Source organism: Sarcophilus harrisii, chromosome 2 (assembly GCF_902635505.1).
Source record: "Sarcophilus harrisii chromosome 2, mSarHar1.11, whole genome shotgun sequence".
Classification (NCBI taxonomy): domain Eukaryota; kingdom Metazoa; phylum Chordata; class Mammalia; order Dasyuromorphia; family Dasyuridae; genus Sarcophilus; species Sarcophilus harrisii.
Genome location: NC_045427.1, coordinates 548,882,256 through 549,137,062, shown reverse-complemented (window position 1 = coordinate 549,137,062; position 254,807 = coordinate 548,882,256). Strand labels below are relative to the sequence as shown.

General features: G+C 34.6%; 2 protein-coding genes, 1 long non-coding RNA gene and 1 pseudogene across 4 annotated transcripts; 2 read left to right on the top strand and 2 right to left on the bottom strand.

The window, feature by feature from the left end:
• Positions 1 to 42,461: 42,461 nt before the first annotated feature.
• On the bottom strand, positions 42,462 to 47,383 carry TMED3 (transmembrane p24 trafficking protein 3). Its single transcript, XM_012542119.3, has 3 exons — positions 47,017 to 47,383; positions 43,858 to 44,106; positions 42,462 to 42,910 (listed from the first exon to the last, which is right to left on the bottom strand). Exons 1-3 carry the CDS (start codon positions 47,206 to 47,208, stop codon positions 42,674 to 42,676), a joined length of 678 nt encoding a protein of 225 aa, XP_012397573.3. The 5' UTR covers positions 47,209 to 47,383; the 3' UTR covers positions 42,462 to 42,673.
• A 6,330-nt stretch (positions 47,384 to 53,713) lies between these two features.
• On the top strand, positions 53,714 to 54,076 carry LOC100919717 (annotated as a pseudogene).
• Positions 54,077 to 57,455: 3,379 nt separating this feature from the next.
• Positions 57,456 to 200,127, bottom strand: ANKRD34C (ankyrin repeat domain 34C). Of its 2 annotated transcripts, XM_031955636.1 has the most exons (5): positions 200,069 to 200,127; positions 154,135 to 154,264; positions 73,054 to 73,114; positions 72,125 to 72,300; positions 57,456 to 60,163 (listed from the first exon to the last, which is right to left on the bottom strand). In XM_031955636.1, exon 5 carries the CDS (start codon positions 60,122 to 60,124, stop codon positions 58,520 to 58,522), a length of 1,605 nt encoding a protein of 534 aa, XP_031811496.1. In that variant the 5' UTR covers positions 60,125 to 60,163; positions 72,125 to 72,300; positions 73,054 to 73,114; positions 154,135 to 154,264; positions 200,069 to 200,127; the 3' UTR covers positions 57,456 to 58,519. The 2 variants fall into 2 exon arrangements, with proteins under 2 accessions (XP_031811496.1, XP_003755553.1); XM_003755505.2 differs by lacking the exons at positions 154,135 to 154,264; positions 200,069 to 200,127 and adding an exon at positions 74,500 to 75,057.
• Positions 168,679 to 177,020, top strand: LOC116421868. The gene is made up of 3 exons (XR_004232453.1): positions 168,679 to 168,757; positions 172,416 to 172,480; positions 176,136 to 177,020. It is a non-coding gene; the product is annotated as an uncharacterized LOC116421868 (long non-coding RNA).
• Positions 200,128 to 254,807: the final 54,680 nt, after the last annotated feature.

The following is a 254,807-nucleotide window of genomic DNA, read 5'->3' as shown; positions in this document are numbered from 1 at the left end:
AAAAAGAGCACTTCTCTCACAGAGTTGTTACGGGACTCAAATGAAATAAAATTCATAAAAACAAACAAACCAAAACAACAACAAAAATAGCTTAGCATCTTTTTTTTAATAGCCTTTTATTTACAGGTTATATGTATAGGTAACTTTACAGCATTGACAATTGCCAAACCTCTTGTTCCAATTTTTCCCCTCCTCCCCCCCCCCCAGATGGCAGGATGACCAGTAAATGTTAAATATATTAAAATATAAATTAGATACACAATAAGTATACATGACCAAACCATTATTTTGCTGTACAAAAAGAATCGGACTCTGAAATATTGTACAATTAGCCTGTGAAGGAAATCAAAAATGCAGGTGGGCAAAAATATAGGGATTGGGAATTCAATGTAATGGTTTTTAGTAATCTCCCAGAGTTCTTTCACTGGGTGTAGTTGGTTCAGTTTATTACTGCTCCATTGGAACTGATTTGGTTCATCTCATTGTTGAAGTGGGCCACGTCCATCAGAATTGGTCATCATATAGTATTGTTGTTGAAGTATATAATGATCTCTTGGCCCTGCTTTTTTCACTCAGCATTAGTTCATGTAAGTCTCTCCAGGCCTTTCTGAAATCATCCTGTTGGTCATTTCTTACCGAACAATAATATTCCATAATATTCATATACCACAATTTATTCAGCCATTCTCCAATTGATGGGCATGTACTCAGTTTCCAGTTTCTGGCCACTACAAAGAGGGCTGCCACAAACATTCGTGCACATACAGGTCCTTTTCCCTTCTTTATGATCTCTTTGGGATATAAGCTCAGTAGAAACACTGCTGGATTAAAGGGTATGCACAGTTTGATAACTTTTTGAGCATAGTTCCAAATTGCTCTCCAGAATGGCTGGATGTATTCACAGTTCTACCAACAATGTATCAGTGTCCCTGTTTTCCCACATCCCCTCCAACATTCTGCATTATCTTTCCCTGTCATTCTAGCCAGTCTGACAGGTGTGTAGTGGTATCTCAGAGTTGTCTTAATTTAAAAATAGCTTAGCATCTTAGGACACAAAGTAGACACTACATAAATGCTTGTTTCTTTACCCATTTTTAAATTATATTTTTATTGATTTTTCTTCTTTTTAGATTGTCTGAATTTTCCCTTGCATCTTAGACCCCTACTCACCCCAGAGCCAACACTTAAATGTAACAAAGGGTTTTTGAAAGGAAAAAAGAAGAATAAGACATTTACAAAAAATATCAACACATCGAAAAAATTAGATATCATATGCCATGCTCCATACTCACAGAATTTAATATCCACAAGGAAATGGATGTTTAAACCATTTTAAAATAAAAGTAAGATTTTGGTGGAAGGGGTAGGAGGTGTACAGGAGGGAAGACTATAACCAAATAATAAAGCTCATGTCCCAGAAAGTTCAGAGACGTCTGATTTACTTAACATTCTTTCCCTTTTCTCCTCTTGCCATTTGTACTATATAATTAGGGTTAGAAAGTGTTTACAACACGGTCCTGAAGTAAGGAAGACCTGAATTCAAATGCAGCCTCTCAAACACTTACTAGCTCTGTGATGCTGAGTAAATCACTTAACCTGTTTGCCTCAATTCCCTGAAGAAAAAAATAGACAGTATCTCTGCCAAAAAAAAGAAAAAAAAAAAAAAACCCAGTGGGCTCACAAAAAGTTAGGCATGGTGAAACAATTGAACAATAACAACAGAAATAATGGAAAAAGAAAAGAGGCAAGTGACAAAATAGTGAAAATTTCACAATTAAAAAATAGTATTAAATACATAGAGATCATTTATCTAATCCCTTTTTCTACCTCATGTATTTTGGGTGACGGAGAACAGATCTGTGATTTCATTGGTAAAGGGAACTTTAACTCTCTCTACCAATACAAATTGGCCACTATTCTACAATGTACATTGTTACCTGGCACACCCAAAGATGAAATAACTTTCCCTTTGTGTATGTCAGAGGCAGGATTTGAACTGAGATAATACTGGTATGGTGGCCTTTCCTTACTCTGTCATGTTGCCTCTCATCCCTCTTAAGTCATTGACTATTTTTTAATAATCCAGGGAATTATTTCATTTAGAGAATATTGCCCTTGTCTCTCTACTTTGCTAAACTCTAAAGAATTCAATATTTTTTAGAATTTCTGAGCTTTAAAGTTTCACTTTTCTGCTTATCACATTTTTTACTTAGACCATAGTGAAGGGAGGAGATTTGTTTTCTCTATACAAACTTCAATTTTCTCATCTAACCCAATTTAATAATATGTGGAGGTGGGGAACAAGAAGACCAAATGTAAGAAAAATAATGCTTGCCTACTTTAACACATACAACTAATCATATCAAGTCAACACAAACAGTGTCAAATGATTTGATTCTTTAATTCGATCATATTTTTTTCATTTGACCATATAAGAAAAATGAATTTGACATCTAGATCTTTGAAATTTATGAAGTGCCTGTGACATGCTCTCTCCCTCTCCTTATTTTAATCTGGAGGTGAATAACCCTAAATTCACTGGATAAGGGTAATACTTAATAAAATAGATCTAATCATACTTGGTGAGCACTACCCTCCTAAAACTAGAGTTAATGAATTTCCAAGTCAGAAGAGAACTCAGTTTGTCAGTCCAATCAGTACAGGATTCCTTTCTGCAATATCCCTGAAAGATACCCAAGGGCCTTTCCTTGAGGTCCTCCATGTAAGGGGAATTCACTGTCTCCTGCAAATTTATTTTCCACTTTCATATATTTATAACAAGTGGGAAGGATTCCCCTTAGAAATTTTCCTTTCTGGGAACTTCAATCCACGATTATTTATTGAATCCTTGTTCTGTATCAGAAACTGAGCTAGATGCTGGGAATATAAAGGGAAACTAAAAAAAGGCACTTACATTCTATTGGGGAGACATCATGTATAACATAAATATATCCAAGGTAGTAGGAGGAAGAGAAGGAGAATGAGGAGGGGGAAGAGAAGGCGTTATACTTGTAGTTGTAGTTGTAATAGTAGTAGAAGTGGTGATGGTGGTGGTGATGGTGGTAATAGTGGTAGTAGTGGTGATAGTAATAGTAGTGCTAGTAGTAGTAGTAGTAGTATGTTCCCACCAGGCTATTGCATTGATATCTCAAATATAACATGTTTAAAGTACAATTCAACTTTCTCCTAAAATCTGTTCCCTCTTATGCCTCTTAATTTATCATGATCTTTCCAATTCCTAGGTCTAAAACATCCAAGTCCTCATGGATTTTCCTTCTCCCTTGCTTGTAAAGTTTTACATTTCGAAATATTCTATATCGGTAATCTCTCACAACCAGCTCCCTTTCTCTACTCCTAATGGCACCATCCTAGTTCCAAGCTTCACCGCTTTGTGTGTCCATTATAATAAACTTCTAAATAATTGACCTGCCTTCAATCTCTCCTTCCCCTCTCCCTCAAATATAGACATATGATGAGATATCTGCAGTTTCACAAGCTGGCAATGTTGTATTTAATAGTTAATAATTTCTGGCTCTTTGAAAGGGAAGGAGAGTAGTAGAAAAGCCTGCTCTTATCCCACCAAGCTTCCATTAGCACAGGAATGTCCCTCAATCAGTCACAGTTGAAAGAGCGGCTTCCTGTTATGAGACAGACCAGGACCCTCTTAAATCAATAAAAATCTACTGAGATAAGGGAGATGATTGAGCTAACTTAATAGGTAAAAGTCTCCTTTCTAAACTGTTTCTGATGGCACAGCTTTCAACTTGCAAGAGCTCTGCATCATCTCTAAATTAAGTGTTTCTGAAAAAGAACACACAGCACATCTTTTTGTGATCTAGTATGATTAAAAGGAGACAGAACTTCTCAACTTTTGGCCCATAATCTTCCCCATCTCTTGCCTGCTGTGGCTGTGGAGCAGGAGTCTGTGATAGTGATGGTTGTAGTCATAGTAGTAGTAAGTAGTAGTAGTAATGATAATGATGATAGCTAGCATTTCTATAGCACTTTAATTTTTGCAAAGCACTTAATAACTATTAAATCATTTTATCCTTCCAACAACCCTTAAAGTTAGGTGCTACTATAATCTTCATTTGACAGATGAGGAAATTGAAAGGTCAAATGAATGACTTATGCAAGGTCATACAGCAAATATGTGTCTGAGGCCAAACATGAATTCAGGCCTTTCTGTCTCCAGAGATCTATCACATAGCTGCAAAGAAAAGGAAATTAGGAAGGCTGATAATCAGGAAAAGGTTTCATATAGAAGGTAAAATTCACGATGAATCTGAAGGGCATAAAGGACTCTCATAGATGCAAATAAGTGGGAGAAGTTTATTTCAGTAATAAGGAGCACATGATGCAAAGGTGCCTCGCTTTACCTCTAAGAAAAAGCAGAAGAAATTTAATTCACATTTTCTATGATAACTTTTGTAACACATAAAAAAAAGTTTTCATGCCCTTCCTAAATCTTCTCTTCTTTAGGCTACACATCATTGGTTCCTTCAGTCTATCCTCATAAGACAGATTTTAAATTCCTTTATCATTCTGCTTAGTATTCTCTGCATTCTCTCCAGTTCATCAATGTCTTTTATAAAATCTGATGCCCCAAAGTGAAAACAACAACAGCATCAACAACAAAAAGCCTACCATACTCCAGATGTAATCTAATTGGCATGCAAGACAATAAGCTTTATCACCTGCCTTTTCTGTTCAAATCATTAGAGTGATCTGGGGAGTATGCTTCCCCCCCAGAGAAATTCTAAAGGATATGTACTTTCTTCTTCTAGTGATCCATAACCCACTATGCCTGTCCCTTTTAATTCATGGGCTTTTATAAGTCTGTGCTACTCTTTCCCTTGTCTGGCCCCAGGCTTCCACCTCCAGGATCCCAGCAGTATAGCAATCTTCACCTGAGATCTTCCTTCCTTTCCAAATCTCTAGGATCAGGCCAGTCTCTTTGGGGGGGACTCAGAGGCAGAATTCACAATCCTGAACATTAGCTCAGGAAATAGCTAATCACCCAGTTTGAGAAAAACAAAAAGATCATCAATAAAACATTTCTAAATGAATGGAAGAAGGCAAAAATACAAAGCAGAGAATTTTGTCACTAGCTTTTGAAATTATATATATATATATATATATATATATATAACTACACTAACAAAATATCAGAGCTTCTTATGCAATCCTTCCTTGTACTTTGTTGAACTATTTGTATTTGGTGAGGATTAGGGTCATACAAAAAAATAACATTTTAAGAAGATATGGAGTATGTGAATGAAAGAATGTGGAAGAATGTGAATGTGAAAGAATGAAAGAAATGTGAAAACAAATTTTCAGAGAGACTTAAATGCAAAGGGTTTGCCTAAATCTTAGCGGCAATAGGGAGCCTCTGATGATTTTTGACAATGGGAATGTCATGATTTGATGAGTTCCTTAAGATCATTTTGAAAGCTGTGTGATTGCTTATCCATTCTGATCATGTATCCTTTAGTAACTTATCTCAGTCACTGGGCAGAAAAAATGAGGAACAGAATGACCTATGAATTACATGGTAAGATTTATGTATAACATGAGACCTTAAAATTGCACTGAGTTTTGAAACACCCAGTACATAAATTCATGTGTATATATGCACATATGCATACACACATATATGTATGTGTGTCAGTTATGTCCATTATTTTATTTAGTTGTGATTTAATGTATTATGTATGTGTTTATATACATATATGCATGAATATGTGTGTATATATATTGATAGATGATTGAAATACACATATATAAATGCAAAGCAATCATAACTGATTTGTCTTTGTTTAATGGTAATAGATTATAAGTTCCTTAATTTATTCAGTATTTATAAGTAAATTAATATGCTATACTAGGCACTATGGGGGAAATCTATGAGATATGCTCCTCATGGAGAATTATATATCTATATATATATATATATATATATATTAGATAAGAAATAGTTAACTGACAAAATATTGACATGCATCAATAGAGGGAATTTATGAATTGATGCAGGGGATTTACATTCCAGAAATCCTTTATACTAATAAAATTGCAGGAATACAAATCTTGATATATTTGTGGAAAGCTTTGAAAGCATCAACAAAAGCAAACCATTGGGCCTATAAATGAGTGGAATCAGCTGCCTTGCCAACCAGTGTCAAAATCACCCAGAATTTTTCACTGGATGGGTAGAAGACTTCCTAAATATTCTAATTCAATACCAACTGTTAATAGATAACCATTCCTAGGAACTCAGTTTGTGTCTGGCCAAAGTTGTCTTTGTATTCTCCTTAAGGAAACAGTATGGTACAATGGGCAGAGAACAGAATATGGAAGAAGACAATGTGGCTTAAAATCTTGCCTCTGATATTTCTTCTGAGATATTGGGCAAACTTAATCTCCTAGGTCTCAAGTTTCCTCATTTGTTAAATTGGAATTGGACCACATAGCCTCTGAAGTTGATTGATCCTCAAAATCAATGATACTTTCTGATAAGACTGACTGTCTATTGGAAATCTCCTAATTCCCAAAAGATAGCCCCCCATTAGATAATCTGAAAGATGTACTTGAAGAGCCTCACGAAACTTTTTACTGCCCCTTTTGATCTTAAATTGTCAACTACTAGTTTAGTCAATTTCGACAAGCTAGCATGGTAAAGAAATGTCATCTCCTTCAGAATTCTATGTTACAATTTTAGTGTGATCTAACCTACTTCAACCAGTTCAGTGGTTTAGTCTTTTCTTTCATAACAAATTAGCCCTTCCTAATGAAGTTGACCCAAAAATGCAGCTGCATTTTGTCCTATCTGATTACAGCTAAGGTTGCAGCAATCACTTCAGTCTTAAACAATAAGAAAAACAAAAAACAAATTTACAAACTTCCAAGGATTATAGACCCAAGTTTTTGGTACTTTGACTTCCAGTCAAAGTCAAAGTGGAAAGTGTTCTTTCCTATACCAGGCTGACTCTTATAGATGGATCTCTGTGATCATAGGTCTGTACTGAGGGATATCATTCTTTGTTTTGACTATTCACTGTTGAAGTGATGTTGAATGGTTTTTGCATAGTACTTGGCACATCGTAATGCATAAATGTCTGTTGATTATTGATTGAATACCAGGTCATGCCATACAGTTTTTATGATGGCCCAAATGTTTTCAGAGATTTATACATGATGTACTTGAAGACCTTCTGGATTAGGAAGATGATAATTTGTCTTGTTGATATCCTCATATACTCCTGGGACCCCTGCCAACATTTGAATTGGGCTGGGCCATCATCCAGCATCTATGTGAACACCAACTATTTGCCAAGTTGAGGAAGTAACAAAGCAACAAAGAGATAGAAATTCTGGTGTGAATAATAGTCCTTCGGAGAGTCAGGACAGATCCATAGAAAATTCAAGCTTGAAAATTGGGAAGAAGTTCCATATCTGTGAAAAGCAATGGTTTCATAGCTTTTCAAAATAACACTGGCACTATGGACTTAAATTTACTGCTCTTACAACACTCTTTATTGACTTTTTTAAACATATCAAGGCATCCCACTGAATACATTAGGTGGAAGATACTTTTAAAAACTTGAAGTACTTGTTCATTTTTAGCAACTATCTCCATCTAGCTTGATCAGAAACTATTTTTATATGAATTAATATATACAATGTCACCCCCTATAAACTGCCTGCAACCAGACTACATGGCTACCATGTAATTATTTTCATCTTGACTCTGTTTCAGTAAAGGCCACCTTTAAGATAGGAAGACATCATCTTGACTGCATATTGTATCCCATCATCATCTAGACAATAAATATGGAGAGTATTAGAAATCAATAATATCTGAGTTTCATTCTTGCCTCAGACACTTTTTCTTAAGTAACAAAAAAATTTATCTGATAATAAAAAAATCAGAGGAAATATACATAAGAGAAATATATACCAGACAATACATTATGAATGAGCTCTCCCACTGAAAGCAAGGTAACTTAACTCAACCATTTGGGAGAATCCTAGATTTTATCCCGCATGCAACAAGCTAGGGATAGGAACATGATAGAAACTGGCAGCTCCTTTTAGGTTTTCTTCCTCCCAGAATCGTTTTTTAAAAACCTGAAATAGCATTGATATTTTCCAGCTTCTGTGATCTTTCATACTCTGATCCAGGCATCTCATGTGAAACCATTTTGTTAGAGTCCTTCATGAAATGAATGACTTAACTACCTTATAAACATTTTCTTGTATCTTGTCACTACACTGACATCTGGAAGTAGTTCTCTATTTGCCATCATGTAATCTCTGATATCACAAAAAGTGTAACTTAACTTGTTTAACCCAATTGATAGACATCCCCTCAATTTCCAATTCTTTGCCATCACAAAAAGAATGGCTAAATATATATTTTGGTACATATGGGTTCATTTCACCATTTTAATGATTTCTTTGGGATAAGAACCTAAGGGCGATATTACTAGATTTTGCAGTGAAACTGCTAGATCAAAAGGAATGCCCAATTTTATAACCCTTGGGCATAGTTCCAAATTGCTCTTCAGAATGGTTGTATCAGTTCATAATTCCACCAACAATGCATTAGTGTTCTAATTTTTCTGCTTGTTCTCCAACATTTGTCATTTTCCTTTTCTGTTATTCTAGCCAATCTGATAAGTGAATACATCTTGTGTAAGTACATCTTTCTCTAATCTGCTTCAGACACTTAATAGCTATATGACCATGAATAACTCAATCTCATCCTCAGTTTTCTCATCTGTAAAATGGTGATATTAATAGAACCTATCTTAAAGAGTTGTGGAAAGAGAACCATTTTTAAAAAGTCATATGTACCAGCCCTTTACAAACCTTAAAATGCTATGTAACTCCTATCTAATATTATCCATACTAACCATATAGCTTAAATCACTTTCAAACTACATACCAGTTCAATAAAGCAAATATAGAATTACCCTTTAATATACCATCACCTATATTCAATGGCACTGCAACCACTATTTAGATCTTATTTTTTTTTTTTAATCTTTTGCCTTAAGCAGTATTATTTGATCTGTTCTACTATCACAAGATATACAACATTTATACATAGACATTTCCTTCCCCTGCTCATTTTACAGTGGAAATAGTAGTAGTACTTGAACATGGTACAACTCTCTCTAAGGAAGGGTCAGTACCCAACAGTTTACTGCACGTCAGTTTATGCCATCTTGTTGAGCAGGAGTTAACCTAACCACAATAATTCAATTGCTAGCTCCAAATCATATTTACGACTTTTTCCGGGTCTCTGGGTGCCCATATGTTTTGATATATCCCATTCCCATAAGATGTCATTGGATCAGGGGCAATATAGAAATATATCATATAGAAATATCAGGGAAATATAGAAAGGGACAAGATTGTTGTGACTTTTACTAATGTCCCTCTAGTTCTGAAAGAGAGATAATAGTGGACATGTTCCCATTCTATGAGTATGATACAATTCTGAAGCATGTGGACATGTTAAGATGGTTCATTTACTCCACTTAGCTGGATCTTCTATTTCTGCTAGATTTATTTCCCTATTTTTATTTATTTATTTCCCTATTGCTGAAGAATATTCACTCCTTTTGTGTTTTCCCAGTTTATCTTTCATTTCTAGATCCCCAGATAAAGATTCAACTTTTCTTAGCATATCAACCTCAATCAAATAAACAAGCAGACTGCATGTGTTGCTCCCACAAATAATAATGTTTTAGGTTTTTACCTCGCATCTTCAAAAAACATTTTCTTCTGTTGTTTATGACATCATAGAAAGGGTCCTCAGTTTACCTTATAGTATTCAAGTTAATTTTAAATATTTTTAAAAGTTTTATATTCCTCCCTATTAAATTTTATCCTATTAAATTTAATTTAGTATTCAAAAGTGTCAAGATTTTTTGAAGTTTTGATGCTATCATTATGTTAGTTACCATTTTCAGTCTTGTGTTATTTGAAAATTTGATTAAGGATGTCATCTATGCCTTTATCAAGCTAATGATGAAAATGTTACACAGTTAGATAGCATATTGAATTTGTTCCTCAGTACATCTATCTACGTAGACCCATGGAACACTCTCGTAAATACCTCCCTTCCAAAATGTCATCACTTTGGTTATAGAAATTCAACTATTTCTGAATCCATCTATTTTATTCTTATTTAGTGCAGCAGTAATCAACCATTTGGGTCTCAGGATATTTTACATAAATACAAAAACTATTGAAGACCCTCTCCCAAAGAACTTTTGTTTTTGTGGATTATATCCATCCATATTTATCATATTACAAACTTTTATGAAAATAGTTTTGACCATGCAGACCTCCTAGAAGGGCCTTGTTTTAACAACCCACATATTAACCACAAGAATAGCACAGAATAGAACATGTTGAATCTTTTGATAAATCCAAATCCAAATCATTCCCCTGATGTACTAGTTTGTGACTCTTTGGAAAAAGGAAAGTTAACAATAGGACAGCACTCATTTTTGTTGAAGTTCATGCTGGCACCTTATCATTATGGCTCTCTTTTCTAAATGTTTAGTAAACATCTCTTTTATAGTGCATTCTGGGATAGTCAGAAATGGAAGGCAAACTCTATTGCCTATGATTTATAGATTTTTTTCCTTCTTGCCTTTTTTTTTTTGAAAATAAGGTAGTATTTACTCTCTGCTAGTTCTTCAGCATTTTCCCCATATTTATGTAATATCTATGACATTTACCTGATTGACTAATCTCATTAAGCTGTCATAAAAAGAAATTACATTATTCTGTGTAGGATATTCTTTTTTAAAAGCCATACTGTTTTTGTAATCACTGTTTCCCTTTCCAAATGCTCACAAATAATCCTTTTACTAACATAAGCTAGAATTTTTTCAAGTATCAAAATTTGATATTTTGACTTTTAACTCTTATACTCCAATTTTTTTAAGTGAGGATAACATTTGACCTTTTCTACCACTGCAGCCCCATTCCCATTCTCCAAAATCTTCTAAAGCTTACCACAATGGCTCAGCAATCTCTTCTGAATTTTTTCACTGTGCTAATGTGTAGTTCAACTGAATCAACTGATTTGAAGTCATTGAGGTCAGCTAGAAGCTATCTTTACATCTTCAGGTTTTCATTTCCTGTTAACTATTTTGTTCTATTCTTTTCTGTTCAAAAATCATCTTCTTTCAAAGAGAAAACAGAAACAAAATGAAACTCAAATTGTTTAGCTTTTTCAACCTTAGTCATTATCACTATTCCATTCATCCACAAAAGTAGTACTAGACCTTTTTGGATTCTCTTCTTGTCTGTCATATAACTAACCTCTTTAACACCCATTGTCAACCTAAGTTTATTTGGAATTGACTAATTCCTAATTAGTCTAATTAGGAATAGGAATTCCTAAATGGAATAGGATTTGGAATCCTATTCAGATAGGATTACCTTTAGTATCTGTGGTCATCCTCAATTATTTTTCTATTGCTTCAATATTCTATTCAATATTCCTTTTTTTTTTTTTTTTAAAGAAAAACAAAAACAAAAACTGAGTTGCTTTTCCTATAGAGAATGCATGCTTGCCAAATGAAATATCAAAGAGGTATTCAGTACAAAGTCCAAATGGGAAATAGATTCCCTATAGATAGTGAGGTTCTCCACATTCTTTTATTCTTGGATAACATTGTGCCGATTATGTCAAACACTGGAATGATGTAGGTTTCTCTAAATGAGATCCACAGCCCTTGGGGATTAATTTAGCAATTCACATAGGATGAACCAAATAGAATACATTTTTTTAAGAGATCATGACATGCAGTTGATTAGGTAATCTATTAAATTTGTGCCTCAGTCTCTGGGTAGTTACTGAAGATTGACAGAGAACCAGGACTAGAGATGTACAGGAGATTGTTTTAAAGAAATTTTGTATCACGTTTGATAATCCTTAGCTGCTTCCCTGACACAAGAGTAGATTTTCTTTTCCTTTTTTTAACCTTTAATTTTTATTTTATTTTTTCTTAATTACATGTAAGCAAAAATTTTTAACATTCACTTTTTTTGAGTTTTGAATTCTTTCCCTCCTTCCCTCCTCAGTCCTCTTTCAGAAGGCAAGCCATGTGACATAGATTATTCATATGTAGTAATACAAAAATGTTCCATAGTAGTCATTTTACAAAAGAAAATACATATCAAAACAAAAATAAGAATAACAAAGCTTTTAAAATATGCTTCAATCTGCATTCAGACTCAAGTTCTTTCTCTGGAGATAGAGATCATTTTTCATCCCAAATCCTCCAGAATAATTTTAGATCATTGTATTACTAAGAATAGCTAAGTCAGTTGGTCATCATACAATATTGATATTATTGAGTACAATGTTCTGGTTCTGCTCATTCCACTTTTCATCAGTTCATATAAGTTTCTTAAGTTTTTCTGAAATCATCCTGCTCATCATTATTTAGAGCACAATGGTATTCCATAACAATTATATATCACAGGACAGCTAGACAGCGCAGTGGATGGAGCACTGGCCCTGAAGTCAGGAGGACCTGAGTTCAAATCCGGCCTTAAACACTTAACACTTCCTAGCTGTGTGACCCTGGGCAAATCACTTAATCCCAATTGTTTTAGCAAAACAAACAAACAAACAAAAATCAATTATATATCACAACTTGATCAGCCATTCCCCAATAAATGAGCATCCCCTCAACTTCAGATTAAAAGTAGGTTTTTTTCATATAAATGAGTGGTGCGATATGACTGTATAACGTGGAACATCATAATCTTATCATGATAAAAAATGTCAGTGGTTCACATGACAGTAGAGAAACACACTGAAGGCATAAGTAAACTATAATATATTAATAATGACAACTTATGCCACTATTGGTCATGTAGGCAGTACAGTAGGACTAGAATCACTGGATATTGAATCAGGAAGATCAGAGTTCAAATCCAGTTTTAAAATTTAACTATGTGACATTTAATTTCATTTAATTTCTGTTTGCTTCAGTATCCTCAGCTATAAAATGGGGATAAATGGCAGCACTTTTCTCCTAGGATTGCTATGAGGATAAAATGAAATAATATTTTTTAAAGTGCTTGACATAGTGCCTTGCACATAATAGATACTACATAAATTCTTATTCCCTTTCCTTCTTTCAGGATTTGTTGTACAGTCATTTAGTCATGTCTAAGACTCTTTAGTCATGTCAAGACTCTTCATGACTCCATGGACCATAGGACACCAATACTATCCATAGAGTTCTCTTAGCAAATATATCATATTATTTTCCCATTTCCTCCTTCACCTCATTTTACAGATGAGAAAACTGTTAAGTGATTTGCTAGCAATATCTGAGGCTGGATTTTAACTCAGATTTTCCTGCCTTCAGGAACTCTATCCACTGAGCCATTTCTTTGCCTCTCTTTCAGGAATGAGATAAATACTGTATCACATCCTTAGTGAGATCACCGGTCTTTTAAATACTCTTCTATGCTTCTCTGCTCTTTTGGTGTCTTCTGCTCCTCTTAGGACACTGAAGCAGTGCTTCACACAAATAGATATATGAAAGGAGTAGGAAAAGCATCATAAAGGTCTACATAACAAGACAAGGAAATGGGTGTTGTTGGGTTTTTTTTTTAAAAGGCAATTTTTTAGGTCACCTAAGAGTTATACTGTTATCTACAAATATATAATACACAAATATATAAACATAATACAAATGAGTAATTCTATATGACTGTAAATCATGGAACATCATGATCCTGAATGATCAAAATTGCCAGTGGTCCAATTGGCAGAAATTCTGAGCGTATGTTGGAGCCTTGAGGAAAGCCTTAAGCATGCTAGATATCTTTTAGAAGGTTTATAGAAAGAAAAGAATAAATAGTGCTTAAAATAAGGTGTGGGTGAGTTGCAATATGTAGAAGTGGATGGAGTATCTGTATCAAGGAGAACATAATTTTATCAAAAATAAGACATATGCCTTTTGCTATTAAAATTATTGTGTTCCCCATTGTCTACTACAGAATTCACTTACAATAAGAGTTCATGTGTGACTTAATCAATCAACATGCATTTATTAAATGCCTACTATGTACCAGGCACTATACTAAGTATGTTGGATGGAAGACAGACCGAGAAGTTGACATAATGGTTCAGCAAGAGACTGAACCATTGTGGTAGCATTCCCCTCTTCTCCCGGCTTTGCTTCTGACATCCCACATTATATGAAGTAAAGATTTTGAAGCCTAGTCTGACATCCAATAACCTACTATACTAAATCATTTCATCTCTCTGAGGTTCAGTTTTCTTATCTGTGAAATGGGTATAAGGATACCTGTACTTCTAGCTCACAAGTTTGTTACAAGGAAATTGTTTTGTGAATTACAAAATGCTAAATAAACATAAGTTAGCATTATTATTAAAGTGCTGGACCTACAGTCAGGAAGACCAGTTCAAATCTTGTTCAGATACTCATTAGCTGTCTAAATCACATAATCCTATTTGCTTTAGTTTCCTCATCTATAAAAATAAGCTGGAGAAGAAAATGGCAAATCATTGCAGTATCTTTGCCAAGAAGAGCTCAGATGGAATCATGACTGAAATTACTGAATACAAACTGAAATCTTTCTTTTTATTGTTGTTATTCTTACAGAACATAATAGAGATAGTGCTCAAAGACTGATTATATCATTCTAGGGTATTGGTGGGTCAGCAAGGGGTATGATAGAGAGAGTGACTGGTAAAATATTAGAAGTATAAAGAAAGGTTGTGAATAATTACATTCTATTTGGTAAATGTATAGAGAAAGTTTGGAACAAAAGAGATGAAAAGTGAGGGCTTGAAGGTAAGGTGGATATTACTAGTTAACTTTTCCAACCTTGTATATTTTCTTGCTCCTGCTGCCATCTTTTACAAAATTAAAGTACAGTGTGCCTCCAATCGGAAAAAAAAAAAAAAAAAAAAAAAAAGACCCAGAATCCCAGTGGGTGAAGGGGAAAGAATTTCACACAAGGTCAGTCAAAGTCTCATCTGTTTTTATCATTTTTTTAAAGTAAAGGAGAGGGATAAAGATGAAAACATGCTGGCTTCCCAAAATTGAAATATGTCAGAATAATTAAAGTTCAACTTTAAAGGCCTCACTGGCCTAGTTCAGGGACCTGCGTTCTAATTATACTTTTAAGGTAACAACTTCTCTGCCCAGACTGAGAAAATGCAAATGATCATTTGACTGTTTTTAAATTTATCTAAAAAGAGACAATTTAAAACAACTTTGGTGTCATAGAAAGATTTCTGCTCTCGAAGTCAAAGAAATTGAATTCAAGTCTTGCTTCATGCACTTCCAGGACTACCTCTTTGACGAAGTCATTTTATTTCTCTGTGCCTCATTTACTAATCTATAAAAAGTGAAATAATATCCTCAGTACCTATGTAACAAGGCTATTGGAGAATCAAATGGGATAACACATGTAAAATTTTGCAAAAATATGTATTATTATAATTTTTCCATCAAAATATATCCATTTCAGCTTTCACTGGTGAAATCTACCCATTTTCAGACAGGATATCTCTCTGTGAAGGGCCTTGTGGGCTCTGCATAAATTCAGAAGGTTTCTTATCAAGACCATTCAGAAACAATTTAAATAGCAATAAACTTTAAAAAGGTATTATAGTAATACAAACATAAAATTTCCTTTTAAGATGTGCCTAGAATACAACACTGAAAAAGGAACTCTCTTCTGAGAGAATAAGTCATCCTTACAGAGGACATTCAGCGTTAACTATATTCATGGCTGGGAACATTGGAGGCCCACCTTGGGAACCTTAGAATATTTTAATTAAAATATGTGGCTTGAAAGGGGGGAAAAAGCAAACATTTTAAAAAGTACTTGGGAAGTTATTAAGCTTTGAAAATTCTCTTCCATAACTTTGAAAGGCAAAGAAGGACAACTGAAATTGACTCCGCAAAAGATTTATTTTTACTGCTTAGCTTAAATTCAAGTTAATGGAACTGAATGACTCTAAATTGTTTTCCAAACTTCAGTAAAGTCCATAGGGCCATTCACAGATAAGTACATCTATCTGTTAATAGGAAATTTTCACAATTTTAAGCCTAAATTCAGAAAGCCAACTTCAAAACTTTCTCAATTCTTGACTAAATGGTGTTATTCTATCTCCCCCGTGTGGTTCTTCATGATATTATTTCAGTTTTAATTCCCAGCAGTAAATTCAATTCAATACTTGCTGAGTTCCTAATATTATGTGCTTTGACCTGCTAGGTTTTATCACAAAGAAAAAGAAGTCTAAAATTCTTCTTGTCCTCAAATAGCTTATGTTCTAATTGGAGACACAAGTTCCATGAATTTAAAATCATTGAATATTAAAACAAGGTGATGTGGAAATACAATTTAATAGAGAAACCACTGGATGCCATTTAATAGCTGTGTGACCTTGAGCAAGATTTTACAGCATCTTTAAGCCTCAATTTCCTCCTCTGTAAAATGTTAATAACACTTCTATTGTGGCCTGTTACAAGGATTGAAAGGGAAATTGAAATTTTGTAAATTGTAACACACTGTATAATTATATGAACAAAGGACTGGGAATATAGACAAATATAAACCAGTGAAATGGAAAGAAAGTTTGATTTTGATTGACAGTATTAGAAAATGACCACATAGGATATCCAGTTCACATCAATGAATCTTAAGCAACAAGCATTTAACTACCAATTATGAACCAGAAACTATAGTCACTGAGAATACATAAGAAAAAAAAAAAAAAAAAAAAAAGGAAGGAAGAAAGGGAAGGAGAGAGGAAGGGAGGGAGGGAAAGGAGAAAGGGAGAGAGGGAGGGAAGGGAGAAAAGAAGGAAGGGAAAGAGGGAGGGAAGGAAAGAAGAAAGGGAGGAAGGAAAGGAAGGGAAAAAGGGAGGAAGGGAGGAAGGGAGGGAGAGAAGGAAGGGAAGGATGTAGGAAAAGAAGGGAGGGAAGGAAGAAGGGAAGGGAGGAAGAAAGGGAGGGAAGGAGGGAAGAAAAGGAGAGAGGGAAGGAGGAAGGGAAGGAAGGAGGGAGGGAAAGGAGGGAGGGAAAGGAAGGAGGGAAGGAGGGAAACGAGGGAAGGAAGAAGGGAGGGAAGGGAGGAAGAGGAAGGGAGGAAAGAAAAAATAACCTTTCGTCAGAAGCTTACATTCTGTAGAGTAAGACAATTTATAAATATAAGATTTGGGGTCATTTGAATAAATTAATTAGTCAATAAAATGCTCTAACCTTAATAGTATTTTTTTTTTCTAATGGGAACACATCTGTTAAATCAATAAATCAAGGGCATTGAACCGAAAATGAACAACTTAATCAAATCAGGAAAGAACAGAATGTTCCCAGCTATTAAATAAAATAACATGATACTATATGGAAATTGTATGAGGATTAGCTAAAGATTTCTATCAGGCATTCCAACATAAACCAAACATTCCCCTATAGTCAAATAACAAGCCTTTTCAGAACCAGAATGTCTGGCCATTTCAGTATTTGAATACATTCCTGCCAAGTCTGAAGAAGAAATTGCTTAGAAGAGAGAAATACCTCTGTGTCCTCATATCCTTCCCATTCTTTGAATGGGAATTTGTAGATATTGAAAAGTGTGGAAGAGTTGGAGTTTTTATTAACTTCTGAGCAAGGTTGCCAGAACAATAGGCACTGGTCTGCATCTTAAGACAAAGTAGTCCCACCCACAGGAAGGAAAGACAATTCAGGATTCCATAAGAGGCCAAGCAGAAAACTGTACTACTCCTATGAAGAATTTCTTAGAGGTCCCAAAAAGGGAAGAGAGGATGGACCTTCAGCAAAAGGACTTATTAGAACTATGAGTTACCTTCATTGATTTGCTATGTGCTCTAAGTTTTTTTCCCCTAGATTCTGTGCATACTTGTAAGAGAATGTCACTTTATTTTGGGAGTACTTTTTCTTAATCAACTGTTCTTACTATCCCACCAGAGTACACACTCCTAACTAAAACCTAATTATCTGGTAACAGATATCAACTAATATTCATTAGGAAAGCACATTAGTAGGGATCTATAAAAATATTTCAAAAATCTCCTCCCCTACAACACCTCAGGGTAAACTGCTGAAATACTAAGAAAAAAAAGCAGCAAACTATCCTCTGAGTTGATGGTGCAAATGAGAGCTGTTGTAGTAACCCCAGAGCCTGTACAACATATATAAAATATTATAAAATGAACACAATGTGATTTAGAGAAAGGAATTTCTGTATATTCCTGAAGAGTAATCCTCTCCACAATAATAATTAACTGCTCTGTCTCTGCTTGATTGCCTCCATGGGTAGAAACTCACTAATTTCAATGATAGCCTATTCTACTTTCAGAAAATATTGATTGGTTGGAAATTTTTTTCTAATACAAAGTCTAAAATATACCTCTCTGCTACTTCTGTCCTTTACTTTTTTGGCTTTCCTCTAAGGGAACAGTCTTCCAAATACTTATAGATACTTTTAATGGAATGGTCCAACTCATTTCATCCCTTCTTAAGACTGTTAAGTCTGAGGAAAAGATAATGACAAATGTTGGTAAACTTGGGCACTAATGCATTGTTGGTAGAGTTGTGAAATGATCCAAGCATTCCAGAAAGTAATTTGGAAGTATGCTTAAAGGACAATAAAACTATGTATACTCTTAGTATTACTAATCTTACTATTAAGTTTATATCCTAAAGAGATCATAAGATGGAAAAGATCCACATGCACAAAAATGTTGTAGCAGTTCTTTTAGTAGTGTTTAGTAGTAACTAGAAATTGAGTTGGATGCTCATCACTTGGTATATGTATATGAATGTTATGGAATATTATTGTTCTATATGAAATGATCAGGAGGTTGATTCAGAAAAGTCTTGAAAGACTTACATGAAGTGATGTTGAGTGAAATGAGTAAAACCAGGAGAACAAGGTACACAGTAACAACAAGATTATGTGACAATCAACTGTGATGAATTTGGCTCTTCTCAGCAATCTGATGATTGGAGGCAATTCCAATGAACTTGGGGTGGAAAATGCCAATCACATCTAGGAGAACCATGGAGACTGAATATGGATTGTAGTATAGCATTTTCACCTTTTTTTTTCCTTGTGTTTTTTCCCTTAGGTCTGATTTTTATTATACAACATAACAAATATGGAAATACATTTAGAAAGATTGCACATATTTATATAAGATTGCTTGCTGTCTTGGGGGGGATGGGAGAAGAAAAGAAAATGAAGAAAAAATTTGGAACAAAAAACCTTGCAAAAATGAATGTTGAAAAATTATCTTTACATGTAGTTGGAAAAAATAAAATACTATTTTAAAAAAGAATTATCATTATTTCCCATTTTAATTCCCAGGAAACCATTTAAAATTATTTCATCGTAAAATTCAGAATTGGTTCTTACAGAAGAGGAGGTTTAGGAGCAAATTTCCTAGATAGAATGAAAAATTTGAGTACAGTAAAATGAGCTATTACTTGACAGTTCAGATTGGGGATAGGGTAAAGAGACCAAGGTATGAGTCCACCTTTAGTCAGTGGAGGATCCATTGACAGAGAAGCAGTATGGTATTGGGGACAAGGCACAGGACTTAAATAGTAATTAGGATAACCTGGATTCAAATCCCACCTCAGATACACTTACATAGAAGTATGAACCTGGGCTAGTCTTTCAACCTCTTTATGTCTCAGTTTTATTGATCAGTAATATAATAGGGTTGGACTCAGTGACCTCTTTGTAGCGATAAATCTATGTTCTTAAGTAACAAGAATTTGCTTTTAGAGGTAGTGAGATCCAAATAAAAAACTACTAGACTCTAAATGCAGAACAAAGCATATTTTTTCACTATATTCTTTTTTTGTGTGTTTTTTTCTTTTCATCTGTTTGTTCTTTCATAAATTGGGACTAATATGAAAATATGATTTATATGATGGCATATATATATAAATTATATCAAATTTTCTACCATTTTAGAAAAAGGGGAGAGGAAGAGAAAGAGAAAAAAAATGGAACTCAAAATCTTGTAAAAAAAAAAAAAAGAATGCTAAAAACTGTCTTGATGTGTAATTGAGAAAAAATACTTTTTTAAATTTTAAAAATTTTAAATTTTTTTTAATTAAAAAAATATTTTAAAAAAAAAATGGTAGTGAGAAAAGTGGTAGATTTCTTTTACCTCCATGGTACTTGCACACAGCAGCAAGTAAAGTTACACAGTTTTCTGGATTCCTTTGTGTTTTCCTGCCTCAAGCCTTCAATATTTCACAGTTGACTCTACTCAGAATGACTTTCTATACATAAAATGTCTCAGATCAGGTAATGAAATCCAGGGAGAGCTATTTAACTGCCAGAGGCAAAGCTCTTTATTGAAAAAACATTGGCATTTCCAGTCAACTCCAGCCAACTGATCCCAGGTCACTGGAATTACCTGTTGTTGTTGTTGTTGTTGTTGTTGTTGTTGCTTTTTATCTCTGACTTACAGACATTAGGATTTTAATGACAAAAATAGAATAAGAAAGAGTTTGACAGCCACAATTTCTCTACCATGGATTTTGTGAGAGCTAGTTTGACCCCAGACTTCAAGATCACTCTGTTCAGCTTTTTGTAGGGTCTAAAAGCTGCATATACTCAGACAATTTCTCTAACCTTGTAACTCTTCAATAGAGTTTGTAACTCTGTAACTCAGGTTTAACTGTTTTGTCCAGTAGCTGGGGATCCTGGAAGAGCTTTGCTTATCAAAGAGGACAGGAAGGTGATAGGTGATAAGGACAACCATATATATTTTTTCTCGTAGTATTTAAAAGTAAGATTTCTTAAAGTTCTTTTCCATAACATTTTCAATTTATTTTTAAGTTCCAGGATTATTTCATAAGGTCTTTTTAAACTTAATTATAATTATAGCCCACACTTCAGGGAGAATATTTAGTAAAAATTCACAATACCAAAATGAATGGATGATTAAGATTTTTAACTGCCTACCACTTGTTTATTTTTTTGCATATATCTTGTTCTCTGAGGTAAGCCTATCCAGGTTGAGATAAAATTGGCTTAAAAATTATAAATAATTACAAATGCCCAGGAATAAAAACTGAAAAAAAATTGAATTCAAGGGAAAATAAAAGGATGTTATAAATCCAAAGTCAAAAAATTCAAATTTGTTAAAATTATGATCTATGAAGAAAGGGTTGATATGTTCTGTTTTGACTCTTCTAGCTGTAAGACTTAACCAAAAATACCCTCTCTGCCTTTCCAAAAATCTAAGAAAGAGACAGAGAGAAACAGAGAAACAGAGATAGAGAGAAGAAGAATTAGAAAGAAACTGAGAGCAAATATGTCTTACTGATCAGAGACAAACCAATATTGCTAGATCTAGAAGAGACATTGGAAGTTATTTAATCCTACCTTTTTTCTTACTGAGATGACCTTCTTGAAGAGAAATCAAGCCTGAAGACCCTGTTCATAAAACTTTGAAATCTAAATAATATCAAGAAAAGCTGAATATATGGGCAGTTTTAAAGAAGTTTTAAAATAATTGCAAAAGAGAGGCATAAGGAAAAGGTGCCCAACTTCTCTTTTAGTCACTGACAGGAGTGAGGGACCTAGGAGAGGCCTACAATAAATTCCTTCTCTCTTTCTAGCATGAATAGATCAGAGACACTATCAAATAAGTGGAAGATAAAAGAACTGGGAAATAAGAGGTATAGATAGATTCATCCTACAAGGAAATCAGGGGTTAATCCATCCTACAAAAGAGCCTGAGGGAGCCTATGTCTCCATATCAAGAGAAAGAAAGTGACAGAAGAACTCTGAGTTCCCAAATCACTTTCAGAAATAGAACATTCACATTCATAATTTTGGCTTGCCTATTGAATATAGAGTTGAGACTTGATTTGAAAGAGATAGCCCAGGCTAGGAGGATATTGCCATGCTAGGTACACTGATGTATTTACTATGCTTTTTTTTTCTAACTAAGAAAGTAATGGGGTTTTATTATGCAGGTACTACAGTTACCACCAAGAAAACAATTAGTCCAGAAAGGCAAAAGTCCTATGGCTTTTGAAATCAAGAGGCAGGTAGGTAGAAATTTGCATTAAAAAATAGAATGTTTTGTCAGGGAGGTGTCAAATGTGGTAAGAGTCTGCCATCAGATGACAGAGGTAGCACATTCCTTTGTAAAGCGATGTCTCCTGAAGATTTCTTCCTTTCTGAAAAGAAAAATGTTGTCAAGAATCATCCTATCTCTGTTCCTATGGCCTCTGTGGTCAGCACAATCTGGTTCCTTGAACCTCATTCTTCTATTGCAATTCAGCTTACTCATTCATTTCTTCTATGTAGCTCTCATGGTGCAGCAGAAGTCAACAAGATGGTGCTAAGAACAAAAGTTATGTGGCTATTTTTAAAATTAATTTATAAATTAATTAAAAATTTCTGAAGAGTTTTGTTTTTGTAAGAACCTCATTTAAAACATGAGAGATGACAGAAAGGAAGAGATTTCCTTGAGAAGGATAAGAAACTAAGCCATGATCTCATTGTATGCATCCATACTAAATAAACGCTTACATAAATATTGCTACTCTTGAAAAATCCTAAGCTAATAGAAAAATAACAATCAATTCTCTATCCTTGAATAAGAAGGGAAGTGGGTGAATGGAAAAAATCTTTCTATCAGTTTTTTTTTTCTGATAAGAGTTAGGTAAACAAATATATAAGATATAAGAGAGGACAATACCCAACTTCCCCACTTAGATATTCCTTCAATTCAAAACTATTATAATATCTCAATGAACTTTAGTGTGGTTCCTTTAGGCCAGGTTAATGGACCACAACCCAGGTCTGTCTGAGAATCTAGATTCAAGTTTGGAATAAAGTCTATCACAGATAATTTCACTGTTAAAAGATTTACTTCAACATAGGAGGGGAAGCCTACTCAAAAAAGATGAAGCATAGTTCCAATAACTATGGCTCCCATCACTTACAAACATTAATATGTCTAGGCATCTGGATATGGTGAGATTCTACCATAATGGAACAACTTTCAAGGATAAGGGGCTACTCCTTATGGACTGCTCTGTGGAGGCTGCTTTAGTCTTAGCTCCCTGAACTAACAAAGACTTAGAAAAAATTTACTTTCTCTTTAAGGGATAAATAAATAAATAAAGACTAGCCTAGTTTAAAGGGTAGAAACACTGAAAGATATTGATTCTACTACACAGAATCTATCAAATTGGAGAGTCTCAAACTATGGATGTGATGGTAGACTGAATATTTGTTGTTTGAATCCTAGCTTAATCAAAGAAGATGGATTTTTGGCCTTACCAATTCTCAAAGACTACCTATTAATTATAATACCACGTCATGTGAATATTTACACTTACAATATTACAAATGTTTGAAGTCTTGAAGTAACTACCCATCATCTACCATTGAGAGCATCAATTTTAGTATCAACAAACCTTCAAAGAAGTCTTAGAAAATTGGAAAGTTAAATCTGCTGATGATTAATTTGGCTAAGTCTTATAAAGTTATGAAGTAAGTCTAATTTTTTTACAAAACCCAGTTTGAAAGCAGGAATCTTCAGAAGCATCTGAAAAATGGCAAACATTTTTTAGAAAAATAAGGTTTCATTACAAATATATAAAGTTGCAGAGGGTTTTGAAAACACTTATAATTTTAAAGTATTTTATTAAAGTTATTAGTGATCAAAAATATTCATCTCAAGTTGTTTCTAGATTTCTTAGTCAAAAATAAAAACTAAACTGAATCTAAACCACATTAATTTTCCACTTAAATAAAATGTGTGTGTGTGTGTATGTGTGTGTGTGTGTGTCTGTGTATGTTAGAATTGTATAGTATAGACCTAAAAAACTTAGGACCAACCACTTACTTATTATATGACTTTAAACAAGTCCCTTAACTTCTCTAAATCACAGTTTCCTCATTTGTAAAAATGGAATTGAACTCAATCTTTGAAGTCCTTCAAAACACCAAAATTCTATGATTTTAAATCTTGAGAAATCCTCAGGAAAGAATAAGAAGGTAAACGGGTAAAGTTTACAATGGAGAAAAAAATCCAACATTTAGATTTTTTTTTTAAATGAGGACAGCTGTAGTTCGGAAAAAGCAATAACTATTGACAGCTAACATTGACAGACATGCGGCAAGAAGGGGTTAGTCAGCATAAGCTCAATATGACTTATAAGTGTTGCATAACTGCAAAAAAAGAAAAGAAAAGAATTATCTAGGACTCATATAATAAGAGAAAACAGTACCATTTCATTCCTACCTGATTCTCCCACAATCTTAATATTGCATTTAATTTGAGAACAACAGAATCCCTAGGTATGGTCACAAGATACAAAAGAAAAATAATTGAAAGTCATTTCCAAAAATGAACCTCAGCCATGAATTACATTCACATCATTATGTAAAAGATACAGAAAGACAGAGACAAGGAGAAATGTGTATTTACATGTATGCATATATATATACTTATAGAAATATATATTTGTGTGTGTGTTACTCTAATCACTACCTTGAACTCTCTTGCTGCATCATCTTTGCTACCTACTTGTCCCAATAGCATCTCAATCACAATATGTCTAAAGCAGAATTGCTAATTTTCTTCAATAAACCCACTTTTCCTACAAACTTAGTTATTTTTATTCAGGGCACCACCATCCTCACAGACGTCCAGATTATACAACCTCATAATTGTTGTTTTTTAATCTCCCTCACCTTCCCATAACTAATCTGCTAATTCTGCTCCATAATCTCTTTGACATCCTTTTCTATCTCTCCATGCAACAGAACAACTCTGCAAGTTTCAATCTCTGGTCACCTGTGGCCTAAATCATTTCATTAGTTTCCTAATTAGTCTTCCTTTTCTTTCTTCTCTCTTTAATCTATTCTCCCAATAGCTGACTAATATCCCAGATATACAAACCAAGTCATTCTTTTATTCTAAAAATTTTAGTGGCTCCTAATTGCTATTTGAATTTAACACTAAGTCCTCAGACTACTATTTAAAGCTTTTATCCTACAATTCAGCTCCTGCATATCTTTCCAGATTGATTGCATTAATGTGGTCTATGTTCTAGTCTAACTTACTTTCTATTCATTGATTTTAATATTTGATGGACCAATTTCAAATCTATGTGTAATATAAGAGTTTATAACTAAACAAACAATAAAGAGAACCACAGAAGATAAAATTGACAAGTTAAGTTCTACAAAATTTAAAATGTTCCATGCAAACAAAGCTAATAAAGTTAAAATTTGAAGATAAACAGGTTATTTGGGTAGTCTCTGCAGCAACTTTTTCTAATAAAGGTCTCATCTAAGATATGTAAGAAACTAGTTCAATTTTATAAAAATAAAAGCTATTTTCTCAATAGATAAATAGTCAAAGGACATGAACAGACAGTTTTCAAAAGAAAAAAATCAAAGCTATCAATAACCTAATGAAAAAAAGTCCCAGATCACTAATAATTTAGAGAAATGCAAATTAAAGAAACTTTGAGGTTCTACTTCATAACTACCATATTGGTAAAGATGACAAAGAAAGAAAAATAGACACCAAGATAAGATCAAAATGGGTTCATTATTTAGGCATAAAGAATGAGATTATAAATAAATTAGAAGAACATAGGGCAGATTACCTCTCAGACTTGTAGAGGAGGACGGAATTTGTGACCAAAGAAGAACTAGAGATCATCATTGATAACAAAATAGAAAATTTTGATTAATTAAGTTTGATTAATCAAGTTTAAAAGCTTTTGTACAAACAAAACTAATGCAGACAAGATTAGAAGGGAAGCAATAAAGTGGGAAAACATTTTTACAGTTAAAAGTTCTGATAAAGGGCTCATTTCCAAAATATATAGAGAATTCTAATTTATAAGAAATCAAATCATTCTCCAGTTGATAAATGGTCAAAGGATATGAACAGACAATTTTTGGATGATGTAATTAAAACTATTTCTACTCATATGAAAAGGTGTTCCAAATCATTATTGATCAGAGAAATGCAAATTAAGACCACTCTTGAGATTCTACCATACACCTATTAGAATGGCTGACATGACAGGAAAAGATAATGATGAATGTCGGAGGGGATGTGAGAAAACTGGGCCCTGATGTATTGTTCATGGAGTTGTGAATGGATCCAGCCATTCTGGAGAGCAATTAGGAACAATACTCAAAAAGTTATCAAACTGTGCATACCCTTTGATCCAGCAGTGTTACTATTGGGCTTATATCCCCAAAAGATCTCAAAAAAGAGAAAGGGACCTATAGGTGCAAAAATATTTGTGGCAGCTCTTTTTGTAGTGGCTAGAAACTGGGAATTGAATTGATTGAGGGAGATCAATTAGAGAATGGCTGAGTAAATTGTGGTATATGAATGTTATGGAATATTATTGTTCTGTAAGAAATGACCAATGGGATGAATACAGAGAGGCTTGGAGAGATTTACATGAACTGATGCTGAGTGAAATAAGCAGGACCAGGAGATCATTATACACTTTAACAACAACACTATGTGATGATCAATTCTGATGGAAGTGGCTCTCTTCAACAATGAGAGGATCCAAATCAGTTCCAATTGATCAGTAATGAACAGAACCAGCTACACCCAGAGAAAGAACACTGGGAAATGAGTAAGGACTACAACATAACATTTACACTCTTTCTGTTATTGTTTGCTTACATTTTTGTTTTTCTTCTCAGGTTATTTTTAACCTTCTTTCTAAATCTGATTTTTCTTGTGCAACAAGATAATTGTATAAATATGTATACATATATGGGACTACCTGCCATCTAGGGGAAGGGATGGAGGGAAGGAGGGGGAAAGTTGGAACAGAAGTTTTTGCAAGGGTCAATGTTGAAAAATTAGCTGTGCATATGTTTTGTCAATAAAAAGCTATAATAAAAAAAAGAAAGAAAGAAAATTAGAAATGTTGGAGAGGTGTAATGTCTGGGCTAGCTCTCTGGAGGATCTCGGGATCAGCCTTGGTCTTAGTGGAGGAATGAATTAGGCAGGAGAGCCTCCAGGAGGATAGTCAAAGATGGAATGTCTGCATTTCCAGTCCTCTCAGTATGATTACATCATTACAGAGCACTAAGTATGTGTTAACTAGAGAACCATTATCTCATCAATCACACTGATTTAGCACCTTGATGTATTTTTGCTTCAAGTATACTTTTCTCAGAGTTCCCCAATATCTAAGAAACAGGTACACTGATGCACTGTTCACAGATCTGTGAATTAGTTTAACCATATTTGAAAATAATTGATAATTGTGCCCTCCAAATCATAAAACCATGCATGTCCTTTGAACCAGCAATAGCACCACTAAGCCTACAAACATAAAAGAAAGATGGAAAAAGACCCACATACACACAAAAAAATTTATAACATCTTTTGTTCATAGAAAAACTAAAGTGGAAATTAAAGAGGAAGCTAACTATTTAAGCATGACTAAAGAAATTATGATATTTGGATGTAATAAAATATTACTGTGCCTTAAGAAATAATGAAATGAAAGTTCCTATATATTCAAAAAAAAAGATTTATAGCAGCTCTTTTCTAATTGTAAAAGATTGGAAATTAAGGGGATGCTGATCAATTGGGGCATGGCTGAACAAAATGTGGTATGTGATTATAATGGAATACTATAATGCTCTGAGAAAAAGCCTGGAAAGATTTATGAGTTGAACTGGGGTAATATTATATACAGTGATAGCAATACTGTCAGATGATCAACTGTGAATGATTTAGCTATTCACAGGAATACAATGATCTAAGACAACTCTAAAGGTCTTATGGGTGAATATGTTGAATATGTCAGAAAAAGAAGGAATCTGAATACAGATCAAGAAATATTTTTTTAATTTTATTTTTCTTGGGAGTTTTATTTTTTTGGTCTATGTTTTCCTTGACTGATATGGAGACATGTTTTCATGACTACACATGGATAACCTATATCAAATTTCTTGACTTCTCAATAAGGAGAGTTGGGGAGAAAGAGAATTTGAAACCCCAAATTTTAAAAACAACTGTCATAAATTGTTTTTACATGTAATTGAAGAAAATAAAATACTAAATCAAAAATTAACTTTAAAAAAGAAATAATGAGGGCAGTTGCAGAAGATTAAGATCTCTATGAACTTACATATAATAAAATGAGGAGAACTGGGGAAAAACTTATACAAAGACCAATAGTCATATTATAAAGTAAGACAGCTTTGAAAATCTTTAGGACATTAATCAATGCAGTTAAAAAAAAAAGCCATCCAGAGGACTACAGATGAACCATATTTATTGCCAAAGAAGGAACTTAAAATCAGAATGAGACAATTTTTTTAATGGCCAATGTGGGGAATTTATCTTGATGCTCTATAGATATTTGTTATGTAGTTTTAATTTTTTTTTATTATTATTCTCTCTCTCTTTTCTCTCTTTGTCTCTCTCTTTCTCTTTCACTTGGGAGACTTATTTGTGACAAAGCCGGGGAAATTAAACAGATGAAGCAGCCCGCTTATGAATCACAATTTATGACCAGTGTAAATAGCTCTGGAGAGAAAAAATAAAAGTTGTTGAGCTCTCTGTTATGTAGTCTCAATATAACAATATCTGAAAATCAAACTATTTGGGGAAGGGATGCAGTAAAGTTATCAAGATATTCTGTAGTGCTATACTGTCTGATGTTTATTTCCTGCTATCTTAATTGTTGAAGGTTTGTGAATTTTATATCACAGGAACAAAAATGATCCTCCCTGGGGTTAAGATTCAATCAAATCCATTGCTTTTTAAATCTTAAGTAAGTGAGTGCCTCTTTTCATAGTTGCTTTGTTTTTCCCTCACCATTTCATCTTATTCCTTTGGGAATGCTAATCCACAGGGAGCTTTCCTTCTAAATCTTCCTGGCAGAAATTATTGTTCTATTAGAATTTGAAAATGTTAATGCTTGGTAGGAGGCCAAGAAGGGAACATGGAAGGGGAAAGGGAAAAAGCACTTAGATAGTGCCTACTGTATGTCAAGCACTGTGAGAAGCATTTTTTTACAAAAATTATCTCATCTGATCCTCATAAAAATTCTGGGAAGGAGATGTTATTATTATTCCATTTTATAGCTAAAGAAATTGAGGCAGGCAGTGGTTAAGTTAACTTTTCCAAGGTCACAAAATTAGCACGTGTCTGAGGAGAAATTTGAATTCAAGTCTTCCAAACTCTGGACTTTTATCTACTGCATCACCAGCTGTCTGGGAAAGAAAGCTCTCTCAATGTTATAGTTTAAGAGGGAATAGGAAGCCAAATTTCTGGGGCACAAGTAAATCTTTTTTACCTTTCAGAAGTATAGGTTTGGAGTGAACCTTAAAGGGACAAGATTGGTTTTCCTTTTGTTCCAGAAAAATCTCAAGGGAGCTGGAATATGTTTTAGGACAGAGCAATCATTAAAAAGGCTAAGGTCATGATATGGAGTTTAATAAGGAAGGAGTGATGTGTAGAAGAAGTGGCTGACATTGAGCCTCACTACAATTGCTTCCATCTAACGTAGTCAGCAGAGCAGTTGCAGTCCAAAGAAAAGGAATGTCTGAAGCAGACTGATTTTTATAGAATTTTTACTTTGGGGAGAACTGATAACAGATTTTGTAATGCCTTGTCACTCAACTTTACCCTACCTCACCCCACCACCTCCACACTCTAGGAAGACAGATGTTAAATACAAAGCTTTCCTCTTCTTTAATGTTTTTTTTTTTTTTTGTTCCTGTTTAATTAGAATTGAATGCCAGCACAGATTTGATCATAATAGCTTTGGGGCTATATGCCTCATTATTTATGAATATGAAGTTAAAAAAGATACAGAGGCAGTGGCTGGTCACAATACACTGAGGAGAAAGAAAGCACAGACATCCTTAGTTGTCAGAGTACTCCTGGCTGGGCGTGCTCTAGAGTTAAATCTTCAAAAATAATATTGATGAATTTCCCAAAGCAGCAAAGCAGGGTCAAGCAGGCATGAATCCAGTTCCACCAATCCAAACATAAACTCAGAATAGCAATGGTTGTTTCATAGACAGCACTGTCATACTGGATCATTTTCCTATTCTACACATGCTGAAAAAAAGCATTCTATGGGGAAAATCCAAGAGAAATAACTAAAAACAATATCATTCCCAGTGGGAGACAAATAGAATTGTCTGGAAAAGATGTTCATATTCCAGAGGTGGAGCCAAAGTTTAAGGGAGTGAGAATCCTTTGCCTTTTTCTTGCAGTCACTCAACAGTGAACTTTTCCATTTTAGAGAATCAACTCCTAGAGAGATTGTTATGATAGCAGCAGGGAAATATAAACTTAAAATGAGAAAAGAAAGAGATAGAAGATAAGTGTAGGCAGAAAGTCTAAGTAGAGGCAATAAAAGAAAAAAGAATAGAAGGAAGGAAAAAAAAATAAACCCACACTATCATAGAATCTCAGGATTAGACAGGACCTCAGAGATTATCCAGTCCAATCTGTACTGTATACAAATCCTTTATATGGACATATTCATTTAATAGGAGCCCAGCAGAATAACACAGAGTAGGCCTAATCTACATTTCTTCTCATCTAGAGTTTTGGAAAGCTCTCATTCCCTTCTGTCCCTTCTCTAATCTATCCATACATGCTGCCCAAATAATCTTAATTGATAGACCTTTCTCCAACTCCAAGCCTTGTGCATTATGAAAATGAAGGTGCCTAAAAAGAAATCACCAATGGGAAAGTCAGCATGTCCAGGGGAAATTCCATGGTGATGTCAGGTAAGTCATAAAGGTAACATCTAGAAAGTCATAAATATAGCCAGAAGAGGAACAAAGTAGAGCTTAAATACAAATCTTAAATCTACCTCTCTTTAACCTGCATCCATTGCCCCAGCTTTGAGATCAGGAAGAACAAGTCTAGTTCCTCTGTTATGTAACAAGCCTTCAAATATTTTTTTAAACAATTTTATTTTCTAGATTCTAAGCCCCGAGTCTGCTCTTCTCCAAGCAAAATACTTCTAATTACTTAAATCAAACCTCTAAGTCGTTATCTTGAAGTGCTTCACAATTTTTGCTGCCTTCCTTTGGAGGTCCTTCAGCTAATCAATGTCTTTCCTAAAACATGATACTCAAAACTCTATATGATATTCCAAGTGGATGTTGATCAGGATACAATAGAGTGTGGTTAGTACTTCCTTTATTCTGGAAGCTATATAGGTTGAATTGTCTTTTTGACTTCCACATTGCATTGTTGACTACCATTGACTTTGCTATTTCATAAAATTTCAATTCTATTTTTCAGGTTGTATCCAGTCATTTTTTCCCAATGTAGTATGTGATAAGCTTATCTTTTGAATTTAAGTAATAGGATCTTACATTCATGCCCATTAAATATCAACATTTTTGATATGACCAAACTTTCTAGCATGTAAGATTGGGGGAAGAGGGAGGCGAAATCCATAGTTTACTATTCAATCTATTTAGATATTAAACCAAGTTTTTGTCATTGGCAAATTTGGTAAGCATGCAATCGAGTGAAAGATAACATGACTTAGTGGATAAGAGAATTTGCCTCTGTATCAGGAATGCATAGGTTCAAGCCCTGCCTCTGACATATATTAGCTGGTTGACTCTGGTCCTCTCTGAGACTCAGCTAAAAAATATAATGAGGACGTTTTATGATATGCCTTTTATTATCTCCTTGAGGGCAAATTTATGATTCCAAACCTTCATCCAAATCACTAACAAAATGACAAATATTATAGTGCAAAGACAGATTTGTCCCAGATATCAGGTACAAATAGAGACTTCCTTTCACAAGTGTCATCAAATCTCTGAATCCGAACATTCAACTATTTCTGGTTTCCCTTAACTGTGTTAGAAGCTAATGTGTATATCTTTCCTTGACAAAGAAAACATAAGAAACTTTTCCCAAAATTTTGCTAAAATCTATATCTATACCGTCTTATTAAAGTCTGATAACTGTTAAGATAAAAATCAAATTATTCCAATATGAGCAGTTTGTTTATCATGAAATCATGGTGAATCTTGGGATAATCACTTTTCTTTCTCTATATTCATAAATTATCCTTGAATTTTCAAAGTATAAAATCAATTGGAATGTTCTTTTTTAAAAAGACTCTACTATTAAGTAGGTCAATATTTCATTACTTTTAGAACTCTATAAACAAGGATAAAATTTTATGAGACTCTGAACTATTTGAAGAATTCCACATAATACCTAAGAGATCATAGGAAGACATTTTCAGGCACATGCTGGTAACATTAGCAACAAGCTCTCTGCAGGACATACTTTTACATTCAATCTGTATCATTAATATTTTTCATTCACTTTCTTAAGTCTATACAATCATAAATCAAGTCCTGCTTTGTAGCATGTAATGACTTCTGAGATGTTGATTCTCACCCTGACAATTTAACATTTATCTTTCCTTAATCTACCTCTGCTTTCAACCAGTCAAATTTCTATGGTAATGGATTGCTACTAAGCAAGGGGTGGTCAAAGTCTGGAGACCTTCTAAGGAAAGTGTGTTCATTGCCTAGAGACCTTCTAAGAAAGGGGTGATCAATGGACTTGATACCAGGATTGCTTAAGTGTGATAGATTTAGTTCTAGAAAGAACCTTAGAGGTCACTTAGTTCAACTGTCACATTTTCCAGAGGAAAAGCACTCACATTTCCACAATGCTTTATTTGTTGTTATTATTATTATTATTTTTGCTGAGGCAGTTGGGGTTAAGGTTCTGTGTGCCCAGAATCATACAGCTAGGAAGTTTCACAGTGCTTTATGGCTTACAAAGTACTTTCCTTCCAATAACCCTGCATTATATATATATACACAAGTATTACCTCCATTTTACAGATTTTAACACTGAATTATCATAGAAGTAAAAATGGTGAAGACAAAACTTTAACTCCCAATACCAATCCCAATCTCCCAACCTAAAGCTTTGTGCTCTTTCCATAGAACTATACTACTTCTTAGAAACAGGAGAAAATACTGTTTGAATTTTTTCTTCATTAGACATTTGCAGGTCTGGAGGGAAATACAATGAAGCAGATTCAGGTAATTTGGCTCTCAGTCATGACTCAGTCACAAAACAGCAATCCTTACTCTACCTACCTCATATCATTGATACAAATAGATTTATGATCTATGATCTTCTCTGATTAACCTAAGCTGAGACATTTTAGGAAGCTATATGAACTGTTTCTGGACAGTTTGAAGGATTTGAAATACCTCTTTCTGTCTCTTTCAGGTAGCTTAGGTGGACTCCTGGGCTTGGTGTCAGAAGAACTTGAGCTTAAATCTCACATAAGACACATTAGGATGTGATCTTGGGACAGCCAATTAAAACCTCTGTCTCAGTTTCTCAACTGTATAATGGGGACAATAATAGAACTTATCTTGAAAAATTATTGTGAGGATCAAATAAGACAATATTTGTAAAGGGCTTAGCATCACGTAGTAAGAATGTCCTTCTTTCTTAATATATATATACTCAGTGACTCAAAAGAATTAAAGTAATTCCCACAATTGCAAATATTCAATTCAGCAAACATTTATTTATTAAGCATCATAAAACAAGGTGCTAGGTTCTGGGAAAGAGAGGATTGAGGTGGGATATAGTTCCTGAACCCCTAGGATTCCCAATAGTCTACAGCCTCCCTACGAAGATGTATTGCATACACTAATGATTACAAGATAGAATAATTTGAGACAAAGTATGAGAAATGCAAACAAAATTCTATATAAACTCTAAGAAGAGATGAAAATATTTAATAAAGAGCAAAAGAAGCAAGAACAAAAAATAGTTTACACAATAATGTGAAAAGAAATCATAAGACAAGATACCAGAATTCAGATTAGTCCAATGTCTCCAGATAACTGATGGTGAAATACAGTCTTTTTCTTGGCAGAGAGATAGAGAAATATAGGTGTGAAATGAGGCATTCATTTGTTAAACATGGCTAATATGTTGCTTTGTTTTGCTACTCCAAAGAACTTGTTTGTTACAAAGCAGAAATCTATGAGGAGAGCATAATTGTAAAGTGTCAATGATGTTTTTATGTAGCTATATTTATTTTTAAAAGATAAATAACTTAAGCTCATTATATATGAAAGTGCTTAGTAATCTCTGAACAACAAGTTCTTAATAAATTCAAAATACAATCCTATCATCATTTTTAATCTTTTTTAGCAAAAAATTACCTGGGGCCAAATTCCTATCATTTGTTGTGAAATTCAGGGAGAGTTTCTGCAGACTTAAGATTTATGGTCATCATTATTGTTAGCCCTACACTGACAAAGTGCCTTCCCTACAAGAAGCTCATGTATTACAGGACTAAATGAGAATCTGACCTCTGGATCCCTGAGTAATAAACACTCCTGCTGATATGATCAATGCTGCTGGGGCAGAAGAATGTTTTTTAATGATCATATAATGAGGCTATGTAGTCCTATGGAGTCTTTACGTTTGAGATAGCAAAAGAAGGTTCTACTGACTAGTAAAATGCTGTAGATAGGATAAAGCACAATGCTTACCAATGAAGCAAAACTGAAACATGAGATTAGGTTTCTAAAACAAAATTGCAAACAGAACCAAAGATTAAAATTGTTATTGTTATTGATGATGGTGGAAATCTTACTTTATCCTGTTTGCTTCAGTTTCCTCAACTGTAAAATGAGCTGGAAAAGGAAATGGCAAACCATTCCAATATTCTTGCCAAGAAAACCCCAAATGAGATCATAAAGAGTCAGACATTACATTAAGCACTTCCTATGTGCCAGGAATTGTGCTACATTTTGGTAATACAAAGATAAGCAGAAAAAAAGAGTCCCTTCTTTCAAGAGGATTATATTCAAATGAGGGAAAACAAGATATAAAAGGAAGTTGAAAATTGGGGGGGAGAAGGAAAAAGTACCATCATAGGGGCATAATGAAGAAAGTCAGGAGTAGAAACTGAAAAGGAAGGAAGAAAATGAGAGGTTTAGACAAGGTGATTACTAAGTTTCTCTCCAGGTCTAAACTTTGCAAGTCTTTTATTTTTAATAGTTAATATTTATATAGATTTGCAATATTTGCAAAACACTGAACATATCTCATTTGATCCTCACAATGACCCTATGAGGTAGGGGACATTATTATATCCATTTTACAGCTGAGAAAACTGAGACAGACAGAAATCAAGTGACAAGCAAGTTCACACAGTAGACTCTGAGACAGGATTTGAATTCAGGTCTTCCTACTCCAAGTCCAGCTCTCTTCTTTATTCACTGTACCAATTAGTTGTGTGATCCTGGCCAAATCATTTAATCTTGTTTGCCCCAGTTCTTCATCTGCAAATTGAGCTGGAGAAGAAAATGGCAAACCACTTCAGTATCTTTGCCAAGAAAATTCCAAATGGGGTCAGAGAGACTCGGACATGCCTGAAAATTACCTTGAATAAGCAAAAAGTAAATGACAAGGCAGGTTATTCCAAATTCTCACCCTTTTCCCTCTTCACTCTTTGACACATATTCAGATTAGAGAGTGTTCAACAGAGTTTGCCTCAGTGACTCTTAGAAATCTTATGTAAAGGAAGAGTGAGCGACTAATCAGCCTTTAAGTTCCATTCCAGTTCCAAGACAGTAAGAGACTGTCCCTTTATTTATGTAGCCATTTTGCTTACTGAAAAAGGCAAGAACAAAAGGACATTTGGGTGAGAAGAACTAAGAAAAGCAGTTTGGGAAGAAACATAGATCATTCTGAAAACTCTAGAGATATGGAGGCTAAAAATAAAGATGGCTGACAATCACTGCTTTCCAACAATTAAATAAAATACAAATGTGTTTAGGTCTTTAGAGTTTATTACTGAGAAACTTTGAATCAGAGAAATGTGTGGAATAGGAGAAGGGGGGATCTTATCAAGTCATATTGACTGAAATCTGGATTTATAGTTTCTTAATTTAGAGAAAAGTTGATCACTACAAATGGGGAGTAAGAGAATCAGTGAGAAAGCAGGGAATTCAGAAACCAACGAGAGAAGTTGTTTATAGACCCGAGACAGTGGCACACAGAACACAGAAGCTAATAAAGCTAATAAAGTACAGGTAAGTTAAGAGAGATAGGCTCTGCTGTTGATGCTGGCAAATGATCTGATTGGAAAAAAGCTCTGATGTTGGAGCTGATTGGAGAAAGCTAAGTCCTCTGCTTTGTCAAGAGTTGGCTAGAGTAAGCTGCCTTGTTCATTAAGGCCATTTACAAGTTAAGAGAAGAAAATTTCCTCAGCTGTTTACCTGTGTTGCTCAACAGCTGTAGAGGGAGAAAATCCTCAAAGGCCAGCAAGCAGACGTAAATAACTTTACAGAACCTAGGCTTCAGGGAACTACTTTTCAGTGACGGAGTATGTTGTTGTCTCAGCACACAGCCAAAATTGCAGACCTAGGAAGCACTCCTTCAGTGGCCCAAGAAGAGCAGAGAAATGCTTCCAGCCAGCAGGAGAGCAGAGAGGCTTAGAAAAGGAGTTCAGCCCAGGAAGTAACACAGGATACAGACTACTCTTGAAAGAAGGGAAGGAAATTTAATGGTGCCAACTATGTGCTAAGCATTATGTCCGGCACTTTTACAAATATTATTTCATTTGATCCTAACTACAACCATAGGAGGTAAATGCTGTTATTATCCTCATTTTACAGTTGAGAAAACTGAGACATACAAAGTTAGCATCTGCATTTGAACTCAGGTCTTCCTGACTTCAGGCCTAGAACTCTAGTTTACCACCAGTATTACTAAAGAGACTAAGAACATCATGGCCTTCACGCCCCATTATCTATTCAATGTGTCTCATTGCTGGGTGTCTGTTAGTTTATATATCTACTCTCCTTCATGTGCATTGATGGGAAAGGGTGATGGCAATTTTTTGCATGAATTGTTACATTATGATTATTATCATGTTGCCTTTTTTTTAACTTTCTAAATGCTTCATGTATTTCATTCTTTCACTTTTTTTGTATTAAAACAAACTGAAAACTCATAAGAATTGAGGTAGTCAATGATATTATCTTGGTTGTTATATTGAAATGAAAAGCACATAGGTTAAGGACTCAGTAGCGATATTTTTCAGTAGTAGACCTAGATCTACCTGGACATCAGGGTTACCTCAAAACCATTAGGGTGAGTTATAGCAATGTAGCTTCCTCTTTGGGGAACTACCTATATAACTTTAAAGTATATCTGCAGAGACAGAGAAATAGAGAGACAGAAACAGAGACATAAAAAAGAGACAAAGACAGAGAAAGAAAAAAGAGAAGTCAGCACAACATCCCATACTACAAATCTACATTTTATGACCCCTGAACATTCATTTCAGTACATGCTATATATGAAGATTTAAAATTTTATTTTTCAATTTATTTTATTTAAGGTTTATGATAATATATCAAAAGCAGTATAAGGTATTAGAAAGAACATTAGAGCAGGAATCAGGACACCTTGGTAAACAATTCTCATTTCATTCAGCCTTCTGTTCAGGACATCTGACTTTGTCCTGTCATGGATGCCCAGCTGCTCTTTACCTGAACCAGAATGTTCCACAGACAGCCTCTGGAATCCATGCTCTGGAGAAATCAATCCATTCAGTCATCCCTGCTCTGGGGCTTCTAAAATTAAAATTTAACTTTTAATTCAATTTTGTTATGACTTAAGCTAGATTTAATATTTCCCTTTATTGAAAGTTTTATTCAAGTAACCTAAGGTCATTTGTCTCTCAGTTTTTCACCCTCCATCCCATATAGATTTATCTGATTTTATTGCAATTTGCTTTATTGTGCTTTGCTGCTTTTGCTTTAAAAAAACAAACAAAGCACTTCATCAAGCTAATCTATCAGCCCCATTTTTTCCAACACTGTGTGCTTACACAGTGCCTTGTATAGTGTTTTGATAATTCTTGCAATATTTCAAAGTTTTACATTAATTTTACATCCATTATGACAATCTGTAATGTTACTATTGTAATTGTTTGGGGGCCCATGAACTTCACTCGTCTAAGATCACAAACTTATGGATAAATGTTATCCCTGCCTCTCTTCTTCTCCTTGGGCATCCCTATTCCCTGAGACACAACAATATTGAAATTAGGCCAGTTAATAACCCTATAATGACCTCTAAGTGTTCAAACAAAAAGTCAGTAAATGTGGCAAATTTCATTGTTGTCTTATTTTAAGAAATTGCCGCAGCCATGCTGACTTTCAGCAACCACCACTCTGATCGGTCAGCAACCATCAACATTAAGGCAAAACCCTCCACCAGCAAAACAATTTCATATATATATATATATATATATATATATATATATATATGGCATATGTATGTATGTATGAATGGTTGAAAACTCACATGATGGTGTTATGCCACAGATGCCTTTTAAAGTCCTGACCCAGTTTCCCTAATTGTCCTATTCAATTACTCTGCCTCAGGTTATAATCCTTCCCTCTTAATGTTAAGATAAAGGTCTTATATCTTAGATCTTAGGCTATAATCATTCTCTCTTAATGTTGATGGGATAAAGGTCTTTTTAGACATCATTAGAATATCAGGAGCCTCTCCAGTACCTCCCATTATGTCATCCTAGGTGCTTCCCCCAATTAGGTCATCCCCATCCAGGTACCTCCCCCATTATGTCATTGTTCTTGTTATCCTATAAAAGAATCTTGTATCTGACATTCAGGTCTGGATTCTTTGAGACGATAGTCTCATTCAGCCCCGGGACCAAACCATGGATCCACTGGTCCCAGTATATCTCTCCCATTTAATAAATTATTAAATATTCTTTAATCTCTGTCTTGCTTGGTTTCTCCGTCATTACAATGGTTAGCATTTTTTTTTAGAATAAAAAAGTTTTTAAATTAAGGTATATAGAATGTCTTTTTAGGTGTAATACTAACTAGACTACAGTATAATATATTGCTTTTACTTGCATTGGGAAACAAAAAAAAAAATTCTGTAACTTGCTATATTATGATATTCACTAAATTATTTTAGTGATATGAAATGAACTAGCAATATCTCCAAGATAGAGCAGTATTGTGTCTCCACCTTTATGACTTCACCAATCATCCCAGAGAAATTTGCCTGAAGGTCAGTCTCATCAATCTTAAAACTATTGTGGTAACTCCAAGGCTTGCAGACTAATCACTTAAAGACTGATCTCATCTCCAAATGATGTAATGGGGAAGAACTGAGATGGCACTTATCCTACCTCCTCACTGAAATGTCAATCAGTATTGTCTAGTGACCTGAATCACATGTCTCTTTAGGATCCAATCCTTAAAAGTAGTTCATGCAGATCAGTTCCAAATCACTCAGTTTCACCCCACCTTCCTTTCTAAAATGTACTTCCCTTGAGGGTGTTCAAATGTGAATCACAGCAATCAACTAGCAAAACAAATTAATATTTGCTTTATTAGGAGAAATGAAATTTCTGAGGGTTACCAAGGAAGTGAGATTTAAAAAAAAAAAATCAATAACTTCTGACATATCATTACACAGGAGGGAAAAAACCTTCTAATGGAAGAAAACTGCCCCTGGAGGAAAACTCCTGATTTCATTATTCTATATATATAATTACTAGCTTTTAATCGGAGGTTAAAGAGGTTTCCAAAGCATCCCCTTCTAAAACAGAAAAACTGAAAGCAGAAACTTAGGAAATCAATTAGAAGTAGAATAGGATAACTGAAGCAATTCAAGATATTTGTTTCCATCCAGCCCAAATGAAATAGTTATGTAAGAATTCAGGCCAATTGAAAGAGCCAGACAAATGTCATCATCTTCATTAGGCAATTAAAATGTCTGTGGACCAAATTAAAGAAAACAAATATTTAGTTACATAAAGAAATAATAAGCTACAAAATATGGAAAACAGCATGGGTGGTAAAATCAGGTCTGAACTCAAAAGGCAAAAGATCTGAGTTCAGATTGAGTTTTTACTGTTATGAGAAAAACAAAATGGCTTATCCCAAATCACATATTTGCTTGTTTAGTTTAAACTCCTCACCAGGAAACATCATCCTGGAAACTGCCTCAAGATTCATGCTCACACCTCATCAGCATCCTCACTTACACTGTGCAAATCACATACCTTTTCTGAGCTTAGAGTTAATGAGATGCTTGCTCTCTCATAGGGTAGACTAATTGAGATAAAGCAGGTGTAAGTAAGCCCTTTGTAAATTGTAAAGCACCTTACAGACATGTTATCTTTATACTGCCTATTATTTCATTTCAAGGTTGGGGAGTGGTTAAAATAGGAAACAGGATCATCACAGGTTACAATAGTCTCCATTTTTGAAGAACAGAGGACAGAAAAAGCTCCCTGGTCTGGAACTTAAGAGTCATAGATGGGTGGAAAAGGTGCAAGACCCCCTTTCCCAAATTAACTCAATTAACTAAATCTTCAGGTACAAAAAGAAAACATTTATTTAATCCCTGCAGGGAGAGGCCCAGACACATCTGGGAACCAACCCAACTCCCACCATGTGTTCCTGGAACCTGGTCAACTTCTGTCCAGGATTTAAAAGCAAAAGACTGGAGCCTTCTCATTAGATAGCTGAAAAGGACATAATCATCCTTGACCAATGGTCACCAAAGTTGGCTGCTTCCCACAGGTCACATCACTTTCTGAAACTTCACTAATTTCCTGTTTCCTAGGGTTCAAAATTCATCCCCCCAGAGATCATGTGATTCCTCCCAGGGTCCCAGCGATCATGTGACTTAATACTGAGGAATACTTCATCCAATCAGTCCCATTCAAAGATATAGGCTGGAAAGAACCTTACAAGTCATTCTGCAAAATGAATTTGAGGAAGCTAAAAAAAAATCTAAAGGAAGTTGAATGACTTATCCAACATCACAGCAGAATCTTATAAAGCATCAGATGTGGGATCTAAACCCAAGTGTTCTGTTTACAAAGTTTAAGTACTTTTTAAATCTGGCAAATCTGGCAGTTTGTTTCACAAGATGCTGTTATATATAGTTTGTGAATGTATTAATTATGTTAACTGTGATTGTGCTGTCTCATCCATAAAAGCTTTTTCTTACTATTGGTTAGTAGTTCTGGGAAATAATTTCATACCAGAGAAGGATGAAAATAAGTTTTAAGCCCTAATTGGTTTTCTGTTTTCCCCAGACATCCCTCATACTACCTTTCTTATGAAAGAAAAGTAAGAATTTATGTATACCCATATAGAAAGTCATACAAACACTAGGAGAGATCTGTTTTGCAGTCTGATTTTACATAGGTTTATTATAAAAAAAAAAAAAGGACAAATAAAGTAAGATTCTTTATTAAAAGTTTGAGCTCTGTAAGCCCTGGCCCTCTTTGGTTATACTGGTTTTACTGTTATTTGGTAGCTTCCTGTTCAGTAGTTTAAGATACAAATTCAGCCCTCTTTTGAATTTTGTGTTTGCCTTGAAATAAAAAGGGGGGAAATAAAATGTACTACACATCTTTCTTTCTTTCTTTTTTAAACCAGGCTTCCATTATTTAAGAAAAACATAGCAATGAAATTGTAAAGCTGTAGTGCCCCTGGGAGAATGACCATTGAAAAAGCTGATTTATAGGTTAGGGCCTGCAATATTTCTTCTGTTTTAATTCTTGGGGTATAAAGATTTCAAATAGACTTGGTCTCTGGCCAGGAGTTTTTTCTTTTTTTCATTGCTAGGTCCAGAGTGAAGCACTGAGGAATAATGACTGACAATTTTAAGAAGGAAGGAAAGGATTTAGGAGGGAGGGAAAGAAGAAAGGAAAGAATGGGAAAGGGAAGAAAAGAGGAAGGAAAAGAAGGAGAGTTACATGGAAGAATGGAGAAAGGGAGGAAGGAAAAAAAGAATGGAGGGGAAAAGGAAGGAGAGTGTAAAGGAGGTAAAGAGAAAGAGAAAAAGGAAGTGTAGAAGAAAAGAAGGGAGGAGGGAGAAAGTGAGGGAAAAAGGAGGAAGGAAGAAAGAGAATGAGGGAAAAAGAGGAGAAATGAGGGAGGGAAGGAGAGGGAAAGAAAGAGTAAGAAAAGGAGGAAGATGGAAGAAAGGAAGGAGGCAGAGAGGAAAAGAGGAAGAGAGGAGAAAATAATAAAAGTTTATTTGTTTTTTTTTTTACAGTAAAAAAAATGAAGCATGGGATAAGAGAAGAAAATTGAAAAGCCCTAAGATTTAGGGCAATATTGGAGAGTTACAAAGTTGTTTATTTCTCATGAGTAGCCAGCTACTGACCCCAAGTCACTGCCACTGTCCAGTTGCAGTCAAAGTTATCCACATTATCTTACTTTTTCTATTTTTTCCCCCAAGTCTCATAGGACATTTCAAATTAGATCTATAAGACAAGATGAAGCAAAATTACTAAAAACATGCAAAATGGCATTGTGTTATAATTTATAGTGGTTTTGTCTTCACACTATCCCCTGATTTTACAGGCCAATAGAACATAGAGAAGATATTTTTCCTTGTAGTTTTAAGAGCATGGAAGAACTCCACCCCCTACTTCCTAAGTAGACAGTATCAATGGGATTTCCTTTGTTGAGCAGGACTTTAGAGGCCATGTGTCCTCCAGAATTATGAGTTGACACCTCGACTGGTTGGTCTCTTTTCTGTGAAGAAGCTTTTCAGAAGCATCACTTGACTGATGCTGACAACAAATAGTATGACTGTCTCCCCCACAGACCAATATGAAACCCGCTCATTTAATTCATCAGCTCGGTTCCGGTCCTGAGCTTCCCTGAGTCGATAATGTGTCTGAGAATCAATCACTGTTTTCAATGCTTCATGAATGGTCACACAAGCAGACTCCATCTGAGAAAAGGGGGAAAACCAAATACATTTTAAAGCCCAAGAAAAGGTATCAACTGCTGATTATTAATCTGAGGAAAAGGGTATAAATTAACATAATAATCCCCAAATCTCTTCTTCCATAAATCTTTTCACAGAGCCACAAGCAGTAAAATGATAAGAACCAGCATGACCCAGTTTGAATCAGTTCAAACCAATCAAAATTGTTCATATCCACCACTAGTGAATCCATTAAATCCAAGCAGAACTGGATTAAATTGTTTGGAAATCAGTTGGAACCAGAAGGAATTGCTTTCAACTATTCAGAATTGGTCAAAGGTGATTTAGGAATAAATAGATATAGATGCAGAATAATTACATCTCTGCTTTCTTCCATGTTAAAGATAATTTTAACATTATTTTATATTTATCAAAGTGATAAATTTCTTTAGTTATAAAATTATGAACATTAGTAAATCTTCCAAAGGAAGTTGGCAGCAATAAATGGCCTAACATCAAGAGTACATCAGAATGAACTGGTTTTTAAAAAGTACCGAACCCATTCCTTAATTTTTTTCTAGTTTTTTCACCAATAAAACAAAGGGATTAAAACAGATGATCCTTTCAATCTTAAGTTTCTACAATTCTATGAATTTCCTAAAAACAGTCACCAGCTCTAACCCCTAAATGGTAATAAAAGGCTTCTGAAGATCCACAGGGTAAGAAAAATTAAGTCTAGCAGTGAACAAGGAAGATTTCAGAGTCAATGTTTAGCAAGGCAATAGCTGACAGGATAACTTTGGTCACAAGGAAGTTACATGGGCTATATTTGAAACCAAGGTGAAAGAAAATATGACACAGAGACCAAGAAGGCCTGACTCTGATTCTAGTTCAGGCAAGTAAATTCTGTCTGACTAGTGAGCTGTCACAATCATATATACTAAAGTCAAATATGCTTACAACATACTCACCTGTGTCAATGCAGTGACTCTGTTTCCCATTTCTGGGAGAATGGGGGGTTCATCTCCAATTAGTAGATCAAAGAACACAATTTTGTGGGTAAAGGTGGAAAACTCATTACTGAAGCAAAACTTGTAGATTCCTTTGTTCTCTGTCTGGTGAAAGAAACTGTCATACTGCTTCTTGGTTTCTTTGTAAATTGTCTTTCCATGGGGGTCTTCAATAAAGCAGTCTACATCATAGTGTCCACCACTAATGACCTGTTGACCCCAAATGGCCCCAGAGAGTTTGTAGTTACCTCATAGGACATCAGAATTCACTTTGCTGCAGAAAAATACACAAACAAAAGCAACCCCCAATATGTTCTGTTGGTGTCCTTCAAGGGAATGTTGCCCCAGGCTAATGGATCAGAAACAGACAAGGGAGATCAATAGGATGAGAAGTTTGAGATCTTGTTTCAAAGGAACTACTCATGGTCAGAATGAGTAATGGTTTTTCCTTCTTTCATTTTGTTCTATGTTCTGTGGGGAACTCAGGGGGGAATTATAAGGTCTTGGGTTATAAAATAAAGATTTAAATATCAACATGAACCAAATCCTTCAGAAAAGCAGTTTATGCATTAAATCGAATTTTCCCAGGGCTTGTCATTCTCAGCAAGAGAAAGTAAATCAATGTTTTCAAGTGCACGAAAGGCATTAAGAAAATAAATAATTGAATAAATGAATACCACAATTGAATAAAAGCCACTCATATTTTCATGAAATACATAATCTTAGAAAAAACCTTAGATACCATCTAATCCAACTTCTCATACTACAAGAACTCTTCTTTCAACATTGGAAGTAGAATAAATGGACTTGAAAGTGAAAAGATCTAGACCTGAGAGTTGGCTCTGCTATTTTCTTTTCGATAGGCTTAGATCTCTTTGGGTCTCTATTCTTTATCCATTATATGAGAAGATTGAATTAGTTAATCCTTTACATTTATACTGGTTAAATTTCAATTGGTAGTTTGGGCCTAGAATTCCAGCTTCTTAAAAATGTTTTGAATTAACATTAATCCTAAATTGAAAGTTTTATGATTAGATTTATAGAATAGATAAGACCAATGAGCAGAAATTATAGAGAGACAAATTTTTGACTTAATACAATTCCTAACAATTATGATTATTTGAAAGTAGGATATCTGTCTTGGGGGATAATAGATTTTGTAAAGGCGATTCCTGCTTAAGGTAAGGATTTAACCAAATGATTAATGAGATTCCATTTAGGCTCTTAGATTTACAGTTAGAAAGGACCTTGGAGAACACCGAGTCCAACTTGCTTCCTCTGAGGTACTTTGTCATCCAAGTCATTGAACAGAGATGCAATTCTGTGTGGACAAAATTCTGAACTTTGAGTTAGGAAGAAGCCCTCACTCATTTACCACCTCTGACAGTAGCTGTGTGACCATAAAACAGCCATTCTCTCTCAACCTGCTTTGTCATGAATAAAATGAAGATAATACTGAATACCTATAGCATTGATTCTATAAGGCTCAAACTTTTAAGACATACAAATGGTAGTTTTTATTAACCAGGTATTTAATTTATTCATGACGTTAATGCATAGAAAACTGGAATATACAGTTATAAGTCTGCTTTAATAGACAAAAAAGAACATATGAAAAAATTAAGTATGTCCATGTTTACCTATCTGTACTCCCAGACCTTCCCACATTATACTTGACATCCTGGTTTTATATTTTAAACTATCTACACTTAGCCAGTATTGGAATATAAATTAAGAAGGTCTTGGTCTACAGGCTTCCATCACCAAATAAATGATTTCACACTAAAATGCAAAGTTTAATCTTCCTCACTGCATTTGAAGGCTTTGAGTAACTCATACTCAGCAAAAATCCCGTCAAAGAGACAGTCAAGGACTCCCTCATGTGGCCATTAATATCACTGAAACTCAGGAACTATACAATTTAGACTTCTTGCATAATTTTAAAGCATTGGATGTTGGATGGCCAAATATCTTAGAGATCATTTAATACATTCCCAATACTTCACAAATGGGGAAATTGTGATTAAGGGCTGATGAAGCAACTTGCTTACATAAGATCACAACCTATTCAATGCTCAGGTTATTTTCATTTCTAACAGGTGATAGGTGCATCCTAAATTTCACTCATTATTGTTGCAATGAAAGTTTTGCAAGTTAACCATTTAGTGCCAATCTAGCAAGGATTAGAACAAATGACTTCAGGTTGACTAAAGCTGTCTAAACAGATATGAGATTAACCAAATGACTCAGATTTCAAGAAAAGATGAGGTAGAGGTGATGGTACAGAGCATTCCAAGTATGAAGGGCAGTTTGTTAGGAACAGGGAGGCAGTTGGTGCTATTGGATCAGTGTATAAATAGTGATAAAAAGATAAAAAGGTAAAAAAAAAAAAAAAAGTAGAAAGAAGCCAGGTTGTAAAGGGCTGCAAAAGTCCAACAAAGGAGTTTGCATTTCATTCTGGATGCCACTGCGAGACACTGGAGATTATGTATTTTCTGGGAGAGGGAAGATAGAGATCATGGTAGAGCCAGTCCTGTACTTTAAGAAAATTATTTTGGCAGCTGAATGGGGCATGCATTGGAATGCAAACAATTCTTTGACAGAGGACTGTGAGTGAAGAAGAGGGAACATATGTTAGGAAGGTGTTTAGGATAGCACAAAGTCTGAAAACCTAGGTAACTGAAAGAATAGTCACATTCTTGACAATATTGGGAAATTTTCGAAAGGAGAAGAGGTTTTGCGGGGAAGGGGTGATTGCATGACATTAAGCAAGTAGCCTGACATTTATGGACTTGTTTCCTCCTCTGTAAAATGCAGGAGTTTGAATGAGCTCTAAATGGTATGGTCCAATTATTCCATAGAAACCTGTTGCAAAAGAACAATTAGCCAAAAGCCTGGACGATGCGAGCAAGTTCCTTAACCTCTAAAAAAGTTCCCTGAAGCATCAGGGGACAAATGCAAAAGGAGTGGGAAAAGATAGCCAGTCTGAGCGTCACATGCATCCCGTTTTAATTAATCCCAGGCACATCCCCTCACTCCCCCCCACACAAAATCCCTTTCTCTCAGTAATTCGACAAAGATGCAAAGCAAAGCGGAGAAGCACACCCGACCCCGCCTTACTTGATAACCCAGGGTGAATTTCACCCCCTGCTCCATCTCCTCATGGAAACACTGCTTGGCGCTGTCGGGCAGTTCGAAAGTCAGCTGGCTGCATCGCAGCACCTGGGCCTGCAGTAGTAGCAGCAGCAGCAGCAGCGGCGGCAGCCCCCGCCACCAGCGCCCCGGAGAGTCGGCGGGGGCTGGGGACCTCATGCTTCTGGCCTCGGTTAAATCCCCCCGGCCGGACTCCGTGCTGGCCAGTCCCAGCCGAGGAGGGCGCCTAGTCCGTGCGGCAGCGGCCGGGGCTGCGCTCAGCTCCCTGGCCTGACGTGGCACTGGCGTTTGGAACCCGGCCCTTCCGGGTGGCCCCGGGCTCCGTTCTCTCTGGGCGGGACTGGGCTCTTAGCGGAGGCGGGGACTGGTCTGCGGTGGAGTTGGCCTGGGTGTCTTTACTTCCCCTCAGTCAGTTTGAAGACAAGGCCAGCAGGGGAAGGCTCCTCCTCGTCCTTCCAGTCACCAAATTAGGGGACAGAGGGATCTGTCCTAGTTCACAGGTGTCCGCTTCTCCTGCGAAGGGAGGGGAGGAAGGAATTCGGCTGGAAAGCCACGGACTCCCTTCCCTTTCCGAGTAAAGCCCTAGTGAATCTTTATTCACTGTACCTGAAGTCAGGAAAACACCGACAGACCCCTGCTTCGTGATTGCCTGCCTGTATGGTGGTAATGATAATAATAATGACAGTAACAACAATAAGCATAATAATAGTATCTACCTACCAGAGTTGCTCTGAGGAGTCAATAGAATAATAGTATTAAAGTCCTTTGCAAACTTTAAAGTGCTATATAAATGCTAATTATTTCCCCCTTTTTTTGCTCCGGCCCTTCTCTCCCTGAACTCCAGAATTATTTCTTCATCCTGTTGCAACCAAGGATAATTTGGGGCTGAAAAAGGCAGAGCTTTCATCCAATGTAACCCATTGAGTGACTGGACTAGCCCTCTGTTCAACCCTAATTAACTTAAGAGAAATTGCCCGGGCTGGAAGTTTTAATAATAGCTCAGTCCTTTCAATTTTTTGAAAAATCCCTATATAGATTCAGTCATTCAACTGAATGGTGTGGGAAGGGTCCCACGCCTTAAACATGACCTTGAAATTGCTTTGTATAGATTTAATTTTCTAGGTGCATAGTTTTCCCCAGTAGAGGGTAAATTCCTTCAAGGCAGGGCCAATTTTTTTTTTTTTTTTTTTTTTGGCTTTGTGCTCCCAGCATAGTACCTTACACATAGTAAGCATTTAATAAATTCTTGTGGGATTAAATCGAATTTAAGCTAATTTAAATTAAAAAAAAAAAACTTTTAGTTCTGTCATTCAGCATTTGTGGTTTAATCCATTTTTCATTTTTACAACTCCTTGAATGTATGTATATTTTCATCCATAAATGTTAAAGTAAATATAAACAAATATTTGTTTGAATGAGGATTTGTTACACTGACGTTGTGACATGGGTTGTTTTTTTTTTTTTTATAGTATCAGCCATTTCACTATATGATGGAAATTCTGTAAATTTATCAGCACCCAACTCAGGAACTACCTCTACTATGCTTTCTAATTCCCCAGTCATGTCCTTCAGAACTCTTAGGTGCTTATTTTAAATTTCTAATGAATGGTCTAAGATATTTTAGGGTTATACAAGTGCTTGCTTTATGTCTTCTAGTTATTATTAGAATTATTATTTCCTTTAGTATAGTGTCCAAGATGAACTCATCTTTGAATCCTACAAACATTTTAATGTAGGTTATTGAACTGAATCAAATTGAATAACCAAAAGCAGACATTAATCCTTACAATGGCTTGCTCCGTTTTCACCAGCAGTCACAGTCTACTGGCTTTGGATTAACAATCCAAAACAGAAGCCCTGTCCTGCCATAGGACACCTTTCTTTGGACATTCAGCAAGCAAACAAATAAGCAAATAAACTCATCATATTTTAAAATATCTACTATGTGCCAGACACTGTGCTAGTATCAGAGGTGCAAAGACAAAAAGAAAGGAGTTCCTTTTGCTCCTGATGCTCACTCCCAGTATGGATTTGGACAATTTACTTAACTTGCTGGGGCAGAGGTTCTTCATTCATGAAATTAAAAGGATGGTCTAGTTGGCTTCTACTAACTTCCCTTCCAACTTTATATATATAACTTTAAATATTCAAAAGTGGTTCCCTATGAAGTAGTAACTGAAAGTATCTTTGCCATCATCTGGTTCTAGACCATTCCCTTCATATACTTTGTGTTCTGATCAAACTGACTTTCTTGTCAGGTACCCCAAACTCAGCAAACCAATTTTTACCTACATGATTTAGTGTAGATCTTCTGTTTCCCATACTTAAAATACATCCCCTCATTTCTTTGGCTTTCTTTGAGACTTAGGAAGAGTTTTCAAATCTTTCTAGTTGTCTGTCCTTGGCCTTCCTCTAATTATTCTGTATTAACTGTTTATATTTTGTGTCCTCCAGTGGAACATATGTTCCTTGAGGTTTAGAACTTTTTGTCTACCTGGCTGTTTTTGTCCGTTCCTCAGTGACTACCCTAATGTCTTTGCACATAGTAGGTGCTATCAACTAATTTTTGAACCTATATATAAATGAAGCTGAGCTTATTGAGGCCAAAAAATGTAGCCAAAAGTTCTGACAGTTTCATGACAATTATGTTCAAGTTTCTTCACTTGTTGACTGTCTACAAGTACTTCTCAGCAACCCTTAAGGTGACAAGAGTAACAGCCTTCACATCCTTTCAGTAAAGCAGATTCTTTAGTTAAGTATCAAAAGAGTTGAGTCAGAAAATCTATGACATCTGGACAATTCAGGTTCTCCATATTTGTTTTAATGACCATGATGAAATGTTGGGAAATGGGAAGAATAATGAAGCAGTGTCATGTGCAAAAATTATGAATATTGTTTTGAACAATAGAAATTTCAGCATAAAAAAAATGGCTTTGAAAAGCTAGTTAGTTTTTATTTGTTTTTAAGCCTTGGTGAGTAAATTACTAAACAGAGCAGAAATCAAAAATGAAAACTGCTGGATAAAAATAATTTCCCAGACACAACTGAACCTATACTTCCAAACACACTGAGATCACAAGATCATGGAAGTATAGATTTAAAATTTAAAATCTTAGCTCTCATCCACTCTCATCCACTCTCCACTGTTGGGAAATGGGAAGAATAATGAAGCAGTATCATGTGCAAAAATTATGAATACTGTTTTGAACAATAGAAATTTCAGCATAAAAAAAATGGCTTTGAAAAGCTAGTTAGTTTTTATTTGTTTTTAAGCCTTGGTGAGTAAATTACTAAACAGAGCAGAAATCAAAAATGAAAACTGCTGGATAAAAATAATTTGCCAGACACAACTGAACCTGTCTACTTCCAAACACACTGAGGTCACAAGATCATGGAAGTATAGATTTAAAATTTAAAATCTTAGCTCTCATCCACTCTCCATTCAGCCTCCCAACAGAATTCAGAGTTGTGACAAATAAATACAGTTAAGCAGCATAAATCAATACCTTGACCAAGTTTGATGTCCAGTAAGAGATGGGTAGCAAGATAGATCGCTTCATTGATTAAAGTTCCAAATTTTTTCAATGTCATTTTCATTTATATTGCTGTGATCATCATGTAAATTGTCCTGGTTCTGCTCATGCTTTCCTCCTCATTTCACAGAAATCTTAAGTTTCTCTAAATTCTCCCATATTCATCATTTTTTGAAATATATTACTCCATTACATTTAAATGACCCGATTTCATTGAGCCAATCCCCCTATCAATAGGTACCCACTTTCATTTTTTTTACTACTATAAATATTTTTGTAAGTTAAATGAGATGATATTTGTAAGGCTCTTAGCACAATATCCAACTTGTTCCCTTCCTTTTCCTTTTCCTTAGGAACTAAGGAAATGATTATGTTTAGCAGTAATATTAAATTAAACAATGTATACTATGTAGTGACGTATCTAATTTAATGTTTTCCAGAACAGCTGTACCAATTGCCAGCTCTAGCAATAATACCGCATTATTGTACCTGTCTTCCCACAGCCTGTCCAATATTTACCACTTGCATATTTTCTCACCTTTGCTGATTATGTGATAGATTTGAAGTGGAAACTTAGAATTATTTATTTGTCATTATCAATTTATAACAGTTTTTCTTATGACTTTCAAATTTACATTTTTTTCCTTTTGAACACTGCCTGTTAAACTATTTTGCTATTTATCTACTGGAGAAGGAATCTTATTTTTATATATTCAGATCAATTCCATATACAAATGACTTGGACATCAGACTTTTATCTGAGATATTTTCTTCTTATCCATTTATACATTCCCTTTTTAATTTCTTGCAATCTGCTTTCTGTTCCCAGTATTCCACTATCCTGATCAAGTAAAACCAGTTAATTCCTTTGTCTGTATCCTTATGGCATTTGACAATGTTGAGGACCTACTCTTTTCAAAACTTACCTTGTCCCACAATTACCACCTATATATCAAGACTGTTAACTCATTTACCTTGTATAATTTGGAACCATGTTCTTCCTGCTGTGGAAGTTATAAAATATGAATCACTAATTCTCTGTTGTTCACCTTTTTTGTTTTGTTTTGTGGCAAGGAATTCTCCCCTCTCCCCACTTCAGCAATTAAAAATAATCCACCTTCCTTTAATCCTGTCAATCTCTCTATCTCTCAGTACAATGTCAAACCACACCTGTTTAACTAGGCCTATGGCAGCTCAACCCATCTAAGGAATTCACTCCCAAGTTCATGCTCTTGAGTCCCCGTGTCAGGCTGTAACTTCAGCTCATTCTTCCCCTCAGAAGAGAAAGTCTTGTTTGTCAGTCACAGTCTGACCCCCATCAGTCACAGAGTTGCACAGGAGAGTGACTGGGAAATTTCTTCCCTACCAAAAGTCATTGGTCCCCATCTTCCTTTTACACAAATAAAGATGTTGAGATCCAGAGAGTTTAATGGACTTCTCCAAAAATAGACTGAAAATAAGTGGGTGATTTAGGTATAGAATTCAAGACTTTTACATTCCAGTCCAATGGCTTTCCATGAAGCTACCACTAGTCCCAAATCTTTGCATAGTAGTGCAATGAGAAGGTTCATGGTAGATGAAAAGAAAAAATGAAAAAAAAAATTTGACCCAAAGCTAAAGAACATGGGTAGAAATTCTCATTCTATTATTACTATCTATTTGATCTTAAGCAAATAACCTTATTGACCTTCAGTTTTCTCCTTTGTTAATTGATTAATTTGAATTCTATGATCTCTAACGTCTTTCCTGGGTATTAAAGCAGTTTTTCAGATGAAGAAATTGAATGTAAGAAATAAATTAGATCAAGGACTATTTCATGCCTTCCATAAACATGTACAGTGTCAGGATGATTTGTTCAAAATATTTGAAAATAGAGAAGTTACATTTAGATCTTATAATAATTACAAAATTATGTCTCTGATGATATAACTATCCTCTACTGCAATCCAGCTTAAACAATAAAAAGATTTTTATTTGTTTGCTATTCAGTGACTTTACTATAAGAGTGATAACTAGGGCTTCTTTGGAGCATGGGATCCAGACTGAGAACAGAGTGGGGAAGTAAAACTGTGCCAATGGATATCTTGAAGAAAAAAGTGTGCTGATCTGGATGGGCATTAATATTAAAAATTTGCCTCCATCAGTGAATTTGGGGCTAGCAGTCTTGTTGTGCTGGTCCAGATAACCCCAGAGTGCTACAAAGGCAGCCATTTCTCTAGGAAAACTTTTTTTGTTTTGGTTTGGTTTGGTTTTTTGTTTCAGTCTTTCTTCCTTTTGTACTTGCTTATTTCTTCTCCCTTCTTTTTTCACTTATCTCCTTATCTCAAAAGTGTTTCCTCTGGCTAAATTTTCCTGAGTTAGTCTTCTAGGCACAGCTGTTCCCTGAGTGACTATAATCCAACTAGTTCTATTGTGCACTATTTCTGTGATTCCCAAAGAACTCAGCAATCCTTTCTTTGAAAAAAGAACTACAAAATCAATCCCCAGTGGAATCCCCCATGTTGATATGAACAGATATTAGATTATAAAATGTTTGTTTTCTTTCATTCCCTGAAATAGGCTTTTTACATTTACATCTCTCCCTAAGGAAATGCTAAATGCTTTATCAGTATTACACCTCTCCTTAAAGTAACAAATGGGCAAACCATACCATACCAAACTGCAACCCTGCAAAGATTCCATACAAATTAGAACATGCTTATAGACCCAGGGCATCTCAAATAAATTTTGGTGAAACCTAAAAAATTTGTAGCTTCGACTGAATAAAAAGTGAAAATATGAAATCTACAGAATGAGCTCCTTTGAGCTCATTTAAGTCCAACTTTTTCTGGCTATCAATTCCATCACTGCTATTCATTTATTCATTCAATAAACATGTATTTATTGTTTACATGTTTATTGTAAACAGTGGGCAATGCATGACAGAGAATGCAAAAATTTATAAAACATGGTCTCTTTTCTCAAAGAATTTGTGATTTTAAGAAGTAGGGAGGTAAAGAAATAATGGAGAAGCTAATAGTTTTATGTATAGATGCTCTGAATCTTTCTGCAAAGTTAACATGACTTGTTGCATTTAAGTATTAACAAAACTTAGATTTTGCTTTATCCTCCATTTTGGCATCATAGAGGCCTGCCAGAAACAAGACTTCTAGAACAGCAAAATGTCTGGAAGACTATGGTTCAAAGCCATTTTTGCTAGCCACCAGTGAGACCAAAAAAACCAGAGAGAACATAGGAGTTCTTCTGAAAATTAAAGGAGTCTATGCTCAGGATGGCATTGAATTCTATTTGGGCAAAGATGTATCTATGTATATAAAATAAAAAACAGCACAGTAACTCCAGGTAGGAAATTCAAAATAACAATAGTGATCTGGGGAAAAGTTAGTCAGGTGCTTGGAAATAGTGGAATAGTTTGAGCCAAGTTCAGAAGCAATCTTCCTGCTAAGGCCATTAGACACAGGATCCAAGTAAAACTCTATCTCTCAAGGATCTAGAATGTGAAAACTAATTATATAAAATTATACCGTTTTTAAATGAAAAAAAAAAAAAAAAAAAAAAAAAACCTTTAAGTTTTGTGCTTCCTGGCAGGAGAATAAGTCAGAAAAAAAAAAAGCCAGTTTACTTCAGAGAATGGTAATCAGTGTCTGCAGTGATTATCTCCCATGAATATGGTTGAAAAGCATTAATTGTCCTCAGGTACTCCATATTGCACTATTATCCTTGCCAACAACCTTCACTTCTATCCATCTATGCTATGAGGAAATCAAGAGCATGTAAATATATTCAGTCAGTTCTGTAAAACATAAAATTGCTCATAGACAAAAAGGTAACTAAATTGTTAATTTTTCAATAAGATGATTTTTTTAATACCACATATGAAATAGTTTGTCAATCAGAATTTTTTTCCTTCCCATGTCATTGTGATGTCCCTCAAAAAGTTATTTTATGAAATTTTTTTTTTTCTGAATTATTTCACCAGTTGCTGAAAAGTAGACTACATCCTGAGAAAATATAAGACCGGAATTTTGATCAAATTGAAAATGATAGACTTAATCATAGGAAATGTTAAAAATCTTTTTAAAGAACCTTAAGGGAACTCAAAGGCCTTTTAGTCCAACCACTCATTTTATAGATGTAGAAAGTGAGGCTTATTGAAGTTAGTAGTGAGTGTGAGCTTCTTGAGAACAGGAAATCTTTTCTGTATTTTGCTCTTTTTGTATTTTGAATGCTTAGCAAGTGACTGACAATTCACTTGTCCAAGATGACAATGGATTTATGATTTCATCAGTGTAAATACTACCACTCTCAGGACATCACAATTTCTTCATATCCTGAGATTTTCTTATGTCTTCTTTGTCTCTCCCATTAGCTATCATAGATAAAATTCATATTTGTAGATAAAGCTGCCCACTTACATCTTTAAGTGATTATGTTTGTGACATGGCATCAATTGCATCTGTGTATGTCTGTATACTTACTTGAAACTCCAACAATAACGCCTGTTAATCATGTGATAATCTATATGTTACCTCTATATTTTAAACTATAAAAATTAATGGTGGGATCAACTATATTACAAAATACTAGCTTTTAAAATAATACATTTTGGCCAGGAATGTCAATCTCATTTTATACATGATTTTACAATTGGATTTTCATTAGGAAAAATGGAGGGAGTTTAATATCAAAGAATGGTATTAAACCCTTTATTAGTGTGCTAGAAATGTCTAATCAGTTCCATGGATTACTTAAACATCATTTTTGCACAATATAAAGCCCAAATAAATAATATAATGAAATACAGTAGTGAATAAGAGCAAGTAGTACTTGGCACATATTAAAGTCCCAAAATACAGAATGTAAGGAAGCTCAGAACACAACCTGAATTTGTCAAGGGCACCATTTTCTCTATGGAATTCCTAAATAAGTTGATGATCTGTTGGAAAAAAATTAATGTTTTGGAATGTCTTAAAAATGAATGTAAGGTAAGGATTCTAGACTTTCTATTCCCCATCTGGAATCTAATTTGAGAGATACACAAATAGACCTGGAGTTCACTATAACCTCAAGGGTATTTATTGTATATTGACATTACAGTATGTAGTAAATGCAAACAGCAATTTTAAGGCTCTAAAAATAGACACTCACCTTTGACCTAAAAAGCATATTTAAATCTACAATATACTTCAAAAGGATGTTCTTGTACCATGTTTAACACAGACAAAAACTGCTGGTTTATGCAGAGTATTTTGTTGGTGGTGATGGCGGTGGTTTGGAACAGTCTAGGTCAGCTAATGCATTTTCATGTAATAATGGAATGTGATGTGACTATCATGAAGGCTGTTTTATAAATATAGCCCAGAGAAATATTTGGCAGCTGATATAGGCAAAGAAATGACTAGAGAACATTTCCTACTATGTATCTTTGAAATGAATAATTTATTCTTAATATACAGTTGACTGTGTCTAATATTTCACCTATATTAAGTAATATAAAGTAGCCAGGTGAATATTTAGACTATGTTAATCTTCTGAGTGTTCCCTAAAACATCTATTCTTGTTAATAACTCACATTTATGTTGAGTTTTATGATTCACAAAGTGCTATCCCCATAATAATCATCTGAAGTAGGTAGCAAAGTGTTATTATCCCCACTTTACAGATGATGAAATTTGAGGTACAGAGAAATCAAGTGACTTGTTCAGGATAACACAGTCTAGTAAGTGTTAGAAAGGCTCCCAGACCAGCCTGTTCACTCTCTCTCTCTCTCTCTTTCTCTCTCTCTCACTACAGACTGCCTCACTATTAAAAAGGGTTTTTTTTATGCTTCGGTCTGGTTATTTTTACAGCTAGAGAGTATTACATGAGTACTTAACTGACATTAACAACAGTAATGATTAAAGTGCTACAAAACATTTTTTTTTTGTTGTTAAAAAAGGATCTAGGAATAATAGTTATCTGTACTCACTCTTTAGAATTATAACTTTAACTATGTTCATTAATTCCTTTGCCTAAGATCTTGGCTGTACAAGAACACTTGTACTTCAAGAAGAGGCCTCTACTGTTCCAAGATGGATAGTAAATACTGATGGTAAAACCAAGTGGTTCAGTAATGATAGACTTGAACCACTTTCTATTCTCTTTTTCTTTCATACCTTAAGCATGATTTTTTTTTTTTTAACTGGGAAATAACTGTGTCCAAGCACCAAGTGGAGAGGTATAGAATGGGAAGATAGCCAAGTATTTTTTAATCTGAAGTCCTGCAATGCCACCATCTGGAACAGTGAAGGAAGGGGAAAGGCTGAGGGGGGAGAAAAGCAAAGCACCATTTCACGTGATTTGATTTCATTCTGTTTTAAGAGAGGGACCAGGGGGAGTTTTAGGTTTTCCAGATCTAATTTTCATAGAACCATAAATTTAACTCAAAAGTACCTTAACAGTCTCCTATTCCAACCTGCTCATTTTTACAGATGAGCAAAATGCATTCTAGAGAAACTCAGCATCTTACATACATTACAGTAGGCTGTGTAGCTAGAATACTAGTCCAAGTCCTTGGACTCCAGAATGAGTTTCCCACAGCATCACAGCAGCCAAATCACTCAAATAGCTAAATTGACATTGCCTGAAATGCCCTGGTCAATAAAGGAGATCCTACAGCTAGATTAGCTATGGACATAGCCTCCATTCATTAAAAAAATTATCAGCTCTTCATTTGATTTTGACCATGTAGCAAGGGTCTTCAAACTTTTTAAATAGGGGGCCAGTTCACTGTCCCTCAGATTTTTGGAGGGCCAGACAGTAGTAAAAACAAAAATTTTGTTTTGTGGGCCTTTAAACAAAGAAACTTCATAGCCCTGGATGAGGGGGATAATCGTCCTCAGCTGCTGATCTAGCTGTGGGCCATAGTTTGAGGACCCCTGAGTAACATATTGAACACATAGATTCATCAAGCCTTGTTCTGGGCAATTCCCTAAATTTTCTTGGATCAAGACATTTTCTGAATGAGAAATCCTTGATGTCAAAGTTTTGTAGGAACTTCACCCTTACCCTGCAAAATTATTAGTTTTATTAAAACGGAGGAAACCTTTTATAATGCTGTAATGGTGGGTATGGGGGTAGAGCAATCAGGACTAATACCACTCTCATTTATCAAATGATAAATCAGGTTTGGGAGATTTGGGTTTGTTATGTTCTAGGGGCTTCATGTGACCTGTTGTATTGCTGAATCAGTGTAATAATGAGCTATTTTATAAGAGAGCTCTGCCATAGTATGACTGCAACTTATAAGATAATGACATGCAGCATTGCAGTGCTGGAATCTTTTGAAGAGAGAACACTTCCCCTTCAAATTCTTTTAACTTGGACACACAGACCTAGATATCTATAGTATAGTACATAAGGGTTTTGTGTCAACTTTTTGCACATTTTGACAAAAGTTAAAGCCTCGGTTTCTTGTTAGGCACTTTATAAGTTCATTAGACGTGACATAATTCATTCAGTATTTGAAAGTCTTGTTTTCTTTCTATTTGACAAAGAGAAAATGATTGGAATTACTGGCTCAAATAACTATTTTTGCAATGTTGCTTTCAGAATTCAAAGGTTTTTCATTCAGAACAAAGAGCATTTTTAAATCATCTCAAAATCCAAATTACTGCATGGTACAGAGGATCATTAAGAACCTAATGATGGTTTCAATAGTGGTGGAGTAGCATCATACATATGTGTGTGTCTATACATGTGTATGTATATATGAAAGTTATATATTAATGTGTGTATATGGATATACACATATACATATCTATTCTGAAGCAGCAATAGAATAACATTAAGGACTTTTTGCAGCAATGATCTACATTATTGTACTGTTCTAAAAGATAGTTTCTTTAGCAAATTGCCTAGATTTTTTTTTTTTGAAAAAGAATTCTAAAATACAGCTACTAGGTCACAATTTCTTCAAAATCTGACAGTTGCTTCATCTGTTCAACCTGCATAGAATATCTTCTGATGAGCTTCTTTTTGTTTCTTAAATCAACTCTCTTTGGTGAATTTGGAGCAACAGGGATCATAGGTTTTAAGCCACTAGCAAGTGGGGAAGATGGTTTACTGCTGGACCTGATATCAGGAATGGGTGGATTCGGATTCACATTTAAAGGGGGCAAAAATCCAGGCCTAGTATGAGAAATATGATCAAGTAAAAGAGTTCCAGAACCCCGTCTTTCTAACAAATTGGGAGGCCTACGACGAACCGAGCCTGGGGAAGTGCTAGGCACCCCATCAAGAGATTCCCGAGAGCCATTAAATAAAGCCAAGTGAGAGCTGTTGAGTTTTTTCCGATCTATTGGTACTTTACCATTATCAAGTGACATGGAATTTGATGAATCACCACAGAGCTGTATTTCTGAATCATAGTGACCATTTTCTAACCTTCTGAGAGAAGTTGAATCCTTGATGGAGGTTGATGCTGAGGTGGTAATGCTTGAATTATCTTGATCAGCAGGAAGAGTGCTCCTTCTGGCTAGGCGCTGATGGATGGGCTGATTTTTTTCATAGGTTGCTTTCCATGATGCTGGTGCAGAAGTGGATGGGATCTTTAAAACTTGGTCAGTGACAGTGGGGAAGAGAGCAGAGTCTTTGCCTTCAATGCTGTTATTCCTTGAGAGGGGAGCCCTTTTGGAGAAAGATAATTCATTGATGCCCATGATGATTTCATCATCTGCACAGATGCTTTTGGTCTCCTCTTGATGAGAAGAAGCTGCTAGCACAGATGGTGCAATTAAACCCCAGGGTTCTGACTGTAGCCTCTTCAACTGGGGCAAGCGAGCTCTTTTGAGGTTGCCAACTTTCCTGGTGGGCGATAAGGCTTCACTGGGCACCTTGATAGCATGGCACCCACTTGAACGCCCTGAATGAAGGCTAAAGAAATCATCTTCCTTTTCTCTGGGGGGAGATCCCAAACCTGGTGTCTTTAATTCAATAGCAGATGGGGACATGCACAAAGCGGGTGATTGCCTGTCTTCCAACTTTGGTGAAGGTGGGATGTTAAGATACTGTTTAGTTGTTTTAGTGCCTGAAGATGATTTATCAGTAGTTATGATGATCACTTCCTTTCCTTTTGCCTTGCAGGCCTTCAGGAGATGTGTCAGAGTATCCTTGTCATCAGCATTAATGGCATAAACCAGAGCTGAAGCTCCAGAACGGTCTTCTAAACTAGGATCAGCACCATTTTCCAGTAACAAGGAAACTACCTCTCCTCCTGCTTTCCTAATGCAAGCATGGATGAGGGCAGTTTTTCCTGATTTATCCTGAATATTCGGGTCTGCCCTATTGTCTAATAGATATTTGACCATCTTGGACTTACTGATGCTTTGTTGGTCCACATGCTTAGTGATGCAAGCTACCATCAGTGCGGTTTCCCCTTTGTCATTGCTTTCATTGATGTAGGCCCCACCTTCCAGTAGGAGTCTAGTCAACCGAAGCCTTCCTAGCCATACAGCCTTCAAGAGTGAATTTCCATCTGTCCTCAGTTCAGTTGTTTCATCCATTTTACCAGATCCAGATTAACAGAATGTCAGCAACCAGACCTAATAAGATAAAAATGGGGAAAAGGGGAAGTAAAATACAAAATGTAATGAAATATTACTGCATTATAAGAAATGACAAGAAATTGTGAATGCAAAGAAGTTATATATATATATATATATATATATATATATATATATGCTTCTAAAGCACTAGTTCTAGAATTAAGCTGACTTGGCCTTAAATCTAGGCTCAGATATTTACTGTTATCCTGGAAGAGTCACTAAACCCTGTTTACATCAGTTCCCTCATATATAAAATAAACTGGAGAAGAAATGGCAAACCACCAAGATATCTTTGCCAAAAATACTTCAAACGAGGTCACAAAAAGTCGCACATGATTGAAATGACTGAACCCAACAAGGAAATAATATACATGATGATTATAACAATGTAAATAGAAAGACCAATTAGTATTGTTGTTAAAGAACAAATAAGACAAAGGAAAATGCATGTTGTAAAAAAAATTACAAGGATAATATTTGACTCTAGAGAAGAAATATAAGAAGAGACCTCCCCCCATTCCTTGCAGAAGTGGGCATTCTATATTTGTGAAATATTGCACATAATGTGAGGATTTTTTAGAATATATTGATAAGATTTACTTCTTTTCCCCCTTTTATTCTTTTGTAAGTGGTGTTATTAAAGATAATTCTCTAGAGTAGGGGGGATAAGAATAGATGTAAGGAAAATTTTAGGTGACATAAAAACAATATATAAAATTTTTTTTAATTATTTAAAAATTAAAATGTTTAGGTTTTTTTCAGGATCTTTTCATTTCCATCTAATATTCACTGCTTTTCCAGCAGATGTCACAATTCTCTTCTTTTTCATACAACATTCTGAGTAGTTCTATTGGTGCAGTAAACTCTCCTTTTTTTTAGGTTGCACAAAAATCAAGAGAAATAAAATGTATTCCTATTCACAAGTTTCAGAGAAGAAGATTATCTCTCAGTATTTCTTATCAGGTAGTTAGCAAATCCATAAACTCAGTTTTAATTCTCTTTATGTCCCCAACAATACATAGGCTCAACATTTTTCAATCATCCCACCAATCCTGAGCCTAAAATTTTTCTTATATAAAATGAGAGATTTGTGCCCATGTAATTCATAAGGCAAGCTTGTTAGTACCTTCCCTGACAGAACCACACACTAATTCATCTAATTTATACTGCACAGCATTTTATACTACCCTTGGTCAATTTCTGCCTTGATATTTTACTTTTAAAGCAACCTATGCCATGGGAAGGGAGTTTGTGTCATCTCCAAGGGTGTTTGCTCTTGTGTTTAGGGCATATTGTGTCTTCTTTAATATTGTCTCCTTGAGGATTCTTCCTAATATTTTTATTATAATGAAAATTCCATTGTGCTATGCAAAAGCCTATTTATTTGTTTCATGGGAACCTAGTTTCTTTCACTTAATGCTAGATGACGCAGCTCTATTTCATTAGTAGATCAATATAGAAGATAGCATCAAATAATTCAATATTTAAAAGCTCTATAATTTTATCAGTGTGGTTACATCTTTTAGTAATTCAGATCATAATAGATTCATAGCTTAGGAGATAGTCTTCATAATTTGCAGTAACAACTTTTTTTAAAAAAAATCATTATGTGGTAACCAGCCTTCTAATAATTAGCCTTTTTGAATTCAGCAGGCTGCTGGAATCTGTCACCAAGATCATACTCAAAGCCATTCCATCATGATGGTACCTATCAGAATTTGCAGTCAGGGGACTAGCCTCAGAGAACAGAGTCAAGCAGAATGGAATAATGACATAAAAGAATGAAATACACAAAAATAAGATGAAAATATGAAGACAAAGTGAAATTACCAATAAAAATAGGTTGTACTTGAATTGATCTAAGTACAATAAAATCAGATATGGTCAACAGATCATGCATCCCATGTATGATGGTTCATGCTGATTACTTTCAAAATGTAAGTCCTGAGGCACATGAGTTTCATAAATATTTTAAAGACTTGAATGTTAGCTATGATCAACTGGAATAATTGCATATTTTAATCATGTCTGATTTGACTGCTCATATAAAGTCCCAGATATGGTTCAGCAACAAAATTTATTGGTGATGTAGGGAATCTAGATAGAGTTTGGAGTCCTCTTTTTAAAATACAATATTCTTTCCACCATGCCTTAATGAATAACTTACTAAGAAGGCATAAGTTCAAATCTTGACTCTCCTATTTTCTATCTCTAAGATCTTGGGCAAGTTACTTGGTCTCTCTTGACTTCAGTTTTCTTATCTGTAAAATGGGATCATAATAGTATCTGCTATACCTACTTAAAGAGTTGTTATAGAGAAGGGAGCAAAGAAAAAATCATTCATTCAACAAATATTTTTAAATGTCTCCTGTATACAAAGCATTGTGTTGAGTGATGGGTATGGGATTCATACTTTAGACAATATACGAAACCTTCCTTTTATAAATTAGAGGGAAATAAGGCATAAATACAGATAATTACTGTGGAGAATTACTTTAAGGAGTGGCTTTTCAGCTAAATTTAAAAGGAAATAAATAGAGGGAGAGCATTGTAGGTTCTCTCATCCTTTAAAAAAATCACTTTAAACTAACATTTTAATATCACTCCTCCATTTTAATATCCAACTCATTTTTTTAAAAAATCCACATTTATTGTCTCTGATTTTTACTTGTTGGTCCTTTTCAATCTGACTTCTGACTTCATGACAAAACTAAAACTATTCTCTCCAGAGCTACCACTGATTTCTCAATTGTCAGGTCCAAAAGCCTTATCTCACTCTTAATCTTTCTTGACTGTTATGCATTTGAAAATTCTGATTATTCTTCTCTTTATATCAACCTTCATCCTCTTTGGGTTTTGAGTTTAGTAACTTTGCTTTGTTTTGATTTTTCACAATGATAAACTTTTGGTTTTCCTACTTCTGTGACTCCTCCTCAGACTCCTTTAATGGCTCATCTTCCATGTCCTATTCCCAATTCTTTACTCTTTAAAAAAAGCTAAATTCACTTTATCTAAGCTCTCTATGGCTTTCTCTACTTTCTTTTTTTAATTTAAGCCTTTTATTTTCAAAACATATATGGATAATTTTCAACATTCATACTTGAAAAACCTTGTGTTCCAAATTTTTCCCTCTCTTCCTCCCACCTTTCCCCTAGACAGCAAATAATCTAATATATGTTAAATATGTGCAATTCTATACATATTTCCACAATTGTCATGCTGCACAAGAAAAAAATAAGGTTAAAAAAGAAAAAGAAGAGAACAAAAACAAAATGCAAGCAAACAACAAAAGGAGTGAAAATATTATATTGTGAGCTACACTCAGTTCCCACAGTCCTCTCTCTGGGTGCAGATGGCTCTCTTCACAAGACCATAGGAACTGGCCTGAATCATCTCAATGTTGAAAAGAGTCAAGTCCATAAGAATTGATCATTGTATAATCTTGCTGTCGCCATATAAAATGATGTCTTTGTTCTGCTCACTTCACTTAGCATCAATTTATATAAGTCTCTCCAGACCTTTCTGGATTATTTCTTATAGAACAATAATATTCCGTAACATTCATATACCATAACTTATTCAGCTATTCTCCAACTGATAGGTATCCACTTAGTTTCCAGTTTCTTGCCCCTACAAAAAGGGCTGCCACAAACATTTTTGCACAGGTGGGTCTCTTTCCCTTTTTTATGATCTCTTTGGGATACAGGCCTAGTAGAGACACTGCTGCATCAAAAGGTATGTACAGTTTGATAGTCCTTTGATCATAGTTCCAAATTGCTCTCCAGCATGGTTGGATGTGTTCACAATTCCACCAACAATGTATTACTGTTCCAGTTTTCCCACATCCCCTCCAACATTTGTCATTATATTTTCTTGTCATCTTAGCCAATCTGAGAAGTTTGTAGTGATACCTCAGAGTTGTCTTAATTTGCATTTCTCTGACTAATAGTGATTTAGAGCACCTTTTCATATGATTAGAAATAGTTTCAATTTCTTCATCTGAAAATTGTCTGTTCATATTCTTTGACCATTTATCAAATGGAAAATGGCTTAAATTCATATAAATTGGAATCAATTGTCTATATATTTTAGAAATGAGGCCTTTATTAGAATTTTTGAATGCAAATTTTTTTCCACTTTATTCCTTCCCTTCTAATCCTGTCTGCATTAGTTTTGTTGTACAAAAACCTTTTAACTTAATCTAATCAAAATTATCCATTTTGCATCCAATAATGTACTCTAGTTCTTCTTTGGCCACAGATCTGAGAGGTAAACTGTCCTTCCTTCTTCTAATTTGCTTATAATATCATTCTTTATGTCTAAATCATGAACTGGATCTTTATGTTTATCAAACACTAGATTACTATAGTCATTGACTATTTTGTCCTGTAAACCTAACCTATCCCACTGATCGACTACTCTATTTCTTAGCCAGTACCAAATAGTTTTGATGACTACTGCATTATGATATAATTTTAGGTCTAGTACAGCTAAGCCACCTTCAGTTGAATTATTTTCATTAATTCACTTGAAATTCTTGGCCTTTTGTTCTTCCAGACAAACTTTGTTATTATTTTTCTAGCTTTATAAAATAATTTCTTGGAAGTTTGTTTGGTATGGCCCTGAATACCTAGATTAATTTAGGTAATATTGTCACTTAATATTTAATAGCACTTGCTATTTTTCTAATTGATTAGATCTGACTTTATTTTGTGGAAAGTGTTTTGTAATTCTTGACTATATTGTAATTTCTATTGTTCCTGACTTTTTGGCAGGTAAGATTCTCAAGCCTTCTCTATTTTCAAAGGTTAAATTATAATCTCTATAAAATAGTTCTTAGATCTAAATATTTAGTGCTGTTTTCTTCTGTCCCTCATGCCTACCAAGCAGACATTTCCAAATGAATGTCTTGAAAGAATCACAAGCTCTACATGTCCAAATCATAACTTATTACTTTTCTATAAAAAATAACTTCTAATCCTAAAATTCTTAGTTATGTTGAAAGCATCACTTACTTTTAGTTACCACGGCTCAGAAGGCTCATCACAGTACCTTTCTTAACTTCCTATATCCCTCCTCTTTCCCTTATACAATAAATTTTAAGTCTTGTCGTTTTTATTACTATGCTATCTATACTACTCTCAACCATTTCTATTTCTCTACTCATACAACCACCATACCAGGCAGGCCCACATTTCTTCATCTTGGCTGTTATAATTGCCTCCTATTGTTTACCTGCCTCAAGCATCTCACTTTTCTTGTCCATTCTCTACAAGAATGCCAAATTTTACACCTCTGAAAATAGACATCTTTATTTTCACATTACTTTCAACTAATAATCTTCTAATTAATCTCCTTTCCTCAAATCTCTTTCCCACTTTAATACGTCTTCCAGTCAACTACCAAAATGATTTTCTAAAATATAAATCTTATTGTGACTATATCTCTCTATTTAATAAATTCTAGTGACTTCTTATCTGTAAGATCAAATATAAAGTCTTGCTCTTCAGCATTTAAAGATCTTCACAACCTAGATACTTCCTACTTTTTCAGTTTTCTTACAGTTTATTTCCTTCTAAACACATTAAAAACAGCCCTACTACTCTGTCTGCAAATATGATACTCTATCTCCCCTTTCCTCCTTTGCATTGACTATCTCCTATACTTGGAATGCTTCCTCAAAAATCTCTGACTTCTAGAATTCTTGGCTTTCTTTAAGATTCGGTTCATGTGCTACATCTACCTTGAGACCTTACCTGCACTCTCCCTCTCCCACACCAGTTGATAGTCATCCCCTCTAATGTTACCTTCCATATAATCTTAAATCATCTAGTATGTTCTCATTTATATATTTTTTCTCCTGTGGGTTTCTTAAGGAAATGGACAATTTTTTTCTTTTTGTTTCAATCCTCAGAACTTAACACACTGCCAGGTACATAGAAAATACTTATTAAAGTTAAGTAAATAATATATAATTATTTAAACAAATAAATAAAAATGTTAATAAATAAAAAATTAAATTAAGTAGACAATAAAATAATAATAAATTATTATTCATTGATTGCTTGATTCATTCTTGAAAATATCCTTTCCTTTCTTCTCTTCAATAAGTCATCCCATAGTGATATTCCTAAAGCATAGATCTGACCTTGTTACTCCCCTGCTCAAAACACTTCAGTCTCTCATTATTACTTTTGCATAAAATAAAAATACCTGTTTTATATTCAAAGAGTTTAAAAATCTAGATCTAGCCTCCATTTATATATATACATATGTGTATATATTACTTCTTTTCATATACTCTGTGATTTATTCTTGCTAGCTATTCCTCAAAATTGATATTCCATCTCTAATCTCCATGCCTTTGTATAGATTGTCCACACTTCTGCATCTCAGACTTCTTATTTTATTTCAAAGCTCAGCTCTAGCACCATATTCCTTATGAGGTCTTTCCTGATTACTTCAATGATGAGATGATAGCTAATGTAAAAACAATCAGTGGTTACAATGGACAATGTTTGATGTGTGTCTTCATGGAGAAATGGGGATCAGGAAAGGTCCTATGATCTTAAAACTGCATTGGTTAATGGTAGTCAGAATGAGGAAGGTAGAAAGGTTATATAACAGAACTGTGAACATTCTTTCCTGGCCAAACCCTATCTAAAATTTTGTATTACTTTCTGAGCATTTCATTTTTAAGGAGAATGTCCAGAGGTGAGCAATAAATATGGAGAAGGATCTCAAGTTCATGGAACAGAAGAATAAGTAGAAAGAATTGTGGAGATATAACCAAGCAAATAAAGAATTAAATATATTTCTTGAAGGACTTGGAACTTTTGTTTGGACAAGGAATTGGATTTCTGTTTGGCCAAAGAAGAGTAAATCAGGAGCATCAGGTAAAGGATGCAGAGGAAAATTTCATTTAATGTTAAAGAAAAAAATATTCTGACAAACAGAGAGACAAATAGATCTATCCAGAAGTAAAATGACTAGGGGAGGGGGAGAATGAAAAAAAAAAAAACTTCATTAGAGTCTTGAATGAAAGTTGGATGACTAAATATGTTGGTGGTAATTGTCAGTCTACTGTGGGTTGGGCTGGATGCCTTCTGAAGTCCTTTCCAGATTTAAGATGCTATAATTGTGAAACACTGCAGATTTTTTTAGTAGACTGGTGAAATGAACAGATCTATACAAGTCAAGATTACTGGAAGGACTTGAAGACTGGGTAGAAAGAGTACAGGGGAAAATCCTATATTAATATTATTAATATAACTATATTAATAATAATGAAGATCTGTATTAAGGTGATATAAATAAGAAAAGAAAGGCAGCAGATGGGTATTAGAGTCAGAAAGGAATTGACAGTGCTTATTACTTGATCACATTTGAAAAGTGAGGTTCAGGAAAGAGACTAAAAGAACTTCTAAGTTTCAATCATGGAAAACCAGGAGAGTAGTAGTATTACAGGCAGAAATAGAGAAGTCAGAAAGAGAAATAAGTTCAGGGCAAAGGATAATAAACTATTAGTCTCACTATTCATTCCACTCCATTATTATCCGATTCTAATCTGTCTCAGAGTTGTTGAGGGTTTTTTCCATGTTTTCATTAAATTTACTCAATTTGCCTTTGATTGTTTCTTAACCAGGAAAAATGTCTGGTGGTGTGTGCTAGAGGCTACTTCTTATGAATGTAAGTAAGTACATTTACCAATGACTTGGGAGTTTGGTTGTTTGTTGTTTTATTGTTTTTTTTTTTTTACTAAGTTCTTGACAATTTTAGGTTTAAATACTTTTCCAAAGAAATTTGATCAATCCATCTGCGTTAGGACACTTTGAAATTATATTTTGAAAGAGAGAAATATTTCTGTAAATAGGAAAATGTGGGAGTTTTCTGGGTTTAAAGATTTTTATTCTTCATAATATGGTATGTGAATTTTTCACCCAGTTACTGTAGCAAAGAAAGGAGGTAGGTAGGAAAAAATGCCGTTCTGCTAAATATCTACATACTGAGGATCTCCAGATTCTGAAAAATCTGATAACCACTATCCATGAGTCATTTTGCATTCTATTTATATTTGCTTCCTTAATATGTCCTTTCCAAATGAAATGTTTTATTTTATTAAAATGGGGAAACTTGGCACGTATGCAGAATCAAATTCTTATCACACTGATATCAACTCAGACAAAAAGTTTCTTGTATCATGTTATTGTTTTATTGATTTCATTTTGAGATTTTCTTTTAGTGACTATCCAACCAGAAACACAGTACTTTTTTTTATAGTCAATTTTTGAGGCCAGCTGCCTATCTCCACTCCTTTCTGCTTCCAATTTAAATTGCTTATCCATATTTTCAGTGCTCTCCTTTCCTATGATCTGAATTTTTCATTTTTTGTTTTTGCCTGTTCTTTTGCAAGTTCTTATTGCCTGACCAGTGGATGATTCCCTATCCTTTCTCTCTCTCTCTCTCTCTCTCTCTCTCTCTCTCTTTCTCTCTCTCTCTCTCACACACACACACACACACACACACACACACACACACTAAGAAAAAGGACCGCCTTTTGCTAAGGTATAATCTCTCTATTAAACAGATAATTTGAAGGTTCCCTTATTCATTAGCTCTTCAATTCCTTTTTGTTGCAACCCCAGACAGAATCAGTACTAGAAAAGTTGTTGGCTGATTTGAATGACTTCTGCAATTTTCACATTTTCTTATTCCCCAAATATTATAGGGACCATATGAAAATATTTCATACTTGCACTTACTTTTATCTGGAAACAGCTGATGTTAAAGAAAAATATTTTTTACTAGAAGCCTAAGGAAAAACCATTCCTTTTCAAGATTCCTCTTTGTCATGAAATCTATCCAAAATCACTTCATCATTCCCAAATGTGACAGGAATAAACTATGTGCTGCTCAAAGTTGTAAGACGTTCAGTAGGGTCTTATTCATATTTATGTGAGAATATATTAGGGCTAATAGGAATCACTGTCCCAAAGAGAAGAGAAATGTATTATAGTTTTGGCTCAATTTTAAAAAGGGATATTTATTCTTTCTCCATATTTGAATAACTTCAATTATAGACTGGCATGGCAAAAAGCAAGCATAAGTCAAATGCCCAATTGAATGAATCAAAATTAGCCACCTTAAATTGTTGGATTTTTTTTCTTTTATACTTTCACGATATTCTTTGAAAACCAAATGACAACATTGGTGTCAGTAGGATCTAAATTCAAATCTTAATCATGCAGCCTTTGACAAGTCATTTAAACTCTCTATGATTCATTTTCCTCATCTGTAAAATTGAGATAATATTAGAATCTACCTAATGTAGCATGAATATTATTTGAGATTTTATATATATATATATATAATAATTTTACAAATTTTGAACCATTAAATAAATCTATGTAGTCATATCTCTATAATTGATGACACCCAGGAATATCTATAAACCAATACTACAAATTATTATTCTAATTTGTTCATACAAGTTTGGATCTGAAAGGAACCCTTGGGAGTCATTGAGACTAACACCCTCATTTGACGAAACTGAAGTCAAATGTCATTTCACTTCCACACAACTGGTTAGTAACTGAGAACTTATTTCCTAAAATATTTCTTCTAATACCATGTACATTAAGAGAACCATTCAATTAAAATTCTCTAAGTTCTATATTCTCAAATTTAAATGATCTGACTTGGCAAATCAGTTCCTTTCTAGCACCATTCAAAGCTGTAAAGTAGCCAGTGTTTGCCTTCTGATTCCTACTTCTCACTACCCCTTATAAGTTCCTACCATGTGTTCTATTCTTAAGTGCCCTGCCCTTGTCAAAATGTTGTCTGTAATCTTGACTAAACCATTTCATATTGCTGGGTCTTAATTTCTTTCTCTAAAATTAGGAACTTGTCCATATATTCTCTAGTTTATCTGAGTTTATCTAAGTTTAATTTCTATATAACTTTCCTTACTTCTGAGTAGACTAGACACATTAGAGATTCAGTCTTTTTCTTTACTACTCCCCACAGTGTGATTCTTCAAGTCATAATGGTGTCATGTTAAACTTATTTGATTAGTACAGTGGTAGAATTCTAAGAGACTTATATATTCAGTTACCATTTCTTTTTCTCTTAGAATCACAGCATAGAGAAACAATAGAAATAAGGATGGGGAAATGATCTCGCCAGAGTTGGAGATTTTTCACAAATATTTCATCATTAACTATTTTCAGCATCCCTAGACTAGAGGGGCCAAACACAAGGCCAGAAGGCAATCTACCAAAACCAGATTAAAATATAATTGGGAAATATGTAACAAAATAAATAAAAACCTAATAGAAAAGGAATAGTGTTAACATATGGGTTTGTATGTCAATATGCTGTCTATAGGGATTCTTTCATATGGTACAGTGGCACCCATTTTTTATTTAAATTTAACACCATTTTCTTAGAGAACTGAATAACCATGAGCATACGTCTTATTTCTGTTCTTTAATTTAAAAAAATCTGAAGTCTGAAATACATCTTAACTAAATCTAATGATTATTATAGCAATATTCTTTTCTGTCAATTTTGTGTGAAGGAATGAAATGAAAATGGGACAGCGAGGCATGAGACATATGTGTAGTCTTATGTCACTGGCCAGCTACAATGTAGCTCTACCCAATTCACATCATCTTTTATGTGTGTAATAATAATAAATGGCTAGATCAAATAGCCTCCATGACCTCAGTGTAGAGATCTATGATCTTATGTGGATATTTTATATGTGCATTTTGTAGCACTTTAAAGTTTGAACAAATTTTATGTATTATCTCAAAAATGTGAGGAATAGAGAAAAAAACTGAAGGACTTGTCCAATATCACACAGCTAGTAAGTGTCTGAGGCAGGATTTGAACTCAGGTTTTCCTGACTATAAGTCTAGTACTCTATCCACTTAATTATCTACCTATTCCTCCTTACCTCATTTGAAACTATAACACCTCTGTGATATAGTCAGGACAAGCATTTTTATCTTCAATGAAAAAAGTAACTCAGAAAACAGAAATTCAATTCAATATTTGAAATGACTTTGAATTTAACTTTTCTGAGTTTTAATTTTCTTATCTATCAAAAAGGGATGACAATATTTTTCCCTCCCCCTTACAAGTTTATTATATGTAGTGTAAAAACATTCCCTAAGCTAAAAATTTACATGCATAATAAGATAATAGCATAGGATCATAGATCAAGAGTTGGAAGAGTCCTCAAAGAGCATTTGGTCTATCCCCTTCATCTTACATATGAAAAAACTGAGACCCATGGAGGTTGTGCCCGACTCAAGATTACACAGAAAATAATCATCGGTAGTGGGTTTTGAACTTAGATCCTCTGATTCTAGGACTAGTATTCTTTCCATAGTACCACACATATACATATACACATATACATAAGCAGTTATTCATTACAATTATATGTACCCATGGATAACATAAACAATTACACCAAGTGTTATTACAATGCTATCATTGACACTCTGTGGAAAGTGAGACTTAAATTGAAGTTCTTAAATTGAATTATAAACTATAGATCTTTTTCTTATTAGTGAAATTTTAGTGTCTTCTAATTACTACAATTCTTTACTGAAAAAGATGAGCACATGTAAAACTAAACAGAATTACCTAGGAAACACTGAGATTAATGTTTATCCACAGAGCTGCAGATAAACTATAATAGTTTTGATGGGGTAATTTGCAATTGTTTGGATTTTTAATGTGTATAAACCACCATAAATTTATAGAATTAATCATTAAACAACTGGTCTATGAAACCAATTTCTAAAATAGGTATCCAGGGGAAGTATGACTTTATGGTTGTAGTTAAAATAAGTCTTACCAAAAAAAAAAATAAATAAATAAGAATCCAAATCAGAGTAAAATCTAGGAAGAGTGGTATTAGATTTAACTATCACAAGAAATTACCTTAATGAACTTCATATCTGGTACTTGGTAAATAACATTATCCCAGAGGATACAACATGTCAACTTTTCCCTTTGTCTTTCCACTTTGTTCTATGTGATCTGAGAGGGGCTGTTCCTTTTAGTACTCCAGGTTTCTGAATTTGACAGTAGATTCTTCATTTTTCATAATCAATATGCTATATAAAAAGAAAACACATTATATGACTCATAACCCTCATCATTACTGAATTTCTGACTTCACTTCTTCAATTGCCAGTTCTGTACATTTCACTTTATCATGAGTAAAGGAAGAGAAAAGAAAAGAAACTATTTATAGGGGGAAGTATGTCATGGTCTAAATCTGATGACTTGTGCCAGAAATTTCTGTGTGAGCTTGATAAAATCCTTTTCTTTACTGCAAAGCAATTCATATGATAATATCATATCAAATGTAATATGATATTATCATATGAATTGCATGTGTATACAATCAGCAGAAGAAGAATGCATTAAGATGATAAAATAATGGATCAACAGGTCTCTTAGTCTTTCAATGATACCAATATTCACATACATGCTACTTCAAATGAAGACAAGAATATATTTACATTTTTAAAAACTCCATTTCAGTGTTGAAAAGTGATTAATTCATATGAATTATCATTATTTTTACTGATTGTGATAATATATTTCTATTGTCCTTTATAGTTTAAAAAAGTTCACATACATCAATCTTATCCTTACAGTAGCATAATGGACTGGTAAAACAGCTTTTTACAGGTAAGGAAAGTAAGACTGTGAGAAATTGAGACCTGTAAAAACTCACACAAAGTCTACAGTGGTTGAGCTAGGTCTAAAATCAGTTTACACTGATTTCAATCACAGTGCTTATTCTTGGATATTTACTAAAGGAATACATTTAGCCATATACTTATTCTACCCTGACTTACCCCTCCCATTTATATTCCATTTATGTTCCATTCACTGCCACTTTTAATATACACCATGTTTCTGAAACAGAAAATAAAATGAGATGTTAATTGATAGATTAGATAACAAGTTTGTTTAATAATATTGATTTATCTATTTAGATTATTCACAAGCACCCCCAAGAAAATTATAACTGGAAAGAAATGAAGCATGCACTAGAACTTAAATGATTTGATGAAATGATCTCAAAGTTTTCAGTCATTTGAACTAGTCATTACACTAGTCATTCTCTAGTGTGCATCACACTAGAGAATAAGCAACATTGTTGTTTTATTGTTGTTATTTAATTGGATTTTTTAGTAACTGTAAACAAGCAAGTTAAACTTCCAAATAAGGAATTATATAACATTTTGGATTAAAAACCAAATTCAATGTAAACCTTCAACTCATTTTCAGTTTTTCATTGCATTATTAATTTGTTTTAAAAACAGAATTCAATGTGACTATGATGAGGCAAAATGGAAATAACACTAATTCTGGAGTTAGAGGACTTATATTAAAATCAAACTGATTACCTGTGTGACATTGGGCATATCACAACTTTCCTATTCCTAAGTTTCTTAGTGAAAGGATTGGACTAGACTCTGAAGTTTTTTCCAGCTCTGAATCTATGGATCAAAGCTAAGAAAGACTGTTCAGAGCCCACATAATTAACCACTTCTTGAAATTTAATAGTGCCTTTATGAGCAACCTTTTCCTTTTGTGATGATAGGAAGTAGAAGGGAAGGAATAAGGTGTTTATTCAAGGGGTTTAAAGATTTTTCAAATTGAGTTTCTTTGTTTTCTTTTCTTTCAATTTTAGAATCCTTCATTAAGTTAGATGTGACTACATGGTTAAGGCCTCACCCTTAAAGTAGGAGAAACCGGGTGAAAAGAGAACCAGTAAAATCCTCAAGAATTCCAAGCCTTTCCCCATTGAACAAGGCTGTGTACCTGTCCACGGTCCTGAACTCTGTTAATGATGGTACTCTGTGGGTTTTCAAAGTGTTGAAAGAGGATCTTGGGTGGATCTATGTGAGTATCTAATGTACTGTGAGTGTCATATATACCTCCCAGAAGGCAGAGTGAGTGGGTTTATGCCTCTGTATGTTTATGTGTGTGGGCATCCAGGGCATTAAGGGTTTTCCCAGTCTTTTCATGTAAAAATGCTGTCTTCCATCTTACTGCTTGAACTCTGACCACAGTTAAACTAGAAGCAGCCTCTGGGCATTTCAAAATGTCCAGAAAAGAATACTAAGCGACCACCCACACATCCGAGGCATTTACCAGTTTCTTATCTTACCTTTCAGAAAGCTCTCCTCCCCCAGTCTTTATAAAGCCTCCACCCCCAAACAAGAAAAAAAAAAATAGAAAGAAAAGAAAAGAAAAGAAAGAAAAAAAACTTCCGGAGAAAGAATAGCTCTTACCTTACTTGGAACAATTTTTTGGTGAGGCTGTCTTGGTTCATACCCTGAGTCAAGCATCAATGCCAAATATTAAATCTTGGGCCAGGATGGGGAGAGGTCTGAGAAAAGGGGCTCTCAATAAGGTGGGAGAGCCTGTTTCCTCCCCCACTGTCTCTGCAAAACGCTAAGCAGTGCTTGGGGGCATAGTCTGGCAGTAGTGGGCAGAGCATCGGCTGCTTTCCAACTGCTTCCCCGAGGCTTTGCAAAGGCAGAAGGACTTACCCAGAACTTCTTCTCCACCCCCTCCCCCAGCATTTGGTGAATGAAATGTCGGAATCAGTGACGTCGAATTACTTCCCTTTCCCCACAACTGAGGTGTATGTTGAGAGGTGGGGGAGGTAGGAAGTGGAGCAGGCAAAATGTAGAAAGAAAAATATTCCTCAGTTGAGATTCCTTCTTCGATTCCTGCAACGCAAACCCAGTTACCTACCTTCCCTTCCTCCCTCTCTCCCTCTGGTCAGGCTGCTGTGGAGCCGCCCGCGCCAGAGAGAAAGCAATGCTTCTGCTCCTTTTCCCTGAGCCCAGAAGAAAGCAGTGTGTGGGTGTACTGGGGAGGAAGGATGGAGCAGTGGGGGATGTCTGTACCTGCAGCAGTAAGAAACACTGCCTGCCCTCTCTCATTCCCTCAATACTGGAAGTGCATTGGGCTTAGTAATTTAGAATAATAAAAATCATCATTAAATTTTAGAGATGGAAAAGGATTTCATAGTTCCCCATAATTTTACAAATCAGAAAATAAAAATATAGTCCAGAGAAATGAAATTATTTTCTCAGAGCCACACAATGGTGATCCAGCTAGTCCTGGACCCCATGCACCAAGCTTCTGTGGAGTCTAGATTTCAGGGGCTTTTCCTGAGATATATGGCCACAAAGCAGAGTTGGACAAGGATGCTGTTTAAATTTTAATTTCTGTTATTAGTGATTATGAACATTGTGGAAAGTCCCCTTGATCTAGGCAACTGTCTTAATACTAAGACATAATTGCAAATGGCAAGCAACATTGTCAGAAGTTCCTCACTGTGAATTCCTTGAACTGGTGAAATCATAAAATTTTTATGATAATTTATATTTCTTCTTTTGATAACTGTTTATTCAGATCTTTGCCTTCAATTCAAACATTGCCCATTTGTTTATTGGCAAGTTATTCCTAATCTTATATGTATATCAACTGTCCATCAATCCTAAATGTCGGATTTTTATCAGAAATACTTGAAGGAAATATTTTCCCAGTACATATTTTCATTCTTTTTCTGGTTGAACTGATTTTGTTCATGAAAAAGATTTTAATTTTATGAAATCAAAATTTTCTATTCTGCCTTTTATAACTTTCAGTATTCAGTGTCTTATGGAGAGTTTCCCCCATTCCCAGGTATGAATCATGTAATATTCCACTATACTTTTAATGATGTAATTTTTGTATATAAATAAATCATCCATTCCTTTAGTCTTTATCATCATATATGGTTTAACAGACTAGTCTAACTGTGTTTTCTGCCAATCTGTTTTTTCCTTTTTTTTCCTTAGCAGCTTCTCTGGAATATAGATTCAGTCACATCAAGCAGTTTTTAGTTGAAGTTGTGGCACATTAAATTATCATTCTCATTTGCTTCTTGGTCTTGCTTATCCAGTCCATTCCACTTTTCTATTTCAGCCAATTACAGTTTTGATACTGGTAACATAATTTAATGTCAACTAAAACTAGATTACTTTAAACCATACTTTTTTTCTCATATAGGTGTGTGTCAGAAAAAGATCAAGGAAGTTCTATTTATGGTTCAATTTGATGAGTTTACAAGACTTTTAGGGAGACTTTTGAGGGTTTCTTTCTAAAGAAACTGTGGACATGCCTATCAATATCTTTTGATTGTCACAGTGACTGAGGATATCCCTTAGATAAATGCTTTTTTGGAGTTTCTTCAAAGAGGAATTTGAGTTGTTGATTGAAGATGAATACAAGTTCAATGTGTTGGCTTGGATTTTAAGAATGGAATTTGTTGGAAGAATATAGATCCTATTATAATTATCATTTTAGAGTTGAGGAAACTGGGACTGAAAGCATTTGAATGACTTATCAGGGTAATCTACTAGCATCTGAGACAGATTTGTATTCAAGTCTTTCTAACTCTAAGACCATTAATAGTCATCACAACACTCTAGTGTGGTGAAAGAGTTACCACATTTTGCCTACTTGTGTGGCAAGAAGGAAGAGTTTCTAATCCCTAACTTCCTGGGATCTTTTTGCCTTTTTTCTCCTTTTCTAAGACTTGTCTGAAAACATCAATGTGAAGACTTATAGGTTTTTTTATGTCAAGATATTCCAACAGACCAAAAAGTGTTAAAGCTCAAGGTTAAATGTCAAAGTCATTCGGACATAAGTTCATTCACTTGACTCATGAAAGGGCTTCCAAGGTAGTCTCATTTCATTATGAAATTGTCACTAGATTGTGAACTCCTTGAGGACAAGGACTGTCTTTTGCTTCTTTTTGTGTTCTCAGTGCCTGGTACATAGTAGATGTTAGTAAGTATTTTTTAATTGACTGATTTTTTTGTCTATCTTCTAGTCAGAGAAGGAAGATTTCTTAGAAGGTAATAGCCTCATAGAGTTCCATGCAAATTATACCAAGTTTGAAAGTTTAGAAATTTGGCCTTCTAGCACCATGCCTCTTAAAGAGAGGGGAAAATTATTGTTCATGTGACTGCAAGTGTTGTGAGGAGAAGCACCAAGAAGCTATCATCATAAAATGGGAGAGAAGACATCTGGCTATTACTCTTTGCTATTTCCTTGAATGATTTAGATGATTTTGGTCAATGGGAAGAAGATCACATAGCAGTTCCAAAGTCTTTTTTTCTCTTCCATGAGTAGAACTTCTCATAGAATGACAGTACAAGTCTATGAGCAAGGAAGGTTAAAAAGTTTGTCAAAGAAAGGGATTCAATGGAGTATTTGGAAATCAAAGTGCCACAAAAGGCACTTAATAACTTTAAGACCTTGTATTACACTAGGATCTCCTTGAAATGGAGAATTATGCCAATTATTAAAAAATCATTGTAGTCCTTGATGTGTTTTAGTATTATTTAGGGACTCTTTTGAGTCTTTTGCATGTTACAAATTTTCTTTGAATTAAAATTAAGGAGGCATCATACCCAATAAGTGTATTTTCTGAGATATGATCACTAATATGGAAGAAGTTGTTTTCTGAAAACCTCTCCATCCAAAAAAAATCTCATAAATAAATATGGGCCAAATATAAAGTGAATAAAGCAGAATATGTAATATAAGGATACTGAAAATCTCATGATGTAAAAACCTTGTGAAATAACATTGAATAATTGTCATATCTCAAGCTCCCCACTCTGTGCCTCCATTCCCTCTTCTTACCAAGTTTAGTCATCAAAAGAAAGCTTCTATGATTGCACCTCAGATTATAGCTATAGGGATTTCTGAAATTTTCTCTATTATAATAGTTCAATATAAACTATTTATTTTACCTTCATTCTCTGGATAGATGGAAAAAAATACAAAAGGCAGAAGATAGCAATATGCCCATCTACATGAGTGAAGAAGAGAAACTAGAGGAGGGAATAAAAAACACAGTAATGCTCATCTGAATAGGAGGAAAAGACTTTCCATGCAGGGAGGTAATGGACTAGAGCAAAGGTCATCAAACACTAACAAGGCACCTGAGGACTAAAAATGTTTCTCCCCCCCAGTTTTTATTTTATTAATAAATTAACAATTAATTTATACATTTTATTAACTCATGAATAATTTATGTTAATAGATAATAAAATTTTAGTTCCCAGGTCATGTAAAAACAGGCAGAAGGTTAGATTTGACCCAGGCTGTATATTGCCAACACCTGTACTAGAAGATCAGAGTGAAATGAACATTTTCAGAAATAGTCACTATTCTGATTGTTTTGTTTTGTTTGACTTGACTATACTTATTTGCACTTGGGAAGGCTTTGGGGTTAGTGAGATAGTGAGTTAGTAAATAACTAAAAATGATACAAAAGAAAAGGGAGAAAACAAAGAAAAATATCATTATTGAAACATTTAAAAGAATTTCTGATCAAGATGGCTATTTAATAGATGGCAGAATGCCCAGTTATCCAAAAATTACTCCAGGAAAAACCTGAAATTCATATCAGAGCAATTATTATATAAGATATCCTAAAATAATTCACTGTCATTTTTACCCAGGATTTCTATCAAAAAGTCACTCAGCATCCCATAGATAAAAGGAAAGGAAGCCATCCACAAAGCTAGTAACACGGTAAACAAGCCTACAGTCTACCAGTATGCCCATATGGTCAAATCAAAGATATTTGTGGCCTACACACACTACTATCTGAAGGGGGAAAAAGAAGAGTGCTCCTCTGAAAAAATCCCAAGGCAATTATAAAGCCATGATTGAAATCCTTTGGGGATCCATAGATCAGCAGTAACCAATGTGAATTTGACAGAGACTGGTAAAAAATTGACTTAGACCAGACAAAATAGAAAATTTTGATTATACCAAACTGAAAAGTTTTTATACAAACAAAACTAATGCAGACAAGATTAGAAGAGAAGCAATAAACTGGGAAAATATTTTTACAGTCAAAGGTTCTGATAAAGGCCTCATTTCCAAAATATATAGAGAATTGACTCTAATTTATAAGAAATCAAGCCATTCTCCAATTGATAAATAGTCAAAGGATATGAACAGACAATTCTCAGATGAAGAAACTGAAACTATTTCTAGCCATATGAAAAGATGCTTCAAGTCATTATTAATCAGAGAAATGCAAATTAAGACAACTCTGAGATACCACTACACCCTGTCAGACTGGCTAGAATGACAGAAAAAGATAATATGGAATGTTGGAGGGGATGTGGGAAAACAGTGACACTAATACATTGTTGGTGGAATTGTGAATACATCCAACCATTCTGGAGAGCAATTTGAAAATATGTTCAAAAAGTTATCAAACTGTGCATTCCCTTTAATCCAGCAGTATTATTACTGGGCTTATATCCCAAAGAGATCATAAAGAAGGGAAAGTAACCTGTATGTGCATGAATGTTTGTGGCAGCCCTCTTTGTAGTGGCCAGAAACTGGAAACTGAGTGGATGCCCATCAATTGGAGAATGACTGAATAAATTGTGGTATATGAATATTATGGAATAGTATTGTTCGGTAAGAAATGACCAACATGATGATTTCAGAAAGACCTAGAGAGACTGACACGAACTGATGCTGAGTGAACTGAGCAGGGCCAGGAGATCATTGTATATTTCAACAACAATACTATATGATGACCAATTCTGATGGACCTGGCCATCCTCAGCAATGAGATGAACCAAATCAGTTCCAATGGAGCAGTAATAAACTGAACCAGCTACGCCCAGGAAAAGAACTCTGGGAGATGACTAAAAACCATTACATTGCATTCCCAATCCCTATATTTTTGCCCACCTGCATTTTTGATTTCCTTCACAGGCTAATTGTACAATATTTCAGAGTCCGATTCTTTTTGTACAGCAAAATAACTGTTTGGTCATATACACTTATTTTGTATCTAATTTAGATTTTAATATAGTTAACATCTACTGGTCATCCTGCCATTTGGGGGAGGAGGTAGGGGGAAGGAAGGGAAAAATTGGAACAAGAGGTTTGGCAATTGTCAATGTTGTAAAGTTACCCATACATATAACCTGTAAATAAAAGGCTATTAAATTTTTAAAAATAAAAATAAAATAAAAAAGAAAGAAGCAGTTTAGGTATCCATGAAGTATATTCAGGATCACACAAAATCTGTCACTTTCTCCCATTAATGAGAGTAGAACTTGGAATGCAATATTCTACAAAGGGGGAGGAAAGGTATAATTGAGAGTTACAAATTGGAGTAAAATTCTACAAGGGGAAAAATGGATTTTTAGTGGAATAGAAGATGTCGACATTTCTGATTTAAAAACCAGAGCTTAGGAGCAAAGATGGAAAAGAGAAAACAGATCTTTGTCTGAACTCCTCCTGGCTTCTCTCAAATCAATACCAGATCAATTCTCTAAACAAGTTTTGGAATGATAAAACCCAAAAATATTTGGAGTGTAACAAATTTCCAGCAGAAGATATTTTGGAAGAACATCAGAAAAGGTCTTTCTCAATTGAGTAGGAGGTGGGTATGGAGAAGTTGCAACCCTGTGCAGGTGCAGTGCAGGGAGACCCAGGGTGAAGAGATTCCACACTCTGAAGGAATCTAATGGGAGAGCATTAGCCAAAATACAGCAGTATTGGTTACTCTGTCCTAGTTCAGAAGCTGGTAGATCAGCAGACTAGCTGTGAAACACACAACACAACTACAGAAGAAAAATACTGAGCCACTGAACCCCAACAAAACAAGTAGGAGCTGGCCCCACCCAGCAAGGGAAGGAAGCTGACAACACTGGCCCCAGGGCAGCAAGAAGTCACTGTAGCCTGTAGAGGAAGCTGGGGACAATCTTCCCTTTGCCTTAAAAACACATCTCAATCTTTAAAAAATGACGAAAAAAGAGCTCTGACATAGACCTTTTATGAAGATAGGGAAGAACAGATCTCTGAGTACATCTGAGTACACTAAACCCTGTACACTAAAGGCAAAACATCTCCAGATGAAGCCTCAAAGGGTGATATAAGTTGGTCTCTATCTCACAAGGTTCTCTTGAAAGAATTCAAAAGGGATCTTAAAAGAGAGTTAGAAGAAAAATGGGGAAAGGAAATGGGATCTCTGGAAAAAGAAAACAGAAATTACTGGAGTGGAACCAAGATGGCAGAATAAAGGCAGGAACTTGCTCAACCTTTCCCCTAAACTGCTCCAAATTCCTTTAAATAATGACTCTATCCAAGTTTTACAGCATCAGAATATCAAAAAAGAGAGAGCTGAAAATTTTCCAGCAGAAGGAAATTTAGAATCTCAGCAGTAAAAGTCCATGACACTGGGGTGGGAATCCAGCATTCAGTACCCATGCAGGTTGTGCTGGCACAAATCCCAGACCCAACCCCAACCCTGGACTGACTTTTGAATCAGTGGTAGTATTGGTAGCATTCAGACCTCTCAGCCCAGAGATACCAGAGAGGACCTGGAAGGTCAGCAGAAAAGGTCTGTGAAACCAGAGTGGGAGCCCAGCACCCAATCCCAATGCAGGCCTAGCCAGGCCCCAGCTCTGATTGAGACTCCAGCATCAGCAAAGTGGGACCTCTGAATAAGCAGCAGTGCTGGAGGCTTCTAATCCTCTCAGTCCAGGGACACTAGAGCCAACTCAGAAGGTCAGTACAAAGGATCTGTGGCAATGAGGTGGGAGTTTGATGTGCAATCCCAGCATAATCCTGTCAGTGGGGCCTTAACCCAAGTAGATCTTATACAGCTACAGTGGTTCAGGGACACACCTAACAGCTCCAGGACAGAAAAGAGTGCTTGTGGTCAGATTCCTAGAAGAATTTCTGAAAACAGCTGCACAAAACCTCTGAAATTTGGAACAGTACACATTTTCCCCTGGAAACAGAGTTCTTTAACAAAGAGTTAAAAGCAGGGTAATAGACTAGGCAAATAATTAGAAAACAAAAAGCGTTTCTGACTATTGAAAGTTATATTGCTGACAAGGAAGATCAAATCACACATTCCATAGAAGATAACAACATAAAAGCTCCTATATCCAAAGCCTCCTAAAAAAATAAAAATTGAGTTTAGGCTGTGGAAGAACTCAAAAGGGACAATGAAAATCAAGTAAGAGAGATAGGGAAAAATGAGGGAAGGTACAGAGAGAGGTGCAAAAGGAAATATAAGGTAATGAAGAGAAGAATGCCTTACAAAGCAAAACTGGTCCATTAAGAAAGGGGATACAAAATCTCATTGAGGAAAATAATTCCTTAAAAAAGTAGAATTTAGCAAATGGAAGTTAAAGATTTTATGTGAAATCAAGATACAATAAAGCAAAACCCAAAAAATGAAAAAAATAGAAAAATATGTGAAGTATTTAATTGGAAAAACAACTGATTTAGAAAATAGATCCAGGATAGATAATTTAAAAACTATTGGTCTACTTGAAAGTCATGATCAAAAAAGAGCCTGGACATCATATTTTAAGAAATTATCAAGAGAAACTGTCCTGATAGTCTAGAACCAGAAGGTAAAATAGAAATTGAAAAAAATCTGCTTATCACCTCTTTTAAAAAACCCCAAAATAAAAATTTGCAGGAATATTATAGCCAAATTCTAAAACTCCCAGGTCAAGGAGAAAATATTGCAAGCATCCAAAAAAAAAAAAAAATTCAAGTGTATAGTGGAGCCACAGTCAGGATAACACAAGATTTGGCAGCTTCTACATTAAAGGACCACAGTGCTTGGAATATGATATTCCAGGGAGGAATGGAACTAGGATTGCAACCAAGAGTCATCTACCCAACAAAACTGAGAATAATTCCTCAGAGAAAAAAGAGGTCATTTGATAAAATAGAGAATTTTCAAACATTCATGATGAAAAGACCACAGTGAATGGAAAATGTGATTTTCAAATACAGGGGTCTGGAGAAGCATAAGGAGATAATCAGGAAAATGATATAAGGAACTTAATAAGATTTACTTGTTTACAATCCTACATGGGAGGATGATACTTGTAATATCAGAATGTTCTCATTATTATGGCAATTAAAAAGACTATATATAGACAAAGGGCTCAGGTGTGAGTTATATGTGAAGGAATAATATCTTTTTTTAATGATGGAATTAAGGGGTGAGAGGAATGTACTGGGAGAAAGGGAAAGGAGGAAGTGGGATGGTGCAAATTATCTGCCATAAAAAAGGAGACAATAAAAAGCTTTTACAGTGGAGGGAAAGAGAAGGAGGAGAGAGCAAGTGAAGAAACCTTACTTCATCAGAATTGACTCAAGCAGGAAATAGCATGTATACTCTATAGGGGAGAAATATATAAATGAGGAGGAGAAATATAATTAGCAATAGTAATTGTGAAAAAAAATGAAGCAAGTTACTCTGATGGAAAATTATTGTTTTCTGGGAAATGATGAGCAGGATACTCTCAGGGAAAAAAAAAAAGCTGGAAAGTTCTCCATAAACAAAATGAAATATACTGTATACAAAGGAATAATAATGTTCTGGGATGACCAGCTGCAAATGACTTTGTTATTCTCAGTAGTTCAATGATCCACAACTACTCTGAAAGACTTATGAAGAAAAATCCTGTCCATATCCAGAGAAGGAACTGATTTGATCTGAAGAAAGATCAAAGCATTCTCTATTTTTCTTTTTTTAACTTAATATTTCTTGAGAGTTTTCATTTTTCTTAGGGTGAGAGATCTATGTTTCTTTTATAACTTGACTTTTGTGGAATAAAATAATTTCACATGTGGTTTCTTAATTGTGTGTAGAGATAAAAGAAAGAACCTAGAACTCAAAAACCTTCAAAACACATGTAAAATTTTGTTTTGAAATAAATAAATAAATAATTTAAAAGAAACATTAATCCTTAAAAATAGTTTAGTGAAATGGAAAAAGGAAAACAACTTCTTGAAAAGTAAAATTTGTGAAATGGGAAAAAAATCCAATGAACAAAACAACTCATTTAAAAGTAGAATTGGCCAGATGTAAAAGGAGATTAAAAAGCTAACTGAAAAAAATAATTCACTAAAAATTAGAATTGAACAAATGGAAGAGAATGACTCAGTGAGACATAATCAGTCAAACAAAACAAAATAAAATGAAAAAGAGAAGAAAATGTAAAATCCTCATTGAATAAACAACTGACCTAGAAAAATAGATCCAGGAGAGACAATCTAAGAATTATTGGACTACCTGAAAAACCACGATAAAAAAAATAAAAAAAAACAACCAACCTAGACATAATCTTTCAAGAAATCAAGGAAATACTCTGATCTCCTAGAACCAAAGGGTAAAATAGCCATTGAAAGAATCCACCAATAATTTCCTGAAAGAAGTCCCAAAATGAAAACACCAAGGAATATCATAGCTAAATTTCAGAATTATCAGATCAAGGAGAAAATAGACCTAGAATATAGTATGAAATGGAAAACTCATAATTTTGATTATATAAAATTTAAAAATTTCTCTGCAAACAAAACCAATGCAGATAAAATTATAATAGAAACAGAAAAGTGGGAAAAAGTCTTTACATCCAAGAATTCTGATAAAGACATCAAATTTATAAGAACACTAGGCATTCTCCAGTAGATAAATGGTCAAAGGATATGAACAGACAATTTTCAAATTAAGAAATTAAAATCATTTCTAATCTAAATAATCTATGAAAAATGCTCTAAATTACTATTAATCAGAGAAAGACAAATTAAGACAACTTTGATATGCATACCACTATACATCTCTCAGATTGACTATGATGACAGGAAAAGATAATGATAAATGTTGGAGGGGATGTGGGAAAACTGGCACAATAACACATTGTTAATAACATTGTGAACCAATCCAACCATTCTGGAGAACAATTTGGAACTATGTTCAAACTGTACACACTTTTTGATCTAGCAGTTTCTCTACTGAGACTGTTTCCCAAACACATCATAACAAAATAGAAAAGAACTCACATGTGCAAAAATGTTTGTAGCAGCCTTTTTGGCAAGGAATTGGAAACTGAGTGGATTCCCACTAGTTGGGGCATGACTGAATAAGTGATGGTATGAATGTTATGGATTATTATTGTCCTATAAGAAATGATCAGCAGGATGATTTCAGCAAGGGCTGGAGAGACTTACATGAACTGATACTAAGTGAAGTGAATAGAACCAAGTGAACGCTGTTCACAGCAGCAACAAGATTATGTGATGATCAATTTTGATGGATGTGGCTTTTTTCAATAATAAGGTGATTTAGGCCAATTCCAATAAACTTAGTTGGAGAGAGCCATCTATATCCAGAAAGGGGACTGTTGGGACTGAATGTGGATCACAATAGACCTTGTTCACCTTTTAGTTGCTGTTTTCTTGCTTTTTGTTTTCTTTCTCCTTTTTTTCCTTTTTTGATCTGAGTTTTTTGATGCAGCATGATAAATGTAAAACTATGTATAGAAGAATTTCCCATGTTTAATATATATTGGATTGGGTGCTGTATAGAGAAAAGTTGGGAGAAGGGAAGGAGAAAAATTTGGAACAAAAGGTTTTGTAAGGGCAAATGTTGAAAACTTATCTTTGCATATATTTTAAAATAAAAAGCTATTATTTAAAAAAATTTTAAAAACTGAATTTAGTAAGAGCTTTCAACAGTAAATTCAAGAGTCAAAAAAAAAAAACTGAAGTAACTTTATTTGATCAATTAGTAGGGCTTACATGATGCAGTAGTGCTAACATTTTAATAAGGGGAAAAAACTAAGTTGTCTTTTCAGAACCTTAACATCTCCAAAGGAAATAAATAAGAAAAATAAAAGACAATGATGAATTGGTTCTTTTCTATGAGTTTTAAGCAGAGAAAGAAAAGGGAAGATGACAGGAATAAACTAGTGTGGCAAGGAAGAAAAAGATAATAGAACTTGATATTTCTCAGAATTTAGGAGCTTGAGAAGAGTATACAAGCATGGAAGAAAGGGTGCAGTAAGCACCCCATTGAATTTCATTATTATATGAAAGGAACAGTGGAAAGCAACTCAAAATTTGACGTAGAAATAAACTTAATAAAGAAAAATGGTGGATGAGGATAAATTTAAGAAAGAGAATAATACTATACAAAGACTAGCATCAAACAAAACAGAATTACTGATCCTGAAGGTAATATTTTTTTAAAGGAGGGGGAAAAAATCAAACAATTTAGGAATGAAATTATTTTGAAAAATCAAATATCAATACAGAATTTTAAAAAACATGGGGAAAAAAAGAAATATGATGGAGAATTCAGTGAAGTAAAGATTCCAAAAATGAGATATATATATATATAGAAGGTCAAAATGCAGAACATATTATTGATGAGATTTCTAGCAGAAAGCAATGATAAAAATGAAAACAAAACATTAATTATATAGAAAGTAAAGAGGAGACAAGATATACAATAGCAACAAAGTTCATTGATCTCTTGGAAAAACATGAAAATTAAAAAGCCTCAATACCATTTTCAATAAATATTACAAAAAAATTTCCCAGAACTTTTAAATGTAAGCAGCAAATTTTCTGCTTAAAAAAAATCTTTAAAAAACATACTCATGGGAGACAGCTTTTTAATATGATAGAATATTTCTCAAATTAAAAGCTAAGATTACTTGCAATAGAGATCGAGAAGCTATCCCCATAAATAAAGAGGTAAAACAAATATATTCCCTCCCATTTCTGCAATTTGACATAGTTATAAAAATATCAGCAATAGCATTACAGCAAGAAAAAATGCATAAGCATTAGTAAAAGGAAAAGATCATTATCATTATTTGCAGATGACATGATGATTTACTTAGAAATCTCCAAAGAATCAATAAAAAACCTAATTGAGACATTTAATAGCTTTAGTAAAGAAGGACGCAAAATGATCACATAAGAAAAGACAGCATTTCTTTTTTTTTCTTTTTTTTTTTTTTTTTTTATTAAATAACTTTTTATTGACAGAACCCATGCCAGGGTAATTTTTTACAACATTATCCCTTGCGCTCACTTCTGTTCTGATTTTTCCCCTCCCTCCCTCCACCCTCTCCCCAAGATGGCAAGCAGTCCTATACATTTTAAATAGATTACAATAGAGCTTGGATACAATATATGTGTGCAGAACAGAACAGTTTTTTTGTTGCTCAGGGAGAATTGGATTTAAAAGGTATAAGTAACCTGGGAAGAAGAACAAAAATGCAAACAGTTTACATTCATTTCCTAGTGTTCTTTGGGTGTAGCTGCTTCTGTCCATCCTTGATCAATTGAAACTAAGTTAGATCTTGTCTTTGTTGAAGAAATCCACTTCCTTCAGAATACATCCTCATACAGTATCGTTGTTGAGGTATATAATGATTTCCTGGTTCTGCTCATTTCGCTCAGCATCAGTTCATGTAAGTCTCGCCAGTCCTCTCTGTATTCGTCCTGCTGGTCATTTCTTACAGAACAATAATATTCCATAACATTCATATACCACAATTTACTCAACCATTCTCCAATTGATGGGCATCCATTCATTTTCCAGCTTCTGGCCACTACAAACAGGGCTGCCACAAACATTTTGGCACATACAGGTCCCTTTCCCTTTTTTAGTGTCTCTTTGGGGTATAAGCCCAGTAGAGACACTGCTGGATCAAAGGGTATGCACAGTTTGATAACTTTTTGAGCATAGTTCCAAATTGCTCTCCAGAATGGCTGGATGTATTCACAATTCCACCAACAATGTATCAGTGTCCCTGTTTTCCCACATCCCCTCCAACATTCTGCATTATCTTTCCCTGTCATTCTGGCCAATCTGACAGGTGTATAGTGGTATCTCAGAGTTGTCTTAATTTGTATTTCTCTGACCAATAGTGATTTGGAACACTCTTTCATATGAGTAGTAATAGTTTTACTTTCATCATCTGAAAATTGTCTGTTCATATCCTTTGACCATTTATCAATTGGAGAATGGCTTGATTTCTCATAAATTAGAGTCAATTCTCTATATATTTTGGAAATGAGTCCTTTATCAGAACCTTTGACTGTAAAAATGTTTTCCCAGTTTATTGTTTCCCTTCTAATCTTGCCTGCATTAGTTTTGTTTGTACAAAAACTTTTCAATTTGATATAATCAAAATTTTCAATTTTGTAGTCAATAGTGATCTCTAGTTCTTCTTTGGTCATAAATTCCTTCCTCTTCCACAGGTCTGAGAGGTAAACTATCCTATGCTCTTCCAATTTATTTATGATCTCATTCTTTATGCCTAGGTCATGAACCCATTTTGACCTTATCTTGGTGTATGGTGTTAAGTGTGGGTCAATGCCTAGTTTCTGCCATACTAATTTCCAATTTTCCCAGCAATTTTTGTCAAATAATGCATTCTTATCCCAAAAACTGGGTTCTTTGGGTTTGTCAAACACTAGATAATTAAAGTTATTGGCTGTTTTGTCCTTTGAACCTAACCTATTCCATTGATCAACCAATCTATTTCTTAGCCAATACCAGATAGTTTAAGTAACCTCTGCCTTATAGTATAATTTTAGATCTGGTACAGCTAGGCCACCTTCATTTGATTTTTTTTTCATTAATTCCCTTGAAATTCTTGACCTTTTGTTTTTCTAGGTCATCAAAATAGTTTTTGGGAAGTCTGATTGGTATAGCGCTAAATAAATAGATTAGTTTAGGTAGTATTGTCACCTTTATTACATTTGTTCGCACAATCCAAGAGCATTTAATATTTTTCCAGTTAGTTAGATCAGACTTAATTTGTGTGGAAAGTGTTTTGTAGTTTTGCTCATAAAGTTTCTGATTTTCCCTTGGCAGATAGATTCCTAAATATTTTATATTATCAGTAGTTACTTTAAATGGAATTTCTCTTTGTAACTCTGACTGTTGGATTTTGTTAGTGATATATAAGAATGCTGATGACTTATGTGGGTTTATTTTATAACCAGCAACTTTGCTAAAGTTGTGGATTATTTCTAATAACTTTTTAGCAGAATCTCTGGGGTTCTCTAAGTATACCATCATGTCATCGGCAAAGAGTGATAATTTGGCTTCCTCATTGCCTATTCTTATTCCTTTAATCTCTTTCTCAGTTCTTATTGCCAAAGCTAGCATTTCTAATACAATATTAAATAGTAACGGTGATAGTGGGCAACCTTGTTTCACTCCTGATCTTATTGGGAATGGTTGCAGTTTGTCCCCATTACATATGATGCTTACTGCTGGTTTTAAATAGATGCTACTGATTATTTTAAGGAAAAGTCCATTTATTCCTATACTCTCAAGTGTTTTTAATAGGAATGGATGTTGGATTTTATCAAATGCTTCTTCTGCATCTCTATTGAGATGATCATATGGTTTTTTTTAGTTTGGTTATTAATATGGCCAATTATGCTGATAGTTTTCCTAATATTGAACCAGCCCTGCATTCCTGGTATAAATCCTACTTGATCATGGTGAATTATCCTGGGGATGATTTTTTGTAGTCTTTTTGCTAATATTTTATTTAAGATTTTAGCATCAATATTCATTAGGGAGATTGGTCTATAGTTTTCTTTCTCTGTTTTCAACCTACCTGGTTTAAGTATCAATACCATGTCTGTGAAAAGACAGCATTTCTACAGAATCTTAACAAAATCTTTCAAAATCACTACAAAGGACATACAATATCTTGAAGACAGTCTATCAAGACATACTGAAGTTATATTGATTATGGATGTATAATATGCATCCAAATAATTAAAATTATAATATTACCTAAATTAACTTAGGTGTTTAGTGCTATAATAAACTAAGTAGTGGAGACTTTCTAGATCTAAACAAAATAACAATATTATTCATTAGGAAGAACATAGATCTAGAATTTCAAGGGGAAAAAATTAAGCAAGGAGAATGGAGAAATCACAAATATCACATCTCATATTACATTATAAAGGCAATTACCAAAAATAATTGGTACTAGATTAAAAACAGCAAAGTAGATTGGTGGAACAGATTGTATAACCAAGAATCAAATTCAGCAATATATTCTTCAACTAACTAGGCAACATAAGCTATTTGGAAAAGGTTTTCTGTTTGAGAGCAGCTTTCCAGAAAACTGTCAAATGAGAAAGAAAGAGAGAGAGAGAAGGACAGACAGAGACAGAGAGAAAAAGAAAGAGAAAGACAGAGAGAGGAGGGAGGGAGGGAGGGAGAAAAGGAAGGAGGGAGAGAAGGAAAAGGAGAGAGAGAAAAAGAAAGAGGAGGGGAGGAGACAGAGGAATGAAAAGAGGGAAGGATAAAGAGAGAAAGAGAAGAAGAGGGAGAGGAAGGAGGAAGGGTCGTTATTTCAAATTAAAAAAAAAATAAATTCCAAATGTATCATTCATGACTATGCCAAGGAAAGGATTCTGGATCATTTAGCCTGCTATTATGCATTTCAAATCAGAAAAAAAAAATCTGGAATTTTACCCTTACAGTTCTATTATTCCCACTCTATTGCTATTCTTATTAATACGTACATTACTTGACAAGTTAAATTTGACCTGCCCATATGCATATGCATATCTTCTATTCCTGCTTTCCAGATCTGTATTTGCAATCAAATCAATACTGCCATTTCTATGGAAAACTCTCCCATGGCTTTGATTTGAAAGAGGAAAGAGGAAAACCTTTGCATTAGATATATATCATTAGGATATAATATTTACAGGACTAATACAAACGTAGAACAAGTATTATTCCTCTATAGAGAAAAAGTCAATTGTGAACAACTAGCAACTAAATAAAAGATTGTTCCAAGTCACTAGCAGCAAAAAAAAAAAAAAAAAAAAAAAAAAAAAATCCAGATTAATTTGTTTCTGAGGTTTAGGCTCATGCTCAGCAAATGGCTAGAGATGTTAAAAATAGCAAAATGGAGTCAAATAGTATTGAAATGATTGGGGACGAATAGAAGTGCTAATATATTGCTGGTGAAATTGTGAATTTGTTCAGCTGTTCTAGAAAGCAATTTGAATTTTTTCTAAGAACATGACTAAAATAATCATAGTCTTTAACCCAGAAATCAGATTGTGAGGCATATACTATCCAAAAAGTGAAAGATAGAAAGACATGTATCAAAATATTCATAGAAATACTTTTTTTTTAAGCAGCAAAAACCTGGAAACAAAAGTAGGTGACCATCAATAAGGAAATGGCTAGATGAATCATGGCATATGAATGTAATGAAATAGTAGAGTTCCATAAAAATATGATAAGATTTATATGGGGATTTCTTCAAATTAAGAGAAGCAGAAAAAGAAAAACTACATACAACAACTCTAAAATCTATAAAGTAGACTTATATAAGCCATGTTGGAATAGAGCTCTCTACTATGTCCCTATTTCCATCTTGATACACTAGAAATTTCAGGGAATTTCCCCTTGGGCTAAATTAGCCTGCTACCAAAGGGAGAGCTTTTTCAACCTCTATATTGTCTGGTATATTAATGCATGTTTATTTTCTTTGATTTCTGTTAACTGTGTGGATAAATGGATTTGTTTGCTTTTTACTTAAATAATGATTTTATCTATTTTCTACATATATGCATAATGAAACTTTCATTTTGTGGGAAAGGTGTGAAACTTCCGCTATATCTTACTACCATTTTGGTTAAAAGATAATGATCAATTCAAGTTGGAATTGTGAACTGATTCAGCTATTCTGGAGAGCAATTTTGAACTATACCTGAAGGTCTATAAAACCATGCATATCCTTTGACCCAGCAATATTAATATTAGGTCTGTATTCCCAAAAAGATAAAAAGCAAAAATGAAAAAGTTATATAATATTTGTATATGTGTACATAGATACACAAATATTTAAAGCAGCTCTTTTTTGATGGCAAAGAATTGGAAATTGAAGATATGCCCATCATTTGGGAACAACTGAACAAACTATAATATATACTTATGATAAAATACAATTAAAACATAAGAAATGGTGAACAGGATATCCTCAGAAAAACTTGGAAAGCTATATATAAACTGATGCAAAGTGAACTGAGGAGAACCAGGAGAACATTGTACATAGTAAAAGCAATACTGCACAGTGATAAGTGTGAATGATTAGATATCCTTAATAATACAATAATCCAAGACAGTTCCTGAAATATTTATGATGAAAAATACTATTCATCTCCAGAGAGAAAATTGATAATGTCTGAATGTAGATTAAAGCATGCTTTTTTTTTAGCTTTTTTTCTTGTTTTTTTTTTTTTTTACTGTACTTTCTGTGATAATATGACTAATATGGCAATATGTTTTGCATGACTGCACATATATAACCTGTGTCAAATTACTTGTCTTCTTAATTAGAGGGGGGAAGGAAAGGGAGACAGTTTGGAATGCACAATTTAAGAAAAACAAATGTTAAAAATGTTTTGCTTAAATATAATTTGAAGAAAATAAAATATTATTTTTAAAATAAAAGATAGTTATCATTAATATAGTTGAACCTAAAAACAATTCTTTTAGACTCACAATATTTAATGAAGAAAATAGTTATAATCGTAGTCTGGTATCTCTCTTTCTCTAAGGAGGGTAAACATCTTCTGGTCCCAAACTTTTGCTTTTCCCTATTGATAGGAATCAAAAGTCTTATTTTGATAAGGGTGGGATGAAGAGATACTAGAAATATCTATTCTTACCTTCCTTAGAGTCCCATATAGAGACTTGTGTGGGCACACATAGCCTAAATGGACTAAAACAAAACAAACAAACCAAAAACAAATAAATAAATAAACATTCATAGCATACCCTTTCCATGATAATGATAACAGCACCTAAGAAAGAATAGTTACTGCACATGGCTGAAGACTTCTTTCTAGATAAATCTTGATTTATCTATCACTGTTTTTAGCTCAAACCTGTATTTTTAATCCACCAAAAGATTATCCCAGTCATTTCTCTATTTGGCTACAAGGACGTAATTAAACATTCAGTTTATGATGGTCATCATTACATTGATAGGGAATTAATGATCATGTTCTCTGACTTTGGGGTATTCGGTTTCCCTCCCCCTCGCTTCTTACTCCCAGAGTTCAATAAGATTCAAGATCTTGTCCATGAAAGTACTCAGGAAAAGTGATATAAACTGTATCACAGGCCCAAATTTCATGGTTTTATCATAAGTTAGAATAAGAAAAGAAGTCACCGAACTTCCATGTTATAAGAGACCTCAGTGGCCAATTAGGCCAACCCATATCTGAAAAAGTTCCCTCTACAATATATTTTACATGTATAGGATGTTCAAGGAGGATAAGCAACTTTGATATGAGAACTTAAAACTCCCTTTTCAGGGCTGCTCATCTACCTTTGATGTCTACCCATCCCTCAAATTTTACCTGTGGCTTCAAGAAACTATAGTATATGTAGTAGCCACACTCCAGTAAACTATCTTGGCAAGGGGCAGCTGGGTGGTGCAGTGGATAGAGCACCAGCCCTGAAGTCAGGAGGTCCTGAGTTCTAATCTGGTCTCAGACACTTAGCACTTCCTGGCTGTGTGTGTGACCCTGGGCAAGTCACTTAACCCCAATTGCCTCAGAAAAAAAAAAAAAAAAACATCTTGGCAAATGAATTAAACCAAGTTGAGATTAATTGACAGATCTCAAACTCATTGGTGAGTTAAAGGGTGTTTATGTCAAGCATGTGAAGATTTGCCCCAGCAGAATAGGTAGATGAGAACAATTTATTCCAATGTCCATGAAGATGGAGGAAGCAGGTACTGTGGGTCATTTAGAAATTGTTCAGTCTTTTAAAATGCCAAGGTCAATCATTGCATCTCAGACCATTGCCAGTTATCTTGACTTTTGGCTTGACACAAGACTTCAATGAATCTGGAAAAAAAGAGTGAGGCTGACATCTTTGGATAACTCTGCCAACCCTTAAATCCAATTCATTCATGAGTCAAGACATCATCCCATGATATAATTGGTCCTCTTTGAAAATGAAAGACAACTTGACAAGCTATATTACTTTCCATCTCTATTATTTCCCTTTTCTGTCTTCCTGTGAATAGATAGCTGAATAAGAAAGAAAGATACAGAGAGACAAAAACAAATAGAAACAAACAGAGGAGGGAGGGAAAAGGAGGGGAAAGAGATCCTGAAGGGGAAGGGAATTCATTGGCTATGGAGATACAACTGTTGAAAATTTATCAATGGAAAACTTTTCTTAGTTGTTTGAAGAATTCAAAAATTATTCTCACTGGTTTTTTTTTCCTGAAAAATGCTGTTCTGTATATCTTTCTTGTGAAGGTGACTGGTGTTATCCTCTTTGTTAACTCTATAGCCTGACCCCATTCTATCATGGATTTCATCTCCCACTGAGTTGGAATCTGGGCAGAGCCTCCTAAATTACTAGACTATAGGCCTCACCATTGAGGGTCACAAGATTTAGAACTAAAATGTGTCATAGAGATAACCTAGTATAAAGCCTTTCTTTTTGAGGTGAGGAAATAGAACTAGCAAAGTTAATTGACTTGTTCAAGGTCATACAAAAATGAGTGGCAAAATCAGGAGTCAAATTCAATTGTTCTAATTCCAAATGCATGTTTATTCTTTAATTAAAATTTTGATGTTATAAAGCATGTATTTTTCTCTCCTAAAACTTTCATTCTCTTCCATTGGAAAAAAATAAAACCTTTGTACCAAAAATTCATAGTCAAGCCAAACAAACAAATCCATAATTCTTTCCCCTGCATCTTTCTGCCTCCCTCCCTTCCTTTGTCCTAGTGCCCACTTCTTTGACATGACAAACTGACTCATGTTTTCACAAAAGCATTATTTTGCTCTGAGCTCCTTGAGAAATTGGAATCCAAATCATAAGCTCATGGAGCTAAAACTAGAAAAGGGCTTCAGGGTCCAATTTTCTTTATTTGATAATTGAGAAATTTGAGGTACAGAGAACACAGGTAGTAACAGAGGTGAGGTTTGAATCTAGGCTTTCAACTTCGAAGCTAGTGCTCTTTCACTATGTGATGTTTCCTCCTTTTTTCATATTCTTATGGGATGTCAATGTATTTTACCTTCTGGTACTCAAAAGGCAAGATTGGCTTCTTTGAGAAAGTCAAAGAAGGGAATTACGTGGGTAAAATTACAGTTTAATGATGGAGAAGACATGTTCATAAATAACTATAATGCATAAGAAAATATGATCATGACAAAGGAGAGATCCAAGTCCCAAAAACCTAAAGAGAAGAGAATTTCAAGGAGGAGAGACTAATCAACAGAATCAAAGGCTCCAGAGAGGTCAAGGAGAATGAGGAATGGGAAAATCTCACTGGATTTGTCAACTGAGAAATCATCAGAAACTACAGAAAGGGAAGTTTTAGTAGAATGTTAAGATTAGAAACCACGTTGTAAAAAAATAAGAATAGAGTGGGAGAAAAGAAAGTAGAATTATTTATTGCAGACAGCCTTTTCAAGGAGTTAGTGACAAAAGGCAAAAGATGTTGGATGAAAGTGGGAATGCAAAGATCAAGTGGGAGTTTGTTTTGTTTTCTTTTGTTTCTTCAGAATGAGGAAGACATGAGCATTTTTGTAGACACAAGAAAATGAATCAATAGATAAGAAGAGATTGAAAATAAGTTAAAGAGTGGGGCTGACAGAGGAAATAATCTGTTGGAGAAGACAGGATGAAATGGAATCCCTTAAAGAAGTAGAAAGGCTACCTTTGATAAAGAATAAGGGCACTTACTTCAAAATGTAGGATAGGGATGAAGGAAATCCTGAAAGAAGGTATCAGAGTAATAGGAGATGTAGAATAAGGGAGAGGAAGGAGTTCATGATTAATGGCTTATATTTTATATATATGAGGCAAAGTTCTCAGATGAAAAACTGGGGGAAAGGGTAGCTATAGGAAGTTTGAGGAGGGATATAAAAAGGTTTTAGAAGGGCTGTTCTGAAGAGTAGAATAATTAATTGATAAGGGAGTGAGATTGTGTAGGTCCCAGATGAGGTTGTATAACACAAATTTAGAGTGGACATAGTTATTATGGTTGCAAGATTTTTTCCATATTCATTCATCCTACAGGTATAGGAATGAAATGTGGGAGGTAAGGTAAAACTGATAGGAGTGATCCATGGCTGAGACTTAGCCTTGTGTATTTAATGACATGACAAGAAGGTTATGAGTTCAAGAGAAGAGGAAAATATGGAGTTGAATTGGTTTACCAATGGGTCAAGATAGGGAAAAAAGGAAAGAGAAGTTTATGTAAGAGAAGAAAGCCTGGGAAAGAATTGGGAGATCAAGGTATAGAATGAACTAAGGATAAGGTTTTGTAAGGGAAGACAGAGAGAGAGAGGTAAAAACCAATAGATTTTGTTGGATAGGGGAACTTCAGAATTGTTGACCCCAGAGATGGTACATTCATGTGTGATGACAAGAGCAAAGATATCAGTATCATTGTATGTGACTGAGATAGGGTAGGAAAAAAGCTCATGGGAAATAAGTGAGTTGAGTGGTCTCCTATTATGAGGGCAAGAGTTGGAAGCGAGAGAAAAAACTGTGATCAAGGTAACAACTTTATTGAGGAAGGAAGAGATGTGACTTAGAAGTCTGTAGACAATATATGTTTATTTACTTAAATGATGAATGAGTGCTTTTCAGAACCAGTCTAAAGAGTTGACAATTACTCAAACAATATAGGTTCTAATATTCTTCTTTACAGAATTGCAGCTATTTGTTTGCTCTCAGACAAAAGAATCAAGTTCTCATTTAAGTGACTGGCCTTTTTTCATATATAATTAATAAAAGTGTAGACTAATATATATACAACTTTAATACATTTGTGAGCATTTTCATTGGCTTTCCCCTGTCCTCTCATTTCTGCCTTTTACTTCCTTAGCTTCTCCCAAGTCCCTGTTAAAATTCCACCTTCTATATAAAGTCTTTGCCAATTCCCCTTTAAATTTTTAGCTCCCCAAGGGCAGAGACAGTTTTGCCTTTCTTTGTATCCCCAGCACTTAGCACAGTGCCTGGCACAAGGTAGACATTTAATAAATACTTATTAACTAACAGTGCTTCTTATATAGTAGGTAGATTGTCTAATGAATAAGTGGATGAAAGAATGGTAATGAAACATAACTGAATTTATTTTTAGTGCTCTCTTCCAAATGTTAAAAATTCAATGTAATTCACAGAGGATATGAAGTACATATAAGGCATATGTACATATAAGATATACAAATTAAAGAGGACAAATAAAATACTAAATATTTGATTTATTGGTAGGTACTACATTATTATAAAATACAATACTTGAGAACAAGGAAAAGGATGGTGCAAACCATGAGTCATCTAGATGTATAAGTAATTTAAGTGGCTGGCAAAAAAAATCAAAACTTTTTCTTTCTTCCTTCCTTCCTCCCTTTCTTTCCTTGTGTGCGTGTGTGTGTGTGTGTGTGTGTGTGTGTGTGGTCTGGATGTCTCTAAGTATCTCTGTCTCTCTGTTTGTCTCTATCACACATACACACACACACACACACACACACACACACACACTGGTCACCAAGGAACATATAAAAAATTTAAGAGCTTTTGGAAGTCTGGTCCTTCTCCCATATTCTTAAAAATAGTATCATAGAAGATGAATGCATGGCAGCTAGAATGCCTGCTGTCAAAGATAATCAAAATCCAGCATCTGGCACATACTGTCCTTCCATTAAAAAAGCAAAAGAAAAGAAGAATTATCAGTAGAAGAAATTATTTCAATTATAACAAAACTGTGAATATCAGAATGGAAGCTCCATGAAAGAGTAGCTTTCCATGAAAGAATGGGGTCAGGAACACACTGATCCAGTGGGAAGAGGGTCATCAGGAACATTGACAACTAAAGGTATACAAAGAAAATATTCCCAAGAGGAAGAATACCATCTCAGGATGTCTTTGAAACCTGACTCTAATTTGGACATCCAAGTACAAAACATTTTTCCGTCTCTGACATTTTAATAATAGCATCTCCATGAGAAATACATTTTTATACTTTTTCTGCTCCCACCACCCCCATTCCCCACTACCTATATAGGCCATTTAGAAATTGCAGTGGAAAGAGTTTGAAAGTCACCTTTCCTCTTTAAGCCTTGATGTCCTTGTATGTAAATAAAGGAACAGATTATTTTTAAATCCCTCTAGTTCTAATTTTCTAATATTCTCTGAATTTGTTGTGTGGGCTTTCCAAAAGGAGATAGGAATATCAATTTAGGACTATCTAAAGTAGTGTGAAAGAGAAGAGAAAATGTATCTATCTTAAAAAAAAAAAAAAAAGATTAAGTTCTGAGTCATGCTCAGATTCTTCATGTGTGGCTCATAATTAGGTATTGGATGATAGATACATCTCTCCAAGGGCTTTCTGATGAGAAAAATATGATGACCTATGAGTATCCTCTTCCTTTGTTGGGAGGAGGGGGAGAAGATTCCATTCAACAGAATTCATTCATTCAGAGAAACATTTATTAAACCTCTATCTTATACTAATTACTATTTTAGGTACCAAGAGCACTGAGATAAAAAAAAAAAAAAAAAAAAAAAAAAAACAGTTCCCTAAAAGAAGCTTAATATTTATTGAAGAGTAAAACTGGAGGGAAGAGGAGATATAACATTCACAAATCAGTATAAGGGGCAGTGTGATAGAACAAAGGAAAGATTTAGATAAAGGGATCTAGTAAAAAATAAAGAGTAAATTCCTTCCTAGAAGGATTTGCTGTGTTGGGACATATTCCATTTCTAGTTGAGTGAACCCAGACATAAAGAGGTATGAAATAAATTCTGGATCATCTCATCAAAAGAGCTGCTCCCCTTTCCGAAATTTGTGGGAATTTCTTTATGTTTGGAAATGCTTAAGTCTTCAGATTTGATCTCCCTTCTGAACACATTTTGGCAAAAGTCAGCTCTAGCTAGCCAAGTGGGTGATTGAGAAAATTATTCAGGAAATTACTTCAGTAAAATTTCACTAGCTGAGTGATTTTTAAAGAAAAATTAATTTGTCCTTTCTGGGCCTCAAATTCCTCATCTACTGAGAGAGATAATACAGTTTTGTCTTTTCTTTCCTGCTAAATGGAATCTTTCCTACTGTACGATGAAATGATTCAAAGTTAAGATATACTTGATCCAATTTGCTCATGTGACAAACTCATGAAACATTATAACCATAAAAAAACTAAAAGGTCACTCATTCCAAAATATTCATTTTACAGAAAGAGAAACTGAAAAAGCAATATAAAAACTCAGATCTTCTGACTACTGTTCCCATGCTTCTCCCTCCAATAGGCTTAAAGATAAGTGACATTGAGTGAAGTACTGGCCTACTCACTTCTTAGCTGAATAATCTCAAGCAAGTCATTTAAACTCTAAATTTTCTCTTCTGTAAAATGGAGTAAATAATACTTGCATTGCCTATGACACAGAGTTGTCATGAGGATTCATTAATGTATTTGTATACAAAGCACTTCTAAAAACATGTAAAGAAAATTAGAAAGCATTTTGTAAGTGTACTGTCACTGTTATTATCATTTCTTTTGTATTATTGCCTATAATTTCCATAGGCAGGCAGAGGGATAAAGAAAATGATAACTATATTTGAACCCCAAGAAAGATCAGATGCAAAATATTCCTACTGGAAGATAATCCACCAAACTCTGCTATTTTAACTGAAGAAATTCATACAAAGCACAAAGTTCATTTAATTAAAGTGCTTGCAAGATCATCCTGAAAAGCCATGGCAACAGATATATCAAAGACAGTGGGATTCTTGAATAGTCTGAGCATAAAGTGACAATCCACCCCATGAAGCAGGATCATTTCTTGATATTCATACCTTTAAGCAGAACACAATTATGAACATTCAGAAATTCTGGTAGTATATGCATTTGTATATGTATGCATGTATGTATATATAATACATACACAAACATATATATATATATATATATATATATTATATTATATATACAGAGAGAGAGAGAGAGAGAGAGAGAGAGATTTATACTCTAGTTCAATTTGAATAAGACTTAGCAAATATCACATACCTAAGATATGCGAAGATCTGTACCAGGCACTAGAGTGAAGAATGAAAAGAACCCTAAATGGGGATTGGAAGACTCAGTTTCCTCCCATAAAATGAAAAGATTGGTCAGATGAACTTCAAAATTCCTCCCTGTTTTAACAATCTAAGACTATTATACAAGAGCATGACATAGTCATTATACTCAAGACACTTAAACTCTAGTAGCAATAAATGTGACCACAGAGATAGGATACAAATTTTAACATGAGAAGAGCAGTGAAAACTTCTGGAATGGAGACAAAATAATGGAGTGGAGTCAGGAATCTGCTGGAACTGTCCCAGTTTCCCTTGAAAACCACATGAAACCAAGCTTTTGAACAGAGTCTTGTGGAATGAAACCATTCTCCAACTCAAGATAGACTGAAAAAACTTCAAGAAAAATCATTCTCATTGGAATGAAAAGAATGTTCAGCTCAACTCAGATAGATTGTGAGAAAGCTAATAAGAAGATCTTAATCATAGCAAATCAGCAACTAATTCCCTTACTCCTGGCTCAGTAGAGGAGCAGATCAGTGGAGCTTTCAGTCCCAGCTCAGAAGGGAAACTCTGGGAAACCAAGCTGTTTTGTGGGGGGAAAGGGCAAAGCTAACCCCTGGAAAAACAAGGGGCCACGATACTCAAAGCAAATGGCTCAGAACTACACGGGAAGCTGGGCACAGTCCATTTTTACCTCAGGAGCAGAAATCAACCATAAAAGTTAAAAAACAAGGAGGAAATACCAAATGAAAAGGAAAGAAAATGAGCAAGAAACAGGAAAAAAAAAAAAAAAAAAAAACCTTGACCATAGAAAGATACTATGGTGATAAGGAAGATCAAAACACAAATTCAGAAGAGGACATTTTGTCCACAGAGGAAATCCCAAAGAGTGATATGAATTGATCTCAAACCCAAAGAGGCTTCCTGGAAGTGTTCATAAAAGATTTTAAAAGGTAAATAAGAGAGGGAGAAATAAAATTGAGAAAAGAAAATGAGAAAGGTATGCAAGAGAGAGTCAACAGCTTGGAAAAGGAAAGAAAAAATTGTCTGAAGAAAACAACTCTTTAAACAGTAGAATTAACCAAATGGGAAAAGAGATACAAAAGTTAACTGAAGAAAATCACATATGTAAAATTAAAACAAGGCATATGGAAGTTAACTGTGAGATAGCAAGAATCAGTCAAACAAACTAAAAAGAATGAAAAAAAATGAAGAAAATGTGAAATACCTCATTTGAAAAACAGTCAACCTAGAAAATAGATCCAAAAGAGAAAATTTTTTAAAAAGGCCAAAAGAGCCTTAAAAAAAGAGTCTTAAGAGATTATTAAGGAAAATTGTCCCCAAACTCTAGAAACAGAGGGAAAAATACTGAATGAAAGAATCCATTGATCACCTTCAGAAAGAAATCCCACAAAGAAAACCCCAAGCAAGATTTTTATGAGATTCCAAAACTACAATATCAAGGAAAAAATAATTCAAGTTTCCAGACAAAAACAATCCAAGGAGCAATCATCAATAGCAAGGAGCAATAGTCAGCATTATCCAGGATCTGGCAGCTTCTATAGTAAAGAATCAGAGTTCCTGGAACACCATACCCTGGAAGGCAAAAGACCTAAAATTACAATCAAGAATAAATTCTCCAGAGAAATTCAGCATCATCTTTCAAGAGAGGTAATGGAGTTGCAATGAAGTAAGAGACTTTCAATCATTTCTATTGAAAAAAAGCAGAACTAAATAGAAAATTTAATTTAGAAACAGGACTCAAAAGAACTATAAAAAGGTAAACATAAGAAAAATATATCTTATTTCAAGGTTAAATTGTTTATATCTCTAGATGGGAAAATTATATATGTAACTCTTGAGAATTATATGTTACTGGAGCAGACAGAAGGGGGCATCACATGCATTGAAAGTGTGACTATGATTGGACTCTGATGTGATAATATCAAAGTAAAAGACATTATAGGGTGGGGAAAAGTCTGGAAAAAGAGGAAAGGGGAGGTATAATGGGAAAATTAGTTCACATGAAGAAAGACCTATTACATTGAAGGGAAAGAAGGGAAGGGGATGAGCATTGTTTGAAGCTAGATTTCATCACTTTTGGCTCTAAGAGGGAATAACAACTACTCAGTTGGGTATGGAAATTTATCTAACCCTATAGAGAAATAGGAGGAGAAAGAGGAAAAGAAAAGGGAGGGAGGGCAGAAATAGTAGGATAAAAGGTATGAGAATGGAGGAAAGGATGAAAGAACATAAAGTAGTGGGTGATAGAACATAAGGTAGAGTGGGTAGAATTAAACAAAAAACAAACACTACCAAGATAAGGGGGAAGAGTGATAGGAGAAAAGTTAGTGGATGGGGTAGGAAAAAAACAATTAAGGACAGGGTGGAAAGAAAGAACAAAAATATATACAGGAGAGAAAATAGGATGGTGGGAAATGGTAATCATAACTGTGAATGTGAATGGTAGCAAAGATTAAAAAACAGGAATTCTGTGGATGCCAATCAGTTGGAGAATGGCTGAATAAATTATGGTATGTGAATGACATGGAATATTAGTGTTCTATAAGAAACTATCAGCAAGATGATGTCACAGAAGCCTAGAGAGACTTATATGAACTGATGCTAAGTGAAATAAGCAGAACCAGGAGATCATTGTACTCAGCAACAAGATTATGCAATGATAAATTCTGACGGACATGGCTCTCTTTAATAGAGATGATTTAGGCCAGTTCCAATGATCTTGTGATGAAGAAAGCCATTTACATCCAGAGAAAGGAGCGTGATTACTGAGGGTAGAGCACAACATAGCATTTTCACTCATTTTCTTGTAGTTTGCTTGCATTTTATGTTCTTTCTCATTTTTTTCTTTTTTGATCTGACTTTATTGTGCAAGATAATTTTATAAATATGTACACATATGTTGGATTTGACATATTTTAACATATTAAACATATATTGTTTTTCACTTGTATGTTTTTTTATTTGTATATTACTTGCCATCAAGATGAAGAAATTAAAACTATATGTACTCACATGAAAAGGTGGTCCAAATAACTATTAATCAGAGAAATACGAATTAAGACAACTGTGAGACCACTACACACCTGTCAGATTGGCTAAGATGACAAGAAAAGATAATGACAAATGTTGGAGGGTATGTGGGGAAACTGGGACACTGATACATTGTTGGTAGAACTGTGAATGGAATCCAACCATTCTGAAGAGCAGTTTGGAACTATGCTCAAAAACTTATCAAACTGGGTATACCCTTTGATCCAGCAGTGTTTCTATTAGGATTATATCCCAAAGAGATCTTAAAGTAGGGAGAGGGACCCACATGTGCAAAAATGTTTGTGGCAGCCCTTTTTATAGTGGCAAGAAACCGAAAACTGAGTGGATGTCCATCAATTGGAGAATGACTAAGTTATGGAATATGAATGCTATGGAATGCTATTGTTCTATAAGTGGAGGGGATAGGGGAAGGAGGAAAAATTTGGAACACAAGGTTTTACAAGGGTCAATGTTGAAAAATGATTCTTGCTCCAATAGCAAGAGATACAAAGAGAAATTCTATTTAAAATAACTCTAAATAGTATAAAATATTTGGGTATCCATCTGCCAAGGAAAAGTCAGGAACTATATGAGCAAAACTACAAAACACTTTCCACACAAATAAAGTCAAATCTAAGCAAATGGAAAAATATAAAGTGCTCTTGGATAGATCAAGTGAATATAATAAAGATGACAATGCTCCCTAAACTAACCTATTTATTTAATGCTATACCAATCAAACTCCAAAGAAACTATTTTAATGATCTAGAAAAAATAACAACAAAATTCATATTGAAGAACAAAAGGTCAAGAATTTCAAAGGAATTAATGAAGAAAAAAGCAAATAAGGGTGGCCTAGTTGCACCAGATCTAACACAATATTATAAAGCAGCAGTCATCAAAACCATTGGGTACTGGCTAAGAAATAGAGAAGCTGATCATTAGAACAGGTTAGGTTCACAAAACAAAATAATCAATGACTACAGTAATCTAGTATTTGAAACACCTAAAGGCCCCAGATTTTGGGATAAGAATTCATTATTTGACAAAAACTGCTGGGAAAATTGGAAAATAGTATGGCAGAAACTAGAAATAAACCCACACCTAAGACCATATACTAAAATAAGATCAAAATGGGTTTATGATTTAGACAAAGAATGATATTATAAACAAATTAGAAGAACCTAAGATAGTTTATCTCTCAGATTTGTAGAGGAGGAAGGAATTTGTGACCAAAGAACTAGAGACCATTATTGATCACAAAATAGATAATTTTGATTATATTAAGTTAAAAAGCTTTTGTATAAACAAAACTAATGCAGGCAAGATTAGAAGGGAAGCAACAAACTGGGAAAACACTTTTACATCCAAAGGATCTGATAAAGGCCTTATCTCTAAAATACATAGAAAATTGACTCAAATTCATAATAGTTCAAGCCATTCTCCAATTGATAAATGGTCAAGGATATGAACAGACAATTTTAAGATGAAGAAATTAAAACTATATGTACTCACATGAAAAGGTGGTCCAAATAACTATTAATCAGAGAAATACGAATTAAGACAACTGTGAGACCACTACACACCTGTCAGATTGGCTAAGATGACAAGAAAAGATAATGACAAATGTTGGAGGGTATGTGGGGAAACTGGGACACTGATACATTGTTGGTAGAACTGTGAATGGAATCCAACCATTCTGAAGAGCAGTTTGGAACTATGCTCAAAAACTTATCAAACTGGGTATACCCTTTGATCCAGCAGTGTTTCTATTAGGATTATATCCCAAAGAGATCTTAAAGTAGGGAGAGGGACCCACATGTGCAAAAATGTTTGTGGCAGCCCTTTTTATAGTGGCAAGAAACCGAAAACTGAGTGGATGTCCATCAATTGGAGAATGACTAAGTTATGGAATATGAATGCTATGGAATGCTATTGTTCTATAAGAAACAACCAGCAGGATGATTTCAAAAAGGCTTGAAGAGGCCTACATGAACTTATATTAAGTGAAATGAGCAGAACCAGGAGATCACTATACATGGCAACAACAAGACTACATGACATTCAATTCTGATGAACATGACTCTCTTCAACAATGAAGGATTCAAATCAGTTCTTCTTGCTCAGTAATGAAAAGAGCCATCTACACCCAGAGAGAGAACCATGGGAACAGAGTATGGAATACACCATAGCATTCTCACTCTCTCTGTTGTTATTTGCTTGCATTTTGTTTTTCTTTTCAGTTTTCTTTTCTTTCCTTCTTGATTTGATTTTTCTTGTGCAGCAAGATAACTGTATAAATATGTAAACATTTATTGTATTTAACATGTATTTCATTGTATGAAACATGTATTGAACTACCTACCAGCTAGGGGAGGGGGTAGGAGGAAGGTGGGAAAATTTTGGAACAAAAGGTTTTGCAAGGGTCAATGTTTATAAATAAACAAATAAAAGAAAAATTGTTCTTGCATATATTTTGAAAATAAAAAACTTTATTTAAAAATAAATTTAAAAAAAAGAAAATATTAAAAAAAAAACAGAATCCTACTACAAGAAGCCCATTTGACACAGAGATACAAAGTAAAGGTAAAAGACTGGAATAGAATTTATTATACTTAAGCTGAACTTTAAAAAAGCAGGGATAATAATTCTGATCTTAGATAAAGCAAAAGTAAAAATATATCTTATTTAAAGATAAAAGGAAGGAAAGTACATCTTGATAAAGGACACTGTAAATAGTGAAGCAATAAGGATACTAAATGTATATGCACCAAGTGGTAAAACAGGCAAATTCCTAGAGAAAAATTTAAGTCAATTAAAGAAGAAATATAAAGCAAAACTATTTTAGTGGGGGACATCAATCTTCCTCTCTCAGAATCAAATAAATCTAACAACAAAATAAACAAGAAAGAAACTAGGGAGGTTAATAGGATCCTAAAAAACCAAAATATGATAAACCTCTGGAGAAATTGAATAGGACAGAAAGGAATACATCTTTTTCTCAGCAGTACATAGTACGTACACAAAAACTGATCATATATTGGGGCATAAAAACCTGACAATCAAATTAGAAGGATAGAAATTAGCAAATGCTTCCTTTTCAGAACACAATGCAATAAAAATTATATTCAATGAAGGGTCAGAGAAAGATAAACTAACAACCAACTGGAAATTAAATAATCTAATTCTAGAGAATGAGTGGGTCAAATAACAAATCACAAAAACAATCTATAATTTCATCCAAGAGAATGGCAATAATGAAACAAAATACCAAAACTTATGGGATACAGCCAAAGCTGTTCTTAGGGGAAATTTTATATCTCTACATAGCAACATAAGGACATCAATGAATTAGGCATGCAGCTAAAAAATCTAAAAAAATAAAAAAAAATTAAATTCCCAAATAATATCAAATTAGAAATTCTGAAACTGAAAGGAGAGATTAATAAAATAAAAATTAAGAAAACTATTGAACTAATAAATAAAACTAAGAGTTGGTTTTATGAAAAAAACAACAAAATAGATAAACTTTTGGTTAATTTGATCAGAAAAAATAAAGAAAAAACCAAATCACCAGCATCAAAAATGAAGAGTGATTTTACCACCAATGAAAAAGAAATTAAAGCAATAATTAGGAGCTATTTTGCTCAAACATATGGCAACAAATCATACAGTCTTACTGAAATGGCTGAATATTTACAAAAATATAAATTGCCCACTTCAGCAGAAGAGGAAATAAATTACTTACACAATCCCATATTAGAAAAAGAAATTGAACAAGTCATTAATGAACTCCCTAAGAAAAAATCTCTAGGACCAGATGGATTCACAAGTGAATTCTTCCAAACATTTAAAGAACAATTAATTCCAATACTATGCAAACTATTTGCAAAAAATAGGTAAAGAAGTAATCTGTCAAATTCCTTCTATGACACAAATATGACCCTGATACCTAAACTAGGAAGAACCAAAACAGATAAAGAAAATTACAAACCAATCTCCCTAATGAATATTGATACAACACTTTAAAATAAAATGTTAGCAAAGAGATTACAGCAATTTATCAGCAGGATAATCCACTATGGATTTATACCATAAATAAGTGGGATTTATACCAGGAATGCAGGGCTGGTTCAATAGCAGGAAAACTATTATCATAATTAATCAGATCAATAACAAAACCAACAGAAATCATATGATAATCTCAATAGATGCAGAAAAAGTTTTTTGACAAAATACAGCATCCATTTTATTAAAAATCACTAAGGAACATGGGGATAAAGGGAGCTTTTCTTAAAATAATAAGCAATATCTACCTAAAATCTACAGCAAGCATTATTTGTAATAGAGAGAAGCTGAACACATTCCCAGTAAGATCAGGATTGAAACAATGAATATTATTCAATATTGTACTGAAAATGTTGGCTTTTGTAATGTTCTTGTTTGGTTTTCTGGAGGTTTTGGAGTAGCCTTCATTTCAGAATATCCAGTGTTAAAATCCAAATCCTTTATTATCTCCTTTGCTTGGTGCTCAGTTAGCTTTCTCGTGGCCTTCAGAGGGTCTTGCTTTCAATGGAGAAAATGTCAGGACAGTCACCTTCATATGGTATATGAGATGTGGGTCTATGTTGAAATTCTGACATATTATTTTCCATTTTCCCAGCAATTTTTGTCAAATATTGAGTTCTTATTCCAGAAGCTGGAGTTTGGGGGTTTACTAAAATTGTATTCTTATAAATTTGGCACAGTTCTTTATATATTTTAGAAATGAGATCTTTATCAGAAATGCTGTCTGTAAAGATTTTCCCTTTAGGACAAGCCAGTCACCACAAGGCTGATGAAGATGGAAATGAATCTGTCTCTCCTTGGCTCTGAGAGCTTGAGCTCCCACCTCCAGCTCGTTTGTCTTCTCTAGCTCTGTCTCCAAGCCTCTTGGTCCCCCAGGAGAGCCACCAAGAGCCTGACTGAAGATGGAATGAATCTCTTCCAGTCCTTGCTGGCTGTTATATACTCCATTATCATAGATGTGAATCTTCTGGCCAAGAAGATTACATACTAATTATATATTACGTACTAAGTACATCTACTGAACTAGAGAACTATTAAGCACCATGCTAAACTAGATAACCATTATCTTTATCAATTCCACTGACTTAGTACCTTGTAAGAATCCTTGTTTCAAGTTCAGAGTTCTGACCCATAACAGGCTTTAGCAATAAGAAAAGAAAAAGAAATTAAAGGAATTAGAATAGTCAATGAAAAAATAAAACTATTACTCTTTGCAGATGACATGATGATATATTTACAAATCCTAGAAAATTATCCAAAAGTCTATTGGAAAAAATTCATAGCTTTAGCAAAGTTGCAGCAGACACAAATAATCAGCATTTCTATATATTACTGACAAAGTCCATCATCAAAAGATAGAAAGAGAAATTCCATTTAAGATTACTGTAGACAAAATAAAATACTTGGGGGTCTACCTGCCAAGACAAACCCAAGAACTATATGAACCTAATTACAAAATACTTTTCACACAGAGAAAATCAAAATCTAAACAATTGGGGAAATGAGCAATTGCTTATAAGCAGATCAAACTAATATAATAAAAATAACAGTTCTATCTAAATTTGTCTACTTGTTCAGTTTCATACCAATTAATCTGGCAAATCTATAGAACTAGAAAAAATAGTAATAAAATTCATCTGGAAGAACAAAAGGTCAAGAATATCAAGGGAATTAATGGGAAAAAATATAAAGGATGGTGGCTTTAACAGTTCCAAACCCAAAATTATATTATAAAGCAGCAGTCATCAAAACCATTGCTACAGGCTTAGAAATAGGGTGGTAGATCAGTGGAATAGATTAGTTACACAAGACACAATAATCAGGGCCTATAGTAATCTAGTATTTTAGTAAACCCCCAAACTCCAGCTTCTAGAATAAGAACTCAATATTTGACAAAAATTGCTGGGAAAATGGAAAATAATATGTCAGAATCTCAACATAGACCCACATCTCATATACCATATGAAAATAAGGTCAAAATGTATACATGATTTGGGTATAAAGGATGATACTATAAACAAATTAGGAGAACAAGGGATAATTTACCTATCAGATCTTCAGAGAAGGGAGGAATTTATGATCAAAGAATAACTAGAGAACATTATGAAAGGTCAAATGGACAACTTTGATTACATTAAGTTAAAAACATTTTGCACAACAAAACCAACAGAAACAAGATTAAAAGGAAAGTATAAAAGTGGGGGAAAATCTTTACAGACAGCATTTCTGATAAAGAGCTCATTTCTAAAATATATAAAGAACTGTGTCAAATTTATAAGAATACAAATCATTACCCAATTGATAAATGCTCAAAGGATATGAACACACAATTTTCAGATGATGAAATTAAAGTCATCTATAGTAATATGAAAAAATGCTCTAAAGCACCATTGATTAGAGAAATGCAGATTAAAGCAACTCTGAGATACCACCTTATACCTCTCAGATTGGCTAAAATGACAGGAAAAGATAATAAATGTTGGAGGGGATGTCAGAAAACTGGAACACTAATGCTTTGTTGGTAGAGTTGTGAAATTTTCCTTCCATTCTGGAAAGCAATCTGGAACTCTCCCCCAAGGGCTATAAAACTGGGTATACTCACTAACCTAAAAATGTCACTACTGGGTCTACATCCCAAAAAATTCATAAAAGAGAGGAAAGAACCAACATATGCAAAAATGTTTGTAGAACTCTTTTTGTGGTAGCAAAGAATTGGAAATTGAGTAGATGCCCATCAATTGGGGAATAGCTGAACAAGCTATTAAGCTATTAAGGTAATGGAATAGTATTATTCAAAAAATAATGGACAAGCTTATTTTAGAAATTGATGCTGAACAAAACAAACAGAACCAGGAATACATTGTACACAATAACAGCAAGAATGTGCAGTGATCAAGTAAGAAAGACTTGATTCTTCTCAGTGGTTCAGTGATCCAAAGCAGTCCCAATAGACTTTGGACAGAAAATGTCATCTGAACCCAGGAAAAGAACTAAGAATGCTGAATGTAAATGAGTACATGAACATAGGTTCACTTCTTTTTTCTGTTTTTTTTCTCTGAGAGTTTTTCTCTTTTGCTCTGATTCTTCTCTTCCAACATCATTCATAAAGTAATATGCATTAAAAATAAATTGAAACAAAGAAAAAAATATGAACAGTATTTCAATCAGAAGAGATACAGGAAAGGGCATAGCCTAGTTAACCAGAGATAGTGGTACATTTGACAATAATGGGAGTAGGAAAAAAGAGAGGGTTTGGGAGGAAAGATAATTTCTCTCTTGGAAATATTGAGTTTCAGATGTCTGTGAGACAGCTAATCTGAGATGTCTAAGAAACAGTTGATGATATAAAAGTAGAGCTCAATAAAGAGGTTAGGGCAAAATAAATAGGCTGGGCATCATATGCATCCAATTCTATTGCTATATCAGATAGGAAGAATTATATAACATTGACTAATCAAAATGTATATTTTTATCTTTTGTAAGAAGCATTGTCACTCTAATAACTCACTAGCCATTGAGTGCCCTCAATGTAGCCTCTGAAGCTGAGATACAACAAAGTATGGATAAATTCTCTGCTAATTTTGTGCCTAACAATTAACACCAAGAAAACACATGTCCTCCATCTGCCAGCACCGCATCATCCATATGTGGAACCATCAGTTACAATAAATGGTGAAGTTTTGAGTGCTGTGGATAAGTTCTCTTACCTTGGCAATTACTTTCCATGGATAATGAGACTGATACACACATTGCCAGAGCTAGCTCATTGATTGGAAGGCTCCAAAGGAAAGTGTGGGAGAGGAGCTGTATTAGACTGGCTACAAAACTGAAAGTCTACAGAGCTGTTGTGCTGACCTCATCGTTGTATACCTGGGAAATCTGGACAGAATATCAGCACCATGCCAGGAAACTGAATCTTTTCTATTTGAATTGTCTTAGGAAGGTTCTGAAGATCACCTGACAGGATAAGATACCAAACACTTAAGTCCTTTCTTGAATTAAATCATCAAGCATTCCAACTCTACTGCAAGAGCACAACTCCATTGGACTGGCCACATTTTTCAAATGCCAAATGAATGCTTGCCAAAAAAATTTATTTTATAGCAAATTCACACAGAGCAAGAGCTCACACGGTGGTCAAAATAAAAGCAATACGAGAGCATTCTCAAAGTCTCTCCTAAGAACTTTAGAATCAAATATACGACATGGGAGAAACTGGCACAGGGCTGTTATGCCCTCATCAGAGAAGATACTGTGCTCAATGAGCAAAGCAGAATTAAATTAGCTCAAAAGAAATATGAGATGCACAAAATTAGGGAAGCTATCCCAAATGTTCATAGGGACTATTTGTATCCAACCTGTGGCAGAGCATTCTGATCTCATATTGGTCTAATCATTCACAGTAAGACACTGTAACTTGATTCTAATGTAGTGACATTATTTTGGTTCTCTTTAAGAATGAAGGACAACAACCAACCAACTAGTCCATAACTCCAGAGCTCTTTACAATTTTTCAAAGGGCTTTCCTTGTAATAACCTTATAAAATTGATAATGCAATTATAATCCATGTTTCACAGATGAGAAAATGAAGGTCCTAAAATGTTAAATGTTTCATTCATAATCACTCAGTTAACATCTGTTTGTGGTGGGATTTTTGAATCCATATCTTCTGATTTCAAATCCAACAATCTTTGCATTAAGTCGTATTAACTCTCTTCAGCAAGTGAATCTTAGAGAACCAGTTGTAATGGGCTGAAGCTTGAGTTGATGCACTGAGGTCCCAAGCACGTGAGGCTAATAGTAATTGGACCATATTCTATTAATATATATGCTTAGAGAAAGAATGGCCCCTGCCCACTCTTTGTGCAAGTCCTGATGTGTTGTATAGGAAATGATGATTTTGGTGGGTGGAGGCAGAAGGGCAGAGAGAAGCGGAGAGAGACTGCTGGCTGGCTTCTGGTCTGGCTGGTTTCTTGACTCAGCTGCACACATTGAGATCGTGAACCCCCCTTCACCTCTGATCCCCCTTCACCTCCGATCCTTCTTCACCTCTATTGAGAATAAAGATTGAACATTTTCCCTTAACCTGAATTCCTGACTCCAGCTGATTTTAAAATACATGGTCATCACAACCAGTCGTTCCTAAGTTTCAAAGAAATTAAACTAGAATTGTAGAATTTAAGATATTGGGAATCAAAAGTAGATGGGGAAGAGAGGAAATTTCATTCAGTGTCCTTCCAAGTGTACCAAATAAGAATTAATACTTTTAGGCCAGCATTCTAAAAATACAAATATATACTTAACAGAGCTGACACAATTTTACTAATAAACTCTTAACAATCAGTCCTTAAGCAAATTTTTTTCCACCAGTTTCAGCTTCATATAATCACTATTAGTGAGAAAATATAAGCTATAGGAAAGCTCAATCTATAGTCTGATTGCTATATAACCCATATTCAAAGCATTTCCATAGGGGAGTGATTTTTGGATTTCTAAATATCGAGTACATGGATATAACGCATCCCAAGTTTCTTTTCCTTTAACAGATCCATGATAATATGAAAATCATGCTTACTAAGATCTTCTTCTTCTATGAAATTACATTAGAGATGATCCTTGATTTCAGATTCACCAGATTCCCAGAAACAACACCCTAAAGATGTCTACCCCACTGCCCATGCTGTTTAGTTTAGTTGTTTCAAATAATCTAATGAGAGAGTAAACAGTAAGGAAGGCAGAATTGAATCAGTACAAGGACAAAGTGAAAAGTGGCAACAATGTAAAAGAACCCATACTTATTTAACAAAACATTTAAAAATCATTAATACATTCATTATCATTGAGATAGATTACAGTTTCTTATTATAGAACAATGCTATCAAACTGTCATTTGGTTATAAGTCTAGCAAGTATTATTCATAATTACTTTACAAAACCCAACAACATTTGTGGAAAAGTATCAGTTTACTTGGACAGAATTTACACTTCAGGTAAGGAACAGAATTAAAGGTGTCAAGCTCACAACTACTCAAACCAAATTAAAACATGATTGGGAAAACTTTAACAAAACAAATAAAAATGCAATAAAACATAGATGGTTAATTTGTAGTTTTCTAAGTCAATATGCAGATTTCAGGGTTTGATATCACTGGGTTAAAGGACCATTAAGCCTTTTTTCATTCCAAGATTCTATGATTGTAAATACTTATAATCATTTCTTTTTTTATTATTTCTTTCTTTTTATAATTTGAAATATGCATTGCTTTTTTAAAAATTATAGCTTTTTATTGACAAAACATATATATGAGTAATTTTTCAACAATGACCCTTGCAAAAACTTCTGTTCCAACTTTTCCCCTCCTTCCCTCCACCCCTAGATGGCAGGCAGTCACATATATGTTAAATATGTTAAAGTTATATGTTAAATACAATATATGTATACATATTTATACAGTTATCTTGCCACACAAGAAAAATCGAATTTAGAAAGAAGATAAAAATAACCTGGGAAGAAAAAAATGCAAACAAACAATAACAGAAAGAGTGTAAATGCTATGTTGTGGTCCACATTCATTTCCTAGACTTCTTTTACTGGATGTAGCTGGTTCTGTTCATTATTGATCAACTGGAATTGATTTGGATCCTCTCATTGTTGAAGAGAGCCACTTCGATCAGAATTGATCCTCATATAGTATTGTGGTATAATAACTTCATGGTTCTGCTTACTTCACTTAGCATCAGTTCATGTAAGTCGCTCCAAACCTCTCTGTATTCATCCTGCAGGTCATTTCTTAGGGAATGAACAATAATATTCCATAACATTCATGTACTACAATTCACTCAGCCATTCTCCAATTAGTGGGCATCCATTCAATTTCTAGTTTCTAGCCACTTCCAAAAGGGCTGCCACAAACATTTTTGCACATGCAGATGCCTTTCCCTTCTTTAATATTTCTTTGGGATATAATCTCAGTAGCAACCCTGCTGGATCAGAGGGTATGCAAAGTTTGACAACTTTGTGAGCATAGTTCTAAATTGCTCTCCAGAATGGTTGGATCCATTCACAACTCCACCAACAATGCATCAGTGTCCCAGTTTCCCCACATCCCCTCCAACATTTGTCACTATATTTTCCTGTCATCTTAGCCAATCTGAGAGGTGTGTAGTGGTATCTCAGAGTTGTCTTAATTTGCATTTCTTTGATCAATAATGATTTGGAAGACCTTTTCATATGAGTAGAAATAGTTTCAATTTCATCATCTGAAAATTGTCTGCTTATATCCTTTGACCATTTATCAATTGGAGAATGACTTGTTTTATTATAAATTTGGGTCAGTTCTCTATATATTTTGGAAATAAGGCCTTTATCAGAACCTTTAACTGTAAAGATGTTTTCCCAATTTATTACTTCCTTCTAATCTTGTCTGCATTAGTTTTGTTTATACAAAAGCTTTTTAACTTAATATAATCAAAATTTTCTATTTTGTGATCAATAATGATCTCTAGTTCTTCTTTGGTCACAAATTCCTTCCTCCTCCACAGGTCTGAGAGGTAAACTATCCTATGTTCTTCTAATTTATTTATAATCTCATTCTTTATACCTAAATCATGAACCCATTTTGATCTTATCTTGGTGTACAGTATTAAATGTGGGTCAATGGATAGTTTCTACCATACTAATTTCCAATTTTCCCAGCAGTTTTTGTCAAATAGTGAATTCTTATCCCAAAACTGGAGTCTTTGGGTTTGTCAAATACTAGATGGCTATAGTTATTGACTATTTTGTCCTGTGAATCTAACCTATTCCACTGATCAATTAGTCTATTTCTTAGCCAATACAAAATGGTTTTGATGACTGCTGCTTTATAATATAGTTTTAGATCAGGTACAGCTAGGCCACCTTCATTTGATTTTTTTTTTCATTAGTTCCCTTGAAATTCTTGACCTTATATTCTTGCAAATGAATGTTGTTGTTATTTTTTTCTAGGTCATTAAAATAGTTTCTTGGGAGTCTGATTGGTATAGCACTAAATAAATGGATTAGTTTGGGTAGTATTGTCATCTTTATTGTATTCACCCGACTTATCCAAGAACACTTAACATTTTTCCTGGTTAGATCTGACTATTTGTGTGGAAAGTGTTTCGTAGTTTTGCTCATATAGTTCCTCACTTTCCCTTGGCAGATAGATTCCCAAATATTTTATCCTATTGACAGTTTTTTAAATGGAATTTCTCTTTGTATCTCTTGCTGTTGGATTTTGTTAGTAATGTATAAAAATGCTGATAATTTATGTGGATTTATTTTGTAAGCTCCAAACTTGCCAAACTTGTGGATTATTTCTAATAGCTTTTTTTGTAGAATCTCTGGGAATCTCTAAGTATACCATCATATCATCTGCAAAGAGTGATAATTTGGTTTCCTCATTACCTATTCTAATTCCTTTAATCTCTTTTTCATCTCTTATTGCCGAAGCTAGCATTTCTAACACAATACTGAGTAGTAATGGTGATAGTGGGCAACCTTGTTTCACTCCTGATTTTATTGGGAATGGTTCCAGTTTATCACCATTATATATGATGTTTACTGATGGTTTTAAATAGATGTTACTGACAAAATATTTTAAGGAAAAGTTCATGTATTCCTATATTCTCTAGTGTTTTTAATAGGAATGGGTGTTGGATTTTATCAAATGCTTTTTCTGCATCTATTGAGATGATCATACGTTTTTTGTTAATTTGGTTCTGGATATAATCAATTATGCTAATAGTTTTCCTAATATTGAACTTGCCCTGAATTCCTGATATAAATCCTACTTGGTCATGGTGTATTATCCTGGGGATGATTTTCTGTAATCTTTTTGCTAATATTTTATTTAAGATTTTTGCATCAATGTTCATTTGAAAGATTGGTCTATAGTTTTCTTTTTCTGTTTTCATCTTACCTGGTTTAGGTATCAATACCATATCTGTGTCATAAAAGGAATTTGGTAGGATTCCTTCATTCCCTATTTTTTCAAACAGTTTATACAGCATTGGGGTTAATTGTTCTTTAAATGTTTGGTAGAATTCACATGTGAATCCATCTGGTGTTTGGGATTTTTTCTGAGGAAGTTGATTAATAGCTTGTTCTATTTCTTTTTCTAAAATGGGGCTATTTATCCAATTTACTTCTTCCTCTGTTATCTGGGCAACCTATATTTTTGAAAGTATTCATCCATTTCATTTAAGTTATCAAATTTATTGTCATAAATTTGGGCAAAGTAATTCTTAATTATTGCTCTAATTTCCTCTTCATTAGTGAAAATGAAGTGAAAATTCTCTCTTTTCATTTTTAAGACTAACAATTTGATTTTCATCTCTCCTTTTAATCCAGTCTGCTATCTGCCTCTGCTTTATGGGTGAGTTTACCCCAATCACATTTATGGTTAAGATTACTAATTCTGTATTTGCTTCCATCTTGTTAACCCCAAATTATGCTTTTCTCTTTCCTTTTCCCCTTACCCCCCTCCCCAGTATTAAACTTGTGAGCACCACTTGCCTCTCAAAGCCCTCCCTCTTTAGCATCCATCCCTCCCCCTTAGAGTCCTTCCCCTTTTCTTAAACCTTTCCCTTTCAATTTCTGTATTCCCTTCTATTTATCCTATCCGTTCCCTTTTTACTTTTGCCCTCCTACTTTTCAATGAGGTAGGAGAAGTTTCTCTGTAAACCAAATATGTCTAATAATTTCTCTTTGAGCCAATTCTGTTGAGAGTAAGATTCACACTATGATCAGTCCCCTCTCTTCTTTCCCTCAGATATAATAGGTTTCCTTTAATTCTTCCTGACATGTAGTTTCCCTCTTTTTACCTCCACTTTCCCCTTTTGCTAGTACAATTTCCTTTCCACCTCTAGATCCTTTTTTATATTATAACAGTAAACAAAATTATACATGTACTCTTTATATATATATATATAACAGAAATTCAGTTGTCAAGAGTTCTTTTTACCTTTTTATGCTTCTCATAAGTCCTATATTTGGAAGTCAAACTTTTTGTTTAGCTCTGATTTTTTTCATCAGAAATATATGGAATTTATCTAGTTTAGCAGGGTAATTTATTCTTTGCTGCATATCAAGTTCCTTTGCCTTTCAGAATATCAGATTCCAGACCTTTCAGTCCTTTAATGTGGAAGCTGCTCGATCCTGGGTGATCCTTATTTTGACTCCTCAGTATTTGATTTTTTTTTTCCTGGCTGCTTGTAATATTTTTCCCTTTGTCTGATAGTCTGGAATTTAGCCACAATATTTCTTGGAGTCTTAATTTTGGGATCTCTTTCTGTAGGTGATTGATGAATTCTTTCAATGTCTATTTTACTTTCTATTTCGATGATATCTGGGCAGTTCTCTTTTATAATTTCCTGAAAAATAGTGTCTAGGCTCTATTTTTCATTATGCATTTCAGGGAGTCCAATAATCCTTAGATTGTCTCTCCTAGATCTTTTTTCCAGGTCGGTTGTTTTCCCCATTAGGAATTTTACATTTTTTCTATTTTTTCATTTTTTTTATTTTTGCTTGATTGATTTTTGTTGCTTTATTGAGACATTCATTTCCATTTGTTCAGTTCCGAATTTTCGTGTGTTATTTTCTTCATTTACTTTTTTTTTTACTTCTTTTTGTATTTGTCCAATTGAATTTTTGAATGAGTTGTTTTGTTCCGTGGAATTTTTTTCTATTTCACAAATTCTGCTTTTAGGGAGTTATTTTCTTTTTCCATTCCACAAATTTTTGTTTTTTAAGAAGTTATTTTCTTTTTCTATTTTGCAAATTCTGATTTTCTGGGAGTTATTTTCTTTTTCCAGCTTATCAAATCTATCTTTTAATGAGTTATATGCTTTTTCCATATTACTGTCTATTTTGTATTATCTTTTCCAAACTCTCTTGCAAGGCTTTCATTTCCTTTCCCCATTTTCCTCTAGCTCCCTTTTAAGATCTTTTCTAAGTTCTTCTAGGAGATCCTTGTGTGATGGGGACCAGGTTATTTCACCCTTTTGAGCTTCATATGGAGACAATCTGCCTTAGTCTCCTCAGTATTTGAAATTGGTCCTTCTCTTTCGCCATAAAAGCTGTCAATTATTAGAGTCCTCTTTACTTTTTTACTCATTTTTAAAAGTTAAGTTAAGGTCTTCCTTTAGGGTGGGAGAGGTTTTCCAAGCAATGGCAACTGCACTGGGTCAGTGCTGATTCACTTCTGGTGCTGGCTCTGCCCTGTGGAGTCATTAGCAATGCCCCAGGGCTCTGTGCTGTCTGGTGTTTCTGGTCAGTCTGCTTAGGAACCCTGAGACTTCAATGCTCCTGGATTCTGAGCTTTCTGAGGTGGTGTTTATGGTCAGCTGCCCAGGCCTCGCTGCCTCTCTCTCGCTTCTGATTGAACCAGATCTTCTGTGGTCCAAGTCCTCCTGCAAACTCTGTGCCCCACAGAAGTCACACCACCACACTGAGACTATTCTGTCCTGGGGTCCTGCTCTGTCTGCACTAGTAACAGCTCTTTGTGCTTCACTATCTCTCTCCTGTTTCTGATTGAAACAGGTCTTTTCTGGTCTGTTTCGTCCTGCAAATTCTCTGCCCCAGGACACTGAGCTATTTGCCCTGGTGTTTGTACTGGTTGCCTTGGATATCTCCCTCCCATTTCCAATTGGAACAGACCTTTTTTGACAATCTTTGAAATTATCTTCTGCTGATAATTTGTTGCACTCCCATTATTTGTGGGTTCTGCCTGTCTAGAGCTAATTCAGAAGCTGGATTTTATAATTATTGTGAGGGTTGTAAAGAAGGTCAGAGAGAAATGTGTGTCATCTCTGCCATCTTGGCTTTGCCCCCTTCTTTTATTTTTTCAAATAAAGAGGCAGAGTGATAGGACTTAAGTCTTAGAGAATTTGTCTAAAGGCCAGGAAAATCTGGTTTCAAGACCTGCATCCTAGCTGAGTGACATTTGACAGGCCACTGAACCCTCCAGTGCTACAAATAACTCTCTAAAAGAATCAGTTGTAGGGAAACTGTCAACCAGCATTGCTAGATAGTTCTCATGTGGAAGTTACCTATTCCTATGAAGTCTAATCCTGTTCCTATCCCATCCTTTCAACTGACTAGACCACTATATATTAGTAAGGCCTAAAGGTAAACAAATGCTACTCTAAAGATTATCTCAAAAGGGAGAATCCTCATCTTTTTGAAGGTAGCATGTCTAGTATAATTTTGCAACTGTATTGCCAACAAAAAATCACAACAAAACACAACGCAAAAAAAAATACTCTCATCTTAAGAAATTTTATTCTTAAACTTTCATTGGTCTCTCTCAAATTTACTTTTTATTTTGTTCAGTAATTTCAGTCATATCCTACTCTGCATGACCTAATTTGGGGTTTTCTTGGCAAAGATGCTGAAATCGTTTGCCATTTCCTTCTCCAGCTCATTTTATAGATGAGGAAACTGAGAGAAAAAGGATTAAGTGATTTACCTAAATTTACAGCTAGTAATGGAGATTTGAACTCTAATCTTCTTGACTCCATACCCAAAATTTTATTCACTGCCCCATTTAGCTACCCCTCAAATTTATCACTGTCTTTAAAAGAAAAAAAATTATCAAAGTCTAAAAATGCTTCTTTGCCTCAATAAAATGAAAAAGCAAAAACCCCAGTTTTCTTTATAATCTGTAGTTTATATTTTGCCTCCTTAAGGTCTTAGATTAATTGTTTTTTTTAGGCTCTGACTAAGATAGCATCTAACAACAAACATGGCTAAAGTCCTGGACAAAGCTAGAAAGCAAAGTAGAAGAGAGAGTTCAGAAGACAAGACCAAGACCAGAGGCTGCTGAGGCAAACTGAAGCCAGAAGCAAAAACAGAGTACTTGGGAAATTTTAAAAGCGGAATCAGGGCATGTGACACAGACTAGTAAGCAGAAATGATGATGAAGCCAAATTCCTTGGGGTCAGAACAGGAAGATTTCTGCAGTGTTAGGAAACCATAGAAAGAAACAAAGTAAATATCAAAGGACTTCTCTTCTCCCAGAGATCAGAAGTGTGAGTGTGCAGGGTTTTTTTGTTTTTGTTTTTGTTTTTTGTTTTTGGCAAAAAAGAAATTTTAGTGGGAAGAAATAAGCATTTTATCATGAACCTGCTTGTGTGTCAGATACTGTGCTAAGCATTTTAGAAATATCTCATTTGATCCTCTTACCAACCTTAGAAAATATGTGCTAATATTTTGTCCATTTTCTAGTTGGGAAAACTGAAACAAAGGTTAAGTGATTTGCTTATGGTTACATGGCTAGTAAGAATTTGAGATAGAATTTGAACGCAGGTTTTCCTAACTCCAAGCTCAGCACTCTATTGACTGTACCTCCTAGCTTCAAGAACAATGCTAGGGAGTTTCTGAGAAGATAATCTTAAGCCAAGACTGGAACACACAATAGGGATAGATTAAGATATGGCTACTTTAGATTGCTTTTATATCAGTAGAGTAGAACATAAAAAAAACCTGGATTTTAGAGACAGAAGGTCTAAATCTACTTCTGCCTCCACTACTTAAGTGTGACTTTGTTTTAAACTTGAGATGTCGAATTGTGTTGATTGTCTCAGTGGAACTGGTGAAATCCTGGAGCTATTGAAAGTATTGAAGGGCATTTTCCCTTTATCTTGTCATACCTCTCTGCATTTCCCTGTACTCTTTTTCATAAAACCTCCTCTGTCTGCTCTGAAAAAGGTGCAGATGTTTTAAAAAGGGCTAAAATCTTTCATTCCACAGTCTGATATAATGTTTAAAATACAAATACTTGTGGACTAAGAAACACAAAGACACACCAAAATGCAAATTAATTATGTCAACACCTTTATGAACATCTGCTTGTTGGTCTTATACATAGTCTATCAACAACTGCTTCTCCTGTATGCTTAGGTGTACATTTGAAAGTGCATACCTTACATATGAAACACCCACTTTACCTTCTGTATTTTGTTTTTTTAATTAACTGAAATTTATTTTTACTCCCTTCCATCTCCATTTGAAAGAAAGAAAAGAAAAACAAATTCCTCATAATAAATATTAATAGTCAAGTAAAACAAATTCCTTCATTGTCAAAACATATATGTCTCATCTTGTACCCTAGATCTATAACCTCTCTATCAGGAAATGTATAACATATTTCATTATCAATCTTTTGGAATTATAAGTGATCATTATAGTTACTATAGCTCTTATACCTATCAAAGTTGTTTGTCTTTATAGTCTTGTTAATGAATAAATTGTTCTGCTTATTTCAGTTTTTATCTATTTATAAAGTTTACATTCCTGTAAAGGTGATAATAAATGCAGAAAGAAATAAAATCAAAATTAAAATATGAAAAATACCTAAGGAGACAAATTACTGGGAGATTAGATAAAGGAGAGATACATGTAGACCCTACCAAAAGAAATGGTTGACTGAGTTTATATGTCTAGATGCATTCCCAATTAGCACTTTGTTAAAGCCTATGGTTATTCATTTATGGTCCATTGACAATGCTGGCAATAGTTAAACCTTTGAACTCCAAAATAATTTGGCACTTGGCAATGCTCACACAGCACCAGAAGTCAGGAGCACCTACTCAGTGCAACTGTTGCCACCTGTAGAGGGAAGCTTGGGAAAATCTCCCCTTTGCTCTAAGAGCAGATTTCAATCTTTAATAAATGAGCAAAAAAGCAAAAAGAACTCTGGCCATAGATTTTTATGGAGAAAGAAAACAGACCCTAAACTCTGAAGACACTAAAAGCAAATAATCTCCAGATGAAGCCACAAAAGTTGATATATGAGTTGGTACCCATCTCACAAAGCTGTCTTGGAAGAATTAAAAAAGAATCTTAAAAGAGAGTTAGAAGGAAAATGGGGAAAGGAAAAAGAACATTGAAGACGAGTCTGGGAAAGGAAACACAGAAATTACCTAAAGAAAACTCCATGCAATATAGATTTAGTGAAATGGAAAAAGCATATAACATCTTACAAAATAGATTTGACAAATTGGAAAAAGAAAACAACTCCTTGAAAAACAGAATTTGTAAAATAGAAAAAAAATTCCTTTGAACAAAACAACTCATTTAAAAATTCAATTAGCCAAATACAAAAGAAGCTAAAAAAGGTAAATGAAGAAAATAATTCACTAAAAATTAGAATTGAACAGATGGAAATGAATGACTCAATGAGATATCAAGCATCAGTCACACAAAACCAAAAAAAATTACAAGAAAATGTAAAATGCCTCATTGGAAAAACAACTGATTTGAAAAATAGAGCTAGGAGAAACCATTTAAGAATTATTGGATTTCTTGAAAACCATGATGAAAAAAGAGTCTAGACATCATCTTTCAGTATGTCCTCAAGGAAAACTGCTCTGATATCTTAGAACCAGAGGATAAACAACCAGTGAAAGAATTCACTGATCACCTCCTGAAAGAGACCTAAAAATAAAAACTCCAATGAATATCAAAGCTAAATTTCTGAATTATCAGATCAATGAGAAAATCTTGCAAGCAACCAGTAAGAAATGCTTCAAATATCAAGGTGCCACAATTAATATTACCCAAGACCTAGCAGCTTCTACTTTAAAGGATCAAAGGGTCTGGAATCTGATATTCTGAAAGACAAAGGAACTTGGATTGCAGTCAAGAATCAAATATCCAACAAAATAGAGCATTACCTTTCAGGGAAGAAGGACATTGAATGATTTGGGGGGATTTTCATATATTTTTGATAAAAAAAAAAGACCAGTATTGAACAGAAAATTTGATTCAAATACAGAACTCAAGAGAAGCATAAAAAGGTAAAAAGAAAGACCTCTTGAGAACTGCATCTCTGTTATGAGTATATTTAAAGAGAACAGTTACAATCTGATTTTATAGTGATAATATAAAAAAGAAACTAGAAGTGGAAAGGGATTTGTACTAGAATAAGAGGAAAATGAAGGTAAAATTAGGTAAATTACATCTCATGAAGAGGCAAAAAAGACCTATTGTAATTGAGGGGAAGAAGGAAATGAAATGAACATTGTGTGACTCTTACTCTTATCAGATTTGACCCAAAGAGAAAATATCACACATATTTAGCTTCACAGAGAGACTAGTCTCATGATATTGGGAAGCAGGAGAGGCGAGGGAAAAGGAAAGGGGAAAACTAATAAAACAGAAAACAGAAGTAGTAGGGGAAAGGTATAAGAAAGGGGGAGGGGCTGCAGAAAGGGAGGGTTGTTTGAGGGAGGTGGTGCTCAGAAGCAAAATACTGAGCAAGAGGGAAAGGAGAAAAGGAAAGAGAAAAGTATAACTTGGAGAAAATAAGATGTGGGAAATACAAAATTGTCATTTTAACTGTAAATATGAATGGGATGAACTCTCCCATAAAATGGAAGCAGATAGCCGATTGTATTAAAAGCCAGAATCCTATAATATGTTGTTTACAAGAAACACATTTAAAGCAGAGTGACACATACAGAATAAAGATAAAAGACTGGTTGAGAATCTATTATGCTTTAGATGAAGTTAAAAAAAAAAAAACTGATAGTGATCCTGATCTCAGATCAAACAAAAGCAAAAATAGATCTAATTAAAAGAATAAGAAAGGAAATGATATCTTGCTAAAGGGTACCATAGATAGAAATAATATCAATACTAAATATAGATGCACCAAGTGGTATAGCATTCAAATTCCTAAAGAAGAAGTAAAGAGAGCTGCAAGAAGAAATAGAAAATCTATACTAGTGAGGGATGTCAACCTTGCTCTCTCAGAACTACATAAATCAAACCACAAAATAAATAAGAAAGAAGTTAAATAGATAAATAGAATTTTAGAAAAGTTAGATATGATAGATATTTGGAAAAAACTGAATGGAGACAGAAAGGAGTATACCTTTTTTTCTTGGCAGTTCATGGAAATTAGACAAAAGTTGATTATATATTCAGGCATAAAATCCTCAAAATCAAATGAAGAAAGACAGGAATAGTAATTGTATCTTTTTCAGATCATGATGCAATAAAAATCACATGTAATAAAGGGCCAGGGAAAAATAGACCAAAAATTAATTGGAAATGAAATAATCTTATCCTAAAGAATGAGTAGGTGAAACAACAAATCATAGATACAAGTGATAATTTCATCCAAGAGAATGACAACAGCAAAACAACATACAAAAACTTATGGGCTGCAGCCACAGCAGTTGTTAGAGGAAGTTTTATTTAACTATATGCTTGCCTGCACAAAATGAAGAGAAGATCAATAAGTTGGGCATGCAACTAAAAAAGCTAAGGGAAAAAAAAAAACAAAATAAAACCCCCAATTAAAAAACAAATTTGAAATTCTGAAAATAAAAAGGGAGATTGATAAAACTGAAAGTTAAAAAAATTATTGAACTAATAAAACTGAGTTGGTTTTATGAAAAAACCAACAAAATAAATAAATCTTTATTAATTTGATTAGAAAAGGGAAAGAAGAAAATCAAATTGTTAGTATCAAAAACGGAAAGGGTGAACTTTCCACCAATGGAGAGGAAATTAGCACAATAATTAGGAGCTATTTTGCCCAACTGTATGCCAATAAATGATAATCCAAGTGAAATGGATTACTTACAAAAATATAAATTACCCAGATTAACAGAAGAGGAATTAAATTACTTAAATAGTTTCATTTTAGAAAAAGAAATTCATGATGCTGAGTGAAATGTGTAGGACCAGGAGATCATTATATGTAGAGGGCTGAAACTATTGAATTCAATGCACTAAAGTCAGGACTGCTGAGCACTTGAAGCTAACTATTAATTGGACAATACTTTATGAGCATATGCTTGGAAAATAGTCCTTTCCAACATCCATACTGGCTCAATGATTGATATATAGAGGATTGTAAGAGGGACTAGAGGGTGGAGTAAAGCTAGCCAAGGACACATTCTTGGGAGTAGAGGAGGGAGAAGGTGGTCGAGGAGAATCTGCTTCCATCCTGTTCAATCCTGTGTTTGGGGACCAAGAATAAAGATTAAGGACTTTTGCTTATCCTGACTCTGGCTGATTCTGGGGTGTCCTGGGTGCTAGTGTGGTCATAACAATTATATATCTCAACAACAGTACTATATGATGATCAATTCTGATGGATGTGGCCATCTTCAGTAATGAGATGAACCAAATCAGTTCCAATAGAGCAGTAATGAACTGAATCAGCTACACCCAGCGAAAGAACTCTGGGAGATGACTATGAACCATTACATAGAATTCCCAATCCCTCTACTTTTGTCTGCCTGCATATTTGATTTCCTTCACAGGCTAATAATACACTATTTCAAACTCCGATTCTTTTTGTAAAGCACAATAACTGTTAGGACATATATGATTTAACATACATAACATGTATTAGTCAACCTGCCATCAGGGGGAGAGGATGAGGGGAAGGAGAAGAAAAATTGGAACAAAAGGTTTGGCAATTGTCAATGCTGTAAAATTACCTATGCATATAACTTGTAAATAAAAAGCTACAATAAAAAAAAAAAAAAAGAAAAGAAAAGAAAAAGAAGTTCAACAAGCTATTAATCAACTCCTTTAAAAAAAATCTCCAGGGCCAGATGGATTTATGTGTGAATTCTTTGCAAACATTTAAAGAAGAATTAATTCCAACATTATGCAAATTATTTGGAAATATAGAGAAAGAAGGAATCCTACCAAATTCTTTTTATGACACAGATATGGTGCTGATTCCTAAACCAGATAGGGTCAAAAAAGAGAAAGAAAATTATAGGCTAATTTTCCTAATGAATATTAATGCAAAAATCTTAAATAAAATATTGGCAAAGAGATTACAGCAAGTTATCCCCAGGATAAAATAGCATGACCAAGTAGGATTTATACCATGAATGAAAGGCTGGTTCAATAATAGGAAAACTATTAGCATAATTGACTGTATCAATAACCAAACTAACAAAAATCATATGATTATCTCAATAGACATAGAAAAATCATTTGAAAAAATCCAACACCCATTCCTATTAAAAACATAGAGAATATAGGAATAACTGGAATTTTCCTTAAAATGATCCATAGCATCTCTTTAAAACCATCAGCAAGTACCATGTGTAATGAGGATAAACTAGAATCATTCTCAATATGATCATGGGTGAAACAAGCTTGCCAACTATCACCATTACTATTTAATATTATATTAGCAATGTTAGCTTTGGTAATAAAAGAAGAAAAAGAGATAAAAGGAATTAGAGTAGGTAATGCGGAAACCAAACTATCACTTTTTTGCAGATGATATGATGGCATTCTTAGACAATCCTAGAGAATCAACTAAAAACTGCTAGAAACAATTCACAGCTTTAGCAAACTTTCAGGATACACAATAAATCCACATAAATCATCAGCATTTTTATATATTACCAATAAAGCTCAGCAGCAAGAGATAAAAAGAGAAATTCCATTTAAAATAACTGCAGATAATATAAAATATTTAGGAGTTTACCTGCCAAGCAAAGTCAGGAACTATATGAACACAATTACAAAACACTTTTCACACAAATAAAGTTAGATCTAATCTCGTGGGAAAATATCAAGTACTCATGGTTAGTCCAAGCTAATATAATAAAAATGACAATTCTACCTAAATTAATCTACTTATTTAGTGCCATACCAATCAAATTCCCAAGATATTATTTTACAGAACTAGAAAAAAATAATAAATTTCTCTGAAAGGACAAAATGTCAAGAATTTCAAGGGAATTAATTTAAAAATGCAAATTAAGATGAGCTAGTTGTACCAAATCGTAAAACTATTATAAAGCAGTGATCATCAAAACCATTTGGTACTGGCTAAGAAATAGAGTAGTTGATCAGTGAAATGGGTTAGGTGCACAGGACAAAATAGTCAATAACTAGTAATCTAGTGTTTGACAAACCCAAAGACACCAGTTTTATGGATAAGAACTCACTATTTGACAAAAATTGTGAGAAAAATTGGAAATTAGTATGGCAGAAACTAGGTATTGACCCATACTTAACACTGTATACCAAAATAAGGTTGAAATGGAGTCATGATTTAGACATGAAGAGTGATATTATAAGCAAATTAGAAGAGCAATGGATACTTTACCTCTCAGTGGAAAAGGAAGGAATCTGGGGCCAAAGAAGAACTAGAGTGCATCATTAAATACTAAATACATCATTTTGATTATATTAAGTTAAAAAAGTTTTTATTCAAGCAAAACCAATGCAGACAAGATTAGAAAGGAAGCAATTAACTGGGGAAAAAAATTTACATTCAAGGGTTCTGATAAAGGCCTCATTTCTAAAATATGTGAATGGGATGACTCAAATTTCACCTCTACCATTTGAATTGACTCAAATTTATAAGAATTCAAGCCATTCTCCAACTGATAAATAGTTAAAGGATGTGAACAGAAAATTTTCAGATGAAGAAATTGAAACTACTTCTAGTCATATGAAAAAGTGCTCTAAACCACTATTGATTAGAGATATGCAAATTAAGACAACTCTGAGGTAACACACCTCTCAGATTAGCTAAAATGACAGGAAAAGATAATGATGAATGTTGCAAGAAATGCAGGAAAACTGTGACACTAACACATTGCTGGAGCTGTGAAATGATTTAACCATTATGGAGAGCAATTTGGAACTATGCTGGAAAAGTTATCGAACTATGAATATCCTTTGATTCAGCAATGTTTCTACTGGACTTGTATCCCAAAGAGATAATAAAGGAGGAAAAGGAACCCATATATGCAAAAATATTTCTGGCAGCCCTTTTTATAGTGGCAAAGAAATGGAAATTGAGTGGATGCTCATCACTTAGAAAATGGCTGAATAAGTTATGGTATATGAATGTTATGGAATATTATTCTGTAAGAAATGACAGGCAGGATGATTTCAAAGAGGCCTGAAGGGACTTACATGAATTAATGTTAAATGAAGTAAGCAGAACTAGATCATTATACATGGCAACAAAAAGACTATATGATGATCAGTTCTGATGAACAAGGCTCTTCTCAACAATGAAATGATTCAGGCCGGTTCCAATGATCTTATGATGAAGAGAGTCACTTGCACCCAGAGAGAGTACTGTGGCAACAGAGTGTAGACCACAACATAATATTTTCACTTTTTTGTTTTTGTTTGCTTGCATTTTATTTTCTTTGTCATTTTCCCATTTTTGATCTGATTTCTTGTGCAGCATGATAATTGTGGAAATATTTATAGAAGAATTGCACATAGTTAACATATATTGAAATACTTATCACCTAGAGGAGGGGTGTGGGGGTAAAGGGGAGGAAAAATTTTGGAACAGAAGGTTTTACAAGAAAGAATGTTGAAAATTATCCATGTATATGTTTTGAAAGTAAAAAACTTTAATAAGAAAAGAAAATAAAAAATACCAAAAAAAAGATTTGTTCATCTGGATGAATTGCAAATTCTACAAGAGGAAATATGGATGAACTCTTCTATAAAGAATATTCATGAAAATATTCACAAGGCAGGTAAATACAAAGATAAGTGACAAAGTCACTGCCTTCTAGAAGTTTGCATTCTGTCATAACATGTTGTGTTTTCTGTTTTTGTTTAAAACATCTCCACAAACAACACACTATGATCTTGGCAAAAGCTCTTCTAGTAGTTTCTAGGCCAAACAGTGAATCTAAATTTAAAATAATTGGCATTAACTCTCAAGACAGAACCTGATCTTTTCAGGCAGATAATTATTTTGCTACATTTTTATTGTGTCTTTCAGACAAAAATGGGTTGCATACACTGGTTTTTTTTTTTTTTTTTTTTTTTTTTTTTTTGTGAACAAAACCAAGCAGAAGCCCTTGTATTTATTTACACTTGTTTTCAAATTTCTATTCTGTTCTGTTAGTTCTCATGTTGATCCAAAGATACATTAAATATTTAAATACAAAAATGTACAAATTAAGTTACCTGTGGTGCACTAAAAAAAATTTAACATCACCCACTGGCTACTAGCTAATAATACATACCCCTAGAGGGTAATAAGGACACAATGGGTAGAATTTGGACTCAAAATGACTTAATAAATTCAAATCCCAGTGTTCACTTAAACATCCTGAACCTGTTTCCTCACCTATAAAACTGATAATATTTGTAGTTCCTAATTTACAGGATCAATTTAAATATATAAAAAATTCTATGCAAATTTAAAATTATGTAAATGTAATCAATTATCAGTTATCTTTCTTGAGTCCTCTTACCCAAGGGAGTATGTTTCTACTCTTCAAATTAAAATAATTAAAATTGGTTTATCAGATAATTATCAGATGAAGAAATTGAAACTATTTCTAGCCATATGAAAAAGTGCTCCAAGTCATTACTAATCAGAGAAATGCAAATTAAGACAACTCTGAAATACCACTACACACCTGTCAGATTGACTAGAATGACAGGGAAAGATAATGCAGAATGTTGGAGGAGATGTGGGAAAACTGGGACACTGATACATTGTTGATGGAATTGTGAATCCATCCAATTGTGACATCCAGTCATTTTGGAGAGCAATTTGGAACTATGCTCAAAAAGTTATCAAACTGTGCATACCCTTTGATCCAGCAGTGTTACTACCGAGCTTATATCCCAAAGAGATTTTAAAGACAGGAAAAGGATCTGTATGTGCAAGAATGTTTGTGGCAGCCCTCTTTGTAGTGGCCAGAAACTGGAAACAGGGTGGATGGCCATCAATTGGAAAATGGCTGAATAAATTGTAGTATATGAATATTATGGAATATAATTGTTCTGTAAGAAATGACCAGCAGGATGATTTTAGAAAGGCCTGGACAGATATACATGAACTGATGCTGAGTGAAATGAGCTGGACCAGGAGATCATTATATACTTCAACAACAATACTATATGATGATCAATTCTGATGGACATGGCCCTCTTCAACAATGAGATGAACCAAATCAGTTCCAATAGAGCAGTAATTAATTGAACCAGCTACATCCAGCTAAAGAACTCTGGGAGATGACTATGAACCATTACATAGAATTCCCAATCCCTCTATTTTTGTCCGCCTCCATTTTTGATTTCCTTCACAGGCTAATTGTACACTATATCAAAGTCCGATTCTTTTTGTACAACAAAATAACTGTATGGACATGCATACATATATTGTGTTTAACTTATACTTTAACATATTTAACATGTATTGGTCAACCTGCCATTTGGGGGAAAGGGTTGGGGGAAGGCGTTGGGGGAAGGAGAGGAAAAGTTGGAACAAAAGGGTTTGCAATTGTCAATGCTGAAAAATTACCCATGCATATATCTTGTAAATAAAAAGCTATAATAAAATATGAATAAAATAAAATTGGTTCACTATGATCATATCAATTTAGAATATGATTCAAGAAACATAAAAATTTACATATTCTAAAATGAAACAAGGACATTTGATACTAAGATACTAAGTTTATAAGACTGATAAGAATTTGTCCCAGACCAGGACTGAGCCAGAGGCTGGAAGTTGTGGAAACCAACTATAAAGAAAATTATTTACAAACTTCTTCTATGACTCACTCAAATGAGCAACAAACTTATATAGGGAAAAAGAAAATTCTATCTGGGCCTGATCCCAAGGGAACATTTAAACATTTCTCAGCTTTCCAGAAAATCCCATAGGATACAATTGGAAAGTGGAAAAATACATTGGAAGGGGTGAAGACAGTTAAAGATTTTATATATCTAGTCCCATTTAAACCAATTCCTACTATTAAAAATGAAGGAACTGAGGCCCAGAGCAGAGATGTGGTTTTTGCCCTAGGTCACACAGCAATAAATGCTAGAGGTGAGAAATAAACCTTGGTCCTCTGACTTTCCAATCCACAATTCAATGCACTACATGACTGTGGAGAGTCAAGTACAAATCACAGCTGAAAAAATTTATAGCTATGTGGCTTTGTGGCCATAAGCAATGCATTTAAACTCTCCAAACTTCACTATACTTGTTTGTAAAATGAGGATAGCATTATGCCACCTTTCACCTAAGAGAATTAAGAGGAAAATATTTTGGAAAGCAAAGTACATAAAATACATACCACATATACAACTGCTATAATTACATAATACATTGTTTTTGCTTATTCAGTTGTTCCACATTCAAATCTTTGTGACTCCATTTGGGATTTTGTTGGCAATACTGAAATTGTTTGTTCTTTCAATCTCCAGCTCATTTTAAAGATGAGGACACTGAGACAAACAGAGTCAAGTTCCTTGCCCATGATCACATAGATAGTAAATGTCTGAGGCCAGATTTGAGCTCAAGCAGATGAATCTTCCAGACTTTGGGCACAAAACTTTATCAAAAGTATCATTTTGCTGCCCACATAATATATCCTACAGATATCTTTAGAAATATAGTTGTACAGTGCTACTACTGGGCTTATACCCTAAAGAGATACTAAAGAAGGGAAAGGGACCCATATGTGCAAAAATGTTTGTGGCAGCCCTGTTTGTAGTGGCTAGAAACTGGAAAATGAATGGATGCCCATCAATTGGAGAATGGTTGGGTAAATTGTGGTATATGAATGTTATGGAATATTATTGTTCTGTAAGAAATGACCACCAGGATAAATTCAGAGAGGCTTGGAGACACTTACATGAACTGATGCTAAATGAAATGAGCAGAACCAGGAGATCATTATATACTTCAACAACAATACTGTATGAGGATGTATTCTGATGGAAGTGGACTTCTTCAACAAGGAGAAGATCTAACTCAGTTCCAGTTGATCAATGATAGACAAAAACAGCTACACCCAAGGAAAGGACGCTGGGAAATGAATGTAAACTGTTGGCATTTTTGTTTTTCTTCCCAGGTTATTTTTACCTTTGGAATCCAATTTTTCCTGTGCAACAAGAGAACTGTTTGGTTCTGCACACATATATTGTATCTAGGATATACTGTGACATATTTAACATGTATAGGACTGCTTGCCATCTGAGGGAGGGGGTGAAGAGAGGGAGGGGGAAAGTCGGAATAGAAGTGAGTGCAAGGGATAATGTTGTAAAAAATTACCCAGGCATGGGTTCTGTCAATAAAAAGTTATAATTATTAAAAAAGAAAGAAAGAAATATAGCTGTAGTACATAGTGTTCTAAGCCAAATTGAATATCCCTTTCTCAATCTTTAATTGATATCACACTCCATAGCATTTAAGCTGTTAATCACCTTCTTCTCTTTCATATGCTCTCCTCTCTGGGCTTCCATAACAGTAGTTCTCTTAATTTTATCTCTTTGACTATTCCTTTTCAGAATTTTTTTGTTGTATCATCATCTACTCATGTCTAGTCATTATGAGTTATCTCCCATGACTTTGTCCTAAATCCTCTTTTCTCTTTAAGTTCCATATTTAATGATTTCATTAACTCCTGGGGGTTCAATGATTATTTCCAAATTGATGATACAACTTCACTTAGCCTTAGTTCAAGTAATTCTTTCCAGGCTTTTCTGAAATCAGACATAACTTATCTATCCATTCCCCAACTGATGGGCATCCAATCAGTTTCCAGTTCCTTGCCACTCCAAAAAGGGTTGCTACAAAAATATTTGCACATTTGGGTTTTTTGCCAATTTTTTATGATCTCTTTGTAATACAGATCAGTAGAGACACTGTTGAATCAAAGGACATTCATAGTTTTTTAGCCCTTTGGTCATAACCCAAATTGCTCTCTAGAATGATTGGATCAATTCATGACTCTATCAACAATGCATTATTGTTCCATTTTCCCCACATCCCCTCCAGCATTTATTTATTATTGTTTTTTCCTGTCACCTTACCCAATCTGAGATGTGTAAAGTGGTACCTTAAAAAGTTGCCTTAATTTGAATTTCTCTAATCAATAGTGATTTAGAGCATTTTATATGATTAGAAATGACTTTAATTTCATCAACTGAAAATTGTCTTTTCATATCCTTTGACCATTTATCAATTGAGGAATGGCTTATTTTCTTATAAATTTTAGTCAATTCTCTATCTTAGAAATTAGGTTTTTAATCTATCTGCCCAAGGGAAAGTCAAGAACTATATGAGAAAAACTACAAAACACTTTCCACACAAATAAAGCCAGATCTAAGCAATTGGAAAAATATCAAGTGCTCTTGGATAGGTCAAGTGAATATAATAATGACAATACTCCCCAAACTAATCTGTTTATTTAGTGCTATACCAATCAAACTCCCAAGAAACTATTTTAATGACCAAGAAAAAAATAACAATAAAATTCATCTGGAAGAACAAAGGGTCAAGAATTTCAGGGGAACTAATGAAAAAAAAAAAATCAAATGAAGGTGGCCTAGCTGTACCTAATCTAAAACTATATTATAAAGCAGTAGTCACCAAAACCATTTGGTATTGGCTAAGAAATAGAATAGGTGATCAGTGGAATAGGTTAGGTTTACAGGACAAAATAGTCAATAATTTTAATAATCTGGTGTTTGACAACCCAAAGACCCCAATTTTGGGATAAGAATTCACTGTTTCACAAAAACTCCTTTGGAAAAATGGCAGAAACTAGGCATTGGCCCACACTTAACACTGTACACCAAGATAAGATCAAAATAGGTTCATGATCTAGACATAAAGAATGAGATTATAAATAAATTAGAAGAACATAAGATAGTTTAACTCTCAGACCTATGGAGGAGGAAGGAATTTTTGACCAAAGAAGAGCTAGAGATCATTATTGATCACAAAATAGAAAATTTTGATTATATAGAGTTAAAAAGCTTTTGTACAAACAAAACTAATGCAGACAAGATTAGAATGGAAGCAATAAACTGGGAAAACACTTTTATATCCAAAGGATCTGATGAAGGCATTATGTCTAAAATATACAGAGAATTGACTCAAATTTATAATAGTTCAAGCTATTCTCCAATTGATAAATGGTCAAAGGTTACAGACAATTTTCAGATGAAGAAATTAAAAATATATATAGTCACATGAAAAGGTGGTCCAAATCACTATTGATCAGACAAATGCAAATTAAGACAACTCTGAGATACCACTACACACCTCTCAGATTAGCTAAAATGACAGGAAAAGACAATGCTGAATGTTGGAGGGAATATAGGGAAACTGGGAAACTGATGCATTATTGGTGGAGTTATGAATGGATCCAACCATTCTGGAGAATATTTTGGAACTATACTCAAAAAGTTATCAAACTGTGTATACCCTTTGATCAAGCAATGTTACTGTTGGGCTTATATGCCAAAGAGATCTTAAGAAGGGAAAGCGACCCATATGTGCAAAAATGTTTGTGGCAGCCCTTTTCATAGTGGCTAGAAACTGGAAACAGAGGGGATGCCCATCAATTGGAGAATGGCTGAATAAATTGTGGTATATGAATGTTATAAAATATTATTGTTCTATAAGAAATGACCAGCAGAATGAATACAGAGAGTCTTGGAGAGACTTACATGAACTGATATTAAGTGAAATGAGCAGAACCAGGAGATCATTATACACTTCAACAACAATATTATATGAGGATCAGTTCTGATAGAAGTGGCTCTCTTCAACAATGAGAGGATCCAAATCACTTCCAGTGTAATGAATATAGCCAGTAATGAACATAACCAGCTACACTCAGCGAAAGAACACTGGGAAATGAGTGTGGACCATAACATAGTATTTTCACTCTTTCTGTGATTGTTTGCTTGCATTTTTATTTTTGTTCTCAGGTTATTTTTACCTTTTTCTAAATCTAATTTTTCTTGTGCAGCAAGATAATTGTAGAAAAATATATTCATATATTGTATTTAACATATTTAACATGTATGGAACTACCTGCCATCTCGGAGAGGGGATGGAAGAAAAGAGGGGAAAAGTTGGAACAGAAGTTTTTGCAGAGGTCAGTGTTGAAAAATTATCCATGCATAAGTTTTGTCAATAAAAAGGTATAATAAAAAGTCAAATAAATAAATAAATAATGCCATGAAACAAAAAAAGGAAAAAAGAAAAAGAAATGAGTCCTTTATCAGAAGTACTGGATGTTAAAAAATTTTCCCAGTTGTTTGCTTTCCTTCTAATCATGCTTGCATGGGTTTTGTTTGTACAAAATTTTATTATTTAATGTAATCAAAATTTCCATATGTATTTTATAATGTTCTCCAGTACTTTTTAAACCATAAATTCCTTCCTTCTCTGTTAATCTGACAGGTAAATTATCTCTTGTTCTAATTTGCTTATGGTATCATTTTTTATGTTTATGTTTATGTTTAAATCATGAACCTATTTTGACTTTATCTTGGTATAGGGTTCGTTGGTCAATGCTTGGTTTCTGCCATACTATTTTCCAGTCTTCCCACCAATTTTTGTCAAATATTGAGTTTTTATCCCAGAAGCTGGAATCTTTGGTTTATCAAACATTAGATTACTATTGTCATTGACTATTGTGTCTTGTAAACCTAATCTATTCCACTATTTTATTTCTTATCCAGTACCAAATGGTTTTGGTGACTGCCACTTTATATAAAGGTCTGATACAATTAAAGTTAGCCTTCCAATTTAAGTTTTAAGATTCTAAAATATCTACTTTGCCCTTTTTGTTCTTTTCAAGCTTCTTACACATTTTTGTTTTCTATGCACACTAGTATCTACCCATATTAGTCTATTTGCTATTCTTCACAAGCAATGCTCTCCCAATCTGTGTTTTACTAGCTGATTCCCATAGTTAGGATTCTTTCCCTCTTCATTACCACTTCTTAGACTCCATGATTTTCTCCATGACAGCTCAGACTTCTTTAGGATGTTTTCATTAATCCTTCCAACTATTAGTGACTAAATTTATTTTCTTTCTACTCAGTATATATCTTAGATTAATTTATTTATATAAATATTGTTGTCCGGCTGGAGAGAAGGGGTTGTTTTTGCTTTTTCTTTTATTCTCCAATCTTAGCATAGTATCTGGCACATAATAAGAACTTAATAAATGGCTGCTGATTGATTTATTAATTATTAAAAAGGAGTCATTGTCACACCATGCAACTCATATTGAGTTGATCTCACTAGATAGGATACTAAAAGATATAAAAAATTTCAATATTATCTTCCCACCTACCCTAAGCAGTGAGGTATCATTTTATCTATGATCTAACTGCTCCCAACATAACCAGAAAAATCCCAAAACAAAACAAACACTAACCCTTTTTTTGTGTCTTTGGCATTTATCCCAAGCCTTAGCCCATAAATAGACATTACCCTTCCTAACATTTTTTAAAGTAGTATTCTGCCACTCAGTTATATTCATTCTATTTAAGGAGTCCTTTAAAAATCTGTGTTCATTGATGAACACGCCTTGCTGCCATATTAACCAATCAACAAGCTTTTATCAAATACTTTCTTTGAATCAGGTAGTGTGCTAAATGATGAAGATAAAAAAGGGCAAGACAGAAGTCTTTGATATTTCCTTTTCTTCCTCACCAGAGTCAATTGCAAGTCTGTTGCTTAAATATCATTCTTGAAAGCTTACCAACTCTTCTCTTAAAAAAAAAAAAGTAAGGCCAGTTTCCCTGTTAAGAGTCTTAAGCAATTGGATGTCAACCGTTCTCTCAAAGAACTCAGAAAAATACTCTCCTGAAGTCGAGGGTACATTTCCATCCATATTAATCACACATTCTAAGATTGTATGGTTAGAGTTTAAAGTTTTCTACCATTTCCATTTCAGAAACCTGTTTCTCTTTTAAAAGCAATTATATCACTATGACATATTTAACATGTATAGGACTGCTTGCCCTCTGGGGGAGGGGGTGGAGGGACGGAAGGGAAAAGTCAGAACAGAAGTGAGTGCAAGGGATAATGTAAAAAATTACCCAGGCATGGGTTCTGTCAATAAAAAGTTATAATTATTTTTAAAGCAATTTTATCTATATTTATTGGGTCCATTTGCACATTACACATAATAGTAATTACAATTATTTGGCATTTTTGAGATAATAACAGATGATATTTATTTATAAGATTAAGGTTTGAAGTGTACTTTACATATATTACCTCATGTGAGTCTCACAACAACTTTGTGTCATAGGCACTACAAATATCATCTCCACTTAAGCAAATAAAAATATGAGCCACAGAGAGGTTAGTTTACTAGTTCATAGTTACATAGCCAATCAATGTCAGGAGTGAGATTTGAGAACAAGACCTTTGAACTTATCATCTATCTTACTTTCCAATCTCCTTCAAAATGGAATGATTTGCAATACAAGTAAAAAATGTACCATCTTTGTACAAAAGAACTTCAAATCTATAAGAATACTAATCATTCCCAATTGACAAATGTCAGAGGATATGAGTAGGCAATTTTCCAATGAAAAATCAAAACAATTTATAGTCATATGAAAAATATTCTAAATTATTATTGATTAGAGAAATGCAAATTGAAATAACCTTGAGATATTATTTTACACCTATCATATTAGCTAAAATGATTGAAGGGGAAAGCAACAAATGATAGAGGAGAAATGGAAAAATTGGAACACTAATTACTTGTTGGTGGAATTGTGAAGTGATCCAGCCATTCTGGAGAGCAATCTGGAATTATGCCTAAAGAGCTATATACACTATCACTATTTTTTTATTTTTTTTATATCAGATAACAGGTAGACCAATACATGTTAAATATGTTAAAGTATATGTTAAATTCAATATATGTATACATATCCACAGTTATTTTGCTGCACAAGAAGAATTGGACTTTGAAATAATGTACAATTAACCTGTGAAGGAAATCAAAAATGCAGGCAGACAAAAACAGAGGGACTGGAAATGCTATGTAGTGGTTCACACTCATTTCCCAGAGTTCTGTTGTGGGGTGTAGCTGGTTTTATTCATTATTGAACAAATAGAACTGACTTGATTCATTGCATTGATGAAGAGAGCCACATCCATCAGAATTGATCATCATATAGTATTGTTGCTGAAGTATATAATGATCTCCTGGTCCTGCTTATTTCAGTCAGCATCAGTTCATGTAAGTTTCTCCAGGGCTTTCTGAAATCATTCTGTTGGTCATTTCTTACAGAACAATAATATTCCATAACATTCATATAAAACAATTTATTCAGCCATTCTCCAATTGATGGACATCTACTCAGTTTCCAGTTTCTGGCCACTACAAAGAGGGCTACCACAAACATTTTTGCACATATAGGTACCTTTCCCTTCTTTAAGATTTCTTTGGTATATAAGCCCAGTAGTAACACTGCTGGATCAAAGAGTATGCACAGTTTTTTTAAACTTTATTTTTATTTATTTTTTAAATTTAGTTATTTATTATAATAAATAATTTATTTTAAATTTATTATAGCTTTTTATTTACAAATTATATGCATGGATAATTTTACAGCATTGACAAATGCCAAACCTTTTGTTCCAATCTTTCCCCTCCTTAACCCCATCCTCTCCCCCAGATGACAGGTTGACCAATATATGTTAAATTTGTTAAAGTATAAATTAAATATAATATTAAAATACATATCCAAACAATTATTTTGCTGTAGTTTGATAACTTTAGATAGTTAGTTCCATAGTTCCAAATTGCTTCCCTTTTAATCTTGTCTGCATTAGTTTTGTTTGTACAAAAACTTTTCAATTTGATATAATCAAAATTTTCTATTTTGTGATCAATAATGATCTCTAGTTCTTCTTTGTTCACAAATTCCTTCCTCCTCCACAGGTCTGAGAGGTAAACTATCCTACGTTCTTCTAATTTATTTATAATCTCATTCTTTATGCCTAGGTCATGAACCCATTTTGACCTTATCTTGGTGCACAATGTTAAGTGTAGGTCAATTCCTAGTTCTTGCCATACTAATTTCCAATTTTCCCAGAAGTCTTTGTCAAACTGTGAATTCTTATCCCAAAAGCTGTGGCCAAACACTAGATTATTAAAATTGTTGACTATTTTGTCCTTTGAACCTAACCTATTCCACTGATCAACTAGTCTCTTTCTTAGCCATTACCAAATGTTTTTGGTAATCGCTGCTTTATAATATAGTTTTAGATCTGATACAGCTGGACCACATTCATTTGATTTTTTTTTCATTAGTTCCCTCGAAAGTCTTGACTTTTCATTCTTGCAGATTAATTTTGTTATTTTTTCTAGGTCATTAACCTAGTTTTCTGGCACTCTAATTGGTATACCACTAAATAAATAGATTAATTTAGGGAGTATTGTCATCTTTATATTTGCTTGATGTATCCAAGAGCATTTAATATTTTCCCACTTGGGTAGATCTGAATTTATTTGTCTGGAAAGTGTTTTGTAGTTTTTCTTATATAGTTCCTGACTTTCCCTTGGCAGAGAGATTCCCAAATATATTATACTATTGGCAGTTACTTTAAATGGAATCTCTCTTTGTAACTGCTGGATTTTTATTAGTGATATATAAGAACGCTGATGACTTATGTGGGTTTATTTTGTATCTTGCAACTTTACTAAAGGTGTGGATTATTTCTAATAGCTTTTTAGTAGAATTTCTGGGGTTCTTTAAGTACACCATCATATCATCTGCATAGAGTGATAATCTGGTTTCCTTATTACCTACTCTAATTCCGTTAATCTCTTTCTCAACTCTTATTGCCGAAGCTAGCATTTCTAATATAATATTGAATAGTAATGGTGATAGTGGGCAACCTTGTTTCACTCTTGATTTTATTGGGAATGGTTCCAGTTTATCCCTATTACATATGATGGTTACTAGTGGTTTTAAATAGATGCTACTGATTATTTTAAGGAAAAGTCCTTTTATTCCTATACTCTCAAGTGTTTTTTAATAGTTTTATCATACGCTTTTTTCTGCATCTATTGAGATGATCATATTTTTTTGTTAATTTGGTTCTAGATATAGCCAATTATGCTAATAGTTTTTCTAATATTGAACTTGCCCTGAATTCCTGGTATAAATCCTACTTGGTAATGGTGTATTATCCTGGGGATGATTTTCTGTAGCCTTTTTGCTAATATCTTATTTAAGATTTTAGCATCAATATTCATTAGGGAGATTGGTCTATAATTTTCTTTCTCTGTTTTCAACCTACCTGGTTTTGGTATCAGTACCATGTTTGCGACATAAAAGGAATATGGGAGAACTACTTCATTCCCTATTTTTTCAAATAGTTTATATAGCTTTGGGGCTAATTGTTCTTTAAACATTTGATAGAATTCACATGCAAATCCATCTGGCCTTGGGTATTTTTTCTTAGAGAGTTGATTAATAGCTTATCCTATTTCTTTTTCTGAAATGGGACTATTTAAAAAATTTCCTTTTAATCTTAACCTAATTTTTTGGGTACATCCTTTCATTTAGGTTATCAAATTTTTGGTAATTGGTCAGTAACCAATTATTACTTAATTTTCTTATTGATGGAAAGTTCTTTTTTTTTAAGAAACTTTGATTTTCCTTTTCCTTTTTCAATCAAATTTAAACCCAAGGTTTTCTATTTTTTGGTTTTCAAAAACCAACCTTTTTTTTGGTAATTCAATAATTTTTTTAATTTTATTAAATTTCCTTTTAATTTTTAAATTTAAATTTATATTTCTTGGGGGTTTTAATTGTCTTTTTTACTTTTTTTGCAAACCAATTTTTGTTTTTTTTATTTTATTAAGTAGCCTCTAAAGATATAAAATTTCCCTTAATATATTTAGACCATAATTTTGGTGTTTTCCATTGTTTCATTTTTGGTGAAATTTAAGTCTTAATTTCTTTTCCCCTCTTCTTGTAAGTTTTTTTTTTCAAATACTTTTTGGTTTTCCCCTTTTTTTTAATGTAGTTTTTATTATGGTTTCAAAAAAGCTTTAATTTTTTTTTAATTTAATGGGTCTTTATTTAATATTGCCCAATTTTTATAGGTTCCATGAATGCTAGAAGAAAGATACTCCTTTCTTCCCATTTTTTCTAAGTCAATATTAATTTTTAATTTACTATTTACCTCTTAATTTCTTTTTTTGTTTGTTTTTTTGTCAATTCTGAAAATCAATTGGTCTCTAATTTGTTTTCAACCCCAACTTTTCTTTAGGAAGTTAATTTTATCCATTTTTGCATATATTTTAAATTGTTTGCTTCATTTCTATCTCTTTTTTTTTTTTTAATCCTTTTATTAAGGTTCATGGGTAACTCGCAAAAACCCAAACCTCTTTTCCTTTTTCACCTTTTCCCCCCCACCCCCTAAATTTTAAATACCGTGTTTTATTTTTTTGTCTAATAATATACTCCAAAACATTATTTTGCTGTAAAAATCCTTAATTTTCTTTAGGGAAGAAATCAAAAACATGGTAAATATGGTTTTAATTTGGTTTTAGTCATTTCCCAGGTTCTTTTTTTTTGCTGTTCAGTTCATTACTTTCATTAAAATGATTTGTTCCTCTCACCCCCTAATGGCCAGGTCCATAGAATGGTATAAAATGTTATTAAATATATAATGACCCTTTGCTATTCCCCAGATCATTCTGAAGTTTGGCCTTTCTGAAATCATCCGTTTCATTTTTAAGAACAGTAATACCATTTTTCCATTCCAAATTTTTTTCTCATTCCAACTGTACTCCATTGGTTTATTTCTAACCACCAAAGGGTGCCACCATTTCGAACTGGTCCCTCCTTTTTATAATTTTTGGGATATAATCCCGAACCTTTTCTGGATCAAAAAGGGTTCCCGTTTGAAACTTTTGGCATTTCCAAACTATTCCAAAATGGTTTTCTTCCCAAATAAACAATCTCAATGTCCCCAATTTTCCATCCCCTCAACATTCATCATTTTTTTTTCCTGTATCTTAGAATCTGACAGGGTTGAGTTTTTAAGGCTAATTCATTCTCTTTAAAATGATTGGAATCTTTTCAATACAAAATGTTTCAATTTTTCATCAAATTGTTTTCATTCCTTTGACCATTTTTCAATTGGAGAAGGTTTTTTATAAATTAAGTTAATTCTCTTATATTTTGGAAATGGGGCCTTTATCAGAACCGACTGTAAAATTTTTCCCAGTTTTTGCTTCCTTCTAATCTTGTCTGCATTAGTTTTGTTTGTACAAAACTTTTCAGTTTAATTTAATCGAAATTTTCTATTTTTGATCAGTAATGATCTCTAGTTCTTTTTGTCAAAAGACCTTCCCTTCCCAAGGTCTGAAGGTAAACTATCTATTTCCTCTAATTTATTAATAATTTCATTCTTATCCTGGTCTGAACCCCATTTTGACCTTATCTTGCTGTACGGCGTTAAGTATGGATCAATGCCCTAGTTTCCCATATGGTTTCCAATTTTCCCAACGTTTTATCAAACAGTAAGTTCTTTCCCCAAAAAGCTGGGATCTTTGGGTTTTTCAAGACTAGGTTCTATTTTGTTGCTTTTTCCCTGAACCCAATCTATTCCACTGATCAACTAATCTATTCCTTAGCCAACAAATAGTTTTTTTTTTTTTAATTTAATACCTTTTTATTTACAGGATATTCAAGGTAACTTTACAGCAAACAATTAAACCCTCTTGTTCCAATTTTTTCCCTCTTACCCCCCCACCCCCTCCCTAAATGTCAGGATGACCAGTAGATGTTAAAATATATTAAAATATAACTTAGATACACAATAAGTATACATGACCAAAACAACCAAATAGTTTTGGTAACTGCTGCTCTATAATATAATTTTAGATCTGGTACAGCTAAGCCACCATCATTTGATTTTTTTTTTTCATTAATTCCCTTGAAATTCTTACCTTTTGTTTTCCATATGAACTTTGTTGTTATTTTCTAGGTCATTAAAATAGTTTTTGGGACTCTGATTGGTAAGCGCTAAATAAAATAATTAGTTTGGAATAATTGGCATCTTTATTATTTTGCTCGCCCTATCCAGGCATTAATATTTTCAATTGGAATCAGACTTAATTTGTTGAAAAGTGGTCTTTAATTTTTGCTCATAAAGTTTCTGATTTTCCCTTTGGAGATAGATTCTAAATATTTTATATTATCAGTAGTTACTTTAAATGGAATTTCTCTTTTAATTTATTTGGTTTTTTAGTGATATATAAGAATCTGAACATGTGGGTTTATTTATAACCACAACTTTCAAATTGTGGATTATTTCTAATAACTTTTTGAGAATCTCAGGTTCTCAATATCCATCATGTCATCAGCAAGGTGATAATTTGGCTTCCTCTTGCCTATTCTTTTCCTTTAATCTCTTTCTCAGCTCTTATTCTATAGCTAGCATTTCTGATACAATATTAAATAGTAACGGTGATAGTGGGAACCTTTTTCCTCCAGATCTTATTGGGAATGTTTGCAGTTTGTCTCCAACATATGATTTACTGATGGTTTTAAATAGATGCCTTTGTTATTTTAAGGAAAAAGTCCATTTATTCTATACTCTCAAGTTTTTTAAAAGGAATGGATTTGGTTTTATCAAATCTTTCCATCTATTGAGATGATCATATGGTTTTTTTTTGGTTTTAAATGGAATTATTTAGTTTTTCTAATATTGAACCAGCCCTCATTCCGGTATAAATCCTACTTGATCATAGTGTATTTTATCTTGGAGATGATTTTCGTTCTTTTTGTAATATCTTATTTAAGTTTTAGCATCCAATTCATTAGGGAGTTGGTCTATAATTTTCTTTCTCTGTTTCAGCCCCTGGTTTGGTATCATACCATGTCTTGTCATAGAAGGGAATTTGGTGGGATCCTTCATTCCCTATTTTATCAAATAATTTATATAGCATTGGGGCCAATTTTCTTTAAATGTTTGGTAAAATTCACATTAAACCATTGGTCCTGGGGGTTTTTCTTGGGGTTGTTTAATTGCCTGTTTGTTTCTTTTTCTGAAATGGGACTATTCAAGAAATTCTTCTTCCTCTGTTAGTCTGGGAAGTCTGTATTTTGGGATCATCCATTTCCCTTAGGTTATCAAATTTATTGGCATAAAGTTGGCAAAATAACTCCTTATTATTTCTCTAATTTCCTCTTCATTGGTGGAAAGTTCTCCCCATTTTAAGACTACTAATTTCATTTTTCCTCCCTCCTTTTTCAAATCAGATTTCAAAGGCTTATCTATTTTATTGGCTTTTTCGTGAACCAACTCTTGTTTATTAATTAGTTCAATAGTTTTTTCTTTCTATTTTAATTTCTCCTTTTAATTTTAAATTTCCAATTTAGTATTTGATTGGGGTTTTTAATTTGGTCTCTTTTAGTTTTTTTTGTTCAAACCCAATTCATTAAATCTTTTCTTTCTTTTTTTATTAAATAAGCCTCTAAGGATTAAAAATTCCCTTTATTACCCTTTGTGCATCCCACAAATTTTGGTATGATGTCTCATCATTGTCATTATCTTAGTGAAATTATTAATTGTATCTATAATTTTTGCTTCCCCAATCATTCTTTAAGATAAAGTTTTTAGTTTCAATTACTTTTTGGTCTATTTCCCCTAACTTTTTTTGTTGAATGTAGTTTTTTATTATCATGATCTAAAAGAAAACATTTACTATTTTCTGCTTTCTTGCATTTAATTTTGATCTTTTGTTAATATATAGTCAATTTTTGAATAGGTTCCATGAACTGCTGAGAAGAAAGTATTTTCTATCTCATTAATTTTCTCCAAGATCCAACATACCTAATTTTTTCTAATATTCTATTTACTTCTTTAATTTCTTTCTTATTTGTTTGTGGTTTTGTTTGTCTTTCAGGTCAGTTAAGATCTCCTACTATTACAGTTTTGTTGTCTTTTCTTCTTGCAACTCTCTTCTCCTTTAGGAGTTGGTGCCATCCATTGGTGCATATATGTTTAATATTGATTTGTTAGTTGTTTTTACCCTTTGAGGATGAGTTACCTTCCTTTTCTCTTTTAATTAGATCAATTTTTACTTTTTCTTGACCTGAGATAAGGTGCTCCTGCTTTTTGCTTCACCCCAAAACTTGTTTTGCTCCCAGCCTTTTCTTTTACTCTTATCTCCCCCTGCTTTAAATGTGTTTCTTGAAACCTTTTTTGTAGGGTTCGACTTTTGATCCAGTCTTATTGCCTCCTCTTTTTGGGGGTTTCCCATTTATGGTTGAATTACTAAATCTGTATTTCCTGCCATCCTAATAACCCCCAATTGTGCTTTCTTATTCTTGCCTCCCCCAACCCTCTTTCCCCCAAACTTATGTACCCTCTTTGTTCCACGATCTTATCCTCTTTATAATCCTCCTCCCCCCTTTGGTCTTTCCCCCCTTCCTTCCCTTATTACTCTTTTTCTTTTCCCTTTTCCTCTCCCCTTTTTAATGGGCAGGTTTTCTCTAAAACAAATGTCAATTATTTTTTCTTTGACCCTCTGATGGGTAAAGATTCCCAAAATTTCCTCCCCCTCTAAATTCCCTCAGATATGATAAGTTTCCTTAGCCTCTTTGTGGGATGTGGTTTCCCTCTTTTTTCCCTCCTTCCCACCTTGTTCCCATTCCCTTTTCCATATCTCTTCCCTTTTTTATGTTATATATCAATCAAATTATACATGTATTCTTTTTATATCCACAACAGAAAACAATTCTCAAAGTTATTTTTCCTTTTCTGCATCTCTTGAGTTCTATTTTGGAATCAAATTTTTTTTTAGTTCTGGTTTTCTTCAGAAACAAATGGAATTCATTTGTTTCATTAAATCCTCCCTTCCCTGGGAAAATGCTCACTTATGGGTGGTTTATTCTTGCTGCATCTAAGGGCCTTTTTGGAATATCATATTCAGGCCCTTCTTTCCTTTAATGAAGGCAGCCAGATCTTGGGTGATCCTTTTGTACCTCATTTAAATGGTTTTTTGGTGTTGAAAATTTTTTCCTTAATCTGTAGTTCTGAAATTTGGCCACAATATTCGGGGTTTTATTTTAGGGTTTCTTTCAGAAGGTGTTCGATGAATTTTTTCAATGCCTATTTTCCTTCGTTCTATTACATCTAGTTCTCTTTGATATTTCTTGTAAAATAGTATCTAGGCTCTTTTTTCATCTGTTTTCAAAAGTCCAATAATCCTCAGATTATCTCCTAGATCTATTTTCCAATTTCATTTTGCAAATGAAAATTCTTGTTTTCAGTTTTTTTTGTTTTGTTATGATTCTTGCTTTCAATAATCATTAGTTTCAATTTGTTCAGTTCTAATTTTTTAAAATTATTTTCTTCAATACTTTTTTTACTTCTTTCTGTATATGTCAATTGAGTTTTTGGGATTTTGTTTTGGTCTGTGGAATTTTTTCCATTTCACTAATTTTTTTTTAGTGAATTATTTTCTTTCAATTCCAAGATCCTACTTTCTTGCCTGTTCTTTGTCTTTTCAATTCCGGATCCTACTTTCTTGAGGTTCTTTGTCTTTTTCAATTCACAAATCCTACTTTCTAGTAATTCTTTATTTTTTCAATTTACAATTCTTCTTTCCGGATTTTTTTATTTTTCCAATTCACCAATTTGTTTCCTACTTCCTAAATTTTCTTTCAATTTTATTTCAGGAAGTTGTTGCTCTCTTGTAAAGGCTTCTCTTTCCTTTCCCCATTTATCTTCTTTCTCTTTTGAGACTTTTAATGGTCTCTTCTTTAGGAGCATTATGTAAAGGAGGAATCTGATGCATTTTTGCTGTTTGGGGTTCTTCAGGTTTGCTGACCTGCTCTTTTCTGCATAAAGCTGTCGTTGTTCTTTTCATCTTTTTATTCATGTTTTAAAATTTGGGTGGTCTCTGGGCAAGGGGTTACCAGCTTCCTCTAGGCAGGGGAAAATTAAAAACCGATTTCCTCCGGGTATGGGTGCTCTGGGTGGATTTTCCCTTCCCCAACGGGAGTGGATTCGCACTGGCCAGTATCAAACTGCTTATGGGTGAGTGGATTTCGTTGCCCTCGTCTAGAGACTAAGTGGTGAAATTCACCACCCCAGGCCGGGCCCCTTTGGGACTTAGTATTAGCAGCTGCCCGAAGAGACAGCCCAAACTCTTAAGCGTCTCTGCCTGATCTCGGCCCTTGAAAGCTCTATGGCCCCAAAGGCTCCCCACTGCGCAGATTGGAGCTAACCCGGCCGTTCCCCGCTGGGGATCACAACTGCCCAAAGGAAAACCCGTACTGGGGTTGGGTTCCCTTGTGCTGAGATCTGTGCCTTCACCCTCGTTTGGCTCTCCCGGAACCTAATTTCTCTCCCAGTCTGCCCGGGTCCCCCGCCCCAGAACCAATTTTTGGGAGACTGCAGATTTTCTTCGGCTGGGTAGTTGTTCTCTTCTTATCTTTACAATTTGTCAAGACTATTTTGAGGCTCGATATAATATTGATAAAAGAGGGTAAGAAAGGCTTAGAAATCGCGGTGTCTTCTCCCCAAATCTTGGCTCCGCCCCGTCTACTCTCTTTAGCAAGATATATTTCCTTCCTTATCTCTTTAATTAGATCAATTTTTGCTTTTGCGTCTGAATAAGATGGGTTCCTTGTCTTTTTGACTTCACCAAACATAATGATTTCTCAGCCTTTACCTTTACTCTGTTGTATCTCCTGTTAAATGTGTTTCCTGTAAAACAACATTTGAGGGTTTGGCAATCCAATCATCCACCTATGTTTTTGGGAGGTTCACCCCATTCCATTTACAGTTAAAACTCTAATTCTGTTTTCCAGCCATCTTATTTCCCCAGTTATGCCTTTTCTTTTCCCTTGCCCCCCCATAAAACTTTGGGCCCGCTTGCCCTCATTCTCCCCTTGAGAATCCCTCCATCCTTTGGTCTCTCCCCTTTCTTATAATTTTCTTTTTCATTCCTTCTTTTGCTTCTCTTTTTTCCTTTTCCCTTTTCCTCTCCACTTTTTTGGGGGAGAGGGTTTTCTCTGTAAAAAATTGTCTTTTTTTTTTTGACCTCTGATGAGAATAAGTTTTACAATGTTCTCCCTCCCTTTTTCCCCTCTGATTAATGGGGGGGTTTTCTTCTTGGATGGTTTCCCTTTTTATCTCCCCTTTTCACTTTTTCTGAAACTATCCGTTTTTCATTTCTACTTCCCTTTTTTATATTATATTAGTAAAATCAAATTTTACATGCACTCTTTATGTATGTCCATAACGGAAATACCCTTTAGCTTGTACCCTTGACTATATTCCAAGTTCTTTTGCCTTTTGGAATATCAGATTCCAGGCCCTCTGATCCTTTAATGTAGAAGCAGCTAGATCCTGAGTGATCCTGATTATGGCTCCTTGGTATTTGAGTTGTTTTGTTTTTTTCTGGCTCCTTGTACTATTTTTTCCTTAGTCTGATAGTTCTGAAATTTAACCACAATATTCCTTGGAGTTTTTATTTTAGGGTCTCTTTCAGAAGGTGTTCAATGAATTCTTTCAATGCCTATTTTACCTTTTGATTCTATTACATCTGGGCTGTTCTCTTTGATGATTTCTTGATAATAGTGTCTAGGCTCTTTTTTTCATCATAATTTTCAGGAAGTTCAATAACTCTCAGATTATCTCTCCTAAATCTATTTTCTAGGTCTGTTGTTTTTTCAAGTAGATATTTAACATGTTTTTCTATTTTTTTTCATTTTTTTAGTTTTGCTTGACTGATTCTTGATGACTCAACAAATCATTCATTTCTTTCTGTTCAGTTCTGATTTTCAATAGGTTATTTTCTTCATTAGCTTTTTTTTTACTTCTTTTCGCATATGTCCAATTGAGTTTCTAAATGAGTTGTTTTGCTCTATGGAATTTTTTTCCATTTCACTAATTTTTTTTTTAATGAGTTATTTTCTTTTTCCAATTCACAAGTCCTACTTTCCTGGGAGTTCTTTATCTTTTCCAATTCACAAATCCTACTTTTCTGGGAGTTCTTTATCTTTTCCAATTCACTAATTCTGTTTCCCTGGGTGTTCTTTACCTTTTCCAATTCACATTTCAGGAAGTTGTTTTCTTTTTCCACTTTATCAAATATTTCTTTAAGTGAATTATATGCCTTTTCCCTACTCTCTTGCAGAGAGATTCTCTTTTGTTTCCCCATTTTTCTTCTAGCTCTCTTTTAATATCTTTTATAATTTCTTCTAAAAGAGCCTTGTGTGATGGGGACCAGTTACATCCCCCTTTGGGGTTTTGTCTGGATTCTGTCTGCTATTAGTCTCCTTGGGGTTGAAAACCTGCTCTCTTTCTGTATAGAAACTATTGATGGCTAGCGTACTCTTGGCTTTTTTAGTCATTTTTTTTTAAAGCCCTTAGGGTCTCCTTCAGAGCAAGTAGGTTCCCAGCTTCCTCTGCAGAATAGGGATGAATATATAGACAGTAGCTGTTCTGCAAACAGACTGCTAAGAGAGGCCAAACTTCAGAAGTTCCATTATCCTGGGCACAGCCAGCTCCAACACTCCCCACCCCACTGCAGATTTGTGGCTGCCCCAGGCAAAAGCCCCATAATGCAGAATGGGGCTGCACAGCTGTGTTGTGGTCTGTGCTGAGTCACTTCCGGTGCTTGGTGGATGTAGCCAGAACCTGTTAGATTCTGGCATTTTTTTGAGTATACTCTACCTTTGGCATTTGTGTCACTTCTCTGTTGATCTACTGCTTTGCAACCAAAGCAGAGCAGCCAATCTGTGGTAGAGTCCTCCCTGCAAAATCTCACTTGCAGAGACTGCCCACCCCGCCCCCATCTGCTCAGTGTGCTAGCCTCTGTGGTTCTACCTCCCTGCTTCTGCTGGCCAGCTCCTGCCAATCAGGACAAACCTTTTCTGGTGATCTTCGAGATTATCTTCGACTGGTAATTTGTTGTACTCCCAATGTTCACGGATTTTACCAATCAAACACTATTTCTGAGGCTGAATTTGGTAATTAGTAGTGAGGGTAGAAGAGGAGCTTAGAATTATGCATGTGTCTTTTCCATCATCTTGGCTTTACCCCTCTGCACTATCACTATTTACTCTGCTTCCCAAGGTATGTATATTAGGGAAAGAACCTATGTGATCTAAAATGTTTATATCAGCTTTCTTTGTGGTGGCAAAGAATTTGAAATTATAGGGATGCAAAGCACCCTGCATTGGTGCCACAGTATTCAACCCATTATCCACTGTACATTGACAATCTTGTCACACTCAGAAGTACTCCTCTTCTCTTCTTTTCTCTGCTCTTTGCTCCTCTTTGGCTCTCTCTTTCTTTTTCTGTGTGAGCTTCTCTGTCTCTGAATCTGTCTCTCTGCCTCATTTTCTCTCTCTCTCTCTCTCTTTCTCTCTCTCTCTCTCTCTCTCTCTCTCTCTCTCTGTATGTGTGTGTGTGTGTGTGTATCCCTTTTGCTACATTGCTTATTGTTTCTCTCCTTCCCAGAATTCCTCTAATAAACCTTCACTCTTGAAGTTCCCCCTTGAACTTCTTTCCCAAATTATACCTTTTAGAAACTATGTATGCAAAGGAGTTAAGCATAAGAAAGCCCACTTCAGCTCATCTTATTGGGCAGGCACTCCAAGACAAATTATTTTGTTGTCTGTAACAACCACAACAATAATAAAAATAGCTAGCATTTATATAGCACTTGAGGATTTAAAATGTTTTACATATACTTCCTCTCTCATTTGATCTTCACAACAATCTTCCAAATAGATATTCTTACTAATCTCAATTTCATCTGTAGATGAGGGAACTGACTTGACAGCCTAAGTGACTTGCCCAGGCACATAGAGCTAGTAAGTGCCTGAGGCAGGTTGCAAACTGAAGGATTCTCCACTCCAAGTCCAGCACTCTCTCATAATGCCATTTAGCTACCTATAGAATAAAAGACTCTATCATTAGGTACAAGGGTTAATTCTGTTGGAATCCCAAATTTTATAGATTTTTTAAGGAGGCATCCTAGGGCTGAGCCTGATCTTATCTACCCTTGACACATATCATAGTGCCATCCAGCTAATTTGAATACCACAATTTTGTTAGCATTCCATTAATCATATTTCCTTCTTTGTATTGTTTCCTGTATTATGTATTCTGTAACATTATATAGACATCCAGGCCAATGAGTACCATTTCTGTGCTCATTCTCTATTGCCTCCTGTAAATTAGCAAGCTTTTAAGACTTTTTTTTCTTTTGTCATCTTTTGCAGCTCTGTCATTTACCATCTGTATCTAAAATTGGCATCAGTAAGAAAACATTAGCCCCAATTCTTCACATCTCTACCCAATGTGCCTATTGTGACCCTTCATTTTTAGTTCTACTTCCTTTAGGCTCACTCCCTTTTAATCAAGACCAAATACAATTGCTCAGAAGCCTGTTGTTCTTTTTTTTTTTCCCTGAGGTAATTTGGATTAAGTGACTTGGCTAGGGTCCCACAGCTAGGAAGTGTTAAGTGTCTGAGATCAAATTTGAACTCAGGTCCTCCTGACTTCAGGGCTGGTGCTCTAACCACTGTACCATCTAGCTGCCCCAACCCCATTGGTCTTTCTCAACATTTTGGACCACATCATTTTTCTTCTGTTGGAAACCTATTACCCTCTGCAGTAAGTTTGAATAACTTACACAAACCTTCCACAAACCCAGTACTCTGGGAGAGAAGTTCAAAGGGGAACTGCAAGAGTAAAGTATTTTACTAGAGTAATTCTGGGAAGCAGAGAAACAATAAGGAAGCTGTAACAAAGGAGAGAGAGACAGAGAGAGAGAGAGAGAGAGAGAGAGAGAGAGAGAGAGACTGCCATTCTAATTTTCTCTCCCTACTCATTTGATTTCTTCATCATCTTACAGCTACTTTGATCCACTTCTGCCTTAGGAGAGAGTTATTATAATTCCAGCAAGGATAGATGATCTCTGAGGTCTTTTTCACTTCCTAGATTCTGGGAAACTTCACATCTGTGTTATTAATTATGTCAATTATGTAAATATTTGACTGCTTAACATTTGCAAGGCACAAATATTATAGGGGACACAAAGCTGAGTAAGACATAGCCTCTGACAATTTTACTTATATAAAACATAAACCATATGGATAATTTAACTACAATATAAAGTAGAACATCAGTTTACCAAGTGAAATCTTTCTGTTTCTCAAAACTATCTTTTATTCCCTGTAAAAGTAATGAAATTTAGAAAATAAAAAGACTGATGTTTGTCCACCTCGTCTCCCAAAATTGCTTAGAATATTCCAAGAAATACCCCCAAATACATTGCCTAGAACATAGAAAGTACTTAATAAATGTTTGTTGATTGATTGAGGCATAGTGGAAAGAACATTGCTCTAGGATTTAGGATACATAAGCTTTAGTCTGGCCTTCACTATTAACTAGGAATTCTATCCTCAGACAAATCATTTAATAGCTCAGGGCTCCACTTTTTTCACCTATAAAGTGACAGTTTTGGATGAGATGACCTTTAATATTCCTTCTAGCTCTAACAGTCTAAGTTTAAGAATTATTTGTATTAATTAATGATGTTTTCTATTTGCAGAGTTATACGCTATTCTATATGACTCATCTCTTCTGGTTCCACAAGGTATAATGACAGAACATGAGCAAAGAAGAGACAAAAGTTCTTTTTCCCAAGCTAATATTTAGTCACACCTATTCAAATTATCAGAGGTCACATCAAATCTGTCTAGTAAGTAATATAGCTAGCTCTATCCCTATTCCCAGCCCCCAATAATATTATACATTTCAGAGAAGGAAAAAAATGAAGTTAATCACTGTGCTCAAAGAACATCTCCTGTTAAAAAATGTTTTTTCTAGGTTTGTGCTCAAACAGGTGGGTCAGAAAAATCAAGCTCTTAATTCCTAGAAATGTACGTATTATCAACTTATTTTTAGAAAAATGAGAGACTTGGAGAAATTATCAGAATTCAAGACACTCATAGGATCTGAAAGCACAAACTCACATCTTTTAACTAGGTGAGCTAAACAGGATGGTACCCTAAGGGGAATACTAACACCAATTCTATTTTGAGTGTTTCTGTGGAACATTGATAATCATGAGTTAGATAGACTAGAAATGGCTATTTAGGGACATTATTTTTGATTAAATATTTGCAGGGTATTTTTATGAGATATGTTGAATCTGTAGAAAGAAAAAGAGTGGGTTTTTATGAGCTTTAAGAAGTGGAAAGGGAAATAGTCATCAACATAGTATTCTATTTATTCTTCTGTGACACTTTAAATGTAGTCTTTTCTTAATCACTGGCTTAAAATTTCAGTTCGACAAGATAGGGGACCAGAAATTTGATGAAAAGAAAATATTAGGAGCCCCTATTTCTAATACCAGGGCTGCCACAGTTTGCTATATAAAGTGAGAAATCTTTGGTAAATTAATTCATGGTTGTTTATATTACTCAGTCCAAAATGAAGATTTCCAAATTTCCAAAATAACAATATCAGTGGTTATAAATTTTTATGTAAATAAACTTTTTTAATTAGTTGGCAAATAAGGAATGTATTTATCACTTTCTGATTATGCATTATAATGAAGGAATATGATGAGAAAGGTTGGTTCTTTTACCATTCTTTTAGCTTAGCTTTTTTCTGAATGTAATTAGCTTACTACTTAATATTTAGAAACTATTAATAAGATACTGTTGAAATATGTCTCAATTTCAAATGAATTGCCTTGTAGTCATAAATACATCTATATATTATAAATATTTGTGCACATACATGTAGTATATACATATTTGCATGTAGTAAAGAAACATATAATATATACATATATGCATATAATTAGTCAATGTAGCCAAAAGTCAGGGTGCAGTATAATTAATGTATAGGAATTACTTTAGTGGCATAAAAAAAAGATCAAAGTAAAATAAAAAAAAGATGATGAATGTTAAATTAGAAAATAATTTGGAAGTCATCCAAACTTACTTCTCTTCCAAAGCAGAAGTCCTTCCAACAACATCCTTGACAGGTGGCCATCCAAATTTTATTTGAATACTTTCCATCAAATGACCAATTTCATTATTAAATGCATAGCTCATTCTCTGGAATTCAGTTCCTAGTAAAGTGAGAAGGATGGAAAATTGAGGACTGGGAGTATAATTGAAGGCATAAATCAGAAGAGTAGAAAATGAAAATTTTATATTTTTAAATCAATCAATGCCCTAAATCCATAGGCCTTGCTTCCCAAGTCTGCAGAAAAGCATCAAAGAGAAAGTGTCATAGAACATGGAAGGCCAAAAGGCAAAGCTAGGGGGAAAAAATGATTGTAGATGGTAGTTTCTCCTTCTCTTTTTAATGCCTCACTCTCATTCATCTTTTTCCTTTAGGCTTCTATAGATGGATATTCCTTTAAATTCAGTTCTCAACCTTCAATTCAGCAACCAAACTTGTTAAATATCTGTTATGTGAAAGGTATTTACCAGGCTAAACATTGTCAATACAAAGATGAGCTAGAAATAGTCCTTGTCCTCATAAAGCTTATAATCTAGTAGGGATAAATTTGATTCAAGTGATACTAAGGGCAGATTTTTTAAAAGGGCTATAGACTATGAAAACTTGAGGATGAGGAACTACTGGAGGTTTGGAAGAAGAAGGCAGTGAGATGATGGAGAGTCCAATTCAGTTTTGTGGAAGGAGTATACCTGAATTGAATCTCAATAAAAGAAATTTTCAACCAGTGCAGATAATGAGTGAATATATTCAAAGAATAAGGAATCAGAAAGAAGGATAAGGAAAAGACAAGCTTAAAGAATTTCTAGTAGTCCAATTTGCTTAGAGAATGCTTGGTACAAAAGGGTCTATATAATCAAGAAATTACAAAATCTTCATTTCACTCAAAAGAATCATCTCATGCCCCCACCCCCCAAAAAATATAGCTTTTGGTGAGGGGTGAGAGAAGAATTAAATAATTTTCTGGTGATTAATAAAAGTTTTAATTTTCTACTCAGCTTGAGTTTAGTTCCCCAAAGCCAGATGGAATAAGTGGGGCAAGAGTGAAGTTCTGGCCACATTTAGAGGTATCATATTGCCCCCTAAGGCATAGGAAAATGGCTATAGGTCTAAATAAGGAAGGGTAACATAAATATGATAAGTACTCCAATATTCCTGTCTCCTCACAAAAGCATCATTTGTCCATCACCACTATTCCAATAGTGGAGGAAGTAGAGAAGGGAAAGCCAGGCATTTCCTATATTCACAAAGAATGGGGTTCTAATGCTCCCGGTATCTCCCACTCAAGTCAAGACTATGAGTGATATGAATGTCTGTGGAGACAGAAATCCTAGTAGTTCCTTTGTCTTTATACTTTCTTATCAAAACTCAAATAGAATAAGACTTACCTTGCTAGAGAGAGGGGGAAATAAGAAATGGTTATAGTCTGATGAGAAGACAACATGGAAACAACTACATGCATGTAGAATACAGGATAAATTGGAAATAATCTATAGAGAGGAGGCTTAACAATTAAAGAGGAACAGGAAAGGCCTTTCATAGAAGACAGAATTTTAGCTGAGATTTGAAGGAAGCTAGGGAAGTCAGGAAGCAAAAATGAGGAGAATGTTCCAGGTATGGGATACAGCAAGTTAAATTCTCAAAATCTGAAGATGGATTATCTTATGAGAAAAACAGCAAGAATTCAGTGATGCTGGATCATACAGTTCGTGGAAATAGCATGAATAAGTGAGGAAAAAAAATAAGGTGTAAGAAGACTGGAAAGGTAGGGGAACTTAAAATGGTTTTGAATGCTAAACAACTTTTAAATTTGATGCTAGAAGTGATCAGGAGATAGTATAGCTTATTAGATGAGGGATAGAGTGATAAATCTGGACTTCAGGAAGATCAGTTTTGCTCACTGAGTGGTAGATGGATGGGAATGAACAGATTATTAAGACCCAGGTATGTGAGAAGAGTTTGCACTTAGAATAATTACAGTATCAGGAGAGAAGGGAGTATACCTGAAAGATGCAACAGGCAAGACTTGGACAGAGATCATATATGGAGTGTTGAGAGAGAATAAAGAATTGAAGATGATATGTAGATTGTGAGCCTGGGTGACTGAATGGTGGTTCCCTGAATAATAGAGAAGTTTGAAAGCAACAATGCCTGTTCTCAAGAAGTTTATATTCTGTCAGGGAAAACATGTACATATAGAAATATATTCCAAATAAAGGCCGAGCAGTTAGGGAGAGGGATACTACAATTGGGAAAAATAAGAAAAGGCTTTGCTTAAACCATGTTGATTGAGCTAGGTCTTGAAAGAAGTGAGTGATTCCAAGATGTGGGAATGAGTCAGAAGTGACTCTAAACATGTAAGATTACTACTATATCTTTCCATGTTTTCATAAATTAAAAATTAAATTAAATTTTAAAAATGATATCTGATGAAGATGAAGAATCAACTATAAGGACCAAAGGTCAATGTGGACAAAAAGTGAAGTGCAGGAAGGAAAGTAATATAACATGAGAATGTAAAGGTAGGTTGAAGATAGATGGTAAAAAATGGTGAAAGAAAGAAGAAAGATAGTTTAAAAGACAAAGAGTTTTTAGTTTATGCTAGAGATAAGAGGACACCAGGCAAGGGATGATGAGAGTCTATATCAGAGTTGTAACTGCATAAATATAGGGAAGAGAACAGATGTATGAGATGCTGTGGCAGTTTTAAAAAGGCATGATATGGCAACCAAATGGATATGAGGGGTAAAAGAGAGTGATGTAGTGAAGATAATGCTCAGACTATGAACCTGAGAGTCTGGAAAAACAGAGGTACACACAACAGAAATAACTACCAGATGATCTGCAGAGTTTAGGTCCTTCCCTTTTTGTATTATCTTTCCAGGTCTCTGTTGCCCTGTCTTGTCCACTAAAGTCTCCTTTCTTGCCATTTGCTTCATGTGCAAAGATTTGTACTTCCTCTGTAACCCACTTTGACCCTCAAAAAGAATCCATTAAATAACAGAAAAAGGTTCAAAAAAGGAATAAGGTCAGAAACAATCTCTCCTTGTTTATTTTCAGATTTATTTCAGGAACACTAATAATAGATCAGATTTACAACACCTTCCTCACAAAGCTTGTTAACACTATGCAAATAATTCTCCACTCTTTAGCTTCACTCCTGATTTCCCACCCAACCAGCAGTACCACATTCACTGAATGTTTCCATTTGGATATACTGCTTATCAGATCAAATTCAAAAGGTTTAAATTCAAACTCATCTTCTTACTATTTAAATAAGTTCTTGTTCTTATCTACTTCAATGACATTGCTATACTTCCAGTTCCTCAGACTAAAAATCTCATCATTTTTCACTCATCTCTTTTTTCTAGCAGATCATTTGCTAGATCCTGTTGAATTTTCCTTAATGTCCATCTCTTCCTTCCTATTGCATTTACCAAAATCCAGGCATTCATCACCTCATGTTTAAATTTTGTATCTTTTAAGTTGTATCTTTGTTTCCAGTTTTTAATCTTCTTTCCTTTCAAATAAGAGAGTGCGTTTAAAACACTTTGTAAACCATAAAAATGCTCTATAAATGTCAGCTATGCATGATGCAAGTGGTACCCATAAGTTTAATACTGGGAAAAGTGATAAGGGAAGGACAAGAAAAAGAAAAGCATAATCTGGGGATGATAAAATGGCACGAAATACAGAATTAGTAATTTTAACCATAAATGTAATTGGGATGAACTCTCCCATAAAGCAGAAGCAGATTGCAGACTGGATCAAAAGCCAGAATCCTATATGTTGTTTACAGGAACCACATTTAAAGCAGGGAGATACATACAGAGTAAAGGTAAAAGGCTGGAGCAGAATCTATTATGCTTCAGGTGAAGTCAAAAAAGCAGGGGAAGCCATCCTTATCTCAGATCAAGGAAAAGCAAAAATTGATTTAATTAAAAGAGATAAGGAAGGAAACTATATTTTGCTAAAGGGTAGCATAGACAATGAAGCAATATCAATACTAAACATATATGCACCATGTGATATAGCATCTAACTTCCTAAAGGAGAAGTTAAGAGAGTTGCAAGAAGAAATAGACAGCAGAACTATAATAGTGGGAGATCTCAACCTTGCACTCTCAGAATTAGATAAATCAAACACAAAACAAATAAGAAAGAAATTAAAGAGGTAAATAGAATATTAGAAAAATTAGGTATGATAGATCTTTGGAGAAAACTGAATGGTGACAAAAAGGAGTATTTTTTCTTCCCAGCAGTTCATGGAACCTATACAAAAATTGTCCATATATTAGGACATAAAGACCTCAAATTAAATTCAGGAAGGCAGAAATAGTAAATGCATTCTTTTCAGATCACGATGCAATAAAAACTACATTCAACAAAAAGTTAGGAGTCAATAGACCAAAAAGTAATTGGAAATTAAATAATCTCATCTAAATGAATGATTAGGTGAAACAGCAAATTATAGACACAATTAATAATTTCACCCAAGAGAATGACAACAATGAGACAACACACCAAAATTTGTGGGATGCAGTCAAAGTGGTAATAGGGGGAAATTTTATATCTTTAGAGGCTTACTTCAATAAAATGGAGAAAGAGAAGATTAATAATAAATTGGGCTTGCAACTTAAAAAGCTAGAAAAAGAGCAAATTAAAACTTCCAATCAAATACTAAATTTGAAATTCTAAAATTAAAAGGAGAAATTAATAATATTGAAAGTAAAAAAAACTTGAATTAATAAAACTAAGAGTTGGTTTTATGAAAAAAACAATAAAATAGATAAACCTTTGGTAAATTTAATTAGAAAAAGGAAAGAGGAAAATCAAATTGTTAGTCTTAAAAAAAAAAAAAAACTTTCCACCAATGAAAAGGAAATTAGAGCAATAATAAGGAGTTACTTTGCCCAACTTTATGCCAATAAATTTGATAACCTAAGTGAAATGGATGACTACTTCCAAAAATATAGGCTTCCCAGATTAACATAGGAAGAAGTAAATTGCTTAAATAGTCCCTCAGAAAAAGAAATAGAATAAGTTATTAATCAACTCCCTAAGAAAAAATCCCCAGGACCAGATGGATTTACATATGAATTCTACCAAACATTTAAAGAACAATTAGCTTCACTGCTATATAAGCTATTTGAAAAAATAGGGAATGAAGGAGTCCTACCAAATTCCTTTTATGACACAGACATGCTACTGATACCAAAACCAGGTAGGTTGAAAACAGAGAAAGAAAATTATTGACCAATCTCCCTAATGAATATTGATGCTAAAATCTTAAATAAGATATTAGCAAAAAGGCTATAGAAAATCCCAGGATAATTCACCATGATCAAGTAGGATTCATACTAAGAATTCAGGGCTGGTTCAATATTAGGAAAACAATTAGTATAATTGACCATATTAATAACCAAATTAACAAAAACCATATGATCATCTCAATAGATGCAGAAAAAGCATTTGATAAAACCCAACATCCATTCCTATTAAAAATACTTGAGAGTATAGGAATAAATGGACTTTTCCTTAAAATAATCAGTAGCATCTATTTAAAACCATCAGTAAGCATCATATGTAATGGAGACAAACTGGAACCATTCCCAATAAGATCAGGAGTGAAACAAGGTTACCCACTATCACCATTACTATTCAATATTGTATTAGAAATGCTAGCTTTGGTAATAAGAGTCAAGAAGGAGATTAAAGGAATTAGAGTAGGTAATGAGGAAACCAAATTATCACTCTTTGCTGATGTTATGATGGTATACTTAAAGAACCCCAGAGATTCTACTAAAAAGCTATTAGAAATAATCTATACCTTTAGCAAAGTTGCAGGGTACAAAATAAACCCACATAATTCATTGGTATTCTTATACATCACTAACAAAAATCCAACAGAGTTACAAAGAGAGATTCCATTTAAAGTAACTACTGATAGGATAAAATATTTGGGAATCGATCTGCCAAGGTAAAATCAGGAACTATATGAGCAAAACTACAAAACGCTTTCCATACAAATAAAGTCTGATCTAACCAATTGGAAAAATAGTAAATGCTCTTGGATACGGCAAGCAGATACAATAATGATGACAATACTAACTAAACTAATCTATGTATTTAGTGCTATACCAACTAGACTCCCAAAAAACTATTTTAATGACCTAGAAAAAAATAACAACAAAGTTCATGTGGAAAAATAAAGGGTCAAGAATTTGTAGGAAACTAATGAAAAAAAAAAAATCAAATGAAGGTGGCCTAACTGTACCAGATCTAAAATTATATTATAAAGCAGTGATTACCAAAAACATTTGGTATTGGCTAAGAAATAAACTAGTTGATCAGTGGAATAGGTTAGGTTCAAAGGACAAAACAGTCAATAACTTTAATAATCTAGTGTTTAACAAACCCAAAGACCCCAGCTTTTGGGATAAGAACTCATTGATAAAAACTGCTGGGAAAATTGGAAATTAGTATGGCAGAAAGCAGGCATTGATCCATACTTAACACCATACACCAAGATAAGGTCAAAATGGGTTCATGACCTAGGCATAAAGAATGAGGTTATAAATACATTAAAAAAAACATAGGATAGTTTACCTCTCAGACCTGTGGAAGAGGAAGGAATTTATGACCAAAGAAGAACTAGAGATCATTATTGATCACAAAATAGAAAATTTTGCTTATATCAAATTGAAAAGCTTTGTACAAACAAAACTAATGCAGACAAGATTAGAAGGGAAACAATAAACTGGGAAAACATTTTTACAGTCAAAGGTTCTGATAAAGGCTTCATTTCCAAACTATCTAGAGAATTGACTCTAATTTATAAGAAATCAAACCATTCTCCAATTGAAAATTGGTCACAGGATATGAACAGACAATTCTCAGATGAAGAAATTGAAACTATTTCTAGCCATATGAAAAGGTTCTCCAAGTCATTATTAATCAGAGAAATGCAAATTAAGACAACTCTGAAATACCACTACACACCTCTCAGATTGGCTAGAATGACAGGGAAAGATAATGTCGAATGTTGGAGGGGATGTGGGAAAACTGGGACACAGATACATTGTTGGTGGAATTGTGAATTCATCCAGCCATTCTAGAGAGCGATTTAGAACTATGCTAAAAAAAAGTTATCAAACTGTGCATTCTCTTTGATCCAGCAGTGTCTCTACTGGGCTTATATCCCAAAGAGATTTTAAAGATGGGAAAGGGACCTGTATGTGCAAGAATGTTTGTGGCAGCCCTCTTTATAGTGGCCAGAAACTGAAAACAGAGTGGATGCCCATCAATTGGAGAATGGCTGAATAAAATGTGGTATATGAATATTATTGTTCTGTAAGAAATGACCAGCAGATGATTTCAGAAAGGCCTGGAGAGACTTACATGAACTGATGCTAAGTGAAATGATCAGGACCAGGAGATCATTATATACTTCAACAACAATACTATATGATGATCAATTCTGATGGACATGGCCCTCTTCAACAATGAGATGAACCAAATCAGTTCCAACAGAGCAGTAATGAATTTAACCAGCTACACCCAGAGAAAGAATTCTGGGACATGACTATGAACCACTACATAGATTTCCCAATCGCTCCATTTTTGTCCGCCTGCATTTTTTATTTCCTTCACAGGTTAATTGTACACTATTTCAAAGTCTGATTCTTTTTGTAAAGCAAAATAATTGTATGGACATGTATACATATATTATATTTAACTTATACTTTAACATATTTTACATGTACTGGTCAACCTGCCATCTGGGGAGAACGATGGGGGGAAGGAAGAGAAAAATTGGAACAAAAGGTTTTGTAATTGTCAATGCTGAAAAATTACCCATGCATCTATCTTGTAGATAAAAAGCTATAATAATAAAAAACAAATAAATAAATGTTAGCTATGATTCTTCCTTTTTCATAACACACCTGACACATCACCACTGGAGTCCTAACTGATTTCATCCATCATCTCCCTGATATTAAAATAAATAAATGGCATTGCCATTTCATTGCCTATAAAATAAAGTTCAAACTCTTTTTTTCTGGATTTCAAAATTCTACAACAAATAAACCCTTCTTTACCTTTTCAAACTATCTTCTATTGCATTCTCATAGTACAATAAGTTTTTCTAGAATTACACTTATCTACTTAGCATGTACTGAATAACCTTTGTTCATTGTTGCCTCCACACTTTTGTCCATCTACCTACTCTTTCTACCTGAATGTTTTCTATCTTTTAAGGCCAAGTTCAAATCACATTTTTCTATGAAGCCTCCCCCAGTCACTCCAACCCTCAGGGAATTCACTCTTTGAGATTCTTGATTCTTAGTATATGAACAGTCTATATGAAATAATCCCATATTATCTGGTTTTGTTTTCAACTTTCTCATATCTTTTCTTCCCAATGAATATCTTAAATTCCCTATGGACAAAGATTGTGTCTTACACATTTTTGTATCAATCTCAGCTCTTAATAATGTTCTGCCTATAGTAGACTCAAAAATAATTAGTAAATTGAAATGGAAGTAAAAAATGGTAGTACAGTGAATAACGAACTGAGCCTGGAGTTAGGAGAACCTGAGTTCAAATCCAGCCACAGATGCATTCTAACTGTGAGACTCTGGATATGTCCCTTTGATTAACTTCAGTTCTTCCTCTTGGGGAGAAGGAAGATAACCAGGGAATACCCAATTTGAGGGAATCTTGTTCCATGAAGTTGAGACCTGCCAAACCATTAAATGCAGTATAAAGCAAGTACTATTAAAGCTAGGCAATCCTTGCTGGGTTTTATCTTATACCTTGGCCATTTTCTCACCAGCTTCCCTGACTTCTGTGCACATTTCTGCCTTGTCCCTAGAGGCAACTAAGTAACAGTGGATAGAGCACTGAGCCTAGAGCTAAAAACCTGAGTTCAAACATGATGGTTTTTATTAGCTTTTTGACCCTGAACAAATCACTAAACCAGTGAAACAAGGATAATAATTTCCCAGATTTTTGAAATGAGTTAATATATGTAAAACATTTAATAAATTCTTGTTTCCTTCTCTCATCTCATTTCACCTTTTGAGTCAAGTATTAGAGGATTCTTGAAAATGCAGTGTGTTCCACACTGGATGATGGAGAAAGGAGGAGAAATGATGCATAAATTTCCACTTTTCATCCCCTCCTAAGTTTGCTCTTTGTTCTTTTCAAAGATCTAATACAATAGTCTGAAATCATCAAATCAAATTAATCTGATCATAATTAATCAGTCATCCTCAATCAAATACAAATGAGTTGAAATAGCCATGTCTATCAGAGAGCCATAATCAAATTAACAAAGTGAGGCCAACAAGGTAATGATAAAAAAGCATATTTATTCACTCTGTAAAAAGATGAAATCAAAATCCCAAATAAAGGCCCATCAAGGAGACATGACACAATGAGACTAGGATGTTATTCTCTTTTTTGTTATTTAATCATTTAACGTCATGTCTGCCTCCTTTTGGGGGTTTTCTTGGTGACATGCAGAAGTGGTTTGCCATTTCCTTTTTCAGTTCATTGTAAAATTGAGGAATCTGAAGCAAATAGGGTAAAGTGACTTACCCAGGTTTACACAACTAGTAAGTGTCCAAAGGTGGATTTGAACTCAAACATTCCTGGCATAGTCAAAGAGACTCTAGGCCTGGCATTTCATCCATCATGCCACTTAATTATCCCTTTTCTGATATACCTGCACATATTATTTCAATCAAACAATTGATGAATAAGCATTTTTAATCACTATACTAGTCCTTAAGAATATAAGGAATATATAGAAGGACATAAAGAATAACAGTTCCTAATGCAGACAAGATTAGAAGGGAAGCAATAAACTGGGAAAATATTTTTACAGTCAAAGGTTCTGATAAAGGCCTCATTTCCAAAATATATAGAGAATTAACTCTAATTTATAAAAAATCAAGCCATTCTCCAATTGAAAAATGGTCAAAGGATATGAACAGACAATTCTCAGATGAAGAAATTGAAACTATTTCTAGTCATATGAAAAGATGCTCCAAGTCATTATTAATCAGAGAAATACAAATTAAGACAACTCTAAGATACCACTACACACCTGTCAGATTGGCTAAGATGACAGGAAAAAATAATGATGATTGTTGGAGGGGATGTGGGAAAACTGGGACATTGATTCATTGTTGGTGGAGTTGTGAACGAATCCAACCATTTTGGAGAGTAGTTTGGAACTATGCTCAAAAAGTTATCAAACTGTGCATACCCTTTGATCCAGCAGTGTTACTACTGGGATTATATCCCAAAGAGATTATAAAGAAGGGAAAGGGACCTGTATGTGCACGAATGTTTGTGGCAGCCCTTTTTGTAGTGGCTAGAAACTGGAAACTGAATGGATGTCCATCAGTTGGAGAATGGCTGAATAAATTGTGGTATATGAATATTATGGAATATTACTGTTCTGTAAGAAATGACCAACAGGATGATTTCAGAAAGGCCTGGAGAGACTTACACGAACTGATGCTGAGTGAAATGAGCAGGACCAGGAGATCATTATATACTTCAACAACAATACTATATGATGACCAGTTCTGATGGACCAGGCCATCCTCAGCAACGAGATCAACCAAATCATTTCTAATGGAGCAGTAATGAACTGAACTAGCTATGCCCAGAAAAAGAACTCTGGGAGATGACTAAAAACCATTACATTGAATTCCCAATCCTTATATTTATGTCCACATGCATTTTTGATTTCCTTCACAAGCTAATTGTACAATATTTCAGAGTCTGATTCTTTTTGTACAGCAAAATAATGTTTTGGTCATGTATACTTATTGTGTATCTAAGTTATATTTTAATATATTTAACATCTACTGGTCATCCTGCCAAATTTATATTTTAATGTCCTTAACATCTACTGGTCATCCTGCCATCTGGGGGAGGGGGGGAGGGGTAAGAGGTGAAAAATTGGAACAAGAGATTTGGCAATTGTTAATGCTGTAAAGTTACCCATGCATATATCCTGTAAATAAAAGGCTATTAAATAAATAAATAATAATAAAAAAAAAGAATAACAGTTCCTATTTATTTATTCTAAAGGAGCAACAAGAAGTCTGTACAAAAGAATATTTAGAAAATATAAAGAGAATAAATATAAGGTATTTGAATATAATGCAGATAGAAAATGTCAGCTTAGGTTGCTTCTGGTTTCTTTAGTAATCTCAAATAGTTCTGCCATAAGAAATCCAAGGTCTTTTTCTTATTAAGAACATAGGACATATTTTTGAACATTGTAATTACTGAGTCAAAGGTATAATTCTTTATGTAACTTTGCCACATACTATTTAATTGCTTTCCACCAAGACATGCAATTCTAGTAGCAATAAATGAATGCATCTGTTCTTCAACAAATTCCTAAGCTTTAAATTTATTAGTTTTAAATTATTTTAGCCAATTTGATGGCCTATTTTGTCCAACGACCCTTTCCTCCTTCCTCATTCTTTAGGACTGAGGGTTGAAGGAGTGATCTAGTCTTCCCTGAATATACCTGATCATAGACAGGTATCTTTGAAGCATGGATATTCTAGTTATTCTTGTTATTCTAGGGTGCCAACTATTTTCAGAACAAGCAGACAGAAAAAAAATTGCTATTGATTGTCCAAGTTTCCTATTCATGTAATGTAAAGACCTGAATCACCATCTCAGTGATCCCACTTCCAACTGTTTCCTATCTCTTTGAATTTTTCTTCCCATTCTTCTTTCAATGTTCATGTAATAAGTTCCACTTCCAAAGCTCTCTCTAATCCCTTCTACCTTTAGTGACCTATAAATGACAGATTGACTCCTATGCCTATAATCCTTTCATTTAGAATGGAGGCCATATTATTTCTACCTTTCTATAACATTTTAAGACATAAAATGCTATCCTCACAACTCAAGTTAGGTAGATGTTATTCATCCTTTGTAATGTCTCAGAAAGTCATTAATTTCTACTTGCCCAATTCTAATTTTTAAAGGAATTCTTTTCTTCATTGAGCTTTTGTACCTCTTTTTTTTCCATTTGGCCAATTCTGCTTTCCAAGACATTTTGTTCTTCATCAGATTTTTGTGCCTTTTTTCCCCAATTTCATCTATTCTCTTTTTTAAGGTGTAATTTTCTTCAGTATTTTTTGTGCTTTCTTTACCAAACTCTTCATTCTTTTTTCATGATTTTCCTGTATCTCATTTCTTTTCTCAATTTTTTTTCTACCATTCATTTGCTTTTTAAAACCCTTTTTGAGTTCTTCTATGGCCTGAGACCAATTCATATTTTAATTTGAGGCTTTAAATATAGGAATTTTGACTTTGTTTTCCTTCTCCTGAGTTTGTGTTTTGATCTCCCCTGTCACTATCATAACATGTGCAATGAGGATATTTTTCTGTTGTTTGCTCATTTTTCCAGCTTTTTTTTTTTTTTTTTTTTTTTTTTTTTTTTTTTTTTTTTTTTTTTTTTTTTTTTTTTTTTACTTTTAACTCTATGTTAATGTCTAGTAAGCACTGTTTCAAGTTTCAGGTTTTTGTGGGGTTGTTTTCAGAGATAACTTTTGGATCTCTAAGTTTTCAGTTCTTTAGGGTGGGATGATCTAGGGAGAAGTGTGCTTACTACTCTCCTGGTCTGTGCTCTGGTCTGCAAGTGACTCCAAGCACTCTTTTCCTCTTTGGAACTGTGACAAAAACTCCAAATCCTATGAAGCTCTGGTCTGAAAGTGACTCCAAGCACTTTTTTTCCTCTTTGGAACTGTAAGAAAAATCCTAAATCCTATGAGGCTATAGACTATAGAGTGCTAATGCTCCTCCTTGCAATGGGATCAAGACCCAGACCTGTGACTCATATCCAAGTATAGACAATACAATAGAGTCCTACCTGCCAGTGAATAGAAATTGGTAATCTTCTTCTGACTAGTTGTAAGACTTTCTTACCACCTCTGGAAAGAGAGATCTGGAATCCACCATTGCTACCACTTATTTAGTTACACCCAATGCCTATTATTGATTTGCTGGAGAACAACCTGTGCTGAACTAAGCTCAACTTTCACTCTGGTGCCACAGAGCTTTCCTGCTGACCTTTTAAGTTATCTTGAATTAGAAAATTGTTTCATCTAATCCTTTTGTGAATTCTGCACTCCTTAATTTGTTTGGGGGCATTATTTAAAGTTATTTGGAGAGGTTTGGGGGAGAACTCCAATGAGTCCCTGACTTTTCTTTACCATTATCTTGGCTCTAACCCTCCTCATCCTTCATTTTTGAAGAGGATCAATGACATCCTGGTTGATGCTGTGACTTGCATATGAATTGGATTTATGACAGTTGCATAATGTTGTCAACTTCATTTTCTCTTTCAAAGTCTCAAGTTCGATGGCAAGGCAAAAGTCAAGAGGTCTGGCAATGACCAGGGATGCAGTGGATTACCTTGGCATCTTTGATGTCAAATACTCCACATCACATGCTTTAGCTGCCTTATGGCTGTTGGAATAAATTGTGCTCCTTTGTCCATTCTGTCATGAGAAGTCTTCACATGCTTGAGGTAAACAGCCCCCTAACTAACCAAACGGTTTGAGGACTAAAGTAGGTAGAAATCTGAGGCAGGAAATCCAATTGGAAGGTTATTTCAATAGTCTAGCATGAAAGTGATGAGGACCCTGCTATTATAGTGACTATGTGACTAAAAAGAAGGGGAGATCTATATCTGAGATATATACAGATATCTGAAAAATGCTTTCCTCTTCTTCCATATAGGCAGTTAGCTATATGTAGTGGACATTTGTTATAAATATTATTTGAATAAGGTAGCTCTACCATCCTCTTTGAAGCAGTCAGCAACCACAGCCTTACCAAATGTCTATTTATGCACTGTAGGAAATAGAAAGAAAAGGAAAGGACATTTTCTGTTTCCCTCAAGGAGCTTATCATCTAATAGTGCTTTCAAAATCAGAAAATGACTCAGTCAGCCCAATATTCTATCTCAGACAGTGATAGCAAAGTTTTGTGATGAGAAAACGCAGCAGGTGTCTTTTCATACAGCAGCCTGAAAAGGTTAAGGATATAGTCAGAATAACTCTGCCTTCTTCATTTTAATCTGTTTTGTTCCTGTGTGAATTTAGCTGAACCTTTCTTGAACCTACTTATAAATGATAAATAGGATTCAAATATAATAAAATGTTTATTCTAACCGTAACACCATTCCAGGATCCTGCTTCAATAAGTTGGTTGTGTCACTGTGGGTTAGAAGGATAAAAACTTTAATGTGGATATTATGTAAATAGAGGAAAGACCAAGCATAGCTTCAAATGATAATGCACAGCAATTTGACTTCTCACAGGATTTCAAATAGTCATAGTCTTACCCACTAGGGATTAATGAAGAGGTGAGGCAGCCAACATTTGTAATATTGCCAGAATGGCTACTTCTTTTCAAGTGGTTCTGATGTTACCATAGCAACTGTCAGTTAAAAATAGTTCAGTAACTAGAAAAGGAGTCAGCAGGTACTGACATTTGAAAACTCTGAAAGGATGGGCAGCAGGGATTCGTTTCAGGAAGAAAAGCAAGTATGTGTTATGAATCATGCTGCTTCCCTTGGCTGAAAGAGCTTTGACTGGGTTCAGAAGAGTATATGGTTCAGAAAAGCCAGAAGTTAAACTAAATGGACTTTCTTTTAAGAGGGGAGACCACCTTAGAAAATTCTGCTAGAATATTTCTGAACAAAGGCAAAAAAATATAAGAACAGATCAGGAGGAACTGGAGGCCTTAGCTCAGGACCACAGGTTTTGACCATCTGAGTAGAATGAATCAAAAAATTTTAGGAATTATTTTTGAAAAGACCCTTGGAGTGTACCTAGTCTAAACTTATTTTGCAAAAGAGGACACTAAGAGTCAGAAAGATGAGGAGACTTTTTCTCAGGTCATAACTATAATTGAGATGGTTAGAATCCAGCTCCACTGATTCTCAATCCAATGTTATTTTCATTACCTCTATATCATGCATCCCCACTTACCCTGATTGGGCTTTAGTGTAAATTATTAGAGATTAAAAGTGACACAATAACAGTGCTTGACCTCCCATTGAGATTAACAGTAATTAAACAAACAATAACTAAAACTATGCATTTATTAAATGTCCAGTGTGTGTGCTCAGACACGTTCTGGCATTGGATGCAATGGAAATATCATAAAAGAAGTAGATTAGCGGGATGTCCAAAATTCTACAGTATTTTCTTTTTTGCCTACAATAAGGGGTGTTACCCCGAACAAGGCATTGAATCTGCCTAGATTTCATTTTCCTCACCTAGATATGGCCTATACCTTTATATATCAACAAACACATGGCCAGCCTACCTCACAAATAGCATCTATATATTTGTTAACATTTATATAGCAAATTAAGTTTTACAAGGAGGTTCATGAGTATCATCTCATTTTATTCTCCTGACAATCTTCTGAGATAGGTGTTATTATTAAGCCTGTTTTGCAGATGAAAAAATTGAGACAGAGGTTAAGTGACTTACCTAGAGTCATGTAGCTGGTGCCTGACACAGTATTTGAACTGTTTTCAAAGGAATGTCATAATGACTAATAAAGTTATGGATGTAAAAGAACCTTGAAGGTGATTATGTAAGTGCTAAAAAAATTTTGAATTATTATTCCTGAAAGAAATATAAATTGATCTCTTCTCATTTAAGAAGTAACTAGAGAAGAGTAAAACATTAGCAAAGTGCTAGAATGTTTGGTACAGATTATAACAAGAAGAATATAAGCTTCTTGAAAGCAGGGAGCATTTACATTTTTTTTGTGTTTATACCCACTAACACAATATTTTAGGGCCTGCATATTTTAGGGGTTTCATAAATATTTGTTGGATTAAATCATTTGTTACCATTATGGGTCACACAAGTATTCTTTCTGCTTTCTTCTCACCAAGACTATTCATCCTGGCTTCTTTCTTTCTCTTCAAATTCCTTTCCTTCCTTCCCCCCGCCCCCATATTAGAAAACTGGAGATTCTTTCAGACATATCCTTTAACTTTTAACCTAGAGGCAATATAATGGCCCTCAGATCCATGGGGTTTCTTTCTCTGTTATTTTATAAAATTAATGTCTGGTAAAAAGTTATTATTATCCTTACAATAGTTCAGAATCCCCATGTAGTAAAATTCCTACAATTCCAACAGAAGTTCAATTCACTCTTCTAGTTCTAGATGTGTATATTTTAAGGTAATTGCTAATCTTTTTATTTCTTGGGGAAAACCAGGATAAAGAAAATGTTCAGGTAAAAAAAAAAGGTAAACAGAATATATGATGATATTTATTACTAAACAGGTAAAGGGATGGAAAATTAGTGAAAGAGCTGATCTTTTGGAATTTCCATTAGTCCTTGAGAGTGTATACCAGCAAGCCCTCTGTTCTGAAATATAAAAATTAGAACTTGAAACTCCTGAATCCTAAGTTAATGATCTTTCTACTATACTATATCTCCAATAAAGATTGAATTTGATCATCAAATACACATTAATTAGATGGTTTGACTTTTACTCTACAGGTACTTATATTCCTATTTAATTCAACCATGAATCACAAGGTTTAGCATTGAAAGGAATCATAAAAAAATCCACCCTCTTCATTTTACAAATGAGAGAACTGAGTTTAAATAACCAAAAATCACACAGGTAACAAAGAAAGGATTTTATTCTAGTCTGCTGATTTTAATTCTAGTAGGTTGTTCTTGTTGTTGTTGTTTATAGCATATTCCCATTTGTATAGTTCTAGACCAAATAGCTACATGAAGCAATAAGAGTTCTAACAGAAATCCAAGTCCTTGAGGAAGCCTGATTTGAATTCTGACAAATCATATTATAAAACAAAGGCAACATACAATGCACAGGCAAATCTTGTTCTGATGAATCTCATAGAATCCAACTAAATTTATTAAATTATCTGTATAATAGTGAGATGATATATTAAATCTCATTTAGAGGGAAATGATCATTTCTTACTGTTACATTGTCTATAACAAGATTCACCAATTAAATAATAAAGGCAAAAACTATGCTGTAACACAAGGAAGTCTCTGAATGTCCATAATTTAAAAAAAAAAAAAAAGTACATATTAAGTGGATTTTATATGCGAGGCACTGATCTGTCTAAAAAGTGTTTTGACTCTATGGAAACAATGGCAGGATAGAATCTATGGTGTAATCTGTGCACAAAGTGTGTGTGTTGACACTATCAAGGAGCTAAATACCAGCTACAAATCAGAAGTCAAGCTGGATACAGAATTGTAACGAATGAACACCCACAAAGGAATTCAACAAGGGAATGCAATTTCCTTCAAACTAATCACAACTAGCTTGGAGGCTTAATTTAGCACCTAGACAAGAAAAATTGTACTTATGATTAATGGCAAACACCTCAATTATGTTTTTTAATGATTCTGTTTTGTTCCAAAGTGTCATCTCCACACACACACACACCCCAAAATGAAAGCAGTTGCAGAGGGTATTTAAACTGATTGATTTAGAAATGAATTTTAATTTTTAAAAAAGAGAGGAATAATGATAATAAATCTTTTGGAAGTGGAAGGGACAAGTGGGACAAAAAAATGATCTTGGAGTTAGGAAGTCAGAAGACCTGTATTCAGATCCTTTCTTGAGTATTTACTATCTATATAATTCTAGATAGGTCATTTCTTTTTTCTTTCTGAATTTCAGTCTCTTCATCTGTAAAAAATAGGGATTAATAATATTTATCTCATAGGATTTCTTCATTGATCAACAAGATTTTAGATAGGGGGAAAGAGAGAGGAGGAAGGAAGGAGGGAGAGAGAGAAAGGGAGAGAGGGAAAGAAGAAAGGAGAAAGATAAAGAGGGAGTCAGGGAGAGAGGAAAAAAGGGAGGGAAAGAGTGAGGAAGAGAGGGAGAGAGAGAGGAAAATAGGGAGGAAGAGAGGGAGGGAAAGAGGAGAGAGAAAGAAGAGAGGGGAGAGAGGGAAGGAGAAAGGAAAAGAGGGAGGAGGAGAGAAGGAAAGAGGGAGGGAAGTAGGAAGGGAGAAAGGAGGGAAGGGAAGAAAGAGAGAGAGGAAGAGAGAGACAGAGAGAAAGAGAAAGAGAGAGAGAAAGGAGGGAGAGAGAGAAAAAAAGGGAGAGAAGGAAAAATAGAGAAGGCAATTTGTAAACTTTAAAGAACTTTATAAATATGAGCTTTTATTATTACAGTATGTTGTGATCACAGAAGACTCTGAATAACTAATCTCATTTCAACATCACAGTAGCCCAATGAGGTAAGTACTGTTTCCTCTTTTATAGATAAGGAATCTGAAGCTTATAGAGTAGCCAAAGAACAAATAACTGACATTTAGAATAGCCAAAGTTTTTGTGTGAGAGTAAGTTTATTTCACAATTTTATAAAATTGTAGAATAAACCTACTCTGACACATATAAAATATAAACTCTTTCACACTCGCATGACTTTTTTGTTGTTGTTGCTGAGACAATTGGGGTTAACAGACTCCCATGACTTTTTAAGAACATTATAGAATAGATTTTAACTTTTTTTGATGATTAAATGTTATGAATGTTAATTACCATATATAATAAAGCAGTATTCTAAGGGTCCACTGATGTATATAAACTTGTTTACCTCTCTGAAATGCCCCATTAGTCTTATCCTATGTTAAAATAGGTCAGTGGGAGAGTAGAGTCACAGAGGACCCACAAGCCATAGGTTCTGATGAGAAGTAGTGAAGATGAAGAAGGACAGAGCTAGTTATCAGATTCCTCCTTCAACCTAGTCAAGTTAAAAAAGATCAAGCTATCACATCAAAACCACAAAGACAAGGATACTGGTAAAATCAAGATCCTTCATTCAGCAAATATTTATTAAGCATCAACTGTAGAGAGGCACAGACAGTGGGGGAACTCTGGGTAAGGTATAAAACCCTTCAGCCCAGAGGGAACCTGTTGACAACACCTGGTTCAGCTCTCATCTCCCCTTGGGACATCCTTGAGAAGTCGGGGTGGGGAGGAAAATGTGACAATCTGTGTTCTACTTGAAACAGAGATACCTGCAGTAAAAGAGGCATTTGCACATTAATAGCAAGGTATTTGTAGTTAGCACATGTGCAGTGTGTTGTGGTGATGTAATTGTACTAAGTATTTAGGACTAAAAGAACTTACAATAAAAGGACTCTATGTTTGACCATCCACGTCAGTTCCTGCCTCATCATTCCTCCATTAAGAACAAGGACATGGGCTGGTCCTGAAATCCTTCAGAGAGCTAGTCTGGATGGTATATTTTGGCACGTGGGGGCTCTAGAAAGCACACTATAATCAATTGCATGTGCAATACTGCTAGGATGGATACAAAGTTTATAGAATTACAATATAGTAGAGGAATAACATGCAAATAATTAACAATAATACACATTTACAATCATTCTCAACTTTTGTGGGGGTAGCATTCTTGGAAAGCCTTGCAACAGGCAAAAACAAATATGTTGATACACTATACCTATGGATAAAAGAGGATTATATCCCTGCAGCCACCAAAAATTGTAATCAGTTTACTAGAGATTTCTGAAAACATACTTTCCTGCATTCAATTCTTTATTGTAAAACATTAATTCTGATTATATGCACAGTAACCATGAAATAAACCATAAAATGCAATACATAAAATAAAACTGATAGCATGCAAAACATTTTTTTCTCACTAGTAACATCCTAGAATTTTGTGACCTTGTTTGCAAACCTCAATAAAAACATATTTTCAGACAATATTCACTTTTCATAACCCATGAAATTCTTAGTATCATAAATATTATATAAGAAATAATATTTTTAAATTAAGACCTTTTTTAGCCTGAATCTTACCTTCCATTGTGTCAGATGTCAGTGTAAGAATGTTGTATTGTACACCAAACTGCTATAAACCTATGTTGGCTACCCTCTAAAAAATAAGGAAAAGGTTGCTGAAGTTTTAGTCACTGTTGGCAGAAGATATCAAGATATGAAGTCCTGACATCAGTTTGGACACTGTCCACCATGACTTGTGGATATCATTGTTTGCCTTTAAAATAATCTATCAATGCCATCTGCTTCATGTACCAATTGCAGTCTTTAAGGGTCTTGGAGTATGAGTGCATAGCAGAGATGAATTGACTTTTAACGTTGAGGTTGTGATCAATGATGAGATCAGTAACCTTGATGTCTCTATCATCATCATCATCTTTGCTGTCCCAAAGACCTTCCATGAGGTACTGCATCTAACTCCATTCATTGATTCCTGGGGTTACTCCTTCTTCTTTTCTATCCTTAACCCTTCACCCCTGGTGATGTATGCTAAAAAAAAATGCATGATTGATTTACCATGCAGCCTCACTGTTTTATCAACATTTTTGAAGCCTTCAAAATCCCAGATACAAGCAGGCCAACATTTTTTCCCAGCAGTTGTTTAGGGTGACCTATGAAACACTTCCCTGAGCTACTTAAATATAATTGACTTGAAACACAGCAATACATTTCCAGAAATCTACCATGGTGGTCTCCAGGTTCATTCCAAGTAGTCACAAGCATGGCAAAAGATTTTCCTTGTATAATAAGACTTGAGCTTTTATGATTCCCTGATCCATAGGCTAGATCAAAGATGTGGTGCTAGGTGGCATAAAAACAATTTCTTTGCTTTTGTGGGCATTTTTCAACTGTTCACAAATATGAATTGGTGTGTCGTCAATAAAAGAACCTTGAATGCAAAGTTCTTTCCTTGAAGATATTCTTCTTCTTTTGGAATGAAGCAGCTGTTAAACCAGTCACAATAAATATCTGCAGTCATCCATGTTTTCAATACTAATACTAATGCATTGGCATCCTGGCCTTGCTTTTTGTTTTGTTTTTTTGTTTTGTATTTTTGTTTTTTTCCTTTCAAAACACTGGGATTAGGGGTTTGGAAAATCATCAGTGGCTTACATTTGAAGTTACTACTGGCATCAGCACACAAAAAATAGCTCCAATGACCCTTAAAAGCCTGAAACCAAGGAGTTTGGCAATGACTTTTGATATATAGAGATATATAGATATATGAATATATATAGATATAGATATATACACACACACATACACACATACTACACACACACACACACACACACACGCAGGCAGATCTCCTTAGCATTAAACATTTGCTCTAATATGTAATCTTTTTTCTCAATCAGTGTGTTCAACATGTTCTGGAAGTTGGCATCAACCAAAGCATCCTTGGCTAGCTACAAAAGGCTTCATGCTTTCTTGGCCTTTCATTACATGCTTATAAATTTGTTGAGCCTTCAAAGTGGATGGCAGCTATATCAATCATACTTTTTCATTTTTCCCATCTCATTTACTCACAAACTTTTTTTTTTAACTCCCTTATCATTCACTTGAGAGGTTACTTTAGCACTCTCTAGAGCAGATTTATGTACTTTTACAAATTCTTTCCTCCTTTTGCAGATATAATTAATCATTGATTCAATAGCATCAAACTCACTATTAACAGGATCTGTAGACTTTCCATCCAGAAATTTATTTTACACTTTCTTTATCCCACTAAATCATATCATGGATTTTGCACACTTGGGCTTGGAGCCCAAAACACTTTCACTATGCTAAAGGGGCATCAGTGTAACACAAAACTTGAATTTTAAAAGCAAACATTGAAAATATGCAACAAATGCATAGAGAGTTCTTTAGATAACAATGATAGGGTGAACAAGATGAGTGAAGTGTTCAGTAGGATACCACCTGCTCCACAAATTTATGTGCACCACATCTCTCATTTTTTTCTCTACTGTACATAGACTGCCAACACAGAAGTGAAAATAAGGTTACTAATAAAATCTTAAAGTCATAGAAAATAAACACATTCATGTTGAAGAGTAACTCTACTTTCCAATTACCTTACAGTTTTACAAGAAAAGATTTTTGTGAGGCTGGATGGGAGAAGTCATTAGTGATGGAAACGATCCAGAAGGAATCATTGAAGAGATGGCCTCTGAATTAGACAAGCTCACTGAATTAGGAGTGTATATTGAACAGAAGTTCCAGAGAGCACCATAATGCCCATTTGACTACTTGCTTCCATATCAACCCCTTATTGGAATTTCATGACTATCCTCCATCACATTCTCCATTTAAAGAGATGTAGTTATACTGAAAGCTAGTCTTGATTTGCTCTGATAGCTGTGCTATTTGTGTTCTTCTATCTATTTTTCCAAGTTTTTGTGTCACCTCACTTTGCTGTCAGATGTCACCTCTCACTGCTGTTAATGCTTCTGCCCTTGACAGCAATTCTCTCCACTTCTAATTTGTTGCCTCAAACTTGTTGTGAGCTTAGAAAACAAACAACCAGGCTTGTCAGAATTATCTATAAAGTCACAACAAATAGGTTCTGGGAGAAGACCTGAGGACTTTCATATAAATAAATTAAATGACCTTCAGTGCTTTGTGACACCCATCATGGATGACCAGAGTTCTTTCTTTTCTACTTGCTTCCTGATTCTTGGTTCTGTACTGGAAAGAAGACAATCCTGGATATAAAGTATTACTGTACTGTTTGAGTGGACCTACATTATTATTTGGCAGCTTTAAGTGTAGGAGAGCACAGTTCAAATGTTAAAAAAGGCCTGCTTCTGTGAAATTTGTATTCACTGTCTACTTTCCCCACATTCCAGGAAGAGTATGTTAGAGATTGTTAAATGAACAACCACTGCTTTTCTTTTTCAAAATGAGACAAATAATACTCACCATTTTTGTATAACCATCAAGTTAAGATCATAAGGTCAAACTTAAGAAACACCAAATGTTCACTTCAGAGAGCATACAATTCTGCCTAATCCTTTTGGTTCTATGCTCTCCAGATTTCATGAATGGAAAAACCTGAACTTAGCTAATTTTCTAGGTAATTCAGGCCTAAAAATCAACTTTTACCAGAAAAATTCAGGTGATTAAAGTAAAATGATTTATAGGATGTGATATAAAATGTTACAGATGGAAAGGTTGGCAGGTAGAAAAGTATTTAGGAAGCTGCCTAACCCAAATGAAAGCTTTAGAGTTAGAGGATCTGAACTCAAATTCCAACTTTGTTCCTTGTTAATTGGTTTTCTGGATCAGTCACTTCAAGTTTCTGGACTTCAGTTCTCTCATTAATAAGATGAAAATTAATTCTAAAGTCCAGTTCCAAATCTGTGATCCTTTGATCAAATAGATGAAACCCTGACTTTGGCTGGGGTAACCTCTGGATTTGAGCTCAACAATAGTCCCTTAGGAACTAATCCTGAGAATAAATTCCTATTCCCATAAAATCATCTTATATTCCATTTATGTGAAGCAGAAAAATCCAGATTAAAAAAAAGTTGCCATGGAATCTCTAATTCACTAAAAAAGAGAAATCTATATGTATGTGAGAGAGATAGCCATATAGGCAGACACATGCAAATCAGTAAGATACATGAAAGAAATAATAATCTCCTTGACTAGAGTTATGGAAATTAGAGCTAAAAAAAAAAAAATTAGAAAGGGTTGTACATACATCTACCATGTTATGGGAGAGGGAACTGAGACTCAGAAAAGTAAAGTTATTTTTCCAAGGTCTCAGAGAGAGCTAGTGACAGAACCAACCAGAGGCCTTCTTATTCCCAGTTCTCTGCTCTCAATTAGGCCATGCTAAATGAAGGAGATTGAAAAGACCAAAGACAGATCTGTCTAAGAGCTGATTATTCCACAGGAGATAAGGATAGCAGGAGCATAGATAGAGAAATTTTCATGCATAAAGAATGCTGGGGAAAGTGTAAATGATAATAATGCCCTAGCCTTAAGACAGCTCCTTTCGCTTGAGGAGCTGAATGCATACATTTGCATACATTATCTCTCTAATCCTCACAATACTGAGCTGTGAATGGATATTATTAGTCCCATTTTGGCTAAAACTGGGTCACTGAAGAGAAGAGTAACTTTACCCAAATCTCAGAGGATTTCTGCCTCTAGAATTTATATTCAAGAAGCCAAAACAATCAGTTGCTTTGGTCAGTATGTTCAAACTATGACAGTAAATCAGTTCCTCTCCTATCCATTGGTTTTCAATTAAACACAGAAGCAAGAATAGGAATTCTGGCACTTAATTAAAATGAATTACATCTGGAAAAGGAAGTCTAGGGTATGGCATTTTTGAGAATAATTGACATTAGAGATGGACCATGGGAACTAGATTCTGTCTTCTGATCAGTACTAAAATTAGCCTGGGGCAAATAGGATTTTGCTCCACATGCTAACATCATGAGTTGAATCTTGGGTATCACCTCACTTCTGGATAGAGTGCTAACCAACTAGTTCTTTCATTTTACACATGAGGAAACTGAGATCCAAGGAGATTTAGCTCAAGTTCACAGAGATAGAAGGCTAACAGAGCTAGGATTAAAACCCAGGTGAACTGCCTCGAAATTACATGTTAGTATAGTAAAAGCACACATCTTGATGAGCATCTTATTTCTTCCCAGCCCTCACATCACAACCATTTTTTCAGATAACTAAGTCCCACAGACCTCTTCTTCTCTTCAGTTCTATCAAAGTCAATATTTTGGAAGTAGGTCTTCCTACTCTGCTGGTCTTCTGTTCTTTTCTACTTTTAGTAAAAAATAAATAAATAAATAAAAACATGAGTTGATTTTATGGTTAAGAATGTCTGTTTTCAATATAAGTCCCAACCCATAAGGATGTCATTTCAGCTCAAGGCAGACATTCATTCATTAAGGACTTTGGGAGTCTTTTCTAGATCTAAGAAAACTGTCATATTCTATAAGTGTTGGGTTTTGTTTTGGGTTGGGTTTTTTTTTTCTTTTTTTGGTTAATTATCCCAAAATGTACACGATCAGGGAGAAAGGATAGCTGGAGATAAGCAGGAACCTTGTATAATACAGAAGTGTCCTTCAAGATAGACAGAAAAATTGATCTGACTCAATGGTGTTTGAGATGAGCTTTGAAAGAAAATTTCTAAGAAAGAGAAGAGATGGGGCATAGGCAAAGATGAACAAAAGCAAAGATAAAGAATGAATAGTCTTGTATAAAGAACAGCAAGTGACCAGTTGGGCTGGATTATACTGTGTGAGAATGGAAGTCATATAATTATCCTACAAAGGTAGATTGCAGCCAGATTGCAAAACATTTAAAATATAGAAGGGTTTTGTATTTGAGCCTAGAAGTTAGGAAATCACATGAGTTTCTTGATATCATCATCAAACTTATAGTTTAGGAATATTATTTTGTCACACTGTGGAAGATGGTTTGGAGGCAGAAGAGAATTGAGGCAGAGAGTACTAAAAATATAATTAGAAAACTATTACAACAGTCAGGTGAAAGATAGGATTTGTTAGGTAAGAGTAGAGAGAAGGGGATAGATGTGAATGATATTGTGCAATAAAATTGATAAGACCAGAAATTGATTAGACATGTGGGATGAGGGAAAGTGAAGAGTAGAGTGTGACTCTAAGGCTGTAAACCTGGAGAACTGGAAGAATGGCTGTGTACAGAAAGAGAGAACTTTAGAAAAAGGATGGTTTTGGTGAAAAAGATAATGAGCAAGGTGACAGTTTTCAGGGTGGTAGGGTAGGGAGAAAAATAAAAATCCTCTTCACTCAAGGCTTTGAAAAAAACTATAATCATTTGCTGCCATATAGAATTCAACTTGAGAGGGAATGACAAAGCCCTCAAGAAAAATTCAAGACTGGAACAGACTATATTGAAGGACATACCTAGTTATTTCTGTTTGGAAAGATAGAATTGCAAACTCTTCTGTAGTTGTCTTTAAAACATTCTAGTGGAAAAACTGGGCCATTCTACACAGCTCAAACTTACTGTGCATTAATTAGATATTCTGTGCATCAAATTCTAATGACTTATGTTAAGAACTGAAAATACTGTGCAATTGCAATGTGTCACCTAGCAATGAATATGCCCCATTTTACTATTTCCATATGGTAGGAGAGGTGTTTTGTTTAGGTTCGGGACTAGAAAGAAAGATGTCAGAAATTGCTTCATTCACTAATGCTCCCTCTAAGTATTCTGCTCTCCAGATTAGCACTATAAATGGGTCAGCTAAGGGAAAGATTTTATGTGGGGGAAATGGGAGATGGATGTGAAAGATTAAGCAAAGAAAAGTATGAAAATGAGAGAGAGCACCATATGCTTTTTTTTCAGAAAGTGCATACCCTTTCATTTTAGAGAGATTTTCTCACAGGAATACTAGGAATTGCTTTGACTAACATTTGGACACAATGGGAGCAGGTAGGTTGGTAAGCAGGGCAAAAGGGAAGCCTTAACTTCAATCATAGACCCTCATCAGAAGGTGGAGGGAGGGAAGATGTGAGCATTAGTAAAAATTGCACTGCCATATCTTCTCTTATATATTTATTCTTTGGAATTTGGTCTTGTTCTCAATCAAAATCAATAGAGATGATGCCCTCACAGTTGTCATATCCCCAATGGATTCACAAAGAACAGAATCTCAGGTTGTAAGGCTCAGAGAGGGCAAAAATCATTCAAAATCATGCAATTCTGGTGACTAAAGTATGGGCTATGCACAATGCACATAGCCAATATCACTACTTCTCAACATTAACACCCTTCCCTTTAGCCTTGATTTCTCAACATATTCCCTCCTTTGGTCATACATATACCTATTTCCCACATTCTGAGTCTTCCCAGGTATAAAAAGCAAACAACAATATGGTATATTTTGACTAAAGTATATCCATCAGGTAGTCTCCAGACAGAAAACTTCCTTCACATGTCAGTCTTAAAGGTTTTACAGGAATCATTGATAGGAGACCAAGGTTCTTTTCTTGATTCTCACTCTGATCCACAGCATTATATAGGAATTCAATCATCGTACCATCAATAACTGAAAGTTGTAAGAAGTCTTGGATATCATCTAGTCTATCCTTTTACTTGACAGATGAGGAAATCAAATCTCAGAGAAGGAACATGTCATCCATGTAGTGATGACAGAACAGGGATTTGAACCCAGGTCCTGTGACTTGAAATCCAGTACTTTTTTAGTATTGTCTTCTTGAATTTGAGTAGATCCATTTCTACACAAGCAAGCCAAAAGTTTACAACTGATCAAGGTACAAAGTACATAGAGTTAAATTAAGTTATATGTGTAGTCTCCAGTCATCTGCCTCCATGTCACTGTGAGCATTGTTCCCCATTGTCATTCTCCTTCCAGATCTTCCCCACTTTCTTTTCCTGCTGGTCCAAGTTCTAGACATGATCCTCCCTAATTTTTAACATGCTTAATTATTCTTTTTCATGTCCTTTTAAAACATTATTATTTTTTCATGTCTTTTGTATTAATTTTAATTTATGGACTAAAACAAGCATATCAATAATATAGTACAATAAAAAGATGATTGTACATGAAACTGTAAATCTACTATGTACAACTTGCTATTTCTTTCATATATACAATGAAATTTTCATGTAAATTGTTTTTTTCTTGTTTTTCCTCTCTCTCCCCAACCCTAGAGATGGCTACCATTGGATATAAATTGGTATATATGTGTGTAATTATTCTATACATATTTCTATTTATCAGTTCTTTCTCCAGATACATACTAAAGTTTCCTAGTATCATACTACTATGTAATTTTTCTTTTAAAAATTTAGATGCTATTTGGTATTTTGTACATATAGTTTCAGTATTTATATAGCTTCATTATGGATAATACTTTTTATCAAAATGTAGTTTAATTTCTTTTGATTACATTTATTTTAGCCATAACTTTGAGATCATAATTGCTACACTTGCATTTTTTTTTGCATCAGCTGAAGTAAAATAAATTTTAATCCAATCTTCCATTTTAACTGTGTATCTCACTTTAAATTGTGTTTTTTGTAATCAGCATATCAATGAATTCTGATTTTTAATCCATTCTGCTATCCATTATGAAGCTACTATCTTCACAACCACCTGTCCCAACCACTTTGGAGGAATTTCCAGAGAAGAAATCCCTGACTAGCCTTTTTCATATATATAGCCCTGTATACTGTATACAATAATACTGCCTATTAACCTAACCATCCCTATTAACACAGTCAAAGGTCCCTTATAGCTTCTCTATCTTGCTAATTGCCCCAATCCTCCCTTTTCTGTAGATAAGATCATCTTGGTTTCTTTTAAAGTCATCTCCAAATTAACATTTTTTCTTCTGCAAGCCTATCTTTATTTTCACAATTCTGCTCACCTGCCCCTTAATTAGTCTATCCAGATCAGCACAGAGGTACCTATTTCCCTATCAGAATCTGAGTTAACAGCCTTACTAGCATAACTTAGAAGAATATAGCTGACACAGAGCACAGATAGTCAGAGAAACAGACTGATCAAATAGTAATAATGAGAATAATAGCTAATGTTTTTGTAGTACTTTAAGATTTATAAAACATTTCACATATATATTTCCTTTCAGCCAAGTAACCACCCTGGGAGATAGTTGTTATTATCATTATTTTATGTACAGAGAAACTGAGGCAGGAAAGTTAAGTGACTTTCTTCAGTTCAGACACTTATCTCCAGATCCTATGCAGAACCCTCTGGTTTGAAAATACTCTAGCATCTAGTTCCTATGGATTGAGGTGTTCCCAGGAAACCCTAGTAAATAACCTACCATAGTTTGTATTTAAAACTTGGATCCCAATTTAGACTCTGTCCCTCTTTCTCTAGGAAATAAGGTTTCCCCAATGACTGGACACAAATATCTTTTCAAATATAAGTTAGGTTTCATGTTCATTGAAGTCCCTTCTAGCTCTGAAATTTTATGATTTGGTAATACAAGGAGTTTCCAAAGTCTTAGCACAGATTTAAATTTTAATAATTTCAGAAATATAAATGCTACAAATATAAAAGAAATCATTAAAATTATTAGTAAAATTTCTTTTATATTTATTTAGTTCTGGAAATATTGATATGAAATTCTGTATTTTAACAAGGCAGGGAAACCTGTAGATAAGGGCATACACATGTAACTGTTCCTAGATGACTGGTGGATCAGTAAAAAAAAGTTCTCTTACCTAGCCACTTCATTCATTTAATCTATCTCTATTAGATTTTTTTTTGAGGAAAAAAAAATTGTTGTTTATGACTCAAAATCTTGTTCTTCATGTGATCTTAAAGCTAGGATCACAAATGCAATCCCTCCAAATTCTAAATAGCAACTGATGAAAATTTTTACAGTATTCAAAAATAAATTAGAGTAAAATAAAGCACAAGAAAATGGTTGTGTTTAACTTTAATGGAAAACATGAATATGTTTAAATTATATGAATTTTTAAACATTAATTTAAAGCAAGTTTTATCATTTATACTTCTGGAGTTATAAAAACTTAAAACTGTGTTAAGACTTTTGGGGAATCCCCTGTCTGTGTATCTAAGGCAGATGCAGCTCAAGATAATGGTCAATCCCTCTAGTCAAAAAAATAAAAAATTAAAATCCCCATTATAAAGACAATGTTCATAAAATCATATATTTAGAGACATGAAAGGGACCTTAGAGACCACCTCTTCCAAATCCCTAATTTTACAAATTAGGAAACTGAGGTAAGAGGACATAAGTGACTTGCCCAGTATCACCATGAGAATAAAGGGGGAGCTAGGACTCAAATCTTGCCTTGTGACTCCAAATCTCAAAAGACTAACCACTCTTCAATGAATCATTCAATCTATCATGATTTCATAGAATATATATTAAGTCATGATGATTCATGTTCTTTTAACATTTTTTTCTTCTCCTCTAACCATAAAATCAAAAAATTTCATGGTGCAAGAAACTTCAGAGGTACAAATGTGAAAAGAAAGAATGAATGAGCACTAGATCTATGTCATAGGTATCTTCTATATTGATCATGACAGCTTTAAAACCAGTCTTAAGACCATTAAAGGAGTTCAAAAATCCTTGCTTATTGATCTGAAACAGAAAATAAATACATACATACATAAAAATAGGAGTTTAGGAACAGTTTGAAATCATTGAATCAAATATATATAACCAAATTCCAAAGAAAGCTCTTCTTAGAGCTTGAAATTAATTATCTATCTGTAGCATTGCTCCAAAGTATAAAATACACATATGCACATATTCTCTTTTTATATGTGTATGTATAAAAATATATGTATCTATATACCTGTACATACATGCACATATCTATTCCAACACTGAAATTCTAGGATTTTGTGATACAGGTATAAAGTATGTGTGTATATGTATTATATATATATATATATATATATATATATATATATATATATATATATATAATATTTTATCTATGCTTTATGTAATAAAAATATAATGTATACTTTATATATGTTTATATTATACTTATATCACAGAATCATAGAAATTCAGAGTTCAAGTGAATACCACTAATAGAAAGCTCTCTGTAGCATACCCAACAAGTAGATATTCAGCCATTGCTTGAAGTCCTTTACTGAGGTGAAAACCACTACTTTCAGAAGCCTGAGACAGCCCAATCTACTTTGAAATAACTTTCAAATTTCTTTTGAAGATAGCTTTTGTTTTTCTTCTATAACCATAGGATCATAGGATTTTATTTCCAAGTTAACGTGTGTCTTGTGGTAGACTATCTATTGTAAATGAGATTAATATTTCAGGTAACTGTTGGGCAATTTTTTTCTTCCTTTAAGTCTAAAAGTCATTCTTTGTCCCTTTCAATTATTATTCTTAGTTCTGACCTCTGAAGCTAAACAAATTCTAATCCCTCTTTAAGGGAAACTCTATCAGATACCTCTCTCCCCACTCTGAGTCTTCAGATAATTAGGTGAACTATTCCACTTCCTTCAACTGATCTTTATATGATATAAACTCAACATACTTGTCAATGTCCTTGCTAAAAATGTGATGAAAACAAACAATACTTCAATTGTAATCTGATCAAGAAAGAATGGGATTATTGTGTCCTAGAAATTCTCTTTCCCTTAATGTAATCAAAGATTGAATTCATTCTCTTGGCTGCCATATCATATTGTTGACCCATAATGCGTCTGCAATAAAATTAACACCTCCAAAATAATCTAAAGTAAAACTCCAAAATTATTTGCAAATGAACTGGTTTTGACCAGTTACTATCAAGATCATATAGATCTTGAAGAAGGAACTCAGATTTTCTGAATTTGTGTCTTCATCCATAAAATACTTAATGATATTTTCACCACCTATCTCACAAAGTTGTTATGAAGAAAATGTTTTGTGACCTGCAAAGAACTATTGACTTTTAACCTATTATTAAATATTCTATTTTGTAAGAGGCCATCAGAATCAGAATCAGAGTTGGCTTTTACTTTGGGAAAAGAGGAGATCGTGTCCAACAGTCTAGTCTATCTCCTTCCTCTAATATTATTTAAGATTACAATAAGTGAACTAAATGGAATCTTAAAGAAAAATTCCCACCAAATATAATCATCACAATTACCAGTGATCAAAATTATCATACCTTTTATTTTTTTCCCATTCGGATATTTCTATTTAATTCGATGTATTTCTACAATTATTTATTCAGCAGCATGGTACAGTGGAAAGAACAGGAAAAGGACCCAGGTTCAAATCCAACCAATGCTACTACTAGCATTATTTTGTTATGCCCCAGTTCTCTTAATGTCCTGACCCAGTTTCCCTAATTGTCCTATTCAGTTACTCTGCTTCAGGTTATAACCATTCCCTCTTAATGTTAGGATACAGGTCTTACATCTTAGATCTTAGGCTATACTTATTCCCTCTTAATGTTTGATGGGATAAAGGTCTTTATCCATTTTAGACATCATTAGAATATCAGGAGCCTCTCCAGTACCTCTCTCCATTATGTCATCCTAGGTGCCTGCCTTCATTATGTCATCCTCATCCTAGGTTCCTCCCCCCATTAGGTCATCCCCATACAGGTACCTCCCCCATTATGTCATTGTTCTTTTTACCCTATAAAAGAATCTTGTATCTGACATTCATTGCTGGATTCTTTGAGATGATAGTCTCATTCAGCCCTGGGACCAAACCATGGATCTATTTGGTCCCAGTAAATCTCTCTTTTAGAGAGATTGTTCTCTAATTGTTCTCTAATCTCTGTCTTGCTCAGTTTCTTCAGCATTACAGTTTGACTAGATCTTTGACCTATGACAAATGACAACCTCTCTGAAATTCAGTAGTCTCATACAAAGTGAAATGATAAAATAGTGCTAAGTGGAATAACCCAGATAGCCTCTGAAATCCCAGCTTATTTTATTAAGTAATTATTTTTAATTATATTATAATTATAGTATAGTATAGTACTTATGGTATATATTCTAACTATATTTTTTAACACTTTGTAATTTACAAAATGCTTTCCCATACATTCTTTCGTTTGTTCATTACAACAATCAATAGGATTATTTTAACAATGAGGAAAGTGAGGTACACCAGTTTACAGAGCTACTAAATGGCAGAGTAGCTGCCATTTAGGCAGTAGCTGCCTAAAACTCATACATTCTAAATTCTAGTCTGGTACCACTTCAGCTCCTTCTGCTGCCTGTCATCTGTCAATGCAACAAACTAGATTAGTGTAAAATATTATAAAACAGAGAGATAATTTCTACCTATTGGCATTAAACAAAGAAACCTGGAACAAGAAGTAATGTTCTTTAAATGGAGAAAAAATTTACGTGAATATTTTTGTATTTGTTAACATACTGGAGTTAATAGATATGTGTAGGAGGTGCTGAAAAGAAATTCAATTTGTAGTGATTTTTTCCCAATTAAGATTAGCACAGAAAAATGTCTGGAGTGGGAGGCAAAGTCTGCTGTTCCAAAGAAGGGTTTTAAAGGTGGAGGTGGGGAGACTGAAGAAAGTTGAAATGTAAATATTACTTACTAGGAGATGAGCTAAGAGAGTAACTGCAGTGTGTCACCATAGGCCAGAGGTCATCTACTGAAGAGCAAAAAGACAGTATCTGTCAGCTTAAAGGTTTGTCTTAATTAGCATAGAAAAAATGTAACTTACAACTAAAAAAGAAAATTTAGCCTGGGACTCTAAATTCACAGTGTCTGTGAAAGGAAAGCATTGCTGTGCTCTAGATGATCTGGTAGAAAATTAGAATACTGCATTATGAAGAACTGCTGGCTTTTTCTGCAGGAGAGTCCTCAGCATCCAATTAGTGTCTTGTCTGTGTACACTAGCCAGCATATTGTAATTGTAGAGTAGCTTCTCTCAGACTTTGTCTAAAAGCAGAGGCAGAACCATTTACAGAACTATTCCACTAGTAACTTACGACTAGAGCGACTAAAGTACAGCCCATCTATAAAGGTCATCTTGGTCATTCAAGACTCAGTGAAAGTAGTACTCCTAATTGATGAAGAGTTGACAGAATAGAGCTGATGGGGACAAGCAAAGGCAGTAAGTAATGTAGGGAGAAGGGAGAGGCAGGCAATGATTCCATAACAACTCTGCCTCTATTCACAAAAATAGCTTCAAATGATCATTGATTGGGGTACAAATATGGCAAGACACCTGAGTCAGAGAGAGAGAAAAGAGATGGGGGTGGAGAAACAGACAGACAGACAAAGGCAGGGAGAAAGGAAGGGAAGGGCAGACAGATAGTCACAGAGACAGAGAGAAACAGAAACAGGGAGGGAGAAAGAAAGAAGAAAGGGAAGGGGGGGAGGGGGGAAGATTGGTGGAATTCTAGTTAGGCACCAGAAAATATGGAAGCATACATGATCCTACAATTTATAGTTTCTCTTGCAATTTGCTTGGTTGAGTTGTCACTGAATGAGTCAGGGCAGGATAGATGTATTAATAATGATAACAACAATAATAATTACATAAAATTATTGAACCTATTCTAGTTTAAAAAACACTTTATACATTGCTATATCTGAACTTCCCAACAATGGTACAAAGAGTTGGATAAGACTGAAAATTTTAACAACAAAAGATTTCATATGCACATATATGTATGTGTTTGTGTGTTTTTAAATCTCAGAGAGGGAGTTTAAGTCAAGAGGCTTCTTACCACTAGGACCTTATCTAAAGGAATTTCTAATAGCAGACCCAACCAGTAACCAAATTTGCATTCCAAATGCAGAGTATCATTTGGTGGGTCCTGGGATGAGACAAGGAATTAGAGTGGAATATGAGTTAAACTAAGATTCTAAGGATAGGCTCACTGGGTATTTGCCAACCAAAAAGCCTGATCCAATCTTTCTTTTTATCTTATTTTGGAAATAGAACAAAAGAATGTCATCTCATATCTCAGGATTGTTGAAGGTGGCAGCCCCAGTCAAATGGCACAACTTTACCTATTTTATGGCCATCAAACTCCTACTTCCTCCTCTACAATCTCTGTGATTCAGTTACCATCTGCCTAAGTGAGTTTGTTCTCCTTCTGCTACAACCCACCTTCTCACCCCACCCTGTACCTCAGTCCTAATCTCCCAAATACCTTTGCTGATCTGCCATTCTCACCTTCCACTGTACCCTCTAAAACAGCTGTTCTTATCAAAACAAAATTTTTGATCTCATACATCTTCATCTCACACTCTTTCTATCTTCTTACATTTACATAATTTAAGTTTTTCCCAGAAGACATTGCATCCCTAGTAATCCTCCCAATTGGTTGTACCTTACCTCATGCACTCTGACACATTTGATTACAGTGGTAGCATAGGCATAATCCTTAATAATACTTTATTATTATTTATTATTAATTATTTATAGTCATAAACTATGTGACCCTGAGCAAGTCATTTAACCTCTGTCTCAGTTTCCTTATCCATAAAATATCGATAATAATATCTATTTCCTAGGGATGTTGGGAAAACAAAATGAGATAATATTTATAAGGTGCTTCACAAACTTTAAAGAACTGTCTAATTGCTAGTTATTATTACTTTTAATATCATTATTATTATCATGATTGTCATTTCTAGACTATTTCTCTCCCATAATCATTCAGCACCTTCTCATCCTTTTCAGTTTACTATATGCATATATATGTGTGTATGTGCATATGTATATATAAAGATATAGATATATTAAAATCTGTCTACATATAAATGCATATAAATATTCATAAGATGTAGCAAGGACCTGGAGGTTACATATACACATATATATACATGCATATATGTACATGTATGTGTGTTTGTATGTATATACACATACACATAAATATGTATATATATGCATACATAAAATCCCTAACCATTCTATCTATAATCTGAAAGTCTAAAATTCCCTGATTTCAACTTCTTTTCTTTCATCCATCCTTTTGCCTCACTTCAATACCTTAAAACCTATTCTTCTTGCTACCTAGAACTTATAGTCACTGTACCCTGCCCTGTTCTCCCCATCTAATATTAGAACTAAACTCTTTTCATAATATTGACTTATACCTTATTACTTTTACTACATGTTGTTTTCTTCTATTTTTTCTATGTACCTACTTCTTTCCTGTTTACTTTACTAGATCATCATTCATCTCCTGTACAGTGTTGATGTTCTTTAGGACATATCATTCTCTTCTCCCCACCCCCTGCCTCTGAATCAGAAACCCGTGACACAGAAGATAAAAAGATGTCTTCATAAAAGCCAGAAAACAAAAGATCAAAAGATTGAGAAGTCAGCATTAGATGATACCAAGAAGCCAACAGGAAGGCTCTTCAGCTCTTTTACTATGAATGCTGCTTATTGGAAGAAAAATGCTTTCTTTGAAGATGATTGTTGGGAAAAGGCTGAGTCAGCTAAGAGAATTGACTAAAGCAAGATAGTTTCTGCAATTGCTGAAAGCTATCTGGAGAAGAAACTAGGACAGTGCCTTAAATCCAAATCACTCTGGTTATCTTTGATTGATTAACAACAGGTCCCAAGCCCAGCCTCACTTGGTCCCAGATTGATTTTTTTAAACTAGGTGTAAGAAACCATTCTTTGTCTCATTTCTTACCTATCCATAATCATTGGTTGGGAAATTGCCTCAGTAAAACATAAATGTGCTAAAGACCTTAAACCTTAAACCTTAAAAAGACCATGGTCTCCCACTGCATCCAGGGCTATTTCCCCTACTTTTGATCTCTATTTTGCCATTGAACCCAGAGAGCTCTGGAAAATGAGGCTGGTGACTTTGCACAGAAACTCTCACTTAAATCCAATTAATTTGCATGGCATGGTATCAGTTCCATGACTTTGTCATGGTCCTCTTTGAGAACAAATAATATGCAACAACAGCAAGAATGAATCGTTGCTGTGTGGAGTGCTCTGAGCTATTGCCCTCTATCATCATCCATAGTATGAGAACAGAGAATCCTCTAAAGGCAGTGTTGCCATTTACTTCTCTCCTCCAGTTGAGAAAAGTAAAGACTATTTATAATCCATTGGGATGACCTAATTGTCTTTTTCCTTAGTCCCTTTTCCTTCTTATTTTCAATAGTATTTCATTTTAATAGTATTTTATTTTTCCCAAGAATGTCAAGAACATTTTTAGCATTCCTTTTCACAAGATTTTGAGTCCAGTTTTCTCCTTTCCTTACTTCTCTAGCCTTCCCTCTTCCTAAAATGGTAGGCAATTGATATAGGTTATACATGTGCTATCATGTAAAACATTTCCATATTAGTCACAGTTGTGGGGGGGAAAAAGTAACATATCAAAAGAAAAAAACACATTGAAAAAAAAGTGAAAAAATCTGATTAGCATTCAGAATCCATTAATTCTTTATCTGGTTGTGGATAGCACTTTTTCTTCCCATGTTCTTTGAACTGGTCTTAGATCATTGTTATTGCTCAGAAGATCTGAATCATTCATAGTTGATTACTACACAATGTTGCTGATATTGTATTCAATGTTTTCTTGCTTCTGCTCGTTTCACTTTGCATCAGTTCATACAAGTCTTTACAAGTTTTTCTGAAACTGACTGTCATTCCTTATTGAAGCAATTTTGCTTCAGTGCCTTATCTTTTCTCTGTATGTCTCTGCTTCAAGTATGTTTTTTGTAAAGAACATATTGTAGAATTCCAGTTTTTGATCCACTCTGCAATCTGTTCCTGTCTTATAGGAGATTTAATTCTATTTTCATTCACAACTATGATTAGTAACTGTGTATTTCTCTCCACCCTATTTTTCCTCCAATTTTTCTCTTTCCCTTCAGGTTTCCTCCTTACTAGTGTTTTCCTTCTATTTACCACTTTCTTAATCTGCCCTCCCTATGCTTTACTTAATCCCCTCCTCCTAATTCCCTCTGAGAATAAGATTGTCCACCTTCCCATCTTCCTCTCTAATATATTCACTTTCCAAGTAAAATAATTTACATCTTTTTACCTTTTCCTTCCTTGTTCATCATGTATTTCTCTTCCTCATTCGGTGATTTTTTTTGTCATTCCTTCAAATGTACTTTATACTTATACCTTCTGCCTATGTATATTCCTTCTAGCTGTAATGTAGTGATACAACTTTTAAAAATTACAAGAATCATCTTATTGTGTACAGATGTTAATAATTTAGCTTTATTGAGCTCCTTAAATTTTCTTTTTTCCTTTTTATCTATTTATGCTTTTCTTAAATTTTGATTTTTAGAGGCCAAATTTTTGGTTTAGCTCTTTTTCCTTAAGAAAGCTTAAAATCCTATTTCTATGAATAACCTAGCTGTATTAAGCTTAATTTAGCCAAGTAAGTGATTCTTGGTTGTAGTCCTAGCTCCTTTGCCTTCCAGAATATCATGTCACATAATCTCTGATCTTTTAATGTTATAGCTACCAAGTTATATATAATTCTGATTGTAATCCCTCAATATTTGAATTGTTTCTTTCTTGCCAGCTATAGTATTTTTTCTTTGACCTGATAGTTCTGAAATTTGGATATAATGTAACTTGGAGTTTTTATTTGGGAACCTCTTTCCCAAGGTGATAAAAGGATTCTTTCAATGTCTATTTTGCCTTCTGGTTCCAGGATATCAGGACAGTTTGCCTTAATAACTTCTTGAAAAATGCTTTCTAGGTCCTCCTTTTGATTATGAGCCTCAGGTAGTCCATTGATTTTGACATTGTTTCTCCTTCATCTATTTTCCAGATCATTTGTTTTTCCAATGAGGTACTTTACATTTTCTTCTTTTTTTAAATTTTTTTTTAATTTATTTAATTGATTCTTGATGTCTCATAGAGTCTTTAGCTTCTTCTTGCCCTGTTCTGACTTTTAAAAAGTTGTTTTGCTGAGCTAGTTTTTGTACCTCCTTTTCCATTTATCCAATTGTGCTTTTTAAAACATCATTTTTCTTCACTGGATTTTTGTATTTCCTTTTGCACTTCTACATTTTAAACAGTTGTTTTCTTTTGACAAGCTATTGACTCTTTTTTTCTTAATTTTCTTACATCACTCATTTTTTCCCTAATTTTTCTTCTATATCTCATATGATTTTGAAGCTACTTTTTGAGCTCTTCCATAAGTTCTTTATAAGCTTGAGAGCACTTCTCATTTTTATCTGGAGTTTTACCCTTAAGTATTTTAACAGTGATGTTCTCATCTGAGCGTGTCTTGATCTTTGTTGTTGTTTCTATAGTATAGTCAGATTACTTTTATTGTTTTTTGCACATCTTTTCTGGGCTTTTTCCTTTCTTTTAAATTTGAGCTCTGTACCCAGGATAAAAGGAACACTGTCTCAGACTTATGACAATGGCTTCAAGCTCTGGCTGCTTAACATGCTGCACTGATACTGCCTTGAGGCCCAAGAGATACCCTCTTTCTGGTGTTTCACTAAGGGTATGATATGGGGATGACTGACTCTGTTGATGGCTATAAGGGTCTGGAGCTTTTCTAGTACTGAGTAGAATCCTAGTGATGGTATCTAGCATGTGTTGAGGTCACTATATATTGTTTCTGTGTTTCCCCAGGGCTACACTGAAGTAGGAAATGATCTGGGCACTAGAAGATACCTATTTGCCCAGGACCATGCTGAAAGCATATTTCATTTCACAGAGCTGGAGTTTTCCAGTTTCCCTAACTATGCTGAGGCATGTGGGGTATCCTGATGTTTACTTTTGCCTGCTCAGAGGAGCTCAGGATTTCCCAATGGTTTGCTAAGGTGGGGCTTGCTGTTGGCTTGCTGGCACACTGCCTATTTTATACTTTGCTTTACCTTTACCTGGCTAAGACAGATTTTTCTTGCCAATTTTCCAAGTTTCTTGAGCTAAAATATTGTTTCACGCTGTCTTTTTGCTAGTTTTGTACTTACAAGATTATTTGGAAAGTGCTATTTTATGGTTTTTGTAGGTGAATAAAGGAGAGTTACAACAATTCATTGCTTATCTGCCATCTTAGCTCCCAGAAGTCAACCTGATAGTCCTGATGGAATCCAGTTATAAAGGAGCTATTTTTCACTCAGAGAATGCAGTGCTGCTATTTTTTCCCTTAAAAATGCATAACACTTCTCCTTCCTCTGCTGTGTGCTAAAAGAGCTTGACACTGCTTTAGCAGGCCAAATATACCAGAGAATTGGCTTTGCCCTTCAAGAGAGTTGTGAGAAGCAGAAAGGGAAAACTTAGCAGAGAAATATGTTTATACATCAAGTGCACTGTTATTTAATGTTATTCAAGACATCAAAGCCTGTAGTCTAAAATCATGAATTGTCCTGAGCATCATGATTTTCATATTCATATGACTCACTGCTAGGTTTCCATAAGTCGGTGCCCTCTTCTCTTCATGAACTCTGCATATTTGTGGAAGAATGTGACATAGATTTATAAGTATATTGTGATAGGCATTTTGATTATCCTTCTATCACATTCTACTCAGTAAATGACATGATTATTCTTACTTTTCCCTTCTTGTTTAACAAACATTTCTGTAGAGGTCAAGAACTCTGAAAAGGTGTACTTGAATCAAGGACAACAGGATACTTATAGTTAAGCACATACTCAGCGTGAGATAATGGTTCTCTAAACATATACTTAATGATATGGTGATGTAATGGTTGCATGTGTTCAGTGTATTGTAGTGATGTAATCATACTGAGGTTTTTAAGGGAGTCTCAGGCATAGAAGGCTCTCAGTCACAGCCACAGACACAGAGAAGACTCAGGACTCCATCTTTGATCAACCTCATGGTGGCCCTCCTGCCTTCATCACTTCTACACTGAGACCAAGGACTCGGACTGATCCCGAAGGTCCTCCAGAGAGCTAATCCAGATATTACATTTTGGTGACTAAACACGGGGCCCTAGAAATTCAGGGCTTTGCAAAGCAGGGCACAAATCAGTTTGACTGATGCGATTGTAAGCTCAGTGGAGAAGTGATAAAAGCAGGAGGGCCACCATGAGGCTGGTCAAAGGTGAAGTCCTGAGTCTTCTCTGTCTGTGGCTATGACTGAGAGGCTTCTGTGCCTGAGACTCTCAAAAACCTCATTATGATTACATCACTACAATACACTGAACACGTGCAACCATTACATCACCATATCATTAAGTATATGTTTAGAGAACCATTATTTCACACTGAGTAGGTGCTTAACTATAAGTACCTGCTGTCCTTGATTCAAGTCCACCTTTTCAGAGTTCCAGCTTTGTCCCTAGGAGAGAGACAACTAAGACTCTTGAAACCAAGAAGAAGACCCAAGAAACATCTGGTGGTTCCATCTCTGACATGTGCCACTAAAAAGTATGGCAGTTATGGCAATTGACTCATAAACATCAAAAATTATTGATAAGACTATTGCAGGACTTTAAAACCAGCAGGAATCATAACACATAATAAGACTAACTAATGGAGGAATAACATGCAAACAAATATATATAAATGAGTTATATGCAGGTTAAATAGAAAAATAATTAAAAGATGGAAATAGAATTTAAAAACCAAGAAAAACCTTCCTACAGAACATGAGTTTTTATTTGAGTCTTTAAGAAAGCCAAAAAAAGCCAATAGATGGAGATAACAAGAGAGAGAATTCCAGGGATAGAGGATAACCAGAGAAAGTACTCAGAAGTCAAGAGATAATGTCTGGTTCATGGAGCATCCAGGAAGTAAGTGACACAGGATGGAAAATGCTTTGCAGTTAAACATCTAAGATCAAAATGAGTTCATGATTTAGAAATAAAGGATGATACTATAAGCAAATTAGTACAGCAAGGGATAGTCTACCTATCAGATCTGAGGGAAAAGGAGGAATTTATGGCCAAACAACAACTAAAGAACATTGCAAAACACAAAATGGATCGTTTTGATTACATTAAATTAAAAAGATTTTTTACAAACAAAACCAATACAGGCAAGATTAAAAAGAAAGCATAAAAAGGAGAAAAGAATGTGACAATATGTGGTTACTCTTTTTGTTCCCTAACTCCATGAGCAAAAAAATAGTTAAACAGATCTTTTGATCCAACAGTGTCACTGCTGGGTCTGTAACCTAAAAAGATCATAAAAGAGGGAAAGCAATCCACATATGCAAAACAATTTTGTAGCAACTCTTTTTGGAATTGGAAATTGAATGGATGGCCATCAATTAGGGAATGGATGAATAAGTAATTGTATATGAATGTAATAGAAAACTATTGTTCTATAAAAAAAGTGACAAATGGGAGGGATTCTGTCTTTCAGAAAAACCTGGAAAGACTTATATAAACTGATGCTAACTAAAGTGAGCAGAAGTAGGAGCAAATTGTTCACAGTAACATCAAGATTATGTGATATTCAACTGTGATGGACTTGGCTCTTCTCAGCTATGTGATCATCCAAGACAATTCCAATAGACTTAGAATGGAAAATGTTTTCTGCGTCCAGAGAAAGAACTGGAGATACTGTATGTGAATCAAAGAATAGTATTTTCATCCTTTTTGTTTGTTTGTTTGTTTGCTTGGTCTTTCCTTCTCAAGGTTTTTTTTTTTTTCCCTTTTGGTCTGATTTCTCCTTATACAACATGAAAAATGTGGAAATATGGTTAAAGTAATTGCACATATTTAACCTTTATCAAATTGCTTGCTACCTTGGGGAGAAGGGAGGGAAGAAAAGGAGAGAAATTTAAAACAAAAAGTCTTATAAAAATGAATGTTGAAAACTATCTTTTATATTTGGGGGAAAAATATTAATGAGGAAAATAAAAAGTGCAGGTCATAGAGTAAAGTGTAAAAAAAAAAAAAAAATGGAATGTAGGGAGGTGGAAGGTGGATCACTTACGACTTTGAATGCCAAACGGAACATTGGATCCTAGAGTCACTAAGGAGTTTATCGAGTAAGGAGGTGATATTGTAGACCTGAACTTTAGGAAAGTTGTCATATTGCCAAAGTTAAGCTAAATTGGAGCAGGGAGATATTTGAGGCAAGCAGACCCATCAGCAGGATATTGCAATAGTTCAGACATGAGGTGATAAAAGTCCTATACTAGGGTGGTAGCAGTGTCAGAGAAGAGAAAGGGTAATTGCCTTGGCCCTCGAGGCAGTGTGTGGACCCTGGAAGAAAAGAGACATAAGGGCAAGAGAGAGGGGACATGCAGAATGGAGGTAAGACAAATCCATCTGATCAAGCCTCATTTTAATGGGTGCAATAGTACAGATATATATAGCAGTAGGAAAGGAGGCAGGGTTGTGCAAACACAGTTCGGGGTGGGGGTCCTAGACAAAGGGTTGGTATCCTGTCCAAGGATGAGGTGCTCAGGTGTCTCTGGTCGTAGGAAGCTCTATGATGTGATTAGGGGATGCCTAGATATCTGCCTATTCAAAGTTAGGGCAGTGCTTGGTCATGTAGGATGTGATTAGGAGATTCCTCCATGATGTGATTAGGAGATTCCTATTAGGGCAGTCTTTTGGAATGTGGCCTTATATGGCCATAGATTAGTGCCGGCTCCCCACAGGTAATATTTAATAATAGATGTTGCAAAGATTAAATCAACAGGTTTTTGCAACAGATTGGATGTGAAAAAATGAAAGATGGAGTTGAAACTGACTATGCTTTGAGCCTAAAAGATTAGGAGTATAGTATTGCCCTCTATACTAATAGAGAAGGTGAAGAGTGTAGAGGGAAAGATAATGTGTTTTATTTTGGTTATACTGAGTTTCAGATGGTTTACTAGAAATACAGCTAGAGATATCTGAAAGGCAGTTAGACTAAAGGTCAATAGAGAGGCAGGATCAGGATAGGTAAACTTTTAAATCATTAGCACAGAAATGATAATTAAGTATTGTGAGTTGATGAGATCATTGTGTAACATATTATAGAGGGAGAAGAGTAGAAGTCCCAAGACAGAACCAGGTGGAACATCTGTAGTTAGAAGATATGATTTTTCATGAGGATTCAGAAACAGAGACTGTGAAATGGCCAAATAGGGAGGATAAGTAGGAGCAGGTGATATCCCCATCAATAGTTACAGAATAGTTAAGGAGAATAAGATCTTCAGTTGGCAAATCCATTGGATAACTTTGAAGAGATGTCAGATTATAAGGAATTAAAAAGGAAAGTGAGAATATGAAGGGACCTATTGTAAATGGCCTTTTAAAGGAGCTTAGCTATAAAGAGCAGAAAAGATATAGGATGACAATGGTTTAAATTCAGGTTGTCTCATTCTAAATCCAATGAGTTTTCCAGTGTGACATAATTTAGGAGAGTTCCCTGGGCTTCTTATAATAGTTCTGTCTTTGCCTAGAATACTCACAGACATTTCCATTCTCTGTAAAGAGAAGAATTTAGCCACAAAGAACAGAAGAGAAAAAGGATAATAGTTATCAAGAATGGAGCAATTAAGTGATGGGGCAACATGAGTATGTTTGAAGGAAATAGGAATGAGCCAGTAAACAGAGATTGAAAATAATTGATAGAATAGGAATGACAGAGAAAACTAGATGGAAGAATTGGAAAGGAATGAGATTTTTTTAGCAGGTAGAGGGGTTAGTCTAAGGAAGAAGGTCACCTATCATCTGAGATATTGGGGAAGGAGATGATAGTGACAGAAGTCATATAGGTGATATAAGATAGGGAAAATTGGAGAGGGAGCTCATGGTGAATGGACTCAATTTTTCTGTAAAATATGAGGCAAAGTTCTCAGCTAAGAGAATGGAGAAGGGAGAAACATGGAAAGTTTGAGATGAACTGAAAAGGTTTGAAAAATCCACTGTGGAGAGTAGGATCCTGACTTGATAAGGTGGGTATAGAAAGAATATCTAGCAACAGTAAAGGGCAGTTCAAGTTGTATAACATAAGTTTGTAGTGGACTTGGTTAGAAGAGTCTCATTATTTTCTCCAACTTTATTCATATGATGAGAGTAATTCAAGATTGAGATTTGACAGAGCATAATTGCCAAAATAATCAGGGGGCTAGGGATATAAGAAAGAAGGACAGTATAAAGTTGAATTGATATAACTAGGGTACAAGATGAGGAAAAGAGGAGAGGCTAGTGCAAAAGGAAAAAATTAGGGAGTTAAGTGACTTGAAGATCATTGTGCAGAGGAAGAATAAGAATTTATAACAGAAGGCAGAGAAGATATGAAAAGCCAATAGATTATGGTCAGACAAAGGAGTTTGGAAATTCTTGAATGTGGAGGTGGTACATTTGTGGCTGATGGCAAGATCAAAGGTATAGTCTATCTTTTCTGTCAGAGATGAGGTGAAGTAAGAGGTCATAAGAAAGTGAATACATTGAAGAACTGAGTGGTTAAGGTATTTGAGGAAGTGTCAACATCTATGTTGAAGTCTCCTAGTATGAGATTAGGAGTCATGGAGGAAAGAAAGATTGTGAGCTACATACTGCACTATTTGAGGAAGAAAGAGGAATAAGCTGGATGTCTGTAAACAACAGTTACCATAGTAGCTGATTGGGAGGTAGATGTAAATAGCATGAACCTCAAAGAGAAAGGGGTTTCTGAGTAATGGAGATAGGGGAAAAATTTTGAAGTAGCACCCTCATTCAAGCTCTCATCACTCTCTCCTAGGTTATTTCAATAAATTCTTAATTGTTCTCTCTCCAAAACCTTTTCCCAGGCACCTCTCTGATCCATCTTCCACATGGCTGCCCATATACTTCTTCCTAAAGTACAAATCTAACCATGTCTCTCTCCTGATCAAGAAGCTTTGGTGATTCCCTATTTCCCCTAAAATAAAATATGAACTTTTCAGCTTTACATTAAAAGTAATTTACAATCTTGCCCATGTTTACTTTTTCAGATGCTTCACATTAATTCCCTTCATGCAGTCTATATTCCAATCAGATTGTCTTAAGTGATGTTAATTGAACTCAGCTTTTCATCTTTCATCTCCAAGATATTACATTGGCTGTCTCCTTTTCCCTTTGAAAACACTTAACTTCCTTAACAGTTTAGTTAAGGTGTTACCTCCTTTAAATAAGAAGTCTTTCTTCTCTGTCAGGAAGTGTGGGTAGGTGAAAGGTATATGGTTCCCCCACAGCTCAGAGAATCAAGAGCTCCACTACCTTTCTTGAGCCATTTTTAATGTGTCTCTTTGTATTAATGAACTGGATCAAGTTGTCTTCTGGAAGATGTGGGTGGAAGAACAGAGGGAAAAAAATTCCAAGAAATGGAATCCCTCATTAGAACTCAAGTCTTTTGGAAATCTAGTATGGGGCTTGGGAAAATAGGATATGAAAGAGACCAGCATTTGAAAATCACAGATTCAAAGGGATTCTAGGAGGAGTAAAAGTCAGAAAACTTCTAGTTCAACCTGTACCCAAACAAAATTTCTGCCTACAACATCTCTTGCCACTGGTCACCCAACCTTTGCTTAAAAAAAAAAAAAAAAAAACTAGAAATGAAGAACCTAATAGTTCCATAGGTAGCTGATTTTATTTCTAAACAGCCTTAATCTTTAGGAATGTTTTCCTTACCTCAAGTCTAAATTTGCTTCACTGTGACATCCAGCCATTGCTCCTAATTTCATCCTCTGAGGCCAAACAGAACAAATCTAATCCTTATTACTATGGTGACTATTGGAATGTTTAAAGACTGCCAGTATATTTAAATGTAATAAACATTCACTAAATGCTGGTCAAGTGAAACACATCCCACCAGAGCTGAGGAGAAGATAGAAAACAATATGACTTTTATCTTCTGAGAACTTACACTTTACTTGGGGGAATATGGCAACTACTCAAGTAAGTATAACACAAAGCAGGCACTGAAAGGCAAGTGAAGAATTTAACAAAATGTTCTATACTATTAAAGATGGGCAAGTGCTATCATCTGATGGGAGAAGGGGTGGATCAGCACAGATATCACGGAGGACGTGACAAGTGAGCTGACTCACTTGAAGGAAGATAGGGAAGGTAACACTTGGCAATAAGGAAGTGGAGGGGTAGAGAAGGAAGTGGTAAATGTAAAGTGAGCAACAACATGAACTACCAAAAGCAAAGGTCAAGTTAACAAGTTCAAGATATACAAAAGATCTGAGGTTTTTTCCAGGGAATTCCATTTCTCCTACTCTCTCTCATTTTAGGTGGGAAAAATGTATACCAAGCATACCAAGTATGATGGGAGTGAGTTGAAGAAGACCTGCAGGAAAAGATCTTTAAAAAGAGGTGGACTTTATAACTAAAGAAATATGCTTGTCTATTCTGTCTGAATCAGCCATTGCATCAATTACGCAACAGTTCTCACAATTTAAACTACTTTTATGTAAAACAACTGATGGCAACACTGGAGTAGAAACCTAGAAGCCCAGATTGACCCTAATATTGGCTCAGTGTATTATAATGGGTCTCAACTTTCCTGTCTATAAAATGGTCCTAGAGGGAATAGGATGGAAAAATTGAACTAATTGTTATCTGAAGTCTATTCCAGGTTGCATAGTCTGAATAAAATTCTGGTTCTGATTGTGTTCAGAGATGTCTCAGTATTACTGTCCCAATTACTTTGTATCTGGCAATCAACAAGCATTTATTAAATATCTATATGTGCCAGATAGTAGGTACTGGAGATCCAAAGACAGAAGCAAAACAATCCCATGTATATATGTTGATTCATACAATAGCATGTAAGATATTAGAGGGCAGAGCAGGATCTATTTCGTTTTTTCTTTTTAGCCCCAAATCTAGCACAGTGCTCTATACCCTATTTTTTTTGTTGTTGTTGTTGTTGTTCTGGAATGATATTTAATTGTCATAGACAGACAGAGAAAATAAGAGAGAGAAAAAGAGAGACAAAAAAGAGAGACAGACAGACAGACAGATGGAGAGACAGAGAAAGAGAGAGACAGAGACAGAGAGAAAGAGTTACTTGGGAAAATTGAGTTTAAGTGACTTGATCAGAGTCATACAGTCACACTATGTGTCAGAGGGATCTGAGCCTAAAATTTCTTCACAGGGAAATTGACTTTCTAACCATTCTGTCACACTGATAGTCATCTGACACATAGTAGTTTTTTTTAATATATAAATTCTTGTTGAATGAATGTATGATCACATGATCCTATAATGAAACTGTCTCTTCCTGATGAGAGTTTTGTAGATTTAGAGATCAAGATAATTCATGAACCTCTCAAAAAGCCATTTCAGCAATTTAGGCATAATACCAACATGTATATTTAATGTGCTGTGATATGTCTAGGTAATCTCAGCTGAAAATAATAATAATAATAAAGTTATAAAATTTTCCAATATTTGTAATAAAAACTGAACTTTAAGATTTATAAAGTGCTTTACAAACATTATCTCATTCTCACCATAGCCCTATGTAATAGATACTCTTATTATCCCCATTTTAGAGATAAGGAAGTTGGCTCAGTAAGCTTAAGTGCCACACTGGAGGTCATTAATATATTGACCATCAGAGGCAAGTTTCAAACCTAGGTCCTTGACTCCAAATCTAGTTGTCTTTATACTATACCATAAACTTAAATCTTTTTCACTGAGATAGATTAATTTGTTTCTCTAAACTTTTTTATATACAAAAGAATCTCAGTTAAAATAATTAAATCTAAGAAACTATATTATATATGTACATATGTATATATATTAAAACATGATACACAACTATACATTTTTTATTATATGCATTTAATGAAATGCATATGTAATGAAATAAAACATGTTTATATTTATGCATATATATGAATACATATATAAAGATAGGTCCATACTATACCTTTATTGAATAAACCTTTAAGGCCATCTAAATCCAATTTTATAGTTAAGAAAGCTTGAAGCCCAGATGGGTTTATTCACTTGCCCAAATTTACATTCATAATCAGCAACAGTCAGGATTTAAATTCAAGACCAATGATACTAAATCCAGTAGTCTTTCAAAATTCAAAGGCATACACATCTTTAACTATATACATAGAAAGGGGGGAAGAAAGAGACAACGATAGAGAGCCAGTGCAAGTTATTAAATCATAGCTACAAGTAGATGTCTTTCTTACTTATCTACCTCTAAATTATTATTCTCAATCAATTTCCTTTTTTTTAAATTTATTTCTGTACTCAGTTTTAAAGGTTCCTTTGACTTTTCTAACTTTGTATCAAAAGTCTCCTGCAAGGAGTATTGGTTCTATGGGTTTCTGATCACCTCGGTCCCAAAGCCCCTCCAGAATTACTTATTTCTTAACTGGGAGAAGTTTTGATTTCATGTGGAGAGAAGCCTTCCCTTTTTTACTTCAATTAAGCCCTATTCTCTCAGCATGAGAGAACCATCTCATTAGATGATACTGGCATTTGGATTCAGTCAGTGGCTTCAGATCCATGTCTTTTTCTGATCCAGAACTGTCAGATGGAAGTGGTATGCCATTAGTATCTAGGTAAAAGATATGGACACACACACACACACACACACACACACACACACAGAGACAGAGAGACAGGCAGAGACAGAGACAGAGAGACAGAGACTCAGAGACAGAGAGAGGGAGACAAAGAGAGAGAGAGAGACAGACAGAGAGACAGAGACAGACAGAGAGAGAGACAGAGAGAGAGAGAGAGAGAGAGAGAGAGAGAGAGAGAGAGAGAGAAATGGAGGAAAGGAGGGAGGGAAAAAGAAAGGGGAAGGAGAGAGGGAAAGGGATGGAGGGAGAGAGAGGAGAGGAAGAGGGAAAAGGAGAGGGAAAAGGAGAAGGAGGGAGGGACTCACATGTAATACCAAGATTATTTGTCTACCTTCATGTCCCTCTAATGTGAATAGCAGTATTACTTATTGGTTAGAGGCCTGATGAATAAAAAAAGTAATGCTTCTCTCTAAGGTTTTCTTCCTGTTTCTTGAAGAGAGGTAATATCATTTTTCAATTGTTTCTTCTATTCTATTGATTCCTACTACTCCAAATGAACTATATTCCTTGCATTGATTTGCATAGGAACTTGCAAAGTCTCCATCCCATATTATCTCAATAGAGATGCACAAATACTGAATGAGGGATTATCATTTCTCTTTTCCAGATAAGACTGGGAAAGATAAAGAAGGTATTTCCTTGAGCTAATCTAACTAGCCTATGGCACAATGAGGATTTTAACTCAAGTTCCCCAACTCTTTAGTCCCATAATATCTCATTTTGAGTCAAATTTCTGAATCCTTTTTCCTATTGAATGCTTTGGAATTACTGTAGTTTCTCAGAACCCAAACAGAAACTAATAGTTTGCGTTTATGATGATGGGTTGTTATTTTTTCTTAGTCAGTCAGTAAATTATCATTCCTCAAGCACCATATGCCAGTCACTGTACTAAATGGTAGGATTTTATTTTTAAGACCCCCCCCGCCCCCCAAAAAAAAGTTCCAACATTTTCAGAGCTAATGATATGGATCAGTGTAGCATGCATATACAATTAATGTAAATCTGTGCAATTTAATTCTAGGAATTCATTTTCATTTAAAGTTGCTACTGAAATGTCATTGGGGGAATGTTCACTTGGGAAAGGTATAACTTACAACCATTTAATTATCTGGGATACATAAAGTATTGAAATTGGCGGAAAAAACCTTTCAGCAACATTTGGTCCAGCCTACTTTTTCTACATATCGAGACCCAGGGGAAAAAAAAAAAAAAAAAAAAGGAAATGACTTGATTAAGATGATCAATGAGTGAATACTAATAGAACAAATTCTAAAATTTAGTGCTCCAGAATCCTGACCCCATGTGATTTGATTGTTTTACAATCTCCAAATAAAAGGCACAATGGAGATAGTATCTCTGTTCTAATAAAAAAAAAAATGGCTCTCATAATCATGAACATAAGTAATGGCCAAACATAAAGTTGTAGAGTACTTAGGCAGAGCTGTGGTGTATAGGAGTCCCATGCTTAATTAATTCAATTGATTAACATTGATTGAGAACTTACTATATGCAATGAAGGCAGTGTACCTGATATTTGGATGAGCAGGATAGAGATAAAATGATAACTAAAACGAAATTCCTGCCCTTTTGGAACTTAGGAAAGATAAAACAAATTAGATTAGACAAATTAGACAAGTAAGACAAATTACTATTACAGAAAACGGAATGTGTTGACTATCATAAGAACAAAACAAAGTACTATAGAAATTCTGAGGCTGGCAAATACTTATCTGATTCAAGGAGATGACTAAGTGTGGAGGCTTCTGAATTAGGATCTTGAAGGATAGGGAGGGTTTTAAGTAGAAGAAAGGAGGAAAGGAAGGGTTCCAGACAGAGGGAATGACATGGTTGGGTTAAAAGGGAGATGATAAATTTCATTTGGAGCATATTGGTATCAGAAGAAGTACAGAATTGTTTTGTGTTGTGTCCAATTCATCTCTGCAGCTAAGCTTTTCATTCAAAATCATGACAAAACCCTTCTTCAAGCATTTGGGAAAAAGCTATCAAGGATTCTGGGGTTTTTGTGTTCATGTGTACTTTATCCACAGTATTTATGAAAGGAGGTAGATTTGAAGTCAAGGCACCTGAATTTAGATCTCAATTTATCCACTATCTGTGTGACCTTAGGCAAGTTATTTCATCTTACTGGCCCTCAGTTTCCCCTTCTGCAAAATGAAAGGATCAGACTCCCTAGTTCTAAATTTAAGATTTGATGAACTAGTGACTCTGTCCATAATAGTTAAGAAAATGTAATGAAAAGAAACTGATCCAGATACAGGCATATTATGAAAGCCTGGCCAAATTTTATCCAGGTACAAAAAGAACTGAAATAGGCAGGTTCAGGAATGCAGTCATTTTCCTTACCTGTCATGACTCAGGTTTTAGGGTGTTCTTCCCCCATTTCCAATCAATTGTATTCCTTTAAAGATTGATGGTTTCTTTAATAATCTCTGGGCAAACAGCTAACCTGCATATATGAAAAGAATAAAATGGAATGCTTATAATATGCTAGTCCAAAAATATATTACAAAAAAAGTGTCTTGGGATTGATAAAGACTAGAAGATGCTTTGTAATGCTAGGCAAGAACACAGTGAGAAACAAAAAGAGAAGAAAAACATAGACACAGAGAAAGAACTCTGGGAAAATCCTGTCATGAGAAGGCAGGAAAGCTAACTTTGTAGTTAAATGTTTGTTAAATTAAATAATTGCCTAACTTCATTGGGCTTAGAGATGAAAAGAACTTTAGAGATCATTTCATTTTGCATATTTTAATTTTATTTTATATATGAAGAAACAGAGGCCCCAAAGAAGGAAAATAGTTTGACCAATAGCATACTTAAAGTAAATGGCAAACCCATGTCCTCTGATGCCAAATCTAAACAAGTGCTTTATTTCTTCCACAAGATGTTTCCTTCCCAAATACTATATATTGAGAGTTCCAGATTGCTATACCAAATTTTGCTAACATTGTGTAGCTGAAAGAACATTTTAAAAGAGTAAGAAAAGAATCCAAGTGTTTGTGATCTCAGAAGAGAAAAGGAAGTAAAGAAATAAAATTGGAAAATTCAGTAAGTATTCATTAAACACCTACCAGATATAGTGCATATGGATAAAATGAAATCCTTACCTTCAAGGAGCTTACAATCAAGTAAGATAAACAAGTCACAGATGAATAAATTTATTGTAGATTAGACTGGGATTAGAGCATAGAAGGAGTACAGACAGAGTGATACGATGTGAAATGAAAGAGAAATAACTTCCTGCTAAGGTATTTAAGGAAGGCTTTGTCATTGAGGCAACATTTAATTTAATACTGGAATGAAGAGTAGTATGTGAAAATACCAGTAAAAAAAAAAAAAAAAAAAGTTATTCTAAGATGAATGGAATTCTCCTTGATTTACATTCGAAATTATTTTTAGGAATAACTTTTGAAACTTTATTCTTACACAAAGGAACTCTTTCCATTGCTGATATTGGGAACTGACTTCTTGAAATGCTAAAATTGTTCTATCATATTTTGTGGTTGTATTGTTTTGTTTTTACAATAAAATTTGATGTTTTGGGGGGGTGTGATTTAATATACACCTGATCTGATCTGAACACATTTATTAAAGAGTTCTAAAGTACTTTAAATTAAGGACATCCTAGAAGTTTGGGATCTTAGAAACAAAAATTAGTCTGAGCAGATTAGAATTGCAATCTACACCATATGGCCTGGTATTTATAATTTTAGTTTAAAGATTGCAGAGTAAAATCACTTCAAAGGAATCATGGAGTTTGGTAGTTTAACATATTTCTTTCTGGCTAGAAGGCACAGAAAGAGACTTTTTAATGTGTATACAAGTGATGTTGGGGCTCCAAATTTGAGCAAAATTGATGTCAGAATACCTCAGAAGTGCAAATAAATGCTATCCCTCTGAGCATTTCTGTGGCTGCTATCTTAAAAGCTGTGTGGAAATCAGCAAAAGCAGAAGCTGTTATTGGCAACTTCTTCACACGAGGGGGAGGTGGTAAATTCCACAGGATTTGTTGTGATACTGCCTTCACCACCTTCCACAACTCAGGACTGAGAATTGACAGAAGGGGGTGCTCAATCATTTCAGAGGCCATTTGGATCAATGAAACCCACACTGATAATGGGGGGTTCCTGTTGGGGCACCCCCAGCACATGTATTATGGCTATTATATCGCTGCCAATTGAAGCCATCATACAGTACCTTCCTTGAAAAGTTATCTTTTACCAACTAATTATTTTTCACTTCACCAAGGCTAAAGATTACAAAGTGAGAAATAAAGTGTAATGGGGGATGCTTGCTCAGTGCATCCTATCAGCTTGCTAAATGTGCACTCTCCATTTGTTTCTGGGAAACTCATGATGATGTATAAGGACATGCCTTGGAGAGGCTATTGAGAGACTATAGAGACATTCTATAACTACTTCCAATTGGCTAATCACATGTTTTCCAGGATTCTTTTTCAACTGTGTAGCTTATAAATTCTGAGTGAGTTCTAGTGACTTTTTTCTTCCCTTCATTCAGTGACTGCTTTGATCACAGAATCCGGTGACAGATTGTATTTTAAAGGAAAAGGCCTTATAGTCTTCTCCACATATGAGATCATATGGCCTCTGAAAAATAGACCTTAGCCTCTGATCTTTTCATTCATTCTTTTCTATTCTAGATAGAATCTCTTGAGGAGAGCAAGTCAATAAGAGTCAGAATCCAAGACTGGTTTTGCATTAAGTACAACATCAGTGCTCTAATTATCAAGGAATGATATTTAGGAGTGACCTCCAGGTATCCCTGGGGAATAGAAGCACTCCTATAGTTGACACATCTGGATATGAAGTCGGTAGGACTAAAGTTATATAGGAATTGAACTGTTTTGAACTTATATCTCCAGAGACTGAAGAGAGGTAGGGAACAGTTTGCACCTTGAGATGTTGGAGAGCATGTGATGAAGGGATTTTTATTTTTGTTCTTGCTATATGTTTCAAAAATATTCCTTCATAAAAGCTAATTAATGTTGAGTAGTTAAAGGGAATGCTATTAACTTGCCCCCAACAACATGGAAGATACATCTGGATGGGGCTCAAACTGATGGCAGTAAATATATCCCAATATTGTTGGTTACACCCTGAATTCCCGTTGACTTCTAAAATTCTTTCTCATCTCCTCTACAACATTGTCTTGGACTCTATCTTAGTCATCAGACTCTGATAACTGAGACTTTTCCTTAGCTTGACTAGAATCAGACCTCCATAATATTTATCAGATATCTTCACACTGTCATGGTGATTAAGGGCCACCACTACTCACTTTTTCAATTAGGTGTTGTCTTCTTCCATTAGAAAAAAATACTCCTTGAAAGAAGGGACTCTCTTTCTTGCTTATATTTATATCACGAGTACTTAGTACAATGTCGGTGTATTTCAGTCCTTAGTAAATAATTTCTTGGTTTGACTAAATATCTATACACTTAACTTTTAGGTAGAGAATTCTCTATTAGAAATTTGATATGCCCAAAAGGACTGAAAATTGCTATTCATTCCCAATGAAAAGATGACAGACACAAAAAGCCACATGAGAAATACATTTTCAGATATGGCACAAGGGTGGATTCATTTTGTTTGACAATGCTTATTTGTTAAAAGGGTTGTGTTTTTCTTTGTATCTTGGGAGATACAGCAGATTTAGGAAGGACCCGTGTAGTGTTGCCAATAAGGGGGAAAAAAGGAAGGAAAAGGGGTCACTGATTTTTTTTAATACACAGAGAACAGAAAGAAGTTAAAAAAAAAAAAAAAACAGACAAGCAGGACAACTTTGAATATAACAAAATGATTGTTGCCTGAATGGTGAGAGTTCCTGAATCCTAGCTTCTAGAGAACATTGGGATATCTTTGTTAGGTTGTATTCTGAAACTCTTACATTTGAACTGATAGATGCAATTCTATAGGAATGATAGGATTCCATCTATCAGTTCAAATGTAAGAGCTCCAGAATACAGCCTTTTAAGAGATGAAGAGGATTTCCCAAGACATTCAGGGCAATCCCAAGCATATAATCTAGCCATCTTGATAGATGGCAAGACAAGATGTGTTTTCTGAATAGCATCTGCCTTGGTTTGCCTCTCTACAAACCCCAAATTTGACTAGGCCTAGAATATTGCATTCTATGGAGGGGAAAGTTCTTGGGGAAAACTAGTCTTTGGGGGAGAAGATGATTCATGTGGCCCAAAAGCTGTTAGAGTTAACAGGGTATTAAAAGTCATATTCCAAGGAAACAATAGCAGTGATAATAAGCATTTCTATAGAAATTTAATGTTACATGTATTATCTCAGTTTCTCCTCAAACCAACCCTGAGAAGTAGATACGATTGTCCCCATTTTAAAGAAGAGGAAACTGAGGCAGAAAAGTTTAAGTTAACTTGCTCAGATTCACAGAGCAGTCAAGTATCTGAGGGTGCATTTGAACTCAGATCTTCCCGATTTCAGGCCCAGTATTCCATTCTCTTTACCACCTAGCTAAAAAGGCTAGAAGAATTATCTAAAGGTAATAATTAATATTTAACATCTCAGCATCCTAAAGATATCATAAAAGTGTTAGATTAACAAAGCAATGATAATAATAGCTAACATTTCTATTGTGCTTGCTCTGCACCAGGCATGTGCTAAGCACTTTATGGTTTTCTCATTTGGTCCTCACAACAACCCTGGGAAGTAAATGTTATTATCCCTATTTTACAGATGAAGAAACAGAAATAAACTGAGTTGTTCAGGGTCACAAAACTAGTAAGTGTCCGAGGATGAATTTGAAGTTACATATTCCTTCATATGGTCCATTATTCATCCACTATACCTCTTAGCTGCCTCTCATGGGCCCACTCTGCTATGCAGAATTAATCAGTAGACAATTTTTAGAAAAGGCATTTGATCTGTGCTTCACTATTACTATGAATTATTTGATACTGTGGATCCAGTGGGAAGGAGAGTTTCCTGTTTAAGAAACCTTAAGCATAATTTTCTTCTGAAAGAATTTTAGCTTTTAGAATAACAATACTAGAAGGAGGGCTTATGTAGGTCTCTTTAAGTAAAATGGTGATGCACCAGAATATATATTTATAATTATCTATCTAGAAACCCCAAGTTTGTTTCTCTTCTTGAGATAATTCTAGGAGTGCAATATCAAGAGAACTTTAGGTGCATTCCCATCTCTTTTTAGCCACATTTGGTTATTGTGATTTCATAGCATTCAGTTTCGATTGTTTTGTTGATTTTTTTATTTTTAAAGTATTGTCATTGTATATAGTGTCTTCCTGGTTCAGCTTACTTCACTATATCATATATTAAGTATCTTTGTGGGCATCTGACTATGTAGCTGTATGTAAATTATCTAACAATTTATGCTGCTCATAATGTTTATTCTCAGATAATTTATCTAATTACAAATTCTTCTTTGGGAAGAATATAGGGAGATCCAGGTTTTTCACTGAGCAAAAAAATGCCTTGTTGAATACACACACACACACACACACACATATAATAAAGATAAAAATATTAACTAGATGGATCTAGAAGAACACTGATCTTTGCTTTTTTGAGTTATCTCTTGCCCCAAATCAAATTTACTTGTAGCTAAGCCAGAGAAGATATTGGGGGTAAGAGTAGCTAACCTAGTTGTGACAGAAGATTTTGAATTCCATCCTAAATGCACAATATATAAAAGATCTAATATTAACTAGGGAAGTGGCAGGGTGGGGAGAGGAGAGCAAGGCCATGCAGGTAAAGCACTATGTGTGGTTTTTCTTACATATGCAACATTGCTGTAATTAAAGAGAAAGCAGCCTCCCTTTATCAGAATAGGTGCTAGATATTACATCCTAGAAAAGTAGAAGCCCATCAAGGCAGGAACTTCAGGTCCAATAGAGATGCTACAATGGATATCCAGAAGGAGATCAATAATAAATACCATGTTTAACAAAAAAGCAGCTTTTCCATAGCATAACATTTCCCTCCAGACCACTGGTCCTGCTTCCAAACCAATTCCCCAAAGCCATCTTCCAGGGAAAATATTCTTGTGGAAAAGGAGCCAAGCATCCTTACCAGCTAATAACCAATAGCCATTTGCAAGGCAAATAAGTCAACCTAGCTAAGAAAAATCACTTCTACTACCATCACAGTCATATGATCCCAATCCTAGAAGATAGACCAAAGCTGTCTACAGCCAGAGAGAATATTGTGGGAACTGAGTGTGGATCACAACATAACATTCTCATTCTTTTTGTTGTTCGCTTGCATTTTGTTTTTTTTTACTCATTTACTTTTTTTTTTAATCTGATTTTTATGGTTCAGCAAGAGAATTGTGTCAATATGTTTATACATATTGGTTTTAACATATATTTTAACATGTTTAATATATATTAGATTACTTGCCATCTAAGGGAGGGGATGGGAGGAAGGAGAAGAAAATCTGAAACACAAGGCTATGCATGAGTCAGTGTTGTCAAATTATCCATGCACATGTTTTGAAAATAAAAAGCTTTAAAAATTAAAAAAAAGAAGATAGAACAAGACCCTGAACCTGAGCACTTTAAAAAAGAGTAGCACCCTTCATTTCACTGACCCTGCTTCCAGCAGAATCCATGAAGCTATCATCCAGAGAATGAACTCTTGTATAGATGCGACTGGACAACAGCTTCTGCAGTCCCCCTCTCCTTAGTAGCCATATTTACAAATAACCCTGGATAGGTGAGGACAGCAAGGGGAATGGGAATCCGTTCTCCCTCTCTCACCCCCAAAATCCTTAGCAATTGATATCATGTGATTTCATTTATGAAATTGAAATTAAAGAAGGTACATCAATATCAGCTTTGCCACTGCATACATGGAGATATTTCCATACAACTATTAGCTGAAATTTCCTATATATGTTGTTTTTCCTTTGAAGAATATGAATTCTTTTAGATTAGGTATTATCTTGCTATTCTATTTGTATCCCCAGTGCTTTGCACAGAATTACTGCTTAATAACTACCTTTTTACTCATTCATATTCTGTTTCCATTCATATTCCTGTATTTCTGCAATAGTTACAATAAGCCAAAGGAATGCATGTCCAAACCTCTCTTCCCCATTCTTGCCAGAAATAAAGAACAAGGCTTGAGATAGAAAGGATCATAGCTTTGAAGCTAGAGGCATATTGAGAGGTCATTCAATGAGTCCAATCTCTATATTTCATACATTTAAAAAATGAAGTTCAGAGAATATATGTAACTTGTCCAGTCATATAATATAGACAGTAGGTAGGAGAACAGGGACTCCAATGCTAGGCTTTTGACTCCAGCATTTTTTCCACTGCACTACTTCCTGCCTCCAATAAAGGCATTATCATATTATATAGTATATATGAATACACATGTAGTCCTGCATGTTTATGCATTCAGTATTTAATGACATAATGTAAATCCCCCAAGTTTTGAATCTTCAAACCTTGGCCAAATTTCCTCATATGCTCCACACACTTCCTCTACTACTTTCCAATCAACGTGTGTTCATAGGATGAGTATAAACTGAATTTAATATCACTCTAAGTAATACTTAATTTAAAATTTTAATCTCCTGGGAAATTGGAGAAAAAAGTTATATGCCTAAAGAACTGAGAATCCCCAACTGCTCTCTTCTCCTATAACCTTAAATTGCCCTATTCTGTCCCAATTCACAGAATGTAAAAACTAAAAAATGCTAAATTTTCAATTAGTCAAACACTTCTATTTTGTGGATGAGAAAGGTAATGTCTATAGAGGAAAATTGTCTTGCCTAAAGTCATGGGATCATCCATTAGAACTGTAAAGGATCTAAGATATCATCTACTCTAATCTCTTCATTTTACAAATAAGGAAGCTGAGTCCTAGGGATGGTGGTATACTGGTAAAATGTTTAACAACCAGCTGGGGTAGGAAGTGAGGGATATGGAGATATGAGCAGTGCATATATTTAAATTTAATTTGCATTATTAACATTTTCTTAATCACTTTCTTAAGTCTACACAAACAACAAAATAAAAAATCAAGCTCCAGTTTGTGACATTTGCTGATTATGGATATGTAAATGCTAACTAAAATTTAAATTTTGCAATAGATTCTTCTTCTTCTTTTTTTTTTTTTTTTTTTTTTTTTTGCTGAAACAATTAGGGTTAAGTGACTTGCCCAGGGTTACACAGCTAGGAAGTGTTAAGTGTCTGAGGTCAAATTTGAACTCAGGTCCTCCTGACTTCAGGGCTAGTGCTCTATCCACTGCACCACCTAGCTGCCCTGCAATAGATTCTTGAGTTCTAAACCTGGACTTATCTGACTCTAGCACACATAGATAAAGTTTATGGCCCACAATCAACAAAACAACAAGTATTACTTGTGGAATTTAAATCCAGTTACTTAAAATCTAGTACCACTACTCTTTTCATTCATTATACCATGGAGCTTCCCCCACAGGAGGGAACCAGGGCTAGAATCCATTCTCAATTCAGTGCTCTTTCTACCATGCCTGGGAAGAAATTCCCATGCCACAATTCCTTTACATCAATAATCAAGTGCTGGGTCCATAGTAACTACTTTGCCAGATGACCCTTTGGTCAGTGTTCTGCACAAATCTGGGCACATCTGTTGAGCCTATTAAAGGGACATCAGTCCTTTCTTCATTGCTTAGATATGAAGCTAGTCTTTTGATATGTGGGGATTGTCACTATCAGCAGAGACTTTTGCTATTGGCTTTTTACCCTTCTGGCCTTTTTTTAAGGCCTAGGAATAGAAATTCTCTTTGGCCTGTTCTTAACAAGCCCTTTCCATGACATGTTCCTTAATTCAGACATTTAAATGCATGCTTCATCTATTATCTGGATGGATAATGATGGTAGAGTCAGAAGGAATAGAAATTCAATTAATCAGTAACAAAGATACAAAGTAAATCAAGCCACATACTGTTTTCCTACAGTTTTCATCCAATAATGGAAATACCAGTCAGAAGAATATGTAGACAATCTTAATTCAATCAATAAACACTTATTGTTTTCTTAGTATATGCTAAGTTGGAATATAAGAGGAGGGGGATATCCAGTAATAGATAAACTTAGAGAAATCAAATAGACTCACCTAAGCCTAACACTACAGCAATGCAATGCTTGTAGGTGGGGATTTAAGATCTCTTTCTCCCAGTCATTCTCTATTAAGCCTCTTAAAACTGCAATTGTGTGTGTTGTCTTAGCCATGTTACTTGTACTCTTTAGGCCTCAGTTTTCCCATCTGTAAAGTGAAAGGGTTGGATTAGATAATCTCTTAGATCTCTTTCTGGTTTTAAATTCTATGAGCCTATGAAATGTACTGAAGCAGCATGGAGTATGTATGATTCTAACCAGAGCCAGGAGGCCAGCAGCTCAGTATTCTCCTACTTACAAAATTGCCATGACAACAAGAAGAGATTGGTTTAACCCTCAATGTGGTATCTCCATTTAGGGACAAACCTAAAACTGATAGGTTGTGATTCTTAGAATTGTTCTTTTTAAATGGAACATATAATGCAAACCAGTTAAACTGGAAGAGATTCCATAGGGGACAAAAGCCATTTAAGAGGGCACTCCAAGGGGAAGCAATTTTTAAAGGTTCCTCAAACCATTTTGTTTTCAGAAAAATGTAATTTGGGGACTTTGATTACTCTGGTACCAAATGTGCCTTCAATCTAAGCAGTGATTTTCAGGGCAGATTTTTTTCTAGCATATTAAAGTTTTTAGATGAAATGATATAACATTTTAACAAATGACTATTTTTTTCCCATTTTCACAATACACTCTCTGAACCATAACAATACAGAAAAGATCTTAAATTTCTCCTGCTTTTTCAATGTAGAATCTGAGGACACCTCCAAGTCACACGATGAGTCCCAGACAACATTACAAACAGGTTCAAATTACTGTGTGGGTCCACATCCACTTAAAACCTAGGTTCACAAGTCCCTGCCATTATGTTTTACTTATTCAATCAGACAGAGGACGTAATTACTTCAAAGCAAAAATAATTAAATGAAAGCATAGTTTAAAATAGAGAAAGAAAGAAAGAGAGAAAGAAAAATAAAACATTCCCCACAGAAAAATGGGGCAAACTATCCCACATATACACAATACATTAGTAATGAGAGTGGATTCATACAGGAAATGCATTCTTCCAGGACACACAGTAGAGAAATAACATGTAGCAAACATGTATGCTTAGGCAGTTTGGATTCAGGAATAATTTACACTTCTGAAGTTACAAGACTACACTTTCTTTTGATGATTTCATCCCACTCTCCCATTAAACCTACTACCTGTTGATCTTGTACTACATTCATTCTCTTCTATTTTGCTCCCCATTAGTCTCATATGGCTGCTGCTCCATGGTATTCTACTGGGTCCCCTGATTGCTGCTGGTCATTCTCAAATGTAATTGCTTTGAACATAAAGGCCCAGAGCTTCTGTCTATGTCTAATTTGTGATTCTAACTAGAGTGCTCATCTGAGAACTTACCTCTTCCCCATAAGAAGAGTGGTTCTATTCAATACTTGTGCTATAATTCTTTTAGAACAAAATGCCCAGTTATCAGTAACCTTTCTTCCCATAAGAAGTATGTTTTTTCTCAGATCCTCAGCTGAAATGAAAATTCTAAGCTCTTTGAAGCACTGGGCAATCCTAGATAACTAATTCCTATGGGTGTAAAATTGATTCATTTTTTTTTTTACCTTCAATTATTCCTGATCGCTAAGGGAAGAGTTCTTACCAGAAACCTCTCTCTAAGTTAACAATTTATTGTGACTCCTAGTTTAAATTCTTTCACCTAAAATGTTACTAGTCAGCATCAGTTTATAGATTATCCTTCATACAAAATTCCAAGACTTCTCTTGATTGAGAGTTTCCAAAATTTCTCAATCTCTGACTAGTCTGCCATGCAAATAAAAATGAATAAAAGACTTAGGAACAAAACTAAGCTAAAGAAATAAGGTGAATGTGTTTTTCTTTCCAAGCTACTTTCTTCCTTTTAATATATATGTGTATTAGAGTTGTGGGTGGGTGTGGTTTTTTTAGGGTGGGGTAATAGAAATAGAAACAAAGACAGAGATGTTATATAGTGGCAGAGAGACAAAGAAAAAGAATTGTTTTAGTCATTTTCAATTATATCCAACTCTTTACAACCCACATTTGGGATTTTATTGGCAAAGGTACTGTAGTAGTTTGCCATTTCTTTCTCTAGCTAGTTTTACAGATAAGGAAACTGAGGTAAACAGATTTAAGTGATTTACTCAGACTCACCCAACTAGTAAGTGTATGAAGAGAATATGACAAAATGAGAGACAGGCAGAATGTCTTTGCAAAAAAATAAATAAATAAACAAATAGGGTTACTAAAGTCAGACATGACTAAAACCACAGGACACAGCTCCAATGCTGTTCCATAGTGTTCTGAAACTTTCAAAAATAATTATAATCAGAATGATAGTTAGACCTGTGAGACTCAGTGTATCTGTACTGAGGACAGATGGCCTAGAGACCATGGAAGAACAAAATTCCTTAGCTATTTCTGTCTCCCATGTCCATAAAGTACCCCATGTCTTCCCAAAATCACTGAATGATACAGTTGAAAGGGACTTTCAAGATCATATAATCCAATATCCATATTTTATCAGCGATCAAAATGAGGCCCACATTAAGGGAAATGACTTATTTAAGGTGACACAACCAATTAATAGCTACAGCTCTAATGCATTGTTGGTGGAATTGTGAAATAATCCAACTATTCTGGAGAGCAATTTGGAACTATGCCCAAAGAGCTATAAAACTATGCATATTTTTTGATCCAGAAGTGCCACTACTAGGTCTGTATCTCAAGGAAATCATAAAGGAGGAAAATGAACTCACATATGCAGAAATGTTTGTAGCAGCTTTTTTTGTAGTAGCAAAGAATTGGAAAATGAGTAGATGCCCATCAATTGGGGAATGGCTGAATAAGTTGTGGTATATGAAAGTAATAGAATATTATTGTTTTATAAAATAATGAACAAGCTGATTTTAGAAAGGCCTGGAAAGATTTACATGAACTGATGCTGAGTGAAACAAGCAGAATCAGGAATACATTGTACATAGTAAGAGCAAGAATGTGCAATGATCAACTATGAAACATTTAATTCTTCTCAATCCCAATAACCTTTGGATAGAAAATACCATCTGCATATGAAAAAAAAAAAAACCTATAGAGATGGAATATAAACCAACACATGCTATGTTCAGTTCTTTTATGTTATTTTTTTCTCTCCTGTGGGTTTTTTCCCCTTTTGTTCTTATTTTTCTCTTCCAATATGATTCATAAAGAAATGTGTATTAAAAAATAAAATAGTTACAGCTATGTGGTAAAAGATAGAGCAGCAGACCTAGAGGCAAGAAGTAAAAGCCAGATTGAAAAGAAAAGAAATTTATCCATGCTCTAAGAATGATTGTTAGAACAAGGAGGGATTTCAGCTTCTAGAATATAGCTTGGGTCATATAGTTTTTGTTGTATAGTACAATTACTGGCCTTCCACAGCAGAATGAAATGGGATGGGAAGCAGTATATGCTTTAGGATCATAGAAGATGCTAATGGTCAGGTGTGTTCCATAGAAAATGTTTTTCTCTGAGGTGAGTCTTATCTGAATTGTTTGAATTGGCAGGAAATCTACAAGATTGTAGAGGCCTGTTTTAAAACAGAATCATTTCTGTTCATTCTGTCTTTGCCAAAATAAGGAAGTACAAAGAAATACAAAAGTATTGTTTCCTTGTCTTAGAGATTACTTAATTTAGGGGGCAGATGTTTTCCTGAAACTTGCAATTATTTGCCTTTTCCATACCTCCAAACAATACTCATCTTTTAAAGAATCTCTTTTCTCCACTGAGGAAGTTCTCATTTCTATACTGTATGTTATATCCACTGCCTAGTCATCCTTCTCAAAATTCATGGGGAAGTGGTATTACCCATTCTGAAAGACATTGGTTTATACCCAGTTCATTTTGGGAATCCTCAAACTTAATACATAGACTTAATCTAGATACCAGTTGAGCCAAGACTGCTATTTCAAATCACCAGCCTCCTTTCTATATGGAAGTGAACTTAGCCTATTTTGTGTAATGAACTTCTTTGGCAGTGTGATGAAATCCATGGTCCCCTTCTCATAACAAGGTTTTTTTAAATATAATACCTAAGATGTTGTAATCCTTTGTAAGATACCTAAAATTTTTAAATGAAATTACAATTTTTCACATCCAAGTTCATAGACCCTCAAAAACCATCTGACCACTGGACATGGCTCTGGAGGGGAAATTGATACAGGTGACCTTGTCCAGCCCTCCCTCACTCAAATCCAATTCACTTGTATGTCATGTCATCACCTCCCTGATGTCATGGTACTCTTTTAGAACAAAGAACAAACAACAACATATGATGAAACTGCATCATAAAGAATCTTCTGTTGATTAAATGTATTTATATAGGTAGCATTCTATTTTTCTTTAAAGTTAACAAGCCAAGTCAAATAAGCATTTATCAAAAACCTACCAGGTGCTGTTCATTGTGCTAAGCACTGAGGATACAAAGAAAGGTAAAAATAGTCCCTGTTCTCATAGAAGTTACATTCTAATGGGGGAGATGAGAAATCAACTTCCCTTACATAGAAGAAAGATCCAGGATAAATTTAAGGCAATCTCCAAGGGAAGGAATGAAGAAAGGTCTCTTGATTCAGACAGCATATTAGCTAAACCTTAAAGAAAGGCAAGGAGTTCAAAAGGAAAAAATAAGGAGGGAGAATATTCCAGATGTATGGAACAGCCAGTGAAAATGCAATGAGGCAAGAGATAAAATGTCTGGTATAAGGAACAGAAAGAAGGTCACTTGCCAAATCATAAAATAGGTAGATAGTGGATAGTCAAGTTCCAGAAGATTGCAAAGGTAGGAAGAAGCCAAGTTTTAAAGAGTTTTAAAAGTCAAACAGGATTTTATATTTGATCCTAGTGATAATAAGGAACTACTAACGTGTACTGAGTAAGGAATGACATGGTCCATCCAACCTGTGCTTTAGGACAATTACTTTGGTGACTGAGTGGAGGATGGATTGGTATGAGAAGAGACTTCAGGCAGACAGACTAATCAGATTATTGTAATATTCCAAGCTTGGGGTGATTAATGACTGAATGTCACCAGAGTGGCAGTGTCAGAGGACAGAATGACATATAATAGAAATGTTGAGAAGGGTAGACTTTAATATTATCTATTAATAATCTATTAATAATAATCTAATAATCTAAATAATTAATCTATTAATAACTATTAACCACTAACTAACAAATTAACTAGCTATGACTGCATAAAACTGGGCAAGACAACAGCTCTGAATCCTAGTTTCCTCCCTTATCTGTAAAATGAATGGTTAAAATAGATGCTTTCTAAGATCCCTTCTAGTTCGATTAAGAGCTCAGCCCTGCCCAATCTAGAATCTTTGAAAAGGACACTTTTCTCTCTTTCTCTTTCCTATCAACCTGAAAAGATAAAATCCCTAAAGTGAAACCAGTTAAAACTGGGTTTCCAACAAATCAGACAGAGCCCCACTGTTAAGTACTAATAAATTCAAATCATAAAGTTTACAGTACAGGAGGGACTCCCTGTGATCTAGGCCCTAGGACATATCTTATTTCTCTGTAAGGACTTCTCAAAGTCAAGAACTGTGAGAGACAATGAGTAGCAAAAGACTGAGTGTCTTATTAAATAGCCTCATTTCTTGTCCAAAGGCCCAGAACAGGAAAATTGTTTATTAAGCATTATATTGATATAAATATTAAATCATAGTAATTATACATAATTAATTCTGATTAGGGATTGGAAATCAAGGCTATTAAAGCAGGGTCTAAGATTCTTCACCTTCATTTAAAAAGCATTTAATGAAATCAAATAAACTCCACAATCACCATCCCATTATGTTTCAGGTAATGCTTTTCACCCAAGAGCATGTCCAAGCTCATGTTTCCATGGAGAAGATTTCAAACAGCCCAAATAAGAGGAGCCTGCATCCTCAGTAAAGGTAATGAAATTACATTCATTCATCAGAGGAAGGAGCAAATTTCACAAAGCTAAAACAACACAAGTAGGTGTTTATAGCATATACAATCATCTCAAATTCTCTGGGACCCTGGGCAAATCCTTAAAAGCTCTTCATCTCAGTTTCTCCATCTATAAAATGGAGATAATAAAACACCTTACTATACATGTTTGTTGTGAGAATCAAATGAGTTAACATATGTAAATCACTTTGCAAACCTTAAAGTCCTATTTCTATATAAAGGCTAACTTTTATTCTTCCAGAAGAAAACTTAATTCAAAGATGGAAGGAAAGTGCAAAGTAGATTGGAACTGTATAAAATACGCTGGAATAGGAATGGAGAAATCTAGATTGTAGTTGTAATTGTGCTACTAACTAGCTGTATCAATCTCTAAGTCACATTAACTCTCTGGGCTTCAGTTTCTTCATCTGTCAATTATGATTATATGGCATATATGCGGTATGATTGGGAGAACACCCTAATATATGTAAATATGACTCACAGACCAAAATGGATAGATATGATCAGAAATCTGTCTCACTTCTGTGGAAAGCAGAATAAAAGGCATGCCATCCATACTAACAGAGTAACTAACTGGTAATCTAGCATCACCAAGGCCAGGTGATCTCTTTTTCCAGCCTCCAAGAGGACTATGAGGTTAAACTTAAATCCGTATTACACCTTTCAAGTATTTCTAGCCCAGAGTAAAATAAGTTCAGAAAAAAAGGCATTATCCCTGATTATTCTAAAGGGGTAGGATGACTTATCCTAGCCATCTTAATCTTCTTCCACTAAATTTTGATTACAAAAAAGACTATCACAAACCACCAGTAAAGCTCTTTGTTAAAGAATGTAATAAAACAGAAATCAAATTATACAAATTAGAATAAACCAATGAATATATATGAGTAAGATCTTTAGAGTAAGACAAAATCTCAATTCAACAAAGAGAAAATTTCACTGATGACAATTCTTCTTTCAATAGTTTCTGGAGTTTTTCAGGAAATGTCTTGACCAGGAATAGAACCCTGCAAAAGAAATATATATCTGCCAGTGAGAAATCTAATAGCAATGAAACAAAGATAGGAGGACAATATGAAACCAGAAAAAATGTATTCATGTGCTAAATGAAGACCATTCACTGATAGCTTGATCATCCTAGGACACAGATTTGGTTTTCATAACTTTTCTGGTCCCTTTAGAATTCAAGCCAATCAACAATATTATGTAGCAGTTTAGATGAATAAATATTTCCTGGAGTGTTGAGGGGAAAGAGGAAATCAGCAAAAGGAAAACATGGGGAATTTTTGAGGTATCATTTATCATGCAGCTGGCAAGGTTTGTTATTGAAATGATAAGACATTACTTGAGTATCTGTTCAAGGTTCGGGAAAAGGTGGCAAGGTGATTAAAAACTTTTACAATTCTTTTAAGTCCATTTTAATCCAAGCGAGAAGAGTTGGGGTAGCTATTTAGACAAGACTGCAGATGTCTCCTATCCAAGAAGAGTTGTTACAATAACAATAGTTAACAATAGATGAAACCATCTGCTTTACCATGTTCTTGTGTCATTTGTTATATTTGATTTCTCTACAGTATTTACACACACACACACACACACACACACACATGAGAGAGACAGACAGACAGACAGACAGAGACAGAGAGAGACCGAGAAAGACCGTGAGAGACATACATACCCTGAGTTTCAGAAACTGGAAGTCAAGAGACATTAGAAGAATTTTTTCCCTATATGACTGAAGCTCTGGAGCTTTAATACACTCTTCAAAAGCCCATTCCTCACCTTTCTTGTGTTTCTTTAACAAAGTGAAGTCTGTCCTTTATACAAGAAGCATATCTTTTTCCATACATTTGCAAAGCACACAGGTCACAAGGTGGTTCTCTCATCACAACACAATTCACCATAACTCATCACAACAAGCACAGTTATATTATTATTTCACAAGACCAGAAGAAGGAAGAAGAAAGGTCTGGTACACTTAGTTGAGGATTTAAAACCAGGAGTTCTCTCAATATCATTGTCTTTATCCAATTCTCTCAATAAATTCTCTCCATTCTCTCAAGAAATGAAATTGTATCAAGTGGTCTCTAAATTCCCTTTAAATTGGATTTTTTTTCCAATTCTATCTTGAAAAGAATATCCCATAACCAAACAAGGTAACCCACTCAAGAAACATAAAGTAACATCATAAGATAGTCTGATTGACTAAGCCTTTAATGGGAGGAAACAACATGTTCAAAGAAACAGTCAGAATAATGGATGAATCCATAGACCTAGTACCAAAGGAATTGTGCCAATCTCCATGTTGGTGTATTCAAAGACCGTGGTCTATTTGCTCTAGAGAGGTTATTTAAGATCTCTTTGTTTCTCTCTGAGCTGGTATAAATAGTGATGTTTATAGTGTTCTGAAGTTACTGAGCTAAGTAATCTGCTCCTGACTGCATCTCACAAGTGCCATGGCTTGTACCAGAATCAGAATCAAAGGAACTAGGTGGGGCTCACAAGCTATATCCCTTGTATCAGCATCAACAAATTAGATCTAAGTAACTTTCCTACAAGTATTGAATTAATTTTCTTCCTTAAATCCAGACTGAGTCTGTTACACCCACAAGAAGATCACAAGCTCCCCCAAATGGGTTTTTCATGTCACTGCTAGTCTTAGATTGAATGTCTTTGTGGTTACCACCCAAAGATAAAAAGGGGGGGGGGGGGGAGCGGGGAGTTAGGGGAGAAGAGAGGGAAGGGAGATAATTCTCTGCAATGAGCCACACCCCTATCATTATGAGCATTCTTCATTGGCATTTTCTATTTTCTCTTCTCTAGTGATCCTATCCCCACTCTTCCCTCCCACTCCAAAAATATCCACTGTAGTCTAGCACATACTCAGTTCAAATGCATAAGTTTTCTTTCTACAAAGTGAGATATGAACAACCTATATAATCAGACTATAAATTGAAGCTAAATTGAACAGAATTAAGTAAAAAAGTGCTGAGAATATAAATACAAGTAAAAACATAGTTCACCACCCTCCATGAGCCTGCATCCAAATGAGAAAGACAATATTTATGAGGGAGCTAAAAAGCGGAGAGGGAATGGAAAAGACATCCACAAGTAGATTAAAAAGTCTGGAAAATCAATAGTGAAGCCTGTAGCTGGCCATGGTACTTCCTCAAATGAAAGTTCCAGGTAGGAATTCATTAATCAAGGGGGCTGGTTGCAGGGGCAACAAAGTCATCTTACACCCAGTTCAGTCTTCATAACTTTCCTTAATCACAGAAAATTGTGTCATATTTCTCAAAAGACCCATAATATAAGGGAAAGAATATTACACATAGAGTCATGGGGGCTGGATTTGAATCCTAGTGCTGCTGGTAACTTTCCATCTTTTAAGCTTCATTTGGCATATCTGAAAAATAAGAGAGTTGAACTGAATGTGCTCTACTCAAATATTGTCTTAGAAATTCTGGCTAAAGGCTCACTTTTCTTTATTTTTTTTACATTTTTTATTAAAGCTTTTTTATTTACAAAACATATGCATGGGTAATTTTTCAACATTGACCTTTGCAAAACTTTCTGTTCCAGATTTCTCCCTCCTTCCCCCCATTGATTAAATAGCAAGGCTAAATGATGGTAATTAGCAGAATCCTGACAAACTGGGGCAAAGACTCTAATGGCATTCCACAGGGATCTATTCTTGATCTAATTGTGATCAACATCTTTATCAGTTACTTAGTTGAAAGCATGGTGTTTATTTATGAAATTTCTGAATGACACAAATCTGGTAGACCTCTCTGATTTGGCCATGTCCCACGAAGTTCATTACTAGGAAAATCTCATCATCCTACAAGATTCCATCAGTCTTGGTACTTCATCTCAGTGAAGTACCTTCTGTCCCACTAATTGAAGGACAGAGTCACAAACTCCAAAACCTCCATTTAGGAAGGAGAACTGAGCTCAGCACATCTCATTTCTCACTATACTATTTTGAGACTTTTCTGACTTTTTCTACGATACCTTCTCATTCCCAGGCACCCCCACCTCTTGTGAGTTATCTTCCCCCACTATATTATATGCTCCTTAATAATATCCTTTTTTTGGTATTTATACACTCAGCAGTTGGCATCATGTCTGGCACATAGTTGATGCTTAATAAACATTTATTGCCTAACTGGAAATATAACTAATACACCGAGTGACAGAATTAAGATGTAAAGAAGACACTGAAAAGCTAAAACAATAGGGCAAATTTAATAAAGTGTAGTTTAATATGTAAAAATGTAAAGTCCTAGAAATTTATTCTTTTAAAAATCAACTATAAATATAGAATGGATGGGACATAACTAAACAATAGTTCATGTAAGGAAAAACTATCCAAGAGAATTTAAAGGACTGCCAACAAGATATGAAGCAGCATGCTAAATGACAGCCAAAACAGCCTGTGCAAACTTACAATACATAAATAATTAATTAAAGCCCATTATCCAAAATGAGGGAAGCTGTTGTCCAAAATGAGGGAAATTATAGTCCCATTGGAGGCAGCTAAGTGGTATAGTGGATAGCGTGTATGACCTGAAGTCAGGAAGACATCTTTCTGAGTTCAAATCTGGCCCCAGACACTTATTAAATTATCTCTAAGAAACTTTCCAGTTCTAATATTCTTTGATTATCTGAAATAGAATGAGAACTGGAGAAATCTCAAGCTGGGTGTCTGAGAGATTGTTTTAACATCCCAAACAGACAGGATTTAGATAGAACTGACTACAGAGGCAAGAATTATGAAAAGAGCCAAAAATGACCAGGATCAGCTCATTTTTATTTCACTGAAGACAATGAAGATATGAGGTCTTCTTATAATTCTCTCCCCTTTTTTGTTATTTTAAGTACCTGCTCATTTCTCTGTAATTAAAACAGAAAAAAAAAAAAAAACTCTAGAAAATCTATAAATAGATTTTGTGCCTGTTTCAGAGAGAGAAGGTAGAAAAGCAGGAAACATATGTCACCTTCCATAGGGAATCTGAGAAAGAAATGTGGGAGGAACAAAGACATGTGGCAGAGATGCCAAGAGTGCAAGCTGTCTGAAGTTGAGACTCACAGGGAACATAGAGCAGGTCACAGACAGATGTATCTGGAAGAATTTAGTCTCAGATTTAATGGAGGCCTTATATAAAAGCACACTACTTATCTTTAAAGAATTACAACATAAGGTATCCTTCACTTGAGTGGCAGAATCCTGAAATCCTTTTCAGAATGGGACAGGAAAAAGAGAAAAGATGGAAGATATTTAATATGCTACTTGTCAAAATACAACATTCTGCATTTCAGAACAGGAGGGTGTCATCACATGCAATTACCTGGAATGGAAACTGAGGAGGTGGTTTTGGTTGGAATTAGACTGCAAGAGACAGTTGCAAAAGATTTTTTTTTCCCTTCCCCACTATTTTAAAGGAAGAGTGACTTGAAATTACTAAATAAATTTAGTACAGTCATTGGTAATAACTATTATCTTGGGGAAAAGAAAATATTTGAAAAGGGATTCAATAAAAATACTCATTACAAGAGAGATGACTAAGAATGTTCTTTGAATAAGTTCATACATCTGTGGGTACGTGAATATATGCATAGGTAAGTGAACAAAAGCAAGCAGGTAGTAAGAGTGATTGGAGGAATAACTCTCTCAAGTCAGTCTTAGGGACAACAAGAGAGGAGGGCAAAGAAAGAGTTGGGAGAAAGAGAGAAGGCAAGGACACTTCCAGGAATGCAAGGAATGATAGGAACCAGAGCTATAACAAGAGCAGATTAAAGAGCTTTTACCTAGAGCACTGAAATTTAGAAGAAGTTGACAATACCTGGAGCTCTTTAAATATCTAATCTCATTTCTATTCACTATAATTATTCTGGTCTCTGCTAACAACCTCTTTTTTTTAATGTATTTATTTATTTAAAACTTAAATACAAAATAGAAAAAGAAAAAAGAAAACATCATCATGTGCACAGTAGAACATGAGAGGAATCAAAATAAATTTCCATTCCAAAAAAGCATATATCACAATAGAACACATGTATTTAGAACTATCCATCTTTACTTCCTCGTAGATTTTCTTTTTGTTCTTGCTATGTACTTTTTACTTTATTCTTTTTTCACCTTTAAGCCCCCTAATACCACCAAACAGGGTACAGTTAAGCATGAATATTTAAAGACATATGTACATATATGTGTACATACATACATGACACATATGTGCATGCACTGTACAGTACATATACCTTACATATACATGGGCACCTATAATTATACACATACATAGACATAGGCTTTCATAAACATCTAAGTAAGGTTGTACTGTGATTATTTGTCCTCTCTCTGAAGGTGGATAACATCATTCTTCTTGAGTCCAAGTCTTTCCATATTTTTCTAAATTCACCAACTTATCATTTCCTGTGCCATAGCAACTTTCCAATCTTATACTATCTAGTTATTTTGAATAATCTAGAACAATATTAATATGGTTGTGGATTCTGTTCCTACAAAACCCAATCAGAGGCTTGATCTGGTGTTGATTCTGAGGGAAGCCAGGAAGAGCTCAGGCAAAGAGCTGTCTACTCTCTGCCATCTTGGCTCCCTCTCCCCAAAAATAATTATTTAAAATAGGAAATTTCATACACACAATTGTGTGTATCTCCCTGATTGGGGGAGGGAGGGAGAGGAGGTTTTTGGAGGGGGAGGGTCCCTAGCAATAGACTTGCTGTAGTCTGGAATATAGTCTGGAAGTGTGGGTGGGTAGAGGTGTTTGCCCCCTTCCTCCAAACAGAATGTGCCTTTAAAAGCTGATTTGAGGCATAATTTGTGCTATTTGCCTTGGGTATATTTTGTATCCTTTACTTTTAGTGCAAAAAAGAAAAAAAGCTAGTTAAAGATCCACTGAAAATTGTGATAATAAATGGGGTTATGAGAAAGAAGAAGCAGAGTGAGGGCCTCCTATGTTTGTCATAAGACAGAGCCCCTATACATGCCACTTTCTGGCAGCCTACAAAGGCCACTTGATCACAACATCATTCTCTGTTCAAGCCTTCAGGGTGGCCTTTCAGACATACCAACTTTTGCCATGTTACTGAGCTTTCAAAGGTTCTTAGGCCGCAATATTATCACACCAGCAATATCTCCTTCTATGAAGCTGGGATTCTCAAAAAGTTCTATTCACCTATTCTATTTTATTCATCCTACCCACTGATGATATTCTGCCTAAAATCCTTCTCCTAATAGATACCATATCCCCACTGCCTCTTATTATTTCTCATGAAGCACTATTTGAAGAAAATTCCCAGGCATGCTTTTCTAGCTTCATCTCTTAATTAGATACCCTGTCTTCAGCTTTCCCAGTTCTGGGACGATGAACAATGAATAAATGAACTCTACCATTGTTACTGCATGATTTTGTCAATGTACTCCCTTATGGCCCAAACACCACGGTACTATTACATACCAGAAACTTTCCAGACCAAAGTATCCCATTTTATCGCTACTTTTTGTGTTTGTTTTTTTATCTATTTTATTGTAAGCTTCTTCAGATCTTTACTTTTTGTATTTATATCCCTAGCACCTGGCATGTAAAAAGTGTTTTAATTTCTTTTTCATTCATCCATTTATTCATTCTTATTATCTCCTACATCACTGATACTAAACCTCCAACTTTAACATAAACCCAGCTCCTCACCTCCAGAAGTCATCTTTCATAGTCATCTATCTCAACCTTATCATCTCCTTTGTCCCATTCTAGTTCTGGTCACCCCTTTTACTGTGCCCTCTGGAATGCCTGATCTAAAATTAACCATCTTCTCATTATAGAACTCTTCCTTTTTCATTCCTTTTGTCTTTCTGTATTCACTAAGACTTGACTCCTTCCTGATGATATTATATTCTTTGATACTTTTTCCAGTACTAACTCCCTTTTTTCTTCTGAGCTCCAACTCCTGCCCTCATGAAAAGAAACTTTAATCATGCATATCTATACTCCTTCAAATACCCTAAGTTGCCAATTCATCAGTCTTCTCAAGCACCATGATTTTCTACTACTTCTTCATTCTACTTCAGCCACACACAAGGATGCTCATGTCCTTGATCTTGCCATCATCCATAAGTGTTTCACTTCTAAATTCATGCATTCCAAAAGTCACTTATCTGAGCATAATTTGTTATATTCCCATCTCTCTATTTGCTCTATAATTTCATATTTAAATTTTTGGACTCTTCAAACCTCCAGTCCTTTTAATCACCAGTAGTTTCCCAGGCCATCATTATGTTCTGGCTATATTCTCTTCACTTTATAATCTTGACTCCGGGTGAATCTGTTTGGTTCTATTGTCTATTCTTGAATCTCTTGCACCCTTGTACTACTACCTAACATACTTCACTAAACCCTAAATTTCTCCTACCATTCAATTCCTATTCACATGCTAAAGGACAAAGATTAAAGACATCACTGGAACTACTAGGTTTACCAAAAATTATGTTATTTCAGTCCTTACTACAGCAAAGCAATTCTTCTATTCTTCTTTAATATATTTTCTATCCCATTCACCTTAGCACTTTTTCCAAATCTTCTTTCCTCTCCTCAAGCTTTTCATGCCATCTTCTAACTTCAGCCTCTCAGTAAAAGATCTTACTACATATTTCACTAATTAAAAATTTGAGACAATTTTGTGATATCCTTCTTTTTCTCTTTGCCTCACATCACTTTGATATTATCTCCCACTATCTGTTTCCTCAGTCTAGTTTTTGATGAAGAAGTAGCCCTACTCTTTGATTAAAAACTAATCCTTTTTCGTGCTTAATTTATTTTATTTTTTTATTTTGAACTTAAAATTACCAACAAAAATGAGCATCTCTATATGCAAAGTCAGAGAAAGATTTCACATGAAATCGTGCATCTCTATTATGAATAGTTTACTTTCCTTTTTAAGATTATAATAAATTCTGTGTAAATGTACCCTTGATTCTACCTCTTCACGCTCTCTACACAAAAGTGTTCCCACTGTCATCCCCACTCTTTCTTTAATCTTCACTTTCCTGATTGAAGCTAGTTGATGAAAGTTACAAAGAACAAAGTTAGGTTTAAGGTAAGGGGATAGATCCAAACAACTAGATGTATCCAGAAGTGAAATGAGTTCTCTTAGGAGTAGTTTCCTCCTCACTAGTGATTTTCAAGCAAAAGTTTTATGATCATTTATCAAACATGTTGTATTTAAAGGGAATTTTTATTCAGGTATAGTAAGTAACCTTTAAAGTCCCCCTAACAACCTTGAGATTCTGGGACTCTATCAGAACTCCTTGTAGCATGACATTTACTTCTAAATGGTTACCCTAAAAAAAGTCTTATTTTGGGACCTTTGGATTATAACTACTCATGGCACAAAGAAATCTATGTAGGCAGCTAAAAATAAATAACTAGATCCTCTCCAACAATCTATTTCTGGGACAAATTTAAATGTTAACAAAATGAACCAGACTTGGTTTGTCCAGACTTTTAGTTTGCTTTGTGTTTTCTCTATATATGTCATGCCAATAAAATTGTATTAGAGAAATTCCTAGGAGGATCACCCAGGGATGGGTTCCCACTATGCCCAGAGACTTTGATGAATTTTTTTAAATAACTGCATAATCACAAGTACATATTCCTATATCTTTCATCATTGCATTTTTAAGAGTCATGCTTACAACCCTCACGGCTAATTATAAAGATAAGAAAGGCAAGGCCTATTAGGACCTCTCAACTCAGACACAGCCTCCTCTGTAGTAAGGTTAGAGACCCAGTTCATCTACTGGGACTTCCCCAACTGTTTATTATGAATGTAAGCATTTGAGGTGATGTTGACTGAAACTTCTGTTGGCAAGAGGGAAATAGAAAGGAAATAGCAGTGGGCTATGTCTAGTCGTTTCCTAAATGAGTTTAGACGTCCCTTTTCTTTTTTTTTGTATGACTTTTAATAAACGTGTTCAATATTTAAATGTTTATTTTTTAACTTTACACTTGCAGGGAAATGGAAGATCCCTAGTGGAGATACAGAATTAAAATAAATGTTTCCAAGTCCTGAATTCTGGATGAAGCCATTAGTGAGTTATCAGTGAGAAGCCTTCAAGACTTTAACTAGTCTAGAGTCCCCACGTTAGAAGAAAGGAAATTAGGATGGTGTGGGAAGAGTTTATGAATGGAGTTAAATACAAGATGAGTCTTGAAGAATAAATAAGAGAAAAAAGGGACATTGTAAGGTAGGGGCAATGTTAACAAAGTAGAGAATAGAGATAGAACAAGATCATAAATGTTAAGTTGTAATTATCAAAGAATTACAAGATCAAGAACTTCCTGCTATATATGAATCCAAAAGTTCAAATGATGCTTATTAGGAATTCAAAGTAAGAAGTCACATTAGAAATCATCTAATCCAACTTTCACATTTTGCAGATGTGGAAACTGAGGCCTTGGTGCACAAGGAGTCAATTGTGGTTTCTAGACAGTTCTAGTATGAGGAACAGTCCCACTCTTTAGTTCCTACCCTGTCTGAGCACTCAGAAGTTCCAGATCTCTGGCCAGCTAGAATAGAGTTCTTTTTAATCCTTCAGCTGAAAACTCCTCCTGGCTGTTGTGGAAATCTTCCCTTCCTGGACATCCTGCACCCAAGTCAGATACTCAGGAACACTTGAACTCCCAAGATAGCTGAAAAAACTGGAAACATCCATAACTTAGCACTGCTAGTCATTGGCTTATGCTTAGGAAATAGAAAATGAAACATAGTCAGAGACATAGACTCACCTAGAGAAACATAGGCTTTCGCTGCAATATACAGGAAAAATACTTTCCCCACTCTGTCTGGAAGTCCAATAGAAATTATGGGAACAATTCCAAAAGAAACATGAAAAAAACATGTTATAATATCTTTTGTACTATGCAAAGATACAGAAACATATACCATGATAATCTTAATTATTTAAAGTAAAAGTTGTCATTTTAATTTGGTTTTCCAAGGTAGCTCAAAATCACAGAAGTGACTGAAACAGAAAGACAACATAGTTTTTCTTATGGTACTAAGATTAATTGCAATTGTACACAAAGCAACAAAAGAAAAATCTTTAAACATCTGTCCTCTAGTGGACAGCTGGTAGATTGCATCTGTTATGTTTTTATTTGGGTTTTGTGATGGTTGCTGTTTTAAATTATCTAGAACCATGCAATGCTCAGTTCAGAAAGGACCTCAAAGATTCTCAAAGGCAACATTGCACATAGAAAAATTTACAAATTTGTAATCAGAAGACCTGAGCTTGAATTCTTTCTACTTTATTTCTCTTAGTCTCAGTTTCTTCATCAGTAAAAAGGAGGGAGCTGGGCTTAATGCTTTTTGAGGAACTTTAGAGTTTTATAACTATAATCCAGTCCAATCTGAACTGTTCTAGTCCAAAGTATACATGGTCCTAGATCTGGTTTTTAATTTCAGAAACCATCAATGTTTGAGTCTTTTATTATTTATAATCAAATAGGTCTCTTAGACCATCATATATCAATATCTTCTTAATTAACTTAGATGAAGTGTAAGATAAACCCACCTGGCAATGAGTTTCTATTTATAGTACATTGTATTTGTATAAGGTACTAGAAATTGATTGATCACTCCTGAAAAAAATGTGAATAATTGTACAAGTTGTTAAAAAAAAAATTAGCCACCTACAATACAAGTGATCCCAAATCTTTTTTCCTCCTAATGTCACAATGCTGACATTATATGCCCCACCCTTATCATAGTCATTCCTTTGAATTAAGACAATGTCTCCTGAAATTGATGTGCTTTTAAAAGAGAAACGTTAACACAAAAGCATTGGTTAGCAGCATAATAAAATTATTTTCTATCTAAAAATCCTCATTCCTTTCAAGTAGTGTGGGGAGCCTGCACTAATCTACAGGCCATAAGGCCATACAGGTGATAAGGCCATATTCCAAAAGACTGCCCTAACCTTGAATAGACAGATATCTAGGCATCTCCTAATCACATTCTGGAGCTTCCTATGACCAAAGACACCTGATCATCTCATCCTTGGGTGGGAAACCAATCCTTTGTCTAGGACCCCCATCCTGTACTGAGTTTGCACAGTTTCCTATTGCTATATATACTTGTATTATTGCACTAATTAAATGAGGCTTGATCAGATGGTTTTGTCTTGCCTTCTTCCTGCGCATCCCCTCTCTCTTGCTTCTGTCTCTTTTCTTCCACGGTCCACACACTCTGCCTGGCGGGCTGAGGCAAAGTAGGTTTAAAAAAATGGTGTTTAACATATGAAAAGGTGCTCTAAATCACTATTGATCAGAGAAATGCAAATTAAGACAACTCTCAGGTACTACTATATACCTGTCAGATTGGCTAGGATGACAAGAAAAGATAATGATGAATGTTGGAGGGGATGTGGGGAAACTGGGACATTGATGCATTGTTGGTGGAACTATGTATGAAACGATCCAGCCATTCTGGAGAGCAATTTGGAACTATGCTCAAAAAGTTATCAAACTGTACATACCCTTTGATCCAGCAGTGTTATTCCTGGGCTTCAATCCCAAAGAGATCATAAAGGAGGGAAAGGGACCCATGTGTGCAAAAATGTTTGTGGCAGCCCTCTTTGTAGTAGCTAGAAACTGGAAACTGAATGGATGCCCTTCAGTTGGAGAATGATTGAATAAGTTATGGTATATGAATGTTATGGAATATTATTGTTCTGTAAGAAATGATCAACAGAATGATTTCAGAGAGGTCTAGAGAGACTTACATGAACTGATGCTAAGTGAAACGAGCAGAACCAGGAGATCATTAGACACGGCAACATCAATATTATAGAACAATCAATTCTGATGAACATGACTCTCTTCAACAATGTGATAATTGAGGCCAGTTCCAATGATCTTGTGACGAAGAGAGCCATCTACACCCAGAGAGAGGATTGTGGGAACTGAATGTGGATCACAACATAATATTCTCACTCTTTTTGTAGTTGTTGTTGCTTGAAATTTGTTTTCTTATTTACTTTCCTTTTTGATTTTCTCTTATGCAGCAAGAGAATTGTATAAATATGTTTGTACATATTGAATTTAACATATATTTTAACATGTATAACATATATTGGATTGCTTGCTATCTAGGGGAGGGGGTGGGGGGAAGGAGGGGAAAATCTGAAACACAAGGCTATGCAAGGGTCAATGTTGAAAAATTATTCGTGCATGTTTTGAAAATAAAAAAGTTTTAAAAAGAAAAAAATAGTGACTAATTACTTCAGATACCTTTAGCTGGAAATATCCTTTTTCAGAGGTATAAGTCAAATACTTAGTAATGATCATACATAAACTATCTATTATATACAGGGCGCTGGTCTAGATTCTAGCTTAAAATTAAGCCCACTTCAAAACTCAAGGTGAAAATTGTACTAGGTTCTGTTTTTGTCCCCCTTCTTTATATATATATGTATGTGTGTGTGTGTGTGTGTGTGTGTGCGTGTGTGTGTGTATGAATGTGTATATTTGTATATATTCTGTTGCTTCCTATTCTTGTTCTCTCACAGGTTCAATTTTAATTCATTTGATATCAAACTTATTATTATATCCAGCTTTGACTTCTATTCTATAGTCCAGACCTGCTCCAGTATATACCTAAGTACCCCAAAATAACATTTATCAAATTGAACTTATTGTCTCCTGCCCATCTGCTTTTTCTTTGACTCTACCATTCACTCATTCCCCAAGTCTGAAAGTATAGAATTAACTATGGCCCTTCACACTGTTTCTCACCTTTCATAATTAATCTGTTACCAAGCCTTATGATTTCACTTCAGAAACCTCTTTCATATTTGTCTCCAAATCCGTTTCTACTACATAATAGATCCTATTTCTACCCAATTAAACAATTACAAGATTGTTAATATTCATCTTCATGTTCCCACCCCCTAATCCATCTGTTGTACAACTATTATACTAGTTTTTCTTATGCACAGATTTGGCCATGTGATTCCTCAATTGAAAAAATTTTCAGTGGCTCCCTGTTTCATTTAATTTAAGTCAATAAATATTTATTTTGAGTATGACAAAAACAAAATAGGCCTCAAAGTGCCTATATTTTACTAGGGGAAAAGAGAAAGGATACAATATTTACGTGTATAATAAAATACAAGGTAATTACTTAAACATAGAAAGACCATTAACAACTCAGGGAATCAAATAAGCTGAACATATTAACAGGAATTTTAAAAGTAGATTGGGAGAAGTCTGGAAGTACCTTCCAGACCTGGATGGTCTGTGCAAAATCATAAAGATGGATTGTTGAGTTGAGACAAGTTACTAAACCATTTTGGCTAGAATATAAGAGTTTGTGAAAGAGAGTAATATGAAATGAGTCTGGAAGAGAGATAAGAGACAGGTTGTATGGGGCTTTATATGCCAAGTTGTAGAATGTGCCTTTATTGATTACTGAATAAAGTCTAAATGCATTTGACTGACATTCTATGTCCTCCATTTTTTCCAGACTTAACTTATATTATTCCTTCTAAGTCCTTTGTACTCCAACCCAATTGGATAGCTTTCTGTTTCCTCAAACATATCCAGTATGTTTCTGTTTCTAAGTTTTTGCTTATTCTATTTTGTATACATAACTTCACTCCTTTTCACCTATTAAATTACTTAAAACTCAACTCAAATCCTCTCTCTTCCATGAAGCTTTTTTCTGATCCCTGTCCCAAAATCAGAGACAATTTTCCTCCTCTTATATTACACAATACTTTGCCTTGCACTTCTCAGGCATATTTATCAATTTTATATATTATTATTTTGTATATTAGAGAGGCAAATAGATGTAGATGTAGAGACTTTGGCCAAGTCACAGCTCTGTGTCACTAGAGATTAAGCTAGAATGTTTCTGAAGTCCCTTCCAACTTAAACATTCTGTTATTTCATACGGATGAGTAATTAGACTCATTCTTCTTGGTCCTGAAAGGAAGATCTTAAAGAATTGGATAGAAGTTAGAGCACAGAAGATTTGGATTAACAGGAAGACATGTTTTCTATTAATATTTCCCAAAAAGGAATGGTCTGCCTGAAAACATAATAAATTTTTAATTTAATAGAAATCTTCAGGTAAAATCTCAGTTTGAAGTGGGCACTGACCTGGCTGACCTCAGAGATCTCTTCCAACATTAAAATCCTATGATTCTGTTAATCTGATTCCTTTTCATTTGAGAGAGTAAGGCCACAGCTTTTGAAAATGAAAGAGTTGGCCAAGATAGCCTGTGAGTCCCTTTCAATTCTACATCTATTTTTCTCCCTATTCATAGTAGTCAAACCTAATGGCTTTTTTCTTCTCATTATCAGAATCCTTCATTAACACTCTTATGCCTACTTCTTTGGATATAAAGATGACCCTTGAAGGCTATATCAAAAAAGTATTAGGTCTGACAGCTATTATCAAGGGAACAGGCTTTGGAGAGAGCCCTCTGCTTAGACAGTGGGACTAGTCTATAGGCTGAGGACTAGTCTAGCTAAGTTCAAATAAGCTCATCATTAGTTTACCTACAAGAAAAAGATTTCTTTTACTACGGCAAACCACAAGCTAGCTCCTAAATCCTCTTCAAGTCCAGGCACTACTTAAGAATTTTTAATAAGAGATGTTATAAACTGACAAACAAAAAGTTCATTCATAGAGATGCGACCTCCCCAGGAAAGAAGAATATCTGACAATTTGTAGTATATTAAGGTTTTCAAAATACTTCATATTATCTATTTCAGCCTTGTCGCAATCTTGTCAGGTCGATGTGATCATTATGATCTTTTACAAATGAGGAAATTGAGACTCAGGGAAATTAAATAATGTTACCAGATTCATTTAACGAATGAAAATCACATGGAATTCAAATTCAAATCCTAACTTCAAGTCCAGCAATCTGTCCACTATACCATCCTGTTTTTGAGATGTTCAGGCTGGGCAATTTTCAAATGGAGTTTTGGGTGAAAGACCACCTGGTTTCACTTCCTATCATTACTGGAGGAGTATGGTTTCACTTCCCACCATTACTGGGAAAGTATGGAAGAAAAAGCAATTTGAGGGGGAGAGAGGAAAGGAGGAAAAAAATGTAGAAGAAATATTTTTTTTCCATGGCCAGAAGGGTATGTCACTAATATCTTCCTGTACCATAAAGAATCCAACTGATTTTTTCTTTGTTATTTCTTTATTCTTGTTAAATTCTGGTTGAGACTTTTAAAACAAGTATATGTGTATGTGGGTGTGGGTGTGTGTATGTGTGTGTGTGAAATCACTCATATATGTGTGAATATTCAAATTAAGTTTTCCTGGATTATCAGAATCAGTTTTATAATTTGGGGCTTTTTCTCCTCCGGGGCTTGGAGGTGGTGGAAAATAAATTCTGCCAACATCAACATTTCCAAGTTGCAAATTTCTCTCAGTAACAATGAGAGTTTGGGGAAATGAGACAAGAGTACCAGATTAAATACCAACTTATACAACTAAACAGACAAGACACTTTCACCTACTTTGTTATTTGTGGAAATGCAAACTTATAAGCAAAGCCAACAGAAGGATACATTTGTCCTCCCACACTGTCCTCCATTGCCATTCTCAGAGAAAATAATCAGGGAAAAAACACATATTTAAGAAAAGAATTCAGGCCTTTGATTTATTCTCTCTTTGCATCTAACTTACATGTCATCTTTTATTCCCAATAAATGAAGGTAAGGAAAGGAGGGGTATATAATAATACAAGCTTCTTTAATTATAATAAGCATGTTTAGCTTTGAGAGGCAGGGTACCGCTATATAAGAGAAAGCCAGACTCAAACCAGGAAGGTCCAAGCTTTTGTCATATACTGGCTATGTGAATCTTAGCATGTTATTTAAAGTTTCTATGTTCTAGGCAACTCTCTGAGCCATTAATTTACAGAGAAGGTGCTATCCTGCATTGGTAAAGGGACTTCCCTCATTTGTGAAAATAGTAATTCCAAAGACCCAGTCCCTATCCCAATGCATAGTGGTAAAAAGTGAGATGTTTTTGTACAAACTAGGCTATTATGAATAGTTTTCACTTTGGTGACTTTAATACATACTAATTATAAAGTATTCCTCCTCCAAGATTAATTTCAACTAACAATTTAAATGTACACTGAGTATTAGGCAGGGTGCTGAGGATATGAAGGCACAAAACCTAAATGATCCCAGCCTTCAGAGAATTTATATTCTACTAGGAGGTTGTAGCATGTAACCAGAGAAGAAAATAAAATTATAAAAAGGCATTTCAAGAGAGGGACACTAACTATCGGTAGGGAAGAATTAGAAAAACTGCTCTTATTGGGATTCCTATCCCAACCCACATATAATCAATGATCACGACTTTCTCTCAGAAGCAGCCAATCATGCTTTCCATACCCCCATATTCAACCTTCAGAGCTCTACAATTCTTGAAAAGGATCCAATTTAATCCACTTCTCCAGTCTCTACAACTGGTATGTTAACACCATTATTTTTTTTTTTAATTTTTATTTATTTATTTAATAGCCTTTTATTTACAGGATATATGCATGGGTAACTTTACATCATTAACAATTGCCAAACCTCTTGTTCCAATTTTTCACCTCTTACCTCCCACCCCCTCCCCCAGATGGCAGGATGACCAGTAGATGTTAAGTACATTAAAATATAAATTAGATACACACTAAGTATACATGAGCAAAACGTTATTTTGCTGTACAAAAAGAATCAGACTCTGAAATATTGTACAATTAGCCTGTGAAGGAAATCAAAAATGCAGGTGGGCATAAATATAGGGATTGGGAATTCAATGTAATGGTTTTTAGTCATCTCCCAGAGTTCTTTCTCTGGGCATAGCTGGTTCAGTTCATTACTGCTCCATTGGAAATGATTTGGTTGATCTCCTTGCTGAGGATGGCCAGGTCCATCAGAACTAACACCATTACTTTTAAAAGCAATCCAAACATATATAGAATACCAAATCTGGAGTCAGGAGATCCTGAGTTCAAATCTGAATGCAGAAGCTTACTAGTTGTGTGATGGTAGGCAAATCATTTTAAATGTGACTTTAAACATTGTCTTTATTACCTATTCAGTAAAATAGGTATGATAATAATACTTATTCCACCAAGGTTTTTGTTAGGACCAGATTAAATAATAATTTTTAAATGCTGAGCACAGTTTCTGGCACAAAGTAATTACTACACAAATGTCAGCTATCACCATTATAATTATTATTATTAAGACAAAGGTCAGCATAAATAAAGAACAAACTCATCTCATTCCAATGACCAGATCCAACCAAAAAAACCACTCAAAGTGAGAGAAAAAGAGATGATCTATAGTCATTGAGATAGCAGGCACATAAATAGGCAAAGTCCAGCCTCAACATCAGCTTCTCTCAGGATGGTATACAAAGTAGGAAAAAGAAGCCACTACAAAATAAGTGGGTGAATATTATACATAATATAATAAATATTATACATCTTGAAATCTCACTTCTCTGAATCCTTATAATTAGAGAAGGGGGGGTCAGTTATCTTATACATACACCCCCACACACATAAATCAGATCATAGACTTAGAGATTCAAGAGGCCTTGGCTTATTGTGATCTAATTGTGTCATCTTCTAGGTAAAGAAAATGAGAACTCACAAAGCAGAGGGAATTGACCAAGACCACACAGCTCATAAATGGCAGTCAGGATTTGAATTCAGTCCTTTAACTCCAGATCCAGTATCTTTCCAAGCACCTCATTGCTCCGATTCAGATTAATAACAGGTGGCTAGGGGCAACTTGAAGGTCAGGGATGGCTTTAATATCACTGCAAAATGAAATTTCCTGACTTTGCTTTGATGTTCTTCATAGACCTCTTATGAAAGATCTTATGAAGTCTTATGAAAGTCTTCCTCCCTAAAACAATAAGGAAATTCTTCTTTAAGGATTCAATATTAGTGCCGCATGTTTGGCAAAGCAAGTGAGCCGGTGACAAGGTTGATTCTTGGAATTGCTACCTTTTGATCTAATCTCCAGAAGTCTTGACATACCAGACAAGTCTGGGTTCCCTTTAATTCCCTTGGAATGGCTTATTTACATGGAAATAAGCCGAGTCAGTCATTCCCAACCAGAAGTAAGCCTTCTTTTCATGGTTAAGTAAATAGAGGCAGATGAGGAAGTAGAACAGGCAGGAAGAAGAGCAATTCTGTCTAGTTGCTATAGACAGAAAGACCAGCACACCCTCTCTAACCTTCTCATGTGGAATTCTATTATGAGAAATACTAAGCCTGGAAAACTCTATTCAGTGTCTGGACTTAAAGGGCAAAATTGATGGGGTGTGTTTTTCTTAGGCTATAGATGTGATGGTATGTAGAAGATCAGGAGAGATGAATAATCTAATTGTTCTAATCAGTGTACCCTAAGCCAGAACTCCCAGGAAAAATCATTGAATTTTCCATAATAAGAGTTTGGGCTTAAAACCCTAGGTTAATATAGTGTTAGCTAGTAACTTTGATTTTTTAGACTGTATCTACAGACACAGCAGAAATTGAGTCAAACCAAGTCACAAACCAGTCAGGACCTGTCTTCTGTATTCCAAGCTTCTTGAGAGGTGAGAATGGTGGGGCAATATAGATGGACTATTGAAAATTTGACTAATCTCACTTTTGGCCAAATCTGAATTAATCATGGTTATATGGTTACCTTAAAGTAACATGTTGAGTTCAATTCTAGTTCATAAAAAGCAAATAAATTCAGACGTGTAGGGTTTCCTGTGGAGGTAACAAATACAAAAACATTCATGTTCATATATACATATACATATATGCTCAACATCATCACTATCATCAGTATCATAACTCTTCATAGAACAAAATCAAGACCCAGGGTTATCCATAAACTAACTTCTGAACAATGAAAAACAGCTGAAAAATTAAGAATGATCTCTTTATAATTTAGATATCTGATCGGGCCCAGTGGGTAGAGTGCCAAGCCCTGAACCAGGAAAACTTTTCTTTTGTTCAAATCTAATTTCAGACACATATTGTGTGACTGAGCAAATCACTTGACCCTGTTTACCTCAGTTTCCTCATCTATAAAATGAGCTGGAGGAGGAACTAGTAAACCACTCCAGAATCTTTGCCAAGAAAACCCCTTATGGAGTCAAAAAGAGTTGGATACAAATGAAATGACAGAACATCAACAATCTGATCAATTATTTGGGTAGCTAGATGATGCAATGGATAGAGCACCAGCCCTCCTGCACTCAGAAGGATCTGAGTTCAAATCTGATTTCAAACACTTCACACTTCCTAGCTGTGTGACCCTGGGTAAGTCACTTAACCCCAATTGCCTCAACAAAATAATAATAATAATAATAATTTTTTAAAATTCATTATTCAAGGTGCTCTCAATCTAAATTTAGTCTAAAGATTAATGGTATGCAAATAAAATATCACTAATACCCTTAAAATTTCTGTAATACAAGGAGAGCATCATTAAAACTTCCTAAAAAAGAAAGGAAGGTGGTAGGGAAAAGGAGCTATAATTGATTTCATAATTTGAATATATGCTCAAGATTTAAAGATGCCAGAAAACTGCAGAGGGAAGCAGAATATTTCTAGAGTCAGAATCTTGTCACTTCCCCTCTCTAGGCCTCAGTTTTCTCATCTATAAAATGAAAGATTAATGGACTAATGGATTAATGGATTTCCAAGCTCCATTTGAGCTCCACAATTCTATGGGTATAGATCTTTAAGCTTTATCAGATCATCTTCCGAAAAGGGGTCTAGGGACCAGGTTCATAATTAAGATATGATTTCTACAGAAAAGCAAAAAAAAAGTGAAGCACTTGTGATAAAATAGAAGGACTCCTAACAAAGAGAAGACATGGACAGAATCACCTTTCATTACTTTACAATTTGGCCTAGAATTAGTGCTCACAATTTTCTAATAAAAGAAGATGAAAAATAAAAAGAAATACAGTAGAATAAGTGTAGACAAAAAAGGGAAGAATAAGGTGGACAAGGAAGAGGAGGAGGAGAAGGAGAAGAAGAAGAAAGAGAAGAAGGAGAAGGAGGAGAAAGAGGAGGAGGAGGAGGAGGAGAAGAAGAAGAAGAAGAAGAAGAAGAAGAAGAAGAAGAAGAAGAAGAAGAAGAAGAAGAAAAAGACTTATTTGTCTTCCTATCCCCTCACACAGATCTATAGTCACAACACAGAAATGGTTGGGAAGCTCCAGCTAAGTATCAATGTACTTGGGAATGTGAAAATCTATCAAATTTCCTACAAAGAATTAGAATGTTTCTATGCAGTACTTTTAAGGTCAGTTATCATTTAACAAATTAGTCCTCAAAAATCTAATCTGAGTACAATAGACTTGGAGAGTTTGCTCCCTAGAGAACAAAAAGTGACATTCCACCTAGTGGAAGAAGTGTCTCAAAAACACACACATACACACACAAAATCCATAATTCAATCATGGCTGTAACAATCATGCTGAAAACACTCAAGCAAAAGGAAAAAGGTGGGATTGGAGGGGTAGGAGGGAGGGGAGCATCCAGTTAATATTTTACTTCTTATTTTTGCACACAGGTCTGTCCAACAAAGGAAAATGAGATAAAGACTTGCCCTTCTTACCTCATAGAATTATCCTTAAGAAAGAGATAAATAAACTAGAGAGCACTAAAGATGATAGCTAACATTTTATTTGGCAACCGCTGTGTGCCAGGCACTCTGGTAAGCACTTTACAATTATTATCTCATTTGATCCTCACAACTACCCTAAGAGGTAGATGCTATTATTGTCCTCATTTCACAGATAAGGAAACTGAGGGGGGGGCGGGGGGTAAATGACTTGTCCATGGTCACACAGCCAATAAATGTCTGAGATTTTAAACTCAGGTTCATCACGAGTCCAGGTTCAGCATTCTAATCACAGTATTGGCTGTTTCGAATACCACAAGGGACAATTTCTGTACAACCTTTTAGGCTGTATGGAAATAGGTTTTATATGGCAATTTGTGTAGGTTTTATTTCCAGGTAACTATTAGCTCTTAATATTTTCTAGCTTAATCCATTTTGGTTTTAACATCTTCATCTTTGAAGTTTTGCTGCTCACAAAATCAGAGCTGGAAGATACCTGGGCAGTAATCTAGTCCAAATCCCCATTTAGGCAAAGAAAGGTCCAGAGAGATTAAAGTACTTCCCCAAGAATACACAGCTAGCTGAACACTTTTAGCTATATGGGGCAGAAAGGGATCTTTGACCTCAATTTCCTACTTTTTGTTAGCTGGCCAAGGGATTTATTATTGCTTCCTTGAGTGTGTGAAGTAGAGCGCAGGGGAAAGCCCACTTGACTTGGACTGGAAAGACCTGGAGAAATTCCTCCTCTCAAATTTGGGCCCCATAGGTGGCACAATGGACAAAAGCACTGGGCCTGGAGTCAGGATAAACTTGAATTCAAATCCAACCTCAGACACTTACTGGTTGTGACTGAGTGAGTGACTGAGGAACTAATGTTCCCAGACTCAATTTCCTTATAATGAGGATCATAATAACAGCACTTACCTCCTTGCTGGGAGGATTGAGATAATAATTTTAAAGCATTTAACACATCACCTGGAACAGTTTTGTTGTTCGTTAGTCATTTTCCAGTCATGTCTGACTCTTTGTGATTCCTTTTAGGATTTTCTGGGCAGAGATCCCGAGATGATTTGTCATTTCATTCTCCAGCTCATTTTACAGATGAGGAAACTTGAGGTAAATAGGGTTAAGTGACTTGCTCAAGATCACACAACTAGTATGTATCTAAGACTGAATTTGAACTCAAGAAGACTCATCATCCTGACTCCAGGCTCAGCACTCTCTCACCTAGTTGCCTATATAAATATTAGCTTCTATTTTTCCCTAGTCCTGTGACTCCTGCGAGACTATTTTCCCTCTAAAATAATATTTGTTACTACAAATACTATGTATCTAATTGACAGATTTGTGGGATGTTTTGTGATTATTTTCTTTGGAGGGGAGGTTGGTCAGAATTTGTGTTTTTACTGGTGTGTAGGATGAGGAAACACCTTTTACCCACAGATAACATTTGTGCAACTCAGAGAGCTGCCTACGGGCACTGAAAATGTAAGCAGTTGCACACATTTCTGTCAAAGGCAGGTTAATCTTGAGTCTGATTCTACCCACAATACCACACTGTACTCCCTAAGGCTATTGTAAGGCACAAATGAGATAATAGACACAAAATTATTTACAAATCCCAGAGCTAAGTATAAATATATATCTGTATCTATATATCTATCTATGTGTGTATATCTATGTATCTATATGTATGTCAATTTCTATATATCTATATCTATATATGTGTGTGTATGTATCTATATCTAATCTATATGTATCGATATATGTATGTATATATATATATTTACATCTATCCATGTGTGTACAGAAATATATATATATCTAAATGTGTGTATATCTATATATCTTTATGTATTTTTGTGTGCATAACTATATATGTGTGTGTGTGTATGTGTATATATATAAGACAGCTATAAATGTCGGGTGCTTTTCTTTTCTTCCAACATTCATTTTTCAAGCACAATAGTATAGAAAAGGCCTAACCATTTTTAGCTGATAGAATCAATTCTGAAAAGTGCCATGGCAAAATGTACAGTTAGCTGGCTTCAGAGTCAGAAAGTCATGGATTCCAATTCTATTTCTAACATACTGGCTGTTTGACCTTGGACAAGTTCCTTAGTTCTCAGACATCTCTCTAAATAGTAGATAAATAGTATAATTTATAAATTATAGTAGAACATTTTTGCTAATTGCTAATCTGAAAAAGCAAAAGGATTTTCCCACCTAAAAGGAAATCAATCCATTCTATCTGCCGATTGTGAGGAACATTGTTGTTCAGCTGCTTTCTCTCTGTAATGTATACATAAGTTTATATAAAATGTTTAAAATGTAAGCACATACACATATATTTAAATCAATGCATATCCTCCACTAAGCTATAATGATATTTCATCGTAGCTTAGAAGGTACTCTGTATTTTCAAAGCTTACATCGGGGGAATATAGTTTTTACTTCATCAAAAAACTTTGAACATGGCGCTGGTAACAAGCATCAGAGAATCTGCCTAAGTTCAGAGAAGCATATCCCCAGAGAATTAACCATCATCATCATTAGTGCCTTGAGAGAAGGAGTACCCACCATAAGAAATCCAAGAGACTTGGAAGCACTGAGAAAAGCATCTATATAAATATGCCCATATGCCCATTTTGGATGCTTACCTTAAAAAAAAAATCACTTAACATCAATAGTTATAATAAGTGGTTTAAATATCGCCAAATCAACAAATATCACCTCTCATATGCCATAAAAAATATAATTTTGAATCTGTTCAATTATAAATCAAATTTTACTACACTATGTTCCAAACTGTTTCTTAATTATCAAAGACAGAGCTTAACATTTTTTGTGACTGTCATAGATTTTTTTGGAAGTTTATTGAAGTCTATGTACCCCCTTTTCAAAATTAAGTTTTTAAATGCATAAAATCAAGTATATAGTATAACAAAAGAAACCAGTTTCACAGAACTGCTGTTATAAAAATATTTTTGAAAAACACATTCATATAGCCCAGATTGAGAGCCCCAGATTAATGAGACATATTGACAATAGAAAAATAATTTTTCTTTGACATTTAGGCTGTTTGTTGAAATTGTCCTCAAATCAATGCTATCATTGCTATTTTATAAGTAGCCTTCTGGGATACAAAAGCACATGAAATTCAGAGGCCCTGAAACCAGTCTAGTTTTTTCCCCTTCTAGGTATATTCTGTGATCAAGACTTAGAAGTTTCCCTGAGAGCAGGAAAGATCATCAGGAAAGATCATAAAACCAAGTGGCAGAGTTGTTGCCTTCAGACCTTTACAAATTAAATCTTCAGGAGCAATGTCTTTAAGAAAGACTGATAGTCCATTTTATACAGAGATGCATAAGTCTATATATCTCAATCATATATATTTCATGCTTGCTGATGAGGCAAATAAACTCATAGAATACAGGCCCTGTCACCCAGGAAGAAGTAAGGCTGAAATTCCTCAAGGTTGTGCATGTCAATCACCTACCCTTATCAGTTCTCCGTCCAACAATTAGAGTTAGAAAGCTGGGCTGGAAAAGTGATAAGGGGATGTGACTGGCTGTGGAAGTTTTGTTGGATGAACCTTGGGGAGAGAGAGAGAGAGTGAAAATTGACATTTTAAACCCACATTTAACCCCTAAACCCCCCCCCCCATCCCTGCCCCACAAGCCCACCTCTAAAAACCTGTAATAACCTATTTTCTCTTTTATCTTGTCATCATCTAAGACAAGTTCCCACCTTTTTGAGAAGGAATCTTCTAAAGATGACAGATGCATCACGAGGTTACATGCACAGCTAAGAGTTCTGCAGAAACCTAACCATGCTCCCGTAGTATTAGAGATCTATGAAAGAGTTTTAAGCTCTTTTCATTTAAAAAAAAAAATGTGCTCTTTGCCCATATTAAAAGTTTCCTACAGGAATGTCTTGGGTAGTGAATATGTCCAGTTTTCCTTTCCAATACTCTGGGCTATTTCTTACAGTCAGGGATCATTCATAAATTATACAACTTTGAGTCTCCTCCTTTGAATGATCTGGATTGGTCCTTGAGAATTTCTTGCTTCAGGCAAGGGCCTGACTCCTGAAAAACCTGTCTCTGAATGGATATGTTAAATTTGGGGTCATATCTTAATATGATTAGTCCAGGGGTGGAGTTTGGGCTCCAGGGATTAATGTTAAATACGTGATCAGCTAATGCATCATGCCACTTTAACCCTTGCCTAGTTCAGATTTTTACAATTGTTCAATGAATGATGCAAAGAGAAAAAAAAAAGTTTTAAGGTTGTTTCTTTGAAAATCAAAAGCCAGAAACATTTGACACCTGCGGGAACCATAATGAAATTAAGGAAGTCAGACTCGATTTAATTCAAAAGAATTCAATAACATTTTTTTAAATTTATTAAGCATATCTGTATTTTTATGACAGTCTTCAGGCTTTCAAATTCCAAATTCATTTTCAATTTCCAAGCAACTCTGTCTCTAGAAAGACAGTATTTTAGATGTTTATTATATACAATATATGCATATATATACATAATATATGCAATATATATATACACACACACACACAAGTGTTTACATCCATGCATATACACACACAATGTTCTCATAATGAATTAAGTGCCTATCACATATAAGGCATAGGATTCAAAAATAATAAGATACTATCTACCCTTAAGGAGCTTACATTTTACTAGAGGAGGGAGGGAAATAGTGATTTCTGAAATCCTTTCAGGTTCTGATCATATAATCCTATGACCCCTTGGTATGTGTCTACCAAAGCCAAGGAGCAATCCATTGATTTGTAGTTTGTTTGGATAGTTCCTTCCCAGAGTCATGGTGGAACCATGAGTGGTGATGTATAAAAGCTGATGATTATCTAAGACAGGGATTTTTAATTTAGGATCAATTAATTTTTTAATATGTTTTGATAAGCATATTTCAGCATAATTAACTTCCTTTACAACACAATGCATATATTTGTAATGTATATATTTAAAAATATTATTAGGAGAAGAACTCCATAAGCTTCATCAGACTGCCAGAGGGCAAAAAAAAAAAAAGTGAAGAAGCCCTGTTATAAGGCAACTTTTCTGAGCTCTGATGTCTATTCTGCATCAGGACATGAAGAAGCCAAATTTTCACAGACTTATCAGTTGCAATGCCTTGGGGAACTTACTAATTAACCTGCCTTCTAAGCGCTTAATTAATTAGAATGATAACATTTCTGGCCATTGCCCTTCATGTAGTAAATGATGCATCCTGGGTTATTGTCCCTTCTCTACTACTAATTAGCCTTATGATTGAGAACAAATCATTTCATTTTCTAGACCTTAGTTTCCTCATTTGTAAAGGAAGGAGACCAAATGCTTCAATCCCTCATATTAAGCAGCAAAATTAATGCTGTGGAATTAGATCAATATTAGCATGAATATGCCAAGAAGTGGTAATGTGGATTATAACACATAAAATTCTTATAGAAAGCAAGTCTAGCATAATGGATAAAGGGCTGGCCTTAAAACTGGGAAGAGCTAAGTTCAAATTCTGCCTGATACTTGCTAGATTTGTGACCTGAGCAAATCCCTTGACTTGTTAGTGTCTTCAAGCAATTCTGTAAGATTCTAAATTGCAGATGAGTTACATACAGATCAGCATTAGAGAAGAGCATTCCTACACCAGGGAGTTCCCCATGCTTATAAAATCAAACTATGGAACTGGGAAAGAATAATTGTTGTATAAAAACCATGAAAAATTCAATCTTTATAAAAACAGAACAATTGGAAATGAATTCAGAATTTGCAAACCTGAAAATAAAAACAAAAATGCAGATTTGCTTTTCCTTAGTAATCTAAGGATTCATTCTTTTGGTGTGGTCTGCTGTGAGAAACACTAGACCTCAATCAAGAGAGGCAAATTCTAGTCTAGACTCTGCTAGTAAATAGCTGTGTGACCTTGTCACAGTCAGTAGATCTCTTTAGTTCAAAATTTCCTGACCTATAAAATGAAGAATTTTGACTAGATTATAGATTCCTAGCCTGGTATCCGTGAACATTTTTAACATATATTTTGAGGAGCAATTAGTTGGCACAGTGAATAGAGAACCAGCTCTAGAAACATGAACATGAGAACATGAGTTCAAATCAGGCCTTAGATACAACATTTACTAGCTATGTGACTCTGGGCGAGTCACTTAACCCCAACTGTCTTACTCCCCTCCCCCTAAAAAAAGAAAGATAGAGAGATGATAGATAGATATAAATAATTGTATTTCAATACTGTTCATTTCCTTTGCAATCCTATATCTTTTATTTTATGCATTTAAAAAATAGGAATATGAGAAGAGGTCCATAAGCTTCACCAAAAGGGTCTATGACATAAAAGATTAAGACTCCATGAATTGCTGGACAATCTCTGGAGTCTTTTCTAGCTCTTTATTCATATAAACCAGAAATCATACATTTGAGCAATATACTCCATGATCTCCAATACTTCACATCCTGAATCCTACTCCCACAATCAAAGTTCTAATAGTTACACAGATAAACAATTTAGGTAAGATGTTATACAAATATATGAGTACATCTTTTACTGGGGGATGGGGAATGTGTACAAGGAGAAACTAGAACAATGATTGTGCCAATGCAGGATACTTTCTATGTAAAAGTGCTTCTACCCATGTAAATAAGTCACCTCTCTATTATTTATAGCTTTGTAAAATTCAGAGTGGGGAGTGGGAGGAGCATTCAGAAGCAGAAAAACTCACCCTTGGTCACCCAGCTAATGTGTCCAAAGCAGTACTTGAAACTGGATCTTTCTGACTCCACTTCCAACATTTTCTCCACTATGCCAAATTGTCTCTTAAATCATATAATATATTATTCATGTAACAATATAATGCAGTACTATAAGTCATAGAGAAGAGATATATTAGTAGAAAATGTGTTATCTCTAGCAGATACAAAACTCATTGAGATACTAAATATTCATTAGCATCTAATAAGTAAGGGTCATAGAAACACTCAACATAAAATTGGTGGAAATTTTAAAATTACTCCATCCAAATATGAAATTGCAATATCATTCAAACCGAAAGCAATCTTGCTGTATAGGATAAAAAGTAAAGCAATCGCTTTATTCTCTCAAAGGATTAATCAACCATCACTAAAGACCCAGATGCTAAATATTAAGGTAAGGACTACTGAATCATTGACTATCACATTTTAAAATTATCTCTTTTAAGCATTTAGGGAATACAATCCTTGAAGCCCACTTACTCAATGAATTCAGTTTTGAGCATAATTTTCTTCAATTCAAGAATTCTGACCTAAATTTGAGATAGGAAATACAATGGGGAACTGTATCCAGTTTACCTAAAGCTCAATACTTTAGAGTTTTGTGATTTCCAGTTTCCCAGAACCCCAGTTTATGCAACAGAAGGGGGAAAAAGTACTTTCCTCAGCAGCAGTTCTCACATTGTGATGATTTACGTGGAAATGAATCATGTGTAAACATGTTTATCCTTCTCCTGAATTTCACAGGGGTAAAATTGCTCAAGAGGAAAAAATGAATGTTAGATTTTATGAAATCGAACCTAGTTTGTCACATTCAGGTTCATTAGCACAAGGATATGAGAATAAATTTTGTTTCATGTCTCCCTGAGTATATCAATTATACAATCATAGAATGTCAGAGCTGGAAGAGACCTTAGATACTATGTAGTCTGACTGCCTCATTTTGTAGAAGAGAACTCAAGATTTCTTTTTATTCCAAAGAACTAAGGGTACTCCTGAGTGTCAGGAAATTTAGATTGACCTTCATTGTTCTCTTTGTCTCTCTTCATCTCAACACATTATCATTAAATGATAAACAACAAAGGCCAAATCTTTTTTTTTTTAAACATACCAGTTCTGCTATTCCACCTTGCAGAGTTGTGAATATCGCTTCAGATCTCCATTTTTCATGTCATCACCTGTGAAATTCATTCTTATCGATATTTTCCTCATTGAGATATTTTTGTATTTTAAGATGAAAGGGAAAAACAAGCTCATGCAGAAGTGTTTAATAGTCATTAATATATAACCCCACCCATTCATATTTCATCTACCCTTTAAGTCCAACATCCTACCCAACAATATCAGTTCACATGACTTTTTCTTGCTTCTAACTCCTTTGTATTTATTGTTTGTGCTCTACCAATGAGCCCTTCTTATTCACAGACCTTTTCTAAATGGTTATACCATATTACAAAGTGCCTAATTATATAGGTCCAATTGATACTGCTAATAGCAGCCCTGTCACTTTGCAAATTAGGCCCGGTGAGGATCAATAGCCCAGTTAAGATCTTAGAAGTAACAAATAGCACAGCTGAGATTTGAACATCAATGCTTTGCTTTAAATCCAGTGATCTTTCCACTACCTTCTCTATAGGATCATAGATTGATTTAGAGTTGGAAGGGACCTTAGAGTTAATTTACCTCAGCCTCTTCATTTTCTAGATGAGGAAGTTATATTCTGCTGCTTTGTTCTCTAGTCATTCATTTACATAGATTATGTCTACCAACTAAAACATAAATCCCTTGGGGTCAGTGCTTAAATAGTATACTCTATTTGTAACCCATGGGGCCCAGTACAGTGCTGGGCATAGAAAATCATTAAGTAAATGCCTGTTGATTGGAAAATAACACAACTAAGTTGCAGATCCTAAAACTGAACATGAAGGAAGATAAAATACTCAGAATTAAAAGTACCTTTTCAGAGTCTGATTTCTCAATATGGCCTGGGTCTGTTTAGATGCAGTGGTCATCTGTTTTCTCCTCCATCTCCCATCTGGTTGGGTTCTTTTCACCCAGTTTAACAAGCTCAGGAATGTTTGCACTTGAAAAGCTCAGTGTTTCATTTGGCTCTTCTTCATCGTTAACTTGCCCCAGGCTCCTCATGTCCATTAGCATCTGCACACAGTTCAGTGCCCAGAGCACATCCAGCTGACTCAGGAGGGAAAAGCAAACTATTCCCAGAATGCCTAGTTAAAGGATGCTTCTGAAATTCTTTTCTTTTATTAAAGGTAATAAATATATTCCAGACTTGAATGGAATCAACTGACCCCAGTGTCTAAAACAGGAAAATAAAGCTAATAGCCCAGCTGTCACCATTTAGTTCCATGTCTTGGTTCAGTTTTGTACTGTGATAGTATAATAACGACTTACCTTTCTCTTTTAATATTGTTTTTCTGTGGTGTGTATTGATTTTGCATTGGCAAGAGGCACCAAGTTCAGAGTTTGCTTCCCTCTTAAAGACCAAATACTAAGTTTGAAGCACATAGAAAACACAGATCAAAATACTTAATGTTTTGGAACTCAAATATTTTCAGTATTCCCTCAGTTTTGTCAGAATAAAACACAACTCTGTATTTATCATTATTACAGCTGTAAAATTTTGAATTTTTCTTTTTTGCCTGCCTCTTTCTACACAGTTCAGTCAAGTACCAGACTTTGAATTAGTTGAGACATGGTTTCAAATTCCACCTTTCACACTCACTGAATGTGATTCAAGTCAATCCATCTCTCTGAGCCCTGGCTTTTTAATCTGTTACATGGGAATAATAATATTCTCACCACCTATCATAAAGGGGGCGTAAGAGAATCGCATTTGCTACACCTTAAAATTCTATATATTCTATAAAATTATATGATATCATCATCCTGCACAAGCTCTGACCTTTGCAATCAGCTTACTTTCTTGATACTTTTACTGGTTAATATTTATGAGGCAAATCTTTGTAAAAGTCAAATGATTCAAGAGCATCAAAGAGAGTATTGGTGAGAGAGAGCAAGACATATAAAAGCAAAATCAGTCTACTGGCCAGACTTCTCTGTAGGAAAATGTTGGATTTCTATGTAGACAACATATCTCATATCCATCTCTACTTACATCACAGCTCCCATCTAGCAGTCATCATTTCCCATCTAGTCTAAATATTTATAAAGGCTTAAGCACATATAGTTATTTAATAAATACTAGTTCCCTTTCCCCCTTCTCCCTTGCCATTTCAATTACTTCTTCCTTGGTCTCCATATTTCCAGCTCCCACTCCTAGCCCATTTTCCACACAGTTGCCAAAGTAAATGACATCCTAAAAAAGGCAAATTCTAAACTTAATAAATGCCCAAGGTTAACTATATCATTTGGATCCTCTATTTGAGGATCTATTTGACTGTTAAAGAACTTCACAATCTGACCCCTGCCTACCTTTCCAATTTTAAAATACATCACTACCTTTTTCATACTATATGGGCTAGCCAAACACGAAATACCATTTTTAATGTATCTAACATATGATATCTCATCTACTATATCAGTAACTTTGCACTGGCTATTCCTCTAGGTCTCACTAGCCTAGATTGAATTCCCTCCTTACCTCCATTTCTTTAAATTCTTTAAATGAAATTTAAATAATTTCTTTAAATTTAAATTCTTTAAATTCTTCCAAAACTTTGCTAAAGGACACCTTTCTACATGAAATCTCTTTCTGATTCCACTGAATCCCAGCAGCAAATAGCCTTCCCCCACTTCTCCTCAATTTATCTTGTACTTATTTTGTATATACAAAGTAGATTTAATACATCTCCCTGATAAAATACAAGCTCTTGAGGACAAGAACTATTTCATTTTTAAATTTATATCCCCAGCACATAGTTTCTGGCATATAATAATCAAACAACAAGCATTTAATTAATCTACTACTCTCAACACTGTGCTAAGTACTAGTGATACAAAAAGAGGTAAAGAATTGTCCCTTTCCTCAAGGAGCTTGCAATCTAATGGAGGAGACAAGATACAAACAAATATATGCAAACAATGTATATACAAAGTAAATAGGAAATATTTTTTCTTTTGGTAAGGCAATTAGGATTAAGTGACTTGTTCAGGATCACACAGCTAAAAAGTATTAAGTATCTAAGGTTGGATTTGAACTCAGGTTCTCCTGACTTCAGGACCCTATCCACTACACCATCCCAAATAGTATTTTTTTTAATTACATGTAAAGATAGTTTTAAACATTCACTTTTACAATATTTTGAGTTCCATTTTTTCTCCCTTTCTCTCTTCCCTCTACCCTCTCCAAAACAGCAAGCAATCTGATATGTTATACATTTATAATCATATTAATCATATTTTCATATTACTCATGTGGCGAAAGAAGACTCAAAACAAAAAGAAAAAAATTACCAGAAAAATAAAAAAGTCAGCAACAAAAAGTGAAAATTGTATGTTTTTAATCTGCATTTAGACTTGATAGTTCTTTCTCTGGAGTAATCAGGGTAAAGAAGGAGGAGCTTTCCAGGCATGGAGGATAGCCAGAGAAAATTTTCAGAGCCAAAAGATGGAATATCTTATTTGTGAAACAGCCAAGAGGTCTGTATAACTGGATTTAAGAGTACATTTGTAAGAACACTATAAAGGTCTGAAAAGACTGGAAAGAAAAATGGGGAAGGATAAGTTATGAGGGATTTTGAATAATAACAACATTTTTTATTTGATTCTAGAAAACAATAGAGAGCCCCTGGAGTTTATTGAATGGGAAGTTGATAAAACTGAACATACACTTGAAGAAAGTCACTTAAAAAAAAAGTCACTTTAGTGATTATAAAAATGTATATGTGATCTCTTTCTTCTGAGATTACCTTGTCTATCTTGTTTACTCACCTATGTCCATATTGTTGTCGTTAATCAGTAAAGTCTAAGTTCCCTGAGTGCAAAGACTGTTGCATTTTTATGTTTGGATCTAAGCATAGAGCCCATCATGACAAGCATTTGATAAATGTTTGTTGAATTTGGTCACATCCAATTATCTAATTATCCTAGGAACTCCCTTTTCAGGTATAGACTGTAAGCATGACCTTCTGCCTAATACTTCACTGGCAATTAAGACTATTGACTAAGAATTCCATTTTCCTCTTCCTCATATCACTCAGATATCTTTCTCCACTCTGCTCCTCCATTCCTGTCTCATATAAAGAGATGATCTTTCTTCTTGCCAAGGCAAACTCTTCTGTATGCACTCTTCATAATTTCCCATCTCAGATTGGTTCCATCATCCCCCTGTCTCTGTCTCTCAGTCGCTCTGACTCTTTGTGTCAGTCTCACTGTGTATGTCTCTATCTCTGTCTCTCTGTCTCTATCTCTGTCTCTCTGTCTCTGTCTCTCTTTTGCTTTATCTATCTATCTACCTTTCTCTCTCTCTCTCTCTCTCTCTCTCTCTCTCTCTCTGTCTCTGTATGTATGTGTGTGTCTTATCCCTCTGTGTGTGTGTGTGTGTGTGTGTGTGTGTCTCTCCTTCAATATCTCTCTAGTTAGGGCACCTTCCCTGCTACTGACAAATACACCCATGTTTCCCATTTAAAAAAAATTAAATCAAATCAAATCCTTACTTAATCTCATCATCCCTTCCAATTGTCATTCTTTATCTCTCCTCACTGCCTCTACTTCCTTTTATCACAATTCTAAACCTTCTGTCATATGACTTCCAATGTCATCATTCAGCTCTGCTCTTTCCAAAGTCAATGGCCTTTTCTTATCCTTGATTACTCACTTTATGATTATTCTCTCCTTTTCTTCAAGTTTTTGTGACACTCTCTTTTCTGCATCTCCTCTACCTTTTTAATTACTTTTCTCAGTTCCTTCCCAATAACTATGAGTATTCCCAAAGATTCTGTCCTAAGCTATCATCTCTTTTCACTTTATACTAACTCACAGGGTACTCCTCTCAACTCCCTTTGGTCCAATTATCATGACTATGAAACTACTTCCCAGAGATCTATGTATTCAAAACCCACTGTAACAATGCCAAACCTTTCATAAGCTCCAATCTGACTTCACCTACTATCTTTTGAACATCTCAAAATAAATGTCCTACATGTATCTCAGATTTAATATGTCCAAAGCTGAATTCATTATTGT

What these genes read in the sequence shown, in the direction of transcription:
- ANKRD34C (XM_031955636.1), bottom strand. Translation starts at nt 60,124, where the DNA reads ATGGATGAAACAACTGAACTGAGGACAGATGGAAATTCACTCTTGAAG.
- TMED3 (XM_012542119.3), bottom strand. Translation starts at nt 47,208, where the DNA reads ATGAGGTCCCCAGCCCCCGCCGACTCTCCGGGGCGCTGGTGGCGGGGG. An exon ending in AATTCACCCTGGGTTATCAA is followed by an intron (nt 44,107 to 47,016) that starts GTAAGGCGGGGT and finishes TGGGGTCAACAG; the next exon opens with GTCATTAGTGGTGGACACTA. An exon ending in GAGTCACTGCATTGACACAG is followed by an intron (nt 42,911 to 43,857) that starts GTGAGTATGTTG and finishes CCCTTTTCTCAG; the next exon opens with ATGGAGTCTGCTTGTGTGAC.